At 42.5% G+C, this 288,358-nt stretch overlaps 1 protein-coding gene and 1 non-coding gene across 3 annotated transcripts; both read left to right on the top strand.

The window, feature by feature from the left end:
• The first annotated feature begins 95,343 nt into the window (after positions 1 to 95,343).
• On the top strand, positions 95,344 to 278,758 carry Sv2c (synaptic vesicle glycoprotein 2C). 2 transcript variants are annotated; one of them, XM_036206940.1, is made up of 13 exons: positions 95,344 to 95,630; positions 143,898 to 144,580; positions 183,572 to 183,752; positions 199,537 to 199,688; positions 244,439 to 244,572; positions 245,042 to 245,131; positions 248,177 to 248,287; positions 249,385 to 249,473; positions 255,211 to 255,375; positions 259,100 to 259,233; positions 260,659 to 260,862; positions 261,355 to 261,514; positions 278,159 to 278,758. In XM_036206940.1, the coding sequence occupies exons 2-13, from the start codon at positions 144,001 to 144,003 to the stop codon at positions 278,340 to 278,342; spliced, it is 2,184 nt and encodes a 727-aa protein (XP_036062833.1). In that variant the 5' UTR covers positions 95,344 to 95,630; positions 143,898 to 144,000; the 3' UTR covers positions 278,343 to 278,758. The 2 variants fall into 2 exon arrangements, with proteins under 2 accessions (XP_036062833.1, XP_036062834.1); XM_036206941.1 differs by lacking the exon at positions 95,344 to 95,630 and adding an exon at positions 95,812 to 95,830.
• On the top strand, positions 125,582 to 125,686 carry LOC118596606. Its single transcript, XR_004946716.1, has one exon. It is a non-coding gene; the product is annotated as a U6 spliceosomal RNA (small nuclear RNA).
• Positions 278,759 to 288,358: the final 9,600 nt, after the last annotated feature.

Raw genomic sequence — 288,358 nt, 5'->3', positions numbered from 1 at the left:
AGAGTTTCAGGCTTAGGGTTTTTATTGCTTTGGTAAAGACCATCACCGAAAGCAACTTGGGAGGAAAGGGTTAATTTCAGCTTACAACACTCAGATCATACTCCTTCAATGAGGGAAGTCAGGAAAAGAACTCAAGACAGGAACTTGGAGGCAGGAACTGAAGCAGAAGCCATGGAGGAGGGCTGCTTACTGACCTGCTTCTTATGGCTTGCTCAAACTGCTTTCTTATACAACTCAGGACCACCTCCCCGGGTGTGGCATTAATCAAGAACATGCCCCATACACTTGCTTATAGGCCAATCTTATGGAGGCATTTTATTGATTGAAGAGTCCCTCCCCCAAATGACTCTATCTTGTGTCTTGACAAAAAACTAACGAAGACACAGGTGGTTATGAACCATCACATGTGGGTGTTGGGAATCAAACCCAGGTCCCCTGTGAAATTGGCATGTACTCTTAACTGCTGAGCCATCTCTCTAGCCCCCAAAGAACTCATTTTAACAGCAAGGTGAATAAAAAGTTATAAAGGGCTAATTATCATTTCCCCTGTTCTCTTCTTAAGCAAACAAATCTTTTTGCGTGATCATGAGTAGTAGTAAAAGTAATAAAGGATGATACTTATGTAGCTCAAAGGACTTGAAGTCTTTATTGTAATTTAAGGTGTTCATTAAGTGGAACCAATGAAAATGGGAACATTAACATCACAACTTGCTTTTCATTGTCACTTGGATAAGTTATTCTTTGACAATTTCATGTACAGACACAATGAGTCTTGATCACATCCACTCTCGTTCCTTCTCTCCAACTCCCCCAACCCGGCTTCTCAACACGTCTCCCTCCCACCTTCGTGTTGATTTTTAAAATCCCACTGAGTTCCATAGTGCTGCTTCTGTGCATTTGTAGGAGGTTGGCCTCCTGCCCCCAACAACCTTGTGTCTCTCTCTTCCCTAGAGCATCGACCGCCAATAGCTCTTCAGCCAGCGGTGGGGCCTTGGGAGTTCCTCCCCACTTCATGTTGGCATTTTTTTTAACTGGCCTGATTTTGTGCAGTTGCTGTGAGTACACGTGTGTGAGTACACGTGTGTGACCGTCATGCCGTGTTAAGAAGCCAGCATTCCATAGCAATCTTTCCCATCCTCTAGCTCTTAGATTCCCTTTCTGCCTTATCTTCCACATGTCTCCTGAACCGTGAGGGGTGAGCATTGATGCAGATGTCCCATTTATGATTGGGCACTCAGCAGTCATGTATTGTCAGCCTTAGCCACTACTCACTACAATAAGAGGTGTTTCTGACCAAGCCTGAGGAGATTATATATGGACAAAATCTATAGCCATAACCATGACTATTTAGAAGGCAGTTTGACAATGTGAGCATTTAACAAAACAGCATCAATATCAGAAAGTTCTTGGTGTGTGTGTGTGTGTGTGTGTGTGTGTGTGTGTGTTCACTCTCAGCCCTGCACATGCAGTGCATGTTTCAGTGGCACACCTGTGTCCCTTGCCTTATTAATCTCTATTGTGATTACACTCCTCAGACTTTCTGATGGCTCTACCATACTTGGGCTCTTTATCCAGAAACTCAAAAAACATTTTCTTCCCTATGCCACCAAAGTGCCAGACCAGAAAACTAGGACTGATGATCAACGATAGTTTGAAAACAGATGCCTCATCTTTTACCTCCCGAAATAGGGTAAATCTGAGGTCTCGATTTTCCAACATTTCTCAGATATCTGTCTTTTCCCTCCCTCCATTCCTGGAAGCCAGGTCTAGTTTCCCAGGATGGGAACTGTGCACAGCATTCACCCTTTCGTCTGTCACTACTGCACAAGTAGGTACTGCTTACCTGGAGGGTTGGTATTGTAGTTTGCAAGTGTCTCAGCTAGGTAAGACTCTCAACAGCCTGCCTTTCACTTTCCAGCACAGTGGGAGCTTCCAGTTCAATTCCACTTTGATTTCCCCGAATCTTGTGCCCAAAGTGCTTTTCTTATGAACTAGTTATGGTGGGTGTGGGAGCCCCTCAGGCCTTCCTGACAAATAGCCCATAAGTTGGTAGACCACAGCTGCCACTGGAGTTTTTACTTAATAACCCTTAACTATTAAATCAAGTAGCCTTGGCTACTTTCTCTTTTCTGCATTGTTTTCTCACTTAAATCCCAGCGTTTCCTGCACCTTCACATGATCATTTTGCATTTTGAATTTTTAATTAAGAGCCCATTTCAAAGCCCACACAATTGATGCCAAAAGCAATTCTAAGGGTAAAATTCTCAGAACAGGATTCTGTAATTAGATCACTTGCTGGACAAGAAGGGGAACTAACTACTGGTGGCGATGTCTTCCAACACACTGAAGAGTAGTAATTGTGAAGATGTTCATCAATCATGAGAGAATGGGATGCAGTCAAAGATGTACTACCATATGTATTTTCTCCAACACTTGAGAGATGTGTGGTAATATTGTTCAGGGATCATGAATTAATGAATGTTATTTTTTAAAGCAATTAAAAATATATACATGAGACCCACTCATCAGAGGCCAGACTGATCCTAGGGACCCCATGTAAAACACTGCCCATCACCCACTAAGCCCCTTTAAGCCTGTCCAACAGCCCCACACTGCCCACCCCCACCCCTGGGCTCCATATCCTGACCTACTACTTTGGAAGAAGTCTTCAGCTTTACCAGAAGCCAGGCAGGATCTAGGAACCTCAGGCAAGGCATTGTCCATGACCAGCTAACACTCCTTAAAACCATCCAATAACCCATACTTCACCCCCCGGGCTCTACACTAGAGCCCACAACCCTGGCAGCCTTATAGGAGGCCAGGCTGGTCCTAGAAACCCCAGGTAAGACACTGCCTATTGCCCACAAAACCTTTTTAAACCTTCCCAACACCCCCAGACTGCATCCCTCCCACCCCATATCCTGACCTACAACTTCAGAATCAGATTTCAGCTTTACTGGAGCACAGGCTGGATCTAGGGACCCCAGCCCCAGCAGCTGTACTGGTAGACAGGCCAGTCCTAGGGACCCCAGAAGCCAGATCAGATCTAGCAACCCCAGACTGCACCCCCTTCCCTGAGTTCCATACCCTCATCTACAATGTCAAAAGAAGACTTTGGCTTTACCAGAGGCCAGGCTGGATCTAGAGACCCCCTAGACCAAAAATCCCTAGATGGGACATCATCTGGACTTGAAGACATACATGGTAGTCACCAGAACCCTTGGTCATTTAGGCCAAAAGAACAGAGAGGAAAGAGAAACTAAGGAACAAAATAACCATCCAACAAAGACAAATGCAGGAATCAATGCCTAGACCTATGATCACCCCAAATCCAGACGCCTAAACACCAGAGTAAGAACATAATCACTAACAGAAAGGGCAACGTGGTACCACCAGAGCCCAGCTATTCTGTAACAGCAAGATCTGAACAATCCAACACAGCAGAAGCACAAGACAACCATCTTAATAATGACTTTATGAAGATGATAGAGGTCCTTAAAGAAGATATGAAAAAAAATGCCTTAAAAATAGAGGAAAAGAACAAACAAAAAATGGAAAAAAAATCAATAAATCCCTAAAAGAATGCCAGGAAAACCAAGAAAAAAACAAACAGAAAGATGACAGAAACTGTTCTAGACCTGAAAATAGAAACAGAAGCAATAAAGAAAACACAAACCGAAGGAATCCTGGAAATGAAAAACCTGGATAAGCAAACAGGAACTACAGATGCAAATATCAGCAGCAAAATACAAGAGCTGGGAGAGAGAATCTCAGGCATTGAAGACATGATAGAGGAAATAGATTCATTAGTCAAAGAAAATGTTAAATCTAAAAAAAAAAAATCCCTAACATAAAACATCCACAAGTCTGGGACACTTCACACTGACTCCAGTTTGTGGCTTGATTCCATCTTGACTCAAGGACAGAGAGTTCAAGCTTATCTTTGCTCCTTAAGGCTGGATAACAGGATGTATGGCCTTGAGAATTAAGGAGATGTTTTTACACTTATGTGTTCCTTGAACGATGATGTCATTGAGAGGGCGAGGTCTTTTGTCCCCCTTGCTTTGGGTATAAAAAGGCTGTGAGAAATAAACTCAAGGCTACTGTAGTATTGACTCAGAGTCCTCCAGAAGCTATCCTGTGTCTCCGTATTTTTCTTTATGTCTCTATTTTTCCCATCTGTCATTTCTCAGTCCTTACTCCCCTATTCAGAAACATTCGACAGGTTGGGTGAGACCTGACAGACACTACAAAAAGATCAAACATAAGAGTAATAAGAATAGAAAAAGGAGTTGGGGATTCAGTGGCAAGCTCAAGGCCCTGGGTTCGATCCTCAGCTTAAAAAAAAAAAAAAGAATAGAAAAAGGAAAGGAAACACAGCTCAAAAACGCAGAGAATATATTTAACAAAATTGTAGGAGAAAATTTTTCCAACCTGAGGAACGATATACCTATAAAGATACAAGAAGCTTACAGAACACCAAATAGACTGGATCACAAAAGAAAATCTCCTCACCACATAATAAACAAAACACAAAGCATACAGAACAAAAAAAAAAAAAGAAAAAAGAAAAGAAAAGAATATTAAAAGCTGCAAGGGAAAAAGACCAAGTAACATAAAGGCAGACCTATTAGAATTACACCTTACTTCTTGATGGAGACTCTAAAAGCCAGAAATACCTGGACAGATGTCTTGCAGACTCTAAGAGGCTATAGATGCCAGCCCAAACTATTATACCCTGCAAAATTCTCAATCATCACACTTCATTTTTTAAAAAGTCCATTTTAAACAATATTTATCCACAAGTCCAGCCCTACAGAAAATTCTAGAAGAAAAACTCTAACCTAAGGAGATTAACTACACCCATGAAGACATAGTAAATACATAATCTCATAACAACAAAATCAAAAAAAGTCTCTCTCTCTCTCTCTCTCTCTCTCTCTCTCTCTCTCTCTCTCTCTCTCTCTTCTCTCCTCTATTTCACCACCACCACCACCACCACCACCACCACCACCACCACCAAAATAACAGGAATCAACAATCATTGGTCATTGATATCTCTCAATATTAGTGGTCTCAATTCCCCAAATAAAAAGACACAGACTAACAGAATGGAGTGAAAACAGGATCCATCTTTCTGCTATATCCAAGAAACGCACCTCAACATCAAGAAGAGACATCATCTTAGGGTAAAGGGTTAGAAAAAGATATTCTAAGCAAATGGACCTAAGAAGCAAGCTGGTGTAGCCACTTTAATATCTAACAAAATAAATCTCAAACAAAACTAATCAATATAGACAGAGAAGGATACTATACACTCATCAAAACAACAACAAGAACAAACAGCAAGATGACATTTAGTTCTTAGCATCTATGCCCCCAAAGCAAGGGCACATAAGTTTGTACAAGAAATACTACTACAGCGTGACTCTCACACACTAATAGTGGGAGATTTCAATACCCCACTCACACCAATGGACAGGTCATCCAGACGAAAAATAAATAGAGAAATACTGGAGCTAATAGACATTATAAACCGAATGGACCTAACAGATATGTACAGAGCTTTTCACCCAAACATAAAAGAATATGTCTTCTCTGCACCTCATGGAACTTTCTCAAAAACTGACCACATACTCGGTCACAAAGCAAGTCTCAGCAGATACAAGAAAATAGAAATAACACCCTGAATCCCAACAGACAAGCACAGATTAAATCTAGATAACACAACAACAGAAATCTTACAAACTAATGGAAACTGAATAACTCTATACTGAATTAAAAATGGGGCCAAGATAAAAATAAAGAAAAATTAACTTTTTAGAATTTAATGGAAATGAATACATGACATGCCCAAACTTATGGGACACAACGAAGGTGGTTCTGAGAGGCAAGTTCCTAGCACTAAATGCCTACATTGAAAGAATAGAGAGATCTTATACTAGCAACTCAAGAGCACACCTGAAAGCTCTAGAACAAAAAAGTAATCACACCTTGTTCTCTGTGTTTAGTGTTTTGATTATTATATGGCAACTTTCTTTTCTATTTGGTATTTTGTATGCTTCTTGTATCTTGATAGGAAAACATTATGTATGAGTTCTTTATCTGTATGTATGCCTTTATACCAGAAGAGGGCACCAGATCTCATTACAGATGGTTGTGAGCCACCATGTGGGTGCTGGGAATTGAATTTAGGGCCTCTGGAAGAGCAGCCAGTGCTCTTAACCGCTGAGCCACCTTTCCAGCCCAGGAAAATTTTATTCTATGGTTTTATTTAAAAAATATTGTCTAGGCCTTTGAGCTGGGATTCTTCTTTATTCTATTAATCTATTTCTATTATTAGGTTTGATCTTTTCATACTGTCCCAGATTTCCTGGATGTTTTGTGTCAGGCATTTTTAGACTTAACATTTTCTTTGACTGATGTTTCTATTTCTTCTATCATATCTTCAATGACTGAGGTTCTCTCTTGTATTCTATTGGTGAAGCTTGCCTCTATTTACTGTTTGCTTTCCTAGATTTTTCATTTCCAGAATTCCCTCAATTTGTGTTTTCTTTATTGATTCTATTTCGATTTTCAGGTCTTGAACAGTTTTATTTGTTTTGCTCAACTTTTTGCATTTCCTTGGCTTTCTTTAAGGGACTTATTCATTTCCTCCAATTTTTTGTTTGTCTTTTCCTTGATTTCTGTTTTTAATTTCTTGAGACAAGATTTCTCTTTGTAGGCGTGGCTGTCCTGGAACTCACTTTGTAGACCAGGCTGGTCTCAAACTCACAGAGATTTATCTACCTCTGCCTCCTGAGTGCTGGGATTAAAGGTGTGCTCCACCACCATGCAACATTTTTCTAAATTATTTATTTATTTGTTTGTTTGTTTATTTGTTTGTTTATTTATTTATTATGTACACAGTGTTCCACTTGCTTGGATGTCTGCATGCCAAAAGAGGACACCAGATCTCATTATAGGTGGTTGTGAATCACCATATGATGCTGGGAATTGAACTCAGGACCTCTGAAAGAGTGCCAGTGCTCTTAACCTATGAGCCATCTCTCCAGCCCTTTTCCTTGATGTCTTTGGGGAATTTATTAATTTCCTCTTTAAGGACCTTTATCAGGTCAATAAAGTTGGGTTTAGGTCTTTTTCTTGTGCTTCAGCAGTGTTGGGATATGCAGAGCTTGCAGTAGGAGGAGAGCTGGGCTCTGATGGTGACATATTACCTTGCCTGTTGTTGATTGTGTTCTTAATGCTGGCATCTAGGTGTCTGGGGTTGGGGAGATTATGAGTTTAGTGCTGATTTCTGAAATAACACCCTGAATCCGATCAGATGAGTGTTTTGTTCCTTGGTTCCTGTTTCCTCTCTGGTCTTCTGGCCCATGTGGCCTGTGGTTGAGCAAGGGTTCTCTGCCCATATTGGGGGCTGGGACACAGTGATGATAAGGGGAGGGGGTATTTGGGATAGTGGGGAATGTCCTTGGGCGAGTGGCCTGTCTGAAGTTCTGGTGGATGGTGTGGCCTCTGGTTGAGTAGGGGTTCTCTGCCAGAGTAGGGGGCTGGGGCACAGCAATGAGGAGAGGGGCAGGCATTGAGGATGGTGGGAGGCAGGCACCAAGAGAGTTGGAGAGGTCCAACAGTGGGTGGTTCACCTGGAGTTCTGGTGGCTGGAGTCTGTAACTATTTTTAAGACTTTGACTCTCTTGTTAAAGTTTGGACTAACTTGGGGCTGGAGAGAAGGCTCAGAAGTTAAGAGCACTGACTGCTCTTCCAGAGGTCCTGAGTTCAATTCCCAGCAACCACATGGTGGCTCACAACCATCTGTAATGAGATCTGGTGCCCTCTTCTGTATATATAATAAATAAATAAATCTTTTAAAAAAAAGTTTGGACTAACTGCTGTAGTTCTCCTTATCTGCAAGGGATATATTGTGGAATATTATTTTAACTAGGCAAAGATGTGCTACATTTGTTTATGCTATGAAATGTTACTTTAACTGTGTAAAGGTGTGTTACATTTGTTTGTGCTGCATTTGTTTGTGCTGCATTTTCTTAATTATAAAAAGATGTGTTGCTGTTTTACCTTGCCTGCCTAAGGCCCCTGATTGGTCTAATAAAAAGCTGAAGCTGGGTGGTGGTGGTGCACGCCTTTAATCCCAGCACTCAGAAGGCAGAGGCAGGAGGATCTCTGTGAGTTTGAGGCCAGCCTGGGCTACAGAGTGAGGAAAGGCGCAAAGCTACACAGAGAAACCCTGTCTCGGAAAACAAAACAAACAAAACAAAACAAAACAAAATAAAAGCTGATCACCCAATAGCTAGGCAGGAGAGGGATAGGTGGGGCTGGTAGGCAGAGAGAATGAGAGGGAGGAGGGAAAAGAACTCATGAGTAGGAAAGAGAGGGAGACCCCTGGGGCCAGTCAGCCAGGCAGCCACTGGCCAGCTAGATGGAGTAGGATATACAGAATGAAAGGTAAAAATCCCTGAGGCAAAATGTAGATGGAGAGAAACAGGTTAAGTTATAAGAGCTAGCAAGAAATCAGCATAAGATAAGGCCGAGCATTCATAACTAATAAGAAGTCTCCTTGTCATGATTTCAGAGCTGCTTGGTGTCCAAAGAAAGCCTGGTACAATATCTTCTCTCAGTGTGGGTTAAACTGTGGCTAGTATTGAGCAGTGTGTGTGTGTGTGTGTGTGTGTGTGTGTGTGTGTGTGTGTGTGTGTATCTATATATGAATACTATTTTTTTTTTTAGACATAATGCTAGTTACTTTCCTGGTTGCTATGACAAAATCAACTCAAGGAAGAAAGGTTTTACTTTGGTTCACAGTCTGAGGGTGCAGTCCATCCTGGCGGGGAAAGCAGGGCAGCATGAGCATGAGGCAGCTGGTCACATGTGTCCACAGCCAAGAAGTAGAGAGAGGTGAACGCTGGTGTTCAGCTCATTTCCTGCAGAGTCCTAGCCCATGGAATGGTGTCACTAATGTTCAGAGTGGGTCTTCACACCTCCATTAATCCAGTCTAGAAACTTACTTAGGTGCAAAGGTCTGTCTCCTAGGTGGTTTTATATCCTTTCAAGTTGACAATATTAACCATCACAAGTTAAACACACACATGCACACGCATGCACACACACAAATGTTTAACCTTAAATTAGGCATAATAGCAGATTAATACTAATAAATACTAACAAAGAGCACAGTTATAATAATATCCTCTAATGAAATCCCCAACAACACTATTTTGGTGTTTTAAGACTGTATTAAATGAATGGGATTAGTGACCTTATACTAGTCCTGACAGGACATGTTTAGACCTTCCCTGTGGGGACACAAGCCATCTACGAGCAAGAGAGTGTGCTGGACACCAGATCTTCCAACATCTTAATATTGGAATAACTACCTTTATTGTGGTAGCAATACATCTTCACTGCTCATGGGTTTATTTGTGACATTTGATTATTGCAGCTCAAATGGGCCAAGAGCATTATGTAATAAGTTGCTTCCTCTCTTCTTGGTTATAAGCATAATACCTTTATCACAGATTGAGTCTGGGGATCCTTCTTACTATGGGGATGTTTCCATGGATACAGGAAGACACTAGAAGTTCTCCAGGGCTATAAAATTGTTTCTGATTATGCAGAGAAATACGAAAAATTGGTTACATGGCAGAACTTTACTTAACTATCAAAAATGTGCACTCACTGGTCCTTTCAGATCATTGGTTCTGGGGTGCAGAAGGAAGGGGCTATCACTGTCACAGCATGCACAGCAAAGGAAGTGAAGATGGACAGCCACCTCCAGTCTGGCTTCCTGAGCAGCAGCCACACATTGTTGATTACCTGCTTCCATTACAAATCCTGAAGGAAATTTTTCCAGTTTCCTTCAAATGGAACTAAGTATTTGGAGTTTTAAAGGGTCCAAATTTAAGTTCTGTCTTTGGTTAGTTAGGAACAAAACTTGCTTAGCCTTTCCTTTGACTAATTAACCAAATGTAATATAGTTGTATAAGGAGAATCATGCAACAGTTTTAAAAAATGAGATGGACATACCAAAAATATTTTTTTCTTTATTGCTTTTGGTCTATATCACATGAGAAAAACAAACAAACAAACAAAAAAACTACAAAACCAGAAGACTCAGGCATAGATCCTGGGGCCTGGTGCTGCCTAGTCACATGACCTTGGGCAAGTTAGTAAGACTTTCCAGACGATATAGACACAATCATCTGTCTATCATCTACAATTTTTCTATCTGTCTAATTATCTATCACCATATAATCTGTCTGTCTACATTTCCATTTGGACAATTATCTATCATCATCATCCACCCACATGCTGAGGATTAAATTAATAAGGTATACATTATGATTGATTTAAATTTTTTCTCCTTTTTGGTGAACCTCTTGTTAGTCAAGTAACCTAAATTTTGTGTTTCAGGAAACAATTCCATCCTTTGATGCATCTCTTCTTAGATTATAAATCATTATTCTCCTTAAGAACTTACTAACAGAAGATGGGGATGCAGCTCAGTGGTGGAGCACTTGACTGGCATGAGTGAAGCCCCAAATTCAATCCCCAGAACCACACAACTACTTTTAAAACATTACTGATAGAATACCAACTGCAGGTTGGGATCTGCTCCAGATATTTTAGATATGTAATAACATCCCCACTTGTGGTCCTGTGCCTAGAGACTATTGGGGGAGATCAATAGGGAATAAGCAAAAGTTAGTGAGGCACCCAAAATGTTCCAGTGTCCCGAGGAAATGGGATGAGGATCAAGTCTATGGAGACAGAGATAAATCAGCTTGCGGGGTGGCCATGGAGAGCTGGTCAAAGTCTTAAGGAAGTAATTCTGTTAGCTGTAGGACTCTTCTGCTGCTTCAAGGATTTTAAAAATGAAGATATTGAGACCCAAAGTGGTTAGGCAACTTGCCACAGGACACACAGCTAATTGGTATCAGAACTGGAATACAAAGACAAAGGACTGTCTGTCTGTTTTCAGATCTGGTCTTCTAATCTCTCCATCATGCCACCTCATGTACTGATAAAGAACCATGCTGGAATGAATTCATATACAAATTACAAAAGACCTCTACTGTGGTTTAAAAACACAGTTAAGGATTATAGGTGGGCTGAGAAATCAATAGGAAATGTAGGATGAGTATAAGGTACATTTTTTTTTTTTTAAATTTCTAAGCTGCCTATAATGGAGGACAGGTCTTACGAAGATGTCTCTTCACATATAGCCGCTTGGAAGCAACCAACAGAGCATGTACAATCAGAACAGCACAGCTCCAGAGAGTTGGATTTCTTGCCCCAGCAAACACTGCAAGGAAAGTGCTTCATCTGCTTTTGACATCAGTGAGGACTCAAGGGGAAAGAGAAGTAATGGGATGAACACCATTAACGCTCCCTGAGATACGCCCTCATTTCGCATGCTGGTTCCCTTTGTCTTCCCACTCTCCGTGGGTGTGGCTGAGATGTCCATGGTTGGCCTCAATAACAGTGAAGATGAATCTGAAAACACAGAAGCCAAGAGAAATGTGTTTCCTCTTCATGGCAGAAACAGGGAAACTGACACAGAAGTCAGGCAGGTGCTGCCACATGCTCCTAATCCCAGCACTGCAGAAGTGGAGGCAGGAACAACAGGAGGTTCTCTGAGGCCAGCCTGGGTTACACAGCAAGATACTGTCTCAAACAATGAAACCAACAAAACCCCCATACTATATATATATGCACATATGTATGCATTTTAAAAAGCCTAGTGCAAAAAATATTTAAAATGGAAAATTTGACATTAAGTGCATTTTGTAATTTTTGAAGCCAACTTTTTTATGATTGACCAGACCGTGGTCAATGTTATGTGTTATATATAATATGCTATATTTCTTATTGCCTGGAAAATCACCAGGTTTGAGGGCTAACATTAGTTTTGATGGCTTGGTATGAAGATAATTGAGATAATGAGTTAACACTTTAAGAAATAAGTTTAAGGAATGGTTTAGAAGTGGTGAAAGACTTCTTTGTCTATAAAATCAAACTGAATTATGACATCCATGAGCTAGAATAGGGAACATGCCATTTAGGAGTAGGGAGCGGCCATTGAGACACACACTAAAGACATCTGTAGTATCTGTCTTTGCAGATTCCATTTATTTAGCTGGCATACACAGTAATGGATTTTACTATGACATTTCATACATTACGTCATTGTACTTCACTCATATTTGCCCCCCTACTCTCTCTGATCTTATGATCTCCATCTTAAAAGAGTGGATTCTGGAATGGAACCAGCTTTATTACTTCATGTAGCAGTCAGATAGACAACAGTATGAATGAATGGACTGTCTAACTACTGGCTTCCACTGCTCTTAGAGAAAATGATGTGTCAGTCCTAGAATAGTCTGCATTCTAAGCAGAAATATGTATATGTGTAAATGAATCTGTGGAAGAGACAATGTCTACCCACTTTTCCCCCTTCCTAGACAGGCAGGAAGATTGCATGTAATTAAATCAGGACATGAATTTTTGCAAGAAATACAAACAAAAGTATGTAAGCTTTCCAGTCTTAAATAGGTAAGAGTAGAGAGTCTTCTTGCTACTCTGTCATCTCTTGCTAGGACAGCCATGATGGCCACATGTCCTAGATGATGTCACAGCCACAGGATGCAGGACTAATTCCACAGTCCATCACTGACACAAGAAAGGTGTTTGCTGAGTTTAATTACTGAGATGTAAGCATATTTGTTTCTGTTCTTTTGCATCACAGAGCACTAATTGTTGGAGTTAAGACAGTCCATAAGGACAGCAAGGGAGGCATAGGTTAGAGGTGTGCATGGATAGTGTATGCATGCAAGCTGAAGAGTCTTTAAAAGAGGGGAACAGCTATCTTCCCCAGAAGGAGCACACTAGGAAGTGAGGAAAGGGGTAAAGGAAGTTTTGGGGTGTGCCTGATATTTTGGCTGAGTGCCATGATGAGTACACTGTCCTCTCGACTTGGCTGACATTTATCTATAGACCAGGATTGTGTATGGAAGAGAAGCACAAAGCAGGAAGATTTCCACACTCTGTTTGTGAAGGGAGGCTCTGCATCTGTGTTCATTAAGTGCTTCTGTAGAAAATAAGTCTTTCATTTGAGTGAGTCAACATGGCATGAGAATTAATAGACCACTCTCAGCTCAACTGAAATAATAAGCATTCATAAACAAAATCTCTAGATGTATTTGTTGTTCCTTCTTTTCATTGGTTTTTCTTAGAGAAAATAGAATGTATTATTATTAAAAAGACTGAAAATCATGGGCAAAAGCCAGATCTGCCCCAAAATTTAGCACTAATATCCAGGGAGATGATCAACTTATAAACTTACTCTTTGTGTTATTTTAATTGTTTAGTATCATCATCATCACCACCACCATCTTCATCAATCATTTATTATAAAAAATTCTCTCTTTATTGAAACAATAATAACCAGAAGTTAATGATGAGGGTTTTCAACTTCTTCATATATCTTCAAATTTTTCATGTCCTTGAATTTGCTGGCAGAAGACCAAATTCAGCCAACAATTTAAGTTATTAATTTGGAATAGAGCTCTTGCATCTGACTTAACAAAATGACTTGCTTTCAGAGTGTGCTAGCTGGCTTTAGGTATACTAGAAACCTTTTAGAAGAGGAAATCTCAACTGAGAAATGCCCTCACCAGATCAGCCTATGGGCAAGTCTGTGCAGCATTGTCTTGATTGATGGTAGATCTGGGAGGGCTCAGGTTACAGGGGACAGTGCCACTCCTGAGCTGGTGGTCCTGGGCACTATAGGAAAGCAGGCTGAATAAGCCATGAGGAGCAGCCAGTAAACAGCACTTCTCCATGGCCTCACCATCATCTCCCTCCCACCTCCAGGTTCCTGTTTGACTTCCCTGGATGATGGACTACAAGCTGTAAGATGAAATAAGCTTTTTCCTCCCTAAGCTTTTGGTCACTGAGTTTTATCACAGCAATAGAAACCATAACTAAGACACAGATTAAGAGCTTAACTACAGTATTATGGCCATGTTTCATCTTTCAGAAGGCAGGCATATACTTTCCCAAAGTTAAGGGGAATATTAGTGAAGCGAGTTGAATTCTCTCAAGCAATCTGCAGTTTTTCTTCAAAGCTGCCAGTTGGGATTGTTATTAAATAGACTCTCCACTTCTCCCTCAATTGGCCATGAAGGGCAGCGGCTACCACGCTCATAGGCAGTTCTCTACTCTTTTGGGGGAATCCTTCAACCTTGTTTGTAGGAATAGGAACAGTGGTATGTATTGGGATGGTGGGAATGATCTCACATCTTCTACAAGAACTATACCTCTCCTTAAATGGGGAAATGGATAAGTTCATATATGTACATAATAATGGATTATTTTCTACATTTTTGTTTTTAGCTTTTAGTTTTCCATAACCAAATGCACCTACTGTGTTCAGGGCACAAAACTGAAATGGGATGAAGCAGTTCAGTGTTTAAATATGAGATTTCTATACAATATTTTCTGGGTATCAATCACTCACATAACTTTTCCTTTTGGGTACCAGGGATTGAACCCAGGACCTCCTTGTGTATGCTAGATGAAAACTCTATGATAGAGCTATATCCAGCCCCAGTTCCCTTATGTATGCTTCTGATCTATTAATAGCTTTTAACTCCATAAGAAACTTATTAAACTTCCCTCAAATACTAAGAAAAGCCTATTGAGTTAGTGCTTCATAAAGGGGACCTCAGAATGCAATGTGCAGTTCAAAACAAAACAAAACAAACAAACAAACAAAAAACCATTAGACTTTCTAGTCACTTGGGTTGTTTGCCATATGAACTCCAGAAATGTCTTATAAGGAAGGAATGTTGCCATTGAGAGTGGGCCAGTTTGAAAATCTGTGATTGTTATGTATGCTGCTTCCTGATTATCTCAATCTTGTCAGAGAGAAAAATATGAATTAACAGAAGCCAATAGTGTCTCAGTTAGGGTTTCTATTGCTGCAATGAAACACCATGACCAAAGGCAAGTTGGGGAGAAAGTGGTTTATTTTTTAATGCTTCCATATCACTTTAGGGTGTCTTCCCATTTCAGTTAACCCAAGATAATCCTTTCGACTATGCCCAGAGGCTAACCTAATTTAAATAATCCCTCACAGTGTCCTGGAAGTTTGTCTCCTAGGTGACTCTAGATCCTGTCAAGTTGACAATTCATATTAACCATCATAGTTCCCTCTGCTTCATGAATGAGATGTTGCCTGATTCATGAATTGCTATCTAAAGCCAGTTCGAGCTTTTTACCAAACTTGTTGAAGATTTTGTCTTTTAATACTACCAAGAAATCCCTGGCAGGCTTTAGTTAATATTTCCTATTTGAGTCAAAGCACAGCATGGCTCAGGGCTAAAAGGGAGTCTCAGTCAGAAAGGAAATGTTATGGAAGACATTGCTCACTGCCCTGGCTCATCTACCAGCAGGTGACAGCCTTCACACCTGCTTACCATAGGGACTGTGCTTGCTTTCACCCCCAGCAATCCCCTCCTTTTCGATGTCTTTTAGCCCCTCACCAATCTGCATCAATCTCTGTTTCTACTGGGTCATCCCTTGAACAGCATTCAGACACTGCTTTCTCCATCTGCCAAGAGTACCAGTCACTACTGTCCTGGCTCTTGACTATTCCTTCACTTACACACAGCGACACTGTTTCTCTTTTTCTCTTGATTCTCTTACTTCACTAGCCATAGTTCATAGTAATTCTTTGCATAGTAGTCCCATATTCTCATTTATTTAAATATTTGAGTGTCCCAGTGATGACTTCTAAGTCTTTTTTCCTATAAGTACTCACTACTCGGCTATTATAAAAAAATTTATGCCTTCAAATGTTTCTTATATGCTGATCATTTTACTACCTCTCACACACCACCAGTAATAAAAGCTACTTCATGATTTATTATGTATGAAACTGTGCTGTGTCTCACACTGATTGGGTGTGTATGAAAATATAATTGCTTATGATATCAACAATCAGTTGAATTGGGCATTTTCATTGCTATTACATATATTGATATCACATACCAAACAATGCAGCAGTTTGGAGAGAAATTGCCAAATACCTTGGAAATAGACAGATGGTATTTCAAGTCAAGAGAGTTAGGTGTTACTAATCCTGTGCTACATAGGACTATCCGTAAATGGTGAAACATCAGTTTTCCAGAAACATGGAACAAAAACTGTTAAACTTTCAGCATCAAATAACTCAATTGAAGGGGGGAAAGCATGAATGCATTGTAGAATGGGTATCTGAGGCTTGGAGGCTAATTCTGGAGGCAGTGGCTGCCCTCATAATGATGTAATTATATTTTAATTTTAAAGGTAGGACATAGAAATAAGTGCTTGATCATTGATATTCTCTCTAGGGCGACACCTGCAGTGACGTGTCCTCCAGATGCAGAGAGGCTATGGCTAATTCGGACTTACACTGCAAAGCCTGGGCTGCTTGGAGAAGTGATGAGTATATTGTCCATGTGGGCTGCAATGGAAGGGTGAATTCCGGCTGCTGCGTGACAGCCTCATCTGACGGCTTCCCTGTTTCCACCTGCAGAGTCCCGAGAATAAACAGACACACCTCTTCTTGCCTCTGAGCTTAGCCGATGACTTGATTGGGTTAACAGAATGTTCTCAAATGTAGACCAGGTACAGGGGGGAATTGAATTTTTCTTTGGATTTTGTTCTTGACCAACTGGCTTCCACTAATCCTCTGCTTCTGTCATTCCTGGGTTTCTCAGGAGGGATATGAGACAGACAAGGGGGAGATAATGAACCTATTTGTCACAACTGTCTCAGCCAGTCCAGCCACCCCCACTGACGCTGCTTGAAATCAGGTCACAGCCACTGAGAGAACTTTGCCACAATCCAGTCTAGCTAGCCAAGCCCCTTGTAAACTGCCCACCCACTCAGAGCTAAGTGCTGAAATTCCCCAATTTCCCCAATGGGAGCTCTCAGAAGACTGGGGGAGACATTCTGCTTTTGACTACAATGGTAGATTTAGAATATTCAGATAAAATACACTAAAAATCAGATTTAAATTCCACGTGAGAGAATCTTCAGTAAACTGTCAGAAAGGGTATAGGTAGAATTTTATTTTTAATAATAATAATAGTAGCAAAAGGGCCTACTGTATACCAGTTACCATGCTTAAGTGCTTTGTCTCAGTTAAGAAAATCAAATATAAATTTTGCAGCAAGCCTTTGGGTGGTCTCTTACTAGGTCCATTTTACAGATAAAGAAATTAAAAACTAAGAGAGGTAGTAATCTACCCACTGTAGTGGTCTGAATGAAATGTCCCTCCTAGTCTCAAGCATTTGAATTTGTGGTCTCCAACTGTTGGCACTGTCTGGGGAGGCATGGTCTTGCTGGAACAAGTGTGTCACTAGAGGTGGGCTTTGAAGTTTTCAGACCCCCCCGCCCCCGATCCTGTTTGTTTTCTCTGCTTCCTGTTTGTGGTTTAGGATGTGAGCTCTCAGTTCTCAGCGTCCAGCTCCAGCCACATTGTCTGCCACCTTTGGGCACGCTGTCCCTGTCATCAGGACCCTTCACACTCTGGGACTACAAGTCCCAAACACACCCTTCCTTCTAAAGCACTTCGGCCATGATGCTTTATCACAGAAATAGAAAAGTAACAAACACCCCCCCCATAACATCGAAATTTCACCTAACATAGGTCTCTCTGTCTCCATTTCCTCGCCCTTCCTTCTTCCATCCCTTCATCTCTCCCATCTCTCCTTCCTCACATTCTTTCTTTTTCCCTGGACCATTTATAAAGAGTTAGTATATGCAGGTGTGAGGACTAGCCAAGCAAGCTGGAAATACCCAGACCACTGTCAGCATGGCAGGCTGGATCTTAGCCTGGGTTGAGGTAGTTTACTAGACAGGATTACTTTTCCTTGCGCGCGGGGGGGGGGGGGTGGTGGTGTCTTAGTTCTGCTCCTTTGGACTTTGGTGATTGATCAGGCCCACCAAGATTATCTCTCTCCAGTGACATTCTTTATTTAAAATAAATGGATTATAGACTTCAATCACAAAGTATGTTCTCTGCAATACCCAGATTGGTGACTGATTGACTCACCAGGGACTATAGTCTAGGCAGGTAGATGTATAAAGCTGACCATCTATGGTGGTTTGAATAGAATGTCTCCCATAGGTTCATATATTTTAATGTTTGGTCCCCAGTTAGTGGAACTGTTTGGGAAGGATTAAGAGGTATGATCTTGTTGGATGAGGTATGTCTGTCACTGAAGGTAGGCTTTGAGATTTCAAAACCCTACACTGGACCCAGTTTCTCTCTCTGTCTCTTGCTGTGAAGTGACACCATGACCAAACCAACTTAATAGACAGAGCTTATTGGGGGTTTACTTGTAGTGACCATCATGGTGGGGAGCATGGCAGAAGGCAGGTAGGCATAGCATTGGAGCAGTATCTTAGACTTTTATCTGATCTACAAGCATGGGGCAAAGAAGGAGAGGGGAGAGAGAGAGAGAGAGAGAGAGAGAGAGAGAGAGAGAGAGAGAAAGAAGAGAAGAGAAAAAGGAGTGCTAACTGGAAACAATGTGTACATTTGAAACCTCAAAGTCCATCCCTAGTGACACACCTCCCACCACAAAGCCAAACCTCCTAATCCTTCCCAAACAGGTCCACTAAGTGAGGACCAAGTATTTAGAGATATGAGTTCATGAGGACCATTCTCTTTCAAACCACAGCACCTGCTGAGCCATCTTACCAGTCTAAGTCTGTAATGTTTCATGAAGATCTAAAAAGGTCAAAGGAAAATTGGAAACATTTTCCATTGACAGTAAGATTGCCTATCATTTTCACGATGGCACAAAACTGCAGGGTAAACCCCTCTTCCACAAATGGAGGTGGGGGGGGAGGGGAGGCCCTTCAGTCTAATTGCAGCTACAAGGTGAGAATGGCCAAGTCAGTGACTTACCTCAGTAAGAAAAATGGTGCTCATGAGAGGATGTTGGCGCCGGCCTAGAGGATAAATGTGGTGCTAATGAATTACATGGGGACCCCGCCACTCAGGGAGACTTATCACCTTTGCCAGTTCATTTGAATGTAATGTGTCCTAGGAACTCTAGTTCAGACGGGGTAGGAGTCATTTTTGTTTCCTTTCCTTGAGGGGAGGATACTGTCTAGGTCAAACAGGTCTAGTTTCTCGCCACATGTTAGGTGCTATGTCAGGAATGGCGTTAGTTTGTATTCCAGGGCTTTTATGTGAAGCCATCCTTCACTTAATCTTCCACCACAGTGCACAGTGAAGGTCTCTCAGCTTAATGGGTTCAGCAATCTTTCCCGGGCTGATGGCCAGAAGTGGATTGATGTGCGGGCTTTAAAGGACATGAAAAACACAAGGAACTTCTCAGGCCAAATGAATAATGAGAAAGAAGGAAGGGAGGGAGGAAGGAAGGAAAGAAGGAAAGAAAAGCGAGCATTTCTGTTAACAGAACGAAGTGAGAAAAAAATCTCAATGATGCTCCACAAAGCAGTAAAAGCGATTGATAAAGCAGAACTGGCTGGGTTTAATAAGGTCATTTAATTATGATGCCTCAAACAGAAATGCTTCTATTTTTGCCTCAACAAAGAAGTCTGTGGTGGTAAATATGAGTAAACTTAAAAAGCAATGTCATGACTATAATGTGATCAGTCCAGGAAGAGTACTGAGAAAATGCTGGACACACAGTGAGATGTGAGCTATGATTTTTGACAAAATGCAAAGGGTCTCCAAAATGTACCCAATTTCCTGGAGTAGATACACAAAGGCAGGGTCATCCTTAGATAGTCCATTTCCAGCACTTAAGGAAGATTTGGGGAACTCAAAAGCCTATGTTATGAAACAAATGCCCCTGCTGAGTTCTTCTGTCCTCTGTCTTAAGATTCTTTCTGGATTTGCCTTTGAGTGTCAGTATGACCCTGAACAAAATAACTTAGAACTCAGGCTTCTTGCTGTTGAATCAGGTGTATGAAGGAAAAGATCTCTCAAATGACTTTAGTTTAATGATTTTGTGAGTCTGTAAAGGTCTACACAGAGAAATGCTTATAACTGGATGAATATTTAATATCAGTAACTTATTTTTTAAAAGATTAATTAAAAGCCACCTTGTTATAGAAGAGATTTACTATGATGCATTTTTGTTTTCCAAAATCTATGAATAATAAGATTAGAGGAAGGAGAAGAATCTCAGCTCAAAGGCCCAGAAAATATTTTTAACAAAATCATAGAAGAAGGAGATGCCAATCAAGGTACAAGAAGCATACAGAACACAAAATAGACTGGACCAGAAAAGAAATTCCCCATACCACATAATAATCAAAAGTCTAAATGTACAAAACAAAGAAAGAATATTAAAAGCTGCAAGGGGGAAAGACCAAATAATATATAAAGGCAGATCATGAGAATAACAGCTGACTTCTCAATGGAGACTTTAAAATCCAGGAGAGTCTGGACAGATGTGCTGAAAACTCCAAAGGACCACATATGCCAGCCCAGACTAGTATACCCAGCAGAACCTCCAATCACTATAGACAGAGAAAGAAAACATTCTATGGTAATACCAAATTTAAGCAATAACCATCCACAAATCTAGCTTTAAGAAGGAACTAGAAGGAAAACTTCCACCTGAAAAGGCTAGCCACACACAAGAAAATAATACAACCCGCACACAAGAAATAAAGAGTATTAGATCAGCAAATTTAAAGAAGAGCGGGGAGGGACCTCAAACCATAACAATGAAATAACAGGAACCAGCAAACACTGCACAATGATTACTCTCAACAATGAAATAACAAAAATCAACAAACACTGCTCATTGATTACTCTCAACATCAATGGTCTCAATTCCACAATAAAAAGACAAAGACTAACAGAGTGAATTTTAAAAGAGCATCCATCTTTCTGCTGAGCTCAAGAAACACACCTTAACATGTGTTCTCTCAAGCACAGACCTCATGGAAAAGGATGGATAAAGACACCCCAGGGAAGCAGACCTAAGAAACAAGCTGGTGTAGATATTTTAATATCTTACAAAATAGACTTCAAACCAAAACTAATCAGGAGAGATGGGGAAGGACATTACATCATGCTCATCAAAAACAAAAAAACAAAAAACAAAAAAACAAAAACAAAAACAAAAACAAAACTCTGCAAAGAGGATAATTGCAATTCTTAACTTCTATGCACCAAACAAAAGGACACTCAAGTTTGTAAAAGAAATACTCTATAGCTTAAATTTATGTCAACACTCAAACAGTGATAGTGAGAGAGCTAAAAATCCACTCTTGCTAATAGATAGGTCATCCAGAGAAAAACTAAATAGAGAAATGATGGTGATAACTGACTATAAAAACAATACTAGATATTACAGAACATTTCACCCAAACACAAAACAATATACCTTCTTCTTAGCAGCTCATGGAACTTTTCCCAAAATTGACCACATACTTGGACACAAAAGCAAATCTCAATAGATACAAAAAAATTGAAGTAACACTCTGCATTCCATCTGTCTGCTATGGATTAAAGCCAGATATCAACAGTAGAAAGCTTACAAACTTACAGAAACTGAACAGCTCACTACTGAATAAAAATGGGTCAAGACAAAAATTAAGAAAGAAATTAAGAACTTTCTAGAATTCAATGAAAATGAAAGCACATCACACCCAGACATATCAGACCCATGCAGATGGTTCTAAGGGCTACATTCATAGTACTAAGGGGGAAGAGAGAGAGAGAGAGAGAGAGAGAGAGAGAGAGAGAGAGAGAGAGATCTCATACTAGTAACTTAGCAGCACACTGGAAAATGCTAGAACAAAAAGAAGAAATCACACCCAAAAGAGGGAGATGGCAAGAAATAATCAAACTCAAGGCTGAATCAATAAAAGAGAAACAAACAAACAAAAACTAATACAAGAATTCAATGAGACAAAGAGGTGGTTCTTTAAGGAAAATCAGTAAGATTGACAAACCCTTTGCCAAATTAATTAAAAGTCAAGGAGAGAAAAGATCCAAATTAACAAAATTAGAGATAAAAGGGGGCCAGAACAGCAGACACTGAAGAACTTCAGAGAATCATAAGGACATGCTTTAAAGACCTGTACTCCGCCAAATTGAAAAATCTAAAAGAAATTTGATAAAGAAAATATGATACATTTACACAGTGGATTATTATTCAGCCATTAAAAAATCCTGAAATTTTTAGGTAAATAGATGAGTTAGAAAAAAATCATCCCGAGTGAGGTAACCTAGACTCAAAAAGGCAAATATAGTATGCATTTTCTTATATGTGATGTTACCTGTTAAGTCTTCATTAAGTAAGCTATAATTATATAACTACAGGGATTACATATTGATGAAGGGACTAGACAGTGGTTCGAGAAGGATCTCCCAAGGAAGGAAAACCAGTATGTATTATTATGGATGCACAGAGTATGGGGGAGGCTGGAATAGAACAATCCAGCAGGGAGGGAAGTAAAGGAGGGGATATGGGGGTTGGGCAGCTAAAGTTGTGGCCATTTGAGGAGTTGTATGGAAACCTAGTACAGTAGCACGTTCTTAAAATGTATACATATATGAAAGAAACTTAAATGCAATCACCAAATAATGGGAGATATGTTGTTGGCTTTTTGTTATTGTTGCTGTTTTGTTTTTGTTTGTTTGTTTTCACTCTGGGGGTCCACCACCCAGCTCCCAAATAAATACATGGAGACTTATTCTTACTTATGAATGCCTGTCCTTAGCTTGGCTTGTTTCTAGCCAGCTTTTCTAACTTAAATTATCCCATTTCACTTTAACTGCATTTTGCCTCTGGGCTTTTTACCATTTTTATTCTATATGTCTTTCTTTCCTTATTACTCCATGGCTGACTGTGTGGCTGGGTGGCTTGCCCCTGGCATCCTCCTTTCCTTCTCCTGTTCTCACTCCTTGCTCTTCTTTCTCTTCCCTAGATTTCTCCTCCTATTTACTCTCTCTCCCTGCCAGTCCCACCTATTTCTCTTTCATGCCTTGCTATTGGCCAATCAGTTTTTTATTAGAACAATCAGATGTTTCAGGCAGGCAAAGTAACACAGCTTTACAGAGTTAAACAAATGCAACATAAAGGAATGTAATACATCTTCGCATCATTAAACAAATATCCCACAGCATAAATGAATGTAACACATCTTAAACTAATATTCTACAATAGAGTGACAAAGTCCCAACTAGACATCTCTTGTCACCAAATGAAACTTCCAGTTCTGGGAATGGGTTACGTCTAATGGAGTTTTGGGGCAAAAGTCCTATGGCTATTGTCAAAATTTTTGGTTTCTCTCTACAAACTGATTGTAAGCTACTGACTACAACATAACACAACACATATATAACTCGCTGAACAGAAGTCAAGCCAGTACCCACCTACAGCCTTCACCCCTACTGACTAGTGTTCATGGTACTAGAAGGGACTCTGCACAGTACCAGAAAAGAAAGGGAACCACCAACCCAGGTACAAACCCTGCAATCTACAGTGGTGAGCAGCCTATGATATATGCTGGTATAATAGTGGTACAAATGTTATGTGAGTAACCAAGCATTCTCTGGTTGGATTTAAGGCCCATTCCATGAGATGGAACCCATACCTGGCACTGCTCAGGTGACCAAGAACATGAAATTAGACAGACCATGGACCTAGAGGAAAACCAACTACTCTTGTTCTGCTAAAGGAACATAGAATTAAAGTGTCTCCTGATGACATTCTGCTGTACTTACAGATCAGTGTCTTGCCCAGCCATTCATTATCAGCAAAGCTTCCTCCTGGAACAAACACAGAGACCCACAACTGGACAATGTGCAGAGAGTGGGAGACCTTGGAACACCCAGTCCTAAATGAGATGTTTCTATCAAATCCCTCCCCTCGGGGAACTCTATGGAAGATTGCAAATACCAGTGAGGATGGATGACCCCAAGGAAATGGTGCCTCCCAAACACAGTAGGACTGACACACATTTGAACTCACAGAGACTGTGGCAGCACACACAGGGTCTGCACAGGTAGCCAGATGGGGTCCCAGCACTGAGAAGGGAACCATTCCTGACTCAGAAACAATCTTCTAATGGCAAGTACTGGCAAAAGACTAGTTAGTTTTTTCCCTTGGAGTCTAACTGGTTATGTAAATTACACTTAAGAGCAGGCCCCATCTCCCGAGCAATAGATGGTGAACACAAAACAAACTCAATGGCATCTTATTTGTTTTGATTTTTGTATAATAATGCTTTGTCTGGTCATATTTTTTTAAAAAAATCTTATAGATCCCTTTTTTATATATTATGATTTCTATGTGTATGAATGTGTGTGTCTCAGCATCTGTATTTTTTCTCTTGTGCTTTGCTTAGACTCTTTTTCTTCTGTTTGCTTAGTCCCATTCTGGTTTGTTTTTATTTTATTGTGTTATTATTATTTAGTAGATTTTTTTCTTCTCTTTTCTTTTTGATAAAGAAAAGGTGTAGATTTGGGAAGATGTGTATGTGGGGGGGTAATATGGGAGAAGTTGGAATAAATAAAACCATAATCAGAATATATTTTATAAAATTAAATATATTTTCAATAAAAAATACTCTCCCCCTCCCGCAAAAGCAAAAATCCAAACCTTTCTTCATAAACTTAGTCTGCCTCTAGTCTTTTCACCATAGTAGCCAGCATAGGCTAATATACTAGCCAAAAGCTTTTCAATCAGCATAGAATAAAAATGAAAAATGCTCTTTCTTTTGTGTCTCCTACCAAGCACAAGCCTCCTTGTGGCTTCGAAGAGCTAGAGCAAGCAAAGAAAAAGAAGAGAAGGTGGGGGAGGTGTGTCACATCTCCCTCAAAATTTAGTATAATTACGACTGAAGCGTGACAGCGCATCTCACGGGCTGACATGGAGATGATGCGGGCTGAGGCGGGTCGGGCTGCTCACTGCTGTTATTAGAATAATTGAATTTTCAGAAACAAGAATTTATGAGCAGGTGCCTGTGACCTCTACCCTGTCTCCTCAGTTGTTACTCTCAGGGACCTCACACCCTCTGTTTCCCTGTGCTTGTATATAAGGTTGGGCACCAGCAATGCCTGTGCCACGGGGCTTTGAGGGGCTGGAAAGATCACCACCAAACCAAATGTCACTGTTCAGAAATGTGTCTTTCAAGCCTGAGAACAAGTGGACCCTTGTGGTGCATAAACCTAGCAAACCTTACTGAAAGCTGTGGTGTGAGGTCTGGGACAGGCTGTGGCTCACGATACTACAATGGCCTTGGCAAGACCCAAAGCAGAACCAGGCAGATATTTAAAGGAATTGCTCACCAGAGGAAACCAGGTCAAGAGGATCCAGAGGGAAACAGGAAGGGAAGATTTGAAGCAGAGGACGGGGTTGGCTTCTGTGGAGTGTCACAGGCTCTGACAAGTTGACATGGCTGTGGGGGGAGGTGGTAGGTGGCACACAAGGAGGAGAAAAGAGCTTTTACGTCTCTAATTTGGAGACTCACTCCTTGCTTCTTCAAAGTCTGTTCTTCTAAATCAAGGGATCACAGAATCTAACATTTTTACCAGGCACATCAACAGACCCTCCAAGAATTAATGAAGTTTATTGTGTTTGTGGAACACCATGGTGGTAGCAAAGCCAATTTCTTAAACAATCCAGACCACCAGTAGATTACTCATCTAATCTCAAACCAGGCATTTCTTATTTTGGGAAACACTGGTTGGCTATCCATTCATAGCTTGGTCACATAGTTGGGAACACATGGGAAGCCAACCAAGCTTGGAAAGGTTTGTGTTCACATTGTAAAATGGTAACAATGATAGGGCCTGCTTTGTCACAGGGATAGGATGCAATGGGATTTATACGGCGTTTGGACAGGACCTTGGCGTATGGTGTGTATGGCTTCCAGCATCAGGCTACATGTAAATGTTAGTACCTGTGTTGTCCTTTGTGTTAGTGACTATTATCTGCACAGCTGGACGTTTAATGGTGTCCCTAGATTTCTGACTAATGCTGGTAAGCAAGAAATGTATTTATTGGCCTATATAATACTTGGATATGGAGGGCCCACTGGTGAATCCTTCATCTCTTTCTAACCTGTATAATGACACTGTGAATGAATAATCCCCCCCCCTTATTTTCACATGAGAAAATAGTTTGGGGGGAAGAAAAGGGCTGGCCAATGACATACAACTGGTGAATAGGGAGACAGAAGTCTAATGCTGTAAGATTACAAAGCTTCTATCTATAGTAGAGAATAGGAGTGTGAAGTCCGCCTTTGTTCTACCTTGCTGGAGAGTCTAGGGAGCATCCTACATGGCTCAAAAGTGGGGGTTGACCAACAAACCTCTTCCTCTTCCCTTTAACCCTCGAGGTCCCCCCAGCACCTTCTCTCAGCCTTTCCCATGTCCATTTCTACTTTTAATTTGAACAATCATATTTCTTTAGGTTATCTAAAAACTAACGGCTGTTGAATAATTCCAGAATTCCCTGAGGTGACTTATGACCAATATAATATCTTATGAGGCTAAGCAGTTTTAATTTCCAACTTCATTCCATCTCTGTGCTTTCTGTAGTTGTTTTTTCTGTATCTACATATGGAGGAGGTCAGAATCCTACATGTGGAGAGGCTGAAGAGGTGGCTCACTCAGGTAAATCGCTTGCTGTGCAAGTGTGAGGACCTGAGTTTGAAAATGAAGGACCCAGGAAAAGCCAATGTGGTAGTACTCATCTGTCATCCCAGTATGACCCATGAAAAGCCAGTATGGTAGCACACATCTGTAATACCAGCACTCCTGTGGAAAGATAAGAAGCAGAAGTAGGAAAATCTCCTCAAAGCTCTTGGGTCAGACAGTTAGGTGCATGAAGCAATGATCAAGAGACCCTGTCTCACACCAGGTGGAGAGCAGTGCAGTGACTAAAACCTGAGATTGTCCTCTGACCTTCACACAAATACTGTGGCATGTGTGTGCCTATACATACACACTCATCATACCACATATGTCATACATATATACACATACTAACATACACACACATACCATATCATGATCACACACATGACTGTATACATATCACACACACACACACACACACACACACACACCACATCATACACTCACATACCACACCACACCATGTTATACACACACACACACACCACATCATATACTCACATACCACACCACACCATGTTATACACACACACACACACACACACACACACACACACACACACACCATACACCATATTATACCACAGCAACACATACACACACACACACACACACACACACACACAGAGAGAGAGAGAGAGAGAGAGAGAGAGAGAGAGAGAGAGAGAGAGAGAGAGAGATTTTTTTAAGCCTGCATGGGAGATAATCTTGAAAAGAAACAAAAAAGTCTTTACTGTCAAAATATAAACATTTAGAAGTCAAAGCCTGTTACAATGTTGTTAATACTTGTATTTATTTTCTCAAAACTATGTACTCAAATGTACATTATCTTCATTTCTTACATTCTAAGATTCCTGCATTTGATACATAATTACCTGCTTCTTCTGTATACACCCACCAGGGATTTGTTTTAATTTGTAATATTATATCTGTGTCTGACATATTTTGTTTTTCTCTGACCAATATGCTTTCTTTGGAGAACATCCCTATATTAATCCCATGTCCCTCTAGGATGCCCATTAATTCCCAAACATGGCAGGAATCTAAGGCCATCCTCAACTACAGAGCAAGTTCAAAGCTGTCCTGGGTTATAAGTGACTGTCTCACAAACAAACCCAACCAGAAATAGACAGATAGATAGACAGACAGACAGACAGAAAACTCCAGCGTCTTCTGGAAGCTCTGAGCAGCAGCTGGCCTTGGAGACACACATGTGCTGAACATGCTCCAGCTCTGTCTTTACTACATGTCTTCCTGTCACAGATAGGCGGTTTCTGTGGCCTTTATACGCCCATTCTTTCCCCCTGCTTCTAGTGGAAGGTACTAGGAGATAGCAAAAGGAGTTTTGTGTTAAATAATATGACCCCTTCCTGTCCTGTGTTGTTTAACCTGTGGGGCCATCTATAATAACAGAATTATACCATTTCAAACAAAGAACTTGAAAATAAAAAATACTGCACCACTAGATGAACAGAGCCACTCAATCAAATTAGCAGAGCTCTTTGGATGAAGAAAATGTGTGTCTTTTAAGATACCACCTTCAATGCCCTTTGTGCTCACCATTCCATGAAGAACAGCCAACTTACATTCCAGCCGAACTTTATCATCACTGTTCCTCCCGTGAGATAAATCAAGGCTCAAGTCCTTCATCACTATGCTTCCTGTGTCTGGGAACCTCTTCTGAGTTGTCAGGTGATAATCCACATTCCTCCCGCTCATCCTTACAGTGTCGGTTCCGCCTTGAAAAATATCCTTAGCATCATAAACAGCATGCACATCTTAATACATGTGTCTCCCAACAACTCCACTGTATGCATGTTAAATCAATCCCTCTCATTTTATAGATCAGAAAAACCAAGGCACAGTGAAGTCAAGTAATTCCCTAAAGCTTCACAACCAGTGAGTGGCAAAGAAGGGTTTTGAACAAAAGCCTTTTGGTTCCATGTCCACGCTCTGATTTTAAATAAAGCATAGCTAAAATTTCTCCTGGTTCTTCATGGCACCTTCTTATATTTCCATTATCTATATGAGCCTTCCTCCTCTACAACCAGAGAATGGGGATTAATGGAATATAATGTGGCATTTGAAAGCAGGTAAGGCTTAGAGAGTTGATTGCTGTATTCTGAGTCCTATTTTCTTCAATTGTAAAAAAGGGGGGAGTTGTAATATGTAATTTCAGTATAATGACAAGGAGGATTAAAGGAATGATAACTGAGAAGTTCTTGGTCTCTTGCACATCACAGGTATTCATTTTCGTTTGTAATTCTGTCACAGTCACCTCTTGCTGAGTTCTAGCTCCCTTACTGTAGACTTTGTCAGAAGAAAATGAGAGCATTGGTCATACATTCACTCAATCATGCCTTATATTTTGAGCATATACTGTACTCAAAATATCCTAGAGTATGCCGAGAACCTGAGAGTAACCATGAGTCTTCACCCTCACAGATAAACTTTGATTAATGGAATTTTTAGGAAGCCCTAAGAATTCAGTAATTCTACTGTGTCTTCAAGCTGAAGTCTCCTATCTCACGGGACCCATGGGTGTTAGCTGCTAGTTACAAAGCATAAGTACTAAGGATGTTAAACCTCCTTGCCTGTCGCTGTTTGTATGGTCTGGAGAATGACTGATGGATGGCCATGCTTTCAGTTTTGAATAGGAGAGTTTATCAAATACATAGTAAACAAAAAGGAAGAGAATCAATAGCAAGTAGATGGATAGAAGCAGCAGACAGAGGGCAAACTGTCATGCAACTGATGTTTCACAACATCCAGCAGAGATGACTGACCCGGAGTTCCTGATTATGCTTTCTCTACATAGATGAGCTTTCTGTGGCTGAGCTTCTGGCGTCCCACTAACCACTGTGTTATGGGATAAACAATAGTAACAGAGGTTGAAAACAGTTTATCTGATAGTTGCTTCCAAGGACATAGACACAGTGTTTTCACTCACGGGCTGTTTTATAGTTTTCTTCTTACCCCCTGCTACAGAGTTAAGGGGCTAGCCTGCTCAAAGAAAAGCGGTTTGAGGTAGTTTGAATGTAATTGGCCCCCATAAACTCATAGGGGTGGCACTATTAAGAGGTGTGGCTTTGTTGGAATAGGTATGGCCTTGTTGGAGTAAGTGTGTCACTGTGGGGGTGGGTTTTAGGTCTTGTATATGTCAAGTCATGCCCAGCACTACAGTCCACTTCCTTTTGCCTTCTGATCAAGATGTAGCCAGCACCATGTCTACTGGCCCTCAGCCATTCTCCCTGCCATGATGATAATGGACTGAACCTCAATTAAATGTTGTAATGTTGGCAGAGATCACAGAGGAGTGGCAGACCCGTGTTTTCTGGGGTGAACCTGTGGATCGGGCTTATCCTATACTGTGAGGATGATGGATTGTTAGCTCAGAGGCTATGAAAGTGGAGCTGGAAGCCATTGGGATGCAGAAGTGTTGTTAGCCTGGGCCACCCTGAACTCTACTTTCTTCAGCATCCCACACTAGAGGTAGTCTTTGCCATAAAAATACGCCAAAATAAATCATGCTATTTTTCATCTCTCCAACTACTGTTGAGACAAAATAGAAAGATAGAAAATGTTAAAGGGTCTTTAGAAGGTCAAGAAATCTCTGCCCTAGCTTCTTTTACATTTCTCACTGGGTAAGAGTCAAGAACTTTGACACAGTTGCTGGGAAATGACTGTGAAGTTTGCATTCATAGAGGCAAAATTCTGTTTCCTGAGAGACAGATCAAACAAGGGTGTTACAATAGTAAATGAACCATGCTTCTGGTGGTTTAAATAGGAATGGCCCCCAGAGGCTCATATACTTGAATGCTTGGTTATTAGGGAGTGCCACTACTGGACAGGAATTAGAAAGTGTGGTCTTACTGGAGTTGATGGGGCCTTGATGGAGGAAGTGCGTCACTGGGGGTGGGCTTTGAGGTTCAAAAGCCCAAGCCAGTCCCAGAGTCTCTCTCTTCCTGCTGCCTACAGCTCCTATGTAGAACTCTCAGCTACTTCTGCAGTACCGTATCTGACTCCATGCCTCCTGCCAGGAAGATAATGGAATAAGCCTCTGAACTGTAAGCAAGCCTCAGATAAATGCTTTCTTTTGTAAGAGTTGATGTGGTTATGGTGTCTCTTCACAGCAATAGAACACTGACTAAAACAATGCTTAAGGCTAAATATATGTGACCTTTGATTTTCACCTTGCATGTAAACCTGAAAATTGTACTTCACAAGTCACCTTAGAATTTCATTTACAAAAGTAAATAAGTTAAAAAAAAATCAGTCCACATATAAATTTAATTTTGAGCTTTGTTTATCTTTGGGCCCAGTTATAAAACATATTTATTGAGAATAACTTCAAAAGCTACAAAAGCATATATAGAGCTATCCTTCTCTTTCTTTATACCCTCACTTAAATCTAAATATATATAATCTCTTTCTTTTCTAATAAACCCCAATTTGCTCTTGCCAGCTACTTTCTCATTAGTGTGATAAAATACTCTGGCAAAAGCAACTTAAGGGAGAAAGGTTTTATTTTGACTCACAGTTTGTGGGAATACTGTCTGTTAGGGCAGGGAAGACATGCAGGAAAGCACCAGAAGCAGTAAGCAGAAAGCAGACATGACATGGGACCATGCTCAGAAGCCTAAAGGCCTGCTCTACCAGTGACATACTTCCTGAAACGAAGTTTTACCGCTGAAAGAAATACTTCCTCAAAGGAAACACTACTTCTTAAAAGGCTCCACAACTTTCCCAAACTGCAACACCAGCTGGGGGCCAAGCGTTCAAACAAGAATCTGTGAGGGATGTTTCACATTCAAACCACAGTGGCTTCACAGAGGCCCATTCTGGAATTCTAAAGCATAGGTCAAGTGGGAAATTCAGGCTATAGCAGGTAGTGCCAGCCCTCTCTCTTTGCTGCTGCTGTCTTCACACGTCTCTAAGCCACCATTTTCTGTTGCTTATTATTTGAGGAACCTCCTGTGAGACTCCCTGTTTCCATGCTGGTCCCCGGCCCGGCCATTCTCAGTCTAGATGGATCCTTTGTGAACTTAATTCAGATCACGTCACTTCTCTAATCAAAGGCCTGTATTCAGAGTAAAATGTCTTTAGGACCTGGTTCTATGACCTGCTTGGCCTCATTTTTACAAACCCTAGCTCACTCAACTTAATTACAGTACTCCATGCTGTTCTGACAGGCCTTGCCATGGAAGCTTCTCTATGTCCGTCCCCACAGCGGGAAGGAAGCTTGGGAGCTGTTCCTTGGAGAGCACCATACACATCCTTAGTTCTTAGGAATGTCACTTTCCAATGAAGACTATCCTGTCTACCCTCAAGTCCTCAGTTCTTAGAAGTGCCACCTTCTAAGGAAGTCTACCCAGACTAGAAAAACTGCACCCACTCTGCCATTCCCACTACTACCCACCATTGTTCTATCGAGTCATCACCTTCTAGTGTCATATCAAACGTGCTTGAGCAGTTCAGCTTTTGTCTGTCTTTTTCACACCAGCGTGTACCCTGGCAAAGCAGGGATTAGTTTTGTTTTGTTTCTTACTGCTGTGTCCCCAGCACAGACATCTGTTACAGAGCAAGTGTTTGATGCCTCGGTGATGAATTATGAATTAGTGTCCTTTCTTAAGAAAAGATCAAGTTGCACCCAGAACAAAGAGTGAATGAGCCCCAGTGTTTCCTTTCAGGGTGCCAAGGAAGCTGTAATTACAGGGAGCCCATCTGTGGGCTCAGTCACACCTCCCCTCTCCGCAAGTTTCTCTGGGTGGGCTATCATTGGCAACTAAATCTAGGAAAAAGATAGCTGAATTATGGTATGGCTTGTAAAGTACAGCAATTTGTCTAAAATTTCTTAGTGTTAGCGCTCAAGGATATGAATCTCAGAAAATTCCAGACTACAATCTTATGGGAATTTATAAGAGAACAGCTTTCAGGTAGCAAGAAAATGAGCAGAAAAATTCTCTCAAGAAATCTACCTTTTCCACTTGTTCTTTTTGTTTTTAACCATTCACTGCTCTAAGTTTTTTTTTATTATTATATTTGTGTCTTAATTTTACACATCAGCCATGGGTTCCCCTGTCCTCCCCCCTCCTGTCCCCGCCCCCGTCTTCCCCCCAAACCCTCCCCTCCATTCCCATCTCTTCCAGGGCAAAGACTCCCCTGGGGATTCAGCTCAACCTGGTAGATTCAGTACAGGCAGGTCCTGTCCCCTCCTTCCAGGCTGAACAAAGTGTCCCTGTGTAAGCCCAAGGTTCCAAACAGCCAGCTCATGCACTAAGGACAGGTCCGGGTCCTACTGCCTGGGTGCCTCAAAAACAGTTCAAGCTATTCAACTGTCTCACTTATCCAGAGGGCCTGATCCAGTTGGGGGCTCCACAGCTTTTGGTTCATAATTCACGTGTTTCCATTAGTTTGGCTATTTGTCCCTGTGCTTTTTCCAATCTTGGTCTCAACAATTCACACTCTTACAGTCCCTCCTCTTTCTCGCCAATTGGACTCTTGGAGTTCCACCTGGGGCCTGGCCGAGGATCTCTGCATCCACTTCCATCAGTTTCAATGCTCTGAGTTTTAAAGGAACACCGAGGAAGTTAAACACATTCCAGTAGATCCGTGTTAGTTATTCCAAAGTCATTGAAATTACTCAGGGTTCCTTCTAGGGCAGAGACATAAAAAATTTAGCTTTGGTGTATTTCCTATAGTTGTTTTTATGTCACCACAGGGAGTTAAGTTCAGGCAGTCTGTCTCAGGTCTACATAGGTCTAGGCTTTGGGTTGGGAGCCTCTCATTTTGTGCATTCTATGAAACTGAGGAAGGAGGGTTGTAGAGAGAATTACATGGGGAGCTTTACACTGCTAATCTCCTGAAGCATATTTCGCTGATGGGATCATTACAACTTTGTTATGTTGACCTGAAGGCAGCATGTGAACAGCACATTTCCACCCACAGAGCCAAGCTGCCTGTTTGGAAAGAGCTTTTGAAGGCAGGTAACAATAGAGCCCCCGTCACACCCACTGAGATGGTAGACTCTGTGGGTGGACTGCGCATTGTTAGCTGGTAGTGTACACTCAGAGAGAATGAGTGTTTTGTAAAGGAAAACGGAGGCAGAGAGATACTGACAGAGAAACCCAGAGATTCTATATATACACCAAAACTTTTGCTTCCCACAGCTGACTTGCAGGGCTTAGCTAGAATATGAAGAAATAGAATCCCCTTCCACCTAAGGAAAATGGAGAGAAAAGAAGCTGTGGTTGCCAGGGAAGATCTCAAAAATTCTTTTGCTCTAGCTTTCATATGTTTTACACTGGAGTATGAAGGCTTCACATGTAACAAGGACCTTTGACATAGGAGCTGTAGTCTGTTGCTAGTTGCCACATTTAGCCCTCAAAAACAACTTGTGTAGGAGGACATGTTCCCATTCTGTAGATGAAGAAAATGAAACTTAGAGATGCTAATACTTTGCCTAAAGTTGTATTTTAGAACTCACCTTGAGTTCAAACCTATGTATCCCTAAACACCCTGCTTTTAAGTATCATGGCATACCATCTAAACCTATTGTGTCTCAACCTTATTAGATCCAACAACTATGTTATTTATTTATTTATTTTTCTATTTATTTATTTAGGTTTTTTGAGATAGGGTTTCTCTGTGTAGCTTTGGTGCCTGTCCTGGATCCCACTCTGTAGACCAGGCTGAACTCGAACTCACAGAGATCTGCCTGGCTCTGCCTCCTGAGTGCTAGGAATAAAGGTGTGCACCACCACCACCCAGCTCAATGTTCTTTTATTATCCTACTGTCAAATTCATGTATATTATGCCAGCCCTGTCATTTTAAAACACACTCAGCAGTCTGTTCAAAAGGAGAGATAAAAAAAGAGTGGTTTATAATGTAACCACATAGGTTCGGATATGTAAATAAGCAGGCATGACTACACTGGGTGACTAGTGTCTCCAAGTAGTCACAGGCACTTGCATGCACGTGGAGACCACTGTGTGAGAATGTATTACAAGCACCATTGACACGGATGACATGACATTCTGATGCAGAAATCTTTGGGGAAATTTCTGAGCAAAAGACAATCTTCTGTGCATTTCTATGATAGCTGAATCCTTGAAAATATAATAAATATTAGACCTACTTCCTCAAGGTTTTTTTGTTGATACATAACACTTATGTTGGGTGTGTGTGTGTGTGTGTGTGTGTGTGTGAGAGAGAGAGAGAGAGAGAGAGAGAGAGAGAGAGAGAGAGAGAGAGATTAGATTAGATTAGATTAGATTAGATTAGATTAGAATATGACACACGTGAATGCAAAGTACACTTTTGCCAGTGAGGTACCCCAATTATTTTAATAGCAATAGCAACAGCAACACACCACAAAAACCAAACCCAGAAAACTGTAACAACCATCAGCACAGATTTTCAAAACACTAAATCCTAACGCATTGTAAGAGTTCAAACTATTTAAAGAAAAGAGGACCTGCCCTCGATATTTCTGTAAAATCACATCTGTGTGTCTGAATGTTCTATCTTCTCCCTATGCAAAAGTAAGGCTAACAAAGTAACAAGGCAGGCCCACCTGGAGCTCTGCAGATGAAGGGTGTAACCCATTCAAAGGCACACACAGACACATATGTCACACACTCTGGTGGTTTTAATGAGAATGGCCACCATAGGCTCATAGATTTGACTATTTGGTCACTAAGGAGTGGCACTATTTGGAAGGATTAGAAGGTGTGGCCTTGTTGGAGGAAATGTGTCACTGGCTTTGAGGATTCAAAAAGCCCATTCCAAGCCCAAAGTCTTTCTCTTCCTGCTGCCTGCAGATCCAGATGTGGAACTCTCAGCAAATTCTCCAGCACCATGTCTACCTGCATGCTGTCATGCTTCCCACCATGATGACAATGGACTAAATCTCTGAAACGTAAGCCAGTCCCAGTGAAATGCTTTCCTTTATAAGAGGTGCTGTGGTCATACGTCTCTTCACAGCCACACAACACTGACTAAGACACACACTATGCCCTCTACTTCCTGAGGTGGTGTACATTTGTATATGTGGATGTGTGTAGTGTGCTTGCTGTGTATGCACGCTTGCATGTGTATGTACATGTTGTGTGAAGGCCTAAAGTTGACATCCAGTGTTTCCACTTTATTTATTTACTTATTTTTACATTTAAATGTTTAATTAAAATATAATTACATTATCTCCTTTCCTCTCACCAGCTCCTACCATGTTCCATTTTATCTTTTGAGGTGAACATGGAGCTCACTGATTTGGGCTAGTCTAGCTAGCTAACTTGCCCCAGGGATTCCCCCATCTCTGTCTCCTAAATGCTGGGTTTATAGCAGCTAGATATCTCATCTATCAGACTTTCACATGGATGCTGGGAACTTGGACTCGTGTTCCCATGTTCACATGACAAGTAGTTTATCCACTGAGCCAGCTCCCAGCTTTGTTTTTTGTTTGTTTATGTTTTGAGATAGGACCTCATCGTATAGATCAGGCTAGCCTTGAAATTGCAATCCTCTTGCCTTAACATTCTGAAGTCTGGGCTTACAAACCTGTAACATCTCGCCCAATCGCCTAGGGGGTTCTGCTACACAATAGATAGCTTGATTGGGAATGTATTCTCCTCAAACTGCCAGAGTCAGGTTATCTTAATGTGTGCTTTTATTTCAATCAATCTGAAAGGCTTTTTTTTAGAAAAGCCTAACTGGTCATGGTTAGGACCCCTATAATCTCACAACTCAGTAGACTGAGGCACGAGATAGCCAATTCAAGGATAGCCTGAGTTATACAGCCAGACAAACAAACAAATAGCCTGAACAAAGTTAAAAGGGAAATGACAGGAAATGTCATTTTCTGTAGGCAGATCCTCATCAGTAGACGCACTGGTATCCTCATTCTTTGCTTCAAGACACCACAAGAGACATAGCCAGTGTCAGCCCTCTCTAGGATTCACTGTTGCTTCCCGTGTTTCTGGTTGTTAAGGTTGAGACCACATGACTGGTTTGGGTCACATGTAGGTAGCAGTAATGAGCATATCATTTCTCGTGTGTAGCAGAAGTAATAGGAAGGGGGCTGAGTTCTTCTCTCTCTTCTTTTGTGACAGCAGATAAGAGACCTGAGTTTTCTAGATGGCACAGTTCTGTGATGGTGGAACCTCCATTCCTGAGAGATTGTATGGGTGTGCTTTACAAACAAGCAAAGCTGAATGAAAACAAAGCCCAGTGAAAATGATGTGTGTAGTACCTGATCCACCTGGTCTAACAGAAATGGCAACTTAATCACCACTTAGTGTGATATGAATAATAAGGAGCATAGATCCTAAACCTTTTCTTCCAATCCCACACCCTGCTGTCCTTAGGAGAGTCTGTGGTTCTGAATCACATTCCATGGAGAAATGATATTCTATTAAGACTTGCCAGTAATTCAGATTATTAAAATACTCTTAAAGAAATACGCTGTATGGATACACTATTTCCTTAGATTTAAAAAGCCTCTTAATTCACAACATTTATCATTGGCTATAAGAAGTAAACAAGCAGAACACAATGTTAAGAGTAAGTTATGATGAAGCTGTTATTGACTGGAGAAATTTCCCAACAAGAATTTTCCAATACAGCCAATACAACTAATTTACCTGTTGTAAAACCACTCAAATGGTTTTTATTTTAAAAAATGTAATAGTAATAATAGCATCTGCAGACCATAAACAAATGCATGTATAGAATTATATTAAATCTTATTTTATTTTAGAGATAGTTTCTGCTATGATACTTAAAGGAGTATAACCCAATGAACAGAACATGGGGTTTGGAATATGTACTATCCACAGTGTAGCAAGTAAAGGAATTCATTTTCTTGCCTCAAAAGTCTGTGAGTTCTCTGAGTTGGGGATGTCTGAGTTTTCAATAATAAACATACAATTAGGCCAGTCTTTCTCCATGCATTCTCTCTGCTTTGCTCTGTGTTGGCCCCAACCTTACCAGGCTCTGTCTTTTGCTAATAAGAAAGTGTCATCCATTGAGGCTTGGGCCTAGAATGTTCCAGTGAAGCAGAAAAGAAATGAAAATTTCTCTTTGATTCTCTACAAAATGAAGACAAACAGATTGTAGTTATTTCTGAGCAATGGTGTCACATGTTATTCCTAACCATTCTGATCATGGGGACCCAGTGGTCTCCTGGACCATGCCTGGATCTCACGCTAGCCTCAGTAGCAGCCAAAACATCCAAACCACTTGAACTGAGAGAGGTGGTTCCCTAAATGTGCTCCTGTCAGAAGAAAAGGAAGAATGCCAGGCAGACAAAAATAGTTTCATTCCACTACAGATTCAGACACACTTGACTTTGAACCCTTTCGGCATCTCACTGTCTCCATGAACTTGTATAAATTATTCTTCCCGAACTTAAGCTTCTGCATCTGCAAAGTGATCCAAGTGATGAGAATTACCAGCCCTCCAGGATTCTTAAGGAGAAACAGGTAAAATAAGGCCTAGCATCTTACTCAATAGAGTGCAGAAAGCACATGACAAATGACTTCTCAAGTCCAGTTCCCTTGGGATGGAAGAGCTGATGGAGCACCGTGTGTTGATGACTGCTGTGGTGGGAAAAGCATGAAGGCATAGCTTCCTTCCATCACCATTTCATCCAGAGAGGGAACCTTGCCAGGTGCAGCAGGTGGAGGTGAGCCACGCCATTAGCATCCTTAGAAGGCACACCTGCAGTGTGCATCCAAACAGCTGTGTTTATTATCATAACTCATCAACCTTTCCACAGTAATTTCTCACTCATTATGGAGTGGTAGTTATATTTCACTTGATTAGAAATAACTCCCTATAATTTCATCATGAAAAATGAACTTGACATTAGGCCTGGGCCACAGTCATCACCTTCATCTCCCTACACAGGCTCCCAGCTTCACCTTCAGCATTGTGTTACTTTCCTACCAAATATGCAATATAAAGCCTGGTAAGAAACTGCCATTCTTCAGTGCCTTGGGCTTTATTAATAATAATGAGCTAATTTTTGTTTTTAAAAAAAAAATCCATATTTTTTTTAATTTAAAAAAATAGGACATTGGCATTTCTTCATTAATCTTCATGGTGTAGATGAGTTTGTCCTGACACTTCATTATGGAGCTAACACACACAAAAAAATTTAACTTCTTTCTTAGTTATGGTTTCTGTTGCTGTGAAGAGACACCATGACCACAGCAACTCTTATGAAGGAAAACATTTCACTGTGGTGGCACACTTATAGGTTTAGTCTATTACCATCACTGGGGGTATCTAATCACAGCTACTTGCTTCTAAGATTGTTTTTAAGAGTATACTGTTGAGAGGATAGTAGGGAAGAAGAAACCCACCTCCCTCTAAGCCCTCTTCAGCAGAGCTTCTGCATGTTGTTTAGGTGCCAGTCAGATGCTCCAATACATGATCAGGGATGCGGCAGCAAGAGGAAGCTGCATGCATGGTCCTTCTGCCACCTTTGCTGCAAGAACAGTTTGGGGAGGTCATAATTTTGGTATCTGTGGGGGGCCCCAAACAGCTTGACCACACAGCTGCCATGACAGGCTTAGAGGCCCAGACATAGCTGCATGACAGGCTTACTGGCAGGCAACACCTGGATCCAGGAAAAGCCATAATCTGACACCACCTGGGGATCCACCCAGTGATGGGCCACCATCTAAGGGGAAGAACCTGACATCCCAAACATTCCAACCATCAGGTAAGATTAGATACAATCCCCAGATGTTCCTGAGCCTAGCACACACCTATCTCCCTTTTACAGATAACTCTATAGGTAGAGTCTTGAACCCCGGAAATGCCCTCACCCCAAGCTCTGCTATGATTAAAAGCCCCACCCCATCTGAACTCAGGGCCCTCTGCTTTCACCACTGTGTCTGACAGAGAGACCAAGCTTCAGCTTGAAATAAAGAGTCTCTGCTTTTACATATGGGATTTGGTCTCTGTGGTGGACTTTTGGGGGTCCCCGCAATCTGTGCATAATAGTATCTTCTCACAAACTCCATGGGTTTGGGGAGGTGACAGTGAAGAACACCTTTGCTTGTGTTTTTCATCATATTGTGAAAGTCTCATGGCTTCAGACTGTGGCAGGGGCAGCTAGCTCTGTTCTGGAGCTGGTGGTTTTCTGATCGTTGAAAAGGGAGCAAGTTCCGGGTTTCTCAATTCTGTAGCATGACTTCAAGAATTTCCTGAAAACTCATCCAAGAAGCTCTTACCTTAGACACCCCAATGCTTCCGAAAACTCCTTAGGAGGTCAGAATAAACCTTTCCCTGAATAATTAGCAAAGGACCACTGTGCTGTCTGCTGTTCAACCCAAACAATTCATTGGAAGTGTACCTTTAGTTATGTTTCATTCAAACATGAAATTGCAAGTTGAAACAGAAATGGATACCCCCTACTTCTCTCTCTCTCTCTCTCTCTCTCTCTCTCTCTCTCTCTCTCTCTCTCTCTCTCTCCTCTTCTCTCTCTCTCTCTCCCTCTCTCTCTCTTAAAAAAATCATGATCACAAGCTTATAGTTTCCTTATAATTTCAAATTCTGGAATTCTGGTCTCTGTAAACTTCCTAATGATAATATTAATAGAAAAGATTTTCTTCCAAACAAAAACTGTAACAAAACTATCATTGTTTGCGAAGGTGTTTATGGAGTAGCATGAATTATAAGTGTTATGGGCACCGTATTGTTCAGATATGTGAATGTTTAGAATGTTTAAATCCAAATTTTACAACATATAAATCATAGAGATTAAGTCTGACATTTGGGGGGCCAGTAGTTGACTTTCCAATAGCATTCCAGTGGTAAAACAATTTCCCTTAATTTGCCTATTTTAATAGTGTAATCAAGTGAAGCAAACAAGAGGCAGAGTCATAGAGTTCAGAAAGAAGAAGAGGTAAAGAAAGGTGATGATGTGTCTGTTTATACAGGGACTCTGGGTGTTGCTTACAAGGAAAAATCCTTTTTGTACATGGGTCCTAGGAAACTTTAAAAGCTGATGATTGGTGCTCTAACTCATCTAAATAAAACTAGTCAGTCTCTATAATATATTTTAGTCACTAGAAACAAAACATGAAATGGGTTTCAGGTCTGTGACAGGAATGGTGTAAGTGTGGTGTAAGGAGATGTCCTGATGAGTGGAAGATCAGGATCTCAAGTATTTATAGTGGGGAAGGAAAACAAAAAAGTAAATATAATCTTGGCCTGATGGAATAAATCTATAATCCCAGTGGCTTAGGAAGCCAGGGCAGAGGAATCACAAGTTAAAGGCCAAGGCCATCCCAGGCAACTTAGTGAGACCCCATATTGAAATAAAAAGTAAAACAGGGTTGCTTATTGCTTAGTGGTAGAATACTTGACTAGATCAAGTGCTGTGGATATCGCTCTGTGTAAATAAAGTGCTGATGGGCTAGTAGTCAGGCAGGAAGGATAGGGTAGGCAGGACAAGGAAGAGGAGAAGGCTGGGAACAGGAAGGCTGGGAGGAGACACTTCCAGCCACTGCCATGAGAAGCAACATGTAAAGACACCGGTAAGCCACAAGCCATGTGGCAAAGTATAGACTAACAGAAATGGGCTAAATATAAGAGTAAGAGCTAGACAATGGTAGGCCTGAGCTAATGGCCAAACAGTTTAAATAATATAAGTGTCTGTATGATTATTTTATAGGTGGGTTGTGGGACCGCGGGGGCTTGGTGGAACCTGGAGAGAAGCTCTCCAACTAGAATCAAGATTTAATTCTCAGTGATGGGGTAGGGAGAAGAAGAAATGAAGTTTGGAGAGCCATGAGTTTTGAAGAGACACTGCCAATATTGTCAAGATTTTGTATATGTTGTAGATCTAGAGAAACCACTGCAAACAGTGATTTGCTGACCATTTGTTGATCTTAGAGGATTTTGATATATTGTAAGAGCAGAATCCAGCTTGTAATGGGTTGAAAGGTAAATGTGCTATGAGAAATGGAGACGATGCATACACATTTTCTGTTTAGACAATATAATAAAAGAGAGAATGATGAGGAAGTTGCTTGAGCACTATATCAAGGAAACGGAGTGTTTTCCTTCAGGAGAAAGTGTCAGTGAGAAAAGAAAATGAACTGAAAGTGCAGCAAAGATAAACAGTAACATGTGTTTTACTTGAATATGTGAATCGTATGGGTTTAATGCAACATCTCCAAGTGCTGCAAGAGCAAAGGCTGGATCATAATAAATGAGTATCCATTCTAGAAACAAATTGCATTCTGTTATTAATAGAAGCATGCCCCTATTCAATTACCATGATACAGATACATTTTTATCCATCCCCTTCAGTTGCCTCCATGGCAACTCTAATGTCCCATCTCTGTCTTGGTTCAGACGTCTATCTCACTGTTTTCAATACATGGCAATATGTTTCACACGGTAAAGGTTTAATTAATATTGGAGAACTGAACTTAATTTGGAATTATGAAATGACAAGTGATACAGGAGAAGTCTCAGGAGCCTTTGCATACTTATTTATCTGGTAACATCAGTTTTACTTCTTTCCTGAAAAAGTTGTTTATAATTGAAATTATATTTTGCCATGATTCATATGACATTGCTTTATATTTCATTTCATCCTATGAATCACAGGGAAGTTTTAGCTTCATAATTTCATATGTGAAGGTGGCTATAATCAGGATGGAAGCTTTTGCCTGGTCTTTGAGTATAGCAGAATCTTCTTGGTGAATAGATGTTACATGATCTTGTTCTTAAAATTAAAATGAACATCACAAAAAAAAATCATTGAATCATTGAAATGGTCAATGTCATGTTGTGTCTTCCTACACTGTTCTTGGATTGTTTCTAGTCCCTAGTCTGTAACGCTGGCATTAATAATGTCATTTCGCAAACCCAGGAGCTTGGGTTACAGTGATTTATCTGATACCAGTTTTGCAGTGTGGCAAGGTTAGGCTGAAGAGCCGGAGGCTCAGTCAGACAACTTTCCCCTGACTCCCACTTGCTCCCTGGTGCCTAATGCCTGACAACTGCATTAAATAAATACTCAGGGGTGTCATTCTGTGCACCAGAGGATTGCTTGCTTCTCTCAGCATGCCTGGTGCACTAGCAGATGCCCACTTGGCCTTAAAATATTATATGCCATCCCAAGAACCTGGCTTCCTGTAAGTGTGAGTGCTAGGAGAATAGAACTGTGCATACGTCATAATCGCCAGCCCCAGGTTCATGTCCACATCACTCTAACCCTCTTTCACCCATGACATTGTTCTGTTACAACCAAGTCAGCAGATATGTCACCTGCCAGCTCTTTTCCATACTACTTTCTCTCCCTCTACATGAACAAAATGTACTCCGTTTCTATGTGACCTCATCTTCCCTTAGACAGAAAGGCATGAAGCTGTCAAACATAGCAAGATCTGAACTCCCACAGTGGCCAGCTTGTCATGGGCAATCTCTGGAAACCCTGCTATTCTCATATCTTTCTGAATTTGTTTTGTTGTTGTGATAATTGAGTCATGGATCTGCTAACAGATACATATTTAAAATCACTTACAAAACAATCTTAGCTTCAACTATTTCATGCCATTTGTCTGTGTGATGTCATCACTTCAGAGGCTTCTACTGTGTCAGCAGCTCTGCCATATTTTGAATCACTTTCATTTTCCAGTGTGAACCATATTTTCATGTAAGTTGTTTGAGATTCACACAGAAAAAATTTAAATTCTGCAAGTATTTTTTTCTGTCACTGGAAATTTTACTTCCCAAACCATCAGTGCCAAAACATGTGATTGGGACACATAGTCTGGCGGTTTCCACACTGCTAGTGCTTATATTCACATTTTCACCTACATAACCACTAACTGTTTTAGAAGGCTAATTTATAATGGCATTTAACACTTGCAGAGATGAGGTTCAGTTTTTGGAATAAATCAATAAATATAAATTATATTTCTTTCCTCTCTGTGTTTTAAAACCACTGTGTCTTTTTTTTTAGCTGACTCTTTCAGGTGACCTCTGTAAGCACTACCCTGAGTCTTTGGGTGACTATATTTTCCTCTGAATAGTCCTTTGCTGTCTAAATAGAGCAGTAAGAGTTTTCCATGCTATGAGATCCTTTGTAAGGATTTAAATGAGAGACAGCTTACTCTTTTCCAAAGAATAATTTTGGAGGAACTCACCTCTGTTAAAATATTTAGATCTATGATAGTTGATGTTAGAAATCTCAAATGTGGCCAGGAAACATGATTATTTCAACAGTGTCTAGTGGACTTCCAGTTTCACTAATGTAGTCTAGGAATATGTGTGTGTGTGTGTGTGTGTGTATGTGTGTGTGTGTGTGTGTGTGTGTGTATGCAAGGAATGTTCCTTCCACACCATTCCATCTCCTGCATGCCTTCTCAAGGTAAGCAGTGCCATCCATTCGCTATAAATAGTTCCTTACTTTCCTTTAGACACAGTACTTTATACACATATACATACACATGCATGTACATTCAAATACAGATATATAGATTTCTCCACATTATTGATATTTCCTCTGGAGAGAAAATATTCATGTTTGAGAGCGACTAGCATAATTATTCAACCATTTCTTTCTCAATATTGATTTGGGTTATTTTTTGTTATTTCTTTACTCTGCAATAATAACCCTATATACATATCCTTAAATATAAATGTTTTGTTTCTATAGGGTAGATTTCCACAAATAAAATTGGACAAAGCATTGTTGGGCCACTTCCTAAAAAGTTGTATCAATTCACCTGCACCACATTATCTCAAGTAGTACTCTATTCTCACTAGCAGCAGATAATAAACATTTCCCACATTGTTGTTAGATACACAAAGATGATGTCCAAATATGAATTTGATTTTCAATTTCCTGCCTGTTCATGAGGATTCATATTTGGAAATGAGAGGTTCTATCCTTATAATAATCATTAAATATAATGAATTTGTTTGTCATTTGCTTTTTTCTGTCATACATGAAATCTGGACCTATTTTTTTCTGTTTTTATTAGTCCTTTGAGTTTCATACATTTTTAAAATTTATTATTATTATTATTATTATTATTATTATTATTATTATTATATTGTGTTTTAATTTTACATATCAGCCATGGGTTCCCCTGTCCTCCCCCCTCTCACTCGCACCCCCACCTTCCCCCTGTCCCCTCCCCTTCATTCCCATCTCCTCCAGGGCCAAGACTCCCCTGGGGATTCATTTAAACCTGGTGGATTCAGTACAGACAGGTCCAGTACCCTCCTTCCAGGCTGAGCAAAGTGTCCCTGTGTAAGCCCAAGGTTCCAAACAGCCAGCTCATGCACTAAGGACAGGTCCTGGTCCCACAGCCTGAGTGCCTCCCAATCAGTTCAAGCTATTCAATTGTCTCACTTATCCAGAGGGCCTGATCCAGCTGGGGGCTCCACAGCCTTTGGTTCATATTTCATGTGCTTCCATTCATTTGGCTATTTGTCCCTGTGCTTTTTCCAATCTTGGTCTTAACAATTCACACTCTTACAGTCCCTCCTCTTTCTCGACAGTTGGACACCTGGAGCTCCACCTGGGGCCTGGCTGAGGATCTCTGCATCCACTTCCATCAGTTATTGGATGAGAGTTCCAGCTCGACTGTTAGGGTGTTTGGCCATCTGATCACCAGACTAGGTCAGATCAGGCTTTCTCTCGACCATTGCCAGCAGTCTACAGAGGATGTACCATTGTGGATTTCAGGGGACCTCTCGAGCACTCTGCCTATTCCTGTTCTCATGTGGTCTTCATTTATCATGGTCTGTTATTCCTCAATCCCCCTTTCTGTTCTTGATCCAGCTGGGATCTCCTGTTCCCCTAAGCTTTCTTTCCCTCAAACCTTGCCCTTTCATTACTCCTACTGTTGTCCAGGTTGTTCATGGAGATCTCATCCATATCTCTGTCATTGGGTGATCCCTGTGTCTTTCCTAGGGTCCCATTTTCTAGGTAGCCTCCCTGGAATTGTGTAGCAGTCTAGACATCTTTGTTTTACATCTAGTATCCTCCTATGATTTGAGTACATACCATGTTTGTCCTTCTGAGTATGGGTTACCTCACTCAGGATGATTTTTTTCTTGATCCATCCATTTGCCTGCAAACCTCATGATGTCATTGTTTTTCTCTGCTGAGTAGTACTCCATTGGGTATATGTACCATATTTTCTTTATCCATTCTTCAGTTGAAGGGCATCCAGGTTGTTTCCAGGTTCTGGCTATTACAAACAATGCTGATATGAACATAGCTGAGCAAATGCCCTTGTGGTATGATTGAGCATTCCTTGGGTATATGCCTAAGAGTGCTACAGCTGGGTCTTGGGGGAGATGGATTCCCAATTTTCTAAGGAAGCACCATATTGATTTCCAAAGTGGCTATACAAGCTTGCATTCCCACCAGCAGTGGAGGAGAGTTCCCCTTGTTTCACGTCCTCTCCAGCATAAGCTGTCTTCTGTGTTTTTGATCTTAGCCATTCTGACAGGTGTAAGGTGGAATCTCAGAGTCGTTTTGATTTGCATTCCTGGATAATTAGGTATGTTGAGCAATTCCTTAAATGTTTTTCAGCCATTTGAGCTTCCTCTGTTGAGAATTCTCTGTTTAGTTCTATAGCCCATTTCTTAATTGGACTGTTGGGCATTTTGATGTCTAATTTCTTGAGTTCTTTATATATTCTGGATATCAGCCCTCTGTCAGATGTGAGGTTGGTGAAGACCTTTTCCCATTCTGTAGGCTGTTGCTTTGTCTTGTTGACTGTGTCCTTTGCTCTACAAAAGCTTCTCAGTTTCAACAGGTCCCATTGATTGATTGTTTCTCTCAGTGTCTGTGCTACTGGTGTTATATTTAGAAAGTGATCTCTGGTGCCAATGCGTTCAAAAGTACTTCCTACTTTCTCTTCTATCATGTTCAGAGTAACTGGATTTATGTTGAGGTCTTTGATCTACTTGGACTTAAGTTTTGTGCACGGTGACAGATATGGATCGATTTGCAGCCTTCTACACATTGACATCCAGTTATGCCAGCACCATTTGTTGAAGATGCTTTCTTTTTTCCATTTACAGTTTTGGCTTCTATGTCAAAAATTATATGTTCATAGGTGTGTGGGTTAATGTCAGGGTCTTCAATTTGATTCCATTGGTCCACATGTCGGTTTTTATGCCAGTGCCAAGCTGTTTTTATTATGATAGCTCTACAGTAGAGCTTGAGGTCGGGGATCTTGATGCCTCCAGAGGTTGTTTTATTGTACAGGATTCTTTTGGCTATCCTGGGTTTTTTGTTTTTCTATATGAAGTTGAGTATTATTCTTTCCAGATCTGTGAAGAATTGTGTTGGTAATTTGATGGGGATTGCATTGAATCTGTAGATTGCTTTTGGTAAGATCGCCATTTTCACTATGTTAATCCTGCCTATCCATGAGCATAGGAGGTCTTTCCATTTTCTGACATCTTCAATTTCTTTTTACAGGGACTTAAAGTTCTTGTCATATAGGTCCTTCACATGCTTAGTTGGAGTAACCCCAAGGTATTTTATATCACTTGTAGCTATTGTAAAGGGTGATGTATCTCTGATTTCCTTTTCAGCCTGTTTGTCTATTGTATATAGGGGCACTACTGATTTTTTTGAGTTGATCTTGTATCCTGATATGTTGCTGAAGGTTTTTATTAGCTATATCAGTTCCTTGGTTGAATTTGGGGGGTCATTCATGTATACTATCATGTCATTTGCAAACAGGGAAAGCTTGACTTCTTCCTTTCTAATTTGTATCCCCTTAATCTCCTTATGTTGTCTTATAGCTCTGGCTAGAACTTCAAGTACTATATTGAATAAGTATGGAGAGAGGGGACAGCCTTGCCTTGTTCCTGATTTTAGTGGTATTGCTTTGAGTTTCTCTCCATTTAATTTGATGTTGGCTGTTGGCTTGCCGTAGATTGCCCTTATTATGTTTAGGTATGTTCCCTGTATTCCTGATCACTCCAAGACCTTTATCATGAAGGGGTGTTGGATTTTGTCAAATGCCTTTTCTGCATCTAGTGAGATGATCATGTGGTTTTTTTTCTTTGAGTTTGTTTATATGGTGTATTACATTGACAGACTTTCATATGTTGAACCACCCTTGCATCCCTGGGATGAACCCTACTTGATCATGGTGGGTAATTGTTTTTATGTGTTCTTGGAGTCTGTTTGACAGAATTTTATTGAGTATTTTTGCATCAATGTTCATGAGGGAGATTGGTCTATAGTTCTCTTTCTTGTTGCATCTTTGTTTGGTTTAGGAATCAGGGTAACTATAGCCTCATAGAAGGAGTTTGGTAGTACTCCTTCTACTTCTATTGTGTGGAACAATTTAAAGAGTATTGTTATTAAGTCTTCTTTGAAGATCTGGTAGAACTCTGCAGTGAAACCATCTGGTCCTGGGCTTTTTTTGGTTGGAGACTTTTAATGACTGATTCTATTTCCTTAGGGGTTTTTGGACTATTTAAATGGTTTATCTGGTCTTGATTTAACTTAGGTATGTGGTACCTATCCAGAAAATTATCCATTTCTTTTAGATTTTCCAGTTTTGTGGAGTAGAGGTTTTTGAAGTATGACCTGATGATTCTATGGATTTCCTCATTGTCTGTTGTTATGTCCCCCTTTTCATTTCTGATTTTGTTAATTTGGATGCTCTCTCTCTGTCTTTTGGTTAGTTTGGATAAGGGCTTGTCTATCCTGTTGATCTTCTCAAAGAACCAACTCTTTGTTTCATTAATCCTTTGTATTGTTCTCTTTATTTCTATTTTATTGATTTCAGCTCTCAATTTGATAATTTCCTGGTGTCTGTTCCTCCTGGGAGACTTTGCTTCTTCCTGTTCAAGGGCTTTCAGGTGTGCTGTCACATCACTAGCATGAGATTTCTCCAGCTTCTTTATGTGGGCATTTAGTGCTATGAGTTTCCCTCTTAGCACTGCTTTCATAGTGTCCCATAAGTTTGGGTATGTGGTGTATTAATTTTCATTGATCTCTAGGAAGTCTTTAATTTCTTTCTTTATTTCTTCCTTAAACCATTGGTGATTCAGTTGAGCATTATTCATTTTCCATGAGATTGTAGGATTTCTGTAGTTTTTTCTCTTGTTGAAATCTAACTTTAAACCATGGTGGTCTGATAGAACACAGAAGGTTATTCCAATTGTTTTGTATCTGTTGAGATTTGCTTTGTGGCCAAGTGTGTGGTCAATTTTAGAGAAGGTTCCATGGGGTGCTGAGAAGAAGGTATATTCTTTTTGTTCGGGTGGAATATTCTGTAGATATCGATTAAGTCCATTTGAGCCATAACATCAGTTAAGACCATTATGTCTCTGTTAAGTTTCAATTTGGCCGATCTGTCCAGAGGTGAAAGTGGGGTGTTGAAGTCTCCCACTATTAATGTGTGGGGTTTTATATGTGATTTAACCTTTAGTAATGTTTCTTTTACATATGTGGGTGCCCTTGTGTTTGAGGCATAAATGTTCAGAACTGAGACTTCATCTGGGTGGATCTTTCCTGCAATGAGTATGTAATGTCCTTCATCATCTCTTTTGATTGATTTTAGTTTGAAGTCTATTTTGCTGGATATTAGGATGGCTACACCAGCTTGCTTCTTAAGACCATTTGATTGGAAAGTCTTTTCCCAGCCTTTTATTCTTAGGAGGTGTCTGTCTTTGAATTTGAGGTGTGTTTCTTGTATGCAGCAGAAGGGTGGGTCCTGTTTTCGTATCCATTCTGTTAGTCTGTGTCTTTTTATAGGTGAATTAAGTCCACTGATATTAAGGGATATTAATGATCAGTGATTGTTTGTTCCTGTCATTATTTTTATTTTTTGGTGGTAGTGTGTGTGTACTTCTCTTCTTTGGGGTTTACTGCTGTGGTGTTATCTATTGCCTGTGTTTTTGAGGGTGTATCTGCCTTCCTTAGGTTGGAATTTTCCTTCTAGTGCTTTCTATAGGGCTGGGTTTGTGGATAAGTATTGTTTAAATCTGGTTTTGTCTTGGAAGGTCTTGTTCACTCCATCTATGATGATTGAAAGTTTTGCTGGATATATTAGTCTAGGCTGGCATCCATGGTCTCCTAGTGTCTGCATTATTATCTGTCCAGGTCCTTCTGGCTTTCAGAGTCTCCATTGAGAAATCAGGTGTTATTCTGATGGGTTTGCCTTTATAAGTCACTTGGCCATTTTCCTTTGCTGCCCTTAATATTCTTTCTTTATTCTGTACGTTTAGTTGTTTAATTATTATGTGGCAAGGGGACTTTTTGGGGGGTCTAGTCTGTTTGGTGTTCTATAGGCTTCTTGTATCTTCATAGGCATTTCATTCTTTAAGTTGGGAAAGTTTTCTTCTATGATCTTGTTAAATATATTTTCTGTGCCTTTGAGTTGGTATTCTTCTCCTTCCTCTATCCCTATTATTTATAGGTTTGGTCTTTTCATGGTGTCCCAGATTTCTTGGACATTTTGGATCATGACTTTGTTGGTTTTAGTGCTTTCTTTGACTGATGATCCTATTTCTTCTAACGTATCTTCAACACCAGAGATCCTCTCTTCCATCTCTTGCATTCTGTTGGTTATACTTGCCTCTGAAGTTCCTGTTTGTTTACTCAGATTTTCTATTTCCAGCATTCCTTCTGCTAGTGTCTTCTTCATTTTTTCTATTTTCCTCTTTAGGTCTTGGACTGTTTCCCTTGCTTTTTCATGATTTTCTTTCAGGGACTTATTGTTTTCTTCTGCTTTAATTGTCCTTTCCTCTATTTTTTTTATAGCATTCTTCCCATTTTTTGTTTGTTTGTTCCTCCACTTTATCTTTGATTTCTTCTATATAAGGCTCTAGCCTCTTCATGATATTACTTATAAGGTTGTTTTCTTCTTCTTCCATTCTGTGTTGTTCAGGTCTAGCTGTTGGAGAAGGCCTGGGTTCTGGTTATGCTGTATTGTTCTTTATTTTGTTGTATGTACTTCTGCATTGGCGTCTGCCCATCTCCTCTTGGGTTCGTTCTTGGTCTTATCAGTGTACTTGGTCCAGAGAGAGTTGACAGATTTAGGGAGCCTCTCTCTGGTCCTGATGGAAGCTCTGGGCCGGATGGGAGCTCTGGTTCAGATGAGAGTGCTGGCTGGATAGGCGCTGGTGGGCTGGACTCTGAGTCTCAGGAAGTCCCTGGGGTCTCCTTATCTTGTCCAGATGGGACCTCCTCTTGTCCAGATGGGAGTTCCGGGACAGGATGGAAGCTCTGGTCCAGATGGGAGTTCCGGGGCGGATCGTGTTTCATACATGTTTTTGTGCTATTCTCTCCAACTCTTCCCCAGTTCACCACCTTCCCTATCATCCCAACTCTGGGTAATCTTAAAAAATAAAAAAATCCTTCCAGGTCAATTTGTGCTGCCCAGCTAACTATTCCTGGATGTGTGGTCTTCTGCTGAATAGTAGCTGACTTACCAGGGGTTGTAACCCCTAGGGAAAAATGTCTCTCTCTCTCTTCTAATAGCTAATGGTTGTAGACGTAACCGTCTTGTTAAATAAGAAACACAGATCCAATTGCAGAGTTAAAAGCCATGAGGTTAGAGCAAGAGCTGAAAACCTTACCCTTCACTGCTTCTGCTGTCTTTCCTCTCTGCAAGAGAGATACTTCTGTGTTTTGTTTTGTTTTATATAGACTTTCTGTTCTGCTTTCTCATTGGTTGTAAACCCAGCCACATGACTTCCTAGTCACTGCCTGTCTTTACAGACCTGCAAGTCTTCTATGGTTTGTATTGAGATTAAAGGCATGTGTTGCCATGCTGGCTGTGTCCTTGAACACACAGAGATCTGCCTAGCTCTGCCTCCCAAGTGCTGGGATTAAAGGCATGCACCACCACCGCCCAGCTTCTGCTATGGCTTGTTCTGACCCCAAGGCAACTTTATTAACATACAAATAAAATCACATTTTACAAATAAAGCATCACCACATTTCCCCTTTTCTATTTTAATAAAGGAAAAAAGTTAAAACTAAAATGTCTAGTCCATTTGTATTTGACAAATTCAGAGAAAATAATTCCATTATCTATCCTATTTTGGTAAGTCCAAAATGTATCTGATTCACTTTCTATCCTAACATATTACTAAGAGAACTGTCTTATAACGTCTTCCAAATTTATACACTTACAGCTCTTAGTGAGTTTTTCTGAAATCCTTAACAAAGAAAATTATAACTATAACTAACTGATTTTCAACTCCCTCAGAGACCAAGGAGGAAATAATACTACCTAATAAAAAATAAAAACAGGAAGTGCATGCAAGCAGCTTCCAAAAAATGTGAGTTGACAGAAACAGCCAGCTGCCTGGACAGTCACCTGAGGTTTCTTCGCAAGGTTGGAGCATCATCTTCAGCCTATAGGCTTAGTGTATCTGACAGACTCATTTGTGAACTAGGATGTATTCAAGGTCAACAGTTTGACCTCACATTTGGTGAGAGCAGTCCATGTACCAGAAACACCTGAATTCCATGTCATGATTCAGGATTTTAAATTCTGGAAATTGTTGTTGTTGTTGTTGTTGTTTTTTAATTCAGCTGTCCATTTTTCTTGGCTGTGTTTATATGTGGCTTCATCCAGCATCCTGTTCTTCTCCACATCCCTCTATTAAATGCCAGTCCACTATTGAGAGCGGTGAGCTTAATTATTCTTCAAGAATAACTGTTTCATCTGCCGTTCGATTGTACATCAGAAGCCATCGGCCCACTCCCTGTTCAGCTGCCTTCAAAGAAAAGGGCACAGTACCTTTTCTATATTGCAAAGGCCACTCACTTCAGGGATGGTGCCATATTGTCCTGGCTTTAAAAGATGCCTTTTGTTAAAGCCACAACCACACTTGTTTTGGCAAGAATTGGTAGTCCTTGGTTTCATGTCCTGTCTGTCCTGTTTGTTAGCAGTTGATTCGAGGATACTTTGCTGTCCAGTGGCTAAATTTTGACACAATGAAAGTTAACTCCATATCAGTTTCTTCAATGCTCATATTTTCTCTGAAGTAGATTGGTACTGCCAGGAGCCAACATGTCTCATAGTCATAGCAAAAAAGAAAAGTTTCTAAGTTATTAAAACATTTTAAATGCCATATTCTCTAGATCTCTGAAGGGTTTGAAGATGACCTGTCTATCTAAAATATCTCTGTTTGATCTTGAAAACACCCCTAATGTGATTACAAGTTCAATTGTAATGTCTAACTACTAACTTTCATTTCTATATATCCTAATAGTTGGTAATAATAACATTCAAGGATTAGCAAATTGCATTACATTGTTAAATGAATGGTATAAGTACAATATCTCGAGCAAGATTAGAAATATGTGTATGGCATATTCTAACAATCTCTCTATCTCTCTATCTATCTCTCTATCTATCTATCTATCTATCTATCTATCTATATAATTTGTATACAATATAAAACAATCCAATCCAATGTAAAGTATTTAAAACTAGTAATTGTCTTTTTCTTTTTTCTTTCTTTCTTTCTTTCTTTCTTTCTTTCTTTCTTTCTTTCTTTCTTTGTTTTTTAAACAAGCTCCTTAAATCTAATCTCCTTTACCTAGCCCTTTTTCTAACCCTTAACAAATGGTTGCCAATAGCTCCAGAGCTAGTGGTGGATTCCATGCCCAGGCCCATTCCTCACTGGAGTGTGGCTTGGCTTGGGCTTGCACAGACTTTGTCTATGCTGTCACACTCCTGTGAGTTGCTAAGTGCAGCTGTCCTGCGGCACCCAGAAGACATTTCCCTACAGTCATCCACTGCCATGGGCTCTTACACTCTTTCCTCCACAGTGACCCCTAAGCCTTTGAAGAAGATTGCAGTGTGTATATTCCCTTCAGGCCTGAGTGTTCTGCAGTCTCTTATGCTCTACACCTTGGCTAATTGGGGGTCTTGTGTTAGTCACAATCTACTGCAAATAGAAGCTTCTCAGATGAAGGGTGAGATGCATTGATCTAGGTGCATAACAAGTCTTTAAGCTTGGTCTGTTTGAGGGGCCCCTGGCAGTGGGAATCAGGACCTATCCCTAGTGCATGAGCTGGCTTTTTGGAGCCCATTCCCTATGATGCAGCAGGGAGGGACTAGGTCTTGAATCAATGGAATGTACCAGGCTTTGTTGACTCCCCATGGGAGGCCTTACACTTTTGGAGGAGTAGATGAGGTGGGTGTGTTAGGGGAGGAGGTGGGGGGAGCAGGAGGAGGGATGGGAGGGGGAACAGTGGTTGATATATAAAATGAAAAAAATGTTTTTTTGCTTAGTAATTTCTTTTTTATTTTTTTTGTTAAGAAAATTTTTATTTATTTTACATACCAATCACAGATCCCCCTCTTCCCTCCTACTGCTCCTCCAGCCTCCCCCTGCCAAACTACCCCCCAATTCCCTCCTACAAGAAATTAAGGCTTCCCATGGGAAGTCAGCAGAGTCTGGTACATTCAGTAGAGGCAGGTCCAAGCCCCTCCCCCTCCTCAAAGCTGTGCAAGGTGTCCCACCATAGGTAGTGGGCTCCAAAAAGCCAGCTCACACACCAGGGATGGATCCTGATCCTACTGCCAGGGGTTCCCTTAAGCAGATCAAGCTACACAACAGTCTTGCTTATACAGAGGGCCTAGTCCAGTCCCATGGAGGCTCCACAGCTGTTGGTCTAAAGTTCATGAGTTCCCACTAGTTTGGCTTGGTTGTCTCTGTAGGTTTCCCCATCATGATCTTGATGCCACTTGTTCATAGAATCCCTCTTCTCTCTCTTCGACTGGACTCCCGGAGCTTGGCCTTGTGTTTGGCATGGTTCTCTATTTTTAAATGAAAAATAAAAATAAAAATAAAAAAGCAGTTCAATACCATGGCTGTTTAGCAGCGTAACGGTAGCAGGTTCTTCCCTGGGGCCTATGACCTGTCTAGCCATTGGTTCCTGGCCTGGTAGTGGTGCCAGGTATAGGTTTCATCCTGTGGAGTGGAATTTATATCCAATGAGAAAGTGTCTGGTTGCTCCAGTGATGTTTGTGCTCAGATTGCACCAGTGGGCATGCAATATATCTCAAAAGGTGTGTAGATGGATCTGATGGATCACCTTTCTCCTCTAGTACCTTACACAGCATCTGCCCACACTATTCTGTCTGTCCCAGCTTGATTTGCTGCATTCAGCAACTCTCTATTATGTCCCTAGTAGTAGGGTTTTGCTGTCACATTCTGAAGGGTAACCAGGAGCCTGTATGGGAGTGTGAGACCTCACTGAACAATGATTCCAAAAGAAATAACTTGGACCGAGCACTGGATCTTTTTTTTTTTTTTTTTTTTTTTTTTTTTTTTTGAGTATGTATACCATGAATTGCATTTAATGAAGGAAATATATTGTTAGCCTCTGGTGCCTGGTAGAGGCTATGGGTCCTTTTTTTTTTTTAATTTCTATTTTTACCAATTTGTAGGAGCTCTTTGTTAAGGATATTAGCCCTTTTCTATAGTAGTATGGGTAGATTTAGGAGCAGCAAATCACTTGTCTTTTAAATTTGATTTTAGATGTAGTACTACCTGTGCATTTTATAGGATCACTTTTGTGGAAAAACTAAATTTTAGCACAAGGAAACTGAAAAGGGGAATGTCTTGCTCAGAGTTGTAACTTAGCTCACAGTAGAGCAGAGACAAGACTGAGTTCTCACTGAGGGCCCCCCTCTGCACTGCCTTCGGGGAGCCATTATTCTCTCTCTGCCCCATTCTTTTATATCCCATCTGTGCATGTTTACAATAAAGAGCAGAATCAACTTGAAAATGCAGGACAGCAAGGAATGATAAAATATCACAACATAAAAAGAGATCACATGCCTTGAGTACATAGCAATTCTTCTTTACAATGCCCTTTTATAGCAATCCAAGCAACCAAGTAGTGTTTAGGGAGAGATTGCTGCCCCACTGAAACACTGAGGGTACCAGAGGTAGAGCAGATGGCTGTGGGGCATTCCTGACTGGGAATTCTGCCAGAGCACTCAGTAAAGAGGTGCAGAGATTTTCTGAGCAGGGCAGCCAGGAGACTAATATGTTCAGATGGCATGAAGCCTTTTCACAAGCCGAGGGGCTATTTATTCACAGCAGAAGGAAATGGGCCTTTTAGGAGTTCCGTCTAACACCTTAAGCATCCCATTGCATCCAATTCCCTTCCCAGTAAGAGAATGTATTATAATAAATATCCTTTGAAATGTCATTTCATCTACTAAAAGTCTGTGATTTGAGGGGAAAAATCATCCAAATTTTATTCTCCGTATCGAGACACTAAGCCTATTAATTTCTATGGGCACAATTTGCAACTCTGTTTATAATACATGCCTGTAGCTGTGTGGTGGTATTGTGTTCCCCAAAATATTGTGCACCCTAATAAATTTATCTGAGGTCAGAGAACAGACAGCCACTAGATACAGAGCCAAAAATGGTGGCTAGAAAATGGGTCAGAGCAAGCCATAGCAGAAGCTGGGCGGTGGTGATGCACGCCTTTAATCCCAGCATTTGGGAGGCAGAGCTAGGCAGATCTCTGTGTGTTCAAGGATACAGCCAGCATGGAGACACACGCCTTTAATTCCAGGGAGTGATGGCAGAAAGAGAAAGATATATAAGGCATGAAGACCAGAAACTAGCAGCATCTGGCTGGTTCAGCATTTGGGCTGGATAAGCTTTTAGGCTTTGGAGGAGCAGTTCAGCTGAGACCCATTCAGATGAGGACTCAGAAACTTCCAGTCTGAGGAAACAAGACCAGCCGAGGAACTGGCGAGGTGAGGAAGCTGTGGCTTGTTCTGTCTCTCTGATCTTCCAGCATTCACCCCAATAACTGGCCTCTGAGTTTGATTTTATTAATAAGACTCCTTAAGATTCGTGCTACATAGCTGGAAACCCAGAGGAATGTTGTTTGATGACCAAGAACTTGTGTATTTGATAGAACTGAGAAAAGCGGAAGTTGGTGGGTTTTTCCTGTTTTCACTCTCCCTGGTTTTTGTGTGGTCTTATGGAAGCCGGTCAAAGCACTGATGTTTGTTCATTTTAAACTAGTGTGGTGGGTAGTGAAGAGAGAAGAATCCAAGGTTCTGTTATAACATACAAACACAGACACACACACAGACCTACATAGACACACACACAGACACATACAGAAACAGACACACATAGAGACACACACACAGAGACACACACAGACTCTCTCTCTCTCTCTCACACACACACACACACACACACACACACACCACATGTAAATTCAGGGACAAGAAAATAACTAGGTGACTCTATTACAGGCTCAGGAATTGGAATCAAAGACACTCAATGTAATCTGCATTCGTCCTTCCTTTTCAAAGCCCTTTACCACAGATTGTTTGGGGCAAAAGTTGACAGAATGTCATCTTAGAGTTGAATCTGTCATCTTTTACTAGAAGTATGTGCAGTGCCACCAGCTAGACTGTCATTGCAGTAAGTTCCTAAAGTGGGTGTGCTCTCGACATCAGTGACATCTTTAGACTTTTTACTGGATAGCATCACAGTTCCAGAGGCAGATTTCCATCCAGGTGACCCTGGGCCCTAATTTGAGTGGGTTTTACTTCAAAGGCCCAAGGAAGTCATTTGAAAGGGAAAGATTTATAATTACCTATTTCTTAAAAACAAACAAACAAAAAACCAACCAAAAATCCAAAAAACAAAACAAAACAAAAACAAACAAACCCAAAACCTTCCAGTAAATTTTATGACTAAGAAGGTTTTAATTCTTAATATATACAGCTATCAAAAGATGGCCTATGATCTTAGGAAAGGATATTTATATACTTTGGTTTGGCTCAATAATCCAGAAAAGCAGATAGCTTTGGTCAAAGATTTGACTCCTTTCATTCCCAGTAAGGTCTCTTTGGGAAAGTTTACATCTTCTTTGTCTAAACAGGGGCCTTTGCAAGGGGCCAGCAGAAATAAGTGCTGCTGATTCACTGTGAAAATGATGTCACATGCATTAGAGGAGACTTGTCCTTGATGGGTATATGGCTTGGAGCCATCACTTTGTGAGTTCTAGGAGGCTGAATCCATGTGGTTAGGCATATGTAATCTAACTGACTGGATCTCTCCAGAGACCATCTATCTTGGAAATGGAATGCTTTCACTGAACATTTTGCTGATTCCAATCTGGGACTCCTCCATGGGTAGTATTAAAAATATTTGCAAAGGGTTTAGGGAGATGGCTCAGTGGTTAAGCACTCTAGAGCTGTTACAGAGGATCTGGGTTCAGTTCCCAGGACCTACACTGTGACTCATAACCATCTATAAAGTCAGTTCCAAGGGATCCAATGATCTCTTTTGGCATCTGTGGGTACTGTAAACACATGGTACACACATATTTATGCAGGAAAACACTCATATACATAAAAGAAAATAAAAACATAAACCTTTGAAAGTTTTTAAACAATATGTAGCTGCAAGAATGCCATTTCTAAATAAGCTAGATAATAGAGAACAGCTTACTAGACCGTATAAACGTGAAAATTATTTAGAAAAAAAACTTGATAAATTTTCAAACTTGTAGATTTAGTCTTTCATGTGATCTGATTTTTCACAGGTTTAATGATCCCCAAGTAATGGGTTGGTGCAGGGATGGCACCGAGCTCCTCTTTCAATCACCCCATTAACTGGATCGGATTTTGGTTCCTGGCTCTTGCTTTTCTTCTTTCGGTCACATAGCCACTAGGCATGGTGCCTGGCTTCACAGCCAGGTGCACACACAGTCTGCACCTCTGCCCCTGCCGGTAATAATGCCTACTCCCCCACCATGAATACTTCTGACTAAGCTGGGACACCACACAAGCTGCCCCCCTCCATCCGCACCACTGACTGAGACCTGGATTCTCTCCTGGCTGCTGCCAGGTCCAGCTACCCAACTCTGCTGCTGCTGGACATCGTCTTTGTATATCACACTATCACATGTAGTTTCCAGTAAGCAGGAAACTGCTTTTCTTGTTCAAGGGCCTGAATCCTCTTCCAGCATCTGCTGATCAGAGTAATTATATCAAAAAAATGAGCCCGTGAAAGCCTGCCAGAGGATTTAATATATTCAATGTCTCTATTATTACCCAGGTCACATTGCAACAGGATACTAATTTGTTAATGGTCAGAGTGACATTCAATAATAATCAGCTTGAATTAATGAGTTGACAGTAGAAATTATATTAATTACATTTACTGCTCATCTCACCTACTGTTTTATTATTTGCAACTGGTACATTGATTGAATACTTTTGATTCATTGATTGATTGATTCATACTTTAACAATTTTCCCAGGGCCCTTCACAAATATTTAGATTTGAGCCTCCACAAAACTGCCTGGTTTCCTTGAGGTTGGAGACGTGGCTCTGCTCTTAGGCCTGGCCAGAGCCTGAGTGAGACAGGAGGTAGTTCAGTCATAAGTTCAAAAGACCCAAAGCAACTTTGACAAAAAAGGAAGCATCTGAACTTGTTTGCTCCTATGATTTAAAGAAACCATCGAGAATCTTTTGAATGATATTTAGTATAAATATACTTTATTAAATAATATAACTATGAAAATGTGATCATACACAGAAAACCAAGTGCACAGGAAATCAAGCCTAGAAGATACCATAACTAGTGCAAGTTACTCCTTAAGAAACCAAAGGTTAGAGAACAGTGTACTCTTGATGGAGCCGGGGACGGCACAGCAGTGATTAGAAGTGTGTACCCAAGTCCACATGGCTGTAGGCCCATACCTAGGATTTCTATACCTAGAAGGAAACTATATAACCTGTCACTGCCAAGATACAAGAAGTCAGTAAAAGTAGTGACATCTTTCATGAAAAAGAGAGAGTGACAAGGTACGTCTACATATGCTTGCACACTAATTTATTTACAATAAATTATATATTTCTACCTGCACTGCCTCTTTTAAATTTTAAGCTTCAGTAGTAAAATGCACACCAAATATGTGTCCAATATAATAGTTTAAGATGTATGTAAAGCTCATCTGTTCCCTATCTACAGAGAGTATTACAGATTTTACAATGTTTCCTTACACTTAATTATAATTTATTGTATGGACTTTTTACTCGGAAGGATACTGAACAATGCAGCAGACGGTGTCTTGGATATCACCATCTAGAAGATGCACAAATAGTCTCCAGTTGCCAAATTAAAGCAGCCACTTGACCAGCAACGGCACAGTATTAAATTCTGTGAAGACTTTGAATTACATGTATGAATTAGCACAAAGATGACAAACAGGAAGAGGAAGAACAGGGGGTTGGGAGGAAACACTCTGCATGCTAAATGTTTCGTGTGTGTGTGTGTGTGTGTGTGTGTGTGTGTGTGTGTGTGTGTGTGTGTATGTGTGTGCGCTGTATCCAGGTGGGTCCACATGGGGGTGTGTGCCCCTTGTGCATGTGTGCATGGAGGTCAGAGGTTAAGGTCAGCTGTCCTCCATCACACTACACCTTATTTTTGAGACAGAATCTCTCACTGGACCTCAAGCTTGTTGCTTCAGCTAGACTGGCTGGCTACCATGTTCCAGGAATCTGCCTGTCTCTGCTCGCCCAGCCCCTAGCACCAGGTCTGCATGCATGTGCTGCCTGTATATGGGTGCTAGGGATCCAATTCAGGTCGTTTTTTTTTTTTTTTTCTTAAAAACAAAAACAAAAACAGCTTCTTTTTACTTCTGTAAGTATCTCCTCAGCCCCTTGGGCATAAAAAAAACAATTAAGAGAAGGACCCTGTTAAGAGGACTATGGTGATCCTAAAACTATGCTTGGAACATTTGGGGAAGGAATCCTGGAACCCAAGTATTTAGAGATAAGGAATGGGTGGTCACATTCATGCCTTTGGCCCAAAGACTCCTCAAAGGATGAGGCTAGAGAAGGGAGATGGCAGAGTCCTATGAAGGGTGATAAAGGATTAAAAAGTGTTTGGAAGAATAAACTGGGCGCAGTATCTGCCACCAAAACCCCCTGCTTGTCTCCATTGTGCACCGGAGTTGATTCTGTCGATCTGAGTCTGGTGGGGATTTTATCTTCTCTCCTCGCTCTTCACTGGTTCTTCCTAAAGCTGTGCTGGTTTTCGAGGGGATCGGGGAGAGGAACTCACACTGTTTATAGGTGGGGGAGGGGCTAGCATGGTCTTAAGAATCCTTCAAAATCCAAAGACCTTGCTGTGCCTTCTTGCCTGTGATTCCATCACCCAAGGCAGCTTCGGTGGGTAACCCACCAGCTCTTATGCGGGCTCTTCAGTCCTGTCTTTTGTAACACCTGTCAGCCCCTATCAACCTCCACAGCATTGCTCAGCTATGAGTCTTCTGGATGTTAGGTAATCTTGACTTCAGGTCAGTCCTTTTGTGCACATCACTCAGGTGTCCCTTATAACATCTGAAATCATGCTTTCTCGGGGGACTTTAGCAATGACAACCGATGAAGGCGTTGAGGATGCAGGCTTTCAAACAGACCCGCCTCTGAGCCCCAGATGGTCTACTATTGTGAGCTTCAGGTTACTTAGTCTTGCTAAGCTTTGGTTTCCTCATCTAGTAGATGGAGATCAGGCGCACCCTGTCAACTCACAGTAAGAATTAAATAAACTGAAGTATGTACAATACTTAGCTCAGCACCGAGCATGTGGTGTCTCAGAAACGTCCAAGTCCTTGCTTCAAGGACATGTTGAGGGCTCATTTACTCAAAACCTTGTAGAATATCCTTCCAAATCTGGGCTCCCAATTTACCATGCAGGGTCCTTTGGTGGCTCCCTTCTGTCCTGTCTCCTGTCTGGTCTTATGCGCTGCTGCCATGTGATGCCCATGCATCTCACACCTGGCTTACACGCCCTACTCTCTGTGGCCTGTTCCTGTTATTCTAGCTGCAGCATGTTCGGACACTGCATGGGTCTTAGTGTTAGACCCCCCTCTCTCTGTCTCAATTCTGTCAGAGGCAGCCTCGGGACTCACTTCTCCCAAGGGAACACTTCTAGTCTCTCCTTTGCATTCTCTGTTCTTCTTAGAGTAGAGAGTATTAACTACAATAGCCTCAAGGGTAGCTCCTATCCTCCCCTCTCTGCCTGAAACCCACGTGGACCTGCTTTGCTCAATAGGATATGGTCAGGTGTGGTTTCTAGCTGATCTTGGGATTTAGGAGAACTGGCAATTTCCATGTACTACCTTAGAATGCTCATGCTGGGTAAGATAACTTGTGTATTGGAAATCGGACTGCCTGAGGCTAAGGTCCAAGCTACCCATTGTAGAAAGCCCATTTAGAGAGGAGGAGGACCTCCATCCCAGTCACATCCACCTCTGGTATCCAGCCCCCAAGATGGCCTCCAGTGAGCTCCTCTGCCTGCCTGGTGCTTACAATTCTTATGAGTCTTCTGTGTAGTGCCAGGACTGGTCTGCCTAGTAAGCAACAGACAATAGAAGTTCCTTCTGGTGTATCACTTCCAAGTGAAAAGCTGTGTGTGCTCTCCCTGGCTCTTGCTTTGGCTTAAGAAATCCAGCTCCCATGGAGATTGAGTTGTCAAAAGTGTAATGGGTAACCCAGATTCAACTTCAAAATCAGGCTGAAGGATTCAAGTCTCAGTTGACTAGCCACTGTGACTTCTACACCTCCTAACTGAACACAGGAGATCCCCGAATAGACTTCCTGTTGCTGAGTATTTCCCCCAACCCTTCCCTCCTCATATAAGAGCTAGTGCATATTTTATTTTCTAGTTGATACAGCATTAGATTTAGTATGCTGGGAAACTTCATTCTCTGAAGTCAAACACCACAAAGCATATAAACATTTTTTTTTAAATTTATAGTTCTCTGTGATTTATCTGAGCAATTTCTTTATGTGTATCTGTAGATCATTCATCCTGTAGCATAAAAAAAATGAAAACATAAAACAAATTTCCTCCAATAGCATCAGGCATAACTACCTGATTCTCTATTTCTCAGTTTTCTAAGAACTTATTGAATGAGTTAGCTGCAACTTTAAGGCAAACTATGTATAAATTAACTAATATGACCCAAGATACTGACTAAGGGCCAAAGTGTTGATGCCCTTTTACTCCATTAATGCCAAGATTGGGTTGCTCTTCACTTGATTGTTCACATCTATTTTGGGTTGCCTTTAGACATTAGTCCTAATAGCATGGTGACTTGCTATTGTCTTCACAAAGGCCTTCTGTTTGAAAGGCCCCCTTGGCAAGGTCTAAAAAGTTCATTAGAGGAGGCCCCTGCATTTCTGAAAGCTAATGATGGTTTTAATAATAATTATAATGAGTTAGTATTATATTAATAAGTCTATCAGGTTCTTGGGTGAAATGGGCTGGGAAGAAAAGATCACTTGTTCTCATGGTACTCTGGATGCTCTATGGTGGATGCTGCACTATGGTGGATGCTGCTCTAGGATGGATGTTGCTCTAGGATGGATGCTGCACTCTGATGGATGTTGCTCTAGGATGGATGTTGCTCTAGGATGGATGTTGCTCTAGGATGGATGCTGCACTCTGATGGATGTTGCTCTAGGATGGATGTTGCTCTAGGATGGATGTTGCTCTAGGATGGATGCTGCTCTAGGATGGATGTTGCTCTAGGATGGATGCTGCTCTAGGATGGAAGCTGTACTCTGATGGATGTTGCTCTATGATGGATGCTGTACTCTGATGGATGTTGCTCTATGATGGATGCTGTACTCTGATGGATGTTGCTCTATGATGGATGCTGCTCTAGGATGGATGTTGCTCTATCATGGATGTTGCTCTATGATGGATGCTGTACTCTGATGGATGTTGCTCTAGGATTAGATGCTGCACTCTGATGTATGTTACTCTATGATGGATGCTGCACTCTGATGGATGTTGCTCTAGGATGGATGTTGCTCTATGATGGATGTTGCTCTACGATGGATGCTGCACTCTGATGGATGTTGCTCTATGGTGGATGCTGCACTGTGATAGATACTGTAGAGACCTCTCTGGACATTTTGAACTCATCAGCAGATAGAGCAATGAATACGTGGGACTTTGTGAAGGGTGGTGGGTACTAAATGCTGAACTTAATTCATGCGAGGTTTTCTTTTTTCCTTTTCCTTTTCTTTTTTTTTTTTTACTTTCTTTTTTTGTGAGGGTTTCTCTGTGTAGCCCTGGCTGTCCTGGAACTCACTCTGTAGGTCAGGCTGGCCTCAAACTCACAGAGACCTGCCAACCTCTGTCTCCAAAGTGCTGGGATTAAAGGCGTGTGCCACTATCTCCTGGCTCACAGGCATTCTTAATCATCAAAACAACCCTATCCAGTAATTGGCAAAAAGGAAAATTCAAGGAAATTTAAAAAAAACTTGGGTTTTTATGACCCAAAGGCCACCATACTACTTTGAAAGCGCATTTTGGAAGGGTTGTTTGGAGGGCTTTCCTGGAGGTGGTCTTTTTTACATTTTGTGAAATGAAAAAATATTTTTCCCTTTCTCTTTCTTCCCTCCAACTCTTCCCATATAATACCCCTACCACATCTGTCTTTAAATTCATGGCCTTGTTTTCTTTAATTATACATATTATATATTATAAAATATATTATATGTAATTTTATATACAATTGTATATATAAGTATGTATAATTTATTATATATAATTGTTTCTATATATGTATATTCCTAAATATATAAATACAACTTACTCAGTCCATATAATGTTGCTAGTATGTATAGATCTGAATCTTTAAAGAGGGAGCAAGCCTTATCACAGAGGGACTCAGAACAGATGAGTACGTATCCATTTCAAAACACTGGCTATTCAGCTCGAATTTGTATGATTGTTTGAAGCATTTACTATTGCACACAGAGGCTCTGAAAGGCTTTCCCACTGAACAAAACAAGGTTTTCCTAACAATCCACTGAACTCCATGGAGTCTCAAGCATTCAAATAAAATGTGAAGGAAAGAAAGCCATGCTCTCAGAATGACTGGAGCTGCCAAGTCGGCACCTTCCAAATTAAAAGACTCGGGCTCTGAGCCCAGAAGACCTCTCCTGAGGTGTGTTTAGGGGTGGAGGCACACACCCGGTCTCCCCAGGGGTGAGGTTTTCTAGCAGCACCTCTCTCCCATCTTTTCAGGGAAGGCTGCTGCAGGGCCACCCTCAGCTGTCTTTCCACTCACAGCATTCTGCCACTGGCGCTCTCTACCCATTACAGCAATTGGGTTGTTTTTTCCAGCCCTGTCTTTATTGCTTGTAATGCTCTGGCTCTTTTCCAAACCTCTTCTGAACTGAGTGCTTCTGTGCATCTGCTGAAGAATACGAATGAGATTTTTCCATTGTTATCATTTCACATTCTTAAATCTAATGGACCTTCCCCGGATGTTTCTAATAATCTGTGTATACTTGTGATTAAAACATGATGAGTGTATAGGGTAAGCAGGAAAATTGTAGTGTCCTGCCTTGCAGACTTTCACAAGAACAATACATTTAAATAAGCAGCATCCAAACTACGAACAGAACCCTTCCAGCATGTAGAGCCGCCTTCTCCCTCTTCTAGACACTGTTTCTCAGCACCAAGAGGAACCATGATAACAGGGTATCATTTTGCCTGATTTGAACATATCTGTAATTGGAATCACAATGTGTTTTTTCCTGTCTGGCTTCTCTCTCCCAACATGCTTGTGAGGTTGATCTAGGTGGTGTTCAGTACTGCAGTGTAGGCTTTCCCAGACTTGCAGTGTAACCATAGTTGTGACTGGACCTCAAATGTCTGTACACTCATCTGGTGATAGCATTTGGACTATTCCCAAGCTGAGGCTGAAGCCCATAAGGTGATTGCTTTAGATACATAAAACTCTTATGTTATTAACAAGAAAAAGGATGATGCTATTAATGGATATTCCATCATCACAAGCAAAAGTAACATAAGTAAAGTGTATAAGTACACTTCAAAATACTTATGTGACCTAATGCATATGTTAATTATCTGGAGCTAGTCATTCCACCATATGTATATAATTCACAATATTATGTTGTACTATGTCATGCATACACACAATATAAGCTGTCGGTGTGTGTGTGTGTGTGTGTGTGTGTGTGTGTGTGTGTGTGTGTGAGAGAGAGAGAGAGAGAGAGAGAGAGAGAGAGAGAGAGAGAGAGAACTGAAGTCCCATAAGCTGCTACTTGCAGAAAGTTGGTAATAGTACTCAATCCAAAGCCAAAGACCCAGGAACTAGAAGTGACTGCATCTGAGTAGAGAAGACAGTAGGTCTCTTCACTTCAAAAGCAGGGTTCCCTCCCTAGTTTGTTCATTACTTACTCATCATTCATTGATTCCCCCTCTTTTTTCTATGCAATATTTAACTCCTTGATGTTCCTCTCCAACTTCTGATCTCCAGAACTTTTAAAACTTTGATATTAAAATCTGTTTATGAGCCAGCAAAAGAACTCAGCAGATAAAGTTATTGCTAATCAAACCTAGCAGCTGTGATTTGTCTCCTGTCCTATACATGTACACTGTGGTATACACAACCACACATGCACAACCATTCACACACACACACACACACACACACACACACACACACTAAAATAAGAGTACTGATAAATGAAATAAACTATTTACAAACCTCCACCTCAATGCTGCACTTTCTTTTAATCTTGATGTTCTGGAATCAAAGTTTCCAAAGGAAATTATCTATAATAAGTCAGAATTGTATCAGGTAACAGACCTGGGTGCTGGAGAGAGGGTTCAGGAATAAGGAATACTTGCTGTTCCTGCAGATGGCCTGGTAGCTCACACTTGTCCATACCTCCAGCTCCAAAGGATCCAGCACCCTCGTCTGACCTCCACAGGCACTGGGCATGCACATGGTGCACATACATACATGCAGGCAAAACACTCATATGCACAAAAATAAATAAATCATAAAATTTTAAGTAGCATTTTAAAAATAGACTAAAGGTAAAATGAATTTGAAACTTGGAAGGATGTGGTTTTCCTCCTGCTCATCAAATATACATAAGTTACTTCTCCTAAGGAAAGCCACAGAAAGAAATGCACCCAAACTTCCCTGTTTGTCTGCATAAAAATCCAATTATGAGCAGAATAGATCACAAAGTAAGTGTTCATATGGATGACCACATGCAAATTTAAAATGTTTGTGGCTCTTGCTACTAAAAGCATAGCCAATACAAAAATGGAAATATGAAGCCAGTGTAAGTAATAAAGGGTACAGTTATAAAACATTCACACAAATCGTTGGGAAAAATCTTAAAGCATCTATGTAAGATGCCAGATTAGCAGCCAACTCTGTGTGACTCAGGAAAAGGATGAGTAAAAATTAAAAACAATAGACTCTAGTCCTGTGTGAGAGAGAACTGAAGAAAATAAATAAACCTTGCTAATAGCCTTGCAAAAAAGCAAGCAGGAGCAACCAGTGCGTGGCCCAGATGTGCCACACTGCTGTGGAGAAGATGGAGTCAGTGATGGCTGGAGGTGAGTACAGACAGAACAGCGAACTGGAGAGATTGACTGGGCCATAGATGTGGACCTTAAGGCTGGATACACCATGTGTGGAGAAATGACTGTAGCATTACAGACTGTGGTGACAGGAACAGAAGAGTAACATACTGGAGCTTGGAGGTGAAATTCTCCTCAGGCACCTTGCAGTGAAAAGCCTAGAAGGAAGCCCCAAGCCATCAGCCTCCCTCTGCCACTGCCTTGGGGTAGCAACAACACAAAAATGTGAGGAACACAGAGCTGAGCTTGGCACAGTCCTGCTGAGAAGATTACCCAGGGTCTGTTGGGATTATCTCTTTATACACTCTATGAAAATATGTCTCTGTCCTTCTTACCTGCCTAAGGCACCCTCTGATTGGTTTAATAAAGAGCTGAATGGCCAATAACTAGGCAGAAGAGAATAGGCGGGACTTCTTGGAAGAGATAGGAACTCTGGGAAAGAATCTGAGGCAGGAGATTTGCCAGCCAGATGTGGAGCGTTGGATGTAGGTACTGAAGAGAGGTAATGAGCCATGTAGCAGAATGTAGATTAATATAAATGGGTTCATTTAAGTTTTAAGAACTAGTCGGGAACAAGCCTAAACTAAGGCCAAGCTTTCATAATTAATAAAATGTCTCCATGTCATTATTCGGGAACTGGCGATCCAAAAAAAGACCTGTTATAAGGGACAAAATGAAAGGTGCTGGGCAGATCTTCCACACTCCTTCAGAACCATTGTCATAGAAAAACTAAGCCTCACATGACAGAACACACACACACACACACACACACACACACACACACACACACACACACACTGCGCACCTCAAACACCATGGGCGAGACCATAGCTGGCAGGTAAGAGTGTGTAATTTAGACTAGGTAAATTCCTGAGGAAAGTAGAGGGCCACATGGAAATCCACCCCAGTAGAAAGAATATACCGATTTATCAGGTTTAGATTATTGAGAATAGGAAATTTCCCCACCTCCTGTGCCACCAGCCAGTTGAGGAGGAAGGCAAAATGCATTCCTCACAAACAGGAAGAAAAGCTGAGTTTGCAATGTCTTCTATTTCATCTGATTTGTTATTTTTAATTTGTTTACACACCTGTACTTAAATTACATAGTTGTTTTAAACTGTGTCTTGCCTCCAAAGTCTTCCGTGTGTGTCCTTCCTTCCACTGTATCTACTGTAAGATTGTCCTTATTGTCTCTCATAACCCTGGCACACAGACTTTTCTTATTCACACTTTACTCCTTCATTTCCCATGTTCACATTCCGTCTTCTTTTTACTCCTTAATTATTAATATCTGTAGTTCTAACAAAACCCTAAAAGTCTACATTTTTCCCATCAACCACCACGAGCCTCAGTCTCTGACCCAGTCAGGGCCCAGGTGAAGCACACAGGTGTCTTCTAGTGCAAGCTACAGCCAGGACTGGTGTGCACTCAATGCACTATCATAGTGCACAGGAACAGCAAGCCAAGTGAAAGATCTCACCATGTAATATAAAACAAACAAAAGGAGTGGAAAAATGAGAAAGCTAAAAACAAGAGGACACACACATCCCAACAGATGCATAAAACACCACCAAGAAACACAAATCTGAAGAAACACGCCGGTACAAACTCATAACTTTAGAATGCTAGAAACCAAAGATAAGGATAAGTTTAAATGCCAGAAATTTACTTTAGAGTCTTACATTTTCGAAGGATAAATGGTTCAAAGGGTAAAAGCGTTTGGCACCAAACCTGACAACCTGAGTTTGATCTCTGGGTCCCACATGGAAGAAGGAGAGACCCAACTCCTGAAAGATGTCCTCTGCCCTCCACACATGAGCTGTGGTACTCACACACACAAACAATAAACAAATGTAATACAAAACATTGAAAAGAATAAATGACAGCATGGAGGCTTTAACAGGTGAGTGAACTAAGAACATCAACTCAGGACTTAGGCGAGAATGTTAGCAACATGGATGGAAAAAAAAAAAACAAACCACTAGATAGAACAGCGTTTTGTGCTCACAGATTGGTAGAGTTAACACTGTGAAAAGGCCATGTTGCCCAAAGCAGCCTACAGATTCACCGCAGCAGTCCCCATCAAAATTTCCATTACATTCTTCACAGCACTCTGAAAGATTAATCTTAAAATTCACAGGAAAACACAAAACATCCAGCATAGCCAAAGCAATCCTAACCAGAAAGAACAATGTTGGAGATCCTACAGAATTATCTCTAATTATACTACGAGAACCACAGTGACAAGCCAGAATGTTAGTGAGACAAAGACAAACATGTAGGCCAATGGAATAAATAAACGACCAGAAATAAAGACATGTAGCTACTGCCCCTTTAAAAAACAAACAAACAAACAAACAAACAAACATTGTGGAAAAACATTCATTAAAAAAGGTCTCTTCAACACAAGATCCTGGGGACACTGGATATCTGCATGTCAAAAATGCAATTAGATCTGTTTATTTTACCCCTCAGAAATCAATTCAAACTGCAGCAGCAGCTTTGAAGTTGTTAGTTGGAAGTGGAGGATACTTCAAGAGAGAAGGCACAGGCAAAAACAGTTTGAGAAGGACTCCATGGCAACAGCAAATAACCCAAGAAGTGACCCTTGGGGTTACATTAAACTAAAAAGCAGAGCAAAAGGTAAAGGAACAGCTTACAGAACAGAAAAAAAATCTTCACCCATTACACCAGGCAGGTGTGGAAGGGACTGGAAAAGGAATTACCAAAAAGTCTTTCCATCAAGAAATAATAGGCTGATGCACTGAAGAGACACAGTTCTCAGAAAAAGAAACACAAACGGCCGATAAATATTTGATAAAGTGGTTAACATCTTCAGTCAGAAGGGAAATGAAAATGAAAATTACTTTGAGATTCTGTCTCATGCCAGTGAAAAAATGGTTAACATCAAGGATGCTGATGAGGATGTTATGGAGAAAGAGGACATTATATTTACAGTCACCCCTTATTTACAGCTGGAGTGGACTGTAAACAGAACATCTGGAAATCAGTGTGGTGGTTTGCTGTGGGATGTCTTTCTGTATGCTGTGAGTATGTGTAGCTACCACTGGATAATAAATAAATCTGTTTTGGGCCTATGGGAAGAAAGCTTACAGCCAGATGGGAAATCTAAGCAGAAATACAGAGAGAAGGATGGAGTGGGGAGAGACATCAGCCACCACTGAAGGAGCAACATGATGTCAGCAGACCAGTAATGCCATGAACATGTGGCAAAATATAGATGAATAGGAATGGGTTAATTTAAGATGACAGAGTTAGCTAGCCAGAAGCTGAAGCCATAGGCCATATAGTTCGTAATTAATATAAGCCTCGGAGTGATTATTTTGCAAGTGTCACGGTACTGTGGGGCTGGGCGGGACCAAGAAACTTCTGGTTACAGTGGTTTCTTTTTAAAACTTCAAAAAGAATATAGCATATGAGCTGGATCTTAAGTACACCCAAAGGATTCTTTTTTGCCCTAAAGCATCCTAAGATAACTATCCCTTTTTTCAGATATTATATATCTTTTCAGTTCAACCTTTTAGGTCACAAGTCTATGTCACATTGTTCAATTCCTTGATTGACACAAGCTCTGTGATGCAATGCTGGTCTCTGGAGTTGAAATAAGAGAAACGTATTTTTAGTTCAGAATGTCCCAGCCATCGGATCAAATAGAAGATATTCTGATCCTGTGGTTCTGGAGTTACCTATCTGTCAACTTGTTGTCACAGACTGAGAGAAAGTTAATCAATTAATGTGTGACATTGTGAGCTTCAGACGTTCCTGTCTTTGAGCAAAACCAGTCAGATGAAATGTTTTCATCCACAATCATTTTGTTGGAAATACTTCTACAACGAGTTTGTTCCTTGTAATCAAAAAGAAATGAAAGAATTGGTTACTCCTTCTGGTCTGGAGGTATCACTGTGCACACATCATAGTCGATTGTGGTTTTGTTTTGTTTCCTTTTGTTTTTGAGTAACCTCTTTGTGTGTGTGTGCACCTGTACAAATGCTCATGTGTGTGTGTGCATGTGTGTTAGTGGAGGCCACAGGACACACTCCAGTGACATTTGTGTCATTCTTCAGGCACTGTTCAACTCTTCCTTCCTTCCTTCCTTCCATCCTTCCTTCCTTCCTTCCTTTCTTTTTTTCTTCCTTTCTCTCTCTCTTTCTTTTTTTTTTTTTTTGAGACAGAATCTCTCATTGGCTTGAAACTCCCAAGAAGGCTTTGCCTGCTAGGGAATGCTGGGGGTCCACCTCCCAGTGCTGGGGTTGCCAGTATAGACCACTCTGCCCAGCTTCTTTACATGAGTTCTGGGCTCATACATAGCTCCTTATGCTGGCACAGCAAGAACTTGACTGACTTACTTTCCAAATTTTTCAATTGTTCCTGTATTGACTTTAGGGGTGCAAGTTATTTTGAAATGAGCTTTGTGGGGTGTGTGTTTTGAAAAGACCACTGGATTCTGGGTCCACACAGTTTGTGACTAGTGAGTTTCAATTTCCCCTATTCACAAACAAGATTCCAGTTTCTGCTCTACACAGCTTATCACCTGAGATGAGGATTAAACATAACATTGCATGTTGAGTTACTCTAGAAATGGAAATCACTAGTAACTAATAGTTACTTTGACATGAGAAGTGATTTAAAAATAAAGTTAGCATTATATTATAACCAGAGTTGCAACATATACTGCATATGATAGTTTTAACTTTTGTGTGATGCTGACATATGACCTTGAACAAGCTATTTAATCTCCTAGACTCAGTTTTGTAATTCAAAGTGCATACTAATGCCTACTGCTTGGGGATTCTGTATTAGGGACTAGAAAGTACAGAACAACATAACTGGCTGAAACTATTATTTATCTATTTGGTTTTTCGAGACAAGGTTTCTTTGTGTAGCTTTACACCTTTCTTGGGGCTCGCTTTGTAGACCAGGCTGGCCTCGAACTCACAAAGATCCACCTGGCTCTGCCTCCCGAGTGCTGGGATAAAAGGCATGCACCACCACCGCCCTGAAACTATTATTAACAACAGTCTGTGTACAAGAAGCCAAGGTCACACCAACTGGACACTGTGACCATGCTCAAGGCCAACATAGAAAATTATAACCAACAGAAAACCCCATTTCCTTGAAATGAGGCTAGTATTTATGAGCCACCTGAATTATCTAGCACCATCTTTTCCTGTGTCCTTGGACAGAGTGACATTTTATTGGGACGACTTGATAGCCATATCCTTATTTTAAGGAGAATGTCTAAGTGTAGCTAAAGCTTATTCTACACAGAGAAGCTGTTATGGCACCTTGTATTTTTCTTCTTGTTTTCATTTCTGTATTTGATAAATCTATCTAGATCAAGACATTCTACCTGAGCTAATGCCAAGGAAGCAGGTGCAAAGAGGAAATGGGCTCCAGAGAGAGGACAGGCCCCAAGCAAAGCCCTCCAGCACCCAGTGGCTGAGCTGTCTCATTTGAAGCAACTGTGAGTAAGTCAGCTGTTATCTGGCTATGATAGGAGAATGACGTTCTCTTCCACAAAGAACCCATTTCAGATCTTTGATCCACCTTGGGGTATACCAAATGTCCCCACATGCCCTGGAATGAACTTGTTATTGCTTGGCTACCAGAGGACCCAATCTAACCTGTAATCTAATCATACCCTTTTTAACCCTTCCTTTCTCACTAAACATCGTCCCAGAACAAAGTCAGGTGTATTTGTTCCATCTGTCACAACTCTCATTTCTATGGAGCAACAGCTTAGAATAGAAAAACCAATATTGGCGTAGATATACTTTTAAATGCTTTTTAGAATACAGACATAGAATAAAGATTTCTTAAGAGATGAGGGGAAAATGTTCCAACAAGCGCTTAACACTATTTCTTCATAATTACAACATTAAATTTGGAGCAGAATGAATTGAGAGATCATTTGCCTTATAATATGAATGTGACTGTTAGTCAAAACTTGAAATTAGTATAACAAAGCAAACTGATAACTCTTTAAAATATAAATTCTGAGAGGCTGGAGAGATGGCTCAATAGTTAAGACACTTGTTACCCTTGTAGAGGACTTGGATTCGGTTCCCAGCATCCACATGGTGTTTCACAACTATGTGTAACTCCAGTTCTAAAGGATCCAATTCCCTCTTCTGTCCTCTGAGGGTACTGTGTGCACTTGGTACACAAACACATGGGTAAAACATCCCCACATATAAAATTAAAAAAATAAATCTTTAAATATATATTTATATAAGAATACTTTAATATTATTTCAGAATACTAAATATATTTAGATTTTGTAAAATTAACGTGATGCTTCTTTGTAATATTCTACTGTGATATTTTGTGTCATTCAAGTTTGGAATGCTATACACAAATATATTCTACCATTTCCAATGTTCTTAAGTGATCACAAATATTCCAACTTATTAAACATTAAACTATACAACTCTTTCTACTATTTTATCAAAATCAAATAATTAAGATTATTTCTTCATACTGTGTATTGCTAAAAGTTTCTTAAAGCCTTTTTATTCCAACAAGGAACATCCAGTTTAGTCTGGAAATCCTCATGTCAGAACGGAGATGAGACTCCTTTCTCCTCCTACCCCAAGTCCTGTATTCTGAACAAATTTAGAGGTATATCTAAAATGTGGAAAGTCATAGGACCTCTCCTCTTTACACTGTTATTTTTGGAGATTGAGAAATGACTCATGTATTAAAGCCCTGCTATCTATACACAGTTACATAGAATATGTAGTATATAAGGAAACCTGCCCCCAAACTTCATGCTACCTCTGTATTCATTCACTAAACCATTCTGCAATGGACATTTTGAAATAACCATACAGTAAGAGAATTATGAACAGGGATCAGGTACCCATGAGAATGATGTCTGTGTCAAATACAAAATGACAGTTTCTTCAGAGGGAGCTGTGCATATTTTTATCTCATATTTTTATTCTATCAGTAGAAAAAACAGGATGAATTTTAACTAGAATGGTTGAAATGTTTTCTGAATTCTCTTCCATTTCTGAGAGTAGGAGCTTGTTGATCTCTGAAACATTCATAAAACCTGTCGCCATCTTTATCTAATAAGAACTTGGTTTGATGGGATTTTGAGAGCAGCAGAAAGCTGGGACAAAGGAAGGATTTAGATGTTACATGAACTTGAGGATGAGGGTCTGGTTGTTCTTGAAGATGAAAGTTCTATGTGGTTTTCCTGCGTTCCATTTCCATTATTGCTGTCCACTCTGGGCACCTGGGGTGAAAAACCTATGTGAGAATTAGGAAGGGTTCCTTATTGAAGACCAAGACCCAGGCCTGTCAACCTGAAGACAAAAGGATGAGAAGTCATATCACATTTCTCATCATGCCAATCTCCCAGGTCACTGGGGATGCTTTTAATTAAACCTGAATAAGGTTTTATAGAGGTGTGGAGAACTTCAGGTTTCCATGACATGGAAATAGAGAATGTGTGTCTTTGCACGCCGTGTCAAACTGCCTCCCACAACAGTATACATGGCCTTCATACTTTGGCCAACCTCACAAACATCTCACCCCAGCTAGTAAAATACAGACCTTACTTACACTGACTAGCAAAATTTGTCTGTGAACTATTGTGTGTGGACTTTGTAGTCCAGTGTGAAAGTGGAACTGCCTCCTTCCTGGAGGCCGGGGATTGTTTCATCTTCAGCTTGCTCCACTGAGCCATGCGTTTCTGCAATTCCATCCATTCTGTGCTCCATCTTTCTTAGGGGAAGCTAGAAGAGTGTTCTCAGTTCTCCTTTAAGCAAAGACTTAGGTTCGTGCTGTAGGTATGTCCAATCCCAGGATGCCTTCTTGGCAAGCTCTGATTCAGAAGACAGCGTGGGGAAGCAGAGTCAGGTCCTGGTGAAGGTAAGAAAGGATGCGGTGGAGGCGAAGGTCTGGGTTTCTGTCAGTGGTGAAGTGACAGCGCTCAGTGTTGGTGATTGTAAGTGCCTGCTCTGAGCCTGTCACTGTGATCCTCGAGAGATCTTGGATGTGACATCACCTATTTTCTTTTTTTTATTAAAAATGTTCTAATTTATTTTACATACCAACCACAGATCCTCCTCTCTTTCCTCCTCCCACCCCTCAGCCTTCCCCCTCCAACATACCCCCCATTCCGCCTCCTACAAGGTAAGGCCTCCCATAGGGACTCAGCAGAGCCTGGTACATTCAGTAGAGGCAGGTCCAAACCCCTCCCCCTGCATCCAAGGCTGTGCAAGGTGTCTCACCACAGGTAATGGGCTCCAAAAAGCCAGCTCATGCACCAGGGATGGATCCTGATCCCACTGCCAGGGGGCCCCTTAAGCAGATCAAGCTACACACCTGTCTTGCTTATGCAGAGGGCCTAGCCCAGTCTCATGCAGGCTCCACAGCTGTTGGTCTAAAGTTCATGGGTTCCCACTAGTTTGGTTTGGTTGTCTCTGTAGGTTTCTCCATCATGATCTTGATGCCCCTTGCACATAGAATCCCTCTTTTCTCTCTTTAATTGGACTCCTGGAGCTTGGCCTGGTGCTTGACTGTGGATCTCTGCATCTGCTTCCATCAGTTACTGGATGAAGGCTCTATGATGATAGTTACGTTATTCTCCAATCTAATTACTGACGTAAGTCAGTTCAGGCACCTTCTCCACTATTGCTAGTAGTCTAAGCTGGGTCATCCTCGTAGATTCCTGGGAACTTCCCTAGCACCTGGTTTCTCCCAATCCCCATGATATCTCCCTCTATCATGGTATCTCTTTCATTGCTCTCCCACTCCAACCCTGTTCCAGCTTAACCATCTCATTCCCTTATGTTATCACCCCCCCCCCATCCACTACCCTCCATTGACCCCCCTCATCCCCACTTTACTCATGGAGATCTCATCTATTTTCCCCTTCCCAGGGTGATCCATGCATCCCTCTTACTGTTGTTTTTGTTAGCTAGCTTCTCTGGAACTGTGAGTTATAGTCTGATTATCCTTTGATTTACATGTAGTATCCACTTGTGAGTGAGTACATACCATGTTTGTCTTTCTGAGTCTGGGTTATCTCACTCAGGATGATATTTTCTAGTTCCATCCATTTGCCTGCAAATTTCATGATGTCATTGTTTTTTACACCTGAGTAATACTCCATTGTGTAGACATCACCTATTTTCACAAATTCCTTTCTGACTGAATTGTCTTGCACTCTTGTTTACAACTAAGAACATACTGAGAGATGCTGGTGGAGTTTCCTTTTTATAAGACATTTTTTATTCAGCACTACAGTTTTATAACTTTGTTAGACACTTGCATTTGATTTTAATCACCTTATTCTTCTTATTTAACTTTGAATGTTTATAAATCTGTCTGAAATGGTATAAACAACTTTTAAGATTCTTATTACATTTATTTATGATTGTGTTTGTATCAAGTCGTTATATTGGTTACAATTTCCTGGGAAGAGGGTGGTTCTGAGACATCTTGCCAGCCCTAAGTAACTTTTAAATACTTCTGTTTTACCCTTAAAGCAATTCAGAAAAGGGAGGCAGATGTACCCCAGGTGTCTGTGAGCTTTGTTAACTAAAACATACATAAATGAGATGAGGAAGAGGAGGAGGGAGGGGGAGGAGATGGAGAGAAGGGGAAGGAGGAGGAGGGAGGAGGAAGAGGACAAAGGGGAGGAGGGGGAGGAGGTCAGGAGGAACTGGCAACAACAAAAGACTGGAGTTGAGGAACAGCATGAGTGTGCTGACACAAACATACAATGAGATGACAATCTCTTCACTACTGTGTTGTCTATTGAACAACAATAATAACAAGCCTCACTGTGCTAGAATGTGGAAGGAAAATTAACAGTATCGTGGACTTCAGGAGAGGGGAGCATGGAATAGAAATGTGAAGAGGGACTGGAAGAGATTCCGAATCTCCAGGCGAAGCCCTTTTCACTGCTCAGTTCCTGGCTGGAGTAGAAGCTGTGCTTTAACAGAGACCCCCCCCTCCCCAGTGTGGAGGAGCCCCTTCCAAAGGTGAGCGTGGTAAACGGACTGAGCATGAAACAGCACCATGTACAGAGAAAGGGATAAACGATCTCCACATTCTACGGACGGTTTCGCAAACAGCGGGCTGTGCCAGGGGGTTGTGCGGTATTGTAGTCATGGCACTGGGCATCTCTAATTTAGGTCTCAACAAAGGCCCCAATCTTCACCCTCCTTTGCCAGTCCCTCATAGAGAAGGCATGTTTATGGCTAGGCAGGAACTGGCTCAAGATATCAAGAAGGTTGGAACCAACCTATCCTCCTCTAATAATCACTGTCCTGAAAACATCAACATGTTTTAACTGTTGCCTTTTCTATTTGAAAGTGATTTTAAGATCAAATACAACTAAATTCAAAGCATGGTGTGCTTATGAATAATCAAAGGAACATCACAGAAAGCTATTTTTCTTCTTTTTTTTTCTTCAAAAATACCAGATCTGGAAAAAAAAATGTTAAAAGGGAAATGAATCTTGTAGTTTATTGCTGTCTTTGATATGTGGTTTGTTTTTGTTATTGCCGGTAGACTTATTGAATATTACACTTTCAACGTCACCAGGGAAAGAAAAATCTCTGCCTTTTGGCTCTCCAGAATTGTGGCATGCAACACAAAGACATGACTTTGAGTAGAACCGAAACACTGATCTGAACTTTTAGTGTGGGTAACGTCAGACAATAAGGAGCAGTAATGGTTTTTAAAATGTCATAATACCCTTGTCTGACTGAGCTTTCCCAGAATACATTACTCAACTTGTCTGTGGCTAACTATGAAAAATAAAAACTCTTTTTATATGTTCCACCCGAAATCCTATGGGCTAGACTACTGAACAGGCAGGAGACACCAGCAGGCCAGAAAACTTTAGCATTCCAAGACATGAAGAGTTCTTGTCCTCACCCTCCATGTGTGAAGACAGAATGTGTCCAGCAGGGCACACTGAGCATGGTGATTATAGCTGTCAGGTCTCTGCATTGTGAATCTAAAAGTATTCTCTGCATTTAAAATAAAAATCTCATTTTGATTAATAGAACAGAAAAATAAAAAGTAATCTACAGCCTTGGAGTCTTAACTCATGTGTCTGATTGTATGGAGAGACTGTAGGGGAGGCAGTACCATACATACAGTGTCATGTTCTAGGGTGAGTTTTTCTCCTCATACAATTTCATGATTTCCTTGTTAGAAGCTCTTTGCTAGTAACATTTTAACAGATGTGCATTTTGTCACTCAGGCACACCAGGTGTTCTGGGCCACTCTTCTATTCATAGATATTTAACATGTCACAGTCTCATGCTGTTGTAACACAACACTGTCTTGGACAGGTTTATGGTTGCACTTCCTGTTTGGGAAGCATCCCACCTCAGAACAATGTAGTGATATTTTGTTTACTCTAATAAAGCTTGCCTGAAGATCAGAGGACAGAGCTAGCCACAGAGTTAAACACAGAGGTCAGGCAGTGGTGGCACACACCTTTAATCCTAGCACTCGGGAGGCAGAGATCCATCTGGATCTCTGTGAGTTCAAGGGCACACTGAGCTTCATGAGATTGACCCAGTCTAGGAGAGAAACAGAGCCAGGCAGTAGTGGCACACACCTTTAACCCTAGTATTTGGAAAGCACACACGCCATTAATTCCAGCACTAGGAAGGTTGAGGTAGGAAGTGAAATGACTGGGCAGAGAAAGGCATGTAAGGTGTGAGGAGACAGGAACTAGACCTTTTCAGCTGAGGATTCAGAGGCTTTCAGTTTGAGGATTTGTGGAGACAGGATCAACCCTATACAAAGAACTATAGCTGGGGAAATTTGGGAGCAGGAGAGGTGGTCTTCCCCAGGAAAGAACACACCAATTGGTTGTCCAGTGCCAATCAGCCCTGAAAACATACCTACAAGTAACAGTACATGGACTTCGCAGGTTATATTTAGGAATAACTATGTATATACACATAGGTATATACATGCAATAACAATTATTAAAATGGGACATGAATTTGAAGGAGAGTGGGGAGGGGAATATTGGAGGAAAGACAGGAAGAAATGTAATTATAGTATCAAAAATTTTTAAAAAATTGTGTAACAAAAACAGGGAAGAATTTCACTATCAAGGAAAGTGGTGCCAGAGAGAGCTGGTCTCAACTGTCAAGTATCTGGGGTCTAGGATCACTTGAGAGATAAGCCGCTAGGCATGCCTGTGGGAGATCATACATTGATTATAGATTATAGGTTTAACTGAGGTAGGAGGAACTGCCCAGGGTAGGTGGCACCATTCCCCGAGCTAGGATCCTGGCTTGTGTAAAGGGTAAAGCGAGCTGAGCACAGGTATTCTTCATTCCCTGCTTCCTGACTGCAGGAGCAATGAGCCGCCTCCCACTCCTGCTGCTCTGACTCCCCTGGCATGAAAGACTGTGACCACAGACTGTGAGCCAAAATGAACCCTTTCTCCTTCAAGTTGTGTTTGTCATGGCATTTCATCAGAGCTACAAGCTAAGTATCTGAGACAGTGCCTTTTGTAATCAGTAAGCGTGTACAGTCTGATGAAGTCCCATAGTTAGATGTTCCTTTTGCTGTTGGGCACAGAATGTTTCAGAAACCAAGTACAACTCACTTCGAACATCATGGAAGGCTTATATTTGACCTTATTTTGGGCTTCTTTCCTTAAGAAATAATTGTCATTCTACTGATTTTTTTTAATGATTTAAGCCCCTAAAGAAAAAATATATGGTGTCAATTCATAAATAATTTCACTTAAAATATTTTAATAAGGAACAATATATTATGATATTAGTAAAACTAATGTTTGTTCATTACTCTTTATAGTTCCTCTGTTGTAGTTTAGAGTTTCACATTATCTTGTTTATTCATTTACAAGCTTAATGGGGCCTTATTTTTCCCTCAGTGATTTGTGTAAAAGTGGGGTTATTTAGGTTATCAGTTTTTCTCAGACTTGTTGCCCCCCCCCCTTTTTTGCCTTGTAATACAAACAAATTTTCCAAAGTATCTTTGGAAGCACCCAGGTCATGAATTATAATATTTATGTTATTTTTGCTTTGATATTGAACTTAGAAATTTCTCACTGATCAATAGATTTGAAAAATAGTTACTTCATTTTAAATCTAGTATTTAATGATTTTATAATAAACATTTGAAAATTATTTTGGTTAAAAACTAATGAAACAAGGATATGGACTCACTTTTCTCCCTCAAAGAACTAACCTACTGGTTCTTCCTTATTTGACCGATTCATCTTTGTACAATCCTTGTGTTTTCATGTGTGTTTTAGCCAAATGTTATACTGCGTTGGTATTGCAAACTATTTAGGCTAGTACCAACAGAGTTAATTATTGCATCTTTATGTTTAGGGGAGAACATATTAATTCTTTTACCACCCCAATGCCTGAACAATTCAGTCCTAATTCGTTTTGACCCGAGCACTCTTCGACTCAGTGTGATAGTATCTCCCCCAATTCCTTTGAGTTTGTGCCTTGTTAAACCATAACTTTGGAAGCATAATGTGCTAATTGCTGTAATAAAGCAATTTAAAGAAGAAAGATTTCTTTGACTTAGAGTTTGAAGGAATACAGCCTTCACGGTAGGGAAGGCATCCTGGCAAGAGGGTGAGCTGCTAGTCACATTGTGTCCTTAGTCAGGAAGCAAGAGCAGACAGGAAGTGGGGCCAGGCTAAAACACTTCAAGGACCCAGTCCAACCACTGACCCACTTCCACCAGGGAAGTTCTATCTAGAGCCTGCCCCTCAGCAGGGACCAAGTGTTCAAACATCTTACAGGGATATTTCACATTCAAATTCCAGTAGATACCTTCAGATATTCACATTTCTGTTTAAGATAATATGCTTCCATATATCCAACTTTTAAATCTTTTGGTAAAATTCTATGATTTTGTTTGTGTGGTTCTCACGTTTTTCTTGTTGAATTTATTCTACCCACTTGAAATTTTCTCCTGTTTTTATAAATGGGTTTTCCTATTATATCCCATAACGGATTATTGTCTATCTGTTATTTAGGTCTGGATCTGGGGATATTTATCTGTAGTCAACCATTTCCTTCATTAACTTTCTCGTGACGTTTATACATATGCAGTCTTGATAATAATCATAATTTTTCTCACCTTTTTCTACTGTTATAATCTCAAATCTTTGGTCCATACTTTTATTCCATTATCTAGGTTTTTTTTTTTAAAAAAAAAACAATGCTGTTCATTTATTTCAGTCTTGATTTTAAGAGGGATACCCTCAATGTTCAATAAAGATAATATTGCGTATTTATCTTCCTGGGAATTGTACTTTTCTAGATCTATTTCCTTTCTTTTCTTTTTTTTCTTTCTTTCTTTGTGTGTGTGTGTGGGGGGGCACACGTGCATGTGAGAGCAGGATTTGTGATAGACGCTGAAGAAGGCACTAAGGTCCTCTGGAGCTGGAGTTACAGGCAATTGGGAACGGCTAAACATGAGTACTAGGAACTAAACTCTGATCCTCTGGAAGAACAAGAAATGTTCCTACCTGCTGAGCTGATTACAGTCCCTCAAGTTCCTTTTTTTAAGTTCTCAAGTAATGAGAATTATGATATTTTCATACATTTATATCGTACAGTTTGATCATATCCACCTCCCTGCATCCTCCTTGAGCCTCATTCTTGATGGTTCCCTTCATCTTTCCAAATCCTCCCACTTAATGCTTTTATGTTATTTTTTTTTAAATTTAGATTCTACACATGAGGGAAAATAGGAGAAATTTGTCTTATTTCACTTCATCTGATCTCCAGATCCACTCACTGCTGGGAGCCAGGCCAGCTCAAGGCTTTCTCAGAGACCCTGAGGAAAGAAAGAAGAGAACCTAAGTTCTGGGTCTTTGCCCAAAGGTGGGGCTGGGGCCTGGGCCTCAAAGGGGCTGCTATGGTTTCAGTCCCTAGGAACATGACTTCCCCCCTGAAGAGACTGGAATGTTTCTGAGCACTCAGTCTGGGATGTACTTGAGACGTCCCGTGTTCCCTTTGTGCAGTGTGACTTGATTAGCCTCTTGCTGACTACACCCCATTGTACGACGGCTTCTGCTGACTCTTCCTTATGCCTCGCAAACTGTATATAAGATGCTGTACTTCTTAATAAATTTGTTTGTGCAGGAGCTCCTGACCTCAGCTTCCCTGTTTTCTTTATGACTCCTCATCCCTTGATTCTTTCTCAGGAACCTGTCGCTGAAGAATGCTGGTCCAGGTCAAACCACTTTACTGCAAAGTACATAATTTTGTTCTAAATTTCTAAAGAACCATGTGTTGATGTGAAATATTAGATTAACCTTTCAACATATAATGAGATACAGCTAAAAGCTTTTCTTAGGTGGCCATAATATTCTTATTAATACATTTCCTAATATTCAAGTATACTTTCATCCCAGTTAAAACTGCAAGCTTATAGTGTGCCAAGTTCAATTTGTTGCCATCTTATTCTGGGTTTTGGAATGTATATTCACAACCAAAATTGCTCTGTAGTTTAGGAATCTGCTTTATCCTTCGAAATAATTAACATAGAAGAAATTATTTCCTTATAAAAGGAATTGTTTCCTGACAAACCAACTCTATGTCCTTAATTGCTCCCACCCCAAATCTTGCAGGAAGAATATGAGAGGTTTACCCAAAACCTGTATCAGGTGGGAAAATATAACCTGGGCAAAATCAATGATCTGTACAGCTGCAGATTAACTTTTATTGCTCCTAAGAATTGAAAAAAAAAAAAAAAACCTTCCTTGATTTTTTTTTTTGTTTTGTTTTTCAAAATAGGATTTTTTTCCCCTGTGAAACAGCCCTGGCTGTCCTGGAACTCACTCTGTAGACCAGGTTGGTCTCGAACCCATAGAGATTTGCCTACCTCTGCCTCCTGAGTGCTAGGATTAAAGGCATGTGACACCATTACCTGGCGTCCTTCCTTGGTTCTTAAAAGATAGGCTCCCTGACCTATTGACCAAAGCTTTAGCTCCCATCTGAACACTGTTTCTCATAGTGTTCCTCTAATGCAGGCTGATGGTATAATACAAATGCAAAGGAGCCATTAGCAGCACTGGCAGAGTGCAGTTATAGGAAGGTACAAAAGGAGACAAACAGAATGTAATATAATTCGGGTGTAACGTTCAAAGTACCGTCAGGTGCATGTAGTGTGTGGTTTTTAGGACTTCTGTAGATAGGTCTTTGGTAGTTATTTTAAAGGCACAATTGGGCTTTTGATTAAAACAAAAAAGAACAGTAGAAGGTTAGAACTTGTGGTCCCTCTCTGCCAAGAATCAGGGGTGCAGATTTTCTGTATCAACACCATATGTTTTGAGAATCAACCAAGGAGGACAAGAGCTGTCATACTCTTACAGGCCATCTGTCTAAATGGATGTCTGATCCATCTGTCTAAACTACTCCCTTGTGACACATTCTCAGCTTAGTTGGGGTCAGAGGAGTACAGGAGAATGTGCTAGAGAATGACCCTCGCCTTAGGGCATCTTTGGTCAGTGTTTACCTTGTTGCCAGGCTGCTGGTGTTTCTGGTTGTCACTCTGCTCCCTGTGGTTCTTCAGGTCTTCCTACGATTTTGTTTTTCTCTGTCTCGCACTTTCTTTGGTCTACATCAGCTGCAGGTTCCTGATCTGTTGTTTGCATCCTTTCCCTGATGCCAGCTTCATCTCTGGGTTCTAGCTCTGACAGCTTTATTAGACAGATGACTCAGTTGCGCTGACTGCTGGCTTCTTGGTACTGTCTCTTCATGCTCTGAAGCCCAGAGTTTGGTTCTGCCCACATCTGGGAGCAGCCCAGATCTCTAGGGCCCTGGCTAACAATGAGACTGCTAGTTTTACCTCATATTGAGATGAGAGACTAGGCATGACGCCCAGTGTTACTGGTGAAATCTACCAACCTAATCAGATCTCTACTGCCCACAAACACATGGTCTCCAAACCTTCTGCCATTTTTTTTTCTAGTGACTCTCAACAGCGGCCCCATTTATATGGAAGTGTTTTCAGATACACAGAATGGAGGTGCCCTCACATCCTACCTCAGAGACAGCTATGGAACTAGTGGGTTTCTTGTCTACACTATATTCTAGCAGGTATTTGTCTATTGTGCCTAAGACAAGGCCTTCTATGAGGTTGAAGATAGAAACACAGCCATTTGTCAAACCATAACATAGACTCAGCATAAGGAACCTCCTATGCTTACTTGAAATTGAAAATAGCCTGATGTAAACTTGATTTGACTTTCTATCAGTCATAAATGTGGAGAGCTACTTTCTTAAAATTTGCAGGGAACCATGGTTAGGATGTGGAGAAGAAACACATAAAAGTATCTATAGTTCTAGACTGCCAATTTATATATAATTGAGCTAAATTGCATCATGGGAGATTTAATTTACATATAGGATGCATTGTTATTCAGGAAACAGTTAATAGGATACCAGAACCCTCTTCTTGAGCCTGAGACTAGAGTAGCGAATATGGGGATTGGTAATGTTTTAAAATACTTTTTTTTTTTTTTTTTTTTGTCATCAGGGAACAGATTTAGTCTAAATGCAGAGGAAGAAAAAACAAATTAGACCAACTATTAATACCAATGTTTCCATCATTAGCACACATAGTCTGGCTGCTTCTTAAAATAAGAAGCCATTTGTGACCTAAAAGTTGGTCAGCACCAATACCTACGGATCACCCTAAAAATAGAAGTGAACCTCTCTCCCCAGGAGTATACTACATGCATTTTAATAGCTAGATCATATAGGGAAATCAGCGTGTCTATTATTAAAATAGAAAGGCTGAGTGTTAGAACACAAATTTGGAGCAGAAAGATTATGCAAGACAGATTCTGAACATGGAAACAATAATTCTCCTTTGAGCAGGAAAATAATCTAATAGAACTCAACGTGTTAGCAGACACACGGTGGAATGTTAAGTAGGGAAATGGAACTAGTGAAAACGTGAAAAACTCAATGAATATATTCAGATTTGAGTTGTACAGAAAAACCATAATACTCTCTCTCCCTCCCTCCGTCCCTCTGTCCCTCCCTCCCTCTCTCTCCCTCCCTGCCCCCATGTGGTGTGTGTGTGTGTGGGGGGTTCATAGCTGCAGTAAAAGTCACTGAAAAAAAGAAAGCCATGAAAGATTATTTTGCTACAAAAGAGATACCTGTTCTTTTTTAAATTGAAATCAAAGAAAAACTTAAGGATGCAGGAAATTTTACAAGAATATTGTGAAATTTGCCTCCTAAAGAAGTTTCTCAGAAGTTCAAGCTATAATCAATCCCATACATGGGAAGACCCTTGGATAATCCTTACTTTAGGAAGCAAAGTTCAAAAAGGAACACGGAAGATTAATTGTTCTCCAAAGGCATTCAGGAGCACTAATGTGGAAGGCATATTGTATATGTTGGCTGGAGTGTATAGGCTTTAACATTGTTCACGATCTGATGTCCTTGTCCTCACAATGCTGTTGTACTACAGGAAATGAGGCAGAATTATTTATAACTGAGCTGGTAAGTGATGAGCTTTGGATATGCAGTTGGACCTCGGAGCCATCAGAGTGTGGAGCTGGGAAGGACACCTTAGCCAAGAATGGTTGTCATTTGTAGGCAAGTGGATGGAACTAGAAAATATCATCCTGAGTGAAGTAACCCAGACTCAGAAGGACAAACATGGTATGTACTCACTCATAAGTGGATACTAGATGTAAAGTAAAAAACAATAACAACCAGAGAAGTTAGGAAACAGGGAGAACCCTAAGAGGGACACATGGATCGACTTGGGAAGGGGAAACAGATGAGATCCCAATGTGTAAACTGGGGATGAAGAGGGGAGGGGATGGGGGATGAGAACATGAGGGGATGGTATGTTCAAGCTGGGGGAAGGACAGAGTGGGAGAGCAATGAAAGAGGTACCATGATAGAGGGAGACATCATGGGGATAGGGAGAAACATGGGGATAGGGAAATTCTCAGGAATCCACAAGGAGGATCCCAGCCTAGACTACTAGCAGTTGTGGTGAGGGTGCCTGAACTGGCCTACCTTGGTAATCAGATTGGTGAATACCCTAACTGTCATCATAGAGCCTCCATCCAGTAACTGATGGAAGCAGATGCAGAGATCCACAACTAGGCCAAACTCCAGGAGTCCAGTTAAAGAGAGGGAAGAAGGATTATATGAGCATGGGAATGGGGGTCAAGATCATGACGAGGAAATCTACAGAGACAACTGAACCAGGCTCATGGGAACTCATGAACTTTAGACCAATAGCTATGGAATCTGCATGGGACTGGACTAGACCTTATGCGTATGGGAGACAGCTGTGTATCTGGGTCTGTTTGAGGGGCTCCTGACAGTGTGATCAGGAGCTATCCCTGGTGCATGATTTCTGAATCCCATTATCTATGGTTGGACACTTTGCCCACCCTTGACACAATGGTGGTGGTGGCTTGGTCCTACCTCAGCTGAATGTACCAGGCTTTGCTGTCCCTCCATGGGAGGATGTACTTTTTTGGAGGAGGGAATGGGGGGGGGGGAAGGGTGAGAGTTGGGGAAATGGGAGGAGGGATGAGAGGGGGATCTGTGGTTGGTATGTAAAAATGAATAAAAAATTTTTAAATAAAAACCATATGAATAAATTTTTATTTACTTGTTTAAAAAAAAGAATGGTTGTGAAGCACACCAGAGAAAGCAGCACATAGTGTCTCAGGCAGTGACATCACATAAGTGTAGATAAGGAAGGCAGAGAAACTTAGCGTGTCTTTGGTTATGAAAAATGTCCAGAATGTCTAAGGCAGAAAATTCAGACTGGAAACACTGGGGTGGAGAACTGGAGAGGCTGTCCGGAGCCAGATTACAGATGGCTTTGCTTGGCTAGCGGGTTAGTGTCAGCTTAGGATTTGGGTACACAGTTCACTGGAGAACTACAGATAACAGGAGAGATATGGGGAAAGAGAAGAAAATCACATGATGGATCTGTAACAGTGGCTGCTGTAGGCAATTGAGTCCTTGCCCACTGGCAACTCTCTGAGAAAGTTCTCAAAACTGTTTTTCCACAGATGAGCATACCAAAGTCCTTATTCTCATTATTTGAAAGTTAATGAGCTTTTCAGCATCCCTGGGTGGCTGAGATCATAGATAGATCAACCTGTCATGAGCTACTAGTTCGGTATTTTGTGGCAATGGCTGTTTGGCTTGAAGGAATCTGCTCTTTCCTCAGAGCTGGTTCCTGTTCAGTCACTTAAAAGTTTGGGGCAGTCAATTCACCTACTCACACTGGTGCTTCAGGTTGTCTCCAATCAATTATATAAGTCGCTGCAATGCTTTGTGTGGAAACTCTGGCTTTGTCTGCCTAATCAGATGTCAGGAGCCGCTTCCTCCATCTTCCCCATCATCTTAGAAGTTCCTGCATGCTGAACATGTTTCCAATGACAAATTTGACCTTATTCTAGATATGCAGGTAAATGGGGACAAACTACATGAAGAACAGCTGTGTCCCCACAAACACACACCTATGGTACAGCCCTGAACATCTTTGAGTGCTCCAAAATTCACCTTTCCTCTTCTCTGTAAGAAGAGAAAATTCTTCATCAAATTCTTCCCCTTTGTACTGGAGAAAATCTCTTGGGAGCCCTTTTCTCTACCTCATTTCCACTCCAGCAAGAGTGCTAAGTGACATGCTGCCTTCCCCTCTGAGCCACCCATTTGGCTAGAGGCCTCTTAGATTTCCCTGAATCTATCTAGGGAAGTTTTTTCCCCTTGTCCATTTAAGCAGAAAGATTCTTCTAGAACTTGAATGTTCACTGAGCCAATTTTTCTCATTTTCAGCCTTCCATCTGGGCTTCTAAAGTTTCCCTTATGCTTGCTAAGATCCTGAGGCCATGTTGGCTTTAAGCTGTTATTTCCAAATGCTTTCTATAATCCAGGAACTGTGCTAGATGCTTGGGATGTGACAGATGGATATGTCCTTTTTATTTTCCCAACAGAAATGAACTCTGCATTCAGTTAGTAGACACTTGCAGTCTGTACTATGTACTAGGTACTTTTATTTAGGATATATGGGGAGTATAAGCATAAGAATTCTTCCAGTTAGGAACAAACAACTCTAACTTAAGATGGATTCTTTGAAAGAAAAACAATGCATAGCTCCACAATGGAAGGAAGGCTGTCTGGCAAGACACAAGGTTCTAACTATATTCTTTGAAATTCACTTGGTTTTTTTGCCTCTTTTGTATGTTTTATAATTAGACTGCTTTTCTTCCATGATTACTGAGCATTTGCAATGGATCTCCAGGCCATGTCCTACATGTAGTTGCCTTTGGGTCTAGATATGTAGACACCTTAATGTCACTTACAAAGCCACAATGTCTAAAAGCAGAAAGTGGACTTTTTTCCCTCCATTTAAAGTTTTAGAGCTGAAGAAACATTCCTTCCAAGCTCTCTAGAAGTCCTCCATTGATATGCCACTGGCCAGAATCAGGTAACCAGCTCATGCCCAAACCAGCCACCAGGAAAGAGAAAGGAAGATTGCATGACTGAGTTGGACCAGGCAAGAAATAATACCATGGGGCTCAAGACACATACCTGCAATCCCAGAACATGAAAGCCTTAGAACTGAAAGTTCTAGGTCATTGTGGACTATGTAGGAAATATCAAGCTAGCCTGGGCTACATAGGTAAGATCCAGTGTCAGAGAGAGAGAGAGAGAGAGAGAGAAAGAGAGAGAGAGAGAGAGAGAGAGAGAGAGAGAGAGAGAGAGACAGACAGAAAGACACAGACAGACAGACAGACAGACAGAGACAGAGAGTCAGAGAGACAGAGACAGACACAGAGAGAGATACACATATAATGAGTCCATTACCTAAAGCACATAGCCAGAGTAGATCTTTGTTTGCTGTGGGTGTCCCAATCTGTGTCAGTATTTCTAGAATCATATAATAGGAAGAATATGGCAGTAGAGTCTGGTGTTGCAATGGGGGAAATCAAGAAAGAGCAAGGGAAGCCATCTGCGCAGTGCACAGATTTGTGGTCTAGTGCTATGGGGGCACCATCACAGGACATTTTCTCCTGGTCTAGTGAGCAGCATATCTGCACCTAAATCTGTGAAACTCTGAAAGAAATGATCAGTTTAGCCAGGAAGTCTATGTAGAAGCTTATGTGTTGTATAACTATTTCTGCCTAATTTAAACACCCTCTCTTAGGGGAAGGTGAGAGGCTTGTAAGGCTCAGGAAGTTACTGAAATTTAAGAGTCACAGGAAGCGCATATGGTTCTAAGTTTCACAAGACCCCACCCTGAAATTACATAAACTGTAGTAATTTCTGGAGCCAGGGGAGTTCTTGCTTATAGAGCTGTGTGTGCAGGGAACTCTAGGGATGCAGTTTTCTTTAGTCATACACATGCTGAGCTGGGCTTTTCATGATACAACTATCTTAATCATCCTTACTCCTCTAAGGGAACCCCAGAAACTCACTGGCTCACTAAACCAGACCAGTGAAACCCTTTCTTTGTTATATCATTGGTGCTCTGTCTGGGGTGGATAGATATTCAATCTCCCCTGGAAAGTCACAGAACAATATGTTTTAGTTTTGCAGGGTTTTGGTGTTATTTTATTTTGTTATAAACTTTAAAGAAGCCTGATATTGAGCAAAAGTGATGAGTAGACCTGTGTCTGGCAAAAAAGGATGGTTGCTGATCTACAGTCATACAAGTTCCAAATCCTTTGGACATATTAATCACCTTTCCAAGTCTAGATGTTGCCTCTTCTGGTACACACATTAAATTTTATTTATTAGTCTTTCAATTATTTTTAATCAGTTATATAAAATAATGTACACATTCTTTCCACCCTTTATTTCCACCATTGAACCACTAAATTCTAAAATGAACAGTTCTGTGTCTATTTGGAAGTCATGCTCAGTTGTGCTGTGTTTCTGAGCGCTCATATATCCAAGATGGAAATAGGAAGAAAAATGACTTAAGCATTCTGCATAAAGCTATTTTTTTAAATGAAGGAGACCACATTTTTAAAGGAGGGAGAATCCCTCAACACAACCAGGAAAGTGGAAGGTGTGTTTATATGTGTGGAAATCCAGATGGGAGTTGAGAGGACAAACGGTAGAGGCTGACAGAGGTCACATGCCTCTTCACACACGATTGATCATTCCTAACACTTTCCTATTTCCGGTAAGTGCTTTTAACCTTCTTTTCCTTTAGGTAATGGAAGATGGGTGACCAATATCCCTAATGTCTTCTAGATTATAGATTCTTCTTTTCTGTAACTAGTGCTAGTAACTAGTAACTAATCTGTTATCATGTGTTCATTGTTATCTTTTATTAACAACTTACTTGTGGGAAATTTTTGGTTTCTAGAATGCAAGAGGATGCCTCCAGAAAGGATTTCTATTCGTTACTACCAAAGAATGCAATGTGCATGCCTACTAGCCATATGTTAAACTGGTGTCATAGTTTTGCATTTGTTTTAATCAGTTATGCAAAATAACAGAGTTTGGGTATGTACATATCTACATTGTGCATTCACCTAAGATTTCTTATTTTTTATTCCCACTCCATGTCTACATTCTCTTGACTTACTCAAATTAAAGCAACATGTTCAGCAGTCCTCTGCAGTGGATGGCAGTGAGTTATCTCTGCTTTCTCTTGTATTCATGTATTCATAGCGTAAGCCTTTGGGGACTCACACTGTTTGGAACTTGCATGTCTCTCAAAGGCCCACATGTTAAAGGATTGTTCCAGAGGGCAGCACTGTTGGAAGGTGATGGCATCTGTAAAAGATGGACCTAGTGAGAAGTCACCGAAAGCCAGCGCAGCTGGAACTTCCAAAGCTCTGAAGCAAATAAACATATTTTCTTCATCAGTTGATGGTACTGAGCATTTCGTTACAGTGACAGAAAGCTAAGTTGTTTATAGTGAGTGGTAGGCAGTGCTTCCTCTATTAGATTCGATTGTTTGTTCAAGTCCTGGATTTTGCCTTGTATTCTTCTAACTCTTGAAAATGCAACCAACCATATTGCTTTCCAGGTTTTTGTTTATGGTTTTTTTTTTTTTTGAGATAGAGTCTCACTATGTAGACCTAGTAGGGCTTGAACTTGCTTTGTAGACCAGGCTGGCCTCTAAATCATAGACAGCCACCTGCCTCTGCCTCCCAAGTGCTGAGATTAAAGGTGTGTGCCACCACATCCATCATTCAAGCATATCTTAAACGAAGAGGAGGATAGGTATTTGAGAGATAATCATTAGAATGTTATTTTTTTTTTAACAAAACTCGAAGAAATAGTGGAATGATAGCAATAATTATCAATAACCATTTTTAAAAGCATGCAATTAGATAATATAAATAGTACATGCCTCTATGTATTAGTTTTGTCAGAAAAAAAATGTAAGTGCTGTGGAATAATCCTCCTGTATACTGTAAAGATTTGTCATTCAAACTGGTTTGATAAAATGCTGATTGGCCAGTAGCCAGCATGAAGTATAATCAGGGCAGCCAGACTAAGGATGATGGGAAGGAGAAAGGTGGAGTCAGGAGACGATAGCCAGATACAGAGGGAGCAGGAGATGAACATGCCATTCCAATAAAGGTACTGCCACGTGGCAGAGCATAAATAAGGAATATGGGTTAACTTAAAATGTAAGAGCTAGTTAATAATAAGCCGGAGCTATTGTCTGAGCATTTATAATTCATACAAGTCTCAGTGTATTTATTTGGGACTGGGCGGTGGGGGACAGGAAATGTCTGATTACAAATAAGCCTTTAGATCTATGTTATGGAGTATAGGAAATACCAGAACAGAACACTCAAGTGATATAATAAGCACATGATCAGCCTATCAAAACAAAAACAAAAACAAAAAAAAAAACACAGAACACCTGCTTTCTCCAACAAAACTAAATTGCAAGGGGTGAAAAAATGAAATAAAAGAACACCGAGATTTGGAGACATATCAGTTATTTGCAGTGTATGGAGTCTTGTTTGAGTCTTGGTTCAAACAAACTGAGTTTTGAAACATCGTAATCTAATAAGAGAAGAGTGGGAGATTCCATTAGAATGATAAGGGAAGAGTAGAAGGGAAGAGTAGATTGTTTTGGTCATTTATAGTTAGAAGGCACAGCCAAAGGGCTTCAGGGGCTAGATAGGGAGGAAGAGACAGAGGGTGGTGGTCAGAAATGTAGATGTTAATTGCACTTGTGAGTCTGGGGCTGTGTGTGGTAATGGATATGAATGGCCATTAAGGGTTTGATGACACAGGCATTGGTAAGCAACTTGGGAAAGAGTGCTGAGCAGGAAGAGGATTTGTCTGTAGCTAGATATAGGCTTCTGATGGCAGAGAAAAAGAACTGGAGAGGTGTGGACTTGAGGTTCAAAAGAAAGGGGTTCTCTCTAGATCCCTGTCATGGAAGTTGGATGCTGTTCAGGAAGCATCATATAGGAGCCTTTGGGAAACTTTCATATGAATAATCCTTGTTCTGTGGCCATTGTATGCTAGGCACTGTGGTTCTTGTGCATACTTAAAACAAAACTACAGGACCTGTAATTTTTTTTTTTTTTAAGTGAAACAGTTTGCAGATGCAAAGACAGATCCTCCATGCTCCTTGGGAAGGCGTGCTTTTTAACATGACAAAAAGATTGTGTTGAAGAATGAAACTTCTGTTTGGCAGGAAGGAAGTGACTTCAAGAAGCACTGAGGTTTTGTGGATCCAGGGAAGATAGACGTCGTTAGCTGCGTCAGCTCCTGTGAGACAAATGTTTTTTGGAGAAAGAAAACATGGATAATATTAGCAAGTAAGAGTGTTGACGCCAGGCAGGGCCAATCAGAGCTGCTTTCCCAGGCAGCTTCATCATCGCATAGAAAGTCCTTCCCTGTATTTCGAAGACTCAGTCTTTCAATGCCATTTCTAGCTCAGCTCTGTCTAGGGTAGGGACTACAGGAGCTGTTATCTTTGAGTGTAGCCAGACATGAAAATCCAGAGCTGGAAAGCCTACTCACCCTGACAGATCCATGGACCTCGCAGGGATTGTTTGAAGGAAGAGAGCACACAACATGAAGCATGTTGACCATTTTTCTAAGGTTCGCTTCATCGTTTTCTATCCTTTTTTCACTCGGAGAAATAATGAATTCCTCTGCAGCAACAATCAGGAGCAAGTCCTCAAAGAGGAATCCATTAGGGCACCTAATGAATGAATGAACAGGGCATTTGGCAGCGACACATACGGGTTCCAGATAAGGTGAACATTATTATTTTTTTTTTCAAGACAGGGTTTCTCTGTGTAGCTTTGCGCCCTTCCTGGAACTCACTTGGTAGCCCAGGCTGGCCTTGAACTCACAGAGATCCACCTGGCTCCGCCTCCCGAGTGCTGGGACTAAAGGCTTGCACCACCACCGCCCGGCTCCAAGATGAACATTTTTAAAATTTTGCTAGGTGGTGGTGGCGCACGCCTTTAGTCCCAGCACTTGGGAGGCAGAGCCAGGTGGAACTCTGTGAGTTCAAGGCCAGCCTGGGCTACCAAGTGAGTTCCAGGAAAGGTGCAAAGCTACACAGAGAAATCCTGTCTCGAAAAAACAAAAAACAAAACAAAACAAAACAAAATTTTTTTTTAAATCTTAATTTTAATTTTAAATTCCTTTCCACACTGACGCTGGAGCACTCCTGTAGGGGCATATATACCCTTACACAAACATTTTAGCTCAAATCGTTATTTAATTTATTAAGTAAGAATGCACAGGAAAGGATGTCCAAGTGAGCGCGTTAACGTTTATGCGATCCAATCATCTCCATGGTAAGTGGTGGCAAACAGCAAAGCATTTAACCAAAACAAGAGCCAGACACGTTTTCCAAAGACCACCAAAAAAAAGTGTAGGCCCAACGGAGACTGAGCATCCCAAGTCCCAGAATGCCAGAGCTGCAAGGATGAGCAGCCAGAGGCTGAGGGCTGGCTACATTTTCCCCTCTTCATTGCATCCTGGATGGTGGCACACTTGTAGCCCAGCAAATTGGAGTTACTTCACTGTCACTGGCGGGCCACGTGGTCGCCCCCAGCTTCCATGGCTCTCAGCAAAGCTTGACTGCTGTTCTTCTCCAGCACATTTACGTACAATGTTTACATAAGTATCTGCGCGGCCAAGCTTTTACCCACCCTTCAAACGTGCAGCCTATTCACTCTCATGGAGCACATTGCGGGAGAGACTGTGCGTGTGAGTCCCACCCACTGCAGCCTCCACTGGCGCCGCGCTTTGTCTCGCTCCGAGTCACCATTATAAGAGTAATGATTACGGTGAGCACCAGCCTGTGGGGCCCTTCCAAACCACAGGAGTTCCACGTGAGCGCGGAGACAGGGTTTACTAGATGAGGATGCCCCCCCACCCCGTTTCCCACTGCATCTCATCTGGTGATCGTTTGTGACAGGAGGGTGACACCCTGCCCTGCCAAGTGCTTGGGTGTGGCCTCTCAGGATGAATTTCAGCTGGTAGTCCAGCCCCAGAGCTTAGGTGAGGCTGAGGTTGAGGTTTCTCAGCCTCTACAGGAAAAGGCGTTCCTGGGAACACAGCAATATTCTCGCGGCTTTCTCTTTTCTTTCTTTTTAAAATATTAAGCAGTTCCCCTAGTCCCGCCTGCCGCCTGGCCCTCTCTGATTTGGGGACCTACACACACACACACACCCCGCGCGTGAAGTTGCTTCCACTGCGCCCCAAGTTTTCTCTAGACTTGTGTGCCAGCATGGGGATTGAGCTAAGGGAATGATCAGCTACTCCTGCCTACTGACTTACTGAAAACCAAGTCAAAATTAACCAGTTGCTGGTCCAGAAACCGACCAAAAGCCACCCTCCCTGGGCATTGGCCTCCAGCAATCAACAATTTCCTTGTGCCTTGCGGGACCCTGGCCCAAAGGGCGGCCAAGTGCGCAAGGCACAGTCACACCCGGTGACTAATTCAGCACTGGCGCCTTTCTCTTTTCCTCGGCTACAAACTGAGCCCTGACTTCTCCAAAAGTACCTGCCCCTTGGAGCCAGCCCTACCGCCGCGCCCCCTCCCGGGGACCCGCACCTCAGCGGCGCTTTTGCATCACCCCGGGAGCTCGCCCAGCCTCGCACAGAGCCCTCCTCCTCCCCCGCGCGCCGTAACTCCCTCCCTGCGCATCGCTTGTACTCTCGCCACGCCGCCGCCCGCCACTGCAGCACCAAGGGGAGGAGGAGGAGGCGGAGGAGGACCGCAGCGTGGCAGCCCCGAGCCACTTTGCCGCCCCTCCTCTCGCCGCCGACTCACTCAAAGGAGTCACCACTGCGCGCGCTGCAGGAGAAGAGTGGCAGACCTAGGCGGCCCCGGGCAGCAGCAAGCGGAGGGGTCCCCGCGTGGCGACGGCTGCAGTGCAGACACCGCTCAGGGCAGGGGGGTCCCCGACGGCTGGAACGGTGAGTAAGGAGTCCCCCGCAACACTGGCGAGAGATCTCTCTCCGCTAGGTTCTCCTTCTGGACCGGGAGACCCAGCGTTGCAGCCAGGGAACTTTTTGCAGCCTCGCAGAAGCGCAACTGGCGCAACTTTGCCGGCTCTGGCCGGGGGAAAGCGGCTGCAGGTGTGGAAGGCTGCCGACTGGGTGCCTGTGTTGGAATGGTAAGGGGGAAATCTCACGGAGGCAGTGGATTGACCCTCGGTTTACTGGGTTGGGGAAAGTCAACAGTGCGGCGCGCTCTGTTCGGGATTCCGGGGCAGGTGGGTGGGCAGCCTCAGGCGTTCAGGGCTGCTCCTGAGGGCGTCTCCAGGCTTCTTTACTCGGGGGCAGGGGCTGGGGGGCTTCAAGATGGCCAGGGGAGACTATTCAAAACAGGCAACCAGGAGCACCCGCCATCGCTATGCCATCCCTGCAACCTCTGGTTCAACTTTTCTGCGGGGATCCCTCTGCAGATGTGCGGGTGGTGGGAAAGCGTGAGGAGCCGCAGTGGACTCTATGGGAGGCTGATAGAAACCCCGTGAATTTTCAAACTCTTCCGCAAAATCCTCCCCACATCTGCGAGGAGCATCTGTGCGCCTGCATCAAAAGGCCGAGAGCTGGGAAGCGTGCGGGCTGTGGCTCTTTGTAAGAATCCACACTTTTCTTACACTGCACCTCCATTCAGCAAAACCCTACCGGGCTTTTCCTATGCGCCTGGAGCAGCGAAGCGCATCTAAGAGTGCGGGGTTCTTGGGAGAGGGGCTGTCCCCAGTAAAGATGATGATGATGATGATGATGATGATGATGATGAAGATAGCAACAATTACTACTACCGAGGTCTGTAATTTAAGGCCAAGAGGAAATGGGACCACAGCCCACCATCTTCTCTTTCCCCCTCCTAACCGGCTCTAGAATTGGGAATACTTTCTCCCTCCTGGCTGGCACTCCTTTGACCAGCCAGGGAAGATTATAGAATACCGGGATGAACTTGGCTGGGGCAGCCAGCACCCCACCGCAGATACAAGGAACATCTCTGTGGGCGTGCGGGAACCTCAGGCGCCACGCGCGGGGGCGGAGAGGGAGGAGCTGAGTCACCAGCTCTGGAGGTACCGCCTGGACCACGAGAGCGGGGGTGGGGGGCGGTCGCGTCACCCTCTACGTGTGTGTGGGTGTGATGTAAATGCTGCCCCGCGATGGGGCGGGCATGGCGGGAGGGAGGGCTAGGAGACCCAGCCTGTCTGGAAGCGCGCCTGTGTGCGTCAAAGGCTCCCGGGTGATGGATGCCCCGCGGCGCGCCCTGTGCAGACAGCAGCAGACTGGAGGGACTGGGGTGGGCGGATAGACTGCCGCAGAGCCAGGCAGGACAGAGGCTGCTGGCAGACGACCGGCTCCGCAGTGCGCCATAGTGGCAGCTCTGGGAAGGCATAGCAGGGACCAGGGCTCCCTTGGGTACCCAGAGATGAGGCGTCTTTTAAGTCTCCGAGGGATGCTCTTCTATTCCTTTCTCCCGCCAGACTCCCTTCCTTCCTGCTTAGCTGACTGACTACGGACGGAAAAAAATAAAAAATAAAACGTCTTTTCAGCTTAGTTCTTGTTCTTAGCTTTGGTGAGAGGCAGTACTCTCAGAGCCCACTCATTTTGTCTTAGCGAGCTTCGAAAGGCTTAGTGCTCACCACAAGTTTTCAGGCGAAAGCTTTCGTGGTTAAGTTCATCAGGTTCTCGAAGGCCAATCCATCCCTTGGGGCTTTACGCATAGGCCTGGCGTCTAAGTGGGATTTGAGAATGGCTTAGAAAACAATGTGGCGCTTTTCTTTAAGCCATGAAAATGTGTGTTAAAAGCACTGCTGATTTTGCGCTAATAGAAAATTAAAAATCTAATCCATCTCTTTTTTTTTTAAGACCACATTTGGGAAGCCACTAGCAAAGTCTTGACTGAATGAGCCCAAATCTGTTGTGTGTGCGACAAAAGGAATAAAGGGAATGTCAGACTAGCAAGGAAGAAAGGAGAGAGGGAGAAAAATAGTTAGCAAGACACCTAGACAAAGATCTGTCTTCCCATGTCTCCAGAGATGGCGCTTGACCCCATTCTTCCTCCACAGCAAAGAACCCTGAAAACCAGCTCATGGCAGACCTCGGTTCCTCACAGAGTTGTATTCAGACAGCTTGGAAGCACAAACTATGTATGAACAGAAAAGAGAAAATAAACCCCCTCTGGAAAAAAGAAAACAGTTTCCTTTAAAAAAAAAAAAAATCATGGAGACTTCCCTAACATTGTTCGTTAATGAAATCTGGTGTTCGGTGTCAACGCACGCAGACAACAGTCTTTTTCCCGACACTCGACTAAAAGCAAATGTCATTAGCCGCTGCCTGGAGAAGGCAGGAGCAGAAGGAAGGGTCAGAGGACATCTGGCTGCTTTGAGTGACGTAGTGGGAAATAAATTTACTTGTCATGGGTCCATGGCAGGGAAAGTCACTTCTCTGGCCTGACCAATAGATTCGCCTAAGAGCTTTTAGGTAAAAATTGTGTTTATTCTGTCAAATTCCTTAAATGTGAATGATGCCTCCTAGAGCAAGATGCAGGTCCCAGCCTCAGGGAGATTACCGGAAAGAAGTAATAATGTCATAATGTGCCGCCTGTCACGTGGTCACCAGAAACCCCGTTTTCTTATGATTAGGAATGTGAACTCTTAGTCTGAAATAAATTTGTTGATGACGTGTTTTTATGAATAAAAGCATCCGATCTGTCAATGTGTCACCTTGGCCAGCTCACTCTTGCTGTTCATCCAACCCCGCCTAAGGGTAGATTTCTCAGGATGGTGAAGGTGATAAATGCTCTTTAGAATCTACGCATTTGTGTTAGGGGAGAGGCCACAGTGCACCGATGTATTGTCCTAGTTCCTGATTTCCGGGGTTTCTATCTGACACAGGTTCACAGAGCACATGTCTGTTTAAACCCATCCTTTAGTTCAAGTCTGTTTGCTAGCATACCAGAGGCAGGTCTCTACTGCCTCTCTGTTGCGTCACTCCCCAATTGCATACAGTTTTCATACATCACTATTTTTTTTTTATTTTGTGTTTCCTTTGCTTTTTAAAAATCTCTTTACAATTGAGAATCCAATGTAAAATTTTGCAGTAGATTGAGGGTCTTCCTTGAGACAGCTAAGGATAACAGCAGGATGAGGTTACAATTTTAACTCTTGATAGAATATCTTAATGATATAAGAAGATGCCATTTGTTGCTTTTTTTTTTTTAATCACAAACACTTCCTCCACCATGAGGGCCAGTTAGTAATCATTGCATATCATAGCTGCTTGCCCTCTTGAGCAAGCAGAACAATAGGAAGTAAATCAATAGACTGGGTGAACTGGGTAGTTTGGTCTTTTCTAGTCCTAAAATCTTTCATGCCAGGAAATAGAAAAATATATGATGAGTTCTATTTTAAATTTAATCTTGTTTATAAGTAGACTATATGACATTTTTATTAGCTCATAGAATTTTCCATGGAGCTTTGTTTTTCTAGAGAAAATGGTCCATTCAATTATGTGTTGTGCCCCTTAGAGTATGTGTAGCCTAATTTCTAATGAAACATTTTTTAAAGCTTAAATTTTTGTATCATTTTGTTATATTTTCTTTATTTATTCTGTTATTTTGACAATTAAGATGGGATAAATATATCACTTTTTTAGCTTTTAGTTTTACAGATTTCTTATGAAGTACTTATATGATATCATGTGGGGTTTTCCCCAGTTTTAAAGGCTGGGTTTTGTGTGTGTGTGTGTGTGTGTGTGTGTGTGTGTGTGTGTGTTGTGTTGTGTACATATATATCATAATGTAGTATTATTACCATCTTAGAGTTAAAGTTTAGTGGCATTAAGTGTATCGATACTTGTAGTGGATAGCCATCCCAGCATTGGCCTGGAAGTTCCAACCCCCATTGAGGCTTTGGTAATGGTCACGCCCAGAAGGCGGGGCGGAGGAGGTCTCTCTCTCTCTTGGGTCTTCCGCTTCCTCCTCCGCCCCACCTTGTGGGCGTGACCATTACTGAAGCCTCAATGGGGGTTGGAACTTCCAGGCCAATGCTGGGATGGCTATCCACTACAGACACTCTTCCATAAGCACCAGCATTCAGACGTTCTCTTTCATCTCCTCAACTCAAACCCTGCATCCCTTGAATGATAATTCTCCATTCTCTCCCCTAGCTGCTAACACCAACCATGCCACCTTGTGCCTCTATGATTGTGACTACTCTAAGTATTTCAAATAAATGGAATTGTGTATTATTTGCCTTTTTGTGATTGCCTTGTTTCTCTTGACATAATTTCCAGGAGTTTCCTCCTTGTTTTAATACATATTAGAATTTCCTCCCATTGTGTGCATAGATCACGTTCTGCTGATCTATTATTCAGCTATAGACACTTGGGGTACTTGTACATTTTTAACTATTATGAATTCTGATTTCCCAACTTGGTATATAAATGTCCTTTTGAGACCCATGCTTTCCATTCTTTGGAACATATATCCAGAAATATAACTGGTGAAACATGTGTTCATTACATTTTTATTTTTTGAGGAACTGGTATACTATTTTCTGCAGTGATTATAACATTTACATTTCCCTCTAAAACAGTGGTTTTCAACCATAAAATAATTTCTCTTGCCACTTTATAACTATAATTTTTCTACTGTTATGAATCACAATGCAAATATCTGTTTCCTGATGGTCTTAGGCAACTCCTTTAAATGGGTCATTTGACCCCCCCCCCAAAGGAGTTATGAACTCCAGGTTGAGAACTGCTGCCCTACAATGAACAAGGGTACCAATTTCCCCCTCTATAACTGGTATTTTTTATTTTCTTGTTTTATTTTTTGTGCATACTTATAGGTGTACGTATATGTATACACATACACATAAAGGCCAAAGGTCAATGTTAAGTGTCTTTTCCGTTATGCCTACCTGCATCTTACTTTGGGGACAGGGTCACTCACTAACCCTGGAGCTCCCTGTCTCAGCTAGATTGGCCAGAGAGATCATGGGATCTTGCTGTCCCCATCTACCCAGCTATGGAATTATACGTCCATGCCACTGCACCCAGACTTTTATGTGGGTTTAAAGCCCAGGATCAAGGAGCCACCACACCCTGAGCATATGGAGTCATATTTGTCACAGAAGTGCTCATGTGAAACACAGGACAAGACGGCTCCTCCCACCTCTTTCTATAAGACACTAAACCCCACTTCCTGCGGCAGCACCCTCATGTGACTGCCGCTTCCCTGAAGACCCAAATTGTTAACACTATCATTCTGGAAATCAAGTTCCAGATACGAATTGGGGGACAACACCACCTGGTCACAGCAGGTGTGTTTATATTAAAATATTGTTTGTTGTTTAGATGAAATTTGAATTTATCTTGGCATCCTGTATATTTATTTGTTAAATCGAGGAGATCTTGTGTTTAAAGCTCATTAATTTCATCATTTAAAAAAATGAAATGAAAGGGTTGGGTTGAGGGTTTAGTTAGCAACAGTGCTTGATGTGCACACATGGAAATCCTAGTTTAGATCCTTGTAAAAGGCGCGTGGTGTGGTGGTTTGCATTGGTTAAACCCAGCACCAGGGAAGCTGAGGCAAGGGGATCCCTAGAGTTTACTGAACTTGCGAGTTTCAGGTTCAGTAAGAGACTCAGTGTCAAAAAGTAAGGTGTAAAGTGATTGAGGAAGATACATAATGTTGACCACTAACACCCACTCTGTCTCTCTGTCACAGAGAGAGGGGGGGGGAGAATTAAATATAATTATTTGAATACTAGTTTCTCTTCATTAAACTTCAGGAGGTTGAAGACAAGATTAGGGAGAGGCCATTGCTTTATTTCATAACTTGAGTTCAAGAAATACTGTCAAGTGATTAAACTATGAAACAGGGGAGAAAAATAGTATAATTATGACCAGTTCTTAACTTTGCTCATCTTTCTTGTTTTCTGCTGTGAAAGATGATTTTTAGCTTTTAGGGTTGTATGTGATGATATATGAAATGATACTAGCATGCTATTCATAGGCAGGCTCTGTAATTTTAAAGATATATTTTCTACTTTGCATCCTGACTTTTTAAAACCCCTTTATATAATATTTGTAAAAGGAAGAGCATTCTTTTTTAATGAATGAATCTCCCTCTCTCTTCATTTAAATTGCACTTCCAGAAACAACCAATATTTCCTGAGATTCTAAAGGCTTTAGCTGTGTAGTTACAACTACTCTATTCTCAGAGAGTCCATTTCTGGAATAGTCACACCCTGGGCCTGTCTCACGAACTATCCACATAGACATACACAGCACCTCACATTAGAAGGGGTCCATGTACTTTATTTAGGGCTTTGCCATCAGTTGCCTCTTAAAATTCTGTGAGCACGGGGCTCCATGTTTTCTTTGGTTCTGTGCTTTCCTAATTATTCTGTGCATATGCCTATACAGAGCATGTCCACAGACCAGAATGTGTATGCATATTTAGTTTTTATTATGAGCCAGGCCTCTTATTGCTCAGAGACCTTGTGATTCTCCCCAGGCTGAAGCATCTCAGCAGACACCTAATTCCAGGGTCCATCCTCTGCACTGTGCCTGCCTTCACCTGGCTCTTAAGCACCTAGTGGGCCAGAGCTAGATGAGCAGTGGGGGCTTGTGGAGTGCTGTCCCAAAGTCTCCTTAGGAGATAGATGCCAGTGGATCTCCCTTCCTGTCATTGTCCCTGTGACTGGGGAGGAAGTGGGGGTTCGGGTGCCAGGGATACCTTTACAGGGACACAGTAGCATGTTTCTAAGATTCCATCTTCTCCAATACTCAGGTTTGAACATCTACAAACAAGTGGTCTTGGAGGGTTGACATATTCCTAAGAAAAGCATCCAAGATATCTTGTACTTCGTTTTAAATTGGTCAGCAGGCTCATGTGGCCTAAGAGCCTCTGCAGCGGGGAACAGTTCATAGATAGGGTGACCTATTTTGTGACTTCAACTCTGTCTAGCCTCCTTAAATGCATTCTTTTTGTCCCCTCCATACTGAGAATTGAACTTACGGCCTCATGCATGCTAGGCAAGCACTCTGTCACTGAGCTGACTCCCAATCCCCAAGTTACTCTGTTTAATCATTCTGAGCTTATCGTTACGCTCGTGCTGTTTCTTCTTCTTCTTCTTCTTCTTCTTCTTCTTCTTCTTCTTCTTCTTCCTCCTCCTCCTCCTCCTCCTCCTCCTCCTCCTCCTCCTTCTTCTTCTTCTTCTTTACTTCTGAATGTGTGCCCTTAAGAGATGTTCCGGTGACTCTGGCATTCTTCTCTGGAGTTTTCAGCACATGACTACATGCTCTAGTTAGTACACATTAAACACATTACTGGCTGTACTGAATACTCAGACAATTTAAGCATAAAGATTACTAACTTTCAAATAGTCAGTTTTAATGTGCCACTTGGGTTCCCTGCTGGCCACAGCAGGGGCAGGAAAAGTGGAGACCTACAACAGTATCCAGAGTCATTTCTCTGCTTCTGTTCCAACTTCTCTTGCAGAGTATCCGCCTCTGCAAAGACTCCTCACACTTCTTGGAATCCTCAGCCTTGGCTCCCTGTACTTGTGCCCTGCTCGGTTCCCTGTAGTCACAATGATGTATTACCTCCCAGCCTGTCTTCCCTGCCTAGAATGTCTTGGCCTCTGTGTGGTATTAATAGAACCTGCTGATGTTACCGTGAGCTCTTACTGTCCTTGGGGAGAATGGAGAAGAAGTGAGAGCTTGGGGGCTGGTGAGAGTACACTTGAAGGGACACAGTGTTCTGGACTTGCCGTCAATTGTCTCCTCTGATGCAGCCCTATTATCTTAGGCTCATAAAGAGTGTGACACACGTTTCCTTTCAATTGGAAGAGCTGGTTTCTGGGAGACCTCTTCATCTTCCCCTTCTAGACATGCTCAGAGTTATCAGAGAACCAAGATGAATCATTATCACTCAATTATTTGTGGTAGTGAAAAAATTATAAATAGCATAAATGTCCACCAGAGGCTGATCAGGTCAATTGGGTCATCTAAATCATGAAGTGCTGTGCAGCCATTCTAATGAATGAGAGGCAGTACTTAACAGGAAGCACTTTGGATACATGTTAACATTAAAAATTTACCAAATTTTGACCGGAAGATATGGTATGCTTTTATTTAAGAGAGACTAAGATACATTTACAAGTATGGAAGAGTAAAGTCCATACTGACATCTTTGGGGAATAAGTTGGAAAAGATTGTATGCTAGAAGGACTTATTTTTAACCCCCTTTGAGCTGAAAATCAGGGTTGTCCAAGAGACTCCCAAAGCATTATAGGCTATTGCCTTTATTTTCCACCTGAGAGGTGGGAGGTTAAGTTTCTACTACTGAAGACACCATACATGTCAGACACAGGATTTAGGGGACCTGAGCTGGACCCAAATGACCCCTCCCTGAAGACTCATGGTGCCAGAAGGCTCCATTCAAGCTTCCAAAGGAGGGAAGCCACTGATAGTCCAACCCAGCCATGATGCCTATGAACCACAACAATGACCCTAAGGGTGCAGTAGTGGCACTCATACCTTGGCAGTAACCAACAGCTCTCCAAATAGGCTTAAGATGTGCTTGACAAGAGGGAAATTGTGCCGAGTGCTGGAAACCTAGCCAAGCACTCAGAACTAATGAGGTCACAGGTCTTGGAGGAGAACCTGAGGCTGCCACTTTACTAAACCACCCATAATCCCCAATAACTACATTCTAAATATTTATTCTTAGACCTACATAAAAGTGTAGTCCTCGCCCCTCATCAAGGAAACGTCTCTGTACACTACACCTTCACTCAGGCTTCCTCCACTCTCACAGTGGTGTGTAGTTAGAGATCTTCTCTCCAGGTGCCACCAAGCCCCCAAGGTCCCACAACCCAAGTATAAAATAATCACTCAGATGCTTATATTACTTATGGACTGTATGGCCATGGCAGGCTTCTTGTTATCTTCTTCTATCTTAAATTAACCCATTTCTATTAATCTATACTTTGCCACATGGCTCGTGGCTTACCTGTACCTTACATCTTCCTTGGCATGGCAGCAGCTGGCAGTATCTCTCTCTGACCCAGCCTTCCACCTCCCAGAATTCTCTTCTCTCTTGTCCCACCTATACTTCCTGCCTGGCCACTGGCCAAACAACATTTTATTTACACAGAGTGATATCCACAGCACTTCCCCTTTTCTTTTCTTTTTTAAAGGGAAGGTTTTAACTTTTACATAGTAAAATTATATATAACAAAACAATTATCAAGCAAGAATTATAGTTATAATATCTAGTCTATTTGTTTGGCAAAATTAAAATATTTTTCTATCCTATGTTTATGAGTGTAACGTTTTATATCTAACTTATCTTTTATCATAACTAAGGAAAATTATAACTATCTAGTCTTTAACCACATCAATGACCTCAGAAAGATATAATATTACCTGAGAACCAGGAGAAGGGTGCAAGCAACTTTTGGGAGTCTTGCACGGTAGACAGAGACAGCTGGCAGCCTGGACAGTCACCTAATGTTTCTTTGTAAAGTTGGGGCATTTGTCTTCAGCCCACAGGGCTAGAGTCTCTCGGTCACTTCTCTCAGTGTCCTGTAGAATGTCTGGCAGTTTCCTCTGCAAAGCAGGAACAAGGACCATTTTGTCAAGCAAAGTTCAGTGGTCACCTTTCTATGGGTCCTGCATGTCCAGTTGATCAAGCAGTCCAGGCAAGAACAGTTTCTTGCCCAAATGGCTATTTTTGCCAAGGTGAAGAAAAACTCCATATGAAGTGTCTTCATTGCCCATCCTCTTCTCTGAAGTAAATCAGTGCTGCCAGGAGCAGACATATCTCACTGTCTAGAATGTCTAAATTTTAAAAATATTTTAAATGCCATATTCTGTAGACCTTTGAAGTGTTTGAAGATTATCTGTCTATCTGAAATATATCTATATATACCTAGAAAAGTTAACATGGCCATAAGTTTGACTATCATAGAAGACTAATTGATCTGTATTTCTTAATTATCCATTATAATTTAAATGAGTTGCATAAACATATCTCAAATGACAGTAGAAATATATATATACAGTATAACAAAATTAAGTTTATAACAGTAGACTAAAATCTATACCAATGTAAGACATTTTAAACAAGTTGTTGTTCTTTAGAAGTAAGTTCATTAATCTACCCTTTCATCCTATTATATCTGTATCATATGCCCTTTTTTATTTTAGAAAGAGATCACATTTATAATCAACCTGATTTAAATAAAAATATTGTTTTTTCTCTGTCCCACACCAGAGGGCTCTTCTGATTTGGGACACAAGAATCTCTTAACCATTTTTTTTTTTTTTTTTTTTTTTTTTGCAATATGTCTGGGTTTAGAGAAGGAGTGAGCCAATTCCATCTCCAAAGCCAACTTGACAATTTTGGGAAATTGGGCATAGTTTCTCTTACTATTTCCTGCTGGAGGGGGGTGCTGTATCTTATGGGGACACAAAGAAAATTTTAGGATTATGGAGTAGTCCATTAGGGTGAACCTCTGAGCCAGTTGCCTTGAAACCATTTTGGATGTTGGATCATCTGGGCCATTGTGTCATTGGAGACCTTTCAGGTGGCTGATCAAACCTGATGTATCTTAATCTGGGACAAATCCACAGCCTCTGGCTTTCTGTGGAAACAAAAGCAGAGACTCTTTTCCAAAGCAACATACCCTTATATCCAAATTTTGAAGTCAAGGTGTCTTTAAAATTTACATATTTAACCCAACAGCTTTTACAATCAACTCTTTTTCTGCAGTTAAAAATCACAAAGACAACATAAACCAGATTCTTTGTGTAATATCCATCTTTGTAAGACTGAAAAGCCACTGTGGCTGCTGGCTCCATCCACCTCAGCTTCCCAACATGGCGGTGGTACAGTTTACTGCCAGCTCTGGGTCTGGAGCCATGTGTACCATCAACTATCAGAAGCAGTTCTATCAAAGCAGTGCATAGCCCAGAAACTTTTTTTTTTTAAACTAGCAAAGGCTAAATCCACCATGCAGCAGAGTAAAGTGCCGCTTGTAGACTCCTCATTCCCGCCATACTGCAGGTCAGACGCACAAGCCAGGAACCCGCCATAGTAGCTCAAACTGGCAGGCTGCCGCTAACTTGAGAGAGACAACTAGGAAGCTGTTCTTAGCTCCGTTTTAGAATCTTTTTTCTCAGGTTTTAGGTGGAAACTCTTGCCAACACGTTGGGCACCATTTGTAGGTGGAGATCTTCTCTCCAGGTGCTACCAAGCCCCCGTGGTCCCACAACTGCTCTGTTAATTTACCAATTTCCTGTGGCATAGGAGACTGAGCAGATTTTCATACTCCTATTTGTTGTCTGTAGATCTTCTGGATTGGTGTCTGTTCAGAACTTCTGACAATTTATCAATTGAATTTTTCCCTCACTGTTGAGCTTTCGGGGCTTTTGGTTATTTTTGGATACCAGTCCTTTATCAGTTGTTATAGTTACTTTTTGTTCTCTCAGCTGCCTTTTGCAAAGCACAAAACATTTTCTTTAGAATAACAAACAAGCTCTTGCTAAAACCTTGGGTTTTATAAAAGTTCCCAGATAAGTTGTGTGAAATGGTCACAAGCTGTTTTGAAGCAGACGAACCTACACTTGGTGGGAAAGGCACAAACGCTGTTTGTGAGGGCTGTGATGTTTGTTTAATGCTCCATTTTCAAATAGCGGAGCTTGTCTAAAAGCTCTTCTAAGCCTCTAAGTTGGAGGCTATTCTAAAGAACCAGCCAACTGCTGTAATAAAATGCAGTTAGATACCAGAAAAAAAAAAACGGAAAAGGGACCCTTAAAATTAAGATAAAACTACTTCCTCTCGAAAAATAAAATTAAATTAGCAACTGTCTTCATGCACAGAGCTGTTTACTTAAGCCGTGCTGGGGGAAATGAATAAAAGCAAAGAGATTTTTCAATATTTTTAAAGAGCCTTTAAACCTTTCTCTCCAACTCAAATCCTTCTAGCCTCTCCTTGCTCTTTGTCAACGCTCCAGAAGAAGGCACACATTTCTAATGTGCACTTAATCACCAAAGATCAGCCATTGCCTGGGATTTTCTTCTGTAGTGTTTTAAAGACTACCCATTCAATACAAAAATAAATAAATAACAAGGAAGAAGTCTTGAAAGACCAGGACAGATCACATGATCCTCAGAGTAGCTGTTGTTCGTGGTACCCAGCATAGGCTCCAGCTGTGTCCAGGGCTTGGGATTTGTAGGTCTCTGCTACTGTGTTACATCAGTTGATAATACATCATCTGTGTTAGAAGCTCTTAAAGGCCCCACCAACAAAGCAGATCTGCAGTGCTGTGTAACCTCTGATCTTCAGACATTTCCCAGCATCCTCTTCCAAGCCCCACTGCATTAGGGTGATAAATCTTGGTAATGAAATGTACTTTAGGTGATGCTACTGGGTTATCTTCTGGAAGAAACAGTTGAAGTCTAAAAGTTCCTCCTTCAAAAAAGTAATCCTATCCCAGGGCTAGTAATAGCCACATGAGGTTAGCAGGTGTTTTATATGGTTCTGCTTTGATGCTGGGTACTGTTTCAGCTGGGGAGTACTGGGTTTCCTTGAGGATCCTGTGGGCAGGCAGCCTTTTCAGATCCCATGCCCAGCCTCCCTTCTCCACTCAGCTTCTATTCACCTCTCATGCCTAAGTCACAAACAAGACATTTTCAATCATTTTTTTCTTTTTTTAGACTTAGTCATTTAATTGTATGTATATGAGTGTTTTGCCTGCATATTCATGTACCACGCGTGTACCTGGTCCCTCTTGAGGTCAGAATAGGGTGTCAGGTCCCCTGGAACTGGAGTTACAGATGATTGCGCCCTACCGTGTGAGCGCTGGGAACCAAACCTGAGTGGTCTACAAGAACAAATGCTCTTAACCACTGAGCCATCTCTCCAGCTCCAAGCATTTTCAATTTTAATGAAGACCAACTTGTCACTTTGCTTTCGTGGATCATGCTTCTACTGTTGTGTCTAAAAAGTTATTGCCAAACTCAAGGACAGTTAGATTTCATCCTGTGCTGCTTTGGGAACATTTGTAGCTTTGTGTTTTATGTTTATGTCTGTGATCCATTCCTGTCAATTTTTGTTTTAAAAAAAGTCTCTATCTAGGTTGTTTTTTGGTGTTTTTGTTTTTGTTTTTGTTTTTCAAGATACTACCTAATTGTCTATTATCACTGACTAAAAATACTATCTTGGGGACTCTTTTGTTCATTCTCTTGGTCTTAGTATCCAGATCTTTTTCTGACACTCTACTGTCTTGATTATTGTAAGTTTTTATAGTGAGTCTTGAAGTCAAGTAGAAGGTACTCTCTGAATTTGCTCTTTTGAAAAATTCTTTCTCTTATTTTTTGAGATTATAGTACAATTATATTAATTCTCCCTTTACTTTACTGCCTCCAACTCTCCCATATACTCACCTGTGTTCCTGTTCAAATGCACGGCCTCTGGGCTCAGGGATCATTGCTGAAGATGGAGCAGAAAGAATGTAAGAGCCGGGGGCTCAGGGAGTCTGCTGTGAGGTTGTGTCTTCTAATAATATCAGAAGCTACACCTGTGAAGTCTCACCAACATGGCTGCCCAGACCTGAGCTGAACCAGAACAGTGATAGACATGAGTTTGTTCTTTAATGCTGGATGGTGACATTTGGTTTCCTGTATGACTTTAGAACCAGTTTGTTGACGTCTACAGAATAGTTAGTGGTGTAGTGACTAGGTAGGTCACACTGACCATATAAAGTTAGAAAGAATTGATTCCTGAGACTATTGAATCTTCTCATTTATGACAAGGACTAGTAACATTTTATACCTATTTTCTACATTTTGTTATTGGTATAAAGAAACATAGTGAAATCTCCTATTGGCCTGTGTTCTGCAGCCTTTATAAATTCATTTATTAGTTAGGATAGGTCCTCCCTCATAGATTCCTCAGTGTTTGTGTACAGTAATAATTACTTGCAATTATAGTTAATTGGCTTCTTCTCTTTCACTCTGCATGATTTTTATTTCCTTTTCTCATCTTATTTTATAGTCTAGGATCTTCAATATAATGATGACTGGAAATGGGAAGAGAAAATATTCTTTTATTGCTTAGGGGAGTGCGTTCACTACCCACAATGAGCATGATGTGAATACTGGGATGTATATGGCTTTAGTGTTATCAGAGCTGATAAGCATCCTTTGTTTTCTAAGTTGTGGAAAATGTTTTTATTATTAATTTTTAAAATTTATTTTACATACCAACCAGTTTCCCCTCCCTCCTCTCCTCCTGTTCGCTCCCACCACCTCCTTTCTACCTCCCCACATCCACTCCTTAGAAAGGGTAAGACTTCCCATGGGAGTCAACAATGCATGGTACATCAAGTTGAGGCAGGACTAAGCTCCTCTCCCCCTGCATCAAGGTTGAGTGAGGCATCCCACCATAGAGAATAGTTTCCAAAAAGCCAGCTATGCACCAAGGACAGTTCCTGGTCCCACTGCTAGGGGTCCTACAAACAAACCAAGCTACACAGAAAATTTTTAATGAATGTGTGTATAATTTATCACTTTCAGCCCCTTTTATTGGTATACCAATGTCCTTAGAGATACAGATACGTGATTTTTAGTTTCTTCTCACTTAGCTTTGGTTGTGGCATTTTAAAAAAGAAATCTATCAATGTTATCCAAATGTTTGCTGGACTTCCTGAGTAGTCATTTGTCTTACAGTTCTTGTTTGTTTGTTTTAAGATTCCTGGTCCATATATTTAATTGTATTTCCTTTATTGCATTTATATTGCAGGTAGATTTTTATAGAGATTCTGGAAACTTTTTAAGTCAAGTGGAATTATCCAGAGACCTTGTAAAATACAAAACTTATCTAGCAACTATTCTTGTTTCATTAGACTATAAGGGCCAGGTGCCCATCATCACAAACTGATTCTTGCTTCTCATTGTCAATTGAATAAAATCCCGACAAATAATCAGAACATTTGTGACCAGACAGGATGACAGATATGTCTAATTAATTTTTAAACCTGCTGAGTATATAGAAATTAATTGCATTGAAAACAAAAATACTGATGAAAACAAATTACTCATAGGTTAGTTTATCTTCCCATATTATTAAACACTGTGTGTCTTTTTCTTTTCTTTTCTTTTTTTTTTTTTTTGCCAGAGCTGAGGCCTGAACCCAGGGCCTTGAGCTTGCTAGGCAAGCTCTCTACCCCTGAGTTAAATCCCCAACCCCCTGTGTGTCTTTATAATCAAAAGATAAACACATTGTTGTTTGACGTTTGAGGGCAACTGTCTTATTTTTTCAAACTCATGGGCTTTGTTCAGTCTTTGTTACATATTTGTTTCTCTTACATCAATTTTCCAGAATATAGGAAACTTAGCCTATTTGAGTTCTCAGGATGATTTTGGTTAAGAAAGTAGTTTCACGACACAAACATTGGTATAGTTTGCTGAAGGGCATTTCTAACACCCAGAACTTCATAGACCTGGAATTAAGCACTGTGTGTTTATAGAGAACTGGGCAACTTCTTTTCCCTGGATTCTACCTAGTGTTTCCTTTTCCTGATTACCAATCCCTCCCTTTCCAACATGATGAATTTCAGCTTGACTTTTAATATTCTTCTTTGAACTGTATCTGCCTTTCTTACTCTGGAAAAAGAAAGCAATCCCTTTGGATGAGATAGACACTGACTGCCATCATGCCTCCTACACAACCATTCTGCGAATAAGTCATGGAAAGCATCAGTGATTTGCTTTCACCCATACTAACCTGTGGATTGGCAGGGGCTAGATGTTCTGTTCTAGAATAAGCTTGTCTGGATTTTCCCCAAGTGAAGACAGGGGCCTTTCAATCCAACAATCAAAGTTCATTATTTGACTAACATGTCCAATTAGGACTTACCAACTCACCCTAGCACAGATACCCCCACTTTTTCTCCTTAAAAACCCATTCCTGAAAAAACAACAACAAAAAAAAAAACAAAAAACAAAAAAACCAAACAAACAAACAAACAAAAAAACCTGCTTTCTTTCTGCTTGCTGTCTGCCTTTGTCCAATCCAGAGGCAGCGAGGTAGCACCTAAACCCCTGACCCCGCCCCTTAAAGCGAGAAATCCAGAGTCTGCTTAATGGGTAAAAGAAATTTATTAGGGAAAAAATCATGAAACAGAATAGGAGAATCATTGCAGGGTCCTGGAAGGCTGAGGTACATTCCCATGCTGTTCTGTTGCCTGAGACAGTCAGCACCATGCAGGCTCATGGGAGAAGAGCCTGGCATACATGAGTCTCAGGTTTTAGGGGTATCCCCAAGGTCACACCCCAGGGGTAGGTACTTCAAGATTATAGGTAGAACAATTACCTGCTACATCTCCCCCTTTTGTCTAAATAAGAAAGTTCTAACCTAACACAAGACTATGTACAATAGGAATGATTATCAAGTATTGTTGTCCAGGAGAGGGGAAAGATAGTAACATTAACAAAATAGAAATACAACCAACAAGAACGACATCAAGCAAGAAACACACACTAAATGTTTAGAAATGTCCAGACCATAGGTAAATGGCATGTTACAGAGATTACTCCAATAGCTGTCCTATCCTAAAGATTCTAACTTTAATATCTAAAAGGTTCTTAGCTAAGATATGAGAGGATTATAACTGCAGCTATCTAGTCTTAAACCCTGTCAAAGACCCAAGAAGGAAAATAATATTACCTGAGAAAACAGGAAGTGAGAGCAAGCAATTTCTGAAAAATGGTGAGAATAGACAGGGACAGCTGGCAGCCTGGACAGTCACCTAAAGTATCTCAGCACTGTTGGGGCATCCATTTTTTGGCTACAGGCCTAGAAAATCTGACAGACCATTGTCAGGAGCAGTAATTTTGAAAGGCTATCTTACCCTGTCTTGGCAAGGTTCAGTAGTCACTTTTCCTTGTGTCCTGCTGGTCTGGAAAGAACAGCATGCATACTGTCAGCAGTCAAGGCAAGGGCAACTCTTTGCCCAGCAGGCCATTTTGTGTCAAGAAGAAAACAAACTTCCATATGGAGTGCCTTAGAAGTCCAACATTCTCTTGGGAGTAGATGGGTACTGCCAGGAGCAATCATGTCTCACATCAACATAATTCTAAGTTATCAAAACACTTAAATGCCATATATTCTAGGTCTATGAAGTGTTTGAAGATTATCCATCTGACATATGTTTCAGTAAATCTGAAAAACATAGCTAACATAACTTTAGATAAGACAAGCATGGGTGACTATTAATCTATAAGTCTTATCTACCTAAATAACCTAAAGACTAAGGCTCCACATGTCAAGTCTATAAACAGATGTACAGTAGAAGGACAATGACCTCAAAATTATGACAATATATAAAATGTACTAAACAGGGTTAGAACATAAAGACAGTATGACAAACATAATTTTACATTTGTATCAATATACAAAATATCTCAAATAGGAGTAGGAACATTTATACAATATAACAATTACAGTTTTGAAACTGCATCAGTATACAAATTGTTGCCCCTTTCAGGTAATAAATCTCCTTTGTGCTGAGAATTTTGTGTCTAGGTGTGTTCTATACCAACTCCAAGGGGCTGTCACCTCCTTACATGCACTTTACTTTGAAATGCAAAAAAAAAAAAATAAGATAGACTAATAAATGAATAAAGAGATGTATTATACTTAATAAAAGTTAAAAAAAAAAAACAAGATGGCTGCTGAGACACTTGGTTCAGTCTGGTGGCTTCTTCCTAACATGGTCTTTTAAATTCTCCTGTTTTTAGAGATTATTGTCAATCTGTGTTTCCCATGGGATTCCCTGTCTGGGTTTTCTGGGAATGGTGGGGGTGGGGTGGGGAGGGAGGATTCTGAATTGATTCCAGAAGAGACTCTTGTGCAGTGGTTCTCAACCTTCCAAACACTGCGACCCCTTATAGTTAGTTCCTCATGTTGTGGTGACCCCAACCATAAAATTATTGTTGTTGCTACTTCATAACTGTAGTTTTGCTACTGATATGACCCCTGTGAAAGGGTCAGTAGACCCTTAAAGTGGTCATAACTCGCAGGTTGAGAACCATAGCTCTAGGATGAAAGCTTAGTTAGCTACCATGATCCAGGACTTCGAGGATATGCTTGTTCTTCTAACAACTGAAACCGATTTATGGATAATTCAGAAGGAAGAAATCAGAAGGCTTTGAGAGAATAGTGTGGGACTGAGCAGCTGATTCCCATGGGCCTTTTTATCTACATGTGGAGTGTTGATAAGAACTGTCCAGTCTTTATCTATGAATGCAGGCAGTGTTACTGCTGGGGCAGAGCCCTCCTATTTTATTGATAAATTCATTTCAGCTAATTGTGTTCCTAAACATTCATTATTGTGAATCCGAAGGCATAATGATGGTGTGGCCTTTAGGGTATGGATGTGTGTGCAGAAGAAGCTTAGCTTGTATTCAGAGACCATAACTGAAAAAAACTAAATCAAACAAACAAACAAAGCTATATAAAGGTTAATATCAGCTTCCCAGCAGGCCCAGGGAGGAAAGCTTATGATTCATATAATTAAATGTGAGACTTGGCTATCTAAGCCAAGATTAAAGGAATGTTTTGCAATGGGTAAGTAATTTATTTGATCCTAATTTTTGGTTGGGGAGACATTCTGCACCTTCCTGTTATTACCATATACATTATACATTATTATCTTATTATTACTTCATTGATTGGTTGATCATTGTGTCAGACATTTGGTGTAACATAAAATGTGTTTAATGAAACTCCCAAATAAGATGGAAAATCACTGTTCATATCATACCTCATCTGATGCATTAGAAAAAATAGTTACTACATGATTTTGAAATTAGATATCATGAAGTTTACCAATCTAAGCATAAAATTATCTATGTCTAAAATTAAAGTTTGTTGGAATGCCTGAATTACTGAGACTCTTGGAGATGTTTTTAAGTCATTTCTACTGTGTTTGTAGCTTACTATATAAATGCCTCCCCCCTCCTGTGTGTGTGGGGGGGTATTTTTTCTTGCCATTTATTAATTATTGGGTAATAACATCCTCACTCAGAAAACCATAACAGAGCCAACTCCTTTTCCCAGGGTCTCCTGGTCACACTGTTTTTCTGCTTGGAAGGGTGGCTTCCTGCATTCACAGGAGAACTAACCACTGATTTTCAAATCCGGCTGACATATGACAACACAAAAATGTTCTTATAACATTTTTTCCTGTCTCTTTGACTGACAGCATTGGGAATCGAGATGTCTGCCTCTTGAAGTGTCAGCTTCTCAGGCCAACCATTTTGCTGACATTTGACCCAGAGGCCATTTGGGCTCATTATCCAGGCAGCTCAGCTTCCCCTCCAGTGATGTGAGAGGGATTTGTATCAGTTTCTAGCTGTTTGTGTTTGCCTTCTTTATCCCAAACAAAACTTCTCATAGTGCCTCTACAACATATGTGTACTCCTTAGGCAGACTGATTTCTTATGCCTCAGAAGCAATGAAATTGGGAGTTAGTGATCAATGTACATTCCAGCGCTTATTTGAATTCTTAAATGTGCCCAAAGTCTCTAATGCACAGCCTTGCCAGCAAATTGTTCAGGATATTTCATTTGGGAAATGCCTGGTGAACATTTATAATGTCTCTTAACTGTAAAATTAGCGAATGTTTACCGTCTCCTTCAAATATTGGGATAGCCATGAAAAGAGGAGCTTTAGATACCTCGTGGCATTTAGTTTTTAAGCCTGGTTCATGTAAAGCTTCCTTGAGTCCACTGGAGGTCAAGATTAGCTATTTATTCACTTATTAGCTTATATGCCACAGCTCCGCTAAGTGAAATAAATGCAGCTTCCCAGTATATGATGAACACTAGTATCAAAACTACAGTTAGTTCACTAGTTGTTACCTTGAGAGGGCATTTGTTCCTTTGGGGTAATGAGAGGTCTGGAATTTAAGTGGAGATGGGAAAGCAGTCACGTGACTTAACAACTGTCTTGAAGTATTTAAAGAGTAAATACATAAAAGATCTTGGCCATCTATTTTTTCTTTTCTTAACAAAATAGGATGAAATAGGTTTGAGTAGTTAATTGAAATATTCTTTTAAAAATGTAAGAGACAGGGTTGGGGATTTAGCTCAGTGGTAGAGTGCTTGCCTAGCAAGCTCAAGGCCCTGGGTTCTATCCTCAGCTTCCAAAAAAAATGTAAGAGACATTTCAACAAATTTTAAGCTGGGTGCAATGGCGTGTGCCTGTAATCTTAGCACTTGAAGCGGAAGCAGGAGGATTGGGAGGTTGGTATCAGCCTGGTCAACATAGAAAATCTAGCCCTGCCTAAAGTACTCCTGTCTCAAAGAAGGAGGAAGATAGGGAAGTGTAGTGGGTAGCCATCCCAGCATTGGCCTGGAAGTTCCAACTCCCATTGAGGCTTCGGTAATGGTCACGCCCACAAGGCGGGGCAGAGGAGGAAGCAGAAGACCCAGGATCGGGAGGAGGGCTCTCTCTTGGTTCCAGGACCCTGGACGCAGGAGGTAGAATGAGCAGAGTTCTCCAGAGAACACCACCAGACTGCGCCATACCTTTGCCAGACCCTACAACCTATCCCTTCATTTGTAAGTTACCCCACAAAATAAACCTCCCTTTTAACTACATGGAGTGGCTTTAATAATTTTACCAATAGGGAAGCCAGTCAACATCTTCAGTCAAAAAGCCAGCCATCTCCTTTATGCAAGGCTAGCCCATTGTTAGGAAAGTGAGATGGGCATAGTGTGGTCTGTGGTCACAAGAAACATGTCAATTGTGGTGAGGTGCTCAAATCGGGCATTCGTCCGTGCTTTATTTCAGAGTGAGTCAGTACAAGTTTTCCACAGTTCCTTGGTGATTTGAAGGCTGCCATCGAACACTTACATAAGGCAACATTTCTCAGCCTCAATTCTGCTGACATTTGGGACCAGGTAATTCTTGCAAGGACTGTTCTGTGCATTGTTGGATGGGTAACAATGTCCCTAAGTCCTACCCACTAGATGTATATCCCTCTTCCACTTGTTACAACAAAAAATGTGAACAAACACTGCCACCTTTGAATGTGTGGGCTCCCCTTTTGCTTAGGCTAGTGTTGATAGGTAACTGACGTCTGCCAAGCTATCTTTCTCTTATTAGCTCCCCTTCTTTGCTTACCAGGGACCATCACTGAACGTACTTGGCATCACAGTCTGCAGCTAGGCAGGTTCTCTCCCCCTTCTGAGATTCCTCAGATCATTCACCCTCAGGTGGCCGGTGCTCAGGCTTGTTAGTGTCTCCCAATGCTTTGGTCGCAGCACTGAGATCTGAAAGATGGAGGGCCCATCTTCATACTTTGAAGATCTAAGTATTAAATGGAGGAATTCACCTCACAATGTGTGAAAGGCTTAAAAGGTTGACCTACCCACCGACCTCAGGCTCGAGACTATCAAACTCTTGTGTTATTCTCAGTTGATATCAGCTCTCAGCATCCAGGTGCCAGGCCACACCCCACTGCCCCAGCCAAGCATCCTACAGCATGCACTTTCCAACTTGGCCCTGTCACTCTCTAGAAGTGCCAGAATCTTCTCTCACCCTGGGACTTTTGGCATGTGAAATGCAGGCTCCCTGAATTGTGGTTGTTCTCAGCTTCCTAAGGTAGCTTAGTTTTAAACAGTTTGAAAGGTCTCCTGTCAAGACGGCATATGGCCACAGCCCAGGGTCACATGAATCGGTATATTCCTCTCTACCACTGACCTGATCTTCAGAGAAATCACTATCTCAGGCAAACCTGAGACTGTATTCAAGGCCTGTGGTCTTATCCTGAGGGCTCTTGTTCACCAGGGCCACCGGGCTCACCTTTGGAGGAGGTTTTGCTTCCTTCTACCTGCCGGAGCACAATTCCAGGAGCTGTGTCCATCTTGGTTGATGTACCACTAATCTTTTTCTCAGCACTTTTTTTTTTGTATTGAAACAAAATTTTAATAAATTTTTTAAAAAATTCTTCACCAGTACATATGAGCTTGTCTCATTCTTTTGTTTCAGAGACACGTTTTATTATTTCTTTTATTTTTTAGGTCATAGTATAATTATATATAATGTATATCAAAAATATAGTGTATATCATACACACACACACACACACACACACACACACACACACAAAATACAACCTGTTCAGCCTGTCTAATATTACTTATACATATGTTTCCAGGGATGATCAAAGAAAGCCATTCTAGCATGGCCTCCACAGAGTTCTGAAGCTTTTTCTCTGTCTTGAGTAGAGTCTATTTGTACTTGGACACACTCTTCTCCTTGGCCCAATCACATGTCTGTAGATTCTACTCCACCATTTTATTTGGAGCCTCTGCTAAGATTAGTTATAAAACTCATTACAGTTAACTTAAACACGTTAAATCAAAATGCATTTTTTAATTAGAAATCACATTTTTAAGTGATAAAAAAGAGGTATAGTAGATTGCCTATCCCCTGTGGACATGTGAAATAATACTTCTTTGTAATTTGCATATTGTAGAGAGATTTTTTTCATAAAGCCACTGGGGCATTTGGAAAGTTTCTTTTTCAATACTGTAGAGTTAATAGAAAGGGAAGAGAAGGGATGTGACATGCTGGCTATGCTGCTGGGCACTTGTTATTCCATTTTCTCAGAGCCTCAGCCCAGGCCTCCGTCACATCTCACTTGAATTAACACAAGTTTCTAGGCTAACACATCTGGTTAGTGTCTTTAATCCATTTCCTCACCTGAGTTATATTGTAAAATATAAAATGCCACACCTCTTTTGCTAAAGATCATTAATGGCCCCCATCTTCATGAGGAACTACGCTGGACTTCCCAGGTTCTGCTGGTGCCACGCCCTTCTTGGGTCCTTCTTGCCTTCCTGAATAAGGTCCTGCTTGCCCTTATAGCAGTTCACTTAGCTAATCACCATTATCCTTCCTGACCAACTAAAAGGAAGTTTCCTTTTCTTCCCAGGTCCGACTCAAATGCCTTCCAATGCATAACTGAGGCACTGTGTCCTCAACCTATTTATGAATGTTAATTTTTTGCTGGGGTTCTTGAAGGTCCCCCTGTAGACACAGGAGATTATACTGAGCCTGGCACAAGGGGTGCATATGGCAGAAATGAAGAGACGGAATCCACTGCTGACATGAGACCACAGTGCTTCAACTAGTAGGTATGAGTCTGCTTGTTTGAAGTCAGGCTCTGTCTATAAGCCAAAGGGCTCTCTGTGTTCTGTGCTGCTCTGTCAGCATTGTAGACATTAATTTGGCTTAGACAGTTTGCTTGTAAGCTTACTGAGAGGTGTTCAATAAATATTCTTTATTAACCAAACAGGAGACACAACCTTGACTTTATTTATGAGGTTCTCACTGGTGTGTGTCTGTGATCCTCACTGGCTTAGGGTTGTGAAGGTTTGAGTTATCCTCTGCTCATAGCCAGCAGAAGCCTTAACATTTGGGAGAGCTAGAATCCTTCCCATTAGTTTGGTTCATTAATATTCTATTAGACATTTACACAAACGCTTTTTGTTATAGCACCTGGTCTGCCTCACCGCTCCATTACCCGTTCTGTTATAATGTCGAAATCTGCAAAATCACACAGGGATATCTGAAAAGGTGATAGAGTGTGTAATGATGCATAATTAATACTGCTAAATCATTCAGCATGTTGTTTAATAGATTTCCAAAATGACAATGCCTTTGATCCATTATTTAACATTCTTCATTTAGTCCTTGTGCCTTTTTCTAGCCACTGACTTGAGAGATGGACAAAGGAAAAAGGAATCTTATTATATTATTCATCTGCATCTGAGTTTATTCCCAGCTTCGCAACTCCAGGAAATGGCACTTTTCCTGAGCATACAGAAATTTAAAGAATAACTTTGAAACAATGTTTTGAATAGTGGACTGGTGATATTCTCTTAAAATATCAGTGATTTTTAACTATGTCTTAATTGGGTGAATAAGTATTGTTGCAAAGAAATCTAAATTCTTTTTGTTCTGGTCTTGTTTAATCTCTGGATGCTGGCACCATTGTTACTTCAGGACAACACACATGGGTTTGCATTTCAGCTCATGGCATATAAAGACAGCCTGTGACTGCTATTAATATACTAACTACTTATATAAGATTAGAGTAATAGGTTATCTATAATAGTGAATATATGTTGAATGCTCACTTAATCCTCGTGATTCTTTGTGAAATGTGCTACTAAAATTTTAATGTATATTCTACTCAACAGTTGGGAATAAAGTAATATCTATTTTGTGGAAGCTTTTCTAGGATTAGCAGAGAAAGACTGTTCCCTGCTCATTCATGAGACCAATATTATTCTGACTTAGAACAAAACAAACACATTACAAGAAAACAGTGCTCCCGACCCAAATCCCTCTTTCCATAGACACATATTTCTTCAAACTTGTTTTGCCATTTGAGGCAGGATCTCACTATATGTCTTGAATTTGTTATGTAAACTAAGCCTGGCCTTGAACTCTCAATGTCTCTTGCTTCTGCCTCCTGGGAACTTGGATTACAGGCATGGGGCATCACAACTAGCCAGTATTAGCAAATTGTGTATAGAAATTTATGAGAAAAATTGGAGAGATAAACCAGTAAGAAAAGTCCCCACTACACAGCTTAAGAACCTGAGTTTGGCAACCTAGAACCCATGTAAGAGCAGAATGTGATGGCATGAATTTGTTATCTCAGTACTAGTGAGGCAGATGCAGATGGATCACTGGAGTTAATTGGCTAGCTAGTCTTGCCCATCAGTGGTCTTTAGTTTCAGAGTGAGATCCTGTCTCAAAAATTAGAGTAGAGAGGAATTGACAAAGACATTCAACACTGACCTGTGGCCTCTGCATATACATGCATGAACATTTGCGTATGTACACTACACATATTTATACACAAAATAATAACAACAAAATAAATTAAGAAAGATAACCCATCATGCCCACATTTATTTGATTGGGCTAGAGAGATGACTCAGTGGTTAAGAACACTCACTGTTTTCGCCGAAGACCTGGGTTCCACTCCCAGTACCAACATGGTGGCTCACAACTGTCTGTAACTCCAGTTCCAAGAGTTCTGAGTTCTGTAGACATCAGGCACACACATAGTATGCATATGTGCATACGGGCAAAACACTCAAGTAAATTAAAAAAAGAATCTTGCCAGGTTTTGAGATGCACTCCTTTCATCTCAGCACTTGGGAGGCAGAAGCAGATGGATCTCTGTGAGTTCAAGGCCAGCCTGGTCTACAGAGTGAGTTCCAGGTCAGCTAGGGCTACATAGAGAGACCCTGACTTAAAAAAAACAATCTTTAAAAATTTTTTCTGTGGTTTTTTGAGACATGGTTTCTCTGTGTAGCTTTGCACCTTTCTTGGAACTTGCTTTGGAGACCAGGCTGGCCTTGAACTCACAGAGATCTGCTTGCCTCTGCCCTCCCAAGTGCTGGGATTACAGGCGTGCACCACCACTGCCCGGCTAAAAATATTTTTAATTGCAGTTACTTACTTAAATAAGTAAAGAACTTACTTGTGTGTGTGTGTGTGTGTGTGTGTGTGTGTGTGTGTGTGTGTGTGTGTGTTTGCCACTGCACACATGTGGAAGTCAGAGGACAACTTGTAGGAGTTGGTTCTCTTCTCTGCCATGTGGATCTCAGAGACCAAACTCAGGATGACAGGCTTTACCTGCTAGGCCATTGTCAGTAATTTTAAAGAAAATGTTTTTCCTTTTTGAATTTCAAACTAAATCCTATGTTATAACACTGCAATGACTGTTTAGAAGTATCATCAAAATGCAATGATTATTTTACACACACACACACACACACACACACACACACACACACACACACACGTACCACCAATGGACCAGAAATCCTTTAACTGTTGGTTTTTTGATTATTTCAAGGTTTTATCAAATTATTGGCTTTCTATTTTGATATTTACCAGCAACTAACATTATTCCAAAATAAGATAAATAATGCACATAGTTGATGCTTCCCTTAGTATTGCTTGAGCAGATACACATCTGGTGGAATGCCAGTTAGATTAATGTTCTGCTGTGAATGTGTTCAGCAAAATATAGAAGCTCCTCTGGGGGTGTTTCAGGCTCTGGGGGATGAAGCACAAATGTAAAAATGAAATTTCTTGCTCACTGAAACTCAGCCCAGAGCAGTCAAGACTCATGGCAGAGCTTGCTTAGACTAACCAGCTCTTCTGTGTTGATTCATGAGTGTTGTTCTTCATGCTGCTTCCTCTTTTAGGAGTTTTACAATTCTGCCTTACTGTTTATTTTGGATGCACACTACTAATTTCTAAGAAGTAAGAGAAAGTCACAAATTTCAAATAATAACTAACAGTGAAAGACAATTTAGGCATTTTTCTTTCCAATTTGACTTTCGGGATTTTAACTTCCCATTAGCTTAGGAATGTGTTGTTGCTTTCCTGTGAAAAATGAAGATGCTTTTATAGATCACAACATAGCAATTTAGTTATTATCCTCAGCTAGTTTACATAATTAAGATTCACAGACTACCTAATAACAAATGCCGTTATTACAGTCTTTCTGTTTTGACTCTGTGTTCTGTGATTTTTAATATTCAAAGCATCAACATGCCTTATAAATTTCAATTTAAAAGCAAACAGAAAACTCAGTGAGGTCTCACACATGTGTCTAGGTCTCTAAAATATGCATTGACTTTATTTAAGATTTATTGATTTTCTTTCTACTGTTTTCATTTCTTCTTCTTTTATCTCCAGAGAACCCAGTCTAAAGATTAACCACCTGTTTTTACCAATTCATGGGCATCTTACTGGAATACAGTTATATTCATTTCCAAGACTGCTTTAACTCATTTGCAGCTATCATTAAAAGTCTGCAGAGGGGCAATGGGATAAATACTATCTACAGACAACAATGTGGGTGTTGTAGATGGTTGAGAGTTTGTGCTGACCATCAACTGCTCTGATGTCTATCAGTAAGGGCTTAGGAGCTGACCAGAGTGCTGAAATGTGCGGCCTGCTTGACTTAAGAACAAACAGGACAGCATTTCCTTGGGGGGTTTATTTGGTTGTGGAACTGAAGCTAAATCCAGGGGATAATTCTCAGTACCCACCTTTCTTCTCCAGATAACAACAGGACTGATTATTAAGAGATTGTTTCTCAGCTCCAAATCTACTTTTGAGTATTCTGTTTGTCATGCTGGAAATGGTGGTCACAGCCTGGATTCCTGAGATAGCTCTATATCATGTTTGACCAAGAGGAGAAAGAGAGTCTGGATGAGGGAGAAGGGCTTCCCTTTCCCATTTGCTGCTTCCCATGGACTTCTGCTCTGTGAAGGTTCTTGGGAGTGGCATGCCTTAGAAAATGTCTAATCACAATGGTGGCATACTTGTGCTTCAGCACAGAATTTCAGTTTCCACTTTCCAAGATGGTTGAGAAACTAACCTGTGTGCATTGAACAGTGTCCCCCCCATAAATTCCATGTCCTCTCAGGCCCCCAGAATATGGCTTTATTTGGAAATGGGGTCTATGCAGAGAAAATAGTTAGGATACAGCTATACTTGGGGTAGGATAGGCCCTAAATCCAGTGACTCATGTCCTTACAAGAAGACTATGTAAAAGAGAGACAGAGATTGGAGAAAAAGATCATTATCCATGAAATGCCAAAGATCACAAGCAGCCACGAGTAATCAGGGAGGTATGGAAGCGATTTCTCCATCAGGGCCTCCAGGAGGGCATGGCCTGCTGACACCTTAACTTCTGATTCTAGCTATGCAAGGATAAGTTTCTGTTATTTTAAGCCATGACATGTGTGATAATTTGTACTTTGAAAATGAAAATGCTGCCTTGTATAGGCCCACCACAGTCTCAAGCAGATCCTCATGTTAGAGCAGGGTTCTAAAATTCCTCTCAGTGTCTCTTCTTGATCCATCAGACCAGTCAAGAGCAACTTCTTTTTGAAAGCCTGATTTTCAGATCTATGGGCCCTTCCTCTAAACTTAGTTAAGAACTAAAATCCCTCACCTTTATTCACCCACCGCCCCATCCTGAAATCAGGAGGAGATATAGTTATTTTTCTGGCAGCTGCCACCTTCATAATACCTTAGATCTCTCTTTTCATCTTTATGTTAGTTGTTAACTTGATCATCATTTATGTTAAATTTTCTCCTTTCAGTCTCTTGTCTAGAACCTGACAATTGAGTGGCTCTTTGCTAGGTCTTCATATCAATACCCACTGACGTCACACTCTTTGTCTTCCCTTCTTGTTTGACATTGGTGGCATATCCTCTTCCCCCTGGCCTCATATATGGCCTTCATGAGCAGGCTGCAATCCTCTCTGCTCCTCTAGTCTCCTTACCCCCACAGTGTTCTCTTTTCTTGTGGTGATTTCATTCATTGTTTTGTCTTTAAAATCCAGTCCTATGCATCAGCTCCCAAGTACGTACCTGTGGCCCAGACTCCTGTCCACTGGCTTTCATCTTGCTACCCACTTCTCTCTTGGCTATCTGATGGACATAAAAGCCAAACTCCCCACCCTTTTCTATACCTCACACCAGTTCCTGTTGCTTCTTTACCCTTCCTTAACTCTATGGATGGAAAATACACACTCCACTTTCCCATTTTCTTCTCAGCCGACCTCAGGAAGTCCTTGTGCCTTTAGCTTCGGATTATACCTGGAATCTGACCACTTCTCACCATGTCTCCTGCTGCCCCCAACAACTGTCTGAAGGCTTGACATACCCAAGCCACTCCTCTTCGGTCTCTCTGTTCCTGTCCTTGTCCTTCAAAGATCCAGTGATGTCACTGGAGCAGTTCCTGGAGTGAAGTCACGTCACATCTCTCCTCTGCTCAGGACTCTGTAAAAGCCAAGTCCGCACCTGAGTCACTGCCTTTGGGAGTTCACCCTCTGATATCCCTTTCATTACTCTGTGCCAGCCTCACTGTTGGAACCCTCCTGTTCCTCTGACGCACCACAGGTACTCCTCACTTAGGGATTCTACTCTCTCCTTTCCACTACAGACATCCTTGCTCCATATATCATTTCAAGTGACTCTCGTCTCCTATAATTTTCTTCTCAACAATCCCTAATCGAATTATCTGGTTATAGCTACAGCCCGATCTCTCCTTCAGTCTCCTTGCTTTATTCTATTTTTTCATAGTATAGATCACCTTTCATAAACTATATGCTTTGTTTTCATGTACCTATTATCTTTCCTTCTACTGTTAGCATGTAAGCTCCATGAAGCAGGGACCTTCCTCATTGTACCTGAAGTATGCATGACACTAAGCAGAAATCTATCAGAACACACCCAATGCCAAAAGAATGAAGGCGTTCAGAGATTAACAAGAGCTCAAGAGATGCATTGTACCCTTAAACTAATGCAGGCTCCCCCAAATGAAGTCACAAGGGCATTAAATGCTAACAGAAGAGATTTACAGTTTAATGGAAAAATAAACAACTATAATACTTAACTTCTTTTAAAGAAAAATCAGTGAGCATTTCAGGAATGAAATGACTAACGACATGTTTGGAAGCTTCTTCAAGAAAAATATGGGGCTGCAAAAGGCGAGAATTAAGCCCCATATTATTCTGGCATTGGATAATAGTACAAACTTTTTTTTCTTGTAAATCTAAGTGTTTAATATACAGTTACTTCTGTGAGTATAATGTTAACCTTTAGGCCACTAAATACAACTTAGCAAACACAAGTGGGCCGACTCAGAGTCAGATTTTACAAAATCACAATATAAATATAGCAAGTAAATAATAGTTCTCAAATGACATGTTCATTCAGCAATATGTTGAGTAGGGAAGAATTGATTCCATAAGTAGTGCTGTCTGGAAGCACATGTACTGTGCCTGGAATAACACAGAGAAGATTAACATGGTTCCCACACAAGGGTGACATCCAAATTAGAGAAGCATCCCATATTTTAAAATAATTATAATTAAATAAGAAAAAAAGAATTGAGAACTGATTGCATAAGATATATGAAGAGTACTTAAGGAGCCCTTTAAGTTTTCTTAGCAGAATTAATTTCCATAGTGCCCTGTTAATATTGGTCACATTTAAATTCTTTATTCTTTTTTGGATAAAGTGTCTCATTGTGAATTCTGGCTGGCCTGGAACTCACCATGTAGAACAGACTGGCTTCAAACTTACAGCAATCCTCTGTCTCTGCCTCCTGAATGTTGGCATTATACCCATGTGAACCACCCATAGCTAAATTTATTTTGTTTTTGAAGTCAGTAAAACATCTACAGATCCTTTTAAACTTTACAGAAAACCGAAGTACGTAAAAGTCACACCTGAAGAAAAGGTCATCCATACTTAGTTTATGCAACAAAGTAGGAAAATGTTAGAGGTATTTGTTTTTCATACAGTTTTGCAAGTGTTTGGCTCTACAGAGCACAGGAAACCTTTTAAGGGTGGGCTCTGGCCCACTTGATTGACAGAGTCAGCAAATGATCATAAGATGAGAAAGCAACATTAGGATATTTTAAAACAGGGTTTTTGAAATTCTTGTTTTTTTGAAATAATGGCGAAGTCGTATGATGAAAGGAACGCACTTTATAGTTACATAAACAAAATGAAAATGATGTCTTCTACATAAGGATAAAAGAGGAACTGAAGCAGTGGTCAGAATATGGAAACAGAGAGATGGAGGACGGAGACAAGGCCAGATTAGACATGAGCGACACGTGCAAAAGTTGCTCTCAAGAAGTTGTTTTAGTGTCTGTGTTTATGTAATGTTTCTGGGCACAGGGGCTTTCCACATTCTGTTCCTCTCCACATTTGTGATAGATGGTTTTACATCAACTTGACACAGGAGGGAGCCATCTGAGAAGGGGAACCTCAACTAAGGAAATTCGTCCATAAAAATCAGGTTGTAAGCAAGTCTGAAAGGCTTTTTCTTAACTAGTGACTATGGGGGAACGCCCAGCCTGTGGTGGGTTGTGTCATCCCTGGGCTGGTGATCCCGGGTTCTATAATAAAGCAAGCTGAGCAAGCTATGGAGAGCAAGTTAGTAAGCAGCTCCCCTCTATGGCCTCTGCATCAGTTCCTGCCTCCAGGTTCCTGCCCTGTTTGAGTTCCTGTCCTGACTTTGGTGATGAACAGTGATATGGAAGCATAAACCAAATAAACCCTTTCCTCCCTAACTTATTTTTGGTCATGATGTTCCATCATAGCAATAGTAGACCTAAGTAAGACAATATTCTCTTCTGCAGAGTGAAACATTCATATTCTGTAAAGACTAATCTGGTTTTCCTTGGGTTTGCCTTGTTAGCACTTCACCCTTCATGGTAAGAAAGACTGTATTTTCTGGTTTCCAGCTAAAGCCTCACATTATGCTTTGCTATTTGACCTAGGGATCCTATGACTATATATCTGAGTTCAACATTTCTCTCCTAAAGAAAACAGAGATAAATTGTTAGTTTGGTTAATTGTAGTTTTTATTTTAAGTAGATTAGGTTGTTTAGCATAAAGAGGGATTGACCTACTTGGGGCTATCTGCTGGTGTTTTTCACTCAACATCATCCTGTTTGACCTGAGAAGTGGTATGATTGGCTGAGGGTCCCTGCTAACTGGCAAACAAGGGGTGTGAGTGGAGGTTGACCTTCCCTTTATCCTTTTGATGGTCCTTGTGAATTTATGATCATGGTATCAAGTAACATTTTGTTCTCATGAGAATATTTAAAGTGACAATGTGTGTTAGAGAATTAGTTGCCAAGGTTTAACTGTGTGTTATAACACATATATAGTGTTATAACACATGACTGATGCCTGAGCTTTCAGTGATGGGGCCAGTGTAAGAATGAAGTCAGGGAAAGTTCTGGGATTCTTTTCATTTGTGCTTATAAATAGTCTGTTCACTCTTTTTTCTTTAAACAAAAAGCATGTGTGTGTGTGTGTGTGTGTGTGTGTGTGTGTGTGTGTGTGTGAGAGAGAGAGAGAGAGAGAGAGAGAGAGAGAGAGAGAGAGAGAGAGGTCTGTGTTCATGCATATGTAAGTCATGCATGTTCAGCTGCCTGCAGATGCCAGAAGATGTCAGGATAACTGAAGCTGGAATTACAAGTGGTTGTGAGCACTTGCTGTGGGTGCTGGGAACTAAATTCATGCCCTCTGGTAGAGCAGTGGGTGTCTCTGAGGCTGGAAGGACATGTAATTCTCATTTTGGAGATGCGTGGGGAAGTGAGTACAGACTAAACACCAGCGACATATATTACAAATTTAATCAAATATGAGTTTATTTCATGTACAGTCAGTTCTCTTTGAGGTTGCTATGGGTTGAATTGGGCCTCCCTGATAGGTGCATCGAGACCCAGATCCCAATAGCTATGTGACCTTGTTTGGAACTAGGATCTTTGCAGCCATTTTAAGGTGGAGAACCGGCATGACCGGTAGACTTATGGGAAGAGGGGAACTTGGGCACAGGCACACAGGGAGCAAGGCCTGTGACAACTGAGGTGGAGAGTAGAACTACACAGAGACAAGAAGCACTAGGGACCCATGAACACCATAACACACCGGGAAATGGCGAGGAGAGAAGCTCTGAGGAATTCAGAGGGAGCCAGGCCACACCAACACTGGTTTTCAACCTCCAGAACTGTGAGATCATTGGTTTGTGGCTTGAACACACTTAGTGCTGTACCCATACAAAGTAGTTAATGAGGGCCATAGGTGATGGTGTGTGTGGAGTATAAATGCTATATGCCATGCAGATGACACACCATATATGTCTGTCCCCACACATGCAATGGCTGACGGTTGAATCGTGGCCATGTTGCAGTATCAGTACCTGTAGTGGATAGCCATTCCAGCCTTGGCCTGGAAGTTCCAATCCCCATTGAGACTTCGGTAATGGTCACGCCTAGAAGGCGGGGCTAACAGAGGACGCTGAAGACCCAGGATCAAAAGGAGAGGCCTCTATTGGTTCCAGGACCCTGGATGCTGGAGGTAGACCAAGCAGAGCTCTCCAGAGAACATCGCCGGACTGCGTCATACCTTCCCCAGACCCTGCAACCTACCCCTTCATTTATAAGCTACCCCACAAAATAAACCTCCCTTTTAACTACGTGGAGTGGCCTTAATAATTTCACCAATAAGTACCATGCTGCATGAGGAAACATTTTAGGAAAAGAGGTTTGCTTGGTTCTACCTGCCTTTAGAAAGCATTTGGGGCAGGGGTCTTTAAAAGAATTAGAACTAAAAGCATTTTCAGCAGATGAAGGCTTTTCCATCCAGTAAGTGAATAGTCCACTCATTGTATCTTTGTTGTTTTGTTATGTTTTTTGTTTTGTTTTTCTAGCCAATAAGTAGGGCAGCCCTCAAAACCCCCATGTCTTGAACATTCTTTTGAAGCTTAAGTCATCGATCATTTTTGTGACTTTAGATCTTCTCATGTCTGGTGACAACTATAATGTACTGTCCACTTTCAGCATGCAGTTTCTTCTATGTGTACCCGAAGTGGACAACGGGTGTGTCCCTGCCTATGCCCAAGACCCCCGTGTGTATAGCCTACCAAGCAATGTGATGTGTATTCTGGTAAGGTGTGATGGAGCAAGGGTCCTACTTGAGAGTGGCTGTTTAGGGCATGGGCTGTACCTTCTTCTCCCTGGTCTCCTTGTCCACCATTCATCAGGGACTGCTCACCCCAGGTATCAGAGAATGTGTAACAGAGTGAATGTCGCTGTGACCTGGGTGGAGTAGGGCGGGGGGAGCATCCATTTCCCTGATAGACTTTGAGTGATGAGTTCCTTCACTACTGTTGTATTAAAATCTAGAGGTGTCAGGCTGGAGAGATGGCTCAGCAGTTAAGAGCACCATTTGCTCTTCCAAAGGTCCTGAGTTCAATTCCCAGCAACCACATGGTGGCTGACAATCACCTGAAATGAGTTCTGGTGCTCTCTTCTGGTTGGCAGGGATATATGCAGACAGAATACTATATGCATAATAAATAAATAAATCTTTTTTAAAAAACTGGATAAAGAGTTAAGTCTTGCTGGGCGGTGGTGGCGCACGCCTGAATCCCAGCACTCGGGAGGCAGAGGCAGGCAGATCTCTGTGAGTTCGAGGCCAGCCTGGACTACAGAGCAAGTTCCAGAGCAAAGCTACACAGAGAAACCCTGTCTCAAAACAAAAACAAAAACAAAAACAAAAAGCAAAACCAAAAAAATCTTGATGTGTCTTTCTCAGAGAGCCACACAATTTCCATATGACTACAGCCAAGGAGGACTCTTCATGATGATTGTGTGAAGTAGAAGCTCAGTGTGAACTGTGTGGGAGTCTGTTGGGGGATAAAGCAAGGTTCCCCTGCAGGGGGATGTGTTTGGTCCTCTCTCCTTCACATCGTACATTTCCCCATAGGGCTGGGTGACTAGTTCCCGCTGCTGGATCTAGACACAAAAGATGGAAGCAAGTCCTATCCTCCAGCAACACTGGCCGTGAAGCTGCTTTTACCTTTCCACGATGGGATCAAGAGAAATCCAAATAAATGTCTCTGCCTGGTGTCTTACTGGTGCGTGTGCTGCTCCATGGTGTGCAAATAACACTGATCGCAAGAGGAAGCCTCAATCATTGTCCAGGGAGCTTTCTCCTCATTGGCAGGACTATTCCTGATGTCTCTCACCGCAGAGCTCCCCAGTGCTGATCCCAGGGATTCTTCTGGAGGATGCTTTGCTGGGGAAGAGCTCTGAGGGCTGAGTTTGGTGATGCTATATGACCCTTTCTTGGAGGCTCGTGATCCATATTAGCTTTTCAATGGCTCTGAGAAGGCTAGCAAAGAGGATTTCGCTTTGCCTGAGCATGTCAGTCATCTGTTTAACAAGTTGTTTTATATTCTTTTAGACGTTATAATTTAGATGAAAATGACACAGAGTATATCTCAGTTGTCATGGGGTGTATCTTGTGGGGTGTCGGACAATGAACAGTTAATTCCTATGTACTGTTGTCAGATGGAGATATGATCAAGGATACTGCTCAGGGAGTGGTGATGTAGAGATGCTATGGTCCAGGGCTCTATGCAGTGCCATGTTTAGTTTGTTTATTTACTTTTGGAAAGTGAACTTAATATCTCAGTGATGAACATTACAGAAAGACAGAAAAGAAGCACAGAGACTGAGGCAGAAAGAGGTTCTGTCAGTATGGCTGGGTAGAGAGAAGCCGATGGTGGACAGTAAAACTAGGAAGCTTTCAGAGGGGAGCAACGTCTTTTGTCATGTGATTAAAATGGATTTCTGTGACTGATGTGTTGGGAAGAGACTCTAAGGGGACACAGATAGAGTCAGAGCCAGAAAGGCAGAGAGGAGGCCCTCAGAGTGTCTAGGTGACATGTGATATCACTTGGAGCAAGCAGCATCAGATGGGGGAAGGTAACAGAGGTGACATACTTGGCCACAACTCCTCCCTCTTCTTTAAGGAAAACTTTTGAATTATTTTTTGTGATGGATTTGGGGAGAGCACTGTTGTATGTGATCAGTTGTCTTTCTATTGGTCAGGAATGAGCTTTCCTACCTTTGTAGTGAGCTTGGAGCCCCCAAAGCTAACAGAACATTTTGCTTTTGGTACATGTGGCCAAAGGTGAATTACACCTGGCTCTAGACATAGGACCATTTGGGTAGTCCCAGAGAGCACTAGAGGTCTTTTTTATTTTACCTGCATCTAGCATGGGTGTGTGCAAAAGGTTCAGCCTATGTTTGGGTTGTGGGCTTTGTTGTTTATTTTCAACTGTATTGAATTCTTATTATGCACTTTCATTAGTCAGTGAACACCTCTACTTGTCTACCTTTGGGCTAATCAGCTCAACTTAGGACCTATCCTATTCCATAGTACCAACATATAGATCGTATGATGTTGTAAGACTATTGTCTTTGCATGTTCTCACAGGAATAAAAATCCGTAGATGGAGAGTACCTAGAAGCCTTTATTTGACTTACTTATACTTACAGTTGGGTGTGGTCTACACCCACTGCACAGCAGGTCACATAGTTGCATGCAGTGAGCTTTGAGATTGCCTAGGGCTCTAACAATCCAAGATAAGCCAAAACATGGTCCCTGGCCTTGTAGAATTTTGACTCTGCCCATTTGGATGGATGGCTTCTGACTTTTCTTGTGACCATTGCTTTGGGAGCAGATCTGTTCTTGTACATTGATGTAATATTCAGTACCCCAGGTAGATGGCCCTAAAACCAGAAGTCCCTCCTGTTCTCCAAAATATAACTTTCATAGCCAATCACTGAGCTTAAACATTTACAACTTAGACATTGTGTTGAATTGTACAATTAAGAAAGAAATAGCTCAGAGGAGTGTGAAGCATTCCAGCATGTATATGCTGTGAGTGAGTTAGTTTAGCAGCTCTTCTCCTAGGACAGTAATGACTTTACTAGAAAAACAGAAAGGAAAGCATTCTTTTTAATGGTTCCTTTAACATCTTATGTTGCGCATGCTAGTATGCTTGTGCATGTGTGCATGCACGCACACACGCAGTTCCTTGAGGTAAAGACCTGCCTCCAAGCTTGTTTCTCTGGACACATTGCTACTATGCACCAGCTGAACCCTGCCTAGAACACAGAGCATCCAGTACGGCGATGCTGTTCTTACTTTTTCCACACTCTGCGGGGAACTTGTGCATTAATAACCTCCCTGGTCTCAAAGCTGCTCCTCCCCAGAACCATGGAGTACCTGTGGGGTTGTTCAAGGAGGCTCTGACACCTCCTTTCCAGAGGCAGCAAGCAAGGGAAACAACGACATGGGCATGCCGTAGGGACAGTGCCATGGGGACTGTGTCTCTGTGCTCAGGTGGTGCCAAAGTAAACACAGGCAGCTGCTTTCATCACCACCTCCAGGAACCTGGCAAAATGAAATATTTACCAAGTAAAACTTAGACAAAGGGGAAAGAGAACACACGTCATTTCCAGGCAGTATGGGGGCCACGGGGAATGGGGGACACCCACCAGCTCTAGGTGGCTGTTTTCACATCTTGTTGGCATTCCGGGGATCATAGACTTAGCCAAGGTCTGGGGAAGTCTTTGCTCTAGTCAGAGTAATATGAAGAAAGCCAATTTGATACTCTGGCTGTGCTTTAAATTGGACCAACAAATATGCTCAACTCATTGCCCTGTTTCCTGCAACGGGATAGACAGACAAACAGGCATGCTTATTAGAGTTTTCCTTTATAGGTTAAACCTTAGGGGACCTGGCCATGGTCGTCCTTGGGGAGAGTGAGTCTCACCTTCATGGTCCCCAGCTGTGCTTTCAGGGTAGGGCAGGGCACAACCAACCTAGCCAGTCATCACTTTTCCATTCTAGAAAGGAAATTGCAGCATCACTGCTGTGGGGGATGAATTCTGACTATAGGTTACATCCTTCCATCCTTTAATTTCAGGTAAACCAGCGGCATTTGCCGGGCAAATGTTTTAGTCTTTACAAAAACACTGTCCTTGCCTGTTTTGAACTGTAAGGCTGGTAAGAGCAGCAGCAGTGCAGGAACCCACATGTGTGTCTGATTCATAAACAAAATCACCGTTCGTGTCTAAAATTTAAATCATTTCAATGTGTCTGAGCCACCTGTTTCCTCGAGGGACACTGAGTTCTTGTGAAGATCTGGGAGCAGCTGTGTGCCTGTTGCGTTGAGGTAATACATGGGAGGCATGACTAGCTTTAGTTTTCCATTTGGGTTAAAGTGATTCCTGAAATGAGTATTTGGCTGGCTCTGTAGCAGCCTTTAGACACACAGGGTAGAGATGTCTAATTTATAGATGGTGCTCATTTCTTTTTCTTCTCTTTCCACCGGTAGGCAAACAAGAGCAAATAAATGACTCCAATTTTGTCACAATACTTAGGGAGCAGCACATAGGCACTATCGGGGTTCTCTTCCATGGCTTTGACTTTTCATCTGACTGTCCTCTTTCCTCTAGACTACCTCTAAGGACATTAGACACCCGGAAGTCACTGATGCACCATGAGATGGTTGTAGTCACAATAAACATGTCTACACATGTCAAAGGGCAGAGCTAACGAGATCAAGGAACAAATGTTCTGTCTCCAAAGACCGGGTGGAAATCCTAAAGGATTTTCTAAAAGAAATCCTGTATTTTTCTAGATCCTAGCACATCCTGCCAAGGCTTAAATGTTGCGGCTTAAGAGATTGACCCCAGAGTGCTGGTCAGGAAGTAGTGGAGTGTGGAAGGAATTGCGTCAATGTGGCACTACCCTTAGAGAATTGATGTTGGTCTCCTGAAGGGAGTTTGTGCTTACAAAAGTGGGTTCTCATAAAAAGAGCAAGTCTGGCTCCTCCTTGGCCTCTGGCTTCCTGTCTTACCCTGGAATCTTTTCCATTTTCCTGCGGCCATTTTCCTCCCTGATTCTCTGCCATGTTGTAACACAGCTAAGGGACCCTTGCTAGAACTTGAACAAATGGAGCCGCATGATCTTGGGCTTTCAGCCTCTGCAACTCCAAGCTAAACAAATTTCTTCATTTTATTAAGTAGACAGATTATGCTATTTTGTTATAATGGAAAATGAACTAATGCATTTCTCCACTCTATACTCAACTCAGCTCAAATACAAGGTTCTTTCTACAACCTTCAGAGCCCCTAATGATCTGTCTCTAGTCACTTTCCTGGATTCTCTCCCCCGACTCTGGTTAGCTACTCACTTTCTCTACCTTGTATGGGCCCTTGCTCTTGTGTGCTGTTCCCTGTGTCTGAGCCCCTGGGTAACAGCATGATTTACATCCTGGCCAGAGTCAGCTCTTATTCAAGCTTCATCTTCCAATCATCACTCCCTGGACCACTTGTCCTAGAATACCTCATCCACCATGTAATGCTGCATCATCCCTCTGGGCAGCCATTAGCTATGTGTGGTTGTTGTGATTCAAAGTGTTCCTTTCCTGTTTTGAAAACACTAATACAAGACATCAGAATGAATTGCTCCCTGGAACTGCTCTGAGTCCCTATCCTGTCTTGTTTTTTTTAAATTTTTATTTCTAGGACTCACTGCTGCGTGAAATAACTTCCTTTGTTTCAGTGTGATGGTAGAGGAGCAAATTCTATACAACCAGGGACTTAGTGTCTTATTCAGTCTTTGCTTTTGAGCTCCTAACATAATGCCTGATATCACAGGCTCTTAATAAACATTGAGTGATTGATCTTTTAATCCCTGGAGAAATAAGCAAGAGTCATGGCTACAAGTCTGATGCTCCCATCCCCACCCCCCAGCAACATGTCTTCCAGGCCAGGCTTCCTGGAAGGAACTTGGCTCCTGGCTTTGCCCATTGAGTTCCTCATATGATTCCTGAGTCCCAGTGGAAGAGGCACATTCACAGATGGCCATTTCAAGTCAGGCAGTCGCTCAATGCTGGGGAACCATCTGCCAGAATGTCATTGGTCAATTAATGGAAGTGAAGGAATGCCTCTCTGCATTTGGGAATAGGAATTGCATGTGTTTGTTTGTTTGTTTGTTTGTTTGTTTCCTTCCAGCTGAGTGTTCTTCATAATGGGGATTATTTGGATTCTCCTGAGGCATCTAGTCTGCCAAAGGGTTACAGTAGACTAGAGATGACTTGGAGACGGAATCTAGAAGTACTGAACTCTTTCCAGGATCAACTGAGGATGCCCTGGGCCCACTTACCACTTCATCCCACAGAGCAGTGTCACAGAACATGGTGTCAGAGAAGGGCCCAGGAGGATCTAAGATGAGGAGCTCAGCAAAGACTGTTCTCAGACTTCCCTTCCTGAATTACCATCCAATGAGTCTGACTCAGTCTTTGTAGTCCACCTCATCTGTTCCACAATGGATTCTCCAACAGATGCTGATGAAAGGCAGAAGACACTTCTAGACCCACTGATGCCCTGATGGAAACAAGAGCCTGTGGCCAGATTATATGTCATGGTTCTGAGAAACCAATAAGCAAATATACAAATCAATATAAATATGTTTTAAATATACATGTGTATGTATATATGTATGTATGCTTGTACTTTGTTCATTAAATAATTTGCACAATAAGGAACTATATAAACTTCTCTGAGTAGCATTAAGGAAGGGTTGGATAACATTTGCATGAGATGTCTATTATTAGACTTTTTTAGTTCTGGAATTAATTTGTAAACTTAGTGCAATATTAATGGAAATATCTATGAAACAAATAACCAAGCAACTCTAAAGTTTATTTGGAAGACAGATTAAAATATTAAAAATGTACTTTTTAATGATGAGTCATGAAGGGAACATGCATTGGTATAAAATATAATAAAAAGTCAAGCTAGTGAAGCTAAGAGTAGATGAGCATTCTGAAACAGAATAGGAGTCTGAAGAGGTGTTGACACATGTAAGAACTTCTTTTCTTGTCTGGGGATATTTTAATACTGTTTCTGAAATATTTGGTAGCTACCCTCACCTCATACAATTCACAAATAAGTTACAAAACTAAACATTAAACAATTAAACTAAAATTAATTCTTCTAGAGATGCATACCTTAGGAGCTCCACGGGGCCTTAATAGATTTGCTAACAAGCAGAAAATATGAACAAAGAACCTAATCAAGTGGATGATATAAAAATGATTTAGTAGCTATTCATGGCAAAATAAAATTCACCATAGATAAGACCATCTTAGAAAACTATGTATGGCGCACACAGGAGTTTCTGTTTCTCTTAAAATCCAGTAAGCAAGAGACTGGAATATCTTGTGTCTGCCTTCTAATCGCACAAAGTGAGTTGACATTTGTCTTCTCCCTGTTAGAAAGGCCAGAATCCCAGCTCAGAGGTGTGAGCAGAGCCACTGTTTCTCCGACAGCGACCCATCCCTTGACCTCTCAGGGTGGGTGGGTCTAGGACCCCTTGACTTCTGGCTGTTGCTATAATCACTACTGCTTCCCTTCTGTGTCTTTTCTGTCCTTTCACAAGGACAGTTGTCCCTGGATCTACAGCATAACCACACAGTCCAGGGAGGCTTCATCTCAATATTTTAACATAATTACCTATTTTTTTTCCAGCTAAGATACCATTTATAGAGTCTGGTGGCTAAAACACGGACATGCCTTTCTGGAGGTGACCACTAAAACTACTGTCAACCCAAAATGAGAATGGCACAGGATGAACATTTTCATGAGAGATGTTCAATTTTACCAGCAGTCAGATGCAACTTAAAATGATAAAAAACATGTTTTTCACTCATCTCAACAGCCAATTCCTGGTATAGGAGAGAATACAGGATAATAGAGCCCCCTCTTTATCTTCCTGGATGACACACAGTAGTTTTTAAATTGCCAAAATGAGGTTTTCCTTTTGACCTCAGGAATCCTCAGTACACTTTGCTAAGATTAAAATAATAAAGACAGGGCTGCTGAGATGGCTCAGCTGTTAAAGGCTAGGCTCACAACTAAAAATATAAAATAATAAAAACAGCCTAATGGCAGGAGACAGGTCAGATGAATTATAGCCCAATGCAAATTAAAGTGGTAGAATAACATTTAAAAACAAGAGAAAATTTCACTATCAAAGCAGGTTACGAAAGCATCCACCCCTGGACCAGGGTGATGGATTAAGTGCATTGCCAGTCCCTCCCACCCCTATACCCTAGTCCATGCCCTGGGTAATATTTCAAAATACCATTTAAATAATAATCCCCAAAGGGCAAAGAAATCCTCAGAGGATAGAAATGAAAAAAAAAAAAAGACAAAGATAGCATGAGACTGAGACCATGTTGCAAGTTATGACTAGTGTGTGGTTAGCAGGCAAGTTAGGAGTTGGGAACACTCTGTCCACCCAGCTACTAGAAAGCTGTAGGCAGAGATTAGAAAATGCCACCCAGCCAAGATGGAAATCCCAGGCCTTCCAGCATCTGTGCACAATTGGGAATCCAGAACTACTGAGAGCAAATGATGGGCAAACTAGTTCAGCAGTTTGTCACCCCTTTGGGGCTGGAGCAGAGGCAATCACAAAGTCCTGTAAGAAAAACAGAAAACCCATAGGAAGCTTCACAGAGCTGTGTCCTCGCCTGAAAGGAATCTTAAGAGTGCTTTGGATTAGTTTTCAGACTTAGTTTCACTTTTAAAACTTATTAATGATAAAGATTTCATTTGTGTGATTATATCTATTGACCAAATATTAGGAAATAAACCTGAGAATGTTTTTTTTGAACACAAGAATCCACAAAGACACATCCCATCAGCCATCAGGGCAATGATGTCACACTTATCCATGAGAACACATCCCATCAGCCATCAGGGCAATGATGTCACACTTATCCATGAGAACACATCCCATCAGCCATCAGGGCAATGATGTCACACTTATCCATGAGAACACATCCCATCAGCCATCAGGGCAATGATGTCACACTTATCCATGAGAACACATCCCATCAGCCATCAGGGCAATGATGTCACACTTATCCATGAGAACACATCCCATCAGCCATCAGGGCAATGATGTCACACTTATCCATGAGAACACATCCCATCAGCCATCAGGGCAATGATGTCACTACTTAATCATGAGGACACATCCCATCAGCCATCAGGGCAATGATGTCACTACTTATTCATGAGGACACATCCCATCAGCCATCTGGGCAGCGATGTTACTTCTGACCAGGCAACTTTTGCAGATGGCCACTATCCATTCATGAACTTTTGAGAATGAAGTCAAACCACAGCTTTCTGCTTTTATAGACCCTCACAGTGTCCTTGAATAATCTTGGGGATTTCCTGGAGAGCCAGCCCCAGGTGACATTCTGAGAACTACTACTCTAGAAGGTATGCTGACAGCCAAAACTTACTACACGTAAAGATGAAATCTTGTGTGGCTTGAGATAGTCACTGACCCAACAAGTAGGAAATTTCACAGTGGGAGAGTTATAGATGCTAAGGAGATCTGGTCAGTGTTTCAAATACTCAAATGCATGTGTTCAGTGTGATCTGACCAGCTCCATGCTCACGCCCCCTCACAGTCTAAATGTTGGAAGCAGAATTGCTGATTGTTAAGAATGACTATCTCTAGGTTGTAGAAATACACATCTATCTATCTATCTGTCTGTCTGTCTGTCTGTCTGTCTTCTATCTTCTATCATCTATCTGTCTGTGGTTCTGAATTTTCAAATTATTTCCCCAGGACATCCGCTATGAGGTAATATCTTTTTTTTTTTTCAAAAAAGAACACAAAGTGGAGGTAAATTTTGGAAGAGTTGCGGGGGAGGGAAGAACAGAGAGTGAATATGATCAAAATGCAAAGTATAAGATTCTCAAGGATTTAATAAAATATATTTAAAATCCTTTTCTCAGGTATTTTTATTGTGATAAAATAAATGTAACATAAAATTTTTCATTTAATCATCTTTAACTGTACACTCACAATATTCTCCAACCATCATCATTGTCCTTCTTCATAACCCATCATTTTGTAAAAATTGAACCTTTTTATGCTTTTAATAACAGTTCCCTACTCCTCCATTCTTCCTGCCCCAGGGAACTGAATTTTTTCATAATAAATCCCTCTGCACAATCCCTGCATACCAGGCATTTACAAAAAGTCTAGATGAATCCCAGGCTACAGGTGGTGCTGCCGTGTACCAAAGATTCATTTCTGCCACAGGCTCACAGTTTCACTAAAAAGTGGTTGATATGAAGCTTCAAAGGGTGAGCTGTGGGGTAGGCCTGCCCAATTTGATATTTTTCTGCCATGAGACAAAGGCTTGCTGTATAACCCAGTCCGGCCTGACATTCACTGTGGTGAGAATAGATTGGCTGCTGTTATGGGTACCAGTATGCAGTGAGTGCATGGTGTTTTTAAATCTATGGAAAGGCACATGTGAAAAACATACAAGTTTTAGTGAGGAAGAGCATCCCAAGAGCTGTTTATGGTCCTGATGATGAGGGCAAGAGTGAAGGTAGGGGGCTTTGTGGACAAACAGAAATTTATATTGTGTGAGAGTGTGTGTGTATTGTGTGAGTCTGTGTATGTGTGTGTGTGCATGTGCATGAGCATGTGCGTGTGTGCGTGCGTGTGCGTGTGTGTGTGTGTGTGTGTGTGTGTATGAGTTAGTATGTGGGGGGAACTTGTGTGAAGCAGCTTTAAAATACTATGTGGCATTACTAGATATATGCTATTTTGTTAACCACCAAAACAGAGAACACACACACACACACACACACACACACACACACACACACACACACACACACACACACACACATACCCTCACCATACACACACCAAACTTCTTGTCAGAATAACTCTCATCAATATGTAGAGGTCACCCTTTCTATATTTGTGCAAAATGTGCAGATCACTGGATATATCAGATGTCATTGATATAAAGTTATTTATTTTAAATCTCACCTTTAAAAAATACAGTGTTGATCAGCTGTGGGTTCTATGGCTCAGCACGATGGTCGGGGAGTTTACACAGAATGTGAAGACTGGGGGCTCTTGCTCAGTGTCAGAGTGTTTGCCCAGCACATTCAGGGCCCCAAGTTTGATTCCCAGGATTGCCAATAGAAGAAAGATGATGACATGCACTACCCACACATGCCTGAGGCTTTTTCATCGTGCTTCTTGGCTTTTCTTTGTGTCTTGTTTCTACCATCCAGTACCCTCCTCTTTTTCAGAGGACTGCCTCTGAGGTGCTGGATCTGCTTTCCACTCTATGCAGAGAGCTGCAAGCACGTGTGTTTCAGGGTTGCCCTAGGTGCCCTTAGCTAACACTTGACAGGTGTGGAGGTGTGAAAGGGTAGAACCTTGTGCTTGAGTGAAGAACAGCCCCGAGGCATTACTGCCGTGGGATGGTCTTTCTGTAGGCTGTGAATATGTGTTGCTACCATTGGTTAATAAAGAAGCTGCTCTGGCCTATGGCAAGACAGGTTATAGCCAGGCAGGAAATCCAAGCAAAGATACATGGGGAAGAAAGGTGGAATCAGGGGAGATGCTGTGAGTTGCTGGGGGGGGGGGGTGCAAGGTGTAATAGAACACAGGTAAAGTCATGAAACACATGGCAATACATAGATTAATAGAAACGGATTAATTTAAGAAGTAATAGCTAGCTAACAATAAGCCTGAGCCATAGACCAAACAGTTTGTAATTAATATTAAGCCTCTGAGTGATATTTTATAAGCTGCTGTGGGGCTGGTGGGACACGTGACTTCTGTCTGAAGTCCTTCTGAAAGACTGTGCTGAGGTCTTCACTTACATTTTAGGCCTTCTACTCAGCAGGGCCCTGTCTGACTTTTTACACACACACACACACACACACACACACACACACACACACACACACACAACCCTTTCTTAAAAGGTATGTGTCTGGCTCCCAGTATGCAGCTCTGCTTCTGGGAATCCTGATTTCATAGATGTCAAATCTGTCCAAACACAGTGTGAAGTGAAAGTCATTTAACCCTCACAACAGCATGGAAGAACTACCACCTTTATCTCATGGTGAAGGAGTCCTATTTGAGTAAGAAAGAATATCATCATGTGTCTTTTGGAGATTGTGGAAGTTTCTAGGCTTTGCCTAATTTCCTGCCCTCTTGATCACTGCACCTTGTTTAGCATCATAATTTTATCTCTAGAAAGACAACCACCATGTTGTGATCATTTCCATGAACAAACAAGACCACACTTGCGAATCACTATCCATTTAAAGCTATCATTGATTTTTTAAAAAAAAAAGATATCATTAACATAATATAATTTAGAAAAGAGGATTTGAGACAGTTTTAGTACAGAGAGGAAAGAATAGCAATCAGGCTGGAACAATCACTCATCCCCCAGTGGGAGCACTGAATGACGCGGATGAGGTGAGGGCACAAGCCTTGGGCTCAGACCTATCTGCTCTGACAAGCCCTGTGATCCTTTCTGCTTTACTGTTCTCAGCTGAAAGATGGATACCAGAGACACAACGTTTATTTAATAGGATTGAAATAATTTGGAAAAATATAAGGGTGTACATAAAATGCTTTATACATGCCTAGTGTAATATGCACTAAACCAAACTAAATTTGTTTTGGTTTTCTTTTTTCTTTTTCATATCATTTGTGTATTTGTAGTGAGTGAGTGAGTGTGTGTGTGTGTGTGTGTGTGTGTGTGTGTGTGTTCACAAGCATGTGTGCACCCATGCATGTAGGAGTTTGGGGTTAATGTTGGAACTCTTCCTTGATGAGTCTTCCACATTCATCTTTGAAGCAAGGTCTCTTAATCAATACCAGAACTGACCAATATGGCTCATCTGTCTAGCCAACATTATCTAGGGATTCTCTGTCCTCTGCCATTGGAGAATAGAGTTACAGGAATGCTGCCACCCAGCATTTCTATGGATTCAAGGGATCTCACACCAGTCCTTTGCTCAAGCAGAAAATACATTAACTGTTGAACCATGTCCCTAGCCCATTGGTTTTTCAATGAATTTTGGGTTTTATTTGAAGCAGGCAGGGCCTGGTGCACAGTATGTGTTGTACTCTGTCATTTGTTTAGAAACAAGGGAGTACTTCCTGCAAAACATAAATGATGTTTTAAGATGACTGTGAGCCTTGGCCATACCTGGTTAGGAAACTTCACTCTGAGAACTACTGCTTTCAATCCAAGCATGGCTTTTGTATTAGTTAGCATTGCATCACCACAAGTATCTAAGAGAATTTTAAAGGAAGAATTTCTTTTAGCTGCATTCCAGATGCAATTTGTTGTCACCTGACTCTGTTGTTTGTGAGTCTGTAATCAGGCAATCAGGCAGAGAGAGCATCATGGCAGAAGTCTGTGGTAGAGCTGAACTTCTCACCTCATGGGGGCCGGAAGCAGGTAGCAAGAGGAAAGAGAGGAACCGGGTACAATAGTGCCCCCAATGAAGTAGTGACCTACTTCCTCCTACTTGCCTGTGAAAGAAACATCACTTCCAACGTGACATCGAATTCTGCATCCACCAGTGTCTACACTCGAGGACAGTAGAGATAAAGCATGGAGGGTTTTATACACAAAGGAGGTGGAGGTGTGAAGGCACATCACACCAGGCTTTCCTCTTCCTGTCCGAATGCAGTGAGCTCTGAGAGGGAAGAACTCCACAAACAAAATATGTGTTCTAATTCCATGATTGTCACATAAACTCACTTGATTACCTGCCAATTTCCCACAGATGCAGCTGCTGTGGAAAGGGAGGTATTGTGTCCATGGGGAGTGCCTTGGGAGACTTTTTTCAACAGCGTACATGGGGTGGGGACAGTGCAGTTTGACAGGTAGAATGACAGTCTGAGAATAGAACAAGGAGCTGTTCAGTGCAAGGAAAGAGAGACCACGGGTTCTAGTCCTCACTCGGCCGTGACATCACTGTGTGTAGATGGATGTCCTGTGAGTCTTGTGAGTCAAGATACATCTTTACATCTTTTTTAAAAATATTTTTTAATTCTTGGTGAATTTCTTACCATGTGTTTTGATAATAATCATTCCCCTTCCTTCAATTCTTCATCCAGTCTGAGTGCACTTGTGCTGCCCAAACACTCAAGTGTAGGGCTGTTGTAGAGCATGGCGGTCCCACTGGAGTTCATCGTCTTAACAAAAACTGACTCTGCTTCTCCCGGCAGCTGTTACTCACCAAGAGCTCCTCAGCTGGCCACCTCTCCTCTCCCACCCCGTCTCCATGCTGAGACTCTTTTCCAGCCTGAGCTTGCCCAGGTCTTATGCATGTCGTCACAACCTCTGTGGTTTCATTTGTGTAGCTGTCCTGTTGTCCCTGGGAAACAGTTTCCTTACAGTCCTCCACCACCTCTGGCTCTTAAATCTTTCTACTCTCTCTTCTTTGATGGTCTTTGAGTCTTGGGGGAGCCTTTGGAGACAGGATGTTTGTGTTTTAATAGCTGTAAGGTGGTCAGCTTCATTCTCAGCAGAATACCTGAGTAACGTTACCCTGAGAGCAAGAGTCTTTAAAACAAAAACTACAGTAACAATCTTGGCTAGCTACTCCAGGTACAGGTTGCACTTGAGCAAAGAAGTTGCATGGCGTGCTTGTGCGTGTGGGTGCAATCAAAGCAAGAAAAGTGAGTTCTGTGTCTTTCTGTGTCTTTCTATGACCATGCCGGGTAGTGAAAAGGGCCCAAGAGCTTGGTGGTGGAAACCATAGGGAAAGGAATAATGTGCCTCTCTCCTGCTTCTTCTTGTACAGCTCTATTCTCAACCACAGGGGGAGGATGCTCTTCCAGCTGAGCTGCTGAATACTCCGTCCGTGGACACTTCCCTGCTGTGCCTTGGACGTCAGCTGAGACAACATGGAAGACTCCTACAAGGATAGGACTTCACTGATGAAGGGTGCCAAGGACATTGCCAAAGAGGTGAAGAAGCAAACAGTGAAGAAGGTGAACCAGGCCGTGGACCGGGCCCAGGACGAATACACCCAACGGTCCTACAGTCGGTTCCAGGATGAAGATGATGATGATGACTACTACCCACCTGGAGAAACCTACAGTGGAGAGGCCAATGATGATGAAGGCTCCAGTGAGGCCACTGAGGGTCATGATGAAGAGGATGAGATCTACGAAGGGGAGTACCAGGGCATCCCCAGCATGAACCAAGGGAAGGACAGCATAGTGTCTGTGGGACAGCCCAAAGGAGATGAGTACAAGGACCGCAGAGAGCTGGAATCAGAGAGGAGGGCTGATGAAGAAGAGCTGGCCCAGCAGTATGAGCTGATAATCCAGGAGTGTGGCCATGGTCGTTTCCAGTGGGCCCTTTTCTTCGTCCTGGGCATGGCGCTCATGGCAGATGGTGTGGAGGTGTTTGTGGTTGGCTTCGTGTTGCCCAGTGCAGAGACTGACCTCTGCATACCGAATTCAGGATCTGGATGGCTAGGTGAGTGCTTTATGTCAGTGAGACAGTTCTGAAAACGCTTTCTTTATGGAACACAGAATAAACAACTCTCATCTAGAGCATTGCATTTTCCCAGCAATTTTTAATGAAAAATCTTATAAATGCAAAAAAAAAATTAGAGAAATTGTGTGTAGTGAGCACCTGTATAGAATCTTACCTGGGTTCTGTAGATTTTTTTGTAATTCTGTAAATTTTGTGATAATTTCTTCATGTTTTCTATATTCATCAATACAACTTATCTGTGTGTATATTAAAGTAAGTTAGAGAAAAGTATTTCAACCTACTCTAGGAAAGTCATGTGCCATTTAATGCAAAGTGCATCATTAATTGATATGCAAATGTTATACAAAATCTACACATACACATAGCTCTGACATCACTAGCAATACAATCTTGTAGGTTACTATTATGAATATAGCCTTTCATTAGCCAACACACTAATATATTTCTCATGGGTACTTGGCAGTATAAACTTGCATTGATCTCTCTCTCTCTCTCTCTCTCTCTCTCTCTCTCTCTCTTGAGACAGGGTTTCTCTGTGTAGTTTTGGTGCCTGTCCTGGATCTCGCTCTGTAGACAAGGCTGGCCTCGAACTCACAGAGATCTGCCTGGCTCTGCTTCCTGAGTGCTGTGATTAAAGGCATGCACCACTGCCACCCAGTGAGTGATGTCTCCTTATTTGACTTCTAAGGTAGAGCTGGGGATATAGCTCAGTGGTAGAGCACTTGCCAAGCATGTGCAGAGCCCTGGTTTTGATCCCCAGTATCTTTATTTAAAAAACTCACTTAGTGCTCTTCTAAATAGAGGTTAAATAAACTCATGAATGTTGATTCCAGATATTACATCTAATACCGTCACTTATTTTTAGAACACTGATGCTTTTTCGATCTATGAGAATGATTGCTCTTTTTTTTTCCAATTAGCTTTATACATAGAATTTTCTGTAGGAGATTTTAAATTTGTTTTCAGGGTTTGTACCTTCATACCTAAGCTGGACAAACTTCATTCTCTAATATGATTTTAAAATCGGCTTCAAATTTTAGTAATAATTCAGTTCTATGTGTTGAGATATGACTTGTGTAAGGTGTCTAAACAACAGATTCAGTTTTTGTATTCAGTTCACCCTGTGTCAAGGTTCTTATTCTCATGGAGCTGTGATTAATATTCTTGAGGTAAGCTTGTGTGTTTTATACATTGCTTGATACTTGATACACTAAGTCAAAGGATTGTCAAACTCCTCTTAGAAGTTCTACTTCAGGGCTCAGCAGTTAAGAGCACTGGCTGCTCTTCCAGGGGTCCTGAGTTCAATCCCCAGCAACCACATGGTGGCTCACAACCATCTGTAGTGGGATCTGGTGCCCTCTTCTGGCGTAAAGCCATCCATGCAGATAAAGCACTTGTATATACACAAAATAAATAAATCTTTTTAAAAAAAAAAAAGAAAGAAAGAAAAAAGAAATGCCACCTCAAAGAACATGTTTGTGTGGATGGAAATCTTTACACAATTCAGAGTCTATAAAAGAAATCACAATACTACTGTCTATGTTTCTGGGAGAATTCTATAAACCAAGCTTGAGAAACCTAGAACATAGCATTTTTTGTTTTGAAAAATAGTTAGTTTATTAAATAATGTCATAATCGTTGATGCAAAAAAAAATTGTACGTGGCTAGATGTCACTTCTCAGCTTTCTCTCTGACACCACAAGAGAAAATCACAAAGGCGAGAAAGATAGACATTGGGACATTGTTTGATTCCTTTAAAGCATTTTATTTTCTAAATTAGCTCCTCTCTCTGCGTTTGTATTTATTTCCTCCTATGTAAATGAAGAAAACTCGATTCATGAAAGCAGATTGTGAAGGGTCACAGGTGTGAGCTGGAAATAACCTGCATGTTTTTGCTGATAGACTCACGTGTGTGTTCAACCATTAAAATGCAGACCTCACCATACTTCAGGGAGAGAAAGCTCAGCTAGTCATCAAATTGATTTTTTTCAGCAGATTTCTCATATCTGACACTGTGTTTTGCTTTGCTGATTTCCTTTTCCTTTGGTAGGCAAGTGTATCAGTACAAGCCTGCTTGTCCAGGAATTTTCAAAGTTTTGCCAAAGGAATGGATGTATCAGTAGAATGTTTCAAGTCAGATCCTAAGGATTGTATTGCCTAAGGATTGTATCCACATGGGTACTTCCTCATTGCAGGCTTAAATTTGGAAGGAAGCCCTTCTCAAGCAATGACATTAGCTTTTATATTGGAGACATTACAGGAAAGCCCAGGCCAGACTTGCCCTTTTTCCTTTATCTTCATGGTGCAGAATGGAAGCCCAGCGTTGGGTAGGGTTCCCTTATCAGTCTATCACAGATACGTCTGCAGGTGGCATGGACAAGTATAGATAAAACTGTAGAAGAAGAGGCACCTGGACTGTTTCATCTGTCTATCAAGGCTGCCTGCTTTAGTGAGTCAAAACTGTGTCCTCAGGAGGACTCGGTTTCACTCAAGGGTGTGAGTCCCTAACAGAAGTGTTTTTTTTTTTTTTATGGTTTCATGACTCTGCCTTCTAGACTTGCATTTCAATTATTTTGCCATTGTAATTTCACTCATAATTGCATTCTAACAGAGTCTCTTTAGACAATCATTTAAATTGTTTTGCCATTTTCATTTCATCGGATAATGGCTTTGTAATATAATTACCACACTAAGTCATAGCAATGGGATCAAAATCAGAAAAGAAAGATGCATGACCTATGCTTGGTGGCATTTTGTGAATATGGATTTGCAAAATAAATTTTCATTTGCTGCTAAGCATCATGTCAGTTTTCTCAAGGAAAACCAGAAACAAAATATGACCCAGTTTATGTTTTAATTATTTGTGGGGTTGATCCTCTTTTTGTGTTTGCCCAAAGATTGGCTCAGGGTAACTAGGGTGTACTGTGTGTACATTTGTCTGAATGCACAGATAACATTGTTAATTAGACTGGAAGAAGTGAGTGTAAATATTTAATTATCTAATGAGCCATTTCTTGAAGGAGTAAATGTTGTCCTTTAAGGTAATTCGCCCCACCCCCCGTTGCTAAAGTCAATTTATTAAGCATTTATGGTATGCCAAGCAGAGTGACACCATTGGGAATACAGGAGAAGAACAGAAAGACAGAGACAAGGGAGAGAGGGAGAAGGCTTGCCTACCCTCAGAAACTAGAGTCTATAAAGGAGAAATGGACATGTCTGCAGATTCCCAGGACAAGGAAGCAAGTGTCAGTGGCCAAAAGGGAAACAAGGCAAATTCATTAAGGGGCAGGATCCTGAGCAAAGTAGTAAGGAAGACATGGGCGCTAGTCCAGAGGTGGTCCGCGAGGATTAGGTCATTGATTCATTTCAAAGAGAGCAGTTTGTCAAACTAGGAAACGCAGAGAGCAGCTTTTAGCAGGAAGGAAATTCCCACTTTACCATCTCACTTTGGGGTCTTTAGGGAGGACTGAAATGTCCTTGGGTTATTTCTCTGCTGTAAATGAAGTATGGAGAGCTAGGAGACAGTACTAGTGACCGTCACCAGGAGACAGTGGTTCTCTAAAAACAATGCTTAGTCTTACAGCAAAGACAGAAATAGCCTTGGAGTCTGGAAATTAGTTTGTTGGCTGCTGCAAATGGCTTTGTACAAACATGGAGAACAAGGTTACAGATTTCTTAAGTTGACGTTTAGGGGCACAAATACAGATCTTAGAGTTTCTGCCTTTGGTTACAGGGCAGGGACCTCTCAGACATCAGTCATCCTTCTTTCCCTCTGCTGAGGCTCAGCACAAAAGCTGCTGAAGGTGTCCCGTGGGACCATGACTGGCTGAGTTCCCATCCTAAGGCTAGTGAGCAAGCACACTGCGTTTCTAAGGCTGTAATGAGATGTGACCATTTTAGGGGTGGCCTCGCCCCAGCTCCAGCCCCCCCGAGGACAGAACAGCACCCTACAGGCTGCTCTTCCTTCTCCCTTCCCCATTCCATCAGTGGGGCTGGCTTCGAACTCAGACTTACTTCTTCTTACACCCTCCTAATGGATCAGAGAACTTCACATTGTTAGTTCAACTGCTCTCTTGTTTGGAGTTCCAAAAATAAGTATTTAGGAATCAAAACACCATCATGGTCAGCAGTGATTAATAACAAAATTGTTGGGAAACTGAAAAATACACTTGATAATAATATTGGATTATTTAATAATTAAGCATCCTGTATGTGCTCCTTTGTCCTTTCCAAGGCAAACTGTAACTATAATTTCTAATTCTCACATGTATTCATCATTTTGAGGACATGAGTTTGAAAAAGCATAATTGGGAAAGAACCAGGATACTGGGTAAAAATGAAGTAAATGGAGTTAAGGAAAATGGAAACGGCCTCTTCCCAAAGATCAGCCAACATCAGAAAAGAGGGAGAGGAAAGAATTTAAGAAATGGAAGATGGGGAAGGATGCCGTAGGATGCCACCATTCAGATGTGGCATGCCACTTGCGATCATGAACACGCAGCAGCTATGGATACCTGCACAGGTCAGCCCTCCAAGCTTCCCTCACAGATAGAGGAGGTGCCCATGAGGCCACACCTCCTCTTGAGGCACTGTTGGCTGTTAATGGTTGCTAGAGCAGGGAGAAACCAGAAGGAAGCTAATTGGGAAGAAAAAAAAGACAGGTTCACAGGGAAAGAAAGGGAAATAAATGGAGGCACTGGGGACTAATAGAACCATTGTATATTGTATATGTATGAGACTGTCAAACATAAAGAAAAAAATTAAGATTAAATGTGTATTATGTGTGTATGGGAGGGGGATGTGTGTATATGGGTGGGGGGTGCATGTGAGCTGAGACACCCTACATGGGTGCTAGGAACCGAACTTTGGGTCCTTTATAAAAGCAGACAGTGCTCTCAACCACTGACCCATCTCTCCAAACTAAATAAATAAATAAATAAATAAATAAATAAATAAATAAATAAATAAATAAATAAAAAGTAATTTTTAAAAACTGGGAGTGGCAAGGACATTTAATTCAACAGACATTAACTGAGTAACAGCTGTGAGTGAGGTGCGTGTCAAGTATTTGAGGAAGTATTTGAGGAGCATTTTCTGGTCTTTGCCATTTGGGAAGTCTTTCCACGGTGTAACTTATAATGAGATGGATTATAGTGCAGTGCCATCCTCTATGACAGTGAGCACACTGCTGCGGTCTCCCAGGGCACAGAATCCCTTGGTTTGAGGACTTAGGAAAACTCATCCAGGATGTAACATTTAAGCAGGTATTTGGAGGACAATGAAGAGCTCACTGGACAGTTACGGAGAGTGGAACTCTGGGAAAACAGTGCAGCTGTCAAAGGGTGTGCACTTGGTGCGGCGTTCACTGGGAGCTGGGTTTGACTGTGATATGGTGGCAGTTTGGGAACTGACCGAGGTCAAGCTGTAGGTGTATTGTGAAAAACATTGATGCTGAGGAAGTGGGATTTTATACTGAAGCAAGAACAGCACTATCAGATCCGTGTTTTGGGATGCCTCTCTGGCAGCAGCGTGAGTAGTGAATTAGAGGGGAGACATAAAAAGTCAGATGGACATGGAAAAATCTGCTTTATTGATGTATAACAATTCACAAGTAAGCTAAACAATTCCGTTCTTCAGTATCTATATCTTTATGTCAAGAGTAAGAATGCTAGATTTGACTAGGAGCATTAAATGAGAAAAATCTATACATAATTGTTAACAAAGTACCAGATACATCATCACAAATGCTATAATGTTGACCAGGACAGTCATTTCTGCAAGTGTGAAGGTCACTTGGGAAGTCAATGCAACAGCTTGTACAAAACACATGAAAAGCTAAGTTAATTAATTGTGTAAAAGACAGGTTGGAATTGGAAGAGAAATGAAAATATTTGAAGTGGGAGGTGAGAGATGATGGGTGGAGGTGACGGAGACTGAACAGAGGAGGCTGAACAACCCAGGAGGCTGTGAAGTCACTGTGAGGGTGTTGTTCTGTGACATGGGAGAGAGGCCAGGACCAGAGGGGTAGAGGGGGTTCTGAAAGGGTGGGCTGCATCAGACAGGGAGCAGGGCTAAGTAGGAGGGTGAATACGACTAGTGAGGAGTGGATCACTTAACAAGAATTGGGGAGATGCATGCTCTGAAATAGACAAAGCCAGAGGTACAGGGCGCTTTTGTACTTCACTGTGGTTCTTTTAAAATCATCCTCTTTTGTTCAAACCAGCAGACATTTCTAACATTTGATCTATACAATCAACTACGGTGATATATTGTTTGTAAGAGTTAGGAACATGGAAGGTTCTGTTGACTTCTGTGTTTCTGTGGCCTGTGCTGAATACCAGCTTAGAATGTATGGAGAGCACATACATTCTCACTCCCACATTCTCAATCCCACTGTCCCTTACAGTTCCCTAAAATTTTCACTTAAAAACCTCTTGGTTGGGTTAACCTTTTGAAGAATGCAAGACTCTCCGTTCTTAATGAAGTGATACCACCTTGGTATCTCAAGCAGTAATCTATAAATTGATCTTTTGTTTGTGAACTATCACACTGTCATCACATATTACATTTCAACATTTTCTCCATTTTCTAAATCTTATTTTGTATATTTATAGGCATTATAGCAAAAGTTGCAAATGAGAAAGTTGGTTGCCTTGTAGAGTTAACCTGTAAAACCAGCCCTTGGCGCAAAGCCATCTTAAGGAGGTAGAGTGGCAACTATTGAAAAGAGGAGGAATGCAAGGCCTTGGAACAAGACTAGATTCATGTGTGCTGCTCCCTACAGAAGCCTCCTCACCCTGATCAGCATTTATTTACATGAGGATCTCAAAAATTTTCATTGGGTGTATGAGTGGCCATCTCTGGGAGCTCTATCACTTTGAGACCTCTTTGGAGGCTTGGTGTATCTAAAGTAGGACTCTGTTTTCTTTAACAGGTACACATTAGTAGAGGTAACATTCAAAAGATGGAGTCACAAATATAAATGATGACTGTTCTCTTCCAAAGTCTGCTTCAGTAGAGGTAGCCTGATGTAAGGATTCACCATAGCTGATTTCAGGACAATCTGTATTTCTACTGAGGGAAACATGCAGAAGGCATTCTTACCCAAGTCTCTGAGCCCTGTGGCTAAGAATTCTCATGCTAAGTCTGTGCTCCAAGCCAAACTAAGGATATCCAGAGCTCTAGAATTCGCCCATCAGAAATGTGTTTGTCATCATACCATCAACGATGCTAGTTTTTGTAGCTATTTTGTTTTCCATTTTAACTGATCATGTAGCATTGTGGATTTCTTTTCTATCTGTCTTTTTTGAGGTTGGATATTGGGACCTGCTTCCTCAGCATGTTGAAATGTGTAGTTTCTGAGCATTGTTGGATTGGATGAAGACTTCATTCAGAAAATAGGTCACATCCAGGGTCACAGTTTACAGGGTCCCCTGCATTTCCTGGATAAATACCTTATCTGAACTACATATTAATTTTTCTTTAAAACATCTACAATATTAACTAGAGTTGATTGATATAATGGCAAAAAATTGAAGTTGACCAAGAACACCAGACCAACAAAGAATTTATATTTATATGTATGAATAGAATTTTACCTGACTTCTTGTTTTTATCTTTAGTTGCTTTTAAAAGTGTTTAATTCCAGCTGGGTGGTGGTGGCACATGCCTTTAATCCCAGCACTCGGGAGGCAGAGGCAGGCGGATCTCTGTGAGTTCGAGGCCAGCCTGGTCTCCAAAGCGAGTTCCAGGAAAGGCGCAAAGCTACACAGAGAAACCCTGTCTTGAAACATCCCCCCCCAAAAAAAAAACAAAAGGTTTAATTTTTAATTCCTAACTAATTCCAGACTAAGTAAATATTTTTGCAAATTTAGTGTTTATTTAACATAGAAATGAGGCAGGATTTTTCATTTTTCATTTCACACTCTAGTCTCAACTATATGAAATCCAATATGCATTCCTTTATTTTCCACTGATGACTAGAATATTCGTTCAATAGAAACGTGTTGAGCATCTAGTATTCAGCAAGAATGGTCAGACTCTGGAGACACAGTAGGAAATAAAACAGGAAGTATGCCCAGGAGACCTTACGCATATCCTTTAACCACTCCAGTTTCTATAGCTTTCACTTGGATGCTGAAATTTCTCTCTCTCCCCTACTCCCCCTGCTTGCCACATGCAGGAAAGGTAGTTTCCCTGGAGGCAGCCAAAGAGCTCTGGCTTGAACCCCCTACCTTAACTTCTCAGCATTCCTCCATGTGTTCCCTTATTCTATTAGTATTAATAAATATCACATGGGGGTTTTAACTACTTTAGTGGAGATTGCCGTGTCTGATATTCTGAAAACAACCAGCTCTGAGTTTCTGAGGTTTCCTCCCATTTTTTAATTCCCCTAATTATTTTTTGCTGCTAGATTGTGAGCAGAGCACAGGGACTGTGCACTGTGCTTTGAGCCATTGTTAGGACATGTAAAATTTCACTGTTGCTGTGTCGACTAGAGTGTGTTAGACAATAATAAAGAAGGATGTGGGTTTTTTTTCCTCTTTTAAGTTTACTCCGATTTTTTTTTTATTATTTGGCATCTTAGGCGTGCTCTGGAATTTAAGATTGTTGATTTGTACCCTAACAGTGTTCACTGTATTTGGGGATCCAGAGCTGTGTCCCCTAGGGGATGGTCTCTTTGTCCTGCATGTCTACTTCCATGTCTTTGATGGAGCTTGGACCTGTGCTGTGAATGTGCCCTCTGGCTCTGTTTGGCCTCCTGGCTGTCACCTCAGTCTTAATTGAATTTTAAAATTATTAGTTCATCAAGTACAGCCTGTACACCTATACTAGCAAAATCTTATTTGGATTCATTACTGCCAAACAGGAAAATAAGATTAAACAATCTATCATCATTACAGTCCTGGGTCTCATGTCCTCCAGTCCTTTGCATCCTTATAAGGAGACATTTCAACTGTTCCTGATGAGAGAAGAGCTGGACCAAAGTACCTTGCAAAGCACTCATCCATCCAAAAGGTCTAAGTAGCCAGCAAAGCATCCATCTGTCTGTCCAGAAGGTCTGACTCACTGTCATAGCACAGAAAGTAGACAGAAGCTTCATGCCACATTCTTGAGACATCTATTGATGTACAGTTGATGCAAAGGTTCTAGAAAAGAGAGTGGTGATGGTCCAGCATTACTAGAGATGTCCTCCATCCCATAGTATGTCCACTGGAGTTTCCTCCATCCCACAGTAGGTCAAGTGAGATGTCCTCCATCTCATAGTAGGTCCACTGGAATGTCTTCTGTTCCACTGTACAACACTTGCAATATATGCCATCTCATAGTAGGCCCACCTTCAGGTAAGTATGCTAGGCATACTCTCTGCACTTGGGAGACTAAAACAAGAGAATCTGAGTTGAAAGGCAGGCTGGGCTACATAGACTCTGTCTCAAAAGCAAAAACCAAACCAAACAAACAAACAAGAGAACAGGGTAGGAGTATAGCTTACTACAAGAGCCCACGTTTAGCATTCCTGAGCAGCTGGATTTGTGTCCCAGCACCATTCCACAAAAATGAATAAAATAAGACACTTCAGTTTCCTTAAATTTTAACCCATCACAAACAGAAAACACATGCAATCACACACACACACACACACACACACACACACACAAGAGGGGGGGGTCTTTCCTAGAGTCATCCCTTTCCTGCGTTCAAGGGGATGCTGGAATTGATGAGCAGCCCTGCACAGATGAGGATGGAGGGAGAGCTGCTTTCTCTGCCTGCTGCCAGAAGCTTCCTGGAATTCAGGGTCAGGATGGGCTCAACTCTTAGTGACGTCTCTTCTTGCAGTGTCCCCTACGCAACTTCAGGATAATTTGGGGCCCTGGTTTTGTCCTTCTGACCTCTCATGAGTATGCTAGACTGGTGACTTCTAGTTCATCTCTCTGGGCAGCATTTGAGTATTGGGAAGGACTTGGGTAGGATGAAATATGCTTCTTAAGAGCCAGAGGGGGACCAACATATGACCTCAAACATTCTGAAGTTAATTATTAGTTGACTTGGAATCAGACAAGTAATCATAAAGTGTCATGTGCAGATGGAAGTTTTTGCTAAATGAGGGTTGTTTTTTTTTAAAATAAAAGAAGCTCACTTTTTGTCAGAGCCAATGCTCTTTATGCTAGAACTAAGGCTTTATGGAAATCAGTGGTGATTTATGAATTTCTAAATGTCTCAAAAAGCAAAACCAAATGAATAACCATAAACAAACAGAAAACTTTTAGGGCACAGCAGAGCTTGGTGGGAGAGGTAGGAATTGCTTCCCAGAGATAATTAACATGGTCAGTTTTTGTGCCCAGAAATGTCAACACAATCCAAAATCAACCCACAAATAAAGACCACGCCCTGACTCATCAGCACAGCTCTGTGATACACTTTCCCTCTGTGGCCCTTTCCCGCTGTTACCACTAATCTGTCCCCTGATGCCCTGCGCTGGAGTAAGAAGCTAAATGACTGGGTTTGTTGCTAAGTGCAAACAGCTCATGATCACTGGCTCAGCTCTCCAACCAGGGCCTCACGACATATGAGAGGCCCAAAAGAATCAAGTCTAGACATGTAGCCAAGTGGACTAAGGACACTGGCAATTTGGCTTTTGGTCCATTACTGTAAATCCTTTTCTCTAATCTCAAATAAGACTCGTGGCTGTGTGCCCGCTAAAAGCCTCAAGTCATCAGCAGCTTAAATTTCTTGTCTATGGTCAGAACAAATGATTTAAGAGTTTGGAGTTGATACAAAGTAGATGTATGGCTTTGACATTTTAACTTCCCTATTCACTGGGATATGGTTTCCGGCTATGGCTGTTCATTGTCCTCTGGGCTCCCCTCCTGAAGAGCCCTTGTGAGGGAGACTCTTGCCCTTAGAGCCTATTTGCCATTCCTGTTCTGCTATTCCCAGGATTCAGAGGGAAAACGGACTATATTTTGTCACATCCTGTCCATGACTAGTTAGTATACAGGCTAGTGTGAGCTCTTAGGACTAGCCTTAAGCTGTATAAATCAGCCCACTGTATTCTGCCTGCCACTCACTACCCCTCTCCAGATATTCTAGGATAAGGGGTGGTTAGAGTTCAAACACTCAGTCAAATTGGAAGGACAGAAATAATGGACTGATTTTTTTTTTCATAATAATGTCATATGTGATATTTGGGACACAGTTATCCTAAAAATAATATATCACTTGAAATTCAGATTTAACTGAGTGGCTCTACTACTAACTGTGTTGGCCACGGGAGAGTAGAGTTTGTTTTAGCCTCATTGATGTCCTTATCTCACTTTGGGAGTCACAGCCAATGGTAGAGCTTTGGAATTGGTCCTAGGCTAGAGCTAGGAAGCTGCACGTGTGTCTTGCTGCATCTCATAGTGTTATCCTTATTCAAAGGTGAATGTCAAGATTCCATCTCCTGGACTAGTGTTTCTAAAACATGACCATGCACAAGGCCTGGAGGATATTGTGAAGGTGCAGGACTGTGCACTGCAGATCTAGCGTCGGCTTGTGAGCTGAGGATGCAGGCTGTGACTCTCTTTGAGTGGGACTTTGATATTCACAGTAAACCCTGTTAGTCCTATCATGTTTAGGTTTCCCAGCCAACATCCTCAGTAGCTATGGTAAGGATGTAAATGATATTTTGATGTTAAACAGTTGCCAGGGTAAGGGCTTGGGGAGCTAGCAGTGCTGGGTGGGAATGCGTTCCTTATTTACCAGCATACAGTAACACCATGGACAAAGGGTACCACAAACCAATTCAGGAAAAGTGTTGTTTTATTTTTCTAACAGCCAGTATCAACAGCTTTTCTGCACTAGTGAATAGTGGCTATATATTCTATGCCTTTTCCTTCACAGTGGGGGAATCTCACATCTCTTAACCATATTTACGGCCACAGATCCTGGTGTGGGCTCCTTGCGTGCAGGGCCCAGTGGGAGCTTGCTTTGTGGAAATAACTTCTCGGTGTCAGTGATACGATCATAACATGATTCCTTCGGATGTTGCCTTCCCTGTTCAGCCACATGAAATTAAATGAATTTTCTGTGAGTAACTTCGTTTCCTTGGAAGAACATTGTTAGACCAGAAATATGAAAGGTACAATTGTGTCAGACCAGCAGTTTGAAAGCTGAGTGTATCAAGCTTCTACAGGAACAAAGCAGTCCTGCTATGGGTGTCAACCTCACCTAAACACTCATGCCCACTGGGAGGTAGATCACGCAGGTGAGAGCCCACCTCATCCGGTACCCTCTGTCCATTTTAGTATGTTCATTTTCTACTTGATAGTTGGGATATAAGAGGAGGTGGACATGAAGTGCCACCTACTAGCTGGGGAGCTATTGGTGAGTGATAGCTTCTGGGAGACAGAGTATCCTTTTGCTTTAAGAGTGTTGCCACTCTTGGTCTACCTGGCTCCAGCTGAAGGCCTCACGTCCATGAACACATGGTCAACACAATTTGAATCTAATGGGTAAAATAAAAAAGAGATGAGTTGGGAGGTGAGGAAAGGGCTGTGTGGCTCTGGGAGGAGTTGGAGGAGGGATGGATATGGTCAAAACTCACCTCATTGTACAAAATCCCTTAAAGAACTAATGCTAAAACCTTTAAAAGGCTGTAATGTGGGTAGAAAATCAACGAACCATGTCTGTATGGAATCTACCTTTTGATACAGCGTTTCTCACAAAGAAGGACACCAGCAGGGGGCCACCCATCTATTCGCTACATCCTTAATAAATCTGTGCAAGACATTACAGTCTGTCACGTGACATACAAAGGTCAACCTAATACAGACTCTGCACACAGGGTACTTGTTTTCCAAACAGTGCAGGAACCAGGACAGAGATCTATCTGAGGCCAGGTGTGGGTTAAAGAAGGGCCTCAGGAAAGTGTAGTGTTGGAACTTGGCTTGGGAATTGTGGGTAGAATTTGGAAGACAGAAACGGGGTTAGAGACAGCCGACTAAGCAAGGGTACAAGCACATGGTGTGGGCACCAGTTCCGCCGAGCTGAGGTGACGCATGCGCAGAGGGGAGGCATTGGAAAGGCCCTCTATTCCTGGAGAGCCTGAAATGAATTTGTTCTGATGCTAGTGGGGAGTGGTTGGTGTGTTGGCAGGGGACCGGTGTGCTGAGAATTCTTGATTGGGAGACCGCTACTTCTGGATTGGCTTGAGGAGGAGTGAGCTCCAGACAGGGAAGTGGCCAAAGCACCTCCAAAATAGCCCTGACAAGAGGTGACACCAGAGAAAAGATGTGTTCATACATAGGCCTTATCAACAGATGCTCCGAGGCCAAGATGTGACCTCAGTAAAGATGGGCGTATTAGGACTAGCAAGAGAAGGAGGAACTCATGTGCATGAAGATATGCTCTGTTACCCTGGGCAGTCCCACAGCCACTCAGACCCAACCAAGTAAACACACAGAGACTTATATTGCTTCCAAACTGTATGGCCGTGGCAGACTTCTTGTTATCTACTTCTTCTATCTTAAATTAACTCATTTCTATTAATCTATATTTTGCCACGTGGCTCATGGCTTACCTGACATCTTCCTTGTCATGGCAGAGGCTGGCAGTGTCTCTCCGCCTCAGCCTTCCACTTCCCAGAATTCTCTTCTCTGCTTGTCCTGCCTATACTTCCTGCCTGGCTATTGGCCAATCAGTGTTTTATTTATTAACCAATCAGAGCAACACATTTGACATATATAACATCCCACAGCACTCTTCTTTCATTAATTGTTAGTACGTGTGTGTGTGTGTGTGTGTGTGTGTGTGTGTGTGTGTGTGTATTCCTAAATATAATTTGTATAATGTTACTCATACATATGTTTTCAGGGCAGAATGTGCCTGCCGTTGCCAGTACAGCCTGAGGACAACCCCCGGGGTGTCCATTGCAAAGAATATAGCTCAGACTACAGCCGTGAGAATGGCAGACTCACTGTGAAGAATCATGGCGGTAGCTGTATGGGAGGGGGGAGGCCACAAGCAGCAGCAGTCTGCAGGTCCTGGTTGGTGTATCTGTGTCTGAATGGCACCAAATGTTGGTTAAATCAGTGTTGCTCATGGCTGGTGTGGAGGGAAGAGAACAGAAAGAGAAAAGAAAGGGCCACAGAGGGCCCAGCCACTTTTTAGGCTGGGCCTCTGTTGCAGGCTGATGAGGTAATTAAGGACAGAATCCTTACAAATGTGAAGATGACGGTAGTCCAAAATTTCATCTACAGATTATAATTCAGTTTAATCTTTATGACAAATCCAGCAGGATTGCTTGTAGAAATTAATGTGCTAACTCTAAAATTCATACAGAATTCCTATTCTTTGGAATTCTAAAATTGATATTTTGTCCTTGTTCAAGACTCCAACAAACTAATCTAACATTATCAGTCTTAAAACTATAAAAAAAAAAAAAAACAAGTAAAATGATCAGTGGCATTTTAAGATTTGTGTGTATGTGTGCCACATGTGTGCAGGTACTCACTGAGGCCAGAAGAGGGCTTGAGCTCCCCCAGGCTGTACTTACAAGTGACTGTGAGCCCCGCAGTGTGGGTGCTGGGAGCTGAAGGGTCCTCTAGACATGCATCAAGTGCTCTTAACTGCTGAGCCAGTGCTTCTGCCCAGTGTAGGGACATTTTAATGATGGTCAAAAATCCAGAGCAGAAACAAAGTATTAGGCTCTTATCACAAGTTCTTCAACTTGAAATTCAACCTGTTTCTCAGTTCAATTAGATGCAGCCTATGTTTCTTGTCTTCAGAGTTAGTATGTTCTCTGAGCCAGTGTGTTAATATGATTATTGTAATACCAAAGATAAAAAAATAATGTTATTGCCATGGTGACGGGAGAGGACACTTGCGGATAATGATGTTGTTAGAGTTGAGGTAATGCTCATGCTTTAGCCCTGGTATAAATTTTCCCTTCAAGTGCTCAGTAAATGCTTCCACTGCTGTGATTTCAAATTATTATTCTAATTGTTATGTGGTGACGTCACAAGCCATTGACCTTAGTGGCTGGTAGTGGTCATTTAGTACCCTTACTACAGTAACCACTACATGGAGTGTAGAATAGACAGGCACTCATTTCTCTAGGTGTTTGGGCAGGAACCAGGGCCTCCACAAGGAGTGCAAGGCTGCTTGTTCACATCTGCACAGATGAGGAAGCCGAGCAAAGGGGTGCTGGTGTTCATCTGGGGTCTCTTTTTTCCCCTTCTGTTCAATCTTGGTCATCATCCTATGGGCCATGTTTAGGGTGTGTCTTCCCTCTCCTACCTACCTACCTCAGGAAATGCAAGCCCGGAAGTGTGTCTCACGGATGCTTCCTGTCCAGCTGATAAGGAAGATCCCTGTCACACTGTGCATCTCCCGTTTGTGCTCTCCTTTCATCAAAGATGGGGAGAATCTGTGCCCATTTCAGTCACCAAGTCAAAGTGAAAATCGTTTTCTTCCTTAAAGCCCTTAAGCATTCAAGTCACAGGAGAATGACTTTTTAAAGTGTCACGTTTCCTTTAAGGAATAGTATCTAGTGGTATTAAGGGTCATTTGACTCTGATCCCTTGATTTTTTTTTTTTATAAACTCATTAGGGAATTGCCTTGTTCCTTTTCAAATAATCTCAAGATCATGCTCCACCCAAGAGTGATGCATGGGGGAGAGGGGGGCTGCTGTTCAAGTGGGAAGAATGTTACATGAAGTTACATGAATGATACATCAAAGGGAAGCCAGCCAGATTTGAGTGATGTGACATTTTAGGGTGTCATCTCTATTTACGTTCTTCGTGTTTTATGTTCCATAGTTTGTGATCTTCCAAATATTGATATAGCACAGTTTCTTTTCAATACCATGTCTTTTCTTTTTTTGACTCCATATTCATTTCATATGGCATTCTCATTACAAAGGCCATGCAAATGAGTTATCATTTTGACACGTTGTCATTTGTTGACCTTTGTGCTAAGAAAAGGACCCTAGAATTTACTATTGAGGTCACATATGGCCTAAGACTCAAAAGTATTTAGACTATTAGCACAGAGAGCCCCTGTTTACCTGTCCAGTCCCCCCAGTGCTAACACAGCACCTCATAAAATCATGGTGTGTTGTCAAAACTAGGAAATGGACATTGTTGAATTATTATTAATTCAAATATAGACCTAAATTGGATTTTGCTGTGTTTGTTTTTATACCCATTGTTGCTGGAGAAGCTAGCAGCATGGAATAGTTTGCATAGACTCCAATAACTCAGATAATCGGGGTCCAGACTCTTCTAGCACACAGAGAAACATGTTCAAGTTGAAATCCTGCCCTAGCTTTAACTCTTAGTGATCATTGGACTGTTTTTACTCTGAGATGTTATAAACTGTAATCTAACAATACATGAATTTTTAAGATTGACTCCCCAGCCCTCAGTAGAATGCCCTTGAGACCCATAAGTTATGTGTGTTAACTGTTTGTTCCTGTTCCTCAGTAGTTGTATGGGTAATATCCACTGAATTGGGTGAAAGGTTATACACGCTGCTTGTCTGGCGGAAGAGTCATGAGCCATGGTTACCAGAGTTAGAATGGGCTTTGTTAGAGAGAAGAGGGGATAGGACCGAGAAGCCAGGTCTGGCAGAGGTGAGACAGAAAGAGAAGCGTAGGGGTGAAAGGGGGGATGGCACCACCTTATAAAGGCCAGGTCGCACCTGGCACACAGGCCCATGTGCAAAAATCACATGACTATGTGACCATGGGCATGGGTCACGCAGGACATATGACCCGGAAATGACAAGGCAGAGATGACTAAGTGTCCCACCAGGCATGTATGATTGTGGAGCGTGGTTGGACTTCCTATCATTGGGCCTTTTTGTTCATTACTGGGTTAGTACTAAAGTAAAACAGATTAATTTAGGAACTGAGTAGATCTGGGAACTCAGTGTAAATGTGATCATGTGGAGAAGCAACAGGCAGAGGAGAACAGAGTGTATGCCCAGATCTCGGGGACCCCCAAAAGACCACCATGGAGACCAAATCCCATATGTTAAAAGCAAAGAGCCTTTATTTTCAAGCTCTGAGCTTGGTCTCTCTGTCTGTCTCACAACAATTAGAGCAGAGAGCCCTGAGCCCAGGTGGATTAGAGTTTTTATCATAGCAGAGTTTGGGGTGAGAGGATTTCTAGGGATCAGGACCCTGATTGGCTGACATTTGTCTAGGTGTCTACAAAACAGAAATAGGTGTGTGCTAGACTCAGGGATATCTGGGCATGTTATCTGACCTTATCTAATGGTTGGAATGTTTGGGAAGTCAGATACTTCCCCTTAGTCATAGACCCTCCCTGGGTGGGATCAGCTCATGGCTTTTCCTAAATCTGGGTGTTGCCTGCAAGTAAGCCTGTCACAGAAGCTGTATCTGGGCCTCTAAGCCTGTCATGGCTGCTGTGTGGTTAAGCTGTTTTGGGCCCACACACAGAGAAAGATTATGGGGTGGTGTAGAATAAACATCTTTCTACCTGTGGAGAGGGGAGCAAAACAGCTGGACCACACAATGGCAGCTGTAGACAGGTGAAGAAGTAACTGACATTCCTATCCTAAGTGTAGTATTGAACCTCATGGCCCATGTGAGCAGCTAAGCATTTTTGTTTTGCTCATGTGTGATTATAAAGTGGCCAAAGGAACAAGACTCACAACAAATGACAATAAAAACCACCTTTTGTGGAGGTTCCAGAAGTTGCCTTTCTCGTTACTGTGAGCAAATAACCTGAAAAGAAGCTGCTTGCAGAAGGAAGGGTTTTTCTTGGCTCTCACTTGGAGGGGACAGTTCATTATGGCAGGGAAGGCATGGTGGCATGTGGCTTTGGGACAGCAGGAGTCTATGACAACTGCTTGCTCACATCTCTGTAGGCCAGGAAACGAGAGATGGAACAGGAAGTAAGGCGAGACTCAGGTCTCCCTCCCTTAGGTACTCGTGTTTCCTCTGGCGAAGCCCACCTCCTGAAGGTTTCACAGCTTTCCAAAACTGACACCAGCTATGAACCAAGTATTCAAGTTAATGAACCTGTGCAGAATCATAACAAGCTGTCCCTGGCCTCCATGAGTTTAGAGCCATCTTGTTTTCTTTTTGTTTTGTTTTTGAGCTGAGGATCGAACCCAGGGCCTTGCGCTTGCTAGGCAAGCGCTCTATCACTGAGCCAAATCCCCAACCCGTCCATCTAATTTTCCAAAGCACCTGCCTTACAGCTTCAACACAGTTGAAAACCTAAGTCCAAAGTCTGCTCTGAGGCTGTGAGCTCTTGTAAAACCAGAAAACAGACAATGTCCCCTTGATGGAGAGTGGTGCAGAGTAAGCATTCCCATCCCAAAAGGAACGGGAAGAGGGCACAGGGCTCCGTGGCAAACACTGGAGGTCCCCTCTACATTTGGCATGGAGCTCTGAGAGGATGGCAAACCAGGCCAGTTTTCTCTGGATGACACTTATGTCATGGCTGTGTCCTGCTTGTAGCCAAGCCCAGCGTCACGGTAGAGTGGCCTTCTCATGCATCACTCAGGAGGTTCACATCGGAGCCTGCTACTGAAAAGAAGAACACACCGGTGATCAGCAGAAGTGATACTGACCTGACAGAATCCTGATTTTAGCATGTGAACCCTATCTTCAGACACTAGCAAATTCACTTTAGTAAATTGAGTTCCTGTCTCCATAATATGGCAATTTCACCCTGTGGCTGTAGCAAGTTTTTCTCTTGCCACAATGAAACACCGTAGCCAAAGGCAAATTGGTAAGGAAGGGGTTTATTTGACTTACACTTCCATATCACTCTTCATCACTGAAGGAAGTCAGGACAGGAACTCAAACAGGGCAGGAACCTGGAGGCAGGAGCTGATGCAGAGGCCATGCAGGGATACTGCTTACTGGCTTGCTCCTCATGGCTTGCTCAGCCTGCTATCTTATAGAACCCAGGACCACCAGCCCAGGGATAGCACCACCCACAGTAGGCTAGGCCCTCCCACATCAATCACTGAGAAAATGCCCTATTGGCTGCCTACAGCCTGATCTGATGGAGGCATCTTCTCCCTCTTTTATGTCAAGTTGACATAAACCTGTCGGCACAGCAAGTTTTCGCTTTGATTTCCTCATCTACAAAATGAGTATTTTGCCTGTCCCTTCCATCTCTATGCTTTCCTTGACTCAGAGTCTTGATGGCCTTGGGTGTGACTGATCTGTACGTAGGTGCGCTGAGCCACCTAGCTGCCATGATTCTCTGAGTTACATGGGTGTATTCAAAGATTTTGTGAGAGTTGAAGGTGGGCAGCACTGGTTTATCCTAGCAAATGGGGAGACCGAGGCTAATAATAGCAATGAATGTTTGTCTAAGTTTTACTGTGTGCTAGATAAAGGTCTACACATATTATAGCTCATTTGCCTTCTGAATAACCCTGTAGTAGCTACTTTCTATTCTTGTGATAAGACGTCATGACCACAGTAACTCACAGAAGGAAGAACTTATTTGAGTCTTATGGTTGCAGAGGGTTAGAGTCCGTGATCACAAAGCAGAGATAGTGGGCAGCAGGTGACTGCAGCAGCAGCAGCTGAGAGCTCATATCCCAGCTAGCAAGCAGGAAACAGTGCAATGGGCATGGTGTATACTTTCTAAACCTCAAAGCCTGCCCCCAGTTCACACTTTCTCCAATAAGGCCGTACCTCTAGTCCTTCCCACATAGTTCCACCAATTGGGGACCAAGTAAGTATTCAGATGCCTGAGACTTATGGGAGACCACATTCAAATGATCACAAACCCTAAGAGAAAGATGTCATTATGATCCTTGTTTTAAAAATAATGAGACCAGAGAAGACATTTTGCCTGAATTCTCATGGCTACTAAATCCAAAGCTGGATAACGAGCTGGGCCATGTGGGTGACAGTGAAGAACTTTCAGCCCCAGGGACCAACATCCCCTTGTTTTGTTTGCTTGTTCTTATGGTCCTGAGGATTGAAGCCAGAGCCTTGCATGTGCTAGCAAGCATTCTACCACTTAACCATACTCAGCCTTTCTCCTGTCAGCTGCCTGAGTCAGACTTTGTTCTAAACTGCTCTGCTCAGCTGTTCTCAAACTTGCTATGTAGCCCAAGATGGCCTTTAACTTGCAATGCCCTGCCTTAGCCTCCAGAGTCGCTGGGATTAGAAGCCTGTGCACCTAAGCTTTCTTTTTATGATGCCAACCTGGAGGAAACACTTGATCCCACAGAGAAAGCAAGGACTCAGTATGCAGGGCATAGAAATGGCTTCCGCCTGAGCCTGTATGCGTGGTGGGGTCATGTTCGGGGCAGTTGGACTCTTAGTCTGGGCTTATTAGTAGTCTCTCATTGCTTTCTCTTTGCAAAGAATACCTCTCATCTATAAAGCTTGGTTAAGATATGGCCTCAGTTCCTGAGTCTCCTAAATATACAAGTGTCCTAATACTGCTGGGCTTTTTGACTCTTCCAGATAGAAGCAAAATTGAAGAGTTACTAGCTCCCATCCCTGAGTGGGAAGCCATCATGTCTTTCGTCTGGTGGCCCCTCCTTCCAGTGACCCTTCTGCCCCTCTCTGATCTTCAGGATGCTATCTCTTGTGATGTAATTTGACACTCTTGAGCTTGAATTGACTCAGCCCCTGCCAGCACAATTCCAGTGACTGCCCCACCCATCCCTGCCCTATCACCCTCCTCCCTGCTGGGATAAAAGTCAGACAAGGATGTGCGGAGCTTCTCCACCATTCTGGCCACAAACCAAAGCAGGCTGAAGAAAGAATATTTCCATGAAATTCGAGAAACATTCATACTGGATTCATTTAAGCGTAATTAAATGGATAATTGAATTGGAGCAGTTGTGATGAAGAGCAGTGGTCATCTTTGACTGGATGCTCAGGAGTCTCATCCGGAGGGCTGTTGAAGGAGGCAGTGAATTCAACACCTGTGCTTTCCTCTGCCTTCCTCACCCCACTCCTTTGACTTTCACGATGACGTGAGGCTAAGGGATCTTCCTTTTTTTGTCAGTCTTTCCCTCTCATTCCTAAATTACATTCTGATGTTATGTACTAGACAGTTCAGGGGACAAAGGTTCTCCTTTAAGCTTCTCTTACACTATAAAACAAACTCCCTGTTCTGTGACTGTGCAGGCCATAGGGAGGTCAGTAGTTCTAAAGCAATGGTCCAGCAAAGCTCCGGTAACAGGCTTGATCTTGTTGAGAAATCCTCCTGCCCTGCCCTGTCCTGCCCTGTCCTGCCCTGCCCTACCCTGCCCTGCTCTATAAGCCTGCCTTATGAGCACCACTGATTGATTATTCTTTTGGGCAAAGCATTGATCTTGATGAGTTCACTTGGTGCTAATGTGCGTATTGCAAGAATTTGCAGACATCCCCCTGCTCATCACTCTTTACTAATGAACTCCTTATAAAGTATTGCTGTCCTAACTTGATTCCTGTGTCAGGCATTTCCACTAAGAATGAAAGAAAATATAACAAAATAAAGGCCTAAGTGTAATGGAAGAAAGCTCTGAATGTGTACTGTAAATGAATTAGTCTAAGAGCATTAGATGGTTAGCAGTTGGGGAACACTGGCTAGTGAGCCACTTAGAAGCATCCCAATTCCCAGAATCACCATGGTGAAATGGCTGTCTTCCAGTTTTCTGATGGGGCAAGATTGGCTCAGATCTGTGTGACTCATGCCTCTAAACCCCTGAGTTAGCATCTAAACATGATGTCATAGTCACAAGAACCCTTTAATTGTAGGAGGGTATGGTGGTGATACCCCAGGGACCAAGGGTGTTAGTGAGGTTTATAAAGGCATATTTTATCTTAGGCTTGTCAGCTGGGATTTTGTTTCTGAAGCTAAGAGAAGAACATCTGCACCAGAGAAGATAGAATAAAACTGATACATTCCCCCTTAGTATCATAGGATTCCACCCACTGTACCACGCCGTTGTCAGATTAGCAAAGGCTTGGGTAAGTCCCATGTCAACCAAATACTGGTGATAAGCTTCTTAACCAGCTCCAGGTACCAACTGAGGAAGCTACCAGACAAGGCTGGTGCTGCTTGGAAATTAGTCCTAGCAACAACAACATGTAGAACTTGAAGGGTTTGAGAAAGATAAATCAGCGTGCTAGGTAGTGAGATAATTCGACTTCATGTGAAAGCCATGCTGATGATCAAAACACATTATATGCACACATGAAATTCTCAAACAATAAAATGAAAAGAGAGATTCTGGTAGAATAGTAGTATTGATTATTGGAGAAACAGCAGGGTGAGTTTGAAGAGAGTAACTTTCCAAGAGGGCCATGGATGTAGTCTGCGGAGCTAGGTGACATCTATAAACAATTAACTGAATAAAAAAGGTATTGGGGGGAAACACATCAATAACACTGTCAAACAAACCTTTGTCTATAGAAATATTGATGTCACAATTAGCTATCACCTTGACCCCATTTTATGAAACCTCCCTGCTTCTGGCATTTATGCTGGGAGAACAGGGGTAAAAATGGAAGAACATGATGGTTCCATGATGCATGTGCTCTCCTCAAATCTGAAATGTGTAATGTTATGCAGTGAATGCAAGAGGGGTGCCCTGAGTCCACCTTGCCATGGCCCCTGACACAGAGGTTGTTTCAGACTAGGGAATTAGGGAACTTTGCATGAAGGGCCAGAGAATTCAATAGATATTTTAAGTTTAAAGCCTATGGTTCCTGACACATATTTTTCTTTATTATAGTCCTTTCTTAGAATGTAAAATACTCCAGGGCATAACAGTTAGTGATACATGCCCTTATTCCCAGAACCTAAGAGACAGAAGCGGGCAGATCTCTGTGAGTTTAAGGCCAGCCTGGTCTACATTGGAGAGTTCTAGACTAACCAGAGCTACATAGTGAGACCCCATCTAAAAACAAAACCCCCTGAGATTTGCCCTCTAACTTTGTATCATTATATGAATAATGGTCCAGCAAGGTTCCAGTAATGGACCACAAATCATTGCACTTCTCAGAGCTCATCAGAGAAGTCCAGAGAATTAGCATCAGTGTTCAGCTACATGAGACATTTATAGCACATCCCCACAAAGTCTGAGGGAAGGATCATAAAAGCCAGACATCAGGGAGGACATGAGCAAAACAGTGTCTTCTAGACAAGACAGGACCACTATGTTCATGAGCTTGTGGCACCTGTAGCTTCCTGCATAAGACCTGCAGGATCAAGCCAGTCAACACCTTAGTATGATTTAGGAAGATTTTATGAGCCCTCACCCCTAACTGAGAAGCTACAGACAGCTGATGGCTTTAGGGAAAGGGGAGTCAGTTTTCTTGAAGGGTTTGATTCCTAGGGGGTTGACCATGTGGCAGTAGTTATCTACACACACAGGAGTATTATGGCAGGATGAATTAGACTGGATAGGTTATTTTTTTAAAAAGGATATGAATATGGGGGTTAAGGAGGTGAGGTGTCAATCTGGCAGAAGTTAAGGAGAAGAGTTGCAATGAATATTATCAAAATACATTGTGTGGTATTCTGTAGTATATAATAATATAATAGTATTAAAATAATATGAATGTTAAAATGTAAAGTGTTGCTTTTAGCTCATGAGCTGTACCTACACATACCTTGAAGACCCCTCTACAGACCAGGTCACTCCTCTTTACTAGCTAGAATAGTTCTTCAAAATTTTGACATGGTCTTCTGTCTTAATGCGCTGGAGTCCTCTTGCGCATCTCATGTAACCCAAAGGCTGGAGGTAGACATAAGTTGCCTGCTTTATTCCTTCTTGGTCAGCCCACAAAATGCTGCTATTGCAATGTGCATGGAAGACTTTTATCTCCGTGTCAAGAGTTGTATGCCTTCCGCTACCATCCACAAAACAGGCAGGCTAACTTAACTTTAAGGAAGCTATCTCAGACCCTTTGCAGTTCTTGGGGTGAGGAAAGAAGGCCAGGACCTGCAGGGGGAGATGGTAGGAGAAAAATGGTCCTTGGCAGGTGATTGATCCAAAAGAAGATAATTCCCAACCACATGATACTGGCCTCATTTTTTATTTTGATTTTGTCCCTGTAGGTGCAAAGCAGGGTTGGGAGGAGAAGGGGCTTTGATGCCTTCTGAAGACTAGAAATTGCCAACCACAGCAGGATAGGGAATTGGAGGCTGCCTTGGCCTGCCTAGCCAAATTCTAAGTTGAAATTTTAGTAAGTATTCTTTAAAGTCGGACTGTAATATAGTTTTAATTAATAGGTAAATTTGATACTGCATGCCATAGTGAATGTTTAGACACTAATAACCATCACCATTGTTTAATGGTTCCAACACAGTAGGGTGACATCAAGCTCAAAAGTTTCCCACATCACAGACAACTTGTTTTCTGATGGGATGCTTGACACACCAGTCTGAGGGTGTAGAACTGTAGAAAATTATTTAAAATGTCTTTCAGATGGCTAAAGAAATAAAATGTAAGAGATAGAAATGTCTTAAGCTTCACTGTTTCCAACAGTTGAAACTAAGGTTTGAAAAGAGGCAGCCCTAGCAGCTTCAGCTGCCAACCCCATGGCAGTCTGTGAGGCATTGCCCCTGTGGACATATCAGGTTGTGGGTGGGGCTTTCAGGAGAGAATCTATTGGTAACATCTACATGGCAGTCTCAGGCTACTCAGACTCACAAACAGGTATAAACCTTCAAGAGCATGTGTCCGATTCAGGAAGGTAGAGGTTGCATGATCTTTTATGACCTTACTCAGGAAGCTGCAGGGCACCATGCTTCATTGGCTCAAGGACTTGCCATTCAGGATCAAAGAGAAGAGAAGCATCATAGGCTATACCTCTAGACACAGATGTCACAAAATTCCACATTGTGTAGTCACTGACATGCATGCAGAAGGCATTTCTAGTCTGTTCCATGCTACAGCAAATAATTTTTTCTTTAACCTTTTTTCAAGTGCAATGTTTCCAAAATATTATTCCTACCATTGGACATTTTATATTAGTGGTTCCAAGTCTTTTGGAATTTATAGTCTATTTTTTAAATGAGGACTTGACATATGGAAGACATCTAGTTGGCTAAAGAAAGAATTGAAAACTAACAATAGTTACTCCGGCACACGCTACTCTTTCTGTCTCTGTCAATGCATCACATAAGACAGAAGCCAGGTTTACAAAAAGCAAGAGGGAGAACAAGCCCTTGGAATGAATGACTGTCTTTCAAACGGAGCGACTTCCTTTCAGGATGAACCACATCATTGTTCTTGTCTTCCTCATTTCCCTGTGGGCTGCTTAGAACTTTCTCATAAAGTCTGTTGTATAAGTTTACACTTGGGAATCACACCTCCAGGCCAAAAAGGCTTACGTATGTAATGTACAACAGTTTCGTGGGACACCCACGGTTTTATAGTCAGAATTCGATTTTCACATTATCCTTGCCAATTGCATAGTTGCATGTATGAAGGCTTTCATCTTGAGCCAAACCTTCAGTGATGCTGTTGCCCTTGCTTGCCTCCCAGAGGTAGGAGCTAAGTTCCTATTGATGAAGACACCATGTACCTCAGACACAGGCCCTGGAGGATCCAACCTACATCTGATATGAAAGCCTCCTCTCGGAGGACTAGCTTTCATGGTACCAGAAAGCATCATGCAAGCTTCCAAAGGAGGGAAGTAATCAATCTTCCTACCCAGCTATGGCATGCATGAACCATAAAACGTGTGTGGCACCATAACCCTAAGGATGTAATAATAGTACACTTACCTTGGTGGCAACCAACAGCTCTGATAGTTTGAGATGGAGAAGTTCTTGTTTGATGTTTCAGCACTGACAAAATAAATCTCTGATGTCAAGAAATGGTGCCCTGATGAAAGAGATACCATGACAGAGGGAGACATTATGGGGATAGGGAGAAACTGGGTGCTAGGAAGTTCCCAGGAATCCACAAGGATGACCCCAGCTTAGACTACTAGCAATAGTGGAGAGGTTACCTGAACTGGCTTACCCCAGTAATCAGATTGGTGACTACCCTGTCATCATAGAGCCTTCATCCAGTAACTGATGGAAGCAGATGCAGAGATCCACAGTCAAGCACCAGTCCAAGCTCCAGGAGTCCAGTTGAAGAGAGAGAAGGGGATTCTATGAGCAAGGGGCATCAAGATCATGATGGGGAAACCTACAGAGACAACCAAACAAAACTAGTGGGCACTCATCATCTGTGGAGCCTGTATGGGACTGGACTAGGCCCTCTGCATAGTGAGACAGTTATGTAGCTTGATCTGCTTAAGGGGCCCCCTGGTAGTAGGATCAGGATCCATCCCTGGTTTATGAGCTGATTTTTTTTTTTTTTTTTTTTTTTTTGGAGCCCACTACCTATGGTGAGACACCTTGCACAGCCTTGAGGCAGGGGGAGGGGCTTGGCCCTGCCTCAGCTGAATGTACCAGGCTCTGCTGACTCCCTTCTTGTAGAAGGGAATAGGGGGGTGTAGGGGGAGGAAGGCTGGAGGGGTGGGAGGAGGGAAGAGGGGGATCTGTGATTGGTATGTAAAATGAATTTTAAAAATTCTTAATAAAAAGAAAGAAAGAAATGCTGCCCTGAATTTACCTTATCTTCATCTGCCAGAAGTGGGCTAGGTGCTGGGCATCTATACATTCACCGCCCTGGACTAACAACCTTAGCTATCTTCCTGTTTGGGAGGAGTTAGGAGAGGGTTGTTGGTGAATATGACTAAAATACATTGTATAAAGAACTACTTTTTTCAGAGCATCACAGTGGTGATATGTTTTCCTTAATACATAAAAACTACTGTGAACTCTTCTGGTTACTGCCATATAAACTTCAAAACAATGGTAAAATGAACAAAAGGCTTTGTAGATAATTTCTCAGGAATGGGTCTTGGATGATGTATGTGATTTATTTCCAAACAATTTTGTTGATCTAGCACTGTGCTAACCTTTGAGTTCTCTCTGGGACCTACTTCCATGGCTAAGCATAGCCATGTTCCTGGGACCTGAAATGCTCAGACGTAAGGGGTGAGAACCCTGGTGTTTACATGCCTTTTGCTGCTGTAGAGTACTGAGAGATTTGGCACACATAGAGACAAAAACTTGTTGTCTTGTTGTGATCCTCTAAAGTACCAGTTCCTCTGAAAATGTAAGTCTTTGCTCACTGTGGAGACATAATGGAGATCTCTCTTGGAGAAGTCCTTTCATTGCCTCCATTATTCTTAGGCTTGAGGAGATTAATACTTTCTCATAAACTTGTTTATTGTGTTTTCTAGAAACAAGGCACATAAGGGCATTGTTCCTTCACAATAGCCCTCTCTTCCCATGTAAGTGCCGTGGCCTGTGTTTGCTGTAAGGAGGCTCCATTAGACTGGGGCTGTGGTTTCTGGTGCCCACATGCTTCTTCACACCTGGGGTGCTTCAGCCCTCTCCTCCCTGCTCATTCACCTTCATCATCTGCTCTCTTTGAGTGTTATTGTCATTAACAAGGGCTTGGGACTTCCTTTTCAGACCTCACCAGTGACAAACTCCTCAGTCTTCCTGAGTCCTTACTCTCTGAGCACCATCGTGAGGCCGTGCCTCTTCTCCACCCCCCTCCACCTGGACCCTCTTCTCTTCTTGTCTGCCTTTTTTAATTCACATCTTTCCCTCTTGCCCTCCAAATATGGCCATTTTTCCTCGGGGTTCAGTTCTCTTTCATTCATTCTTGCAGAGAAATCTCTTGTTTTACAGTTTACCAACTTCCCTATTGTGCTGTGTCTCTCCAACAAGTTTCATCCTCCCCCTCACTCCTGACTTGGCACTAGGATGTCCACGGCCTCTCAGAAACTCCACCTTAACGCTCAGTCACTATATGGCTGCTACAGGCAAGTATCTGCTGGACAAGAGTGCTCTGCACACTACAGCCTGGAGGTCAAACTCAGCCTACAGCTATATCTTTATAAAGCTTTATTGGAACACAATAGTGTCCATTTGTTTGTGTGTTATCAGTCAGTGTTTTCATAATGCAACAGCAGAGTTGAACAGTTTCCATAGAGTCTGTGTGATTCACAAGGGGTAAAATATTGACACCACCACCCCCGCCAACTCTTTATAGAACGTTTGAGATTCTCACACAAAGGCTTTGATTTCATCATTTCCCCACTCAGGAAACCATAAATGATTCCTAGTGTCTTTGTTAGTAATTGTGGTGGTTTGAATAGGAATGGCCCCCATAGACTCGTGTTTGAGTGCTTGGCCCATAGGGAGTGGCGCTATTAGGAGGTGTGGCCTTGTTGGAGAAAGTATGTCACTGTGAAGGTAGACTTTGAGATCTTACATGCTCAAGTTAGGCCCAGTGTGGTACACAGTTCACTTCCTGTTGCCTGCAGATCCAGATGGAGAACTCTCGGCTTCTTCTCCAGCATGTCTGCCTGCATGCTGCCATGTTTACTGCCATGATAATAATGAACTAGACTTCTGAAACCTAAGCTACCCTCAAATAAATATTTTTCTTTGTAAGATTTGCCATGGTCATAGTGTCTCTTCACAGCAATAAAACCCTAAGACAATAATTAACTTTGTTGTTTGCTATTTAAAGATTTTTCTCATAGCATAATATTGGGTTTATCCATGCTGTGGCAACATTTTTAAGTCTAAATAATATATTGTATGTGAATTTCTCATACACACACTCATGTGCACCTTGAATAACATGGAGTCCTTGTTTATTCTGTTCTGTGCACCTCCAGCTCTGCACACTGTCTTCCTCCCTTAATTTAGAACTTCCCTGGGAGGGAGCTTTTTAGTGGGAAACCTCTGATTCATGACTCCAAACCCAGCACCAACACCACCTTCCATATGGAGTGTCAGAAGTCCCTAAAACTAATTAAGCTGATTTTCCTTTTTCCCCCTTAAGCAGAATGTCCCCACTTTAATTACAATGTGCGTTTGATTTTGTAGTAATTACTTTTAGGATTTTTTTCAATCTCCCAAGAAAAGAAAGATTCAAAGACATGACACGTCTTCACATTAGAATTGCATGGAAAAGGTTTTTTTTTTAAAGATATCCTTTGTCTAGGCCTAGTGTAGGCACAGAATCCCTGGGTGAAGCCCTTCAGAGCCTTTGCTTGCTTCTGAGACAAGGTCTGCTCTGCAGTCCAGGCTTTCTCTGAAGTCAGGATCCTCCTGCTTCAGTCTCCAGAGACTGGAAGTACAAGTGTGTAACACCATGTCTGACCTCCTCAGCAGGTACTGTGCAACAGTTTCCTCAGAGACTGAAACCTGTCTTCCTACAGGGAAACTTCTTAAGCAGGAAGGTAAACAACTCAAAATACCTGCAGGAAGTCCCTGAAACCAACCAGATTCACTAGGACCCTCCCTGCCAGAGTAAACAATAAAAGCTAAAAGTACCTCTCAGAGGAGCAAAGCTAAGATGCAAAGAAGACTCTGAGACCACATCAGCTGCCTAGAAGAGGTTTAGACCAGAGTCACATAGAAAGGATACCCTCCAGCCTATAGAGCAGCCTGCAGGCTGTGTGTATGCTCCAGACTTCCCAATTTTCTTGAGCTGTCACCCAAGCTGGTGTAGGACTTGGTGACAAAGCTGTTTTGAGTCATTTCTGCTCCTGTAAGTAACTCCAATAAAACTCACTGGTTCACCAAGTTGGACTTTGGTGGTATGTGTACTTTTGGTCTGCATGGGATCCCTATCTAGGATGAGTAGACATGTGTGTTCCATCTCCCCTGGAAAAGTTTTGTCACACAACAGATGGTTCTAATGTACAGCTGTCTTGAACTTCGCAGTGAGCTACTGAGGAGGAAAAGCTGTGTCCTGTTCACATTTGGCAACCTCTCTTCCCTCTATGTCCCTTCATACTTAGCAGAAATTCAAACCCACTATGGCAATCCGCTATCACTGGTCCCCTTTGTTTGATCAAGGATTGGGAATAGTGAATTCAGTGACCACTTTCCTCCCTCAGCTCACAGCATGGAGTAGGGGAAGCTTGAAGAGCAAGGATCCTATTGGTGTGGAACCAATGTGTGGTGTCCATCATGTACCACAAACCAGTTTGCATTGATCTTCTTTCTTAATGCCTGTTGTTGTTATTCTTATTATAATTATTATTATGGCTTCAAATACCAATTGCCTGTTTCAAGGGTGGGACTGATGCTGTACCTGTCTTTTATTGCCTCTCCTATCCAACAGGCATGCTATATCCTAGCCATGTGACCAGAGACGTTAGGAAATAAATTGGGTTTCCTTATTAGGACTCCTGTCTGGTCTCCCTACTCACAGGACGTGGCAAAATGTCTCTGACCTTCATGTGCTGTTTAGTACCCAGGTGAACCTGAGTAAACTGTCACTGTTGCCCATACAGGCAGCCAGCTTCTGCCTCTGCCTGGATGACACACTGAAATGTCAGGCTTTCCAAATACCAGAAATATGCAGTGGATGGCATCTGATATTTACAGTTCTTTCCAGCTAAGGTGAGCTGACTTTTGTTGTAAATACTCGCCAGTGCAAATGTGAAAGGTTTTTTTTCCCCCTCCGCCTCATTTGTACTTGGCTTATTTTCCTTGGTTTTATTTGATTTTAGTCTGTAGAGGTATGTGAGCACATAATGGCCTCTCCCAGTGGCTTCTGAAATAGCAATTGAAAAAGTAGGGATAGAGGGGAAGCTCAGTGGTAGGGAACTTAGGTAGCATGTATGAGGCCCTGAGTTCAATCCCCGGCACTACAATAAGTACATGAAAATAAGTGAATAAAAGAAAAAAGAAAGAGAGAGAGAGAGAGAGAGAGAGAGAGAGGGAGAGAGAGAGGGAGAGGGAGAGGGAGAGGGAGAGGTTAGAGTTAGGCAAAGTTTATTAATTAATGATGAATTCTTTAAAGTTTCTGTCTGAAAAATAACACGTATATGCCAGAATGGGTGTGTGAACTTACATGTGTTTGTGTGAACCTGCACGTGCATCTCTGTATGTATGTGCATAGCTGGGATTTGAAAAGTTAGATTACTTCTCCAAGAGCTGTTTCAAGCGGCTCTTTTTCAGTCCTTGAGCTGAGGAAGGCTAGATATTGTCATTCCATGACCCTCTCCTCTTCCCGGCAGCTCTTACCATTCCCAACTTTGTCTTTCCCTGTTCTGTCTACCTCTCACCAATAGAAGTATTAGAAACTGTTGCTTACTGAGCAACTGTGTGTCACCCAGTTAAGAAACTGATTTATCCCATTTAGTCCCTCGGAAACCCTGTGAGATAGGAACTATTATTAGCCCCATTATACTGAGGAGAAAACTGGAGCACAACAAAATTAAGTGACTTACCCAGGCCCAGGAATGGGAGAGACAGATCTAGGCTACCTGTTTCAAGACCTGAGCACTTAACTCGTCGTTGCCTGGTGCAATATTCAGAGTGGTAAATGATGAGGAGGGACAATATTGCATTCAATTCAAAAATACAGTTTTTTAAGTTTTCCTTCTTCCTCCTTCTCAATGCCCATTGCCTTGGTAATGTTATCACGTCTATCTTTTATCTTTTTTTGAGACAAGACCTTGCTACTTAACCAGGTTAGCCTTGAACATGTGATCCTGTTGTCTCCACCTACACAGTGTTGAAATTATAGATTCCAGGAATGTGCCACCACGCTGGGTTCTTGTCAGCATTGTCGATGAGTCTAATAAAGTAAGTGCTGAACTTGATTGTCATGTTTGTGTTAATTCTACTTCAAGCACAGAATTCGAACAGAGAAGTGGGGAGAAATTGAAAGTTGTAAATAAGGAGGAAACCTGTACCCCTTTAAATTGGAGTAGAGACTGTGGCAGCTGGGGTGGGGCCACTGAGATTAGATTTTTATGGACTATGGTGGTGTTTGGCCAAGGGAAGGCCATATTAATTCAGACAACATGGAGGTCTGGGAACTCTGTCCACAGGGCAGCAGATATGGATGTTTCCATGGCAGCGGACGGATGTGGAAGATGTATAAGAAACCAGCAAGGGGAGAGCTCCTTCCCAAGACCAAAGCACAACACTAAGCCATCTTTGCAGGGTCAACCAACCATACACTCAGCCCAGCCCAAGCATTTGGCCCAGGAAGACTCTGAGAGACTAGCCTAAGGCCTTACAACCAGTGATTAAAAGACAAACTCAAACTAGGCTCCAAGACTTTTTCCAGTATGGGCTGAAAAATCCAAAGCAAAATCTTTGCTAAAGGGAACTGGGGAGGGGGAGGGCATCAGCTGTGGAGTTGACCTTAACCAGTTTCTGATGGCCTTCAATAAATAGACAAAGCTCTTAGTAAGTGATTGGTGGCTGTTCCAGGGACTTGTGTACGCCTGCTTTCTTTTAGCACAAAGCATGTCTTCATAAAGCATTGCCTTCTCTAACCAAATCATGGCTGATATTTGGTAATGGAAAAGTTGACACAAAGCATGATATGCACAGGTCCTTAAATGAAGCGTTTAGCATGTTGGCTTACATCCATTTGAACATCTTGAGTGCAGAGCGGTCTTTCCTCTAGAAGGGCTCTTCACACCGGAGTTCACCATTGTCTTTCTTGGGTCCTCCCAGCCATCAGTTGCTTTGATTTTTCAGGTCCACAATTCTTTAATGGACAGTGTGAACTTTAAGTCATGGCCCCCGATCTGAGCACGGACTCTTCCATTAGATCTTGGTTTCTTCCAGTGATGTGGCTCACATTTGTTCAGTAGCACTGATTCTTTTCTATCTTCTTTCCAAGGTCCTACGTTCATTTTTATAGTAATAGTTTCCTTTCCTTTCACACCCATTTCACTATTTATGTGATTGACGTGTAAGCAAATGTGTAATTAACCACAGACAGAAGCGGAACAAACAGGTCAGGTGCATGTGCAACCAGCCTTGGGTAATCACAAACTGTCACCAGTGGAAGCAGAAGAAAGAAGGGTGAGTCACAATTAAAGGCATTCAGTGATGGTCTCAGTGTGCCTGTTGGGGGTCGGGTGTTGGTGAGTTAGATAAGTACACCATGGCTAAGTAGTATGAAATGGAAGGTCACTTATTTATTAGTGGTTAAAGACAGTACACAGGCTCTATTCAAGACCATCACCATAGGGGTCACAGCAGTGGGGAAGCGGGACTTGGTAACTACTAAAAGGAAAAATAAGAATTTACAGCCAAAGAGAAAAGTTCCAAGGGCCCCAGGAAATGGGTGGAAAATTACTAAGAGAACACATCGCGGGGCAAGAGGAATTCTCACGATATTAGTCCAGCTGGATTCTTGCTGAAGGCGAACTAGGATACTTAGACATTTACTCAGGGATGGTAGAGGGTGAGGAACCTGATTAGGTATCGAGGGATGTCACTTGTGGGTATGTAGGGGCGGGGGGTCCACTTGTGTGTGTGGGTGGCTGTGTGTGTGTGCTGGGGTGTGTGGGGGAGTTCAGGAGCCTTGCTAAAATTAAACAATGCGGAGAGGCACACAGGTAGCCATAAGTCAGGACCTGGGATGAGAAGAGTCCCCCTGGATAGTTTTAGTCAAGAGAGAATCTGTCTGTGAGAGTCTTCTGTAGACATACCCTGGGTTTGTGGGAGAAAACTCTAGCTTTGGGGAAAATAAGTGTATCTGCTACTCATAAAAGGAGTAATATCTAGAAATACTGAGCACAATCGGGGCAATAATGGTATTTTCTTTATTTTATGAATACGGCAGACTACGTTATAGTAATCTTTCCAAACAGTCTCAGAAATGTTGTTTTTATCAAAATGATTCATTGCACTTTGACTTAGAAGTTTTAACATAAGAAACACTTCCCTTTCCATGTAACAGGTGGACAGGATCATTATTGCCTCATGGAGGTGTTCCCCCCCTCCCCAATAAACTTAGCATGTCACCGTAGAAAACTTCTTGAAAATAAATTTCTAAATTCATGGTGCAATGAATTCTAAAGTCATCCATTAGCCACAGATAACCAAAACGTTTAAAACCTCTAAAAAAAAACCAATTGGCAGTTACTATAAGGGGGGAAAAACTGCAGCCAGTTTCCTAAATTGGTCTGTTTTGTTTAAACGGGGTTTAAAATGATGTTAGAAGAAAACATGTGACCCCCCTTCAGGGAATGTCAGGAAGAATCAAAAGTAGCTTAGCAGAGACAGAAATGGAAATGTGATATTTATCAGGGGAAATAGAGTATGTTAAATCAAATTGAACCAGCCTCCACATTAGAAAATGCCTTGATGAGAAAGCCATACTCCAGGCCTTGGGGTACTTCTCTGAAAACTAAGACACTGGGCTGGCTAAAAAAAGGGGGGGAGGGGCTTTACCAGAGCTGTGGAAAGGGTATCATGAGCTTGTGTCCCAGGTTCAACCTCCAGAAGCGTCACTGGGTTAGATAAATTGATGAGAGAACTCAGGAGTCAGAGTCCAGGGTGTTTTTATGTTGCTCTCCCAGAACTGGACTGGAGGCTTGCCTGGTCCCAAGGAAGGAACCCTTCCTTTTGCGGGGGAAGAAGAGGTTTTGAGACATGGTTTCTTTGTGCAGCCCTGTCTGACCTGATTCTTGCTCTGTGGACCAGGCTGGGCTCAAACTCCAAAAGCGCTGGGAATAAAGGAGTGGGAAACCATGCCCACAGAGGAGCCCTTTCTAAGCCCCCTGCTTGCCCTTCTGTGATCCCCAGCTCCTCCAGGGAGCTCTGACTGCTCTTTGTCTTCAGAGTTAGCATATCCTGTAACCTATGTCCCCTGCACAAACACATATGAGACCCTAAGTAAGACATGTATTTCTGGGGATGTTTAGGTGGAAAGCATGCCAACTTAAGAGGACTTTCAGACTCACATGAGCATACATAGCAATCAAGGATCAGGCCCAAGTAAACAAGTCGACCCCAGAAAGTCCAAGAGCTTGGGTTCCTGTCAAGCCCTTGGCCCAAAGGTCATAGTTGGAAGAGCAAAGGTCTAAAAGGTGCAATTTCAAAATCTGCCTTCTCTTGACTTCTAGTCTTCCCACTTCTAAACTGAGGGACTTTGGCTGAAGGTCTGTGTAACCCTGACCAGCAAAGACTCATGAAGACTGGAGAGCAAAGAGGGCAGAGGGCACACCCAGACTGCACAGCTGCTCCAGGTTCTCAAGGACTCCCTGCACAACACTGGGAATACAAATGGCAAGTGGGACACAGTTCCCACTCCTGATCTGAGCGGTCACAGTTTTATTCACACTGAGCCTTTGTGAGCACTCAAATGTTTGGCTCTCATTAGCTTACACAATCGGCAAATGAAGATTATAATTTCTATGTTCTGCTCTCAAATCAGCTGTTTGGTAGGTTTAATCCTTTCCATAGCTTGCCCAATGGAATAGTCTAATTACCAATATCAAACAAACATAAAGCACGAAAGATACTACCTTCAGAGCTTAAGCATTTCTAGCCAGAGTGAAAGCAGAAGGAATATGCAGCTTGAGGTTGCACTCTTATGTGATAAACCTGCCACTTGTGGAGGACTTTAACAGGTCTTGAGTTTTTCCCCACCCGTGCTCCATTCTTAATGGAGTCTCTCCAGAGTTTGCATGAGAATTAACAGCCTCTCCACCGTGGACTCTACTGAAGGACACACCTCCTGCATTGGGCTCGGGCCAAATGACTCCTTAAAATATCCTGATAGAGTATAATGAGCACAGAGGGGACCCAGCATTGGCTGCCTGCTCCAGCATTGTTCTGGTCTGGCTGTTTATCCCCAGGCCGTGGAAGGTCTAGCCTGGATGTTGCCCTCTGGCTTACTTTTTGATAAGCCACTCAGTCCAGATTACAAACTATGTTCTCTCAAGAGGCTGAATATCCAAATGTCTTCCTGGCCAGGGGGCTGGAGGGAGTGGGGAGTCATGGGTGATTAGAGTCTAGGGGATAAGGAGGACCCAGATTAACTACTTGCCTCTGGCACTCACATTCACTTTCCTTAAATGGGACATGGTTGAGGTCAACCAGAAACTCAATAGCTAGTGAGCCTACTTTATACCATCTGGTTCTTGATTTGAGCGTATTTTCAAGGTGAGCTTGGCAGAAATAACAGCGGTGGTGTTCAATGTGGTAATAGGAGTACCCTGGGAATCAGAATAGTTCTTTCACAGCACTAGGCATTGTCCTACAGCACTGGATTTTAACCCTTAAAGTGCCCAGATCAAGGGGAAGCCTGAAGGGTCCCAATGGAGGGTCCAGAGCCACAACCTGGTGTTTTCAACACACCATGAGTCCTGAGAAGAGTTCCAGGGTTTAACCTGAGAAACATGAACTCATGACCCTGATGTGCCCTTTTTCTCTCTGTCAGATCACGCTACATAATCTACCAGTTCCATCATCTATGACACAGGTTAATGATATCCACTTTTCAAGACTGTAGTGAAGCTTAATTAACCAAAGTACGGCATGTTCTTCAAAACCCCCAAAAGATGCAGAGTCAGTGTGAGTAACAGCAGGGGCTGTTACTGTCATTGAAAGAGTAAATGGAGTCTAGGTGCAGTGGCACCTGCTTGTAAACCTAGGGCTTGGGAGGCTAAGGCATGAGTTCAAGACCTGCCTGGGCTTCATGGGGAGACCTTTTCAAAAGAAAGGAGAATGGAGGGTGGGAGGAAGGGAGCGAATGAAAACTCTGGTAAGTGGCTATGGATTGAATGCAGACAGCTCACCTCTGCTGTGCCCTCACTTCCCGTAGCAGAATGAAGGAGAGAGCCGCAGCGAGGTCAGGTCGTATTAGTACTGCTGTCATGGTGGCTTTCTCTTGGTAGAGAAAGAAACTGAAGAACCTAAGGGGGGTGAAGGGCCTTTGTTTCTGGACCCATAACTACAAGCAAGACTTCCAAGTGTTTGGGTCCCAGGAACTATAGGCCACTCACTCCTGAGCATTAGATATCCACTTTCTGATGTGTGGGCAGTCTTAAAGACAGAGACACCATCACAAAATAGCTTACTCTCCATGTCATGAGAGGTGTGGTTGGTAAGCATGTGCCTCTTATGCTGTCAATGAGGGCTTGGCTACATACGCATTTCCTCGGACGAGACTGCGTGCTTTGTGTGGATGCATTCTTTATACCATCTTCTGGGCACGCTTTGGATCTCATGATAGGAGTAATCCCTATTGAGAGGGAGGAAATGGGGCACAAAGAAAATGATGTCTGCCACACACAAAGGCTCAGTCCACTTCTGTACAGGACCCCAGTCTAATTGGAAGCTGGTTTTGGTAAAGAAAGAGTCTGGTTTACAGTTGTTCAGACACTTTCCATGGCTTGTGTGAGCCATCTTTATGTGATGTTTGGAAGGTCTTGTTAAGTGTTTTCCTCCTGAGCCTCATATTGACTCATTAATTATGTGGTCACTAATAATTAGGAGGGATGTAACTGTTTAAACAGGCTATTTCTTAAACTAATCTCCATCAATAAATTAGCCCTTTTTTTTCATTCTTATATCAATGTCAGACTATCTGGAATGTAAATTTAAAAATAGTGCTTGGACAAGTGACTCATGCCTATAAATCCTAGCACCCAGGAAGCTAAGACAGGAGGGTTATAGCAAACCTGGTCTATATAGTGAGTTCTAGGCCAGCCAGGAGTAGACAGCAGGAACTTGGGGAGAAAGAGGGAGAGAGGCAGAAATAGAGAAGAGGGGAAAGAGAGAGAGGGAGAGAGGGGGAAGAGAGAGGGGAAGGGGGAAAAGAAATGGCTGAAAAGCTGGAGTAGCAGCCTGTTTAGTGGCCCTTCTAGACATAAGAACCTTCGCTTGTATCTCTCCTCCTGGACATGTCACTGTTTCAGAAAGGCTTCTGGACTAACATCTACCACACCTACATTCCTCACCAAGGTTTGCACAATGTTTGTTGGAGGTTTGTTTTTCTTAGAGGAGAGTGAATTAGAAAATTCAAGTGAGGGACTGGAGAGATGGCCCAGCAGTTAAGGGCACTGGCTGCACTTCCAGAGGGCCTGGGTTCAATTCCCAGCACCCACATGGCATCTCACAACTGTATGTAACTCCTTTTCAGGGCATCTGACACTTCATACAGACATACATGCCAGCAAAACACCAATATACATAAAATAAAAATAAATAAATATTTTTTTAAAAAAAGGCTAGAGAGATGGGTCAGTGGTTAAGAGCACTGGCTGCTTTTCCAGTAGACCTTGGATTCAATTCCCAGCACCCACATGGCTGCTCACAATTGTCTGTAACTCCAGTTTCAGGAGATCCAACACCCTCACACAGATTTGCATGCAGGCAAAACACCAATGCACAGAAAACATAAAAATAGATAAACCGTAAGAAAACAATGCAGGTATCCACTCCAGTGACAGTGAGGGGAGCATCTAGCTCCTAGCTTTCCATTTGTTCTCCTTAGGGCCAAAGCCATCGTTCACATTTCTTGACATACCAAGACTATTTCTCCTTTCACTCAGCTGTTGGCTCTAAGAGTCTTCTCTGCTGAGAAAACATCTAGAAACCGTTTATATTTCATCCTTGTCACGGCTAAGTCCTCTTTCCTCAACTCCACAGCAAGGGTCAGAGTCTTCAAGTGAGACTAGAAGGGTTAAGGTCTGGCCTTAGCACAGGTCATTGGTGCAAGCAGAGTGTTAAAACAGTGTGGAGGTCCACTTTGACCTTGGAGCGGTCTTGGCTTGATTTCCCACCATGTCCTCATCAACATGGTGACACACGGGGCTTTCGAACCAAAAGTGGAAACCTGGAAACAGCCCCTAGAATTGTTCTGTGAGATTGCTCGTGCCTTCCCACCGCATACCCAAACCTCACAAGGCTGGGGCGCAATGTGACCAGTTCGTCTTCCACATGAGATGGCAAAGGGAATGACTTCCCATCGGTGCTTCTGAGGGGTCAGGGTGCTCAAAGACTTGGCAGAGCTAACTTCCAACCTGTCCGCCAATCGCTGTATCCCTGGCGGTGCACTTTTAGAGGTCTCCTCCCCGTGCAAAGTGCTGGAGTGTGATTTGTGCCTCGTCGGCTGTTCCGTGTGCTGTCTGTTCCCAACCTCTGACCTGCTCTTTTGTTTTCTGTGTGTTGCAGGCAGCATAGTGTACCTCGGGATGATGGTGGGAGCCTTCTTCTGGGGAGGACTGGCAGACAAGGTGGGCAGGAAGCAGTCTCTCCTGATTTGCATGTCTGTCAACGGATTCTTTGCCTTCCTTTCTTCGTTTGTGCAAGGCTACGGCTTCTTTCTCCTCTGTCGTTTGCTTTCTGGATTCGGGTAAGGTTTTTCTCCTTCCTGTTTTATGGTAACGTGTTTAATGGCAATTGTACAGTTTCACGCCAAAAGATCTCAGCACCAAGAAAGAAACTGGTAACACATTTCTTCTATTTTTTGTGTGTCAGCCTAAGGAGCCCCGAGGTTGATTCCTAGAATTGTGATTATAGACACTTCAATCCAAGAAGGTACTAAGCACCCATGCTCCTGCGGTGGGTGGTGGTGTGAATTACCTCTAGGGGACTGGTTTTGCTTAAGTTGGCATTCTGCTTGCACAGAAATACATATTCAGAAACACATTTCTTTTGAAGATTTAAGTAAGAAAGAGCTGTACCTACTACAATGGTTCACATTATTTAAGGACTGCTCTTAAATCTAGGATTAGGCTGTCTCAAGCACTGTGGCGTTATTGGTCTAGGTTGCCTCTGTGTGTTTAACTAGGGGGGAAACCTTCTTTGGGAAACATAATAAGTTTTGTCTGTAAGTTCCTGATTTGGGCAGAGTTAACTAGAATCATACTACTAGCCACATGCAGGGGTGTCGATGATGTAGCTGTTTTCTTGAAAGAGACCAAAGCATGTGCTTACTCTGGGTCCATCAGTGTAAAAAACACAGCAGCCTGATTATGAGATTATGAGAAACTTGTAGAAATATAAGGAAAAATCTGTAGAAATATAAATTTCTGCCTCCTGATTGACGACTTAGCGATAGTCTTTTTGAGATGTTGTTAGGAACTGTACTTCCTTTTTTTACGAAATAGGGGAGACAGGATAGTTTATGAGTTTGAGAACTCATAACAGCAGCAGCTGTTGATCACAGCCTACAGAGCATGACACAATTCTGTGTTACAAAGACAGAGAACCCCAGCACATCTTTCTCTTACATACAAGCTCTTAACTAAAACCAGTATTTTTCAGAATATTGTCAGTACATGCTGAGCAGACTCCAAAGGGCTACAGTCTGCAGATATAGGACAACTGCTCAACATGTTAACTGCCTGAGGGAAGACAGCCGTAGGCACTGTAAAGGACAATAGAGCAAGGTGTGATTACAATGGCCTGAACCTGTAGACCAATGTTTAGGTCACGTGGTTCCCAGAAGTGAAATGGAGAACTGTTAAATTCTTATTTTATCTGTATAAGCAGAGATGTTCCATATTGAATGAACAAAGCTCTAACTCAAGTCATTGAAAACAGTCATGGCTCCTCAGTCAACTTCCAAGTGGGCACTACTTTACAGACCCAGAACTCCTTGCATAAGGGAGAAGCCAGTGTCTGTGAGGAAGGATACCACTACATCGGCGAAAATTGATTGTGAATATTTCTTACAGTCTTCCCCAAAGGTGATGACTATGCCTCAAGAAAAACAAAATAAATAAAATAGGCTTCTCAGAGCTTACTGGATGCTGGCTGGATCCCAGTAGACCAAAGTGACATTGTAGTCTGCCAGTCAGCATAGGGGCTTTGAGAAGGGAGGTGATCAGTGACAGTGAGCTCAAGTCTGGCTCACAGTGGGTCAGGAAGTCGCCAGCTCCATCCTGTGCCTGCTGGATTCTAAGGTTCCAGAATATTCCCCTGGAAAAGCTATTCCTGGCAGTGGCAGAGTCTCACTGGCAGAGCATCAGCCCACCAGGTCCATTCATTGCAAACATCACAACATAAAAAGAAGTCCTAGGTCACCGAGCCCACACCATGCATGTTGCAGATTTATAACTGGGAATGGCTATACTCCTTCTTGTTAACTTGCAAACATCATAATTAAGTCACCCGTACATTTCAAATCCAAGGCTTAGGTGTCTTGCTGTGAATGTTGAAGGGACTGGAGGGAGGTTTGATTTTAGGCTGAGATTTGCTGCTGTCTCTAAATAACCAAATATGCTCCTGGCATGTTCTCATCTCCCTCTCCGCCCCACCCCCTGGATAGGAACACACTGTGAGGATCAGAATGAATAGCCTCCAGCACCTGATCCTCCTGCCTCAGCATCTCAAGTGCTGGCATAACAGGTGTGTGCTACCATGCTCAGATTTCTGCTTTGTTTTTCTCTTTTCACCAAGTCACGTCTTTGGTGTTTACTCTTAGAAAATAAATGTGTCCAGAAGACATAATCTTTGTGACTTCAAATGTTTATTCTGTACAAAGATAGATTTTCCTGCTGGGTACGTCAGTGTTTGTTTGGGTGAGGAATAGGATCTCACTAATTGTCCATCTGTTATTTATTTCCTCAAATGAATCTCACACCAAGGCAACACACGTCCCGCTTCTCCTTTGTTACAGACAATTAGAAAGCTGGGAAATGGAGTTGGCACCATTAATTCATTTTCATTTGCCCCAGAATTAAATTATTTGTTTCCAGTCACTGTTAATTAAGGGAATGATAATATGTAGGATGCCAGGCAATGTCAGAATCAGGAGCTGCTCACTGAGGACCTGGCACCGTTGAGCATGATGGTCAGGGGAGGAGAAGAGCAGCAGCCGTGAAAGTCAGAGTTCTTTGTTTCTGTGCACTAGAATGAAAGAAGAATCGTGTCCCCCAGTGTGAGCGGAGCCCAGCCACAGCACCTCATAGCACTGTGTGGTGCTCATTAACTGACTGGATGACAGGAACACTGTGGCCGTGTGCAATTCCTTGCCACTAACCAGGATTCTCCCAGGAGCTTTATTTTCACAACTGCTTTAAAAAATTAGACATTCAAAAGTATTTTCCTTAATTAGAAAATCAAAGCTCAGATAGGCTGTTGTTTTTCCAAATGATCTATAGCCCCTGGGTTTTCTGATTTTTTAGTCGGATTTAGAACTATACAGTTTTCCATTCAAAAGTGTTTTTCTCCTAAGAAATAATTTACTGACCACATTGAGAGAGTGAAAATTAATTTTAAAAATTTTTAAGATTTTTAAAATGTCTTATTAAATAACCAAATAGTGCTTGCTTTGTGAGAAGTTAAGGGTTCCACAATGCAAATTGACTCACCTAAACCTCATTGATCCCCATTAGGAAATACTATCATGCATTTATGGTTGTCTATATATTGTAGGTGAGGACAGTAAGGCACATGAAAGTGTGGTAACTACCTGAGGGCACACAGTGACTGATCTAGCCAGGTTTCAAACCGAGGGTGTCCAGCTCCAAAGCTTGTGGTCATAACCAAGCTTGCTGTGTCTGAGACTCAACCAGAAATGACTCTGATTGTGTGTGACACCAAACCTCAGACATGATGGGTGCTTCTAAATGTTGTAACAGATCAGTTCCAGGAAGATCTCTGACCTCAGAAAACTGAATGGGAAGACATTTCCTGGCATATGCTTGAATCTTTAATTGAAAAATAATATCAAACCAAACTATACATAGGGGATTAATGTTTTCTTAGAAGATTTGTTGTTCAGTATGGTAACCAACTGGCCACAGGTAGCTACCAAATGCCTTAAATATGGCTTACCCAGCTGCAATGCGTTTATTATAAGTGCAAAGAGCTAATACTCCAAAATATGAAGACTTGGGGAATATGAAAAAAATATTATCTCATGGATAATTTTACAGTTAATATGTGTTAAGTAATAATACTTGATAAATGAACATATTAAGGTTAACCTTGTTTTTTCCCCTGGTTTTAGTATCTCTTCTAGAAAGTACATAATTATGCATGTGGCTCTGCTCACTCTATTATTTCTTTTGAAAGGCACTATCTTAGACAGTGCCTTTTACAAGGCTGCCTGATGCTAAGGTTGACCTTTTTAGCAAACTTTATCTCCCAGTCTACCCTGTGGTAAAGGTAATGTTGATCCCAGTGGGAACAAAATGAAGCAAAATAGCTTCCACACTCAGAACATCCCGTGATCACACATTAGCCTTATGCACCCTTTACATTCATCCTTAGAGCCTCTGGAGGGTGGAAACATTTTGTCTACAGCTCTAGCAAGTGGTGGTCTGCTTCATGCAGAGCTTGAAGGGGCAAAGGGGAGATGGAAGGATGGTAGGTAGATGGGTAAGTAGAGATCTAGAGGGAGCGTGAACAGAAGATGTTTTCCACAAGTGACTGATTGTATCAGTGTGCTTTTATAATTTCTCACAGACAATTATAATAATCACCTCTGTCTTATTCTTAAGAGCTCTACGAACTTTTGTATACAAGACAGTTTCAGCATCCTGATCTGTGGCTGTGCCTTTTCTCCCTGAGGCACCAGGCTGCTTCTGCAAGTGCATATGTATCCACAGATTTAAAGGCTTGGGGGAACCAATCTGACTATAAACAAATTAGAAGAGTTGCACTAAAAATTTTTTGTTGTCATCTTTTGTTAGCAATGCACAGATCTGCCCAAATTATGTTTACAAATCAATGTTTTCAAATGACCAAGTTTCCTACAAAACACCATCTTTATAGTTTACAAAGTGTTGAGAAAATAACTTCCTGTGTCAAAAATATTATTTTTTTATATTATGGTTTTGGTGACTGGAGAACTAAGGCTCTCCACTGGTGGAGGAGATCCTTTACCAGTAAGTGTGCCTGTCCCAATTATTTTGATCTTGATTAATTATAACAAATATGTGCCTTCTAATCAACATAGTACCCTTGTCTTCTGTGTCAACCTAGCCTGCTCAGAGAGTTTCTGGTTTGTGCTCTTATCTAGACTAGAGCAGCCTTAAACATGGATGTGCAGGTGTCTCTCTGGTAGGAGATGGGATTCTTTGGGTATATGCCCTAGAGCAGCATAATTACTTCATGTGGACATGCAAAATAATACAGCCATTATGGAAATCAGTGTGAAGGTTCCTCAGGAAATAAAAGTTAAAAATAGATGTTGACATCTTTTGAGCTATTACTTGGACATTTTTATTTCTGGATGCAGTTTAAAGCATAACCAGTTGCTTCCAGATTGCTATGGCAATACAATTTGCCTGGCATACAACATCTTCCTTTTTGTTGACTTTAAACTAGGAATAAAAGGTTATTTTCCAAGTGCATTATTTGCGGCTCTGATGCCTGACACAGGCTAGACCATCCACTGTTCTTTGTATATGCCCATAATACTTGTCTTAATAAAAGCTGCCAGGTCTGCCTGCTCCTGGTGGGTTTTGAGCCTTGCTTATCATCTATGTGGGACATGTGGCTTTACAGAAATACCTCAGCCTCCTTAATTATGTTCTCACATAATTTCCCACTTCCTAACAAAAATGGAAGGTAGAGAGATTATTTGAAGGATTATTTAAAAATAACATTGTAAACAAGCAATAACTAAAGTCATTAAAGTATTCTTTATATGTTTTGTGTTTTATACACACATATACATGTGTTTGTGGGTATGCTCACACATTGGGTGCCTAAGAAGAGACCAGAGATTGAAGTCTGAAGAATAGTTTTCCTCTGTTGTCTGTCTGCCTCTTTTTTAAAAGTAGGATTTCTCACTGAACCTGGAGCTTACAGTTTCAGCTAAATTGTCTGTCCAACTCTTTGCCCACAATCCACCTGTCTCTGCCCATCAGTGTTGGAATTATAGGCTTATGTTGCGAAACCTGGCTTATTACTGAGGATGCGAACTCAGATCTTCCTGGGTTCACTTTCCCCACTGAACCCTTGCCTGAGCCCCTAGAGTGAAATTATTCTTTGTCACTTGTTTACTGAAGAATTGAAAGAGGAAGTAGAATCCTGTGGTGGTTTGAATGAGAACAGCTCCCATGAGCCTCATATATTTGAATGTTTGGTCCCTAGGTGGTAGAACTATTTGGGAAGGATTAGGAGATGTGCTCTTGTTGGAGGTGGTGTGCCACTGGGGGCTTGCTGTTTGGGAGGTTTTGGTCAATAACTGATTGATTCTGTTACTTTTGGGTCTATGGCAAGGCAGTATACCAACAAGCAGGTAGCCTGTGAGAGTGAACTGCTCGCCTCATGGAAGCTAGGAAATAAAAAAGATAGATCTTGGAGGAAAACCTACAGCCACCACTTTACTAAACCAGCATAATCCCTAACTACACTCTAAATATTTGTCCCTACGTCCACAGATAAGGGAAGTCCTCACCCTCATCAAGGGAACTTCTCTCTGCCACAGACAGAGACCACTACAGAAAACCACAACCAATCAAAATGCAGCATTGTGGAGCACAGTCCCAAAAGATGCACCTGAGGCTCAGGGAACACTGTAGAAGAAGGAGCAGAAAGGTTATAAGAGCCAGAGGGTCAGGGACTTTGCTGTAAGATTATTTCTTCTACAAATGTCAGAAGCTACACCTATAACATCTCACCAATGGGACTGCCTAAACATGAGCAAAATAAGGACAACAACAATAGACATCCCAAAGTGGATGGGGGGAAAATACAAGGCCTCCACCCTACTTAAAGAACTACCCAGGAAGAAGGAAGTAATTTTAAGAAAACAATGACCACATTCCCAAGAGGTGGGATTGGAGGTTTTTGATCATTTAGTGAGTTTTGGATATTGTCATTGTTTACAATGGTTGGTTACAAGTTGTTAATTGTTAATGGTCAGGAAAAAAGCTGGAGATTAGATTTAGAGGTTTTGTTTAAAAAAAAAGAAAAAGAAGGAAGAAAAGGAAAAAAAGAGAATATATAGATTTGAAGTAGATCATTGAATCTACTCAGAGAAAAAAGATAAAGTAATAATAGGATAAATGGGTAGATCATTGAATTTACTCTAAAAATAAAATGAGGAAGATATAAAAATGACAAAAAGTAGATTATTGAATCTATTATGAAAAGAAAAAAAGAGAGACTATGGATATGATAAGACAAAAAGGGAGATTATGGAATCTACTTTTTAAAAGGAACTACCTGTTTTAAATAGGTTAAGTAATGAATTTTTTTTTGTCTGAGTTTATCAAATGTTACTGGACTGGACATTGTTAATATATATAATGGAGACTTTTATCTGAATCTGTCAAATGTTAGTGGACAAGACATTGTTAATGTAACTCTTGACTGTATATATTATATAAACTTACTAGATAGTTTTTCTTGTATTAGTTATAATCTTTTTAAATTTTTAGACAAAAAAGGGGGGAATGTGGTGGTATTGTGTTCCCCGAAATATTGTGCACCCTAATAAACTTATCTGGGGTCAGAAACAGAACAGCCACAATATTAAACATAGAGGATAGGCAGTGGAAGCACACGCCTTTAACCCTAACATTCCAGAGGCAGAAATCCATCTGTTCAAGGATATAGCCAAGCATGGTGACTCATGCCTTTAATCCAAGAAAGCGAGCCTTTAATCTCCGGGAGTGATGGCAGAAACCAGAAAGATATATAAGGCATGAAGACCAGAAACTAGAAGCATTTGGCTAGTTAAGCTTCAGGCTTTCAAGGAGCCGTTCAGCTGAGATTTATTTGGGATGAGGACACAGAGGCTTTCAGTCTGAGGAAACAGGATCAGCTGAGGAATTGGTGAGGTGAGGAAGCTGTGGCTTGTTCTACTTCTCTGGTATTCCAGCATTCACCCCAATAACTGACCTCAGGTTTATTTTTATTAATAAAACCATTTAAGATTCCTGCTACATCTGGCGCCCAACATGGGGTGGTATGAATTCATGAAAAAGCTGCTTGCCTGTGGCCTTGTGGGCCCCAGCTCAGACCCAAGCTACACTCAGCCCGCTGTGGTGGTGCAGGCCCATAGGATTTACTGAAGGAGGCAGAGCCTACAGGTTTGTTTTCATTAATAAGAACTTTTAAGGTTCCTGCTACAGGCAACTAAAGAAAGCCAAGAGTGGGAGTCTTTACCAGGGGAGAACACACCAGTTGACCACCCCAATACCAAATAGTCAGCCCTGAAAATATACATACAAGCAACAGTGTACAGACTGGGCAGGTTATAATTAGGAATATATATATATATATACATACATATATGCACATAAGAACAATTTGTGAAAAATAAAGAGGCCACAAATTTAAAAAAGGGCAAGGATGGGTTTATGAGAGAGTTTGGAGGGAAGAAAGGGAAGGAGGAAATGATGTAATTATATTGTAATATCAAAAACAAAAGAAATATTTTAAAAAGACTGGAAGATGTTGGTTCAAATACTCCCTTCCAGAGCACATCCCCCAATAGCATGACACCTCCAACTAGATTCCACCTCAAAAGTTGTATCCCCTATCAAAACTGGGTAGGCTGAGACGAAGCCCAGAGTGCATGGGCCTTTGGACAAAACTCATCAAGCCATGGCAGCCAGCATAACTCAGTGTGAACATATATGCCACCCCATCCCACCCCCACCGCTGCCCCCAATCTGGACTGGAGCACTGAGGGATCAGGATGGTCAAGCTTGTGTGGAGAGAAAGCTTAGACATCTTCTATCACCTGCTACACTGTCCTGATTCAACTCACATAACTTCTTCCTGTTTCCCAAAAGAGGGGGAATCTTGCCTGCAAGGCTGGTGTGTTCTTTGTCTTACATAATGTCTCACTCATGACTTCATCTTAGGTTACTGAGAAAAATAGGTAAATATGTTCTATGATATTTAACCAAATTGAATCACACACATACCAAGGTCTGTGCACTGGAGGAGAGTCCCAACTTACTCTAGGAATATGTTTCAATCTATAACTTCTTATATTATATAATAATTTTATAAATATTGTTGTAAAAAAATCTTAAGTTAATGTTACCTACTAAAATTAATATTGTTAAATTATTTGAAATTTTATTTTCCCAACTCTAAGCTGCCAATTATTGATATTCAGTTCATTTGTGCATATTTATATACATTTATTGCTGGATAATTTTCTCCCTGTACAATGTGGATTTCAATGGTTATTTCTTCTGTGCCTCCTATTACCAAGGATAATTAAGATTTGACATTTTTGGAAGCTCATAGGAGAGATTTAATGTCTGATATTGAGGAAGTTCCTTATAAACCACTCTGCTCTGACTGCTTCATTTATGTAAACATTCCATCACAGATTAGCTTTAAAGAAAGGAGGTTGAGCAGCTTTTAATAGCTAGCTATCATGATATAATGAACAATAAGGTTTCTGTGGTAAGGGAATTTAGGGATGTCTCACCCATCAAATAGTATGAGATAATTACTTAATCCTTGAGTTGTGGATTTTTAAAATATGAAAGCAATTATATTTTTCACATTAAATCTCCCTTCATTGTAATTGTTTCTCATCATTAGCACTGTTAATACTTTGGGCTGCATAATTCGTTCTTCCTGAGGACCTGTCCTATGCATTGAGAGATGTCTAGCATCCTGAGTCCTAACAACTCACATTGCCCCTGAATAGCTCTAGACATCTGTAGACATCCACAGCCATGGGTCAAAGGAGAAAAAAAAACAGAAGCAAAAACACTTTTAAGAGATACTGATAGATATATGGACTGTGAGCACTCCCACCAAAATATTTATCTCTGGTGTGTTTTCAGCAACTTTATCCTAATGTGGTAAATACCATCACCAAAAACAAATAGTTAGTGTGTCGTCCCTCGTAGTTTACCTTTCCAGTGAGCATATGGATTTCATTATGTTCTCACACACATGCATCCTCGTGCTTTGCTCACGTCTGGCCTTCTACCTCTCTCATCTGCCCCACCCCCATGGTCCTCCTTCCTCCTCAAAGTGTCTTCCTTCTGCTTGTGTGTTAAGTCTACTGCTCTGTTCTTTTATTTCTGTATTTGAGAGAAAACATATCATATTTGTCTTTCTGAGTCTTATTTATTTGGCCAATCACAAATCCCATAATCTCATTCTTCTTCATGGCTGAATACAGCTCCATTGCGAATATGCACCACACTTTATCCTCTCACAAACAGAACAGCTCCCCAAGGAAAGAAGATCGCCCAGCCCAATATATTAATAGTTGACAGGTGGTTGTTCTACATCTTGGCTGCTGTGAACAATGTCACTTTAGACACAGAAATGCAGGTGTTGCTTGGTATGCCAGCTTAGATTCCTTTGTTATAACACCAAGAAATAATATAGTTGTATTGTATATGGTAGTTTAATTTTCGTATAATGACTGACTAACTTGCATTATCACCAGCAATGCCTAAGGATTCCACTTCTGCCTTCTTGTGGTCCATATTTATTATTGTTCATTGCTGTTTTTCTTTATGGTAAATTCTGATTAGACCCTCACTGAAAATGTTGCAGTAAAACAGCAAAGAAAACCTTTTTTTTTTTTAATTTGCAAACATTGAAGGCTGGGTAGGCTGTGGGCAGCTTTATCTTGCCATCACCAGTTTTTGTATAAATTAAATTATATTTGCAAGACATAAGTACATCTGCTTTGCCTCTTGCCAATAAATTTTTATTGATGGAAATTATTGCAGCTACAACATTTTTAGGAAAGACATCCAGGTGTTTTAGAAGCTCCTAGAATGTCCATTAGGATTTCCCAGCATCTTCTGATCAGTCCCAAGTGAACTCTTTCTGGCATAAGGACCAACAGGGCATTTGAGAAAAGGTTGGTCATGGTGACCAAGGCACATGGTACCTCAGGAACACTGGAAGGTAGGCTGGCTCACTGCTTGCAACTCAGCAACCTCAGCTTCTTTGGTGGTCAGATTGACTTGGAAAGGGGCATGTGCCCTTGTTTTTCAGGATGTTTAAGTCATCAGAACAGCACATTCCAGGAGGTCTGGTGCACCTACTTCAACATGGAAGAGTCTGAAAATCTTAGGAGTAAATGTGGATGCATGCTCACTGGGCCAGGTGATGAGACACAAAGGCATACACCAGGCAGTTTCCCCCTTCACTTTTGAGACAGACAACATGGCAGCACAAAGGATGGTTTTCCTCTGAATAGAGTAGGCTACAGATGATGGCAATATTTTCTCTAAAATAGATGACCAGTCCACAATAAGAGAGTGAGTGTTTGGATTGTTTCATAGATCTTGGAGAATAGAGAATTTTACAAAAGATGTACTGGCATCCCACACTAACCCCTCAGGTTCATTTACCCTTAATTAGAGTTCTTTGCACCCTGGTGTACAAACAGATTGAGAATCATCCATGCAAAAAGGACCATCTTAGAAAAAGGCAATGCATCAAAATGAGCTTGATTACTGAATACATCATTTTTCTCTTTTTAACTCTGACTTATTGAAAACTAACAGGCAGTCTTAAAATTTTAGTCATGTTGGAGTACATTTATCTCAGTTTCAGGGTGCCTGGCATATCTTGGCATGTAATTTTGCTTTCACGAAGTATGAGTTATAGCTGTTCCATTCAGAGTGTCCAGAATCCTGAGGAACTATTAATTAGGATGTGAAGAGTCAGTCAAAACTAGAGCTTCTTTTATGCCCTGAAAACTGGTGCCAGGGCTAGAGACATGGCCCAGTGGTTAAAGGCTTTTACCATATGTGCAAACATGAGGATCTGAGTTTGAATCCCCCAAAGCTATGTGAAAGCTGGATGTGTATTGTAATGAAGCCATTTAAAATCTGTTCAGACATTGTTGAATGTTAAAAGTGACCTCGCATGAGCTTCTCAAAAAGCCAAGCAGAATTATGAGTCCACTGAGGTATGGAACCAGCCAGTTCTCACTGCCTACCACATGCATGTTTCTTGTTTGAGGATTTGGTCGGTGGAACTGGGACCAGCTTGCTGCCCATGTGTGTGCTGATGTTAACCACCATGTGTTTCATCAGAATACTTTTGCAGTTATCCCTCTAGGAATTTTAGATAGTCACAGTGTTCACAGCCTAGAGAAAAAGAAAAAAGGCTTTATGCAAGGGACTTACTGCTAACTCTTACCAAGAAATGCACTGTGGGTCTGGGGAATACTGTTGAGTGGTGTAGTGCTTGCAAAGCATGCATACAGCCCTGGGATTGATCTTTAGCACTAGAAAAGCAAGCAAAGAAGGAAGGGAGAGAGGAGGGTAGAGAGAAAGAGGGAAACAAAAGAAAGACAGATACTATAGCCCTTTACAATACACATGAATATGTGTATAGATGTACATGTAACTATATATGTTAATGTATACCACAAATGTTTATAGAAGCAAAGGCTTCATAAAATGGACTTATGCTTTTCCTTATTCCTTGAATTACAATCAAATATCATTTTTTTCCAAGTTGAAGAACCAATGAGTTTTATTGGGGATACTTATAAAAGTATGGGTGAGGGGTCACTGACAGAAGCAGGGATGACACAAAGACAGCTGCTTTACTGAAACCCACCTCAGCATGGGTGACAACTCACAGAAGCCGGGAAACATGGAGCACACTGCACAGCCTGCAGGCAGCTCAATAGGTTGGAAAGTATCTCTTCTGAGTGACTCTGGTCTAAGCCTCTCCCAGGCAGCGCCGCTGGTTTTGGGCAGGGAGGGGCCTAGTGAACCTGGTCAGTTTTAGGAACTTCCTGAAGCTGTTTTGGAGTCATTCACCTTTCTGCTTCCCCAGCTTCCAGCAGGATGGAATGTTTCAATCTTGGAGGGAACTGTTACACAACACCTGGAACTGATTGAAGAATCAGTACCCCATACAAAATGGCTGAGTGCTTTACATTTCTTCTGAAATATTTGAGCAGTTACAACTTTACCGCCCATACCATTAACAGAATGACAATGACATCATCTCTCTGAGCACCTCTCCTCGGACAGAATTCATAGGACAGACAGATAAAATAAACTGAAGTTTTATGTCTTCAGTGGAGGCTGTAACATCAAATATCGTTTCTATCAAATTTTCTAAGATGCTATATAGATTACTAAATTGATTTCACAGCTCATAGACTGAATACACTGACCTGAGCCGTCTGCCCGTGTCCACAGTGGATGACTATAGCATCATTGTAAGCAAGGACAGATACTTAAAATGGTGCCATATTTTGACCTCCCAGTTAACACAGAGAATTATATGTCCTGTGGTTCATTTGGTCAGGCCAATTTGCTGCAGAATGACCTTTCCTGAAATTGCATGCTGAAGGCATGACTAATAGTCCTTTATTGTATTAAAGGCTCAACAAAAATCAGTTGTTAAATGGATGGACATGTTTTACTCTTTGACATTACATTATTCGAAATGTCAATAGCAATTTACCTTATGGTACCATAAATGAATGGATACATTATTTCAGGCTCTATCTCTAGGTGCTGGCTCTACACCCTGGTTTTATTGTTTGACATCTTTACATATATGTGTGTGTTTACATACATACATACGTGTGTGTGTGTGTGTGTGTGTGTGTGTGTGTGTGTGTGTGTAGTGATATGTAAGTAAAACTTTTATGTCTTACTTTAAGTGGAATGTATAGTAAGGCCCTTGTGTCTGGCTTTGAGAGAAATGTTTCAGCAAAGCCTTTGCTATGTTTGGGTTGATCAGTAGAGGCTGAGACATTGTTTTGACCTGTTTGAACCTTGAAGAACTGTCGTCTCTCTGGAGAATCTGCACTTGGTGCTGGGTGAGAGCTTGCAGCTGCACCGACCTTGGTTCTAAGACACTCCTGGCAAACCTGGCTAAACACTCCTGGCTGGCCATCATCACAAGAGACTGAGATGTGTGGGGGTTGTCTGCTCTCAAGGGGAGCAAGAGCAAGAGAACTTTGGTAGTTGGAAGCTTTCCCAACCTCATTTAACCTTTTATATATCTGAATAAAGTAACTAGAGTGAACTAGCTGGGTGTCAGTCTTTTCCAAGAAAGCTGAATGCTCTGCTCCTTGGGAAAATGAAGACAGCATCTTGACACTCTTCTCTCTCTACTGCAGCCCCTACACCCCAACATCAAACAATATGTATGTATATATACATATACACATATATACATATACACATACATATATATACACACATACACATATATACATATACACATATACTCATACATATATATGCATATACACATACATATACATACACACATACACATATAAACATATACACATACATATATATACATATACACACACATATACATACACACATACACATATATACATATACGCATATACTCATACATATATATATACATATACACATACCATACACATAACATATGCATATGTGTACATATACACATATATGCATATATACATATACAATACACATATATACATATACACATACATATACACATATATGTACATATATACATATACACATACTATACACATATATACATATACACATACATATACATATACACATATATATATATACAGACATGTATATATACATATACATACATATACACATACACATATACATGTGTGTGTGTATTTGGGTTTTCAAGGCAGAGTTTTCTCTGTGTAGTTTTGCAGCCTATCCTGGAACTCACTCTGTAGCCCAGGCTGGCCTCGAAATCACAGAGATCCTCCTGCCTCTGCCTCCCGAATGTTGGGATTAAGGTCATGCACCACCATCACCCAGCCTAAAACAATATATTTAAGATAATAATTTGAAGCAAATAAAAGTAATATTTTCCTGAGGCAGTTTTTACAAAATTTAGGCTCAAGATTTTTTTGAAATTACGATGGAATCTATGATTCACCTACCTACCAGACTAGACAAAATTTTAATCGTGTGGCCTTTTACTTGAGAGCCTTTCACCTGAGGAGGATGGCCACTTGTCTTGCCCTATCTTCAAGTCAGCTGGCCCTTCTTATCAGGACCCTCTCCTGGCGGGTGGAGAAATACCTTAGTGGTGGAGAATGCTTGCTACTCTTCTAGAGGATCCGAGTTCGGGCAGACGCCCCTACGTGCGTGGTTCACAACCACCTATATATAACTCTGTAGTTAGAGTTTTCCTACCTGGCCCACAGTCAGGACAAATCTCTCTCACCCGCCAGTCCCACAGTCGCTCAGACCCAACCAAGAAAGCACACAGAGACTTATATGACTTACAAACTGTATGGCCGTGGCAGGCTTCTTGTTATCTACTTCTTCTATCTTAAATTAACCCATCTCTGTTAGTCTATACTTTGCCACATGGCTTGTGGCTTACCAGTGTCTTTACATGTTGCTTCTCATGGCGGCGGCTGGCGGTGTCTCTCTCCAGCCTTCTACTTCCCAGAATTCTCTTCTCTTTGTCCCGTTTATACTTCCCGCCTGGCCACTGGCCAATCAGAACTTTATTTACACAGAGCAATATCCACAGCATAACCCAGTCCCAGGAGAGCTGACACTCTCTTCTGGTCTCCAAGGGTACCCACACATATGTACAAACACACACAAATAAATAAATACAGTAAAATCTTCCTTTTTAAGTCAGAGGAATGAACAAAAGATCACATTTGGTACATTTATGGCACAAACCCTTATGTTTGTACTCATTCAGCTGTCCTGTCTCCTGAACAATGGTGAGAACCAATCTGTCAGCATGTCTGCCATCACATCACTCCATCAGGCTACAAGATCCATGCTGTGGGGTGGCAACCAGGGACTAAAGATTTCAGACAGTCCCCTAGAGCTATTTACAGCTGTGCCCAAAATTCCCAACAGTCATATGGATGAGACACACCACAGTGTTTCTCTTTGCTTTAATGAGTCAAGGTACTTATTTAAAAACAAAAAATGTTGTAACTTTTAAATGAATATCATGTAGACTATCCAGCACTGAGCATAAACCTCGTCTGAGCTGCAAGCGAAGCTGTAAACTGCACGAGTGGGGTGACACTGCCACCTGCTGCCCACATAGCTTAATTGCAGTTTCAAGTTTGGATGAGGCAGTCATGGATTGGCCTTGGGCACATATTAAAAAATGATAGAAAATGCACATTGCTTGCTCTGTCAGGAGTGGGAAAGAATATGAATTGTTAGAGTCTGCTTTGGATTAGCCCTTCCTACCTCACGTTAGCTGTCCCAGGCCCAGCCTCATGTGTTCTCTGCACTTCTTGGCAGGATTGGAGGCGCCATTCCTACTGTGTTCTCCTACTTTGCTGAAGTCCTAGCCCGGGAGAAGCGGGGTGAGCACCTCAGTTGGCTCTGCATGTTCTGGATGATTGGTGGAATCTACGCTTCAGCCATGGCCTGGGCCATCATCCCGCACTACGGTAAGGGGCTGGCCACGTCTCCATCTGCTTTCTCTCTGTCCCGAGCCTGGCTTGGGGACAGTACTGTCCTTGTCAGGTGTCTGCCATTCATACTGCTCAGGAGGTGTTTCTTTCCATGGAAAGGTCTATGTAACATAAGACTGTGTCCAATGGTCCTTTGGGCATATGGATAAAACAGGCAAGAGTCCTGTACCTCTCTTGCACAGCGCTTCTGGTCACCTCGGCCACCATTTTCCCCACAGCTGCAACTCCTTCAGTCTAATCCATCTCTGACATTGACCTAGGTTCAGAGACAGGTCCCATAGGTTGAGGACTCAATCCCGCGTGACCAACCCATTTCCAATGCTTCAGATGCCAACTGCAAGTCCAGGCCTCCTCTGACTGACCAGCTAGACTGACCGTTCCCCAACCCACCTCCTCACATTCAGCTGATTCCTGTGATGGCTCACAGATCCCGGGGAAATGCCTACCTTGAATTTCCCAGTTTGTTATCAAGGGTGTTACAGAGGATGCAGGTGAGCTGCCAGATGAAGACGTGGGGAGGGTGAAGGGCCTCCATGCCTTCTCCAAGTCCACCTTTCTCCCTGCACGTCATGAGTTTGGCAGCGTGAAGCTTCCAGATCCCATAGTTCATGGGCATGGTCAGTTACTAACCCAGTCTGTAGCCAGAGGACACATAATTGTGGTATGTCTTTCTGGTGGCCCGCTCCACCCAGGAACCCATCAAAACGAGCCTCATCTGAACAAAGACAGTCCTATCACCTAGACAGTTCCAGAGGATGAGGAGCTCTGTGTTGTGAGCTGAGAATGAAGTCCCACCCTTTAGTTCTCCTTCCTCGTCCTTGTACATTGAGTTTGACTTCGGGCTTCTGTGGATTCCTATACTTCACTCTCTGTAGATGAAGCAACTGGAAACTTGCGTCTTCTGAGACTGACAGAATGCAGGCTCTTTACTGCTCAGCGAGGCAGGAAGGGCATTTGCTGAGCAGAAACTGATGAGAGGGTCTGGGGAGTGTGGACAGGCGGTATCGCCACTCCCATGGTGCACACCATGGTCTCTGAGACAGCACTCTTGCTCCATCCCCATGGAGCTGTCTGAAGACAGACAGAGGCTGACACACAACCGGCACCTGTGTGTGTCTGAAATGTATGGCAGCCTCAAGAGAGATGGGAAGTCACGTCTCTATCCATGCTGCTGGCGGTTGGTGTGGGCACTCTGGATCATGAATGCCCTGTGGAGGGTCTGTGTCCCTCCTGGATTCTGTGGGAGTCTGACTCCAACCCTACATCAGGCTTGATAGCTGAGGTAAATGAAAGTAGTAGCCTCACATGAGCAAAGTGTTGAAATTAACTCTAATATTGTGATTCCTGGTAGCAAATACGGTTGGGACTTCCACCTTAAAAAGTAAGGTATCCTCTGGGTGGGCACAAGTATAGCCACATTCATCATTTTTGCACGGGTTTCAGGGAGATAAGTCTTTCTCTGTCTTTCTGTCTCTAGCTCTCTATCTCTTGTTCCTCACTCGCTCTCCTCTTTCTCTCTTTCCTTCCCTCCCTCCCCTCTGCCCCGACTTAGCCCTCTCTAAGCCATCTTTTTCCTTTGTCCCATCCTCTCATGGCATCTCCACTTCTTGGCTGTAGCCAAACCTCTCTGGAGTTCCTTGGCTCCTAGGACTGAGTGCAGGTCCCGTCCCAGCCTTCCCTCCCATGGTATCACTCAGAGGCCCATCTGCTGGCCTCGCAGTGAATATATATATTAGCTTCTGCAAACTGCTCGTGTGATCGCTTTTCTTTTGCTTTCCCTGCTAGGGAATCTAGCTCTTCTGACACACACACACCCCACTTCCCTGTCTTGCAATTGGGCATGGTCTGAGAACTCTTTTGTTTGCCAGCCAAGGGTGGCTAATACACAGGAATCGTCATATGTAAGCTCTTTCATTTGAATATCAAAAAGAGCAAATTGATTCATCTATGACTAACCCATCTATCAAAACGAATCCATCTCTAACTAATCTGACTCTAACTGGATTGATAGAAGGTCACAAACCACAAAGCTACATGTGAAAAGTGAGAATTTGACAAAATGAAATGTCTGGGGCTGACTTTAGTTTTGATGTGGGTAGAACCTTGAAAAATAATGACCTGGATAGTGAACCAGTCCCAGAATATTACAATCTTAGGGTCATATTTTCATGAATTCTTTCCATAAGTGTAGAACCAACAACAAATTCCCTTAGTCAGTCCTGTCTGTGGATTAGAACCAGTGGGGAGATCTTTGGGAAACACCCTTGTGCTCTTGAATTTGAAGAGTCTTGTTTGCCTTTTAAAAGTTAAAATTCAAAAGCTCCTATGTTGACATATCTCTGCAAATGAGGTGGCTGTCCTATGGGTAGGTTTCTTCAGGTGCATTCACTCACAGAATCCCTTAGCCGGATGTTTAAGAATTGTGTACAGCATTCTGCACTTTCTTGTTAATGTTCTCAGTAAGTTTTCTGCTTCCCACAATCAAATCAGATCCGCTAGGCTAAGGACTCAGTGCTGTTTTTATTCTTATTCTTTCTAGCATAAAGTAAGTATGGCTGACAAATACAAATTATATGCAGTTAATGTTCACAACCTAACTTTGTACACATGCAAGATGGCTCAGCCAGTAAAAAGCTCTTCTCATAACCTGAGTTAGACCCCTGGCTCCCACATGACTCCACAAAGCTGATCTCTGAACTGAACATCGGCACCAAGGTGTGCACACATGTACACACACACCATAAAATAAATGAATAAATGCAGAGGTGTTTTTAAAGAAAATAGAAGATTAAATGTTTAGGGAGAGGCTTTATATTTTCACTGGAAATTCTGTTTGGTATAAATAATCAGAAGCCCATAGAAATAGGAACAGGTCATTTGCTCCTCCTCCACTACTCCATGCTCTCTCACCGATGAGATTTTTGAGGGCCACTATCCTTGCAGGGCTGTGTACAGAGGCATTTGAGAGCGCAGTGCAGTGACTTGATGTTAGGTGTTGATTTTCTCAAACGAACAACAAGGTTTGGTCTGGAGGGGAAGTGCGGATCATCAACATCCACATTGCAGATGCGTTTCAGGTGATGAGTGCACACACATTTGGATGGCTCATGCGCACCAGGCTCTCTAGACTGCCCTGAATCCAGCTGCTTTTTCCTGCCCATAGGCACCCATCAGTAGGGAGCCTGGGCCTGACGTCACTGAGATACAGTGGCTCCACCCAAGCCCCTGAGGCAAAGCAGATCTTAAGTTTGGCCCAAGGATTCTGAGTGGATTCTTGAGCAGTTAGATCCACCGCCAGTGGGTTTTGATGGCTTCATGGCCTGGTGAGTTAAGGCATGAGCTGCTAATGCTAGAGGCTAATGCTAGATAATGGGATGGCCTAATTTTTGGACCAGCATCAGATTATGATGGCACTTTCCCTTACATCATCAGTAGTTGGTAAAGTTGAAGCTTTACTTAGAGGCAGATAGTCGCTAATACCTGGAGGTTTCCAGCATAAAGTCGCTCACCTATAATCCTAACACTAAGCAGGGCTAAGACAGAAGGATTGCCATAAGTTCAAAGCCCTCTGGGCTATATAGTACATTTCAGCACAGGTTGGGCTACAACAATGAAGCCCTGTCTAAATTTCCATCTCCTCCCCCTTTCCCCTGCCCCTGCCCCACCAGCTAACTGGGTCTTAAGAAAGCATCAGGCTTTGCGTCATGTTCCAGACATCCCCATGACTACCACCTGCACTCAGGAGCTGCTGGGCTGTCCTCTTCACTCCCAGTGGCTGAAGCATTTCCAGTAGAATGAGGGATGGGGAGCAGACAGTAAAGCTAGGGAGAATATCCTGGCCTCAAACACTAGGTCCCGATAACAGCTGCGACTAGGTGTGGGATGTGTGGCTATCCTAGGCACCCATTCTCAAACCCAGGTTTCTGATGCCAGTGGAAACTTGGCTACCAGCACATAAAGGAACAGGCCAGGTTTTCCTGTTTCAGAAATTGTCATTACCATGATTGCATATATCCACGGACTATAATATTTATGTTGATATTGTTCATAATGATTATATCACTTCTCTCTTTCTATCATAAGAATTCTGAGACTCAAACTCCAGGGTCCACAGCAAGCACCTTTTCCCACGAAACCATGCCACCAGCCCCAGGTTGATTCTTTGTTAGTACCTGTGAACCACACAGTGACAAACAGAAACTTGCAGGTGGTTCTCTGTTATGCTGATATCATTTCCCTGGATGTAAACCCAGAAGAGGTTGGACCCTGTGTGCACTTAGTGTTACATTCTGGAAGCACATTTTTTAAAATATTTTTTTAGATTTATTTATTTACTCATTTATTGTCGCATATGTATGCATGTGCACACATGTGGTACAGCACATATGTGGAGGATAGATGATAACTTACAGGAGTCCTTTGTCTGTGTCCACCGTGTGGTCATGGAGATGGAAATCAGGTCAACATGCTTGGTGGAAGGCATCTTTACCAACCAAGCCAACAACACCAAAGCTCCTCAGGCATTCTACACTGTTGTCTGCAGTCAGTGTACCATGCCCGATTCTAACAACAGTGTTCAAGAGCTCCCTTTTTCTCTCCATCCTCAGTGGCATTTATTGTCTGTTCTAGGACAGCTGTTCTGACTGAGGCGATGGTCTCCCTCTGAGTGTGGGTGGTAACAAGCAGTGTTTTCGGAAGCAGACACGGCTCAGATGGAAAAGTCCCCCCCACCCTCCCCTTCTCCCCCTCTCAGCACACTCTCCGGGAATGGGAACACATCAGCATTTAATGGAAATGCAATTACCTTCAGCAGAAAATGGGAACGGGGGCTGACTCATCACCCTGATCCTCCCTTCTGAAGCTTTCAGTGAGGCCCAGACACGGGGACCGCTGCTTCACGACAGTGCTTCATTACACTCCCCGTCACTGTGCTTGGATGTGCATCGGATGAGGTGTTCTCCTCAGCCAGCCGTGTACATCCCAATGAGGAACAGGGATGCTCAATCAACTAAGAGAGGGGATTCTCAGCATGGGGAGCCTTGGCCCTAAAAGTTCACTCACACTGTGCTCAGCACCTAATAACCCCGCAGGCTGTCTGACTCACCCTTCGCTTCAAGCCTCACAGAACCAAACAGCACATCTGTACAGCCCAAGTTCATCCTGCACACACACCCTCTCCCCCTTTCAGCCACAGAGAGATGGTGGCTTGGAAAATATCTATCTTCCCAATGTTGTCCAAATTACACAGTGCTTGGGTGAGACCGATGCATCTCTCTTACTGAGGAGGAAGGGAGGGAAGACCACAGTGTTTAAGGGAGGAATAAGGAGGCATCCCTTTGATTGCAGAAGAAAGGAATTGTGACAAGTAAGATCAGTGCCCCATTGAGCTCTGGGACCCCTGGCCACTGCCAGTCAACATTCCAGTGAGGAGTCAGACTGGTAACTCTATGCTTAGTGTGGTGAGCAGGGAGCCAACAGTTAAGATAAAGTAGAATCCCAGTGACCTGGGACCCAAGGAAGCCTCATCCTATGCTCATCGGCTAAGTTCATTTTCAGTAGACACATAAAATACGAGGGTGTAAATTATGGTGATTTTCTGCTTTGATGTTCACATGCAGAACTGTGTGTGTGCTCCTCTGCTACCATCACTGATTGGTGGCTTTGTGACCAGGGTGTCATCCTTCCCTCAGACAGTTAATTGAAGTCTACACAGACCTCTTTCCAGGATAATGCTGTTGCATGCAAAAGTAGAATTATACATGAAACAGTTATTTTCAAGTACAGTTAGTAAAATGTATCAATAGTTGGCAACAGATGACAGTGATGAACATTACCATAAAGTTAACATGGAGATGAGGACATGAGCTAGAAATCACCTGGCATTTCTGTAGAACCCTAAGAAGCCACTGGACCCTGGGCCCAAATTCCTACATTTTATTTATTCACATTAGTTAAAATTAGAATTGACTAGATAGATATAAAGAAAAACCAACTAACAAGAGGCATAAACAAACTTGTTTCCTATTCCATAAGATTGTCTGGAGGAAATCTGGAGTCAGTCTCATAGCTCAATAGTCATCCCCAAAGACTCCAGTTTCTTCTAAGTGGCCTACCATTCCTATCATAGTTTTGCTAATCAGTGAATATTATGGACAACACAAAATAGGAAATAAATAGGATTGTTTCTATCAAAAATGGCCACACCTAGCTGCAAGAGAGTCTTGGAAATATAGTCTCCAAGTAACAAGGATAGTACACTGAATGTGAGGAGTCAGTGAACCATCTCTGCTGTCTTGTTTCATTCTTTTGTGAAGTCTTATATAATCTTTTATATAATTATATATATTATAATCTATTACTAAAGTATGGTCCTTCTGAATTGACCAGTGTGGAGTTACAACTAACCAGAAAAGAACTGGAATATATGGGAAGGCTATTGGGTACCTAGTAGATGGTCAATAAGGCTGGAGAACTGGCTCAGAAAACAGCAGGAGCCAAGAGAATTTTCTCTTAAATGGTCATCATGGTCTATCAGAAAACTCAAAATTTCGAACTGAGGCCAAAAGAGAAGGCAGTTTAAGAAAAAGTATCACAGATTCTGCAACCTCAGTACCCAAAATGTCACAAGCAGCCTTTTTTTAATCGGCTTAATTTTTCTTCATAAGTCACAGGAAGTTATTTTCTTCCCAAGATACAAGCCTCCTACATACCACTTGCTTTAGTACATCATTATTACCAGAGGATTTCATTATGGATAAATTACCCTGCATCTTCCTTCAGATAAGATGCTTCATACATCCTAATGTATGTCAGAAAGGAACCAGGTACTATTTGAAGACTGGGTACCATTTGAGTAAACAAGAACTTTGTGTGTTGGTTTTAGAGTAGATCCTAGGCTCTCAAGATTCCCAGCCAGTGGTCCCTCTGCAGCATTTCAGGGTGTATCAGACTTACCTGGTCCTCAGAACATAGGTAACTAGATGGCTAAGTATTCTTCAAAGTAAATGTGAACCTGAACCCAACCAGTAGATTAGATCCCCCAGAATCCTGGAGAACTTGATCTCAGTAGGAGAAAATAGGCACTTGCTTCTATTGTGAATATTCAGAGTTGTCCATGTTGGTTTTTGCCTGAAGAACAAGTACTTCCTTTTGTAGCATAGAAACTTGTTTTGAAAAGTGAACAGCCATACCAAGTGATGGGGTCACATGGGGGAGATCTTTACATTGATAAGATACTCTAGTGTCTTGTTTTCTGAAGTGGTTATATAAATCTATAGTTGATATAATGATATAGGCCCATGTATATTCAGCCCTTTACATGTATAGGTTCCAGTTCTGTGTAATCAACCAACCCTGCACCAAAAATATTCAGGAAGGAATGAATCTGTAAGGATTGTCTACAGATTTTTTTTCTTGATGTTATTCCCAAGCAATACAGCATAACAAGTAGTCACATGGCATTTGGGATGTAGTGCATATTTCAAATAATCTATAGAGATTAAAGTACTCAGGGGGATTGTGTGGGTCAGGTACAAAAACTATGCCATCTTTATACAAGGAGGTTGAGCATCCGTAGATTTTGGTGTCCACAGGGTCCTGGAAAACATGCTGCACAGATACAAAGGGGTGGTTGAACACGTAGTGGACTGCTAGATTCCTGTCTGAGGTATCTTATGCAAGTCATGGAAGTTTCGCCGCTGTGGGAATCTGGGTGAAGGCTATGCATGATTTCTCTGTGCTACTTTCATAACTTTATGCAAATCTGCAATTGTTTCAAATAAAAGAAAAATGAGTACTACCCTTTTTACACATATTATTAAATATAATTATACCATATTTTAATATATTATCTTATTCTAATGATCTTAGGAAGAAAGGTAATCATGTCTTTACCTTTTTGGTTAACAGATAACCTGTTTCCCAAAGTGACACAGACAATGGAAGACTAGAAACAGTATTTTGATCCTCATTTCTTCAAAATGATACTCCAGATAGAACACAGTTAAGAGGCTTTCCCAAAAGATGATACAGAGGGTGTGTGGAATCATTGTACCTGCAATATATATATGATGGTGTCTGTCCTCTTGTTCAAGTGATGATGTCATAGCCCATGCCAAGCCTTCTAAGGTCTGAGCTTCACTTTGCATAAGAAAACCTATATGCCTGCAGGATCCTTTACTTTAAAAATTATCATACTGAAGAGTTCATAAGAAACACAGAGGCTTTTGTATTTTTGTATGGGAAATCCTCACCTAACATTGTGTTTCCTTTCAAAGCAACATGAGGACTTTCTGGTCCCCTTCACGCACAGCATGAGAATGGAGAACTGCTTTCTCTTTCCTTTAGGACTCTGACCCCACTCTCACATTATTCTCCTTATCATGCAAAGAAATCCAGCTTTAACCAGCTTCTGACTGTGGGTTACATGTCCATTTTTTTATTAGTCTGCTCAGCCTTCCTTTTTTTTTTGTTTTTGTTTTTGTTTTTGTTTTTGTTTTGCTTTTTCAAGACAGGGTTTCCCTGTGTAGCTTTGCACCTTTCCTGGAACTCACTTGGTAGCCCAGGCTGGTCTCGAACTCACAGAGATCCACCTGCCTCTGCCTCCCGAGTGCTGGGATTAAAGGCGTGCGCCACCACCGCCCTGCTCCCTTTTTTTTAATGGGGTAGGGGCTACTGACTGAGAGGCTTATTACAACAAATTTTCTCTCAAGTTATGAAGGTTAGAAGTCCAAGGCAGGGTACCAGGAAGGCTGATTCTGATGAAGGCTATCTTCCTGACTTGCAGATAGGCACCTTCCTGCTGCCCCCTCTCCCCCCGACACGGCAAGAGTAGGCAAGATCTAGCCCTTTCTTCCTCTTCTTATAAAACTACAATCCTACTCAGTTGGGACCCCAACCTTATGACCTCAGTAAACCTTAAGGGCCTTATCTTCAGATATAGTCATATTACAATATAGCGTTCAAGCTATGAATTTTGGAAAACACAATTCGATCCATAACATCATTGACTGTATCTTAGCAAGAAGGAGGAGGAGGAGGAGGAGGAGGAGGAGGAGGAGGAGGAGGAGGAGGAGGAGGAGGAAGGAAGGAAGGAAGGAAGGAAGGAAGGAAGAAAGAAAGAAAGAAAGGAAGAAAGAAAGAAAGAAAGAAAGAAAGAAAGAAAGAAAAGAAGAAAGGAAGGAAAAGAGGGTTCAGGAAAAGCCCCCCAGCCATTAGAGAGCAGCTCTCCCCTTTGAAAGCACAGGGCAATAGTTCTTTTTTTCTAATTTTTTTTATTGTTTGATACAAACTGCTAAGCCTAACTTGATAATTCTCTCTCTAAGGTCTTGCCATAATTATATGGTCTGTAAGAACTCTCTGCCCCCTTCCTGTGCATATTTTGAAGTAGACAAAACATATGTGAGGTTGGGGCAATGTTCTCTGAGAAGAGCTGCTCTAAAAATACCCTTGCTAGGTTGAGTTCATCGTTAGCCTAATTAGATCCCTCACCCAAGGCTTACAATTAGCTTCATTATCAAGTCCTGGTAACTAACTGCTTTGTTTCCAAGTGTACTTCCACCTGGAGGAACATAAAGAGCCAACCCATCCCCAAAAGCCCTTTTCTGTGTGTCATGATCATTCCTCAGACTCTCATGAATGTTAGAAAGCAAGAAATGGAGTTTTATAGAAGAGCAGAGAATTCTTCCTTTGTATCTTAGGGTACAAGTTGCTGAACTTGGATATCATTTTTCTTCCATCTATATGGTGAGGTCCTCAAAAATTCTAATTATCTTTGAACTATTCCATATTGTTAAGGTAAAAAGTTGTAGAGTTATCCATCTTTGGTGGTTGGGGGCATATAATATTCTTTCATTTATATAACTTAAGCCAAACTTAAATCTTTCACATAACCTACCAGCAGGAAGCATTGGTGTTGAGTTACTCTCTTACCGTCAGATTTGGTGATTATGTTGCGTGACTCTGATTTGGTGATTACATTGTGGGAAGCTGTCTCTCAAAATCAAGGTACCTTAGTTATGTCCTGAGTTGTTTTTAGAAAATGTCAAGACAATCCCAAGAAATCTTGGCAAATGTGCTATTTGACACACATGCAATCTCAAGGATCCTTGTATGGCTGATTGCCTGAGACACACAGCCACACAGAATAGAGCTTTATTAGAAGAGGTCTTTAAAGGGACAGCATTGGAGCTCAAAAGCATGGCAGGGGATCTAATCGTTCGGAAGGCACTTCTTCCTTAGGAGTTGTCTGGTCTTTTCTGAAACACCTCCACACGGTTCCCTTGAGGACAGATTGAAGTGCATTTCCCATTTACCCTTCATTCTTCTGCCCAGCCTTCAAGGGCCTTTCCAGATGTGTGACTCATCTTGCTGTAGAATGTATAAGAGACATGGGGAGGGGAGGGAGGAATGGTTGAGGTTCTGACAGTACACTTGCCAAAAAAAAAAGTGGCAGTAAGCCTGAGCTGCAGAGAAGTGGCAGAGGTCAGGCTCAAAATCTGGCAAAAATTGAAGGAGAGAGAATCTTGTAAGAGGAAACTATGGTCGAAGCAGAGTAGGATGCCTGTGTCCGATCTTAAACAAGGCTCTTGTGCAACCTTGTGGCGGTAAAAGGGATGGAATAATTAAACCACATGTGTGTTCATCCCTTACCTAGGCTTCACTGTGACTAAGAGGACAGTTAACCACATGAGTAGCATGAGTCTGGAAATTGGTTGAGGGCCATGGAATGAATACACACATGAACACATATACACATACATACATACATACATACATACATACATACATACACATGTGATATATTCCTTTTTAAGTTATTTATTATCCAATGGGGGCTGAACCGATGGATCAGCATTAAGAGTACACACAGTTCTTGCTGAGGAATAAGTTCGATCCTCATATGGAAGTGGCTCACAGCTGCCTGTAACTCTACTTCCAGGACATCTGATGCCTCCTTCCAGCCTCCATGAACACTTGCACTCATGTGCACATACAGCCACATTTGTACACAAAAAATGTCAAAGAATAAATTTTCAGATTATTCAGTGAAGAAGTGGGTTCTAGAACTGTCTCCCTTGTCAATAATGGGGCAAGGCCTTCACTTAAGTTATCTGATAAAGGTGTAACACTGTGCTTTGGGTCTGAAAAATATTTACTAAGCATCCCCCTTGTGCCTGGCCAGAGGTTAGAAGCCAGCAGAGCTTCTCGGCTAAGATAGGAGTGCAGAGAAACATCTCATCTGGGGGAGCAGTAATGAGTCGAGACCTGGATGCTCATCATCCCCAATGTACCCGATAGCTACAAAGCACTCTTACATCAAGTACTTTGATGAGTCAGGAAGTAAGCCTTGCTGGAGCCTTCTCGGACTCCTCTGTTCTTTGCCATAGAAATGATGTTACTAAGTGGAGGCAGGTTCACATCACCTGTAGGTCACATAAGAATTGGAGAACAGGGAAGGCAGAGGGGCTGAAGTACGAGGGGTCGGAGGCATCCTGGCTTCACACTGCTCAACAGTTTAAGACAGAGATGGCCAACTCAGAGATGCTTCAAAGGGTAACAGGTGGTGACACCTTTCAGGATAGTGACCCTGGTGACATGTGCAGGTTTTCAGAAGCCTTATCTTATGATGCTGAGAAAAGTCAGATTGCATGGCCAGGTGCTGTCCTCGGGGAATAGCCAGGCAGAGGACAGCAGCAAGAAGCTGTGGTAGAGCCAGCTCCTTCCAGGCCGTGTTCCCTCTGCCTCTGCTTTGTATGGTTTGTGCTCAAGGCTGCCCCTAACTAGGACAGCTTCTGTCTCCACAAGAGTGGAGAAAACAAAGGACTGTGGAAGGAGCATGCCCCACTTCTAACTCCAAGGTGGTGTCAATGGAACCAAATAGAAGGAACTATTGACCCAAAGCCTTGCTGGGATTTCCTTCCGCCCTTTCCTGTGCCCGATGCACACATCCCTCTGCCTCAGAGTTTTCTTTGTAACCTCAAAAAAAGATAAATATGTGTCTCTATGTATCTCTAGTCCTCCGAGCAACTGCTGAGCTTTGACGCCAGAAGTCCAATGTCATTGTGACCTCCGTGTCATAGAATACAGAGTCTGATCTAGTCCGGCCTCAGTATTTTGTTGAATTGGGTCATGAAGCCCTACGGTCAAAGCCTTTTGTACCTATAGTCAAAGGCAGTTACTCCGGGTTAGTTCATTTAATTAAGTGAGCCATTACTGCTGTGAGCTGAGTTCTGTCCTGTGACTCATGGTGTTTAAGAGTGGGTTCCCACCCCAGGAGTTGTTGTGGTAAATGAGGCTTGTTGAAGTAAAAGAACTCCATTCCAGCAGAGCGTGGGTCTTGCAGAAGCAATTCCCTGGCTTAGCGGAATCATAAGGAGCCCCACTGCTACCCATCATGCACCTGCGGGTCTTGTCATGGCTAAGCGGCTACTGCAGCTTTGTTGTTGAACATGGTCTCCAGCTTCAGGTGGGTTTCTCTTGCTCCTGCCTCGGCTTCTAGCCTGTGCCTCACGTTTGACTCTTAAAGCATCATATCTATAGCCTTTGCTCCATGTAGTGTGTAGGGCATTCTTGGGTACTCTGGTGTATCAGAGGGCATGTTCCTTCTCCTGCCAGGTCACACGCACTTGGGCATTTTTAGAAGAAAAGTCTCTGGACATGGCTGTAGTTTGAATGGCAATGAGATGTCCTGAATAAGGCTGTTGTGAGCTGACAGGTGCCTGTGGGTCACAGCAAAGGAACTGCACAGCAGGGAGGTTCTGTGAAACCTAAGGGTACCTGTCACCCACGGTGGAAACGCCAAAATTGAAGGAAAGCATAAAGTTGTTTTTAGGGATCTTATATATTTTAAGATTTACCTATTATATATATAGACTTATGTATACAGTGTTCTGCCTACATGTGTCCCTGCAGGCCAGAAGAGGGCACTAGACCTCATTACAGATGGTTGTGAAACACCATGTGGTTGCTGGGAATTGAACTCAGGACCTCTGGAAGAGCAGCCAGTGCTCTTAACCTCTGAGACATCTCTCTAGCTGCACCCCCCCCAACACACACACAAGATTTTTCTTTTTCAAAATAACAACAAAAAGTTAGAGGAAGCATAAATGGATTTGGGAGAGGAGGGGTTAAATATAAGATTTTTTTTTTCTAAAGTACATGGAGGAGTATTCTGTCTCATTCAAGAGAAAAATCTGGCTATATATATATATAGCTGGGGATTTAGCGTAATGGTAGAGTGCTTGCCTAGCAAGCACAAGGCCCTGGGTTTGATTCTCAGCTCTCTCTCTCTCTCTCTCTCTCTCTCTCTCTCTCTCTCTCTCATATAAATTGCTCATCAAGTACACTCCACTCCTCACAGATGCCCAGATAAATGCATATATAAACCCATAGAGGCCATGCATAAGGATATATTCATATTCATAGTAATATTGTTTGTGGAAAAAAAGATCATTGCCAACCCAGCTCACCATTACTAGGGTAATGGATATGTAAAAGGTTTGGAACCCCTGTGTCAGTTAAGAGCAAGTGTGGCAGCAGGGTCTACAAGCAGAAAAGCACAGAGTGGAGAGAAAGGAATAAGAAAAAAAAAAGCAAGGACTAAACCGTGTTGCTATTATGTTAAGAAAAGGCACGCAGACTACTTTACAAGGACTCATTCAAATTCTAATCTATGATTAAAAACAAACTGGCTGTAGGAAGGTGGCGGGAAGGGAAAGAGTGGATATTGATACAAAAGATAAATGATGAGCCTTATTTACACAGTGCTCAAAAAAAGGGGATAGAAGATACAGCTTTCTGTACCTAAGATTAAAAATAAAAAAAGGAAAGCAGTGTGAAGTGTTCCATTAGGGCTTGCGGTAAGTTTCACTTGGATTACCCAAGCATAAGATACATAAAAGAAATGCAGAAGCACTGTGAGTCCCCGACAAAGAATCCAGAGCCTGTCCTCCCTTACATTCCTGCAACCTCGGGGTCTCCAAGCCTTGTTTACACTTATTTATTCGAACAAGACTGACACTTGTTTATTGGAAAATATTACCATCCCCTCAGCATAGCATTCTGAGGCCTGATACTAAATCCTTTATAAAAGTCAGGGAATGGGTTAGGAGACCTCTGAATTTCCTCGACAGGAGCAGGAGCCTGTAGTCAACTAGCAGCTGTGAACACAGGGTAGTCATTTCCAAGATCACCAAAGGCCTGTTTCAGATCAGCTGTGCAATGGGCCCCTGAGCCTTATCCCTCCCATCGAAGTGAAACTTTGTACTTGACAAGTATGGGAGATAAGTGGTTTGTTAATGAGCTTGATTTTCCACAATGTGAACATCCTGTATATCAAAATATCATGTTACATACAGGCACTGTAGCTCAGTGGGAGAACCCATGTATCAGGAACTGGGTTTTAGCCGCAGCATAAAAAGGACATAGGCATACATACCCTCCACCACCACCACACACACCCACAGAGAGAGAGAGAGATTATAAGATCATCATGCCCCCTAAATATAATACATAACATTGTTTTTCAAAAGATGCCAGTATTATTGTAGCAGTAGTACTGCAGCCATGGTTGAGGTTGTTTCCTCTGACCTTGGGAAATTTGTTTTTTAAATCTCTTATTTCACAACAGACAAGCTGTGTTAATTCATGGAAAGAACCAAGCTCTGCTAGAGAGGTGGCTGCATATGTAATTCTTTTAAACAATGCTTATTTCTTTAGCGTACCATGCATTGTTATATTCCAGGGTGCATAGGGGCATATTGGTTGGATTTTTATGACAGTGATGTATTATTCAATAGATATTTAAATGTAATGGAACCTATAATTTAGAAGTACCCCTGGTTTCTCAAACCACCCAGCCACAGCAATTTAATATTTGCCCTTTCTACTCCAACGAAATTAAGTGTATGTATCAAACATCCACACTGAGTTTATTACAGCCATTATTACACCAGCCTCTGCATGTTTCTGAGGAAAATCATGACTCAGATGCTAAAGAACAAACACCTCCACAGAACCTGCCCTTTATCAAAGGCAGCACAGCACATTCAAGTTTTGCCTGCAATGATTTTACACAAAAGATCTAGAAAATGCTCAGAGGAAAGGTGTTTGTTAGAGCCTTTAGCTTTCAGAGAGACAGATGTTTCAAGCCTTTGCTGCTGTGACTTCCAAATGGAGGACTTCACAGAGGGGAGGCCCCTTCCCACTTGCTGTCTGGCCCTGCGGTAGAGCAGAGACTGGAACTGCAGATCCCAGCCAGACTCAGGCTTTGTTCTGTTCATCACTGTCTGCATCACCGCCATGGTCCTGAAAAACAAGCTTCCTTGCCTCCTAAGAGCATCATAAATCACAGCTTTTAGGGGAAAGCTATTGATTTGCTCATTTGCGTTCCCTTTTCTCTTTGGTGCACACTTTAGTGGGAAATTGCAGCTTCCTTTATGCAGTATATTATGGCCAATCAGAAGGGCAGCCTGTGCTTACCTGACGTACAATGAGAGATGACATGGGTGAGGGATTTCACACTGCTCATCCTCTGGCGAGTGTAATCAACAGATAAAAGCTTGTGCACCCGGCTGCACGTGCTGGCCAGACCTCATCAGAATATTTACTGCCTTTCCTGAGGCAAGGACAACCAATCAGTTTAGATGGAAAAACCAACACAGTTGAAGGCAGAGTATTTGTGTTCCACTGTGTACTTAAAGCCAGTGAACATTCAGATTTTGCTATGCTTTCTGCTTTGGCCTTTGAGGTCAACATTAAGCTATCAGGCACATACCCAAAAAAATGTTGTTTTAAACCTTTCCTGTACTAATTAATCCTCTAGCCCTCCTTATTATCTAGTTCACCATTTTTCAGGTCCTATTATCACAAGACTTAGCTCCCATCTCCTTCTAATATGAATTGGATTAGAAGTAGACTTCCTCACCATTATCTCACTACTTATTGGTAAATCAAACCCACGATACAGATGCAGCAACAAAATGCTTTGTAACACAAGCAGCAGCCTCAATGATTTTTCTTCTATCATATTAAATTATGCTCTAGGTAACTATTAAAGTTAGGTGTAATTTGACTTAATACTATTCCACAAAAGATCTAAAGACACACAGAGGAGACTTAAACACAGAGAAATGGACCAAAAAAAAAAAAGAAAGTAGAGATAAAATATTTAATGATAACTTAAAAGACACAAAGCCAAGGGATAAATGAGTGTCCTTAGGGAATGTGGAGACATCATGACATGTCCTGGCAGCAAGATGAACAAGTTTGCATAGGATGTCTTTGCTCTTATCACAGAGATTTTTTCCTAAGGCATAGCATAGCTCAACTGGCAAAGCTTTCTGTACGACAGTGATAAGACATCCTAGAGCTAAGACATTTGTGATATGATGGTGAATATATTTATGGAGAGATGTTGAGCTTACAAAGAAAACTAACAAAATTCAATCAGTGCAAACAATGAAATACAAGCAATAGTGTAATGTGGATAGTGTTTACACTCAGGAAGAATTCTGTCCTTAAAGTGCACTGTGTGGTTTATGTTCAAAAGCTCAGACTGCCCGTTTTACTAGTGCAAATTATTGCTTAGTGCAAATAATTATTAAGGTAAAAATATACAAGAAGAATAAAATAATGAGTCTGAGGATGTATTTTCAGATTTAGAGGGAAAACACCATCTCTTTATAAATCTACATTTGTTTCTTTTTCGTTTCAATTCAGTCACATTTCACTGTGTCTTCGACATCTGAGGACATTTCCTTTTGCACTTCAGATAATGATTAAAGTGGAGAAGAGACAGTGGAGCTGCCTCCATTCCCATCAATCCTGTCAGAAACTGAAGAATGTGTATTTTAGAAGACAGAATGTTCCTAACCTAGAAACAAGAGCTTGTTGCTGCGTTTCAGCAGAGACTACATTTTCTTAGAGGGACAAAGCCCTTGCCTCTACCAGCTAGGTCCGGTTCTCCAGGATAAAATGAGATGAACCATGTCAATAGTGGTCTCATGAACCTCCTCCATCCTCCTGCCTCAGCCTCCCAAGTTATAATTACATGTCTATACCACCACACCCTGCTCTAAGATTCTTAATATGGCTTCTCAACTATTGAACAGAGCTGAATTATGGCCCAAGGGAAAATGAAAACTATTTTACATCTTCAGGTACATTTTATCTTTTTTAGTTAACTTTTAAAAAATCAAAGTAAATACGTTCATAGTCCTAAAAATCCAATACCTCATTGAGATCATAAGGAGAAGGAGCAGATCTCTGTCCTTTCCTCCCCATCCTCAAGAAGGTGACAACTGTCATCTCAGTCTTGTTTCCTCTGTGTTTGCCACATTGTTTAAATAAATTATATAGGGCCAGCAAGATGGCTGCATGGGAAAAGGCACAAACTTGGCAACCTGACTTCAATCCCCATGTAAACAAAGGTAGAAGGGGAGAACTGACAGCAAGCTTGCCCTTTGACCTTCATACATGTGCTGTAGCACACCTGCACACACACACACACACACACATTCAACTAATACAGTGATTCCTGTAAATGTCATGCACCATCTTATTGTAGGCACTAAAACCAGAAGTTGAGAACCCGTGCTCCTATGCCATAGCACTCCAAGATTCTCTGTGTTCTCCCCTCTCAGAAGCTACAGCGTTAGGGAGAGGACTGGGAAATGTAATCAGAATGTGCATTAGTCTTACTTAGGTTGAGCTATGTAGTACTTTTATATGTTCATTTTTCACATTCCTGAAGTTAGTAACTGTGTTTTCAGTCGCCCATGTTCCTCTGTGCATGCCACAGATTCTTTCCATAAGTCCCAGCCTGTCGGTGTCATTGACAACACAATGAAGTCTCTTAGGTGACCTGCCTTCCCACCACATTTTCCAAGGCCGTTTCTCCTGGAGTTCTTGGTCCTCTTTAATGGTTCTGCTGCATATCTGTCACCCTGAGTTGACTCCTTCTTCATGGGCCTAGCCAGAGCTCTGATTTCTGCCTCCTTTAGGTGGTGGGCAATCCCTGACAATTTCCTTTGAAAGGATACACTGCCTGTGCCTTTACCAGACTGTGTGCTAGGTATGGAATTATAAGCCAAAGCCATCTTGCTTCAGAATAGTTGGAGATAATCCTCTACTATCATCTAGATAACTTACCCTGTTTCATTTTCTCCAGAGTACATCCTTAGAAGCTCAATAAAATCCCACTGACCTGTGCCAAAGCTCCTAATGTTCCACTGTCATTCCCTGTGGTCTTTCTTATCAAGGAAACCAGAGTGGTCCTTCAAAAATGTAGGTCTGCCTGCTGTTTCAGGCTCTCCATCTCCAGTATTTCCTAATTACACTTAGCAGAGAACATCAAGTCATGATATTGGGCTCCTTAACCCTACTTGATCTGGTCCATGTCTGACCTCTTATCTATTACTCTCACATACATGTGGTGAGGCAGCCTTGCCAGCCTTATTCTGCAGTGGCATGCCAAGCACATTCCCCTCTGGAATGTTCTTCTCTCAGACATCCCCAGGGACTGCCTTCTGTGTTCCATGAAGAAAGCATTCCTAACCACCCGATCTAAAGCAGTAAACCTACACCCAGACCATCCCCTGTTCCCTTACATGGATTTATAATATGCATTCACGGTATATCCAATTAGAATAAAACCCCATGAAGTCAGGATCTTAGTTTCATTTAGTTATATGACCCTTGAATATAAACTAGGTCCTGGAGTGATGGACTTCTGAAAACTATTTGTGGAATTAACATCAAACAAAAACTTTGTCCACACACACAGTCTCAATCATTTGAGGCACATCAAACAAAATGTCAAACAGAACTTACATAAGGCCCAGTTCCTGCTGTCAAAGAGCCAGAGTCCAGACCAGCATCATGCAATGGGAATGTGTGTGAGCCACAATAATGGTTTACAATTTCCTAACTCCCATGGTAAAAATAAAAAGAAGTGAGCCAGAAAAAGGACTCAGCTGGTAAGGGCACTTGCCGAGCCTGATGACCTGAGTTTGACCCCAGAAACCCACATCATGGAAGGAAAGAATCAGCTTCTGAAAGTTGTTCTCTGACTTCTACACACACATACATGTGCACACACACACACACACACACACACACACACACACACACACACGCACACGCACTAAAATATTTTTAAGAGTATAAAAGATATACAATTAATTATGATAATATTTTATAAATATTTTAAAAGCCACTAGTTACCTAAAATATAACCACTTTACTGTCAATTTAATATACAAAATTAGACATTTACATATTTTTAGGCCACCAAGTCTTCAAACCTGGCAAGTTTACTGAACTTGTCTCAGTTTGGAATCAAACTTTCATTTGCGTTTAGATTTTACAGTTCCCAGTTGAAAATGGAGATTCAAAGTTCCACTCTCTCCCCGGCATCCCAGGATATAGCCCTCCACTGCTCTCTGGACTGATTATTTGTTTTGGGGACCCCAGGCTTTGGACTTACACACTCTTTTTTGTGGAAGACAATCTCTGTCAAGTGTTCCAACCATTCTCAATAATTTTGGAACAATTGAATCATGTCATTTTCTAAATATAGATTTATTAAAATTAACCAAAATTTCTCATTCCGTTCTTTAGTCATACTGGCCGTATTTCAAGGGCTTGGTAGCCATGGACAGCTAGTGGGTGACGTATTGGACAGCATAGGTCTATTGGACAGACGAGGTGCTTAAAAACTTGGTAGTGAACATACTCATGAAAAGATGATACAAGGAGGAGAGCCAAGTTCTGAATGTTGCTTTGGCCCTCATCCTCTTCATCTCATTCTTGAGGGCTCAGCTCACATGTTGCTTTTCCCATAGATTTCCCATTAGGTTAGCTCCCCTCAACTGTGAGCTGGTAGGACACTCTCTAGCTCCCCTCTTTAGCTTCTTGTGCTATGCTCTGATTATTCTCTCTAGATCTCTTTTTGCATTTCTCACTAGTTTATAAACGCTGTTTGACTAGGAAACTGCCATCAGTGAGTCCCCAGTGTGGTGGTATTGTGTTCCCCAAAATATCGTGCGCCCTAATAAATTTATCTGGGGTCAGAGAACAGACAGCCACTAGATACAGAGGCTAGAAAATGGTGGCACTCATGCCTTTAATCCTAGCATTCCAGAGGCAGAAATCCCTCTGGATCTCTGTGAGTTCAAGGCCACATTGGAAACAGCCAGGCATGGTGACACTCACCTTTAATCCCAAGAAGTGAGCCTTTAATCCCAGGGAGTGATGGCAAAAACAGAAAGATATATAAGGTGTGATGACCAGAAACTAGAAGCATTTGGCTAGTTAAGCATTCAGGCTTTTGAGCAGCACAGTTCAGCTGAGAGCCAGTGGGATGAGGACACAGGATCAGCTGAAGAACTGACGAGGTGAGAAAGCTGTGGCTTGTTCTGCTTCTCTGATCTTCCAGTGTTCACCCCATATACCTGGCTCAGGTTTGATTTTATTAATAAGTACCTGTAAGATTCACGTTACACCCCAGTGCTGACCTCCATAAGTCTTTGTGAATGAAATGAATGAACGAAATAAACAGCCAACCTCAGAGGAAGAAGGACTGACCTTGTTAGAATGGAGAAGCAAAGTGTGAGGGAAACAATGACAGCACAAAGACACACGCTCCGTTTGTCATCGTTATCATGTCAGATACCCTTGACGGTCCCTGGGGGTAAACGCTAAGAAACACCTATCATGTTTAACCAGGGGCTGCTCTGATGGCAGTCATCAGAAACAGTCAGGCATACCTCAGAAGCTCACCAGTGTTCTCAAAGTTCTTTAAAAGGCTGGTTTCCAAGTTTTAGGCACTGTAAATGTGAGTAGATTGAGTCTGAAGTCCTGGCTTGGTTTGAATGCCTGGTCAGCTACAATCTTTCTGTTACGGCGGTCCCCTAAAGGACAGTAGTTATGGCTGCATACTAATTGAAATAGTAAGGGAGTTGGAGCTGGCTTGGGGCTCTGTGTGATTTATGGGCATTTGATCTAAAGATACTTAAAGGATGGAGTTATTGGAGCCAGGAGGAGGGAAAGATGTGATTAATCACACAGGACAGTTTACTAAATGGTTCACTAAGACACTGCAGCAAGGACTAAAACCAATGCCCTTGTTTCAGCCATGTAGGCAGGCAAGGGTGTGTGCATGTGTGTGAACGGGGTAGAACAAGAGACGACATGTACACAGAGGGCACAAAAGAATGCTTTTCCAGCATGTAGAGATGGTTGTAACTATGGGATTCTCGGGGGATATATTTATCTTTTAATTTTTCGCACATTCTACCTAACACTATCTGTCAAGTGGTATGGCCAAGTTCCTAACTCTGCTTTCATCATGAGGCTTCCTGGGTGTTTGGGAAATGGCCATGGAGGAAAAAAAATACAATTTTACAAATTCATATTTTACAACTCTATGTGAGTTTTAATTTTTTCCATTTCTCTGAATATTCCTTCACTCCCTTCATGTTATACAACTATAGGTGTGGAATTCCCTGTGTAAAAATTACTGGCACTAAACAACCTGGATAGATGTTAGAATTTCCTAGTATCTCTCTAAGTAGAAAAATAGCTATCCGTAATGTACAAGTCATTTCCTTGAATAATTTGTATTAGCCATGTGCTTCTTCTGCCCAGCACACTGTTGTAGTTGTTCAGTAACTCACTCAGTCTAGCACCCATCCCTGACTCTCTAACTCCAGAATGTCCAAACGACTGGCCAGCGATGTCTTTAACTCTAGGCTTCCACGGGAAAGGTCTTTCTGACCCACTGTTATCCTGGTATCACATGAGGATGAACACTTGGACTTTCAGCAGCAGTGTGCTAGAAATCAGGACAAGAGAAGCACAAGAAAAGATGTGGGGACCTTGTATGGGTTCAGCTTGTGCTTAGTAAAGCAAAGATATCACAGTGTTGTGGTGATTCCCCTGCTTGAGGACACTAAGACTCATACTTGTGACTCTCCCCTGTACAACACACACACACACACACACACACACACACACACACACACACACACACACACATGCTTGGGCTAGGGGTGTGTCTCAGTGGTAGAGCACTTATCTGGAATGTGCAAGGCCCTACGTCCAGTCTCCGGCATTACCAACAAAAGACAAGAACCTACTTGTATTTCACCCACCCTATGACAATTTCTACTTGTGCCAAAGTTATGGTTAAAAAAAAACAAAAAAGAGGGGGTTGGGGATTTAGCTCAGTGGTAGAGCACTTGCTTAGCAAGCACAAAGCCCTGGGTTTGATCCTCAGCTCCAAAAAAAAAAAAAAAAAAAAAAGAAAGAAATCAAGGCTTCAGTTAGTGAAATACTCTCAAAATAGCCATGGGTAAGTGAAATGGATAGAGTTACAAAGAGACTAAAGTTGGCATCCTTATTTTTCTTTTGAAACCGCCTACTGGGGGAATAATTACTAATGATTTATTTACCTAACTGTGCATTGGTGACCACTGAAGAATGGAAATAAAGAAATGAAGATTTTTTAAAAAATCAGAAATACCAGGCAGTAGTGGGACACGCCTTTCATTCCAGCACTCAGGAAGCAGAGGCCAGCGGATCTCTGTGAGTTCAAGGCCAGCCTGGCCTACAGAGTGATTTCCAGGACAGCCAGGGCTACACAGACAAACTCTATTTTGAAAAACCAAAATTAATTAATTAATTTTAAAACTTAGAATCATTTTGCCCCAGGATGTCCCAGTTTCTCCATCGGTAAGAACCAGGCCAGTGGAGTTAACGCACCTGGCAGGATCAACTGGCAGCCAGAGTGGTGGGGTGCCAAGACCCAGTTCTAGGGAGAAAAGGAAGTAACAGCCAAACAATGACATGATGTGTTATTTTAACTAAATGGACTGTAATTATTGGTGTGATTCCTGGAGACTCCTTAATCTGAAATCATTGCTCACTTTCCCAAGCAGACTTTGGGGACCAGGAACTAGAGAACTAGAGAATCAGCACACTCCTCCCCCGGGAGGGGCTTGCTTCTTGTCTGCACTCACAGTACGCTGTGAGTTAGCCTGCTGGTGATGTCATCTCCTTCCTACAGCTCTAATTTCCGAGCACAGAGACTGAGGAGAGACGCCAAGAGGAGGAACGGTAATGTCCAGAAAGCGGGTCAATTCTAGGTCTGCTAGAAGTCAATCTGTACTGTCAAATTTCAAATTTAAGTTAAGGTTTTAAAAACTGTAAACCAAATGTAGCTTTATATTAAAACTCAAGACCTGGGCTAGAGAGATGGCTCAGTGGTTAAATGCACTGGCTGCTCTTCCAGAGGTCCTGAGTTCAATTCCCAGCAACCACATGAGGGCTCACAACAGTCTATAATAGGATATGATGCCCTCTTCTGTATGCAGGTATACATGCAAAGCACTCATCCATAAAAATACAAATAAACTAAAACAAAAAACCCTCAAGACCATTAGACCATCCCAAACCTTAGCTTCTAACCACCCCACAATGCCATTACCATTAGCTTCTAAGATTAAATATGCAAATAAGAGACCACGTGAATGCTGATGTTCTATAAATGAACAAATCAGGTGTGGAATTCAAGATGGGTCTCAGTGACCCTCCCCCTTGCCTGTTGCAGTATTTTTACATTTTTTTCACATGTGTATGTATGTGTGGTGTTATGTGTGCTCAAATGTCTCTGGGCACCTGTATTGCAGGTGCACTTATGTGCACCTGTGGATACAAGTTCAAGGTTAACATTGGGAATCTTCTTTGATCACTCTCTACCTTAGTCACTGAGGCAGGAGCTCTGTTGAACATGGGGCTCGTCAATACTGGCTAGTCTAGCTGACCACCTTGCTCCAAGGATCCCCTATCTCAGACTTCTGAGTGTTGGAATTGAAAGCAAGCCTCCACACCCACCCAGCATTTATATGGGTGCTGGAGAGGAGATGTGAACTCTGGTCTATTTTTACCTTCAATTTATAAACAGATGCCAAACAGCTCGAAAACGATGAATAGACTCAGAATTGGATTGGTTGGAGGACTCTGTTGTAGTCAGTGTGTGTTTTCCCATCTAAGTATGAAATTCCTTTTTGTGGTCTTTTGTTTTTGTTGTGTCTATAAATGGGGTCTCATGTGACTAGGCTAAGTAGCCAAGAATGGCCTTGAACTCCTGATTCTTCCTGCTACCACATACCACCAAGAGATGGGATTACAGGCATGTACCACCACACCCAGCTGTGTCAGGGTTAGAGAGAGATGGCTCAGTTGGAAAATGGTGAGCTCAGAAACCCTAAAACACATATGAAAGTCTGACCCAGTGGTGCACATCTGTAATCCCAGCAAGAATGAGACAGGAAGCAGAGACAGGGGGATTATTCTTAGAAGCTGTAGCAGGGGAGACTAGTATACCTACATGGCCAAAATGTTCCAGACCAATGAGAGACCCTGGCTCAAACAAACAGGTGTCAGGCACCTGAGACCTGGCACTAGGGTTGCCCTGTGACCTTTGCATACATGCTGTGTGTTCACGCACCCCCATCTACGTGTGCACTCCCCACACACAAACATGCACACCAATAAATAGTTAAGTCATTATTAAACATAGTAAGTTATGTAACAAAGGAGCAAGAAGGAGCTTTGGTCTCTCTCTGAAATACGCACATGAGAGTATACACATCATAGTTCTCCAAGATGGCTTCCGTCAGATGTTCTGGTTTGAGACTGATGGCATGTGGTCGACAACCCGTCCATATTTGTGACAGTGTGAGGTCACCTGCTCCCACAGATTTTGTTGTACATTGTTGAGTCCAGTGTTGCTTCTGAAGTATTCACACATGATAAATGCCTCACATCCCCCCTCCCCCACCCCCCCCCCACCCCCACCCCCCACCCCCTGCACTGTGAGAAAGTTAGTTCAAAGAAAGAGGGAGGAGGACATGGGAAATAAACAACTTGGGGAAAAGAAGGGTGAGGCCACATTAGCCGTTAAGTACTCAAGACTGAGTTTGAACACTGTTATGACATTGTGATCCAGAGCCAGTTTGAGAGGCATCTAAGACTTGAGGCCGGGATAATCACGCTGATCCCAGCAGCTGCTTTTAATGGGTTAGTAAGATGACTAATTTTATAACTAATGTCCACAATGAAAATGAGCTGGATGTGTGCAGCTTTCTGTGCCATGGGGTAAGGCGGTACCAGCCTTTCGCTGCCTTGCTGTGTGGCGTGTGAGAGGTCATGCCCAGGGCTGTGTCTTTATGCAGCCTCTGTAGCATCAGTGAGCTGGGTTTAGTCAAAGCCTCTGCAGAGCCATGGGGTACATAAATCTTCAGCGCCTCAGCCGACTCAGTCAGCCATTCAGCAGCTCAATTTTGTGCCACTCTCCTGGTAATGAGATTTTTCTATGGTGGTGGTTCAGTGTTAACACTCGGTGGCTTACGGTGGCATTTGCTGCACAATCGGGAGGTTTGATTCTAAACACTGGATTTGGGGGATGTTCTTCCAGGTCTCTTTCAAAGTCACTTCCTCCAAAATAGAGAAGTCGGGCATGAAGATCAAATAGGGCTGCCTCTTTCGTAGAGAAAACGCGACCTGTGGCCAGCCTTTTACCCTCCTCGTCCAGGTTATTTCATTGTTCTTTTGTTTCACATCCTTCCTTTCTTTAAATATGGTGAGGAAGGGCCCAAACCTAATTAAAAAAAAAAAAAAAAAAAAAAACCTACTATGTATTATGTACGTGATTTTCGTTTCTTACCTGTGTTTATACCAAAAGTGCAATGACTGAAGGCATGCTTCTTTCCTTTGAGGAGATTGTGACCCACTGTCGCAGCTGTCATCATTTCATGTTTACTAACTTCCACATGCTGTGGAAACAGCGACCAACCCCACCCCCCCACCCACCCACCCCCACCCCCCCACCCCCACCCCCACCCGGGAATGCAGAGCTTCTGAACCACCTCCTCCCTCCCAGTTTCTAGATGACTGGAACAGGTGGTCCTGGGAGAAAAAGGCACTGGATGAGAACTTGGAAAAACAACTACAGACATCGTTCCTGTGTGAGCCACATGAACGGGCGTTCACCCCAGCCCTCCGTATTTAATCAATCGCACAAAACAGAAAACAGGATGATCACGGGTAGAACCTGGACCTTTGTGGCCAAGCTGGCACACCTCCACCTCCTTCAGCATCACAGTGGGTGGGTTTTCCTCCTTCTTATTGTTTCCTTTTTGTAAAAGAGGAGACACAGAGGACTTCTTGCTCTTGCCCACAGAAGGATGGCCGTTAGCTTGTAAGTTACCCTCTGGCAACTCCTTCACAGGCCTTGTGCCTTAGTTCCGGAAGCCTTTCCCATCTGATCCACTTCAGTTCCTGCTAGCAGAGGTATCGCTTGAGAACTGAGAGAGACATCTGGCAGCTCGCTGAGACCTATTCACTCGCAATTCCTCGCCCTAACTCCCCCCAGGCCACTCCCACATCCCTGCCCCTCCCTGACTTCATGTCCTTTTCAATTTTAAGAAAGGTCTGTTTTATTTTATGTGTATTAGTGTTTTGCCTGCATGTGTGTTGTGTTCACTGTATGCATGTCTGGTTCCCTCGGAAGTCAGAGGAGGGTGTCAGATCCCAGGGGAAGTTCAGATGGTCAGGAGCCATCATGTGGGTGCTGGGAATTGAACCTAGGTCCTCTGTAACACCAACAAGTGCTCTTGACCACTGAGCCATCTCTCTAGTCCCCTTTTATTTTATTTTTTTAATAACCCATTGAGTCCAGTGTATTTTTAGATCTTTGTATATCCTATACACTGATCCTCTGTCAGGTTTATAACCAGCAAAGATTTTTTTCTCCTGAATTTATAATTTCTTATTGAACTGGTCTGAGCAGCACCAGAGATATCCCCAGCCAGTGTTTTTGCTGCTGGTATTAGATCCTGACACACAGCTATTCAGTATTTCACCATTGGACATTCAGATCTCTTGATCTTATTAGCAAGGATTGTCTGTCCCAGTGACAGCCATCACTTCTGGACCTGACGCTTGACCTTCAAGTCTGTAATAGTTATTTATGTTACTTTCTGTGCATGCGTGTTTTGTCTGCATGGATGTCTATGAACTATGTGTATACAGTGCCCCAGGAAGCAAAAAGGCAGAAGTGGGCAGATCCCCTGAACCTGGAGTTTCGGAGGTTCTGAGATACCACATGGGAGCTGGGACGCAAACAGCTTCTCTGGAAGAGCAGCCGGTGCTCTTAACCACTGGATCATCTCTCCAGCCCCCAAAGCAATTTGTTTTAAAGATGGGATGTCACTAAGTAGCCTAGGCTGTCCCCAAACTCATGATTCCCCTGTCTCACTGTCCCAAGTGCTGGGATTACAGACATGAACCCCCACATGCAGTTTCTAAGCATTTCCACTCCTGTTTTCTTATTGAGGCCTCCAGACAACGAGGTCGTTATTATTATCACCTCCACGTTAGAGATGAGAAAACAGCTTCAGAAAAATGAGCATCTTGCTTAAGGGCATGAGGTCCCAGAATTAGGACTATTAAACGGGTTAACTCCAGATGTTTTGAGTTCTTAAAATAGTGTTCAGACTCACTGACCAAGAAATATACAATAACCGAAAGTCAAGTTTAGCTCAGTACATGGGAAGCTGAGGCAGGAGGATTGTGACTTTGAGGACAACTCGGACTACATATAGAATTCTTGGCCAGCATAAGCTATACAATCTCAAAAAAAAGGTGGGGGGGGGGGTAATACTGGCACTCAAGGGAGGGGGGCCGTGTGTTGAAATCAAGCTTGAGCTACAAAGTCAGACGGTCTCAAGCAAACAAACCAAAAAATAAGAACCAGAGGGAAAGGAAAGTGTATGTTACGCAGCTCTGCCGCCGTATGCATTTTCCTTAAGTGGGTCTACCTGAAGCACAGATGGACATCATTGGGCTGATACCCTCTGGGCTCTGAACGGGGGCGGGGCAGCAAGGGGGGATGTAGGGGGTGAGGAGGATGCGGGGGCATGTATGTGTAAGGTTGGAACAAGTAGTGAGAAATGATCACCTTGAGGGAGCAGTAAATAAATCTTTTCACCAGGCAGTTTCTACATTTTGCTTTTAAGAAAGAGAGCCACAATGAAGTCATCATGTCATTAAAGACCTTCATAACAGAACAAATGAAGTAGCTATAAGTCGAGACTCTTCCACTATGCTTACTTATTTCAGTAAGAGTTCAAGATAAACACTCATTCTAACACTCATTAATATTTACCCTTGGATACATAGACCAATTGCAAAAAAAAAAAAAAAAAAAAACAACTCTCCATCTCATGATATATACTTCCATATAACTTAATTTCAAAAATTATCACAAATTATATAATGTATTTTATATACTGATTAATTGGGGAATGGTAATTATAATAATATATAAATTGATATAAGTTATCATTAGAAAGCCTATGGTCACAAGACACAGTTCTACATCTCGAATTTAGACAAATATGTCTAAATTGCAGAGAAATACAGAAGGTTGTGTGATAAAGTCGTTAAAACATGACTTTTTGCCTCCCAGCACTTGGAGGCAGAGGCAGGCAGATCTCTGTGAGTTCAAGGCCAGCCTGGTCTACATAGTGATTTCCAGGACAGCCAGAGCTACATAGTGAAACTCTGTCTAAAAAACAATAAATAATAAATATAAGATTCCAGGTACATTAAAGTTTCTTTCTGCCAGGGATTAGCAAAACCAAAATGCTTTCCCTGAGATGTGATGCTGATTTATTCTCTCCTGTTTAGGCATTTTTCCCAGATAGGGAATCCTGAAGCATTCTCTGGACTGTGGTTAGAATCTTTCCAGTCACTTGCAAGCAAGACTGATAGTGCTGAGACCATCTTTGCACGTCATTTATTTCTCATGGTTTGGAATCCTCTTCCTCTACCCTAGCAGGCGGATGGGTGTCCCCTTTTCAGCAGCCCTAGTCCTGGAGATATTTTATAGTCCCCCTATCACATTGAGTTCCAGATGGATAGGTAGATAGATAGATAGACAGATAGATAGATAGATAGATAGATAGATAGATAGATAGATAGATAGACAGGCAGATAATATATAAATAAACATGTTTAAGTTTTTATCTGAAACCAGATAAGGGAGAGGAACACAGCCATGTTATGGTTGTTTTATGATACGGTGCTTGAAAAACTTTGTATCTGCACCCATTGGTCCTGACAGCATATTCTTGACCTTTAGAAGCAAGGTGGATCCCAGGCCTCAGAGCTGAAGGGCAGGATGTGGGGTCCCCAGGAGAAGGAATGTAAGACGGCAGTACTGACTTAGCATACAGACTGGGAAAATGTTGGAGAACCAAAGGTGGGGGGGGGGCGGGGGGGGGGTACCATGGCAGCTTTCTCTACCTTCGATTGTTCACACTTGAGCCCACAAAGCCTGACCTACTTTGAAGGACCGCTCAGGCTTACACAGAAAAGCTATTAGGAGGAGCCTTTTAAGGAACCTAGACTTGGGGCGCGGGGAGTGTCTTGTGAGCCCAGGGTGCCCTCCAGCGTTGGTTAGTGCTCATCACCATCCACTGTTCCTTAAAACAGCCTAGAGGGACACAGCCTTGTAGCCTTGTGGTTCTTGTCTTACATGTAACTTTGTGAGGAGCTTTCTCTGTTTGTTACTTCTGAATATTCTGGCTATTGAGGGCGCCTGGATATTTTTAAAACACATCTGGATTTGCTTCTGTGCAGACTTGAGCTCTTGGGAGAGGAAAACAGTGTCCAGAAAATTCACTTCCCAGCATGAACCCTTTGATTTGGTTAGTTTTTTTCTTTCTTTTTCTTTTTCTATTTTCCTTTGGCCCCATTTGGGACACAGTCTCACTACCTAACCCAAACTGCTCAGGAATTCACTGTGACACCCAAGCTGACCCCAGCCACCATGCCTAGTTTGCCCAGCATGAGTCCTTCCTGTTCCCAAAGCTTCCCAGATCTGCACCCCTTCCCACCCAGTGTCAAAGTGCTTAGTTTTTTTAGACCTTCCTAGAAACAGCAAACATTGCTACCTCACCGTGGGACTTACTGCTCTCAAAAATTACATTTGAACTTCTACCTACTCCAGCCACAGAATGGCACTTAAAACCTTTCCTTTTCCAGTCTTACTCCATCTATGTCTCTATCAAAGCAAGCATGCCTCCTATTTGTTTAATTAGGCTAGTTGTTAAAGTCGGCATTTGAAATACTCGGAAACCTGCACAAGTTCTTATGTGCCCTAAACATCAAGAGCCACAAGATTAAGCAAAGAAATTCCTCGCTGTTCGTGTTTATTGGTTAATCTTGTCAAATAATACATGATCTTGTTAATTAATCTTCACACAGCTGCTGCTGGAGTGAAATATTCTCTGTGGCTCATGTGCTCATATGTGCTGTATGTGTGTACAATGTGTGATGTGTTGTGCATTGGTGCCTGGTGTGTGCATGCGTTGTATGTCAAATGTATTGTTTTCAGTGAACATGTGGTATGTGTGGCATATTGTACAATGTGTGTGGTATGTGCATGTATTTGTGTGTTGAGTATGGGTAATACACATGTGGTGTGTGTTAGGTGTCAAGTATGGAGTATGTGAAGTGTACATTTAACAAGTATGTGGCATGAATGTTGGTATGCAATGTGCCCTGTTTTTATAATGTGTGTACATATATGCAGAATTTATGGTGTATACTATGTGTAATGTATGTGGTTATATATTGTATAATATATATATACATATATATTTGTGTTGTTGTATATAGTGTGCCCTATATAGCAACCATTGCAGATAAAATTTATAGCTTGGGGGGAAGGAATCAATGAAACATGTAATAACTAATGCCTGACCTACAAACATGTTCTTATAGGAATGAGATGCAGAGTCTCCTAAAAGTATCCTCAAGCCTTTATCTCTATTAACTTGGCATGGAGTACCTCACCTGTGTAATGGGTAGGCCTAGGATTGTTTATAGTGAGTTTTCTCAGCCTGCGACTTTTGATGTCTTGGGTTGGACATTTCTGCTGCAGGGATGATGATAGATATATGACTCTTTTCATAGCATCCCTGGCCCTACCCACTATATGCCAAAAGTCAACCTTCTTCCCCAAAGCAATGGCTTTCAAAAAATGTCTCCAGACATCACCAGATGTATCTTGGGGTATAGTAGCAGATTGAGCAAATGTAGGATGCTTGGTTAAATTTGAATTTCAGATAAGTAACTATTTTTAGTATAAGCATATCCCAAATATTACATGATAAATACTCGTGCCTCCTTTCTCCACTTTAAAAAAAATAGGGGCTGGAGAGTTTTGAAGCTAGAAGCACATACTGTCCTTGCTCTTGCAGTGGGACTGAGTTTGGTTTCAAGCACCCATGTCAGGAAGCCCCAGAGCATCTGATGCCTCTGCGGGTACTTGCACTCAGGTGCACAGACAAACAGAAAAGGGAGGGGGGAGCTTTAATGTATTTTGTTTGTTTGTTTGTTTGTTTGTTTTTCAAGACAGGGTTTCTCTGTGTAACAGTCCTGGCTGTTCTGGACCTCACTCTGTAGACCAGGCTGGCCTTGAACTCACAGAGATCCACCTGCCTCTGCTTCCCAAGTGCTGGGATTAAAGGTGTGTGCCACCACCACCCAGCCACTTTAATTTTTTTTAATTAAACAGTGTCCTGAATTCTATCTGCCCACCCTATAAGGCTTATTGGAATATGAAACCAAATGACATAAGGATATTTAGCACGTGCTGGGTGTACTATTAATACTCTAAGAGGCTAAGGCTGCTCGACCCATGTCTTTGCTCAGGTTTCTGGTCTTTTCCCAACACCATGATCTGCCTGGTGGCCTGGCCTGAAAAGAAAGGAGCACACGTGTGCTAGGAAGCAGCATTCCAGCCAACGATAGTTTCAGTCACCCCTGCCAGGGCATCAGTCTGCGCTGCTGGGGTGCTTTGTCACTGTAGTAGGCTCCCTGAGTTATTAGCTCACTCCCCATAAAGAGCAGCCAGTGATGCTGAATGAAGAATGGCTGTATTAATCCCAGACTAAGTCACTCTGCGTTTGATTTTTCTGGCGCCATAGCCCTAAAAAACCATTCCTCAGCATGCACCAGGACCGATCCTTTCCACAGTCGGTCGCAGCCAGGAACGTATTTGAGGGCCAAGATTAATGGCTCACAGAGTCAACCTTTCCAGAGAGCAGAGGTGAAATTCTACCCAGACACGCTGAGACAAAAGGAAGAGGGTGGGAAGTGTAGGAAGAGTGCTTGAATGTCTATTGCGAGGCCATAAATCGAAGATGGGCCAAATAAATCTGTCTCTGCCAGCCATTTAATTGATTTAGGCTACTAAGGTTTTACTTCAGACAATCTGAGGAAGCATGTTTTATAGATGTGTTCAGAGACACGCCCCTGGGCATTCAGTATTAGCTTGCTGACTTGTGAATTCTTCTAAAAGGAAGACTAATACGTGTTTGAGGAAGCATTAACTGTGTCCATGAGAAAATAAATTCATTAATCTATAGGGAAATCCATTTTACACATAGACTGCCCAGAGAGAGGACAAGCTTTGGTATGGTTCAGGTGAGGATGTGAGATGGGTGGGGAGCAGCTCACCAGCAGCTGAGAAACCTTCCCTTCTCTATTCAGTCCTATTAGTAAGTTTTCATTGGCCACATCTAATTTATCCATCTTCTAAAATGTTGCAGGTTTGTAGAACGGTTTGTTGTTGGGGCTTTTTACTCTTTTGAGGGGCCTGCCACCCACCTCCCAAATAAATCACACACGGAGAATTATTCTTAGTTATAAATGCCCAGCCTTAGCTTGGCTTATTTCTTGCCAGCTTCCCTTAACTTAAATTATCCTGTCTACCTCTGGGCTTTTCCCATTCTCTTACCTCTGTAAATCTTACTCTTACTCCGTGGCTTGCTGTGTAGCTGGGTGGCTGGTCCCTGGAGTCCTCCTCCTTCCCTGGCTGCCTTTTTCTTTTTCACTCATCCATCTCTTTTCCTCTTCCTCCTCCCAGATTCCTTCTTCTACTTATTCTCTCTGCCTGCCAGCCCTGCCTATCCTTTCTCCAGCTGTTCTCTATTGGCCGTTCAGCTCTTTATTAGACCATCAGGTATTTTAGACAGGCACAGTAACACAGCTTCACAGAGTTAAGCAAATACAACATAAACAAAAGTAACACACCCCAAAATAATAACAAAATTACAACAAATGCAAGATCTACAGTTGCTTTTGGGGACCTGCCTCCCTGGGTTGTGCGTTCATGTGTAAGTGGGTATAGTGAGACGTTTTTTGTGGCTGTGTTGTAGCACTCCACAGAAAGGTTCTCTTGTTTTTAAAATCACTATTAGTTTTAAAAGTTACACTATCCCACGCTGTGTCTTCAAAGGCAACTCAAGTAAGCACTGTTTTCTAGGCTGCTTCGCTCTCCCCACTTCTATGGGCTGCTCTGCCAGCCATCAGGGCATGACAAAGTATGCCAGTAGAGGCGCCAAATGGGTCTTGACTTCATCACAGGTATGCTGTTCCATTTCTAGTGATCGGCTGTGTGCACTGTTGAACCAGACGTCCCACAGAAAGCAAATAGAATTTAACACAACAAATGGGGGACATCCAGTATGGATGTAGAAGAAATAAACAGCATAATCAACAGACCTGACCTTGGATATTCACAGACTGAACCCAGAAGCTACAGAGCAGACATTCTTTTTGATTCACTTATGAAACAGTTTTTAAGTTGGACTACATGCTATGCTATAAAGCAGGTTCCAAATATTTAAAAAAAAAAAAAAACCTATCAAGCATGTTTTCTTACCATATTGAAATTAAACTAGAAATTAAAAAAATTAAGAAAAATGTATGTGTTTGAAAATGAGGACACATAATAGACATGTTGCCAAATAAATTACTTTGGGGGCTGGGGAGACAAGTCAGTTGGTACAGGGCTTACCTTATTAGCATAAGAAGCTGAGTTTGACCAGTGAGAACTCACATGTAAGATGCCCAGATGTGTTGGAATAGCTCGTATCCCAGCACTGTAGCAGTAGAGACAGGCAGACCCCTGGGACTTAATGGCCAGCCCACCTTACTATCCTACTTAGCAAGTTCCAAGAGACCTCTCTTCTCTCTCTCTCTCTCTCTCTCTCTCTCTCTCTCTCTCTCTCTCTCTCTCTCTGTGTGTGTGTGTGTGTGTGTGTGTGTGTGTGTGTGTGTGTCTGTCTGTCTGTCTGTCTGTCTGTCACTCTCTCCATATATATAATACATTATATATTTTATGTATATATTACACATACACATACACATACAGTGGATGGCTTCTAAGGAACCACACCTGAGGTTGACCTCTATTCTATTCTACAAACACACACACACACACACACACACACACACACACACACACACACACACACGTAAATCATTTGGAGGGTTCTAGACAGACTCTGATTTTAGAAGAGCCCAATAATGAATTCTTCATTATTTAAAGAAACATTTGCTGAGTTAACTAATACCACACTAAAGAAAAATAAGGCATGGGGCTTCCCCACAAGGAACAGACGACAGATCGATTCTTGGTGACTTTGAGTGTGGCTTCCTTCTATGTCAGGTACCTGCTAAGGCTGTGGGAATAAGTAGACCACCCAAGTAACTGAGTAGGAGAAGGAGACTCCTCACAGCACATCGGGAAGAATTTACAGGGGCAATGCCTACTTGGCTATCAGAAGGCTGAAGTTTGGGAGTATTCCAGGTCAGCCGGAGGGAGGATTGGCCTAGATATCACTTGAAGGTTACATGACAGCTCTCCCAGCCACTAGGCCACAGAACAGAACGTGTGTTGGCAGGCTGGATGTGACCGTACACACCTGTTATCCCAGCCTTCGGGAGGATGGTGAGTCCGAAAGCCAGTGTGGATTACTTAGCCAGATCTTGTTAAGCCAAACCACAACAAACATGGAAGACACAGTGTGTTGGCGCGCGCGCACACACACACACACACACACACACACACACACACACACACACACACACACACACACGCAAAAAAAACAGCAAAAGTTTGGGAGGAGCTTGTTAGTGAAGACTGGAGGGGTGGACAAGGCTCTTTGAGACTGTGTGGACTCACCCTAAAAGATTTTCAGCTACTGAAGTAAATCATCTGGTTTTCAAAAGAAATTTACTTGTATTTTACACGTGTGAGGGTTTTGCCTGCGTGTATTGCGTGTATGTGCACTACATGTGTGCCTGATGCCTGAAGAGGCCAGAAGAGGACATCAGATCCTCTAGAACTGGAGTTACAGATAGTTGTCAACTGCCATGCTAGGAACTGAATCCAGGTCCTGTGCAAAAGTATCCAGGGTTCTTGACCACTGAGCCATCCCTCCAACCCCTGTGATTTGATTTTTATTACCCAAAATGCTCTTGGTTGTATATTAAAGCTAGGACTAGCCAATTGGAAGTTGGGAACTCCATTAGAGAGAAGCAGCATTCAAATTACTTAGTGATAGGTCAGTCATAAAGGAGGAAGGCAAAGTACTGGAACCCTGAGGCCCCTTTCCAGGTCCGGTGTTACCTCAGCTGAGGACCATGGGCTGATCCAAGGCTCAAGGTCTCAGAGCAATAACCATAATATGCATAAGTAAATGTGCCATCAGCAAGCACAGCCATGCAGCTCTCAGCTAACTGTGCCTTCATCTACTAAGGTGGCCCAGGCAAGACAGAGCAGGAGGGAGATAAAGGAACAAGTTTCAGGAGAAACACAGAAAATAGAATTGCATCGCTCAGTAATTGACACCACCAGGAGGGCAAAAATGGAGGCTACCACCCCATTTCTGGCTAGCAAGGCAAGTCACGTATTCTCCGCACTTCAACCAATCATGAGTCTCAGCATTACCGTCTTCCCACAGCAAAAAGCAACTTCTCTGGCTGAGATTGACAGCAGCGGTAGTACGAACATAAATCCTTAGAAGCAGTTTGACGATAAGTATGTCTCTTCAGCGAAACAACAGTAATAGGTACCCCTACCCCCATCTCTGGGCTCTGTAATCTCCTGGACCCCGGGCTTTTGATGGGTTTGCAATACCTGACAAGCATGCCTTCAAGACAATTAGAAAGTAGCTGGCTACCCCCATAACACTCATGCCACCATTGTACCAGTGAGCATGCCTCGCCTGGCAGGTCAGTGCTGAGACACTCGGAGTTCAACACTGGGTAAACACATTGGTGACCCGTCCTTCCAAGTAGCCTGCATAGCACTCCATAGACCCATCACGACAAAGGCTATCCAGCAAGGAGGAAGTTCTTAGGTCACTTCCAGCTTTGACTGCTCTTTTAAATTTTTTTCATTTTATTTAAAATTTTGAAATGTGTTGTAGATGAATTGCTGAAAGGTCTTATTAAATAAAAACCCGGAGTCGGATATAGGGGTGAAAATCTGAGAGATCAGAGGAACAGGAAAAGTCACAAGCTAACCTCACCTCACCAATTCTGCAGCTTTCCATGAGATCTACTTCCTGTATACCCACACCTATATTCTGTTCTGCTATCTCGTTTGCTCTCTGTCCAGCTACATCACTTCCTCTTTCTACCCATCTCTGTCACCTCCTGTCTGTTGGTACAGACCTCCAGACCATGATTAACTAGTTTTGGAATTTAAGGCATGAGCCACCACGCTTGGCTCTGTTCCCAGTGTGGCCTAGAACTCACAGAGATCTAGACAGATCCCTGACTCCCGAATGATAAGACTAAAGGCATGTGCTACCATTACATGACTTCTATGTTTACTATAGTAGATGGCTTTTTCCTCTGATCCTCAGGTAGATTTTATTGAGTTGCACAAATAAAATATCACCACAATGTATATGTATATTTTGTCTTGCATGTGTTATCTGGGCACCACATAATTGCAGTGTCTGAGGAGGCCAGAAGAGGGCGTCAGAGTGCCTGGGACTGGAGTTACGGATGATTGCTAGCCTCCATTTGGGGGCTGAGAATTGAACCCTCATCCTGTGTAACGGTACCTAGTACTCCTGTTAAGTCATTTCTCCAGCTCCCCTCCCCCACAGCTTGATCTCTTTATGTCCTAAAACCAAACTCTACTGTGTTTGGGGATTTCTGAGGCCTCCCTCACCAGTAGCTCCTCGGAAATTGTCCCATGCCTCATCTGAGATTTTATTTAATTTGGATCAGTTGTGGCACCACACACCTTAAGCTTCTGTGAGTTCAAGGCCAGCCAGAGATACATAAGACCCTGTCTCAGAAAACCAGTAATAACTCATGTCTTCTGGGCATCCATCCATGCAGGGTACCTATTTTCAAGCTCCTTTTTTCAATTTATTTATTGTATTTTTTAAATACCTTACAAGGTGCATTTCCATACATGTTTTTCACACATCCTTAGCTTTGGTTAAATCACCCACACTTCTTCTCGCCTGTGTTCCCCTACCCTCAACTCCCCAAGAATTAAAGGTCAGTGAAAACAGTTCTCTCATATGCACAGTCACAGGGTTGTCTCTGGTGCTTTCTCCTGAGTACTTTAGGTCCACACTGTACTCTCAGTGTTCACATTGAGCACAGTCAGAATCCATGCCATTTCTTGAGAACATGCCAATGTTTAGTAGGGCGCGCTGTACTCTTTCCTCTCCTCCCAGCGCCCAAGTCCCTCAAATGTCAAAGGCTTGCAGCTGTAGTTTGTTTTTCCTTTTAAAGTGAGAAGTGACATAAGCTATGTAAAGTTCACAAATTAAAGAAATAATGTCAGAAGAGAAAGTGCCCATGAGCAACCTCCTGCTTTGAGTAACTACCCAGAACAGCTTAGTACAATTCCAGCCTATGGCTTTTCTAGATCAGATGATAGGTTTTATGTGCATATAAAAATGAAATCATTGCTATTCACACTGTTGGGGGGAAGTTTCTTTCTTTCCGCTTGGACATTTTCCATGTATCACAGAAAGATCTGCCTTGTTCTTGTCCAATGATTTTTATCAGATGGATACGTCATAGTTTATCTCCCTGTCTGCCCGCTAGCATCATTATTTATGTATCTATCCATCTTTATTTACTTTTGCTGCAAATAAGAGATGGATATCTTTGCAGGACAGTCCAGCTGCAAGAGATTGAACCTTAGCATCCCAGATGGTCCTGGCTGCCTGACAACCCACGTTGCTAGCCAGACATTCGTATTTCATGCTGATTTTTATAGTTTTTCTATTCTAAGCCAATGACTGTTAAGGGTATGAATTTTTATTTCTGTAGCTTAATATCAGAAACTCACCTGACTATTGTTACACACACACACACACACACACACACACACACACACACACACACACACATTTTTCTCACTGGGGAAAATGAACTTTGAGCCACTTTAATAGAGAATTTTAGCTGGCCTGGGCCTTGAGAGAATACCAAGATGAAAATATGCAGATGATTACTTCTTAGCTGTTCAGACTCGACATCCTGGACAATACTGAAGGTTTTCTTTAGTACGTTGGATCTGAGTCTTGAACCTGAAATATCCCTTCTTGACAAAGACAGTTTTGTTGAGAATATCACTGGTGATCAGAAAGCAGGTCAGCAAAGTAGGTGCCAAGATACCAGGGCTCCCAGGATAAAGCCTAGAAGAGAATGTAGGAACCAGAGTCCCATGTGTGTCACATACTTTGCCTGTATTCCTTGAACAATGAGCACCTGAGTAGGTAGCCACAGGGTCCTGCAGCAGCAGCAGGGTGAAACTGGCAAGGGCCTCGATTATTATGCATGATGCACCCCCCTTTGATTAGTGCCCCACTGATTAAAACCAGGCTCTAACAGCCTTCTGTAACGCTCTAATTGAGGTCCTCCCTTGCATAGAATTAACATTATCTGTAGATAAATCCCACAGTGTGACATTTTAATGAGTATTTCAGGCAAAATCCAAAGGACAATTAGAAACATCAACTTTGCACTAATCATTTTTTAAGGCCCACACAAAAATAAGGGGCACAGTGCCAACGGTAAGGATTCATTTGGAAGAATCAATTTAACTGAGTGCAGACATGTTTGAACACCCGATGCACTCTCCCGGTGGAGTGGGGTTTGACTCCACTGCCCTCTTCTCCCTCCTTCAAGGTGGTTGTGTAGGGTCTGCAGAGAGCTGGGATTCAGATTTAAGCTTCCTTGAAATGGCTCTCAGGAGAGCTGAGGACTCAAGGCTGAGTGGTGATGGTGCTCAGGGACCCAGTCCATCCTTCTCTTTTCATGTCTGATGCACAGAATGGTGCCCTAGTTTGTAAGGCATCCACATGATCATTTCTCAAGTCCCCTGTGGTGCCCGTCTTCCTCTCAGTCCCCAGGGTATTTCTATGAATCACTGATTCTAGTAGACATGTCATGGGAGGAGGGGTGTCCATTTCCCTGGCCAGGACTCCTCCCACTGTTCCAGGACACGCCCCCTCTCCAAGTCAGTCAGTTAGAAAATAATAGGTAAAGGGCAATCAGTCTTGGATGACCTCGCCTACTTCATAAGCACAGGCTTTGACTCTCTCTACCTTTGACATTAGAAACTCCCAAATTTGCTTTGTGCTGAGTTCAAAATGAGGAAAGGAATTTGGCCAGAGCTCTTGAGAAAAGGTTCCTCATGAGGAGAACAGATGGTTCTCCATCCAGTCTGCACTCTAGAGTTTCTTCCTAACCTGGTCCAACATGAGTCGTATGTCATCCTGTTTCCTAACAAATCTGCCTCTTCCTCTGGACTCTACCTCCCCTGGTGCAAGAACTCACGCTCATAATCTCCATGCCATATGTGGTGTCTGGTTTTCCATGCCATGTGTGGTGACTGGCACACATAGGCACTGTGTATAAGTATGAAAAGAAAACAAAGAGATGACTGGATTTTAGGAAAAATAAATTAAAATCATGACAACACTTCATTAGGTATCTATCAGCAAAAATGAATGCATTTTTAACAGGCAAACCATGGTGGGAAGGCTATGCATTGACCAGAGCTGCAGCACACTATGCATGGCAATGCAGACAATGAGCCACTGTGGAGAGCAAGCCGGTGTCTTCCTGTAAAATTAACCAGATATTTGGGGGTAATGAGGTGACTCAGCCAATAAAGATGCTTGCCACTGAGCCCAAGGACCTGAGCTCAATTCCCAGAGCCCAAAATGTAGAGGGAGAGTCCAAGTGAGTGATCACAGGCACACACACAATAAAGACACATATGCAATCTAATAAAAGGCTACAAATAAATCCAAACAGAAACTTAACATATGATTCAAGTGTCTAACCTTATATACTCAAAAAGAAAACTTTAATGCACACAAAAATATTTATAGCAGCTTTATTGATAAATACCCTAATTTGGGAATAATCCAACAGTCTATAACCCACTAACATATGTGACAATTTGTATGAATCTCCAGTGTATCAAGCTAAGTATAAGAACCACATTCACAAAGTTCCATACCAGCCAAGCGTGGTGATGTGTGCCTGTAATCACAGCATGTGGGAGGCTGATGCAGAAGTATAAATTCAAGGCCAGCCTGGGATGCAAAGCAAGACCTTGCCTCAAAAAACCAATGGCCACCCTGTAGTCTGTCTCCATAGCACAGCATTCTGAAGGGACAAAACTATCAGGACAGAAGAGAGAGACATCAGTGGCCACCAGGATCCTAGATGGAGGTCGAGCTGACTCCCAAAGGACAGGCCGCACAAGGGAGTGTTTGGGGTGAAAGAGCATGCTTGTCAAGTTCATAGACATAGATAAGTACATTTGTTCTATCTACATTGACAAAATACATCAAATTTGTCTTGCTGTTTAGTGTGAATTTGGAGGGAAAAAAAAGAGAAAGGGGGGGAGGAAGCATGGGAAGAAGGAACGAGAGAGAGACCGAGAAGGAACTAGAGAGAGAGCCTGAGTACCTATGGTCTTGGTACCCCGCAATGATTATGCATGTGTTCATACACACACACACACACACACACACACACACACACACACACACACACACACAAAGAGAGCACCCCTGAGACTAGAGGAACTGGGGAGACATTGGTAAGTTAGAAAAGCAGGGTTCCTATTTTCTTGGCAGGAAAAGGGCTAGATAATAAACATGGAAATGGATGCAGAGATGTGACTGGTAACAGCCAGTGCCCCCCCAGACAATAAAGCAGCCTTTACAAGAGAGTAAGTTTAGTGTTTTGGCTCCTCTGAGGAGCTGATCCTGACCTGAGCTCTAGAAGGGATAGAGGAGGCTGTCGATGCAGAACATCCAGGCGGAGCCTTCTAGAGGGGGAAAATATCAAATGCATGTAGGAGTCTCCAGTGAAGACGAGATTACTACAGAGACAAATATAAAACAACTCACCTCACACATAGAAGCATCTTTCAAGTACAGGGTTGGGATTCTGGAGACAAGTCAATGGAGCTGGTCTAAGAGAGCAGGTGGAACAGGTGAAGAACGTGGGCTCGGCTAGGAGTAGGGATCAGTTCACCCAGGACACGGAGCCATGGTGGTATTAGCATTGCGTGCCACACATAAGCTGTGGGAGACTTCCACAAAATACAGCAAAGTGCTCGGACTCGGAGTTTAACATATAACAGGTGTGGCAGCTGTTATGGTTTGGATATGAACCGTCTCCATAGGCTCATGCATCTGAATACTTGGTCCCGACTGGGTGGTGCTGTTTTGGGAGATTACAGGACCTTTAAGAGGTGGGGCCTCATTGATGGTTGTGTCTTGCTGGGGCCAGGCCTCATGGGTTATAGTCTGGACTGGTTCCCACCAAGGTTCCCTACCTACTTCCAGACCGCAGCAACATTGGAACCAGTGGTCGTGTGGGGCCGCAGCCCAAGATGTTCCCCCTGCCACGCCTTTCCTACTTGAATGGACCACACTCACTCCAACCGAAAGCCCAGATAATCCCTTCTTCCCTGAAGCTGATCTGTCAGGTGTTTTCTCACAGTTATGAGATAAATCACTAAGACAATGACTCATGGGAGCTTGTAGAGCAGACATACAGTTTTCCAACTTAACGTGGTATGCCAGGTCCTGCTTGCCACTATGACAGACATATTGGCCATGGACAACATCAATTTATTTTCTTACATTTCTGGTGGTCAGACCTTTGAATATGCTAATTAGTCCTCTGCAGCCTCCTTCCGGCAGTTCTGGGAGACTATTGTAGTCTTTGTGATCCCCACCTCCTTGGCTAGTGGCCCCTTCCTACATATTCAAAGGTCTCTGCTTCCCCCATATCTTCTCCTCTCTTGTCTCATTCTGCATACTGGTTGGTTGGTTTTTTTTTTTTTTTTCAACTTGACACATGTTAGAATCATCTGAAAAGAGAAAGCCTCAACTAAGAAAATGCCTTCCTCAGATTGGAGTGCAAGGGAGACTGTAGGGCAATTCCTTTATTAGTAATTGATTTGGGGGGTGGTGCACAGCTCACTATGGGCAGTGGCACTCCTGGGCAGGTAGTCCTGGCTTGTATAAGAAGGCAGGCTAAGCAAGCCACGGAGAGCAAGCCAGTAAGCAGTGTTCCTCCATGGCCTCTGCTTCAGTTCCTGCCTTCAGGGTCCTGCCCTGACTTTCCTTCACAATGGACTGTAAGCTATAAGTTAAATAATCCCTTTCTTTCCCAAGTTGCTGTTGGTCATGATGTTTATTACGGTATAGAAAGCAAATGTGAACACTCTGTCTCCCTGCCTGTCTGTCTTTCTAGGAGTGTTTACGTTTACATTTGGTCCCACTCTATAATACTGGACAACCTCTTTCTCTCAGATCCTTGACTTAATAACACTCGTAATTCCCTTTGCTTATAACATCTGCATTCTTGGGTCCTAGGGTCGGTGTGAGAACCTCTGATGGGAGTGGGGTCACATTTCTAGCTATCACAGAAGCACTCTGCTCCACCCATTGTAGTGACATGATTAAATCACTTTGACCTATTTTCCACTGAAAGAGTCAGCTTGTGAACTCTCATTTTGAACTGTGACACCAGAACCCTCCATCTCTTCTCTTTGTTCTTCCTCCCTCTGTTCTGTGGAGAGTGTTATACCTGAAATTCAACTCAGTCACTGAAGAGTTTTTTCCCAGTGTTGAGAATAATAAGGTTTAGAGTTCTTTAAAGAGAGTCTTTATATGAAGCTCTGAGATCACATGAAATGTGCACATTATGGTCCTTTGTTCTATCATAGAGTTTCTTCTGCATTTTGGATATGTGAGACCTTTGAATCTGGGCCATATGAGACATGGAAAGTAATCACGCTTCCTGAAAGCTAATCGCATAATTAACTTAGCAACCCACATATTCTCCCCATACTACATTCTTGGAACAAAACTGATGCAAGATTAATATTGCATGCCACTGACGTCAACACCACTTGTCAACAGCACAGTGGACGAGTTGTCATGGGCCTCTAAGCCTGGGTGCTCGTGTGCAAGTGCATCTTGAATCCTGGCAGCAAGGATTTTGTGACTTCAACTTGTAGCTTTCGGGATTATGTCACTTCTGGTATCTCCCAAGGTTCCCACAAAAGACAACCATGCAACTCTCTTGGGGAGGAGACATAGACTACCTCACCTTTGTTCACAGAAGCCTTGCACGCCTCAAGCTTTGCTGAAGACTAATATTCCCCTTCACACAGTTCGTCTGTCTCTCTGTAGATCCCTCCCTGACTTCAACTAGATGTGATGCACCTCATTCCTTCTTATTTGGAACCCTGTTTGAGTTCTACTTTCGGTATTCATGAAAATACCAGTTCCTGAAGGGATTTCTGTTTATCCTATCTGTCCCGTTGTGACTATTCTTGTCACATTGCAATAAAACTCCCATTTTTAAAAATGTCTGCTTAGGAGTTGGGAGTCACCTTGCTATTCCCTATGATGTCTATGAGCAGAGATCCAAGTCTTTGTTTCTGATAAGGGCACCATACAGCCAGCTTTCCCCCCAAATGGCCTTTAAAGGTGCTGTAACGACAGGACTGTTTACAGAGCTGTAGGGACTGTAAAGAGGCAGAGCTGTAGGGACTGTAAAGAGGCAGAGCTGTAGGGACTGTAAAGAGGAACTAGTAGGACATGCCAGAGCACCTCGGAGTCCCCAAGCCTCAAAGTCCAACAAGTGGGAGGGGCTGGCTGTGAAGAGTGGGGAGGACCAAAGCAGGCCACGCCTCTGCCTGGCCAGGGAGGGGAGAAGGACAACAAGGAAACTATGTCCTACACAAACCTAGTTGGGAATCAGATGTGGTAACAGATGCATATAATCACACCAGTCAGGAGGCAGAGGCAGAAAGATTATGAGTTCAAGGCCAGCCTGGGCTACATAGAGAAGCCTATGTGAAGTCCACCCCCAAACCTGGTTGGGAACTGGAGAATGAAGTCCAGAGGGAACCATTTCCTGACAGAGAGATGGGAAAGAATGGAACACGGTCTGGAAGATTAAAGAGAAGACACTTAGCGTAGTGACCTGTTGAAAAGCACGTTCTTCCACATTGGCTTTTAGAGTTTGGTTTTAGGGAATCCCACATGTACCCCGAGCTTAGATCCTGATCCTTTTGATTTGGGGCACCTTTGTCCTCATCTCTGTCTGTGGGGGATCTTAAATGGAGCTGGCTGCTGTAACTGATTCACAGATCAGCTCACCCCCTGTGGACAGTAAGACTTGACTAACGAACCCCTGAGGGGCCCCACACGGTGACTGGCCCAGCTGCAGTCTCCCTGACAGGAGCTCTCCCTGACTCTTCTGTCCTTTTCCAGGGTGGAGCTTCAGCATGGGCTCAGCCTACCAGTTCCACAGCTGGCGCGTCTTCGTCATCGTCTGTGCACTCCCGTGTGTCTCGTCTGTGGTTGCCCTGACCTTCATGCCCGAAAGCCCTCGGTTCCTGCTGGAGGTAATGGCCTGTTGTTACAGAAGTGCAAGTGGTCCACATGTACTGGAAAGGCTTCTTTGCTGTTTCCAGGAAACATGTCTGCCTCTTAAGAGCTCTGTCCTCCCTTCCTACCAAGAGATTTTGTAGGGTTTGATTTCACGGAGACATGCTTTAGGCGGAGAGGGTGTATAATGCTGTCTTACAGCCAAAACCACACATGCTCTTCCCTAAGCAAATAGCTTTCACTCGATGAGGGGGCTATTGCTCATTGTTTAATAAATGAAGCATTATTGTGCATACGTCTAGTTGAAGGCACGTTCTTTGAACTGCTGCTTTATAGTGGTGTATATACCTGTGTTCCCATGGAGAAGAGCTAAACACGTTTACATGACTACCTTCCATGTGCTTTGAAAACTCACTATGGTTGGTTACTGAAAGGCAAGGGGTAGTCATGCCTGACTACTAGCTCTGACTGCCTGTGTGTTTCTAGGTGGGAAAACACGATGAAGCCTGGATGATTCTGAAGCTAATTCACGATACCAACATGAGAGCTCGGGGCCAACCAGAGAAGGTCTTCACGGTGAGTCTGCTCCTTAGAGAATCCTTGAGTTTTCTGTAAGGGACCAGACTTTTAACCTTGCCAGTTGTAGAGTCTCTGTCACAACTTAGCTCTGCCTTTGCAGAGCAAAAGCAAGCAGCCATAGAGAATGTCTAAGCCATGAGCCTTGGCTGTGTTCCAACAAAACTTTATGTACACAAATAGGCAGAGGGACCAAACTACCCACACCTATCTAAAACTCCAAGCCGCTGTGGTTGGTTAAGTAATAATACTAACCTGAGAGACAGAGTGTAAGCATAAAGATTACAATTTAGGCTCAGGTTTATTCTGACCCCCTGGCTCAGTACCAGAGGCATTGGTTGCAGGGATCACCATTAGATTTTCTTTGTCTTGCTATCACCAATGACTGGACTCTCTGTTAGGTCACCATCTCTGCTCTGTCTGGTCACTGCTCCAGCCTCATCTGAAACTTGTTTATGCATGCTGCTTAGCCAGGAAATTCAGACTACCCTGGAGTCTCCTAGGTAAAGCAGATGTATCTGAGTTTAAAAACCCAGCTTCACCACTCACTTGCTTCATAGCCTGAGCAATAAGACCAAGGTTCTGCATTTCTGCTTCTTATCTACAAAGTAATTATAATAGCACTGTACTGACAGAGTCCTTCGAGGGTCTCAGGAGATACTATGGATAAGGTTAGTAGCATCCTGTCTGGCACATTCCAAGTTCCCCATAAGAAACAGCCAGAAATACAGTACTTGTATATATAATATATACAAGAAAGCTGTACAAATGTGTGTACATGTGTATGAGTGTGTGTGCATGTGTGTAGGAGCAGTAAGAAGACAAAGACAACATTGTAAATGTGCTCTCTGGTCCCACCCTAGGACCCCAGGACTCACCCACCACCCCGCCTTTCTCCTGACACCTACAGGTTTCTCATCTCAGGAGTAATTTTACAAATGCTCATGTGTACACACACACTAAAATGTATACATATATAAGTATACACACCAATATATATACATATATAAGTATACACACAATATATATATATCCCTATATAAATACATGCACTAAATGTGTATATATATAAACATACACACTATATATACATATGTAAATATACACACCTATATATATGTATAAATACACACACTAAATGCATACATTTATAAACACACATATAATATATATAAATATATAAATACACACTAAACATATACATATATAAGTACACATACCAACATATAAACAATAATTGAAAGACAGGCTAAGCATAAGACTATCCCCCAGGTTTCCTAACAAGCGAGACAAACTCAGTGGATCTCATGTTTTTAGGAAAAGTCAACTTCAGTTCTAGTTTGTGAAGGATTTATATAGACCTGACTATAAGGGACTGAACAATATTGCATGTTATCCTCAATAGCACTTTTGTGTAACAGCAAATACCTTTTCTAAGATTCATTTTTCTCTTACTTGTGTAAGTGTGTTTTGTCTGCATGTGTGGGTGTACACCATGTATGTGTAGTGTCTGCAGAGGCCAGAAGAAGGCACACATAGGTTCCAGCAGAACTAGAATTGCAGATGAGTGTGAGCCACCATGTGGGTGTTGGGAACTGAACCTTGATCCTCCACAACAGCAGCAGGTGCTTCTAGCCCTGAGCATCTCTCCAACCCCTCCTCTTTTTTTTTTATTATAGTGTGTATGTCTGATGTGTGAGTGTGTTCTCATGTGTGAGGGGGTGCATGTTCATATGTGTGGAGACCAGAGGACACCTCAAATGCCCCCTTCAGGAATTCCATCCTCATCCTTTGACATGGTCATTCATTGGAGAACACCAGTTAATCTAGATTTCCTGCCCCAGATCCCCAAATCTGATCCCCACCTCCCCAGCAAGAGATTACACACGAGTATCAATATGTCCAGCACATTTATGTGGGTTCTGGGGTTTGAACTCAGGTTCTCATGCTTGAAAGGAGCACTATCTATTAACTGAGCTGTCTCCCTTCCACCCCAAAGTGGGATTGTTCTTAAAATAAAGAACCACAAGGGGTTAGAGAGATGGCATCATGGCTAAGAGCACTTACTGCTTTACAGAGGAATCAGGCTTGTTAGGAAACTCAGGCGATAGTCTTATGCTTAGGCTGTCTTTGAATTATTATTTATATATTGGTGTGTGTATTTATGTATGTATACATTTAGTGTGTGTATTTATATACTATATATTATGTGTATTTATATATATATAGGTGTGTGCATTTATATATGTATATATATATTGTGCATGTATTTATATATGTATATATTGGAGTGTGTGCTTATATGTGTATATATACATATATGTTGTGTGTATTTATATATTGGTGTGTATATTGATGTATGTATATACATATATATTGTACGTGTATTTATATATGTATACATTTTAGTGTGTGTAAAATTACTCCTGAGATGAGAAACCTGTAGGTGTCAGGAGAAAGGCAGGGTGGTGGGTGAGTCCTGGGCTCCTAGGGTGGGACCAGAGAGCACATTTACAATGTTGTCTTTGTCTTCTTACTGCTCCTACACACATGCACACACACTCATACACATATACACACATTTGTATGGCTTTCCTGTATATATTATATATACAAGTACTGTATTTCTGGCTGTTTCTTATGGGGAACTTGGAATGTGCCAGACAGGATGCTACCAACCTTATCCACAGTATCTCCTGAGACCCTCACAGGACTCTGTCAGTACAGTGCTATTATAATTACTTTGTAGACAAGAAGCAGAAGTGCAGAACCTTGGTCTTATTGGTGATGATGAAAAGGGAGGCATTTTTGTCTCCAGTCATCCCGTCTCCACTTGCTCCCCCTCCCCATTTCTCTATGGCATTCCCCATCACTAAGTCATATTCAGTTCCTTTGGATCTGTCGATCTCTGCCAGGGTTCTCATGTGTATGCAGAGTTCTTACCAAATACCGCTTTCTGTTCAAACTTGTGTTAAAATAAATAGCCTAAATTCAGCAACTCCAGGGAAGAGAACTCAGCACTTTGGACTCTGTTGCTCTCCACAGGTAAATAAAATCAAGACCCCCAAACAAATAGACGAGCTGATTGAGATTGAGAGCGACACGGGAACATGGTACAGGAGGTGCTTTGTTCGGATCCGCACGGAACTCTATGGAGTAAGTATGAGTTTCTCAACAATCCACATGTCAATTTCTGACATTTCAGGGTAGTCACAAGAGAGACTGACTGTGCCCGTCCCACAAGGAGGACTTGTTCCCTCTGTCTAGCACACCTGTCTCTTGCACTAGGACCAGGCAACTGGACCCTTTTCAGCTCAGTGACTAGCTAGCCAGTATGCTCCATCTTGAGGAAGGAAAGTATCAGGCCAGGAGTTAGGGCGAGCAAAGTTTGTCTTGGTATCTGTTGACCTCCAGGAAGCTGAAAACTGAGCATTGCTAGGTAAGCTGGTTAGGGCCTGTGATTCCAGGTACCCAAGAGGCTGAGGCAGGAGGACTGGAAGTTCAAGGCCAGCCTGGAAAACTTAATGAGAACCTGTCTCCAAAAAAAAAAAAAAAAAAGGAAAAAGGAAAAAGGAGGCTTGGGGTTGTCACTCAATGAAGGGAGGAAATCCCAGCCTTTGCATCTGGATTGATGTTAAGACTTTATTGTAGCATGAACTGTTAAAAGGTCTTATCAATAAAAGCAAACCCAGGCCAGGTATTGGGGTGAATGCTGGAAGATCAGAGAAACAGAACAAGCCACAGCTATCCTCACCTTGCCAATCCCTCAGCTGATCCTGTTTCCTCAGACTGGATGCCTCTCAGCTGAACTGTGCAGCTCCAAAGCCTAAAAGCTTAACCAGCCAAAAGCTTCTAGTTTCTGGTCTCCACGCCCTATATCTCTTTCTGCTTTCTGCCATCACTCCCTGGGATTAAAGGCATGAGTCACCAGGCCTGGCTGTTTCCAATGTGGCCTTGAACTCACATAGATCCAGAGGGATGTCTGCCTCTGGAATGCTAGGATTAAAGATGTGAATGCCACCCACCGCCTAACCTCTATGTTTAATGTTGTGGCTGTTCTGTTCTCTGACCCCAGGTAAGTTTATTAGGGTGCACAATATTTCGGGGAACACAATACCACCACACTTTATATTGTAGCTGAAATTCATTCAGCTCTGTAAAAACTTGACTCTTCTATAATTTGAGGGGAAGGAATGGGGAATGGGGTTTAATATGTAATTCTGTAAGACAACTAACCATCCTGTATTTCACAGATTTGGTTGACTTTTATGAGATGCTTCAACTACCCAGTCAGAGAAAACACCATAAAGCTTACGATTGTTTGGTTCACCCTGTCCTTTGGGTAAGTGACACTTAAATTCTCAGTGGACAAAAATCAGCATTGTGACGCCCAGTTGCTTCTTTGTCTTTTTTTTCCTTTCTGAATTCTGTTCTCTCTCTCTCTCTCTCTCTCTCTCTCTCTCTCTCTCTCTCTCTCTCCCTAATTTTCATATGGCTCAATTCTGCTAACTTGCCCAAAATGGATTTTTTTTCAGTTTACATTTGCTGACAGTCACAGTTTTTATAGCTAATAAACTAACCCTTCTATTGATCTTACTGGGAAACCGGTCTGACCAACCCAACGGCATTTGGGAAATCACATGATGCCCTGGGTGACTCACCTGTGTGCTGCCCTCTGTCCCTCCTCAGCTCGGCCCCAGCCACGCAGACCTCTCTGCTTCTCCCTGAACTTGACAGCCTGTTTCTGCTTCCAGCTTGGCCTTGGTTGCACCAGCCCCAGCGAGAAGCACTGTCCCTGGCAGGCAGCTGCCTTCAGTCCCTCAACCCCTTCACCTCTTCCTGACTGCATCACCTCCTCAGTGACTGCATCCCTGCCTCCATCCTCTCTTATCCCCTCTCTCCTTCCCTCTTTTTTCCCTCCCTCCATTTCCCCCTTCCTCCTTTCCTTCCTTTTAAAAACCACCATTTCTCCACCCACACTCCCCGTTCCCTTCCCAGCTTCATTATTCCTTTCCTTGTGGCACTTTCTATTCTCTACTATACCAAACACTTTTTTAAGATTTATTTTACTTATTTACACGTGTGCATGCATATGCGCATGTGTTACAGACACCAGAAAAGAGCACTGGATTCCTTGGAGCTGGAGTTTCGGGTGTTCGCAGAATGCCAGCTTGGTGCATGGGTGCTGGGGTGTAACAAGGACTAGTCACTGCTGAGTCGTCTCTTCAGATCCTCCAAAGTCTTCTTTTAAATTCTGTACAAAGACCAAAAGAGCGCTGGAGAGACCACATGGCCATTCAAGACTAAAAGCTCACAACCAAAATTTCAAGATTAAAAGTCAGGCCTCCTATTAGTTATTATGCGGCACAGTGTTATCATTAAGCAGCACTGTTTACCGTGCAAGAAAAGCCACGAGGTACGACAAAACCCACTATAAGAGTTGACTGGGGAAGGGGGGTTAGGCCTATGGGAAATGATTGTGCAGGAAGAGAGAGAAGGAATAAGATGGAACCTGCTTTTTATGGGCTCCCACCGCACAGACTCATATGGGTTTATGCAGCTATGCCAGGCATGCACGTAGATTATGTTATCACCCAGCACATGGATTATGTAGGACATAAGGCCCTGGAATGACTAAGCCTCTTGCTTGGCTACTGGACAGCACATGTGCAATCATAGCTGGAGGAGTGGCCAGGAATTCTGTCACCTCCTATTCTGGAAGCACCACAAAGGAATGGCTTTTATGCTACCTTTATCTCTTGTTATACACACACACACACACACACACACACACACACACACACACACACACACACACAAAGGCCTCAGTAAATAGTTGTTGCCATATGAATAAAACTGCCATATACATGTTCTAAGAATGGGTGAGGGTCAAAATCATGGTTTTGTTTACTAATACTCGCTATCTCTGCTCCAGAGTGTGTTTGTGAAACCCTGTCACCTCATCTCTATAGAAAAAGCAATGAGATAATAACCCTGCACTGTCAGGTCCAAAGGATCTGGATGCCCCGTAGAGCCCAGTATTAACCATACAGGTTCCATCTCTCAGCATCTGTGAACTACAGCAAGCAGAGAGGCCCCTTTCCTATTGTTGGCAAAGTGGGATGAAGGGAAGGGGAATGAATGCTTTGGGCCAGGATCCTGGCAGCTCATTCTGCTAGGCAGCTTGGTCAGTGTAGTTAGAGTTTTCCTGCCTGTCCCAGTCAGGACAAATCTCTCTTACCCGCCAGTCCCACAGTTGCTCAGACCCAACCAAAAAAGCACACAGAAACTCACATTGTTTAGAAACTGTATGGCCGTGGCAGGCTGCTTGTTATCCACTTCTTCTCTCTTAAATTAACCCATTTCTGTTAGTCTATACTTTGCCACATGGCTTGTGGCTTACCAGTGTCTTTATATGTTGCTTCTCATGGCGGCGGCTGGCGGTGTCTCCCCAGCCTTTTACTTCCCAGAATTCTCTTCTCTCTTGTCCCGCCTATACTTCCTGCCTGGCCACTGGCCAATCAGAATTTTATTTACACAGAGCGATATCCACAGCACTTCCCCTTTTCTTTTTTTTTAAGGAGGGTTTTAACTTTTACATAGTAAAATTACATATAACAAAACAATTATCAAGCAAGAATTACAGGTACAATATTAAAGAAGATATCCTATCTATCTTATATTTGTGAGACTAAGGTTTTATATCTAACTTATCTTTTATCATAACTGAGGAAATTATAACTATCTATTCTTCAAGCACATCAAAGACCTCAGAAGGATATAATATTACCTGAGAACCGGGAGAAGGCTGTAAGCATTTTTCAGGAGTCTTGCAAGAGTAGACAGAGACAGCTGGCAGCCTGGACAGTCACATGGAAGTCTGGGAGAGGATACACAGAGCCATCAACGACAACACAAACAGCAGAGTGGTCCTTTGGTCCTTCTTCGAAGCTCTTGTTCTAGTTGCCATGACATTGGGACAGATCTACTACCTGAAGACATTTTTTGAAGTCCGGAGGGTTGTTTAAAAGGCCTTTTCCTGTTGATCCCAAATTCACAGTTCACTTGTTTACCAAACACCTTGGTCATAATAATGTCATTAGTTATACATTTTTATTTTCTGAACGTTCATGACTCATGTTTCTTTGTGATTAATAGGTGTTGGGGAAAACCTGTTTAGAAAAGTTAGAGTGAAAAATTGACATTGATTGGCCTATAATTCTTACTTGAATGCTGCCCCATTATACAGGTCCTTCCAAGAGTTCAGAGGCTGTTAATGCTATATGGGACTATGGTCTTTATTATGTTTTCACCTTCAGTTTTCATAATAAAATGCAGTTTTTATGTAGGAAGTAGCCCACAGCCTGACTGCATTCTTGGGAGTCCCTCATCTGTGTTCATTACCAGAGGTTCATTTTGTTGAGTCCTTACGGCAACAGTAGACTGAACCTTGACCCTTCTGACCAGCCTCAGGCAGAGCGACCTGACTGGGGTATGTTACCATGTGGGCACTCAGACTTTCTCTTTAGTTTGCTTTAAACTAGACTCATCCCAACAGGTCAGCCAGGTGATTTCATTCCCCATTTCCAAGTTTGGAGGCTTAGAGTTGGAGGTACAGCTCAGAGGTATAACACTTGCCAGGCAGGTGCAAGGTTGTGGCTTCCATCCCTAGTTATGGGGGTGGGGGTGGGAGTGGGGGAGAGAGGTATGTTAAGTAAATTCTTCCAACTCCTAAAACATATAATTTTAGAAGAAAGAGATGGAAATGAATAGTATTCGGTTCCTGCCATTAGCTTCGGTAAGAAAAGGGCAAAGATAAAGAAAAAGAAAGTCCTCAGTGTAGCCAGTACCCAGTGGATTATCTGGGTAACTTACTCATTGCTGACTAGAGTTTACGTTTTATCACTTCCTTCCTGGAATCTCAGCACCACCCACTATTGAAAGGACATTCAGCAAATGTTTGCTGAGTAAATAAAAAGTCAGCTAAAACTCCAATCACTGATGGTGGACTTCCCAAGATAATGTGTTTTCCTTGTCATCTTCAAGTTTTGCCTCGTGACTCTGCCTAGAGAGTAACCCCCTGGTGTTATAACGCTGAGTCACTGCTTGCTCACTGACCACCCTCACGCTCCCACTGCCCTGGTGCACAGTCTGTGAGGAGCATGGCGGTGGAAACCTATGGGACTCTGAGAAGTAACTGTTTGAGGAGTCCGGTGATGATGACGACGATGATTACAATGACTCATTTGGTCTTTTGGGTACCCATGGTGTGGTAGGCACTTTGCATCCCGTTCTAGCTGAGCAGCAGCCTGTGGAAGGTGATTAATCCTCTACCCTGTGTAGTCATCCTCTGTGTGGTAAGCTAAGCCTGAGCCAAGGGGCCCAAGTTCCTGCTGCAGGCAAATGACAGGACCAAGACTTGAATTCGGTGTACTTACAAACCACTTCCTCCCCTGAGTGTCACTGGGGTGAACTAGAAGAAAACTGGAGCATATGACCGAATAATCAGTTCCCTGGTGTACTCCACCCCAGATTCAGAATGTCCTGGATCAGGCCAGGTTCGTGGACATGGATCCAGGGATCACAATTTGGAAACTCCTACCTTAGAGTGGTACTATCAGACGCAAATACAATTTGACCCACTTTTAATGTTGTTTTATTTAACTCATTAGGTCCAAAGTAATATCTATGATCAATATAGCATTATTAGTAAATGATTTTACATTCTTTTTTTTCATAACTCTTGAAAACCCATCACCAATTGGACTGGCCATCTTTTAGGGGATTAGTGGCTGCATGTGATCAGTGGCTCCTGGACTGAACAGCCTGGCAGCATGCCGTAGCTTTTAACGTCGCACATTAGAGATCACGAGGCAGGGAGTGGGAATAACCTGGGTATTCGGACTATTCAACTAGTAAAGTGCTTGCCTGGTGTGCACGAAGCCCTTGGTTTGATCCCCAGTACCTATAAAGCATGTGTGGTAGCATGTACCTGTAATCCTACCAGCAATGAAGTGGAGGCAGGAAGATTAAAAGTTCAAGGCCTTCTTCAGCTACATAGTGAAGTATTAATCTAATTAATCTTTATCAATAAAAAATCAGGAGTCAGATATTGGGATAAGAACCTGAAAGATCAGAGAAGCGGGGAGCAGTCACCAGTCACTTCCTACCTCTATTGTTCCTCTGTCCTCGATCCTCTCTGTGCCCCACCTCACCACTTCCTGTCTCCTCTCTGTCTACAGTCCTCCAAACCTCTATGGTTAATTTTGGTCAGCTAGTGGCTAGCTCGGCCCTCTGACTCCAAGCAAGCTTCCTTTGTCAGAACACAATCAAAATACCACACAACAACACGGAACATCTGAGGCCATCTGGGCTATGTGAGTCCTGGTCTCAGAATGAAAGACAGGTGTAGGGAGAGAAGGCTGGGGGAGGGGAAAAGAATGGAGCAGAGGAGGAAAGAGGGAGGAAAAGAAGCCCCAAATGTCCCCTTCTGCTGCCTTGATCCCCTCTGAGAAACATGGCTCCTGCTCCAGACTAACAGTGTCACAGTCATATAGGAAACAAGAATGATGTTTCATTAGTAAAAGAGGCTGCCTGTGAGCTCTTCCTTCCTGGATCCCAGGACTCATTCTACCAGGCTAGGAGACAGGGTTTTGAGGTAGAGCCCAGGTTGGTATGAATGACATCAGGACCAGCATACCATGTGTTTGATCTATTTATGTTGCCATGACAACATCCCACAGCCTAAAGTCCTCACCTCTTAATACTGTGATGTGGGATTTAGGATTCGGTTTTGAAGGGGACACACTCAGACCGTAGTGCTATGTGTGGTGACAGGTTGAGATTCCGAGCTCTTCCCAAAGGGCTTCAGGAATTACAGACCTGGAGGCTCCAGCTGTCTCTCCCCCTTGTTTTTACAAGTGAGGAAGGCAATGTACCAATTACTGAGTGATGGTTTGTTCAAATGTTTCAAGGGGCCGTTACTAACTGGAGGTGCTTCTAAGTACCACTGCCACTCTGAATTTTGTCAGGAGGGTCTTGTGTGCGTGCTGCAAACACATGTTTCTTTGCCTTTGCAGGTACTATGGATTGTCTGTCTGGTTCCCTGATGTCATTAAACATCTGCAGTCTGACGAGTATGCCCTGCTAACCAGAAATGTGCAAAAAGATAAATACGCAAACTTCAGCATTAACTTTACCATGGAAAACCAGATCCACACAGGAATGGAGTATGACAATGGCAGGTCGGGAAACTTTGGCATAACTTGCTAGCTAGTCACAAACACTGGCTTTGTAGTGGTGTACAATTAATAATAATCAAAGCCTGTGGGGTTTTCAATTGTATTATTAGTTATTTGGGGATAGATTTTAATCATTTAAAATCTACTTCAAAGATACGCACATGTCAGTTACTTCAATCTGGTTCAGAAACTGGCAGAGAATCAATCATATGCCTCTTGGAATTTGAATGAAAAACAACAACGGAGTCACTTCTGAGACCCACTTTGCCTCTTGCTCACTGAGCAGCAGAGCTAACAGTCCAGGGTGAGAAGAGAGCTTGGAGGCCCTTGAAGACCTATGGACAAGTTAGGGAAGAAAGGAGGGAACCGCGTGAGAAAACAGGAAGAGCCTATGTGTCATGAAGCCTGTCAGTTGGCAAGTGGAAATGGTCTCCCAAGCGAAGGGCTGTGAATACAGTAGAGGGTTAGCAAGGATAAGCACACAACCAGGCTGCCTCTTTTTTTTCTTTTTTTTTTCTTTTCTTTTCTTTTTTGGTTTTTCGAGACATGGTTTCTCTGTGTAGCTTTGCGCCTTTCCTGGAACTCACTCTGTAGCCCAGACTGGCCTCGAACTCACAGAGATCCACCTGTCTCTGCCTCCCAAGTGCTGGGATTAAAGGCGTGTGCCACCATCGCCTGGCACCAGGCTGCCTCTTAATGTGAGGTGAGCCAGGGGCTCAGGGAGGTGGGTCTGCTTTATCTTTTCAGAGAGAAAGATGGATAGACAAGGAAACTGTGTTCATTTACATATCACCTGAACAGAAATGGCTGATAAGAACTCACAGTAGCTCATTATTCCTAGAAAATTGTCTTAATGTTTAAAATGATGAAATTTTTTAAAATTCCAAGATAATCAAAATTGCCAAAGGCAAAAACCTGTTCATTAAGATGAAAAAGACTGTGGAATGCTTGTGGCCTGGATAATGGATAATTGCCAGTATGGGAGGTCATTATTCTAATTAACAATCTAATAATAAGAGGCCTAATCGTCTTTTGGGGGGGTGTACGATGGTTTTGTTTATGAGCAAGTTTTTCAATAATGAAATTAAAAGAAGAAAGCATACCACTCAGTGGAAAATGGATGAATGGAGGCCGTCATGGTAGGAGAAATAAACCACCACCAGGAGAAACCTAACCACAACCCATGCAGCCTGCATCTGACTCGCTCACCCACCTGAACCACTGATGACATGCACGTTTATTTTAATGAAATTTGAGCATCAAATTCTGTGATTGTGGGATGAATATTTGTTTCTAAAAGTACTGTTCTTCCATTAGAAATTTCTAAGATACAGTGGGAGTGGTGGTGCATGCCTGTAGTATTAACACTGGGGATGGGGAGCCAGGCGGTGGCGAGCCCGAGTCCAGCACCGTACATAGTAAGAATATGTTCAAAATAACAACAACAAAAAAACATTTTTAAATATCATTTGTGTCTGAGATGGTCATAATTTTAATAATATTTATAAGCATTCTAAATTGGATGTCTAGTTCACTAACAAATGTTCAGTATATTAATAATATAGTAATTAATAATGTTAACAATTCTACCATATAATCCTTGAGCTGTATGTGATGGCACACACGTGTAATCACAGCACTTGGGAGGCAGAGGCAGAAAGACTGAGATTGAGGTCAGCCTGGGCTCTCTGGGCTCTCTTGCCAAAGTCTGTCTAAAAAGACCAAACACCAGGCTGAGGAAATGGCTCAGTATGTAAAGTACTTCCCATGAAAGCCTGATGAAGCCACACAGAAACCAGACCTGATTACATGCACATTTATAATCCCAGCACTCCCTTGGAGAGATTGGGGGTGGAGACAGAAAAATCACTGGACACTCACTGGCCAGCTAGCCTAGGCTATGTGCAATGAACAACAAGGAGACCTTATTCCTATAAAGACTATTATTAGAACAGCACTAGAGAGTCTTCTCTATCCTCCACAGGTGTGCCATGGCACCAACATGCCTACACTCCTTTATGCACACAAAAGTGCACACATAGGGGACATTTTTAGGACCCCAAATAAAAACCTTGCAAACATACATTTTGCATTTGAAACATTTATTTTAGATGACAGAAGAAAGGTTCTGTCTTTCAAAAGAAATTTGTAATAATACTGCTGACTCACTTTTGAATGGTGGCTTCCCTGTGTGGGATTCCCCAGTGGAGACCTTTTGTACTCTCACCTGGAATACTCTGCAGGTTGACTTTACAGATAGCATATGGAGTCCTTCCTTGTTTATGTGCAGAATGTTTGGGGAGAGGCCAGAGGTTTCTTCCCCAAGGCCCTAGAAAGCATGAGGTGGTGGGGAAAGGCTTACCATTTCCTTCTTCAACCATTTGAATTTTACATCAGGAATGCCCTGGGTGTATCACACAGTAAGATTGCTTCCCCTTTCCAAATTCAAGCTCATTTTAAAATTTCCAGTCTATCACACATTAAGACTGCATCCCCTTCCCAAATTCAGACTCATTTTAAAATTTCCAGTCTTCACAACCTTTCCAGCCTCCTTCAGCACATTCACCTGCTTTTCCTGTGGGCTCCTGGAGTGGAGAATCGGACAGTGGTTGGTTTGTGAGGCCACAGTACATTTGCAACTGATAAACGCAATTGGGCATTAGGATGTGAATAATCTTTAGGGAGTACTCAGCAGAGAGGGAATTGCTTTCAATCAACTCACATGCCTCCACAGATTAGTCTCTTTCTCTACTAGGGCAAGGTAACAAGCATTCTCTCTTTGGCTTGCTAAGGATACACCGAGTCTCTAACAAAGAAACAAGACTCACTGGTGCACACTTATCCATGGCTTCAGGGAGTCCATATCAATGACTCACAGGCTCTTCTTTTAAGACATTAGGTGGGTTGGGGATTTAGCTCAGCTCAAAAAAAAAAAAAAAAAAAAAAAAAAAAAAAGACATTAGGTTTCTTCTTAAGCCCATTATCATCTCACTACCAAGAATTCCCTGTTGCAGTACCTTAAAAGTGTATCTGACCTCATCTCATCATTCTGCATGTTTCCAAAGGTCAACAGGGCTCTTGTGTTTTGATTTGGCTCAAGGAATATCTTTGGACTGTGAGAGGGCAAAGATCCCAGGAAATCAGTATGCATTTTCTCACCCTTGTCAGGCACCTCTCCCAAGACGAAACAGAACTCCCATGCTCTGACATCAAAGGTTCTAAACTTAGGAAACAGACTTTATGAAAAACTCAGAGGGCTGGGGATACAGCTCAGTGGTACAGCATTTGTCTGGCATGCGCAAGTCCCTGGGGTCAATCGCATCACCGTAAAATATAAATATAGATAAAAATATAAAGTGAGATTCGCAAGTCTTAATGGAGACTTTTCTAAAAAAGGACTCTGGGGAGAAGCTAGAGGACAATGATGAAAACCAAACAATCCAGAGCCACGGCTCTAGCTCTCAAGACCTTTTGCCATCATTGTGGAAAACCAACCAGACTTGAGTGCCATTGCTTCTCCTGACAGGAAATAATATTGAACAATGGTACAGCCAAAAAACAGTATGCCCAAAACCAAACGGGAAAAAGCCAAGTGCCTAGAGAACCAAGGTGCCCTTTATAACTTAAGGATGGCTGTGTCAGGGTGCCATAGCTCTTATCCATTTGACTTAGCTTTGAACTCGAGTAGATAGCTGTCAATTTGTTTGTGTGTGTATGTGTTGTACAGATTCCTCGGAGTCAAGTTCAAGTCTGTAACTTTCAAAGATTCAGTATTTAAGTCCTGCACCTTTGACGACGTGACCTCAGTCAACACCTACTTCAAGAACTGCACATTTATTGATACCCTGTTTGAGAACACAGGTAAGGTATGGCTCACACTACCTCCAGTGGCAGCAGGGAGCCTTCAAAGGGCCTCTGCCTTGGCAGAAATGTCATAATCATGTGACAATGGGGCAAGTGGAGATTAAAGTGTGAATGGACAATTTCCCCATATCAGGTTGAATCAAAAGCAAGCTGGTATTGTTTTGCTTTCTTGTATTTAATATGGAGGCTTACCCAAGTTCAAAGCTGACAAAATAAATAAATAGCCTTTGGGGGAGTACTTCTTAAAGCAAAGAATTGCCCTGAGGGTTTATTTGTTTTGATAATCTTAATTTCACAATCTGATTCTTGTTTAAGTAAGCCTGTCTAACTCTCCACTTCACAGAGGGAGCAGTATGTGGCTGTGCTCAGTAACTTAGAATGCTTTAACCCTGAGTGTGCAATGGAGTTTCAGAAACCTCCCAGAGAAGTAAAGGAAGCCGACAACACAGTCTGGGTCATCAGACACTCACAGTCTCAGACAGTTTTCACAGTATGTGAGGCTTAGAAAAGTTACGTGACTTGGTCACAATAAATGACCTAGTAACCCTACTAACAACTAATCTTGGAGCCCTGGTGTGTGTGACTGTACTGTCCACATTTTCCCATTCCCACATATTTGTCTAGAATCACATCCTGACCTTGAAGGAAGATGAGTGTCTGCCCTGTTAGCCATCCTGCCTTTCTGGCACTCAGTCAGGAGCCAGTTCTGACCCCACTCCAATGAGAAAGAGGCCAAGTGTTGTCTTCTAACCCATTTGACCTCAGAAGACCATCTGTTCTGAGGGAGCTGAAGGTAAACTTCTGACCAGCAAGGAAGATGATGGGTTGGACCTGAGCTCCTCTAGCAGAACCTAACACCATGTAGAACCCTTCTTGGTGAGATAAGTTCAACATTAACAACAACAAGATGCATAGAATAGATGCTGATGACTTCATGGGAGACTGGCCTTCATTCTGCTGTGACCTCATCTACATAGACTTTAAATTATAAATGCAGCTTCACCAACTCAAAGGGAGTCCTGTTCCTTCTGTGTGCCTCAGAGGCCCTAAAAATGACAATGACAAGGTCAACCTAGGTATAATTTAAAACAAATTGTTTTTATAATTGTATTATATAGAACCTGTTGCAATAATATAATTAGCAAAGGCCAGTCATCATAGGGAATCAAAATAACTGGAAATGTAAGTTATTTTAGTACCTTGTCCAACAAAGGAAGCCCTCCATGCTGCAGTTCCAGACTAGCTCTCATGCTCCAGCGAAGAAACACAAAAAGTCAAGTCAGCCCCAGCCATGGGATCCCCAAAGAATTGGCAGTCCTGTGATTCTCTTTTGAAGTCTCAGTGGGATTTCTGTTATTGTCCATATATGTCACTTGCACCTGACAAGAGCTTGATGGATTTTATTTGTTCTTGTTTCCATAGATTTTGAGCCATATAAGTTCATCGACAGTGAATTTCAAAACTGCATATTTCTTCACAACAAGACAGGATGCCAGATTACTTTTGACGATGACTATAGTGCCTACTGGATTTATTTTGTCAACTTTCTTGGGACCTTGGCAGTGTTACCAGGAAATATTGTGTCTGCTCTCCTGATGGACAGAATTGGGCGCTTAACAATGCTAGGTGTGTGCTTACTTTCACTGAAAGAAAAACAGCTGTCCCTGTGATCTAGAGAGAACCTGTTTTCCTACCTTGTTCCCTGTCCCTTAGAAATGCACACCCATAGGAAATCCCATAGAAAAATCTCTTAAAAATAAAAAGAAAGAAAGAAAAATAAATCCCTTAGGTCTTGCATTAGGACTGAACTGAAAATTGTGTCTAATTACATTTCATAAGAGCAATCTCCATGAGTTACAGACTGAAAAACTTACTATGTGTAGCTAATGTATATTTTTCCACTTAAGTAGATGACTAAGGGATGATGTGTATTTGTACATGACACATTCAAAAGGCATTTAGACCGCCTTCCAGACAGGTGGGTATACTTGAATTTAAGTTCCATAGAACCCAGTCTGCAGCTTCCCCATAGAACTGTCTTCTTGGGAGATATCTAAGACCCAAGGGCCCTCACTCTACCAAGATGACAGGAAACAATCTTTTGTCCTCTGTTGGCAGGTGGCTCCATGGTGCTCTCAGGGATCAGCTGTTTCTTCCTGTGGTTTGGCACCAGTGAATCCATGATGATAGGCATGCTGTGTCTGTACAATGGACTGACCATCTCAGCGTGGAATTCCCTTGATGTGGTCACAGTGGAACTGTACCCCACAGACCGGAGGTAGGCTGACATGGAACCACTGAAAGGTCATTACAGGGATAAGCAAACCATCCTTCCCAAGGCAGTGAAAATCCACAAAATACCCAGCTTATGAATTTGTAGGTTTTGCTTGTATCTTTTAGAAGGATTCTGAGCAGGAGTTAATAGAATAGTGAAGAAATGAAATTATGTCCATGATTTAACATGTTGGCTAACAATAGCAGGGAGCTGCAATGTCACAGTGAACATTAGGATTTAATAGCCTGTCTTGGCCTCCATTTGGGGTACTTATCAGTCCTGTGAGGGTCATTACCTTACATTTTCAGATACCTGTACTAGCAACTAACTATAAAGAGGTAGAAAGTGTCTCTTGATCTTTTTAGTCTGTTGGAAGAAAGCCTAATATATTGATAATTATAAAAAGGAGACTGGAGAGATGTCTTAATGGGTAAAGCACTTGCCATGCCAAGTATGAAGACCTAGACTCCACATAAATCTGAGCACAGTAGCACCCATCTGAAGTCCCAGTGTTGTAGTGGGAGGTAGGAACAGGAGAATCCCCCAGAAACTCAAAGATCAGCCAGCCTGGGGCATGCTACAGTGGACAACCAAAATACTTTCTCAAAGTGGAAAGAGGAAACACCACATGAGGTTGTCTTCTGACCTCCGCAGTATAATGTGGCTTACACATATTTGTGTACATACACACACACACACACACACACACACACACACACACACACACACTTTTGAAAGATTTATTTATATGTTATATGTGCATTGGTATTTTACTTGCATATATGTCTGTGAGCATGCCAGATCTCCTGGGAGTTACAGATTGTTGTGAAATGACAATGCAGGTGCTGGGAATTGAACCCCGGGTCCTCTGAAAGAGCAGCCAGTGCTCTTAACCACTTAGCTATCTATCCAGCACCACTCCACTCCCCCATTTCTTTAAGAAGAAGAAAAAGGTTGCAAGCCAGATGGTGGTGGCGCACGCCTTTAATCCCAGCACTCGGGAGGCAGAGGCAGGAGGTTCTCTGTGAGTTTGAGGCCAGCCTGGTCTACAAAGCGAGTTCCAGGACAGCCAGGACTGTTAACACAAAGAAACCCTGTCTCAAAAAAAAAAAAAAAAGTTGCTACTGGAATATTTACTCACACAATCCCCAATAGACATAGATACTTAGGGCATCATATCAGAAAGGGTTAGGTAGAACTTCAGCAGTTGAATAATTACATTAAAAGCATAGAAGTCACAATCCCCAAGAGACATGGATACTTAGGGCATCATATCAGAAAGGGTTAGGTAGAACTTCAGCAGTTGAATAATTACATTAAAAGCATAGAAGTCCTTAATGCAAGAAATCCACAGAGTCTGCTTAAAGGACAAAGGCATTTACTAAGAAAGGAAAACTCACAAAACAGAATGGAGGAATTGTCGCAGGGTCCTGGAAAATGTGAGGCACGGTCAATGTTGTTCTTCTCCAAGTCCTATGAGGAAGCGAAGAGAGATTGCACCCCTGCATCTCAGGCCTTAAGGGTAGCCAAGAGGCCATGCCCCAGGGACATGTACTTCAAGGTCATTGACAGGTAGAGCAGTTACCTACTGCATCTCTAGGGCTGCAATTCTGGGTCATAGAGCAGATATCCACTACAAGCCCTGTTTTGCCCTCTGGCATGAGCAGAAACGTATGCCCTGTGACATCTTTTCTTTCCTGCAAAATTCCCATGTTTTATTGCCATGGAAGTCCTCTGCACTGGAATATTATGTAGCCTTTGAGAAGAAAGGGAGCCCTCCTCCAAAAGGGCTACACAGAGGCATTTGAGCTCTTGATTTATTACTGATCCTGTCATCCCTCTGACTTCATTTTCTCAATTTATTGACCACCCCTAGGATATACCTGGTATATCCTGTACCAGGCAGACTCTCATATTTACTCCCCAGAAACATCTTTACATCTTTTCCTGACTTATAAGACCTGTATTGGTACCCATATGCCTAACTTCCTATAGAACACCCAAAACACACGAACTCAAGATACCTGCTTATCAAACATTCTCAGTCACATCACATTCTTAGTAAACTCTCCATCATGTTCTTAGGCTTTGAGAGGAACCATATACTCTGCATGCAGCATCCCCTTGACCCAGCCAACCTATGTTCACGCTCTATGTGTAGTGAATACACTGAGTTTCCCTTTGTCAGCATCTCATTTTGAGAACTGGACTCTCAAGACTGGGCATTGACTGATACATTCTAAATCATGCCCTCTATTAAAGCCAGGCTGTGGGAGCTTCCTTCCCATTTGTTTTACATTGTGAGTTTGGTGGAATTTTAGGTTAAATCAGCTGGTCACATAACTTATAGGAGGATGAGTGATGAGCATTCTCTTGGGGAGGGGCCCTGGCTTTGAAAAGGAAAAAAAAGAAAAACTCAAGAATTGGATAGGCCTTACCTCTGAGTAACATCAGGATGCCCCAATTCTGTGGCTGGAAAGGTGAAACATCAAGTAAAGAGAAGGTAAGCTCACTGTGTGTGTTCACTTGGGTCCTCCAGGAAGGGGTTGCAAGAACTGGGTAAGCCCTACATGATGTTTCCGCTCAGCAGAGGACAGGCACATGTCAGTTACATGGACATACAGTTACAGCGTGGTCTGGTTGGGTCACGGGAGGAAGGGACAAGGATGGTTGCTGTGTCAGGGAGGGTTTCTTTGAAGAGGAGTGTCTGAACTTGGACTTCAAGAATAGTAGGTTACAGGCACACAAGGAAGTGGGAAGAGCAGGGTAGCCTGAGAAATACCACCTGAAAAGCCCTGGAAGGAAGAAAACCAGCAAAGTTCAGCAGAAACTCAGTCATAGAGGCCAACCCAGTGATTGTTGGGTCCTGAGAGAGAGAGAGAGAGAGAGAGAGAGAGAGAGAGAGAGAGAGAGAGAGAATCAGACACGGGTTGAGAGTTCACGCTAATGTCCAGAGAGGAGGCAGGAATCTTACCTGCATTGTGCCCCAAGGAAGAAGATGTAACCTAGAGAAAATGTAGATGGGAAAAAGGAGAGAAGTAAGAATCCCACATGTTTATGGATACTCGGGGTCGGTTATATATTGGAATGAGGCCAAGGGGTTGTTATTTCTGTTTGCACAGTTGACTAGATGGTTGTGCCGCATTGAGGCAAGGACACTCTGGAGGAGCAGAACATTCCAACTGGAGTCAGGGAGATAATGAGTTCCATTTAGAGGAGGTTGAATTTTCATGTCTTCATGGAGCTGTCCAATGGGCATTTGAATATTTATGTCAGAAGCAAAGAGATGCCTCAGCTGGGATAGATCCCACTGACTAATGGATCCAACAGATGCTTAGGAAATGCATTTCATGTGCCAGAGTGGTCTCAGTCACTGGGACGCAGTAGTGGTCAGACAGCAAGCCTGGGCCTAATGGAGCCTACACTCTGGCTTGGAAAAGACAATCAATAAACTACTAGATAAGTAAAGTAGATGTAGCATATCATCAGTGGGTGCTGAGTGCTATAGAGAAAGACAAAACTACCCAGGGGCATTGAGGCCACTGGCATGCAGGAGGGGTGTGGTTTCGGTAGCAGGGTCCAGGGAGATGTAGATCCTATAAGGTGACATTTGAGTAGATACTTTGCAAGAGATCTTTCACATTAAGTAACAAGGCCCTAAGAGCATGAGGGGAGAGATCAGTTAGCAGAGGCACTGAACTGGGCATATCCACACTTCGCCTTTTCTTTTTAATCCCTCTTCTTGTCAAAACCGTAAACTTCTCTCACATCCTAAGTGTAGCCATGTGGCCTTGTGTGCTCTGGCACATTTTGCTTCTCTTGGCCAGCATGTCTTTCATCTCGCCGGTGGCTTTCTGCTGCCACCATGTGGCCATGGCAGAGTTCTGTTTGCACTTCCTATGTCCTTCAGCTTTTCCCTCCCTGGAGCTCCAGCTGGGGACCACATCTGGGAGGTGATGTAATCCAGGCTCCAGTCCCTGAGCAGGCCCGTCTTTGGAGTCTATATCCTTCCTGCAGTGGGTTCCTGCCGTTCCCTGGCCCCTGGCCTCCTCCTTTCTGGGCTCTCATGGGCGCACAGTGCAAATATGACCCCAGAAGAGGTTCGAAAGTAAAACCTTGGCAGCTCACACCTGCTACACTCTACTAGTCTTGATGGTCTAGTCAAGGTCTGTGGGATTTTTCTCATTCTCGGTGAGCTGACATCAAACCACTGACCAGAGTTAACCCCTCACTCCCTCCCTCCTCTCAGGCCTTCCAGTTCAGACAGATATTTTCATTTCCTTGCACAGCTGACCTGCAATCCTGACACTTACTGAGCATGGGTGTCTGTAGGGAGAGCACTCAGCCAGCCTGTGCCTCAATGGGCCCTTCTATTGCCCAGATTTCCGTTGTTACCACCATCATCTGCTGTTCTATAGTAGCTTTTTAATTTTTTTATTTTAAGATTTTGATATGAAGGACACTTTGAATTGCCTAACCAACCCACGTATTCCTGGTTGACTTTGCTCTGTGTACCATATCATCACATTATGTCTCTTTGCGTTTTTCCATACATTTACATTTAGCCATTGAGCAAACACAGTTGGATTCTTTTTGTCTCTGGCAGTTAAAAGTGGAGAGTGAGAGCTGAGCATGGTGGCCTGTATCTATAATCCCAGCACTGGGGAAACTGAGGCAGGAGGATTGGGATTGCAGATTTAGGCCAGCCTGGGCTACATAGAAAATTCCAGGCCAGCCTGAGCTATGCAGCATGACCCTGTCTCTGAAAAAAGAAGGGGAGCATAAGGGAAGGGGGGTTACCACAGCCCCACTACTACAGTGTAGTGTGAACAGATCCTGCTGGGTGTGAAAACAGGATGGATGAGAAACAGATGCAGGAAAACACTCATCCAGCCCGTTCTGGAGCTCTGGGGAAGTCACCTCCCTCTACTCCCGGTACTGAACAAGTCCATGCATGAAAGGGCCACAGGCATCATGATATAGTAACAGCACAGCCACCAGCTTGTTAGCTCATCAGGCATCCGAGTCCTTGTTAAAATATAGGATGCAGAGCATGTGTGCTACGGGACCTGGAGTCCCACCAAGAGTCCCATAATACTAGTTTGAGTTTGCTGGTCTCGGTATGCCTGATCGCCCACTGTGCTAAGGACAGGGCATTCTTTCCAATCAACTGCATGCCCTACTCATATCACCAATGAAAACCCATCCTCCCCCATGCCAGCTTCCAAAATGATACATCTACAATCATTGCCTGCCTGCTGACTCCTGATGAACTGCCTTTAAAGTTGGTGCTATATGTCAGTGAACCACACATCGAGCTCATGACAATGGGACATTAGGTTACTATTTACTGTTTACTATCTGACACTAACTGAAGAATGGGTTTCTTAAGAATGGGACTTCGTCTTCCTCATTTGCTGAATGAATGAGATGCACATCTTCAGCTGAGCATGGTGGCCCATATATCAGAGCTTAGAAGTCAAAGTGTGGGGTGAGGAGCACAAGTTCATGGCCAGTCTAGGTTACATAGACTCTGTCTTAGAAAAAACTCATACAAAAAGAGGAGGAAATGAGCTCTGTAAAATTTACCTGGGAATGGACTATTGCATTCCTCTAAACCTGAGGCCAAGGTTCCTCACCTCTGAAGTAAGCCACTCAGACCAGTTGTGTAGGCTCCTCTCCACTGACCCATAGTACCCCCCTTCCACTTCTGCCACCATAGTCCTTGGTCTCTGGATCTGAGGTTGTCAACTTCCTCCCTTACACAGCATTGCCTGCTGGAGACCTGTTCCTATTCCCTCTGCTGCACCAGTCATGTGGTCTTTGTTGGGGTTTCTATTGCTGTGAAGAGACACTATGACCACAGCAACTCTTAGCAAGGAAAACATGTAATTGGGAGGCTCGCTTACAGTTCAGAGGTTTCGCCATTATCCTCGTGGTGGGAAGCAAGGCTTCGTGGTGCTGGAGAGGTAGCTGAGAGGTCTACATCTGGCACAGGCAACAAGAAGTGGTCTGAGTCACCAGGCAGTAACTTGAGCATATATGAGACCTCAAAGCTTGCCTCCACAGTGACATACTTCCTCCAGTAAGACCACACTTACTCCAACAAGACCACCCTCTAGTAGTGCCACCCCTTTGGGGGTCATTTTCTTCCAAATCACCACATTCCACTCCCTGGCCCCCAAAGGCTTGTAGCCATATCATAATGCAAAAATACATTCAATCTAACTTTAAAAGTTCCCGTTGTCTGCAACAGTCTCAAACTTATTTAAAAGTCTGAAGTTCAAAGTCTCTTCTGAGATTCATGCAATCTCTTGACTGTAATCCCTTATAAAATAAAAATTTTAAAAAGCAGATCACCTACTTCCAACATATAATGGGATGGGATATACATTACTGTTCCAAAGCATAGGGAAGGGAGCATATTAAGAAAATATTGGATGAAAGCAAGACCAAAAACCAGCTGGGCAAACGCCAAACTCTGCATCTCCATGTCTGATGTCAAAATGCCCTTCAGATCTCCACCTTCTTTCATCTTTGTTGACTGCAGCACACTTCTTTCTCTTGGGCTGTTTCCACTTCCTGTTAGCAGCTCTACTCAGCACATATCCCTCGACTCTAGCATCTCCAATGTCTTGGGGTCTCCAAGGCAATCCAGGCTTCAACTTCACAGCTTCATGTAGTGGCCTCTCCAGGCCTCCATTCAGGGACACCCCTGGTGCATGCCTGGCCTTAGCAGCTTTTCTTAATCACAGAGGCAAATTCCATAACTCCTTTCTGCTATCTTTAGCTCTAAAGCCAGAACCACGTGGCCAAAGGTGCCAAGTTTTCTTGCTTGCTGGGGCTGGAACATGGCTCTCTTGTCCAATTACTTCTTCACCAGCTTTCTGTTCTTGAAATTTTCCTTCAATGCTTAAGCTTGGCTGTCCTGAAACTTGCTCTGTAGACCAGGCTGGCCTCAAACTCAGAGATCCACCAGCCTCTGCCTTCTGAGTGCTGGGATTAAAGGTATATGCCACCACACCTAGTGCTAAGCTTTTCTTTAATTCCTTTTCACAAGTTGGAAATTTAGCTAGCTAAGATCTTGCCCTGAGTTCACCCCCTCCCTTTATTCCATTTCTTAATCTGTTTATCTCCTTGAACACAGGACTTCACTCCATTCCACTTTCTGGTGATCCTCTTTTCCTCAAATTTTACATTTTTTTTGCTCATTTTTATTATAAATCCTCATTAAAGTCACTGCTAATAACCACCCAACAGAGTCTATACTAGGCTGTCTTGAAATTTCCTTTGCCGACTGAATTAATCCAAAACTCTTCACTTTAGCTTCAGGCAGACTCTTCAGATAGGAGCCACATTCTTCACCAAAATATCACAAGAATAATCTCTGGGCCACATATTTAATATTCTTCTTCTCTGAAGCCTCTTGAGCCAGATTCCTACAGTTCAAATCACACTCAGCACCATGGTCTTCCATGCTTCTACTAGGATGGCCCATTAAACAGGATTCAAAGCATTCAACTGCTTTTCCAATCCATTATCCTAAGGTCCATATTCCTTCAAACAAAAGCATGGCCAGGCCTATCACAGCAATACCTCACTGCTGGCACCAACTTCTGTCATAGGGTTTCTACTGCTATAATGAGAAACCATGACCACCACAACTCTTATAAAGGCAAACGTTCAATTGGGAAGGCTCCAAGTTCAGAGCTTTAGTCCATTATCCTCATGATGGGAAACAAGGCAGCATGCAAGCAGACATGGTGCTAGCTGAGAGTTCTACATCTGGCACATGTAACAGGAAGTGGTCTGAGTCACCAGGCAGTATCTTCAGCATATATGAGACCTCAAAGCCCGCCTCCACAGTGACACACTTCCTCCAACAAGGCCACTCCTCCTAAGAATGCCACTCCCTTTGGGGCCATTTTCTTCCAAACCACCACATATATGGCAGAAAGAAAGCCTGTTCAAAATCCAAGTGCAAGTCCTGTTAGAAATCAGCTGGACAACTGAGACAAGTCCTTTTGCCTTCCTGGGCCTCGATTTTCTCATCTGTGAATTGGACAGCAAATGAGATGCTGTGCTGAGTATTTCAGATGTTAACTTGACCCAATGATCTACAAGAGTAGTTATCCCTACCTCATTGGCAAAGGAGGAAACAAGACCTAGACATGAAAATAACTTGTCTAGGGTAACTTAGTCTCAGCCCCAAATGTAGGTCCCTGCCTTTTCAGGAGGTTTGAGGCACAGGTCTGGGGTCTGTGTTTAGGAAGCTTTCCTGGAGCCAGCCAGGGATGGCGGCACATGCCCGTAATCCTACTTAGAAGGCTGAGATTGGAGGGTTCCAAATTGGAGGACTGCCTGGGCTATAGAATGAGTTCAGGGCCAGTCTGGACAATTTAGTGATCAAAACATCAGCAGCAGCAACAACAAAACCCTCAAACAACAACAACAACCCAGAAATTCCAGGGTTGTTGGGCTACACAGCAGCATGAATGGTCTTGACCTCAGATGAACTCCCATTTGCTGCCCAACATTCTTGGTCGTTCTATTCTTCCTCAGCCTGGCCCAGGCCCACACTTTCTAACCAGGTTTATCAGATTCAGCGATAAGACACAAAGGCTCTCATTATTACGTAGGTTTCATGGTAATATTTTATTTCAGCAGGTGCAAGCAACAGGAAGCCCCTTGAGTGTAGGGAGTCTGAGTGTAGTGACTTTAGGGAGGAGATGGACAGCCACCTTGAGCCTAGGGAGTCTGCTCAGACCACAGCTTATGGGGAACATTGTTTTCCACCTGAGAGAATGAGGAAAGCAGGTTGGTGGAGGTTCGGGCTGACATGTAGCCTCATTCAGGAAGATACTGCCCTTGTCATTAAGACAAATATTCTCCATTAAATATCAGAAATCAGTGGAGAGACAAGTATGTAGTTCAGCAGCAGAGCCCATAACTCACATGTATGTTCAGTCCCCACCATTCACACAAAAACAAAGAACAAGCAACTGAACCCAGCCTTCTGACTTGAGAATACAGACTGATTATTTTCTCTGAAAGAAACAAGATGGTATTTTGGCATGAACAAACAAACAGCATCCAACTAATACCCATGGAAATGTCCAAAACTGCCCATTTGAATGCTTCAAAAATCGACTTCTAACACACTTGGAAGCATTCTGGAAATTGCTCATTCACCAAGTATCACAGGCATCCTCATTCCTTTGAGAAGGGCTCATGGGGAACAGCTGCAAGGACTGTGCAGCCCCCATTCAGATGTAGCTGGACTCTACGTCAGGAAATGCCCAGGGTTGCAGCAGGCAAGTGTGTGAGAGCAGTGGTGTGGGCAGAAGCCTCGATGAAGGAACCCTGAGGCGCTAGGAGAGAGGAGATGCTGAGTTAGGGAGAAGCTGGGCAGCGTGTGGTAAAATTAACTAGCTATGTTTGTTATGTGGGAAACAGACCGAACAGGGACAGGAGCCAGTGTGGTGGCTCATGGCTTGGACTCCTCAAACTCTGAAGCTGTGTCAGGATTGTTGCAGGACAGCCTGAGCTACAGAGAGAGACCCTGTCTCCAAACAGAGTGGGGAGGTTGGAAGGATCTGGTGGGGAGTGATCGGAGTACATTGTAGCACAGGCTACCCCAGGCCAAGAGGAACCCCTCCCTCTTAGTTCTCGTCCATCTCTCTCCTCTCTTCTGTCTCATAGACACAAGCTCCCAGTCTCCACTTCGCAGCATCCTCAACACTTTCCCTGGCTGCTCTGTACCGCCTGATGTTTCCTAGCAAACACAAAGCCTGCTTGTATTTGAGAGGGCCAATGGCAGGATCACTGGGGTTACCCCCCACTTTGGAAGCCTCACTTGCCAAAGGAGCAGTGAGAGAAATGACGGTTACATGTTACATGAAACATTCAAACACACCATGAGACAAAACCTGATACAAGTGATTTATGAAAAGAAAGCAAACTTGTATAAAAAGCTCTGTTTGTGATCAGTGGTGTGACTGAAAACAGGGCTGGAAGGGATTCGGAGAGGAAAACGATTTGTTGGCGGAGGGGAAATGCATGTTTTCTTTTGCAGTTACCTTTATTGTTTAACAGTACAGCCAAGTCAATTTCAAAATGCAAACATCCCTGGGAAAGCAACCATGTTCTCAGTCCTGGGCACATCTTGCGGTCATAGAGTTTCTGAAAAAATATCAATGCCTACACCTCAAGAGAGCAATAAAATCGAAACCCCTGTGGGTGTGTCCCTGTGCCATTGTTGTGGAGCATTGCTGTTTGTGTTTTGTTTTATGTTTTTGCTTTGAGACAGGACATCGCTTATGTAGCCCAGGCGACCCTGATCTTGCAGTTCTCCTGCCTCTGCTTCCCACGTGCTGGACTTATAGGCATATGCCACCATATCCAGGTGGTATTGCTGTTTGAAAAGCTCCCAGGCATGCTCAGTTTGAATGGTATCAGGCAGTGGCGTGTTTGTACCTGCCACATACCTTGGATCAGTCAGCTGGCCATCCTAACCCTAAGTTGGCAACCGCTGCATACAAAGGCAGGAAACATGAGCTTAGGGTTGGAGAGAGATAGCCTATTTGGCATTAAAGAAGTCTTTGGGGTGTGGTAAGGTGGACTGAGTAAGTTCCATGAGATAAGATAAATAAGTTGCGTGTGTGTGTGTGTGTGTGTGTGTGTGTGTGTGTGTGTGTATGACATACACACACACACGAGAGAGAGAGAGAGAGAGAGAGAGAGAGAGAGAGAGAGAGAGAGAGAGAGAGAGAAAGATCTGTCTATATGTTATCCTTCACCAGATCTCCAACTGTCCAGGTGAGCCTGGTCTTGTTCCCATGCATCCCTCCTGGGACATCTCCCCGATTTGAGCCTACCCCAAGTCAGACATTCCTCACCATCTGCCGGGGTCTCATGCTCACAGCATTCCTCATCCTTTGCACCTGGTGTGCAGGTTGTCACCATCTGTCCTCACCTGCTTCTGTGAACCACATAGGGCAGCGCTTGGCATGTCAGAGATGCTCGAGTGCTTGATGCCAGGCATGATGCTGCACATCTGTAATCTCAGCACTCAACAGTGGGAGCAGGAAGATGGAGAGTTCAAGGCTAGCCTGGTACATAAACAAATACAATTTAAAGGACACTTAGAGTGATTATTAAATTAATATAGGCCAGGCAGTGGTGGTGCATGCCTTTTATCCCAGCACTCGGGAGGCAGAGCCAGGCAGATCTCTGTGAGTTCAAGGCCAGCCTGGGCTACAGAGTGAGTTGCAGGAAAGGCACAAAGCTACACAGAGAAACCCTGTCTCGAAAAATCCAAAGAAAATTAATTAATTAATTAATTAATATAAATGCATAGGAGAATATGTACATAGATGTGTGTGTGCACTTAAGATAAATTTGCTTAACCAACACTCAAGGGTGTTTAGGCCAGTTAGCATTATAGTTTGTGAAATCAAACAGGTTCTGCGTGGAAAGAGCTCTTGCATTGACCTGGGAAACTGGCCTTTGTTCACAGTATTGTTTCTGAGACAAATGAAATCCGTGTGTGTTTTTAATAACCCATTTCCAGATGAATGTTTACATTGAAATGCAGGCTTGATTTAAGCACAGCCTGTACTTTTCCAGATGCCCCATGCTGAGTCTTGAGTATTCTTTTTATAACTTCTATGGATCACTTGACTAGGCCGACGGGAAAAATCTCCTTCCAGAAGCTCAGCCTAGAAGGCTTCCCTTTGCCCTTTTTGCAGGTGACATCTATGAACAGAGCGTGGGCTCCACTATCCCAGGCCTTTGCAAAGTCCATCGGTTGCTTTTTCCCTAATAATTTCATGAGTAGGTGGGGCAGGTATTCAGCACGTTAAAGCAAGGGCTAATCATGGTGCCTGACACATGCTAGGCATGGCCCCAAGTCCTGCAGATCTTCACTTTCTCCCTTTCATCCAAAACATAGGCAGCCCTCTGCACTAAAGTACAAAGAAAGGAGACGACTGTTAGGACAGTGCCAGTCTGTCTGGCTACACAGTGTAGTGCAGGTCCGTTGAAGAAAGAAGGCACTCCCAAGATGAAACTTTAAGGCCTATGTGGCAGCAGGAAGGTCCAACCTCTTCTGATGGACTGAACGCCAAACAACCATACCAAGGCGTATTTATTGAAAGTTACACAAAGTATTTCCTCATACCAAGGTCTCTAATCTTAATTCACATGTCTTACTGAAGGAGAGCATCACATGCCTCCGTGGCTCTAGTCCTTTATTATGTATCGTGTGCAGTGCAATACACAAAACTACAGGAGCCTCAGGTGTGCCTGAGGTGTCTTGTGACCAAAATCATGAGATGCCTGCAAAGCCCCTTCAGCAAAAACAATTCTACAGATCACGGGAAACAATCACTGTGTTCCACAAGGATTCTTCAAGGTCAGAGTACTTCTAAAAAAACAAAACAAAACAAAAACAGTTGTTTGTTCTAATGTCTACTCCACACAGTGATTTTGCTAAATTCTTACAACAGCAGTCTCTTTCCATCCACAATGGAGGCAGCGGTTATCTTTTCCCAACCTCCATTAAAACACAGAATGGGGCTGGAGAGATGGCTCATCAGTAAGGGCACCAACTGCTCTCCCAGGGGACCTGGGCTTGATTCCTAGTGCCCAACACCTGGCTTACAATGGTCTGTAACTCTAGTTCCAAAGGACTAGATGCCCTCTTCTGGCTTCCTTGGACACTGTATCCAAGTGTCCATACATATAAACATCCATACATATAAAATCATACAATAAAAGTTTAACTAAATGAGTCATAAAACAATGTAAATCAACTAGAACCCACTAAATTGTGGAATCCTCCAACGAACCAGCCACATTTCGCCTTGGGGGAGAGCACCTGGATAGAATGGGGAATGTGGTTAGTGTAGGGAAAGGATTTATGTGTTAAAGATGTGTCTAAGCAATAATAGAGAACAAAGTCTGGCAGCAGAGAAGTGCAGGGGGCAGAGCTTAGAGAGGCAGATTTCTCTCTCCCCTTTTGATGATTGCTGGGTAAGAGGAGGCAAGGAAATATCTTGGTCTGAAAAAGAATATGGGGCCCAGCCTTTTGCCGAGAAGTCAGGTGGAGCTCCACTGGCTCCATGTCCCTTGCCCTCAAGGGACTTTGTGAGCATGAAATGACAGGCAGAAGCCATGGCCTCACTTTAAGGAAAAGCAGAGACAAAATGAATGAAAGCTTAACTGTAGAGAAAGCAGATCACCCCTGGGAAGACTTGCTTTTAGTTTTTCTAACACAGCTGGGCCTCGGCTGCGTCGAGCATCACGCTCTCCAGCTGCAGATATTTGAAGGAATCATTTACGTACTCAGAGAAGGGCAGGCATGAGTTCTTGAATGCTGACACTGAATTTTCATCTGAAGCACTGCCTCAGCTTGGGAAAAGAAGATGGAGATGGTCAGGAAATAAGGATTTGATCATCTTCCTCAGAATCCTTGGGTACCAGATGCTCCCAATGCCAAAGTCATCCATGCTACCCAGACATTTCCAGAAGTCATCTGGTCCCCAGCTCCAGTTCCAGCGATGTGAGGAGAGAGACAGCCCTCCACATTTTATACCCTGTTCTAGGTCATAGCAGAGGGTCATGGCTTGGCAACATATGGTTACTCTAGCCTAGATGTAAATCCTGCATGAGTCATTCTGAAGCTTGGGTGTCCTAGACTTCATCATGTCAGGAGAATGTTTTCCTTTTCCTTATCAGCGACACACACACTCTAGCTGTTTTCCCCAGCAGGATGTACTTTATCTTAACACCAGACGATGAAGGTGACAGTTCATGACAGTTTGTCAGGCAAAGGACCAAGGAGTCCCGGGGCTTTGGAGGGGGCAGGATAAACAGGTGGCGCTCAGCAGATTTTTAGGGCAATAGAGCTATTATTCTGAGTGCTGCCATATTGTGTGGCAAATGTCACTATTTATTTGTTAATCCCTACAGGAGGACCAACGCCCAGAGTGAGTCTAGTGTTGATGGTGAGCATTCACTAATGATGGTGTTAGTTAATGTTAGTCTATCAAGGCACCTGGATAGAATGGGGACCCAGCTTCTGAAGGAACCCGGTTTGTATAGGATAAGGACTGGCATGTTAAAAATGTGTCTAAGCAATTGAGAACAAGGTCTGGCTGGAGAGCCGTGCAGAGGGCAGAGTTAGCAGAGAGGCAGCACACAATATTGTTCTTCCCTTTTGGTGAAACCCTTGCTCTCTCCACACCAGTGCTTTAGGTCAGGGGGAAATTGAGCACGTAGGGGTTCTCTCTACTTATTTGGGGTTTGTTTTTGTTCCTTGCTGCTCAGTTTTAGATGTGTGTGAGCTAGCAAACTCATTGGTAGAGTGTGTTAGCACCCAGCCCGGGCTCCTGAGCTCAGGGGTGAAGGGATGAGGGACACAGGTTCCTTTTCAGTGGAGTAGCAAGTGGCTGACTGCTTAGGAACCACAATATCTTTTTGGGGTTTTGAAAACACACAGTGCAGAAAATATCACTACTGTATGAGCTGTGATGAGTGGTTGTCAAAGGGAAGCCCACACCTACAGACTGAGAAATCAATCAGACACAAAATGTGTCCTCACGGCTTCATTCCACAGCGCGTAAGGTTCAGTGTCCTTTGTGAATTAGAAGAAAAAGTGCCCTAAAATTGCCGTACATTTAGTCTGCCTTTAATCCCCACCAGCACTCAGCGAGAGGCCAAAACACAGCGAACTGGTTGACTCTCAGAGGGAAACTCACACGCTCTCATAACATCAGTGGGAGATATAAAATCATGAGCAAAATTCAAGTTTCCTGACCAGGACACAGAAAACCACCCAATACATGAATACTAAATAAATGAAGGGGTTTTTTTTTCCAAAGAACATACATGCCAGGGCTGAGGGTAGAGCTCAGTGATTGACAGGACAAAACTTAGTGGGTCTAAGGCACTGGGTTCGATTCCCAGAGGGAGAAAAAAGGGAAAGAAGTGAGATGAGGAGGGGGGAGGGGAAGGAGCAGGATAAGAAGCAAGGGGAAGAGGGAAAACCTCACATGCCTGCATATCTTAGATGCTAACAGAAAACGGACAAGATCTTTAGGCCCACAATCTGATTCTCTGCAGCATTTCCTTAGATCTGTCTCCACAGAGAATTCTGATATGATAGTGTGTGTGTGTGTGTGTGTGTGACATGTAGAATATGTGCACGTGTTATGTTCGAATGGAGGACATTGGGTGTTGTCTTCTCTTATGATTCCCCTACTTTCTCTCTTTCCTCTTTTTTTTTTTTTTTTTAACTTTAGGACACCATTTGGGCAAGTCTGTCTGGCCAGAGAGTTCCCAGCAGCCTGCCTTCCTCTCTCTCTGCCCCCACTCCCTCCCCAACACTGGAGTTACAGGCATGCGAAGCCATGCTATTGTTACATGAACTCTAGGGGTTTGAATTCAGGCCATCTTGCTAACACAGTAAGCACATACTGAGCCATCACCCAGCCGGTGGTGGTACCACATTAGCTCACCATGGACCACTTTGCTCATTCCTAATGCTAGGCACTACTAATCTGAAAGTCGGGAGCCTGTAGGTTTCAGATTGCAAAGCACTTTGGGCTTCAAACTTCTGGATAAAAGGTATTCAACTAGGAATGTCTACACATGTATTCCAGACTCTAACCTGAAACAATTAAGGTCCCAAACATTCCAGATTAGGGATGCTCAAGCTGTATTTGTTTTCTTCCTGCTACCAAAAACAGTAGGGATGAAAGTCTGGCAGTTCACCTTCTTGGTACCTCAAAGAGAGGAGGACATGCCTCCATTATCCCTGAAAATTCTATTGACTTGTTTAAAAATCAAGCACATATACTGACCTGGTAGCAAATACCTATAATCCCAGTTCTCAAGATGCTGAGACAGGAGACTTACAAGTCCAGTGCTAACTGGTTCCCACAAGGTCTCTGATCTCAACATATATTTCATGGTAAGCCTGCCCACCTTAACACACATGAACATACACACCAGATGAATAAATGAAAAATAAATGAGTATAAAAAGTAAAATCTAGAATATCCATTTAGATAACTAATAAGAAGAAATTGGAGATAAAGATAAGTCTAAAGAAACCCATTGCCATATCATTGTATTTCATTCTGGAATAAAATTTGAATTTCCTTCTAAATACAGGTATCACTGAAACTATAGACACTTAATAAAACAAAATAACAAGTCACTTTCGTAAAGAGATGAGACCTTGCTAGATCACACAGTCCTACTTCCTGGGGCCTTTGCCGAGGACAAAGAAGGTGGCCCAAGCTGGGCAGTGGCGAGCGACTTCTATCCTGAGAGGATCTATATAGAGTGGTGTTGACTTTTACTTAGTAGAACCTTCCTTCCAACACCCAATGGGCCAAGACAGACCTTTTAAATTCCGTTCCGGAGTAAAAGTCAGTAGAGTAGTGAGAAAGACACACTACCCACAGCTGGCTTCTCTGCCTCCACATGTGCTGACAAGCATCTAATTATCTGCTCCGCTGACACACAGCACAATCTCCTTAAAGACCATTGGAAATGACTGCGTGGGACATGCGGGTCTAACGCTGGACTCCCCGCGTGTCGTTTTCTGAACCTTGCCCATGTTTCTTTCTCTTGCAGAGCCACGGGCTTCGGCTTCTTGAATGCGCTCTGTAAGGCTGCCGCGGTCCTGGGAAACCTGATATTTGGCTCCCTGGTCAGCATTACCAAAGCAATCCCCATCCTGCTGGCTTCCACCGTGCTCGTGTGTGGAGGACTCGTGGGGCTGCGCCTGCCGGACACACGAACCCAGGTTCTGATGTGAACGAAAGCCATCTCTTCCCACCGTGGGTCGGTCCCGCTGCTGCCTGACTCGAGGCTGCAGAGAGTTTGTGTATAGAAAGGCGGCCGGGTATCAGAACTAACTTTTGCTGTGACTTAAAGTGTAGCAGCGTATCGTCTTGCCCCTCCAATGTGACTTTGCACTGTTTTGTCTTTTCCGGGCGTTGTTGTCTCTTCCTAACCGTGATCCTCCTGCCTCCCCGTGCCCTGTGGAAGTGTTCCTAAAATGTCCCAGCCAGCCAGGCTTTCCTGGCGATTCTGTTCGCTAAAAAGTCGCTAAATAGACCCTGCCCCTGAGGCATCATTAACAGGAAGTTTAAGTTGGCATAATTGAGTTGGTGCTGAGGAAAGGGATTTTATTTTCTTCCTTCCTTCCTTCCTTCCTTCCTTCCTTCCTTCCTTCCTTCCTTCTTTCTTTCTTTCTTTCTTTCTTTCTTTCTTTTTCATTCAGAGTGAGATTTTCTGTTTACTTAGAAAAAAGAACACCCAGCCACTCTATTACAACAGGGTATTTCGAGAAAATTGTGTGACACCAAGCATGCCTGGGGCAGGGCTCTTTCAGGCAGGACAGGTTAAGGTGACTCTGTTAGCAAGAAAAATGTAAAGTCTGTCCCCAGTCATCAGAGAAAACCTGCTTGGAGCTGCAGAAGCCAGATTTTAGAGCCTGATCCATGTGAGAACTGCAACCATCACAGCGTCTGTCTGGGACTGAGGTGGGGAATGACAGAGTTTGAAGACCAGACAGAGATCCTCTGCCTCTCTCTCTTTGCATTCCCTCGCAAGCTGTCCCGGAATTGGCCAGCTATCAGATTCAGGGAAAGAAAGCCACTTCTTAAAAAGCCCGCATCTGCCCCTTCAATTCTGCTACTCCTTTCTAACGTCTCTGGTCCAGTGATTAGAAATTGGTAAGGCGTTCACAACCAAAGCTATTTGGAAATGCAAAAGGGCACCGCTCTCAATATTGTTTCTTGAGGGTCAAGCCATTCACCCTCCTTTGTTCCTCTGTCCACTGTCACTTTTTAGCCCCCATCTCCACAGCAGGTCCTGTCCCTCCAGCTTCCCGGGGCTATGGGCACCCAGCGTTGTCTCTGGGTTGTCTCTGAGCCTGCCTTCTCTCCCAAGCAACCCTCTGGCAGGCTGGGCAGGATCTCCTGGTGGGTGGATGTCTGTCTGTTTTACCTCTGGAATCTTCATGAGTGTGGAAGGAGAGGTCAGCAGGACATTCCCACGGGCCAGCTGTCAGCTAAATGACCTTCTGGTCTCTTGCTGACTGCCCCTCCCCCAAGCCCATCCTTTTACACGTCTTTGAAATCTGAAGCCTCCTTGTAGATTTGCAGCCTGTGATAACAGCCAGCATAAGTTCCCTATTTGAACAACATTCTCTTTTTAACTCCCTCTGTCTTGGTGGAGGGTGATCCTTGTTGCTTATTTTCTGCTATTCCTGCATGACCACAGCCCGGGGGCTTCCAGAAAAAGGAAACTTTTGTTTCCACTAATCAGTATGTTCAGAGATGGCCCTGGTCCCTGGAGCCACCAGCACCCATCCCCACCCCCCTCCCCTACCACATTCCCTGATCCCTCCTGGAGCTCAAATTCTGTGAAAAGCTCTTTGATTAACATAAGCCATTAATCCACTGTCGCCAGCAAGTAATTCAGGCTTGGTGGAGGGGACAGCCTAGAGTTAAGATGGGAAGCCTCAGAGAGTAGTTCCCTGGAGATAATATAGATACTCAGAGCCAGAACATAAAGGATATCAGGGCAAAATCTGTAGAGGTGGCCAGAAAAAGGAAAATCTTCAAGACCAGGCATGATTGATTTGAAAGACACGAACAAAGCAGGGACCAGAACAGAACTCATTTCTGCTTCCTTTTGCATCCCTGGGAAACAAACCGGTACTTTAAAAACCTAAGAAAGCACCTTTTGCATTATTCATTTTTCCATGTGAGTTCATTTCTCCCTCCTATTTACCTGTGATTTGTCTTCTTTAAAAAAAGGGGGGGGGCATGTTTAGGGCCCAGGGTAGATCTTATGTAAAGAAAATGCTGCAAAAGTAGATTTGCACAGGAAGGAAAAGCCAACATATGCAAGGGCATTGCTTTCTCTCCTCTTGCGTGGTAGTGAACTCACTGGATAATCTTTAGTCTCAAATTGCCTGTGATCTCTGACTTACAGTCTAACTACATCAAGTCCATTCCAAACTGCAAGGCATAGTTTTTATCTGGATGCCGGGTTGGGTCAGCATGGGATAACCAGCAGAACCCTGTTTTGTAAGACCGTCTGCCATCTATCCCCTTCACAAGAACTATTCTGGTCATCTACCCCAAGCTTCCCAGGTGGCCCAAGAGGGATCTCTTCTAATCTCCTGGACAATCAGTGGTCACAAACCTTCTTGGTCACCACCTTTCCCACCTCCCATGTCTTTTCCTCAGCCTTTTCATTATACATCACCTTCGTTGTCACTGCTTCCCAAGTATGTGGTGTGGCTTGTTTGGGTTTAATTAGATATTAAGAGTTAACTGTAAGATTCAACAGAAGCCCCGGTTTTATGAGTGTTATAGGCCTTGGCACCTATTTCACATGCAGCAAAAGGAAATTGAAAGCTGATTGAAAAAGGAAAGGAAACAGCCCCATTTGTACCTGTATTTGGAACTCTGTTTCTGACTAAGATTTCCCCCGTTGCTCTTCAGAATCAGTCCAGGACACTCCCAGGTTTTACTATCACTGAATCCTCTCAATAGGAAAGAAAACAAAACAAACAATAGCAAACCAGCTGTTCTGCACTGTGACTTCTGTAAGATGCCCCGCTCTACCTATTGGGTCCTGTTTCCTAATCTGTCTCCCACCTGAGTACTGACCCATGACACAATATCAGTGGGGTCTCAGAGGCACAGGCTCCACAACCAGGCAGAAATCTCTCTGGGGCGAATGCACTTGATGTTAGCCAAAAGGCCAAGAATTAAGTCACTGGACATATTGGTCCTCAGTTTCCCCATCTGTAGAGAAAAAGGATGACACTATTTTATTCTCTAAGATACTATGGGACCAAAACGAGAGTAGTTTCATCTTATCTGACTTGTGCTGATGGGAAGCCCACCTTTATGTCATACTGAAAATTGGACAATAACCAAGTCTATAAGGAGGGCAGGTGGTAGCTTGGGAAGACCTCATACCATAGGCTAGAACAGCTTTCATGTTGTCTGTGCTGCCCATCCCTAGGGATTTAGTGTATCTCATGTCAGTGCCACTGGACCGGCCAATGTTACCCACCCAGGGAATGGATGACCCTGGAAGACACACTGCAGTTAGAAGCCAGTCTGATGGAGGTAGGAACCACAAAGGCTGGATCCTGCAGCCCCCTCTCCATCTACTTCACTGTTTTCTTGAAATCATTTTCAGTGGATCTAGGCCATCAGGAACAATGTTCCTTGGTGACTTGACATAAGTACGTAGATGGATCCTCATTTTCAGATTCCACCAATCAGAGCTCAAGTTTGCACCAAAAACTTACTTGCTTTCAGAGTATCTTCGGACATCAAGGGAGAGCCAGCCAAAGAGATGTGGCCATGGAGGGTGAGTCCAGTGCTGTGTTGATGACGTTCCAGCGATGAGATTAGTGCACCTGGGAGACATTCTAAACTCTCGGATCGATTCCAGAGCATTCCACGGGAATACCTCCTGAGGTCTTTGGCCAACCAAAATAGAATATGATATTCTCCAGTTTGTTTCTACCTTATATCAAAAAGGCTTTCTAACCTATTTCTTCATCAAGATGCCTTATTTGCTCATATACCAAAGGCTCCCGAAGCCAGGAATGCCTGGATTTGACCTCCACCTGGAATTGTAGACAACTGACATGTTGTTTGGGGCCTAGTCGCTGTATATCAGGTTTCTTTTAAACCCCATATTGTGCCAAACTTAGACTACTTACCAACCACCCTCACTGCCCCCCCCCAAAGTCCTGCTGAGACAAGAAAAACACATCTGCCCAGTAGAGTGCTCAGAAGTGACCTATGTGTTTCTTCAAGTTTTTCTTCTGCTGAGCAAAGTGTCTATTTTAGGTAACATGTCCCTTGAATCTGACAAAAGGAACTTGTCAGGCTCTTAGATGCATTGCGTGTCCTTTCCCTGTTTCAGGAAACTGGCAGTTCTCCATGGACTGTTCTGTCGCTTTCACTCTTGATGGTTCCCTTGTCAACAATCTCTCACCAGCCACGTGCAAGCCATGGGGGCTTCCCTCCACCTTTCTCAGCTCCTAGATGCAGCTGAGTCATCCCAGCATTCCGAGCCCCGAGCCCCGGGGTACACAGCCTGCTGGTCTGTTTAGGTCATTGATGAAAGCCAGCAGAGAGTTGGGTAGAGTAGGTCAATCCCCTTTCATGAGTTTGTTGGGTAAGTACTAGCTGACCATCATGCTGGGTGTTCAGGCACTTGGCTATGTGTAGATACTTAACCCTTTGAGAACAGGGAGAGCCAGGGGAATGAACAAGACACTCTCATATCATCTCATCTCACGTTGTGTGTAAGGCCTCTCTGTCAATGTCATATGTCTCCAAGTTTTCAGCAAGTTATAACCTACAACAGGTAGTAACAGAACTATGCAGTGCCCAGGGTGACCTGTGACAGAAGAGAAAGCTTCTTAGTTGGACAGTCTTTGTGGGAGGGAGCCCTAAACAGTCCTTGAAAAGTAAGACACATTCAATCACGTGTTCTTTCACATGGTCTCAACAGGAAATTGCACTAAGATATTGTACAGAGAGGAGTCAGCAGCGAAGATAGTCCTTGCCTTTCTACAGATGTCCATTTCTCCAGAGCTGTTCTTCACAGGGAGCTAGGAAGTATGTGTGTTCCGCTCTGGGCAAACTGGAGCTCTCTCTCCAGGGCCTCTCCTCCACCCCTCCCAGGAGGTGTTTCCTTTCTGATGTTAGAGATTTGTGACTCAGATCGCGACTCTCGCAGACATCTGAAAGCGACTTTCTCCTTCTGTAGCCTCAGCAGACAAGTCACCCAGAAAACTCGTTCTGACAGCAGGAGGCTTACAATGGAGGTTACAGTTTGAAAGGGAGTGTGGGCTTGCTGCCAAGTGTTCTGAAGCTGCAGAGGAGAGCATGGGGCTCTAGAGCCTCCAAGGAGGCAGGGCAAAGAGGAAGTGCAGTCACTGGCTCTCTGCGAGCCCTGGGTACCTTTTCTTCTCACCAACTCTGTCCCTGCCCTCTGGCAGCTCATATTCACTCTCTTCCTTTCATGAATTGCCCTCCTTCCTTCTTGTCACCTCTTGACTCCAGCCAGGTCCAAAGGTGAGGGTAAGCACCAGGACTCAGGAGTGTATGTATTCTTGACCAAGGAATGTACGTGTCCTTACCTGTATGGAACACAGAGGATGGAGACCCTGGGGGAACAGGAGTGAAGTGATATGGTGCTCCGTGGGTCCCTGTAAAGGTTTGCAAGTCTGATGTCATCCTACTAACCCCACACCCTGATAAGATTAGCATAGAACCAGAGGGGCCCATCTCTGAGCAGAAGACATCCTTGGGCTTCCAAAAGGAGCATTCCTCTTCAAGAGCATGGCATTCTGTGAGAAACAGATGGATGGTTTATAGCCTTTTCTTGTCTGCATAAATCCCTACTCAGTACTGAAGGTCAGATGCTTAAACTACAAAGGTTGCCCATCCTCTGCCTGCCCTACCATATTTGTGTGGCCCCTAGAGCCAAGAGCATCGAGAACCAAAAAGAGACAACAGTTTTCAGCCTTTGGTTCAAACTCAGATAAGTTTTCATGTCAAGCTAAAAACCTTTCATGTCAGCAAGGATATGGGGCCCTAAGCAGCTTCCAGGTGCTGTGAGAAGGACTGGCCAGCCAGAACATAAGGGATAGTGTCATCTAAATCCCACCACGGCTGGGAACAGGCTCAAACCAGTTCTTCAGTCCCAGTTGTTAAAGCTTTGGGAATTTTAAGAAAGCCAGTCAAGAAATACAGCCATCATTAAAAGTTAAATACAATTAAGTCAGTTATATTTTAAAGCAATATAAATTCAAAACCCATCACTTTCTACTTATTTTGCTACGTTTTTCTATTAGGCATGCCCTCGAGGTAATAGACACCTAGTTTATCTCTATTATGGAAGTACTATGTAATAGTGTCCTATTGGATGTATATTCCCAATGACAGGGTCAATGATGTTATACTGAGCTCACCCACAGTGATAATATTTATAGCCAGAAAAGCCAATGCTATAGGTCAGACTCCCCCTGCCCCTATATAGCCCCAGGCATTAGTGAACATTTACCAACATCTCACTATCTGAAGCCCTGAAGAATATTTAGCTTCCTATAATTCAGCAGTCCCTGGGTTCACAGGGAAAGAGGTTGGGCATCCCCACATACAGACCCAGGCCAGGTGGAATTGAATGTCCCCCTCAGGCTTGTGAGCCAGCATTCTATTACCCACAAGTATAGGGGAAAGAAAAACTTAGCAAGAACTCATGTCAGTACCCCAAGGCTTCCTTCTGCACTCACATTGGCTCAGAATAGGGCCAGCCATGCAGAGAACCCACCATGCAGTAAATTAGCTGTTTCGTGCACATGCCCAATCGTGGTTGTAAATCCTCTGCCTGACCCAGGCAAACGCTGAACAGACCATGATCTCTTTGTCAGCGTCTGAAAAGGAAAGCCCAGAAGAGGTTCTTCCATGTGCACTTCCGCCTTGGTTGCCTGCTCAGCCTACAGCTCGGCCCTGCTTTTGGCCATGGGATGCCGGCCGGGGTCCTGTGCTTGCTTTGGGTGTATGGGTGTTCTGGCTTTGTAGTCTTTCCCTTCTTTCTCTATTTTCAGTGCTGTGTCTGCTGACCCACTGTTTGGTGCAGCCCCTCCTCCCATTGTACTGTATATATGTGCTGCATGTGTGAGGCCTCAGTAACTCCCCTTTCAGGTTTCTGGAGTTTCCTTCTCGAGTTCAGCTGATCCTGCTGTGAACTCATCTTTCCGGTATGGCTCCTCTGTGTCTCGTTTCCAATTGCCAAAATGTTGGGCCGAGTGTGTTTTCACAAATGTCCCAAGACAGCCATGTGTGTGTATCCTTATGACAGGGCATGCTCTGTGTGGGATGGCTCGTGTACAGCGTAAATCTATCACATGTGGAAGTGTGTATACATTTATATGCCAGATAGCTACCATCCATGTAATAGCTACAAAGATATTTAATGTACATCAGATTAATAAAAGAGCATTTTTTGCTCCATTATATTCAAATAACGATTACTGTGTGACTGCCTTCCCTTCCAAACAAATGGCCCTCGAGGCCAAGCATAGTTTGCTGGGTGTGTTGGGGCAAGCTTGTAAACCCAGTGTTCAAGAGGCTGAAGGAAGAGGGTTGTGAGTGTGAGGCCAGCCTGGGCCACATAGAGAGAGACCCTGTCCTGTGGAGGGGGACAGAGCAAAACAAATGAACAAATACGAAGCCCCACGTTTATGTTCTTGGTTCTAGAGAAAGCCAGTTCCTCTGGTACAGGCTGGTTTTTTAGTTGCTTTTGCAGGCTGGTTCCATGGGTACGGGTGTGTTGTTGATTTTACAGGGATCCTTCCCAACAGTTACCTAGGGCCACTGGGGAGAAAAGGCTGGGGGAGGGGGCGAAGCAGATGCTTGTGTTATTTGATCCTAAAGCAAGAACAGTTAACAGATTTCTGTCCACACATCGCCACTAATTAATTGATATTGACTGTTTAGAACATTCATTTGAGAACAATGAGGGGAGAGATGCTATATTTGATGATGTTCAAATTATAAGTGGAAACAGAAGCTTTGCTGTTCCCCAAAGAAGACTTCTGACTGGTTTTAACAGAAGACCTAAGTATCCCTTGTTCTTCTTTAATATAGGGTCTTGCTGGGTTTGGCAGGCTAAACTCCAGGGACCCTCTTACCTCCATTTCCAGGGTAGCCATGACTACCAGCTCATATCATGGCATCCTACCAAGAATTTGGGTTTCTAACTGTGTGTGTGTCTGTGAATGAACACCGTTTGTATGCAAGTACCTGAAGAGAACTACAGAAACACTGGCTTCCCCTGCAGCTGGAATTGCAGGCCTGCATAAGCTGCCAGTGTGGATGCTAGGTCCTCAGGAAGAGCACAGCACTCTTAACCACCTTCCAAGCACCAAGAACTTTTTTTTTCCCCCAGAGCTGAGGACCGAACCCAGGGCCTTGCGCCGCTGAGCTGAATCCCCAACCTGCACCACTTTTACAGTGAAGTTAGCACAATGTGAGTTGACGACATTAATGATGACCAGGTTCTTTCTCTCTGTCAGATCAGCTCTCCTTAGTGTGCTGGTTTTCATCCCCATAGGAGCTCAAAGTAGTGGCAGGAACTCTAAATAGCCATCTTGATATAATAATCTAAGGGCCAGAAGTAACTGTTTCCTCTTCCTGAGCGTTTTTTTACATAGAGGAGAAAATCCTGAGTCCTTCAGCAGACTTCCCTGTCTCATTGGCTGGATTTGTATCATCTACACACTCCTAAACCAATCACAGGAAATGGGATCATGAGTATCATACTGCTTAGAGCAGACAAGATTCATGTCTCCACAGGTCCAGAGAGGAACTGGCCTCCCTTGAAGCTAGTGGCTTCTGACTGTCTGAACACATGGGAGTCTGCTGGAATCCAGGTTCTTGGGGGAAGGAGAGAGGAATGAGGAAGTATTAGATAGAAAGATAGAAGGAGACAATAAGAAAGACAGAGACACAGGATAGCTTCGGGAGGGCCGTGGGTCAATACCCAGTCATCTCAAGATTTATTCCAAAGGGATTTTTATACAATGCCAAGGGGAGAGGCAAAAGACCTCCCCCTTTCAAGATCAAAGCACAACGTACAGCCAAGTGTAGACCTTTCAAAATACCTGGTAAACATGCATGTGGCCAAATCATCCTATTATGCAGCCCTTCTGGGAAAAGCAAGCTCAGATTCTCTGACCTTGAGTAAGGTCTTACTAGGCAGCCTCTGTGGGGCTCCACATGAACACCTTTGGGATTTCATGAGCAAGAAGTGAGGAAAGTAGACAGGGGACTGTGAGTGCTGGAGCAGGCTGTCCAATACTAGTAGCCACACACACCATTTATATTTAAATTTAACTACAGTCTAGAATTCAGTTGCTAAGGCACCCTTAGCTGTATTTGGGACACTCAACTGTCACCTGTAACTCTGGTGATTGCCATTTTTTACAGCACAAATATAGAGCATCCCACCATCATGAAGATTCTGTTGGCACCTCTCCTTCTGCAGGCTTCCTTCTCTTGGTACCTATCTTCACTTCTTATAAGTGTTCTCCCCCAAGGTCCTCTCTTGTTGCCACAGCAACCCTATCCTCAGCCCATCCATCACCCCATGGAGGTCTTAACCTTTCAGATCTGGGCACTTTAAAAAAACAAAAGCAAAATCAAGGTCTTCTTATGTAGCCCAAGGTGACCTTGACTCACATTTCTCTGACCTCTCACCTTCTTGAGTCCTGGGACTTGAGACCTGTGCCACCACAGCTGGCCTTAGTCCACCTTTTTAAAACGCTGTCCCCAAGGTCTGAGCTGTGATTAAGAATAAAACCTGCAGCCGGGTGGCAGTGGCACTTGCCTTTAATCCCAAGCACTCAGGAGGCAGAGGCAGACAGATCTCTGAGTTCAAGGCCAGCCTGGTCTACAGAGCGAGTTCCAGGACAGCCAAAGCTATACAGAGAAACCTTGTCCCAAAATAAATTAAATAAATAAATAAATAAATATTAAAAAATAAAAACCGCTATTCACTCACTTTCCTTTCTTTTTTGTTTCATGATGAGACTTTGATGAGATGGAGCACACGACGCTAAAGGTCTCGGGTGATAGGAGCATGGGAGGCTAGGATGCAGATGAGTTGAGCAGGGAATGTATGAGTTCTTTTGTCTTCTTTCTTTGCAACTTTTTCTAAGTATATGTGATGTGAATATGTGTGCATGCTTATTTACTGGTTGTAAGTTTGAGTGAA

Source organism: Onychomys torridus, chromosome 15 (genome assembly GCF_903995425.1).
Source record: "Onychomys torridus chromosome 15, mOncTor1.1, whole genome shotgun sequence".
Classification (NCBI taxonomy): Eukaryota; Metazoa; Chordata; class Mammalia; order Rodentia; family Cricetidae; genus Onychomys; species Onychomys torridus.
This window is presented reverse-complemented; position numbering and strand designations above follow the sequence as displayed.

What these genes read in the sequence shown, in the direction of transcription:
- Sv2c (XM_036206940.1), top strand. Translation starts at nt 144,001, where the DNA reads ATGGAAGACTCCTACAAGGATAGGACTTCACTGATGAAGGGTGCCAAG. An exon ending in TTCAGGATCTGGATGGCTAG is followed by an intron (nt 144,581 to 183,571) that starts GTGAGTGCTTTA and finishes TGTGTGTTGCAG; the next exon opens with GCAGCATAGTGTACCTCGGG. An exon ending in GGCCATCATCCCGCACTACG is followed by an intron (nt 199,689 to 244,438) that starts GTAAGGGGCTGG and finishes GTCCTTTTCCAG; the next exon opens with GGTGGAGCTTCAGCATGGGC.